Below are 266,956 nucleotides of genomic sequence, written 5' to 3' on the forward strand. Positions count from 1 at the left end.
TAATAAGAAAAAGATTAACAAGCCTATAGAAAATTGTACAAACAATATGTATCATCATCTCACAGAAGAAAAAGAAACACAAATGACCCATATGCATTTGTGAGAAGATGTTGAACATCATTAGAAGTCATGGAGGTGCAAATGAAAACTACAGTGAGATACCATTTCACACCCAAAAGTTTGGCAAAAGTTAAAAGCCTAGGTAATACCAAGGATTAGGGAGGATGTGAAGAAATTAGATATGAAGAATTGACATGGTGGAAGAGGGAGTTTCAATTAGTACAAACACTTTACAGAATGGTTTGGCATTACTTAATAAAGCTAAACAAATACATACCCTACAAACCAGCAATTCACTCCTAAGAATAAACGCTAGGAAAAGTCTTGCACATTTGTGTAGGTGACATCTTAAAGCATATATAGACAGTATTTTTCAAAATGCAAAAACAAAAACAAAACAAAACAAAAAAACTGGAAACAATCCAAATGTCCTTCACAGTTGGGTGAATAAATAAATTGTTATTATTCATACAATAGACTGAATATAAACAACAATGGAAACGAGTGAACTACAGCCAACCCCATCAGCAAGGATGAATCTCAGAAACATGATATTGGGCCAAAAAAGTCACAGAACAATATCTATAGTGTGATTCCTTTTACATAAAGTTTGAAGAAGAATAAACTAACAATGCATTGTTTAGAAATATATTCACAGATGGTAATATTATAAAGAAAAACAAAGAAGTGGTGATTGCCAAACTCAGGATAATGTTTATTTTGGAGCAGGGAATAGGGGTGAATGTGCTTAGGGGGTGTGGGGTGGATGCGGGCTTGTGAGGTATGGAGATATTTTATTTCTTAACCCAGAGGGGTAGGTGGGTTCTTGTGTGTTCATATTATTATTATTTGAACTGTGAAAAAGATAATACATATTTTATTTTAAGAGATTCTGAGATGAGAGATAAGAGAGATAAGAGATTCAAGCAGGATTTGCAAATCTGCCCCAAACTCTATTTAAAATGCTGTGTACATTAAAAAAGACAAATACATGAAAAGATGTACTGTGTACACTTTTTTCTTAAGTATGATAAATTTCATACTAAATTTTAAAATGCTGTGTGTGTGTGTGTGCTGTGTGTGTGTATGTGTGCGTGCATATTTCTGGATGGAAATTCCATGCCTCATCAGATTATCTAAGGAATACATAGTGTTCTAACAGAGTGACAACTGGATGTAAGATTTCTGAGATTCTGTCCAGTTCTGATATTCTCAGGTGGACAGAGCTCCTGTACAGGCTGGCAGCCTGGTCAGCTGGCCAAACCTCCCTCTGTCTTAGAGAGGAAGCTAAACCAGCTGTGAGTCTTCGCCCTCCATAACTCACATGACTATCTTAAGGCCAAAGGATATATCTGGGGTCTCATGTAGGGGAGGGCAAAGTTCCTCTTTTCCTCCTGGGAGACTGAGTCCCTTTGCCTTGGGCATCTCCTTCCCTTTCTCCTTCCCTGGCTCTTCGACATGTGCTCTGCCTCTTTCTTCTTTCTATGGTCCGTCCACATCTTGCTGATGGAGTTGGCCATTACTGCACAGCCTGAAAACAGCAGAGCCCGAGTCAGGACCCAGGGTGCTGTCTCACAGCCCAGTGCTTTTCTGCCACACCACTGGCCACTCCTATTCTCTTCTCCCCCAGCACCTCTGTCCCTCTCTGATCTGACTTCCCATGGGGACTGCAGGGCTCAGTTGGACTCGCATTGGCAAGTCCACCAAAGAATGCATTTATCTATTCATCCATGTCACCCATGGAAGGACTTTGAGTTTTGTTTGTTTTTGAGACAAGGTCTCACTCTGTCACTTAGGCTGGAGTACAGTAGTACAAACACAGCCCACTGCAGCTTCCACCTCCTAGATTCAAGGAATCCTCCCACCTCACCCTCCTGAGTAGCTGGGACTACAGGTGCGCCCCACCACCCTTGGCTAATATTTTTAAAAAAATTTTGTAGAGACAGGGTCTCACTATGTTGTCCAGGCTGGTTTCAAACCTGGGTTCAAGCACTCCTCCCACCTCAAACTTCCAAAGTGCTGGGATTAGACTTTAGATTTTATTCTGAAGGAGATAAAAACCATTGGGGAGAGACAGTGATGGGCTCTGAACTTTTTTCCAGAAGGTCTTTCTAGAAGCTATGTGGAACTTAAACTTCGTGGAATAAGGGGAGAAGTCAGGAAGACCATTCGGAGGCTATCACATTAATCCAGGCAAAAGGTGATGAGGCTTGGATCAGGGAAGTCACCATAAGGTGGGGAGGTGTGATGTGATTTGGAACCAGCCATTTGCAGTAGGACTGGATGAAGGTCAAGAGAAAGAGGAGTCAAGGCTGACTCCAAGGTTTGTGGCCCAAGGAACTAGAAGGAAGAAGATGCCATCACCTTGGTAGGGAGACTGTGGAGAAGCAGGTGTGGTGTGGGTCAGGAAGGGGAGGTCAAGGATCCTACTTTGGACATGGTGACTTCCAGGTGCCTTTGATTACCCAGGTAGTGATGTCCAGTCTGTAGTTTGATAAAGGCACATGAAGTTCAGGGGAGCAGCCCAGGGAGAGGATGTGAATGTGAAGTCAGCAGGCAACAGATGCTCTTTAATGCCAGTCCCTGAATATGGTCAGCTGGGCTAGGAATTAAGAGAAAAATCTAAGCACTGAGCCACATCTGTGCAGGTCGGAAGTCTCAGGTATTCCCAGGACTCTTTAGTGGGAGATGTCCTGAAGGAGGCGGATTTCAGCTGATGTAGGTCTTATGCTATTTGTAAATCCAACACAACTTATACCAGTGATGAATGAATTCAGGGCAGGTCAGCTGCAGTGTGACATAGGCCTATTGTCCCCTGATCAAGAAAGAAAGACAAAACGAAAAGGAAGAAGGAAGGAAAGAAGGAAGGAATGAAGGGAGGGAGGGAGGGAAAAAAGAGGAAGGAAAGAAGTGAGGGGGTGAAAGAAGGAAAGGAAGGAAGGAAGGTAGGAAAGAAGAGAGAAAGAAAGGGAGGAAGGGAGAAAGAAAAAAGGAAGAAAGGAAAGAAAAAAGAAAGAAAGAAAAAAGAAAGATGAAGGAAGGAAGGAAGGAAGGCAGGAAGGAAGGAAAGGAGGGAGGAAGGGAGGGAGGGAGGAAACAAATATGCAGGCAAACCTCCCCTCCTTTTTTTCCTTAGTCTCCCCATTGGTGCCATGGAGGTGTAGGTTCTGATAGCGTCCTCAGCGGACACAGGCCCTTGGATTCTAAATGTGTCCCAGCCCAGTCGCTGTGTGTCAGGGCTCCAGTGTCTGTGAGGAGATGGTCAAAGATGGACTCACAGAATCAGCCATTGCCTTTTATCCCATGGCCTGTGTCACCAAGTGCCATGGTAAGTGGAAGTGATGCCTCCCCAGAGATCACATTAGCTCTGATAATGCTCCAGCCTCCCGTGCACAACTTGCCCTCAGGCCACCTGGCTGGGCAGGAAGAAGGGCACCTAGAGAAGCCACATGGCCCCATGGCAGGGAGTCTGGGCCAGAGACGGAGAGAGACGCCTTCCCTTTCAGCCCAGTCCCAGCCTAGTGTTCTCGCTGCTGACCCCCAGTAGTCTCTGAAACTACAGGTGGAGCTCCCAGACTTGTTGATTGGCCCTCTGATGGTGTGCATGTTAGGGGGAAATCCCTCCCTCCACCCTTGTAGCAAACACTTCCAGCTCCATGCCCACACCCCTTATCATCCACTGTTCCTGCCAATGCAGATCCAACCCAGTGGCTTCGTGCTGCCAGTACCTGGGGCTCTGCTGGTAGCCTTTCTCTGGCAGCAGGACAGGCTCATCCCTCTCATCAGACAGGCTGGACTTGCTGGGAAGTTGACACTCTGGGGGCGTCCTTCATGGATAAATGCTCCAGTTTCCTTCTCCTCAAGCAAGACAACACTGAGGCATGCTCTATGCAGTCTCCCCGAGGCCCCCACCAGGGCTGAGCACCAGTTTCCCCAGCAGCAAGTGCTCCTTAATCTGCTTTCTATTGGTTTCCTTCCCTTTGCTGTCTCACTTCTCCTCTTCCCAATGAGGATTATCTCCTAAATAAATTATTTGTATTCAAATCTTTGTTTCCAGTTCTGTTTCTTGAGGAATCCAATACAAAATGAAACCAACCAAAGACATCAAACCCAACCAAAGAAAGAGATCTCTTCTAGTTCTGTATTGTACATGTTTCTGGAGCACCATTTAAGTAACAGAATACATCAGGCATTGTCCTTGACCCTGGTAGGGAGGTCTCACAAATAACGGTACAGGCAAATATACACAGCAGTATAAAAGAGGAGTCTGACTCTGTTGTAGGAGGTGGTTATCAGGGAAAGCCTCATAGTGAAGGTGACTGGAGGTTTTGGAGGATGAATAGGAGTTCTCCAGGTAGAAAAAAGAATGATGGAAGCAGCATATTAAAAAATCTAGAAGTGTATAAAAACACACGGTATTCTGGGAACCACTAGCAGTTTAGTATCTCTCATATTACTGGAGAATAAAGCATATTTTGGAGGTGATAAAGAATTTGTGGGAAAAATGAGGAGAGAACAAGAATAGCAGGAGGTGTGGTTAAAGAGCCAGAGTCTTGTCTGTATTCCTCAAGTGTTTAGGCATTATCTTGGAAAGGTTGGAGGATTTTTTAAAATTGTGGGTTATCTTTTTCTGTTTGATTAAGTATCAAATGCTCATTGTGGAAAAGTTGGCAAAAGAAGTGTAGAGAAGAAAATAAAATTACCTCAAATCCAGAGTTAATTAAATCATGTTTATGTGTTGGTGTGTTTCAGAGGAGTTTCAGGCAGAGGAACGAGGTGGTCACACTTGAGTTCTAGGTAGAGCTCTGGCAGTTGGTGATGATGATGCAGCTGGAAAGATACTGAATGTGGAGTGACCAGCTAGGAGGCTGCTGCAGTGAGGGGTGATGAGGGTTCTTTGTTGTGGCTTTGCAGGGTGTTTCAGAGGTGGGATTCTCAGCACTTGAAAACCAGTTGGATGGGGTGTGGGGTAGAGGAGAGGAGGGGACCATGACTACTAGAGAGATTCTGAGCGTCTCCACCATGACTTGGTGGAGGGAGCAGAGGCTGGAAGCCAGGAGACTTGGGTTCTCATTTCCACTCTATGACGTCCAATCTGTGGAACCCTGGATAAGTCCCTTAAGCCCACAGAGCCACAGTTTCCTGACCTGAAACATGGAAAGATGATTCTCTTCCTGCTTTCCTTACAGGATTGTCATGATGGTCCAATAGATCAAAGGAGATAAACACCTTTCATGTGTGGAAACCTACAGTTCTGAGCTCTTGTCCTCAAACCTCTGCTCAGTCTTTTCCCTCACCTGCCTTTTGTCCTCTGCCCCCAGAAGGTAGGGGAACCCACACCCCTCTAGGTTTCCCTTCCTCTCCCCTCTGCATCCTGCCCAGAGGACGTTTGTCATGATTGTCCTTCTGGTACAGATGCTCTAAACACCCCCACGGACCACCATTTTTTTTTTTTTTTTTTGAGAGGGAGTCTCGCTGTGACTGGAGTGCAGTGGCGGGATCTCGGCTCACTGCAAGCTCCGCCTCCTGGGTTCACGCCATTCTCCTATCTCAGCCTCCCGAGTAGCTGGGACTACAGGCACCCACCACCTTGCCCGGCTAATTTTTTGTATTTTTAGTGGAGATGGGGTTTCACTGTGTTAGCCAGGATGATCTCGGATCTCCTGACCTCGTGATCCACCCGCCTCGGCCTCCCAAAGTGCTGGGATTACAGGCGTGAGCCACCGCGCCCGGCCACCACCATTCTTTCATTCATTCACTCATTCACTTCACATGCTGGTTGATGCTCTAGTATGTTCCAGGTGCCAGAACATGTGCTATAAAAGACAGACAAGGTCTCTGTGCTCATGGAGCTCACGTACCGCCCAAGGGGGGACATAAAATTAAACAACTAGGACCAATTCCGATAGTGATGTAACAAAGGAATAAATAGGGTGATAGGATAGAGAGTGAGGGTGTATTTTCGATTTGAGTGGTCGGGAAGGGACCTCTGGACTGAAACTTGAACAACTCAGGCAGAGAAAACAGCAAGTGTAAAGGTCTTGGGGTGGGCTTGAGGTTAGGATGTTTACAGAATGGAAAGGTCAGTGTGGCTGGGTTGATCAAGCCCCACCCATCCCACTTAGCACTGCCACCTCTCTGAAGCCTCCTTGGATCAACAGGATGCTTCTCTTGCTGATTCAGCTCCACCCTACTCCCACACATCTGTGGTCACAATCCATCCTGACCACACTGGGTTATGACAGACCCTACACACTGGTCTGGGAGCTCCTTAAAATCAGGGGCTATCTCCTCTCTAGCCAGCACTGTTCACGCACACATGAGCATCTGCTACATGGATTAATACATTGATCAATAGATGAATCAATGAATGAGAAAACGACTATCAGGTCCAAATGACTCAGTCCTTCACTTGTCTAATTGTTACCTTCTCAAATTCCCTGACCCCTTATGCAAACTGCAGCCCCACTGACCCCCCATTCCCTCACCCGTCATATAACGTGTGTATTTATGATGTTTCCCGTTTCCTCTATCTCCGCTGGTAGAAAGTAAACTCCATGAGGTCAGGAATCTCCGAGTTGTGTTGCGTCAGTGTAATCCAAGAGCCCACAACAGTGCCTGGCACACAGCGGGCATGTGGAAGAACAAATGTATGAAGGGGTGAATGAATGAAGAATTGAATGAATAAATAGTAGTTCTCAGCTTCATAGAACACGGGTCACAACCTCAAATGCCCTGCTACCCTGCCCATAAATAACAGAGATGCAGGAGTAAGTGCTGGGCTGTGACCTGTCAATATGCTAAGTCGCTCAAACAAAATTGCCCAACAGCCTGCTGGCCGCCTATTTGCAGTACTGGGACCTGAACCGCACATTCCCATTTCATTGATAAAGAAACTCTGACCAGATAGTTTAAATGGCCTGCTGCGGACGACAGAGCTGGTGCAGCACCGGTCGCTGCTTCCCCAGGCCTTTTTTTTTTTTTTTTTTTTTTGGCCTCCTCTCTGACACGACGCAGACCTCAGTTTTGGAGAGTCTATCACTCGCTCCCCGTGGTGGGAGATCATAGCCTGGTGTCCTTGGGAGCGGCGAGCGGTGCTCGGCGCAGGATAGAAAGGGAGTGCGCGTCCGGGTCCCACAGATCCCTGGGAGCCCGCGCCACGCTCCCGCCCCTGCCCATCCCCGGCCGCGCTGTCAGTCTCCATTAGCGCTAACAGGCTCCAGACGGAGCGGGCCGGGCGCTGGGTTAATGCAATCGGCGCGTTACCTGGGGCGCAGGCTACATTACCAGCCCGGCCCCCGCCAGGCACGGCCAGAACCAGTCAGCCCGCGCCCTGCCGGCCGCCCCGCGCCTCCAGCTCTTCCCCGGCCCCGCCCGAACGCCACGCGGCGGAGCCCAGCCCCAGCCCGCGCCCCAGAGCCTGCCAAGGCGCCGCCGGTCGGGGGCCAGCAGGGCGCAAGGCACCAGGGATCCCCTCGCCGCCGGACACGTGAGTGCGCCCTGAGCGCGGGACCGGGCTAGGTGTGCCGGGGAGGTCCGGGCCGAGACGCGCCAGCAGAGGGCCAGCGAGTTTGTAGTGCAGTGACGTTAAGTGTCCGGGGAGGCTCCCGGAGCTGTTGAAGTGGCGGGGACCCGAGCTGGGGAGTGGGTCGGCACGCTGCCCTCAGCCTGGGTGAGTTCAATCCCAACCATTTGGGGCAGGCGAGAATGGGTGAACGAGGAAGAGTGCTGCAAGGTCTTCAGCCGCACCGACAGGGCTGTCAGAAGAGGCGTGCCCCAACCTCTGTTTCCAAATTTTTTCAGCGGACGCGCGCCCGTTTCTGGGAGCCCTGCGTTCGCTCAGCGCGCGCTCATCCCAGTGTCCAAGGCACTCCCAGGTGGTCTTGGGAGTTGCAAGTAGGGAAGAACGGCCCAGTAACCACCTCTTTTCCCTTTATCCAAGCAGTGCCTCAGCGTGCCCCCAGGACCGCTAAAGTTCCTCTCGCCAGCCGCATCCATGCTTCTGGCGCGAATGAACCCGCAGGTGCAGCCAGAGAACAGCGGGGCGGACGCGGGTCCAGAGCAGCCCCTTCGGGCGCGCAAAACTGCGGAGCTGCTGGTGGTGAAGGAGCGCAACGGGGTCCAGTGCCTACTGGCGCCCCGCGACGGCGACGCGCAGCCCCGGGAGACCTGGGGCAAGAAGATCGACTTCCTGTTGTCCGTAGTCGGCTTCGCAGTGGACCTGGCCAACGTGTGGCGCTTCCCCTACCTCTGCTACAAGAACGGCGGCGGTGAGCGCGGGGTCGGGCTGGGAATTTGAATTTGGGAGGTCCGCTGTCTGCAGCGGTGGCTGGGACAGGAGCTGGAATACACACGGAAGGGAAGCCAGGAGACGGGCAAATCTGGGGCGCAGAAAGAACTGGACAGGGCTAACGGAAAAAAAAGAATCGGAGTCCTCTGGAAGGTCATTTTCCCGGGCTCTTTGCAGAGTACCTCGAGTTCATTCCAGCGGAAGTGTCAGGATTGTGCACCCTGGAAGCAAAACAGCGGAAGAGTTAAATGGAGGCATGACCCTAAAGTCATGATAGGGGTAAGGATGGAAAGGAGAGAATCTGGGGTGCCAGGTTGGGTAGGGGAGCCTGACCATTTGATGGTCTGCTGGAAGGGAGGTGGAGGTTCCAAGAGCTCTTGAAGGGGCACCAGAAGTGGGTGGGATTTGACAACCAGGCCCACAGTGACCCTAAATCTAGCACTCTGAACCTGGGGGCAGGAACCTTTGGGCCAGGAGCAGTGGGAATACTTGGGTTCTCCGAAAGCACCTGGGGAGGCCCTGTGGTCTTGGGGATAGAAACACACAAGAAGAAGCCAGTATCAGAAAGAATGCCACTCTCAGGGAGCACAGCCCAGGTGAAATCTGGCCAGTAGGTGCCAAGAACTGGCCTGGTGCTAAAGTCAGGAGGCCTGGATGATTGGGGTGAAACGTCTACCTCCTCAAGTCCTAGCTGCATTGCAGGGAGGAGTGGGAGAGGGGCCTGAAGAAGGCTCCAGTGGAACAGCCCTTCTCCTGCTGGGTGGTCCAGTTGGCCACCTGCCTGAGAATGAGAGCCTAGAGATCACCTACAGCCAATCCAGGAAGAATAACATAGAACCCCGGGCCACGGAAGCGGCCTGGGAGTCAGGGTGCTGGCCCCCATGCCCTAGCTCCTTCCTGAGGGGCTTTGCTCCCGGGGTGCCCAGTCCTGCCACTTTTGCTGGGATGAGCTCAGAGGTACCCTGCAAAGAGTGTGGGAAAATAGGCCTTCTAGAGGAAGAAACTGGAGAAGGAGGACCCAGGTCTGAAAGCCTGTCTTTCTCCACTGGGCTGCATTGCTTGGTGGTAGCTGTGACTCTGGACTTAAGGGAGGTCAGAGGGAGGAAGGGCAAGAATTTGGAGCTGGGTAGACGGAAAGCTCATGACCTGTTCACAGGCTCTAGGACTTTCAACCCTTGCTTCTATGTGTACTCTGGACACTTGCTTTGGGATGGGCAATACTTAGTGTTTGCAAAAAAGGAGTGGGGCCAGGCGTGGTGGCTCATGCCTGTAATCCTAGCACTTTGGGAGGACAAAGTGGGCAGATTGCCTGAGCTCAGGAGTTCGAGACCAGCCTGGGCAACATGGTGATACCTCATCTCTACTAAAAATACAAAAACTTAGCTGGGCGTAGTGGTGCACGCCTGTAATCCCAGCTACTCAGGAGGCTGAGGCAGGAGAATTACTTGAACCCAGGATGTGGAGGTTGCAGTGAGCCGAGATCACACAACTGCACTCCAGCCTAGACCATGGGTAACAAAGCAAGACTCTGTCTCAAAAAAAAGGAGTAGGATCACCGTAGAGCACAGGTGGCTCTCAGCAGAGGATGCTGAGTAAGAAAGCAGTTAGCTCTTCCTATGAGACAGTTAACCCAAGGTTGGAGCTGACAGATGGAGGTTTGTGTCCATGCCCTCCCCAGCACCTCCTGAGATGGGTCTGTCATTGTCAGGTACTCTGAGACCAGATAGCTGGGACAGCAGTCCTGAGCTTCAGGAGCATCTGAGATCTAGGGCCTGATCCCTGGGGGAAAAACTTGCGACTCTGCAAGCTCAATGTTTGTGTCTGGCCCTGGAATGGTCATGGGCAGAGAGAGAAAGGTGAGAAAAGGAGAAGCTAATTCAGAGGTGAAACTTTCCCACGTTTGGCGGCTATAGCCTCTCAAGGGTTACTGGGCAGGTTTGAGCATTGCTGTTTGGGCCCAGGACGGGAGAAAATGCAGATTCTCTATATTTTTTAACAAGCTGGGAGATGATGAATGAGAGACCTTAAGACCCGCCATCCCGCCTGTCCTCAGTGACCGCCCCAGACTGCTTGTCTCTAGACAGTGGAAGGCTCTATCATTAATCAGCAATATTTTTCTGGTTCCTCTTGGTGTGAGGCACAGTGCTAGGCTCTTCAGGGGTCACGGTCACCAAGCGGCATGAACCACCACTTCTGCCTGCCAGGAGCTTTAATCACCCAATTCTTTATTGTCATGCTGCTACAAGTTCTTCCCATTGCACTATGTGTTTGTTGAAACTAAAAGCATCCAGATGGCCAGTTTGACAAGTCAGCTAGATGGATATTCCAGGGCTTTCATTGACACTGTGTGCTCATTTAGTCATTGCCAGCAATGCAAATAAAGAGCACCTGTTGTATGCAGGGTACTAGACCAGGTTCTTAGGATGCAAAATGGAGCAAACTCGTCACAAGTTCCAATCTTTAGGTGAAGTTGGCCAAAAACTTCTTCTCCTGGGCTTGCTAGCTTAAAACACAACTCACTCCAAGTTGTTCGGTGGTTTGTCTCTTTGTGGGTCTGTCTCCCAAACAGGAAAAGGCACAATGAGGGCAGAGACTGTGACTTTTTTATCCCTGTATGTCTAATGCCCAAGATAAGGCCTAGGTCACAGGAATGTGGTAGAAGGTACCCAAGAAACTGCTATTGAATAAGTTAATGAAATGCTCCAAGCCCTCAGAGACCTCCAACCGTATTCAGAAACAACAGAAACACTCAGCGGTAACAAATAAAGTGAAGCCACATACACCGGTGGGGCAGGGGCAGTCTATTCATTCGTGGTCTTGGCTGTGGAGTCCTGGGTTCCAGTTTCTAGCTATTCGGCTTTGGCAAGTCTCCATGCCTCAGTTTCCTCACTTGTCAAATGGAAATAATGGTGTTCAGCTTGGAACATTGTTGCGAGGACCAAATATAATAACTCATGGAGAGTCTGGCATGGAGCGTAGCCTTAGGAAAGGTGGCTGCTGATTTTTGTTAATGTCATTATGGTGATGTATGACATGGTTGGAGAGACAAGTGCTTTAGACAAATGCTATAAAGGCCTGAGGAAGGGCTGCTTAGGAAGGGCTGGGTGGAGGTGGGCTGTGGTTAAAGCTCAGCTGCTCTGGATGGGGTGGGTGCAGACAAGCAGTGAGAAGGGAGGCGATCTCCAGCTGTGCACCTGGGATAGGAATGTACATGGAATCATCTCAGAGAACAGGAGTGCAGGCTGGCTGCAGGGCAAGCCGGGAGAGATAAGGGTGCAGGGGCAAGTTGGGGCCAGGCTGCAGAGGCCTTGAATGCCAGGCTAAGGGGTGGGGATATTATACCAGTGAATTTCCATTTCTGGTTAAGATGTTCACAGTTGGTGTCAGGGAGGAGTGCAGTCCTCCATCTCAGAGTATGAGGTAACTCCTTTTCTCACTTACCCCTCATCCCTTCAGACATGCTGAGCTAGCCCCCTCTGGGCTTTATCTCTGCTGAGGCCTCCTGGCTTCTCTGTCTTTTTGTGGATCAATTCTCATTCAGTAATTCCCAAATTAGCCCCAGAGCTGAGCAAGTGGTCAGGAAGGTGGGTCTCCTGCAATTGCAGAACAGCCGGAAGACTGGCGTTTGAGTCTGAGCTCTGCCTCTCACTGTGTGACCTCGGGCATAGTACAGCCCCACTCTGAGCCTCAAGTTCCCAGCTATAGCTGAACATGACCTGGGATAATACCACAAGATTTATTCCTTTCCAATGCCCTGGCTCAGGGTTACACCGAAGCCAGGACTCACCCGGCCTGTTATTTAACAGCTGTCAGTGTGCTCTTCTGGTGCCAGTATTAACACTATAACCTCTGCAATTCTGACTGTTCTTGCTGGCCCAGACTGGAGGATGTTTTGAAATGATGAAGGTGCCAATGGTTTAGGCCCCTGGCTAATGTTTTCTGAATACATTACTGGAAGAGATCAGCCTGTCTGATCATCTTCCCCATGACCAGCTGCTGGGATGCACGGGCTGCGGGAGGCTTTGGGAGCGGAAAGCCACTCTCAGAAATTCCGGAGCTTTGTTCAGAGTCTTCTCAAACAGCTGGTCTCCATGAGGAGGCAGTACCAGGTGATGATTCTAGAGTTTCCCTTTGCACCTGTGATCCTGGTCTGTGCTGGTCCCTGGGGAAGAGCAGGAAGATGGACTGGGTGCTCATGTTTGCCTTTCTTCCAGGGAAGTGGCTGCTGTGAATTAACCTTTGCACATGGCTGCTTGTGTTTGAGTCCCGTCCTGAGGACAGCTTAGAGCTGTGCATTGTAGAGAAATATAGTCTTTAGGTTCAGGGTCTGAGTGTAACTTTTGCTAGAAAGGTAACGACAGACAAATCACTCACCTTTGCTGATCTGAGCTTCAGTTTCCTTACACAGAAGAGGAGAATAACCACAGCACCTTCTTGCAGGGTGAGATGGCATCAGAGACAATATATGTAAACTCCTCGAAATGATGTCACATAATAGGGGCTCGATAAATGTAGTCATTAGTATTTGGTTGTTGTTCAATGATGTTAACTGCATGCTAGACTTAGGAGTGGGGCAAGATCCTGATTTTTGGAAGTAGCAGAATTCATCCTAAGATGAAATTGATAAAAGGAAATAATGCTGGAAAGTAGTCCCACTTGGGTCTGGAGCCCAAGCATGACGGACTCAGGAATCAGGGACTGGGCTTTGCTCCATCTCCTGACAGCCTAACCTTATCTCAAAATAGATTCCTCACCTGGCAAATGGGGTTTATAATTCCTGCATGGGGTCCCATGACCTTTTGTGGTTCTGCGTCCCCAGCGGACTCTCTTCTCTCCCCAAGGAAGCTCAGAGTCTCAGGGACCCCCAGCCCTTTGGGAGCCCTTGTGGCTGAAATATCTGGGATCCTTAACACCAAGTGTGAAGTAGTGACGGCTAGAGAGGTCAGGAATCTCCAAACTCAGTGCTCTTACATCTGGCTTGGCTGCAGGGGGCCATCTACACACCAGGCTTGCCAAGCCAGACACTGATTGTCGCTCAGATGCACAATGAGCCAGCCAGCTGGTGTGGCACTCAGCTGACAAGTCTGTACACCCCTTGGCAGAAATGTGGTGCTCATCTGGGACCCTGATCTGAGGTCACTGGCATGGTTTGGCTTGTTACTCCAAGCTTGTCAAAAGGATCTGAAAGGGGCTGTTCCTGACAAGATTGGGATTTAATAGGGATAAATGTTACATCCTGCCCTGCAGTCCCAAACCCAACTGCCTAAGTAAGGTTTAGGCCACAGCAAAAGTGGAGAAAGGCCCCGGGGCTTTTCACATCCTTCATGTGAGTCACTGCTGAGATCCATCATTTAGCCAAAAAAAAAAAAAAAAAAAATTTACGAAATGCCTGTCATATGCCAGGAATATGGAGATGAGCAAAAGAAAATCCTTGCCTTTAAGGGTGCTCATGGTCTGCTGCAGATCTCCTAAAAGTCTATCATTTTCGATTCTAATATTGGAGGTGTTAATCCCAAATGAGGGAGGTGAGGTCCTGCTCTGTTATTTGTGGGCCGTATTTCCCTCTGTGATGTAGTTCTGAGCAACCCAAACTCCCTCTGATGTGTTTCTTTTAAAGAGACCAGGATGGAGGAAGTGGAAACCAGAATCTTCACAGAGATTTTACTAAAGCCACAGCTTTATTAGGAAAAATCAAGTCCAGATCCTCCAAAGTGACTAGCAGATGGAGAATTACCACATGAGGAGGGGTAGCCCCACGCCAGTTTCCCTGAATTCCACCCCCATTTTTCTGCCTAGAGCAGCTGGGTTTAATCCATCAGGGGAGTGGGTGTGTTCCCTCAGTGGGCCTGTTTCCAGGTCTTCCACTCAACAACAACAATCAACACAGAAGACGTCTGTGACCAAATGTTTGGGGGTTTCTCCCAGCACATCAGGCAAGCAATCAAGTCTGCAGCAGACACCAGCTGAGTGCCTCCGATTCAATTCAATTCTGGTGCTGTCTACCTGGAGATAGCATCAGATCTCACAGGTTGAGGGCTCAGTCCCACAAGAATGCCCCCCCACTTTATGTTGCTATCATAAGCCCCAGGTTGTTTTACTGTGCTTCCGACCCACTGTCTATAAATCAGGGTTCCTCCCATCCCCTGCTTGGGTTTGATTAATTTGCTAGAGCAGCTCACAGAACTCAGAGGAACACTTTATTACATTTTCTGCTATGGTTTAGATACGGTTTGTTTGTCTCCACTAAAACTCCTGTTGAAGTTTGAACCCCAGTGTGGGAGTGTTGGGAGAAGAGGCCTAGTGAGAGGTGTTTGGATCATGAGAGTGGATCCCTTATAAATAGATTAATGTTCTTTGGAAAGGGTAAGGGGGTTCTTGCCCCACTCTCTTGGTTCCCCTCTTGCCATGTGATCTCTGTACCCCTGCTCCCCTTTCATTTTCTGCCATGAGTGGAAGCAGCCAGAGGCCCTCACCAGATGCAGCTGCCCAACCTTCAACTTTCCAGCCACCAGAATCATGAGACATATAAACCTCTCTTCTTTATAAATTCCCTAGCCTCAGGTATTCTGTTATAGCAATGGTAAACCGACCAAGGCGCTCCCTCACCTTCATCTTGGGTCCCTCCAGCTGAGCTCTTACCATAGATCTGTGTACTACTATGATACCTATCAGTCTATCTGTCTATCCATCTATCTGTCTATCTATTGATCTATTGTTCCTGGCTCAAAATACCAAGAGCCCTTGTTGTAACATTGGGGCACTTTAGGCCTCAGAAAACAGAACCTTTTCTCTTTGACCTTCTCCTGCTCTCCTTCCATTTGCCCCCTTATCTCTCCAAGGCAGGACTTTTCCCTGGCCTGCCTTTCTTGGAGCTGGCAGTAAAGAAATTCTCTGATCCATCTTTCTAATTGTGAGTCATAAAACCCCCATTTCAGAAGGAGTCCTGCCCCAGGCCCTGGGGGAAGGAATGCTCCACAGAGACCGAGAAGAATCTGAACAGACAGGCCTTGCTGGGCTTTCCCACTCAGCATATTAGTATTACATCATACTCTGTTCAATCATGGTGGCCAATCATGCCTATCCAATGACACCTCCATAGAAGGCCCAAGAGGACAGGGTTCAGGAGCTTCAAAAGAGCCAAACGCATGGAGGTTCCTGAGTAGGAAACGTCTGAGGAGCCATCTCAGCTTCAGAACTCTTCTAGGGTCAGCTAAGGTTTGGCCTGTCATATCCTGTCCCCCGCTGTGGCCGGTGGTTCCATTCCCTCAATCTCTCCACTGCATGCATTCCCCTCCCACTACCTCTATGCCATCCTTCATGCAGCACCACAGGGCATTCTTTCTAGGTAACGGCACTGGCTGTGGCCTGGGGGCATCCTTTGTCCTGCATTTGCTCATGGTCAGCACTCTTGTTTGCACGCAAGAGTAGAGTAGCTAGCCCCACTTGGGACAGGGACATGAGGATCCTGGAGCACTGCCACAGAGTCCTGTGTGTGGCCTCCAGCCAGCGTTCGTGCTGTGCTCCACAAAGGACCCTGCCACACTCCACCACACAAGAGAGCCTTTACTTCCTGTTTCCAGCGGACGGAGCTGCTGCGCATCTGCTCTTGAGTATAATGACAAGACATGAGTCCCATTTACAGAGCACCCACTAAGTACCTTGCACTTCACCTCCGTCATCTCTAATTATCACAGCAAACCAGTGACACAGGTGTTATTATCTCATTTACAAAGGGGGAGCTAAGGCTCAGAGAAGGTACATTTAGAAAAGGTCACATAGCTATACATAGTAGGGCTGAGGGACAGGATTATCTTTAGGTCCAGGCATGAAGGCCTGCCCTACCTCCATGCTTCAGAGAGCACAACTCTGCCCCCTTTCCATCTCATGGGAGGCAAGTGTGCCTGCCCATCCAGCACACTCCCCATCCAAATACCCCACCACTTTCCAATACCCGGACGGTGGAATTCTCTGCCCAAACAGCCTCAGGCACCCTTCTGGGTCTACATGAACCTCTTGCTGGGTTCCCTCTTCTGTGGTGTGGGCTGTGCTGCGGGAGGTGGGGGTGTCTGCAAGGTCAGTGGACATAGCTCGGACACCTATGTGCAAGAGCTCTGACATGGCTAGACGGAGCTGGGAGGAAGTAGGGGCAAGGCAAACGGGTCTTCCCCTGTACCTCCACATTCCAGCCTGGAGCTCCAAGAGCTGAGAATTCCAACCTTGAACTTTATCATAGAACTATTACAAAGATCTCTTTATCAAAGTAAGAAGACAGAACATGTTTTATTTAACAGTTGTTGATTTGTTACCTTTAAATGTGTCAAAGTGGGAGCGGCCCTGTCTCCTGACTAAAGTTTCACGTTCTCCTGCATCCCGATGCCTACTGTGTTGTTAGGGCACCCTTAGGGTGTTGGGGAAGGGGGACAAATCTAGCTTCCCTAAGCATGGACCAAGGTTTTCTTGGGGCTCTGGTGCATGACACCAGTAGCAACAGCCTGTAGCTGAGCTCTGTGTATCAAGGAAACTATTCTGTGGATTGGCACTTCTTGCATATATATCAGGGTGTGGCCAGAATTCACAGTTTGAGGAATCCTGTCCTCAACAAACTAGGTGTCAGGGGAGTCTCTCTCCTTCCTGAAGCCCCTCTTTGACCACACTCCCTCTACCTCTCCCCAGATCCCCAGCAGGTCTTGGCCACTTCACCCCTCACTGAACTCCTCCTCTAGGCTTTCCAGCCCTTTACCTGGGGTCCTCCTCACCTGCTAGGGGCTGCTCCAGCACATCCCACTCTAAACCTAATGACCCCTGGGCTTCCCTTCCTGGGTACTTGGCATTTGCACAGAGGCTTCCAGAGCCCTTCTGTACCCAGAAGAGTTTCTCTCTAACAGTGGGATGGGAGGCAGTGTGGTTAGGCCAGAGGTGATGGGACTAATGCTTTTCTTACTAAATTCATTCAAAGGTCACTGCTCAGATTTTCTTTCATGGTCGACAGTTCTTTTACTCATGTGGTTGTGTGAGTGTGTCAACACGCAAAAGTGTGTGTCCTTTTGCATAAGTATGCACAGGTGTGCATTTGTGTGCATGCATATGGTTTTTGGAGACTCCCAGGCACTGGGCACTGAGCCCCTCGTGAGGCATGCCCTGCCTGTGTTTTTCCAGGTCTGCCCTCACCAGCCCAGCACCCATGCAGCCAGGGCATTCCAGACCCAAGATAAGATTCTAGCCTTTCAGTTCTGAAACTCTCAGACCCTGTGTGAGGCTGGTTGCAGCTGGCACTGCCACACATGGAGATGGAGCAGGACCACATGGGTATGGTAGTTACAAGCCTTGCAGAGCAGTAATTTTTAGGGGGTCTGCAACCAGCCTCGGTTTCCAGAGAACCACTGCAGAGCTGTTTATAAAAGAGGCAACCTCAGTTGACTTCACTCATCCCTGGAGCCCCTTCCTGACTCTTCAGCTTGAAGAATTTACTTCTACAAGAGGAGAAGGAAACTCTCCCAGGTTTCCTTCTGCAAGAGGCCTTGGGCAAGCTAGCTGTCCTCTTTTAGAATAAGGTACTGGCCACGAGTAGCTGGCTGTTTTTCATTCCTACTAAGCCATTTCACCACTCTTTGGTCTTCTTAATCTGTTTCCACCTGAATGAAGCTTTGGTTGGCCCATATCAAATGCACGCACAGAGAAGAGCCGCAGGTGCATGCAGACCCATCATCTCCCCTCCTTTTCTCATGTTGTTGTGCCTCCCAGCCAGCAGAGGAAGAATGACTCCAAACTGGGCAGTTTACCTATGTGTTGGCAGTGCCACCCAGAGGTTTAGAGTTGAGGAAACTGGCCAAAGTGAGATGACTGGTTAACTGGCTGATGTTGCTTTTCCCCTTCCTTGGCCATGCAGCAGAGTATGGAGTTGCTGGGGGCATCCCACAGTGGCGAGGTCTGAGCAGTGACTCCTGGCTTTTTCCTTCCCCATGTTCCCTTGGGCCACCGACTTCCATCTTCAGGCCTATCAAAGAGTTTTTGTTTATTTGTTTTGTATTCATATATATACATATATATATATATATATATATATATATATATATATATATATATTTTGAGTCAGCATCTCACTCTGCCACCCAGGCTGCAGGGCAGTGGCATGATCATAGCTCACTGCAGCCTCAAACTCTGTTGCCCAGGCTGTTCTTGAGTTCCTGGGCTCAAGCAATCCTCCTGCCTCGGCCTCCCTAAGTGCTGGGATTACAGGCATGAGCCACTGTGCCTGGCCCTATTAAACAGTTTAATACACCTATCTAACTGCCCCTTGCCCTGGCTCTAGATCCTCAAGGGGAGTAACAGTTGGCCACAAGGCAGAGTAGGGCTGAGACATATCCAGGTTTGAAACCGAGCTTCATACTTGCTAGCTGGACAAGCAACTTAACCTTTCTAAGCACCAGTGTCCTCATCTGTAAAAGAGATTGTGGTAATTCTCTCTCAGGGGTGGTTTTAAGTAAATAATTATGTAAAAACTTGTGTGCAGCTTGGCATATAACAGGTGCTCAACAAACAGTACTTGTTACTTTTGCCAACCCCACTAACTACCTCCATCTACATCAGCACACCAGCACCACCATTACTGTCAGCAATGTGCATAGAGACCTGGGTCAGGTAGCAAACCAGCCCTCTCTATGTGGGAGAGGGAGAAAGGCAGAGAATGAAAGGAAGAAATGAGGAAGGAGAAAAATGGCCCATGGCCACTCCAGAGACTTCCAACCTGGAGCAGTGGCTGTAGCATTGGGCCAGCCTATGACCAATAGACCAGATGGCTTAGCTGGTCCCAGATCCCCCATTTCAGAACAACCTACCCTCTGATCCTATTCAGACTCATGTCCTTCATTTAGGTTGGAATGTTCTGGAATCTTTGGGGCATGTTGGAAACAGCTCTGGAGTTCTTGAGCCAGGCAGACCTGGACCCAAATCCCAGATCCACAACTTACCAGCAGGTTAAGGTCGGTCAGGTCACTTAATTTCTCCAACCCTCAGTTTCCTCATCTGAAAAATGGGTATAGCAGTTGCTATGTCAGAGGGTTTCTGGGTAGTGTAAGTGGGATCACAGATAGCCAGTGCCCAGGTCCTGCCTGATACACAGAAGATGCTCATTTCCCAGTAGTTTTACATTTTTCCCCTTTCCACCCTGCCCCCCACCACTGATCCATCTTCCACTCACAAGGAACTGGGTCTCTCAGCACTGGGGCCAACGCTTCGTGCTTCCTACTTAGGAGAGGTGCCCTGAGAAACAAGTGGAGACTGATAGTCTGAGTAGCTGAGTGAGTTTGACCCTAGGTATCATGTGACTTTGCCACAGTTCTTTGCTATCTTGAAGCCTTAGTTTCCACATCTGTAAAATGGAAATAATAATGATCTTTGATCTTTGTGGTGAGGATTGAATGAAAGTGCTTGGAGCTCAGAAGGGGATGAGCAAGTGTGAGCTCCTGGTATCTATTGTTAATATTGCTAATGTTACCATTGTTAAAGTATTTCCTGTTTTCTTGATGTGGGTAGGTCAGAGAGTATTTGGTTTCCAGGGTTACAACACCTTAGCTAAAGGCCAGTGGTAACAGGAGTTTAAATCTGGCCTGGCCACCTCCAGCTGTGTGTGGAAAGGAGCTGGTGTTTTGCTTTGGGCACACTTGCAAGCTGGGGCTCATATGACATGTGTCCCAGTGAGTCACCTTGCAGAGTCAGAGCACACCCCGGGCTGCCAGGGTGTACTGAGAATTGTCTCCGCAACTCAGATTCATCTAAGTCCATAGGAGATGCTCATATCCCAGTAGTTTTACCTTTTCCCCCTTTCTGCCCTGCCCCCCACCACTGCAAGGGAATTCTCCCAGGAATTAATCGCTGCCTGGTGCCCAGGGACCCCATCAAGTTTCTGTGATGTTCTGGGTGGATAACTTCCCTGGTCAGGGACTTGAACCTCTGCCCCTTTGCTTCAGCCGCCTATAACAGTGGGGACCTAGTGGGTTGGAAGGCCGGAATGTGAATCCTGCTTCCATTACCTACCAGCAGCACCAACAGGAGCCATTAGACTCCCTTCTCTGCCCCTCAGCTTGCCCTGGGGGTACGTAATGACCCTGACTGGTTATTATGTTTGCAGGCTGTTGTGAAACTCTAAGAAGAATCCGGTGAGATCATGTTTGGGAAAGCCACATGCAACCCTAAGTGATATGGATACCAGCAAAATTAGAAACTCCGTCATGTAAATTTAGGCACTGTCTCTTTTCCTCTGGTCTCAATTTTCTTGCCTGTAAAAGGAAGGGTTTGGGTTAGATTGACATTCCCAGAGTGATGATTCATGAAAGAAAATGTTCAGTGTTTAAATAAATCTGGTAAAGGCTACACCTGTGATCCCCCTCCTGACACATCACAGCATGCACTTGTGTATCAAAGGCTAGGAGAAGCCTGCAAGAAGCAAATCTATTTTGCTTTGCTTAACCTAGATTTTACTAATTTGACCATAGAATCTCACTATTATGGTTGTGATTATTACTACCACAAATACTATTACTGTTATGATGATTAGTATTGATTGCTGTGCGTCATCTTTGGAAACAGCCAGCTGAGCAGATGCCCAGGATCTTTGCAGCTCTTGCAGACATGGATCCAAGACCAGGGTGGAGGGGGCAGGGGTCTGTCAGGTCACACTCTGCCCCTGTGTCCTCCAGGTGCCTTCCTGATCCCGTACACACTCTTCCTTATCATCGCGGGGATGCCCCTGTTCTACATGGAGCTGGCTCTGGGACAGTACAACCGGGAGGGGGCTGCCACCGTGTGGAAAATCTGCCCATTCTTCAAAGGTAAAGAAGGGGTGGGAGGAAGTTTCATGGTTGTTCATAAAGGCTTCCCTGTTGCCCCTGGGGAATCTGCTCCAGTGGTGAGATCTAAGGTAGACCTCCTGTCATGTGGGGTTCACAGGTATTGACAAGGTCAAGACTGTCCACCATTCCAAGTTACATGGAGAGCATTCAGTGTGTTGGGAATAGCATTAGCATAGAAATTCTGGAAACCTGGGTTCTAATCCAGCTCTACCTGCTGAGTGACCAGAGAGTCTATTTCCTGCATGGGAAATTTTTACATAAGTATCAGAAGTACCGAGCACATATACCACTAGTCTCTCCTTTTGCTCCCATGGCAGTCCTTAGAAGTTGATCATGGATCTTTTTGAGCCCAGCCTGAAAGCTGATTCGTACAATAGCCACAACTAGTTGATTGCAGCTGAAATACAACATGAAGCCTACTTGCATTTGGGACTAAGAACACATCTGCAGAAAGTAGCCAGAGCAACTGCTATTTCTTGGCCCCTATACAGCTGGGAGAAGGGCATGGAGGAAGAGTTAATCTCTCCCAAGCACTGGTTGGAGAACTGGGCACAGGTGGCAACGAGGGCCAGTGTGACTCCCATGAGCCTCTTCTCAGCTGGCATGTGTCTCCTGAGTACCTCCTCTGTACTCAGTCCTGTGGGAGATACAGCTGGTGCAAGAGCCTTATAAGACATGTGCATTCGTTACTTTTCTTGTTGTTAATTGTCAGAAATTCAACTCAAACTGGCTTCAATATAAAAGAGAGTTGACTTCTGTTACAGTAAAGTCCGGGGATTGGCTTCAGGTATAGATAGATCCAGATGCCCAAATAATGATGTCTGGAATCTATCGCTCTTTTAGTGTTTCAGATCTGTTTTATTCTGTTAGAATCAGTCTCAGGTAAATTCTTCTCAAGTACCTGCAAAGATGGCCATCAGCAACTCCAGTGTTAAATTTTACCAAGTTTAAATTTTACCAAAAGCAAACAAATAAACAAACAAAAACCCCTATAGAGTCATAGCTTTCTTAAAGGTTCCAGGGAAGATTCTCATTGGTTTAACTTGAGTCATATGCCCATCTACTAACCAATCACTGTGACTGTGAGAAAGCAGTTCTCTGATTGGCCGGGCATACATCTCCTGATGGAGGAAGAGAGGGGAATAGCCTCACCCACACCTCACAGGCTAATCATAACTTAAGGCTAATTCCTTAAAAAGCAATGTTGGGTAGGTAAACAATATATCTATCCTAGAAAAAAGCTATAGAACTACCCCTAAAGGAGCTTATGATACATTGAGGCACACGATACTGGCACCTGAAGCAGGTGGTTGAGAATAGGACCCAGAAAGCACACAGGGCTGAAATTCCAATCAGGGAGTGCTTGGTTGGGTTTCCCCAGAAGCAGTTCGGAGACAAGGATTTAAGTGTAAGTAGTTAGTGTGGGAGGTGATCCTTAGAGAGCAGCAGCTGGGGGTAGGGAAGGGGAGACAGCCATAAAGGGCGTGCACCAAATCAGTGCCTCCCTGGGCAGGGAGCTCGGTCCCATCAGGGGAGAATGTGAACACCCGTCAGTGTTATCCTCCCCATGGGGCGAGGGAGCTGGATACTCACAATCCAGCTCCTAACATGTCTGCCCACTGGGAGCAAGAAGGTGGTTGAGTGGGCAGGGGAGCTCCAGTGGAAAGAGAGAGTTATCAGGCAAAGAGATGGCAGGCGCCTATGGACTCTGGCAATCTGCTATAGCACGTTTCCCCGATCCCCGGGCCGCGGAACAGTAACTGTGCAGTCGGCGGCCTGTTAGAATCTGGGCCACACAGCGGGAGGTGAGCAGCGGGTAAGTGAAGCTTCATCTGTATTTACAGCTGCTCCCCATGTCTCGCATGACCACCTGAGCTCCGCCTCCTGTCAGATCAGCCGCGGCACTAGATTCTCATAGGAGCGCAACCCCTACTGTGAACTGCGCATGCGAGGGATCTAGGTTGTGTGCTCCTTATGAGAATCTAACTAACGCGTGATGACCTGAGGTGGAACGGTTTCATCTCGAAACTATCCCCACCCCCAAATCTGTGGAAACATTGTCTTCCATGCAACTGGTCCCTGGTGCTGAAAAAGTTGGGGACCGCTGTGCTACAGGAAACGAGAGGCGAAGGGAATGGGAGTGCAGTGGTGGAGCCACACCCAAGGAGAGGTGGCTGTGGGGCTGGTCCTGGGAGACCCCTGCCTTACTCCCTGTTCCCGCCCAGGCGTTGGCTATGCTGTCATCCTGATCGCCCTGTACGTTGGCTTCTACTACAACGTCATCATCGCCTGGTCACTCTACTACCTCTTCTCCTCCTTCACCCTCCACCTGCCCTGGACCGACTGTGGCCACACCTGGAACAGCCCCAACTGTACCGACCCCAAGCTCCTCAATGGCTCCGTGCTTGGCAACCACACCAAGTACTCCAAGTACAAGTTCACACCGGCAGCTGAGTTTTATGAGTAAGTCACAGACCCCTTGTGCTGGGCCTGTTGAGGCCAGTGCTTGATATAACCTGAGCCAAATACCAAGGAAAGCCACAGACCAATGAGACACATGCCGTCAGGATATTAATGTTTACTGAGCGGCCACTGGCCTGATGCTGGGCGAGGGGCTGAGGACACAGCTATGGTCGAGGTAGTTGGAGGAGCTTGCATTCTGGGGGAGGGAAGTAGAGGAGGGAAGATAATACACAAGTAAACGGGTAAGGGAGTAAGGATGTTTTAGAGTGTGTGTGCACTTCAGGGAATGCAACTTTCTGGGGTGTGTAACTGCTCTTAAGGAACTGAAACCAGGTATGTGGGAAAAATCAATCCTGGAGGGAAAAGAACGGTTGCGTGGGTAGTCAGGGAAGACCCCTCTGAGGAGGTGACACGGGAACTGATGATGTCAGAGAAGGGAAGAGCTGGGGCTTAAGGGCAGGCGATGAGCTGCAGGTTGAACCCAAGTTGATCTGACCCTGAAGCTGTAGTCTGACTCACCCTGGGCTGCTGTCCCTCTGGAGTTCCCATAGGGGAACATAATCAGAGCTTGGAGAAAATTCAAGAAGTGGGAAGCAGGCCAGCTGTTGGCAACTCTGGGAAATTATCTGGACCATGTGTGCATGAGAAGCACTGGCCGTTGGTGCAAGACAGAGTATCATTTAAAAAAAGAAACTTTTATGTTGAAATACTGATATACAAAACAAGTAGTAAAAATAGTGCATATACCCATCACCCAGTTTCCCCTAGTGTTGACGTCTTGCGTAACCATGGTATGAGTTTGAAACCAGGAAATTAATATTGATACACTGTTAGCTAACAAGCTGCAGACCTTATTTGAATTTCACCAATTTTCCCACTCATATTCTTTTCTGGTATTTAATTGCCACGTTTCTTTAATCTTCTCCAATCTTTGCTCTTCGTTGATTTTCATGACCTTGACACTTGAAAAGTACTGGCCAGGTATTTTGTGAAATATTGATTTGAGTTTGTTTGTTGTTTTCTCATAATTAAACTGAGGTTATGCATTTTGGCAAGATTATCCTAGAAATGATGCCGTGCCCTCCTCAGTGCATTCCATCAGGGGTGGGGAGACATGCTATCAATGTCTTGTTGCTTGTGATGTTAACCTTGCACACTTGATTAAGGTGGAGATTGCCAGCTTCCTCCTGTGTAGAGAAAGTTATTTTCTTTTTTTAAGTAATAAGTGTCTTTTAGGGACATACACTGAGTTTATACAAATATCTTGATTCTCATATTTTTGTCCACATTTCTTAGCATTCATTGACGATTCTTGCAAGTAAGGACTATTACCATAATGTTTGTCTAGTTATAATTTCCATCATTCCTTCTATTTTATTTTATTTTTTTACTTTTTGAGACAGAGTCTTGCTCTGTCACCCAGGCTAGAGTACAGTGGCACCATCTCGGCTCACTGCAACCTCCACTTCCCACATTTAAGTGATTCTCCTGCCTCAGCCTCCTGAGTAGCTGGGATTACAAGTGTGCACCACCACGCCTGGCTAATTTTTGTATTTTTAATAGAGATGGGGTTTCAACATATTGGCCAGGCTGGTCTCGAACTCCTCACCTCAGGTTATCCACCCATTTTGGCCTCCCAAAGTGCTGGGATTACAGCCGTGAGCCACCACAGACAGCCTATCATTCCTTCTAGATTAGTTGATTGGAATTCTTCTTTAAGGAAGAATTGTCCCTTCTCCCCTATTTATTTATTTATTCAGTTATTCATTTATATCAGTATGGGCTCCTGGATATTTATTTTATTCTGTGGTCTTAATCCATACCTATTATTGTTGTTGTTATTATTATTATTTTATTTCAACTTTCATTTTAGATTCAGGGGTACACAAGCAGGTTGTTACATGGGTACATTGCATGATGCTGAGGTTTGGGGTGTGATTGAACCTGCCACCCAGGTAATGAGTATAGTACCCAATAGGTAGTTTTTCAACTCTTGTCCCCCTCCCTCCCTCCCTCCTCACTCTTGTTGCCCTCAGTGTCTCCTGTTCCTGTCTTTATGTCCATGTGTACTCAGTATTTAGCTCCCACTTATAAGTAAGAACATGCAGTATTTGGTTTTCTGTTCCTGGATTAATTTACTTAGAATAATGGCCTCCAGCCACATCCATGTCCCTGCAAAGGACATGATTTTGTCCTTTTTGTGGCTGCATAGTATTCCGTGGTATATATGTACCACATTTTCTTTTTCTTTCTTTTTTTTTTTTTTTTAAGACCGAGTCTCTCTCTGTTACTCAGGCTGGAGTGCAGTGGTATGATCTTGGCTCACTGCAACCTCTGCATCCTGGGTTCAAGTGATTCTCCTGCCTCAGCCTCCCAAGTAGCTGGGATTACAGGCACCCACCACCACACCCGGCTAATTTTTGAATTTTTAGTAGAGACAGAGTTTCACCATGTTGGCTAGGCTGGTCTCAAACTCCTGACCTCAGGTGATCCACCCGCCTCAGCCTCCCAAAGTGCTGGGATTACAGGCATGAGCCATCGCACCTGGCCACCACATTTTCTTTATTCAATCCATCATTGATGGGCACCTAGGTTGATGACATGTCTTTGCTATTTTGAGTAGTGCTGCAGTGAACATCCACACGCAGGTGTCTTTTTGGTAGAATGATTCATCTTCCTTTGGGTAGATGCCCAGTAGTGGGATTGCTGGGTCAAATGGTAGTTCTATTTTTAGTTCTTAGAGAAATCTCCAAACTGCTTTCCACACTGGCTTAACTAATTTACATTCCCACCAACAGTGTATAAGCTTTCCCTTTACTCTGCAGCCTTACCAGCATCTGTTATTTTTTGATTTTTTAATAGCCATTCTGTTGGGCGTGAGCTCATAACCATCATTATTTAATTTGTGGCTTCCCTGAATCCTCTCAGCCTCTACTTCATCCATTTATGTCCTTGAGGAGGGTGATGACTGACTTGTTTTCAGCCACCTGATTTAAAATGTTTACATAGTGCTCTGTGCACAATGTAGCATCCATTGTCTTCATCCCTCAGGCATGGGTCAATTCCATTTCATCAATCCCTACACAAACATGCTAGCAGGTAAGCAGAAAGTACGTGTTACAAGCTGTGGGGCAGACAGGATAGATACCACCTGAACTCTACCCTCAGGGCACTCACGGTCTAGAGCAGAGGTCCCCAAACTTTTCTGCTGAAGATCATAGAGTAAATATTGCAGAATTTGCGGGCTACATATGTTCCGGTTGCATGTTCCTTGTTTTATTTTACCTCTAAAAAATAAAACTATTCTTAGCTCACAGGTCATAGCTAACCAGTCCACAGCTCAGATTTGGCCTGGGGGCCATGGTGTGCTGAGTCCTGGCCTAGTGCAAGATTTCCCAATAAAACTTCCCGCCATGATAGAAATGGTCTATATCTGTGCAATCCACCACAGTACCCACTTGCCACAGGCAGTTACCAAACAGTTGAAATGTGGCTAGTGTGACTGATGAGCTGTATTTCTAATTTAATTTTAGTTTATTTACCTTTAAATAGACATATGTGGCCAGTGCAAAAAAAGTGTGGGGAAAAAAAAAACCATATTCACAAGCAACAAAACTTTAGTGCTCCTCTCCTTCATTCCTATGGATTCCCCAAGCCCAGAACCTGGGAAAGAGTCCTGATTATCTGGAGATGGGGGTTATCCTGAGATCATCTCTTTCCCTGCCATCTTGGTGCAGCAGGCCCAAGGGGATTTAGTTTGGTCGAAAGTGACCTCTGGAAAGTCAACTGCCTCCTGGGGCTCAGGGAGTCAGTGTTCTCAGGATCCAGGAAATACCCTCAATGGTTCACTGCAGAGAATTTGCTAAGGGTCCTGGACCTGCACCCACCTGTCTCATGGACTTCTAACATGCATGTGTAAAAAATGTGTGTTTTAGAATTTTTCTTGGAGAGGGTCTATAGTTGTCATCAAATTCTCAAATACCTCTCCAGCCCTCCCGGAGGATCTGAACCACTGCTGTTGCTGAACGCAAGCATCTGCTGTAAGAAACCTGTCTTCCTCACCATCACATTAATAACTAACCTCTTACCATGTGTATGAGGTTTTCTGCCAACTTCCTCGTATGTATTATTTTGATTTAAGCCTCACACCTACCCAATGAGGTTTCTGTAACTCTTATCCTCATCACACTCTTGGGGAGGCTTCATTTCACAGTTGAGACAGCAAAGTTCACAACCACACAACTATTACTGCACAGAGCCAAGATTTGGACCCAGCCAGCATGCATTTGCAAGACCCTGAGAATGGGCATCTCCTTCCATTTTGCACTGTAGGAGCTTACTTCTCCTCACTCTAACCCCAGCCCTGCCTGGCAGGGGAACGGCATACACCCTTAACCTCTGTGTTATATTGGCCTCTATCCATTACACGTGTTTGTTATTATGCAGAAATATTGTCATGGTCACACATCATATTTACCCAGTTTAGATTGCATCCCAGCCATAGTGCAAAGCACCCTTTCTATACTATATTTTAATCCTGACCACGGTGGTCTAAAATTATTTTTTTGAATGAGAAAACAGGCACAAATCAGTAAGTGACTTGTCCGAGGTCACAGAGTTTAGAAGTGGCATTAAAAGTTGGTTTGGACCTAGGTAGTCTATCTCCAAAGCCCAAGATCTTAGCCCAGCGTTCTAAACCTTGACTGCACATCAGAATCACCTGGAGAGCATGGAGGCCTGGATTCTACATCCAAAGATTCTGATTTCATTGGTCCGGGTACAACCAGGGCACAGAAATTTCCATCAATAGCCCCTCCTGCAATTCTAACATCCAGCCAATGTTGGAAGCCCCTGTTTACTCACTGCACTCTCCTGTCTTGGAGTAAGACTCCTGCTGGAGTCAGGCTGACATCTCTTTAGTCCCATGTCATGGAAAATCTAGGGCCTCCTTCAATCTTCTGAGGAGGAGCATGGTCTCAGAAAATTCCAGAACCATCAGAGAGCTTGCAGGTGGGGGGTTTTAGGCCTTTCTGTCTTATGAACATGGTTTAGAGGGGAAGGTGGTAAAGAATAGTGGAGCAGAGAGTGCTACCGACACATGTGATTGGTTGAATGCTCTCCCCCTTATCCTCCCATGAAGGAAAAAGCATGATTTTTCTATTTGCTCTTGGCAACCCTTGTTTTATAAATTAAATTGGGAAATGATAACTTTGTCTCTAGTCCAGTTAGCATTTGATTTCTCCTCTGATGTCTTCATGGCTAGTATGTTGGCCCCAGCAGAGACACCCAACAGGAGGGAGAGGTGAGATAGGTTTTGAGACCCTACTTACTTTAATTACGGCCCTAAGCTTCCTCCAAGCTCAGCTGTAAGCAGAGAGTGGTAGGAAAAGATGGCCTCCTCATGCACTGGGCTGAAAGGGTTGGGGGATGCAGGTAGAACTGAATGCAGGGTTGTTTTTTGTTTGTTTTTTTTTTTTTTAAAAAGATGGGGTCTTGCTCTGTCACCCAGTGGCACAGTTTTGGCTCAATGCAGCCTTGACCTCCCAGGCTCAAGTAATCCTCCCACCTCAGCCTCCCAAGTAGCTGGGACTACAAGCATGCACCACCACGCCTGGCTAACTTTCTGTGTTTTTTGTAGAGATGGGGTTTCATCGTGTTGCACAGGCAGGTCTTGAGCTCCTGGGATCAGGTAATCCACCCACCTCGGCCTCCCAAAGTGATGGGATTACGGGTGTTAGCCACCTCACCCAGCCTACAGGGCTTATTTTAGGAGCCTTCTGCCCTACAGATCTTCCCTCTTTTTTTCCTCTCCTTCACCTTCCCTCCACTAACCGTGCAAACCTTCATTGCTACCATCAGCCAAGCACTGAGGATCTCCTCACATCCAAATCCCATTTAATCTTCACAGTTCATGGAGGTGGAAATTATTCCCATTTTACAGATAAGAGAGTAGAGGCTCAGGATTTAGGTAAGTGGCGGAGCTGGGAGTGCAGGGGCCTCGTCAAGTAGATAGGAGTTCTTCTCACACCGCCCTTTCTTGCCTGGAGCCTGCCTCTGTGCTTTGTAATGCACAGCACTGTCATCAGCTGCCTCTGGACTTCTTTTTAATGGCATGCTGCCCTTTTGTCTAAATGTTTTTGCTTGAAAAATGTCCCCTTAACTCAGTTTGGGAACTCAGTAAGTGGGACTCCTAGTGCTAATCCTGAGGAAATAGAAAATTTTTCCTCTTTCCCCAAACCTCCTGGCCAATTCTGTTATCACCCTGTACTCATTTAGGCTGATGGACTGAGCATATCATTTAAGGGAACAAAACTGCTATTCTCCCCAGACTCTGGGCCCGAAGCCAAGCAGCCCCACGCTAAAAGAAACTCTGCAGCTCTGTAACTTTATCTGTAAAAGGCCACCTTTGGTGAACATGTGCCTGGCAATAGAAAACTTCCACCCCATGCTGGTCCCTGGTGAGGAAGAAAAGTCTCCCTCCACCCTAGTATTAATCATCTGTGCTAAATATCAAGTGAGAAATTGAGCTTTTTTGGCGTGTAGACTTCAGAAAGCCTGGATGGTACACTTAACGATGATTCATTTTCATTAAACTTCTGGAAAACCAGAACAAGTTTCTTGTACTAACCCCCAAGGCTTGGGCCTGCTGGGGAGAGGGGGTTGGATTCTCATTGCTTTTCTTGGGCGTAAGCTTGGGAGTCCAGATCTTTTCACTGATGAAATACCTAAACAACCTCTACAACCCTGAAAGTGGACTTCGCATGCATGGGGCATCAGCTGGGCCAGTGGGGGGGCATTTCAACCATGAGATTGGACACCAGAGGCATTTTGGCAAGGTTCAGGGGAAGGACGATTGGTTCCATGCTTTTTCCCGCCCCCCCTCCCATTATTTGGATAGTCAAGTCAACCAAATGACAATTGACATTATTCAACACCTGTCCCATAAAACCACAGGAAGTAGTGGAATTAAGCATCAGATAGGGTCATTACATGCCTCTGGTTCTCTTTTTTTGAGGCAGATTCTCACTCTGTCACCCAGGCTGGAGGGCAGTGGCTCAATCTTGGCTATTGCAACCTCTGCCTCCCAGGTTCAAGTGATTCTCCTGCCTCAGCCTCCCAAGCAGCCAGGACTACAGGCGCACGCCACTACACCTGGCTAATTTTTGTATTTTTAGCAGAGGGGAGTTTCACCATGTTAACCAGACTGGTCTCGAACTCCTGATCTCAAGGATCCACCCGCCTTGGCCTCCCAACATGCTGGGATTGTAGGTGTGAGCCACCACATCCAGCCTGGTCCTCTGTCTTTTTAAATATGCCTATGCCCTGCCACCCTTTCCTCTGCTTTCTCTGTCTCTCTTAGGACATAGCAGAGGGGTCTAAGTCAGGGGATCATTTTGAGTTAGGACTAACAGGATGAGAAGTTTGCCAGGTAGACAAATTGGGCTCGGATGTGTGTTCTGGCTGAAGGAACAGAAGGTTCCAAGGCCCAGAGCCATGGATGCACCCTATGACCAGGGACTGACAAGTAGCTTGCTGCTGCCAGGGGTGAAAGGCAGGGTGTGGCAAGGCCGGGGATGAACTTGGCACGGGATGGACTATGGAAGGCCTCAGATTCTGAGAGACTTACATTGTTATCCTCTGGACCTCGATGCTTTCAACTTTTTCGGTTGGATGATTCTTTGTTGGGGGACAGGGGTGCACACTGTCTTATGTATCTGATATTTAGCAGCATCCCTGGCCTCTACCCTCTAGATGCCAGCAGCATCTCCCTCCTCTCCAGGTATAACAACCAAAAATGTCTCTCTAGACATGCCAAATGTCCCTGGAAGGCAAGGCAAAGTTGCCCCCAGTGAGAACCACTGTTTTAGGTGCTAAGAAGCCTCTGAGGCTTTGGAGGCAGGAGAGTGGCAAGGTTAGAACAGCACTTTGGATGGATGGTTCTGCAGTGGCACAGACAGTGGATTTAAGGGGCCTGACAGGAGGCGGAGAGACTGGATTTGGGAGAGGGTGGGAGTCATTTACAATAACTCTGGAAGGACAGTGTATTAGTCAGTGTTCTCTAGAGGGATAGACTAATGATATACATCTCATATGAGTTTATTAAGTCGTATTGACTCACACGATCACAAGGTGACATCCCACAATAGGCTGTCTGCAAGCTGAGGAGCAAGGAAGCCAGTCCAAGTCCCAAAGCTGAAGAACTTGGAATCTGATGTTCGAGGGTAGCAAGCATCCAGCACCAGAGAAAGATGTAGGCCAGAAGACTACACCAGTCTAGTCTCTCCATGTTCTTCTGCCTGCTTTTGTTCTGGCCACACTGGCAGTTGACTAGATGGTGCCCACCCAGATTGAGGGTGAGTCTGCCTTGCTCAGTCCACTGACTTAAATGTTAATCTCCTTTGACAACACCCTCACAGACACATCTGGGAACAATACTTTGCATCCTTCAATCCAATCAAGTTGACACTCAGTATTAACCATCACAGACAGAATGTGGGTCTGGCCTGGGTTGGGGAGAGTGGGGGTGGTGATGGAGGGAGCAACCAAGAGACAGCATTAGCGGGGACCAGACACGGCAACTGATTGCATGGGGGAGATGATGCAGGGTGGGAGTTTAAGGCCACAACAGCTGGCCTGGGAGCTGCAGGGATGGGGGCCATTCTGGGGAGGGGGCATTGGTCTGGGTAGACCTTGATGACCTACCCAACTCTGCTCCTTCATTCACGCATGCTCACATCCCCTCTCCCCACTGCTCCCTCCCCAACACCGGTGTACCTCTTGTCACCTTTCCGGCCAGCAGAGAAGGCACCTGCCACCTTCACAGCAGAGTCTCCCCAACTGACCCCCTCTACTGAGTTTTCTGGGTACCCTTAACTCCATTGCTGATACCTGCTGCTCCTTGAAGCCTAGGACTCAACCATAATGATCATTATAATTACCATTTATTGAGCATTTCCTGGGTTCAGGGTACTATTATCTGATATTCTATAACTCGGCCCTCATCAGAACCCTTTTACTGAAAAGAGAAAGACTCGGTGATGGGGAATGCTTACACTCACTACTGTCCCCTTGCCTGAGAGCCCCAGGGGGCTGGAGCCGTCACCTGTTTCTCCACAGCCATGCCACCAGCCCCTGGCACACTGCCTGGCTCCGAGCAGAGGTGCAGAGAGAGTTTGTGGAATCAGTAAAAGGATTTGGGTCACACAGGAGCTGGTGGTAGGGCTAGAGTGAGAAGCCAGGTCTATCTGACCCCAGAGCTCAGACAATTTCTGTGCCACATTTTTCTATTTTTCTTCACATTCTTTCAAATAACAGACATCTATTTTGAGTGGATAAATGATGAAAGAGTGAATGAACCAGCATCGCTGGTGGCCTTCAGCCTTTCTTTCACCTGCCTGGAAACAAATTTAATTCCTACCCAAGGATAAGCTAAGTAAGTTTCCAGACTCAGGGTATATGTTTTCCTTACAAGCCTGGAATCTTCCTGCATCATTCGTGACGATTCCAGCAAGGGCTGTCATCTGCCTCTGGCAGACAGACAATTGATCTTATCTTATCCACTGCAGGTGTGTACAATTTTGCCATTAATGTGTGTTTTGGAATTAAAGCCACCTTCCAGGGAAGGATGATATGTTAAGCTGTTTGCCTCTAACACCTTAGTATAAATTTATTTTGTTTTGTTTTTGAGATGGAGTCTCACTCTGTTGCCCAGGCTGGAGTGCAGTGACAAGATCTCCACTTGCTGCAATCTCCATCTCCAGGGTTCAAGCAATTCTCATGCTTCAATCTCCCAAGTAGCTGGGATTACAGGCATGCACCACCACACCCAGCTAATTTTTGTGTTTTTAGTAGAGATGGGGTTTCGCCATGTTGGCCAGGCAGGTCTCGAACTCCTGACCTCAGGTGATCCGCCTGCCTTGGCCTCCCAAAGTGCTGGAATTATAGGCATGAGCCACCATGCCTGGCTATGTAAATCTATTAAGCAGCTACTTTCTGAATGGACCTCTAGCTGAGCGCAAACGCCTATAAAATGAGACAGGGAAGTTTCCACATGGGAAAATGTGTGGTGCCCTGGGCAGTATGAAAGATCTGGGCAAAAGGGCTAGAAATTTGCCACAAGTGAGGGGAGGAGTTGCTAAGAGAAAGATTGAGAGTGTGTGGGAGACTGACCCTCTTTCCTTCCTCGTTCTCCTTGGGGTGATCCTGGAATCTCATTTTCAGTAGTAGAGGGATTGTTGGGTTTAGCAAGAAAGGCTGGGAGCATTTATCTGTTTCTAATCCAATGATCTCTCATGAGCTAACAGGTCTAACTGCCAGTTCTGGGCTTAGCACTGGGGACCAGGAATGGTTAATTCACCTCCTCATCCTGGGAGACCCTTGTATACAGTTAGCCCTGACCTTGCAGGAACAGGCAGACTCTCTTAGCAACTGAGTCAAGAGCCACAGGAACTGGAAGTGTTGAAGGATTCCTATCAAGGGTGATCGGGGGGCCTCCTAGGAGAGGTGACACTGGATTTGGGCTTTGAAGGGTGTTGGGCAATGTGCAGCTGACTGTTGCCTCTGAGTGTGAGACACAGAGAAGAACCCAGTGGGAACTCGTTGTGGGGGCCCCTGCAGCTCCCTTGAACCTCCCAACATGTGTCATGCTTTATTGTGAATTTGCATGTAGTGTTGCTTCCCATGCTACGATACAAGCCCACCAGGCAGAGTCAGGACGGTGCACGAGCAGTTCCTGTGTGTGTCCAAGGCCCAGATGGGCTGGCTCACAGCGGGCCTTCAGTGAGGAATGAACGATTAGGGTGCAGAGCAAATACCACACCAAGTTGTTCCCAGTTCTGTTTGCTTTGCTTTGCAAGGGTGCAGAATGGTCAGGGCAATCCCTCTCCCCTGGGACCTGCTGTATTGTTTCAGCAGTCTGTCTCATTTGACCTTTCCTTAGCTCCTAACCGACTTTGATTAGATTCTCATTAGCAAACGGTCATTTTGTTTACAATTCTCTTTATCATTTCTTCATTGTAGATTGTACAAGGGACCCCAATATTCTCAGACCACCTTAGGATTGTTCGTTTTTCTTACTTAAAAAAACCAGGCCGGGCGCGGAGGCTCATGCCTGTAAACCTCAGATAGCCTGAGGTCAGGAGTTCAAGACCAGCCTGGCTAACATGGTGAAACCCCGTCTCTACTGAAAATACAAAAATTTAGCCCAGCATGATGGCGGGCTTCTGTAATCCCAGCTACTCAGGAGCCTGAGGCAGGAGAATGGCGTGAACCCGGGAGGCAGAGCTTGTAGTGAGCCAAGGTTGTGCCACTGTACTCCAGCCTGGGAGACAGAGCAAGACTCCGTCTCAAAAACAAAAACAAAAAACAAAAAACAAAAAACAAAAACAAACAAAAAAACCAAACACTTTATTGATAGCTAACATATTCCAAAGGAGTGACTATCATCAAGTGACAGCTCAGAAAATGATACCTGTTGAACGCAGCCAGTAACCTCACCCAGCTCAGGAAAGAGCATGATGAGTGTCCCGAAGTCCCCATCGTGTTCTCTCCCAGTCAGTAACCCCCTCACCCCCGTCCCAGGGTACACCTCCCCTGACTTCTAATCCTTTAGGTCAGTTTTGCCTGTTGCTGAATTTTATATGACTGGAGTCAGACGGAAGTGCTCTTCTGGCTTTGACTTCTTTTTCTCAGCAGTATGTGCGAGAGTCATCCCTCTGGAGGTAATTGCTGTATAATACTCCACTTAGGCCGGATGTGGTGGCTCACACCTGTAATCTCAGCACTTTGAGAGGCTGGAGCAGTTGGATTGCTTGAGCCCAGGAGTTCGAGAACAGTCTGGGCAACATGGCAAAACCCAGTCTCTTCCAAAAGAATACAAAAATTAGCCAGGTGTGGTGATGTACACCTGTACTCCCAACTACTTGGGAGGCTGAGGTGGGAGGACCACCTGAGCCTGGGTGGGCTGAGCCTGCGGTCAACCTTGATGGTGCCACTGCACTTCAGCCTGGGTGACAGAGTAAGACCCTGTCTCAAAAAAAAAAAAAAAATACTCCACTTTATAAATATATCCTAATTTATCCATTCCACTGTTGATGGATGTTTGAGTACTTTGCAATTTGGGGTTATTATGAATAATGCTGCCATAAACATTCTAGAGCATGTCTTTTGGTGAAAATGTGTACAATTTTCTATTGAGTCAATACCTAGGGCACAGGGTAAGCATATCTTTAGCTTTAGTAGCTGTTCTCCAATAGGAGAAATGCTCACTCTTGTCTCAGTCTCTAGACCAGGGATTCTCAGATTCAGCAATATGAACCTTTTGGGAGGGGTCATTCTTTGTTATTGGAGACTGTCCTGTACACTGCAGCATGTTTAGCAGCACCTATAGTCTCCATGCCAGTAGCACCACCTCTCCTTAAGTCATGACAATAAAAAACATCTCAGACATTGCCAAATATCCTCTGGGGTGGGGGTCGGGGGCAAAATAGTCCTCCCTCCTGCTGAGAACTGCTCTTTACAGTGTGAGTTCTATGAGGACAGGAACCTTCCCTATTTATTACTCCAAGGCTAGGCGAGCAACAGGCACTGAAGAGATTTTTGCCTTTCAAAAGCAGCCATAAGCCTGGAATCTCCCCAGATGATTTGCCTCTCCTAGGACAGAGTGGTCCTGGGCACAGGCCATGGCTGACCAGGGCAGGCCCATTGTGATGCATAGCAGTGGCTGGGACCCCTGAGTTAGGGGAGAGTGGCCAGGTCCTGTCTCCATCAGTGTGCATTTGCAGGAACTGGCCTGTGGTCATGGCTCCCGTCGTCCTCCCTGACACCATTTACCCTGGTCCCCTCCCCTCTCCTCTGGGCAGGCGTGGTGTCTTGCACCTTCATGAGAGCAGCGGGATTCACGACATCGGCCTGCCCCAGTGGCAGCTCTTGCTCTGTCTGATGGTCGTCGTCGTCGTCTTGTATTTTAGCCTCTGGAAAGGGGTGAAGACATCAGGAAAGGTAATATCTCTTTGTTTCTCTTTTGGTTGGGATATCAAACTTGGCAGGTGTGATTATTTCTAGCAATAATTATGTAGTTAGTGGACAAAAAAGATGGAGCTGGAAGTGCAAAGCCTGGGCTCAAGCCCCAATTCTGCCACTGACTTAGACAAACCCCTTCCCTTCCTTTCCCTTCCCTTCCCCAAGTCTGTGTCTTGCCAACAATAGGTTGAAGGGGTATAAGTGGATCAGAGTTTCTCACACTTTCCTGCCAAAGCTTCCTTAATAGCAGAGACCAGGGACTGGGATACCCCAAAGGCCTCAGGACAAAGTCTAGAGATGCTATCAATATGCCGTTGATAAATCTTGAATCTCGACCTAAATCTTCTTGCAAATGTTGCATCCTACTCTGGAATATGACCATAAAATCAATAAATCCCCCCTCTGAATTTTTGAGGAAAAAAACAATGCTCTGGAAGATATTCAGATGTATGCTGGATTTTGTGTTTCCTCCGGTACAGAAATAAGTGCCCCCAGAGTTCCAGGTGCCTTGATGAGAAGAGCATAGGTTTAGATGACCCATGAGGGCCAGTCCAGAGCTGGCATTCTGAACTTGGGTGACACTGTCTCCCTGTAGTCAGCCTCTCAAGGGTGTGGAATATTCAGGAAATGGCTCCTGTTGATTTTTAGTCTGAGGAACATCATGGGAACAACAACCCCATTTGGGCTCTACAGGGTCTATTTAGAAGCTTGACTGTATTAAAGAGGATGTGGATGGGAAATGTTCTTTCCAGTGTTCTGGTTAGCTACTGCTGTGTAACAAACCACTCCAAAATGTAGTGATGCAAAATAACAACCATTTTATTGTTTCTCACAATTCTGTGGGTTGATTGGGATCAGCTGGGTGGTCCTTCTGCTTCATGTGATATTTCTTGGACTACATGGCTTCAGTGGGCTGGCTATTCTAGATGGTGCATACACATTGCTGGCAGTTGGCACTAGCTGGGAGCTAAGTTGGAGCTGCCAACCAGAGCATCTTCGAATGTTTCCACATAGACTTTCTATGGTGCTTGAGCTTCTCAGAGCATGGCAATTGAGTTCCAAGAACATGTCCCAAGCAGACAAGCCTCAATGGTGTACAAGTAGCTCTTCCAGTCTCTGCTTGCATCATTCTTGCTATTGTCCCGATGGCTAAAACAAGTGTTTTGATGAAACCTAGTGGCCATATGGGAGGGAATTACACACAGGTGTGAGTTCATTGGGGGCCACACCTCAACAGTCTACCTTAATCAGATGGTTGTTCATTTGGGAGAAGCCTCATTAGGCAACTGATTTTGGAAAGGGGGTGTGCACCAGAGTTCTCTCTGATACTCTTAGAGTTCTTGGTCATACCATTGAGAGCAAAGAAAGTAGCAGGGGAGCAGCAGCCAGTAGGGATGAAATCCATCGAGAACTGAAGATAGAATTTCCTATCAGCATGTTGGAGACACAGTATCTACCCTAGGAAAACACTCAAACAAAATGCAGACCAGGGCTTGGAGAAAGTCTAGGGTTTAGCAAAACCAGAATAGGACCATTACCATTCTGATGCCTGGCACCTAGTACGTCTTCAGTAAATATTTATTGGGTGATTGAAGGATGGGTGGGTATATAAGTTTGGGGAACTTCATTAAGTATTCTTTTGAATTTAATTCAAATTATCAACCACTTATGGACACCTACTATGTACCAGGCTTGATGCTAGTACTAGTGATGCGAGAGTAAGACAGGTTCCTTCTTCAGTTGCTTTAGTCTATGTGTATTGCAGGCAGGTTATGGATCAACCAATGTCACCAGCTTCTTGGGTCTCTATCCAGAGACATATGTGTGCGTCCCCATTTAATAAAATCCAGTGGTCACAAACTATGTGCAGTGTTATATATCTTGTTATTTTTTAAGCTTAACTTTACCTTGGAGATAATTTCACATCCAGTAGTCGAATTACATTTCAATAGAAATACAAACTGTGGGTTTAAAAACCGTAATTAAATCAGCTTAATGGGTCATCACACTTTTTAAAAATAAAAAAGTCTAGAAAATGAGAGATCATTGCACATAGTAAAGTAAGAGCTGTCTGTTGGAATTTTTGTTTCAGTTACAGCAATCTGTAAGTTTATGTGTATTTTGTCTTGATATTGAAGGTATTTCTTAGCATGAGTCGTGGTCAAAAAGTGTGAGATGCTGCGTTAGTGGAGAAAGGAAGCTCTTTCAACTGAAAGTGTCTCCAAAGACCATAGAGAAGGTGGCATTCGAGCTGGGTCTACAAGGTCAGGCAGGCACAGGTAGAGGTGGGGGTGGAGGGAAGGGATTCTCAGTGGAAGGAACTACATAAGCAAAGCCGTAGAGATGCGGAAGTCCCAGGCCAGCCTGGTCTAGCACTCGCTGCACCTTTCCTAGGTACCAGGAACAGAGTTCTCCTGGCCTCTGCAGGCACAGACAGAGACCCTGGGGGGAGACAGGGCCCACCCCTGTGAACTGTAGAAGATGTATGAGCTTTATACTGCTTCTGGCCTTGACATAGGACAACCATAGACTTCTAATATTGCACTCCGAGATTGGGTTCCCCACGGCCATCACCAAAGAGAGTAGAGCCTGTCCCACTTAGTTTAGCTCTTGGCTAGAGTGGAGTATATGTTGTCTGCAGGCAGGCTGATGCAAAAGAGACCAGGAGGAGTGGGGCTGAGCATGCTCAGTTCTTTCCAAAATGCACCTGCAGAGAAGGTGGTGAGGCACGAACCAGGGTATTACACTAGGAAAGTCCCCCATGTAGAAACACAATGAGAGAGGAATATGAGTCCCCTCTGCATGTGCCATCCGAAGCCACAGCCCACATTTTGCATAAGTCCCTAAGCAGGCATGCCACAGGCAGTCCATGGAGATGAGATTTCTAGACGAGATTTCTAGAATGGGGAGCTTCACTCAGGACATTCCTGTACTCTGTCTTTAATTGTTTTTATAAACTGGCTTATGAGAAAACCAAGAGTATTGCTTATTTCTTTCCAGACTGAACCTGGAACAGGACATTGAGCTTTTCTTAGCAGGCTTCCATGGCCTCAGAGCTGGCCTCAAATGAATTGCAAATGTTCATACCTCCAGTCTTGGCAAGTGAAGGCTGTGCTGGTCCTGGCTTGCTTTAGTGACTGGATTGGACTCAATTATAATGAACAGCATCGTTCACACATGAGTGAGGCATAGACTAAAATATTTGTAGCTTGGTGTTTTCTTCAGTAACGTCAGTGCCTACCCCACACCCCATAAATCCCGCTTTGTAAAATTATGTCTTTATTGTTAGTGAAAATGTCCCTAAAACCCAGTTCAGAGGATCACGAATTCTTAATCAGTAAAGGGTAAATTGATTCAGATGCACAGTGATAAAGTGCAGACATGTGTCATCTGTTTCCAAGTCAACCTTAGAGCAGGTCCTGGGCCGTGTTTTTCAAACTCTCATGTGTGTAAGAATCACCGCAATGGCTCGCTAAAACTCAGATTCCTGGGTCGTTCTTTGAGAGAGCCTGATTCAGTGGGGATGAGGTGAGAATTTGCATTTCTGACAAGCTCCCAGGTGATGCTGATGCTGCTGGTCTGTGGACCTCACCTTGATCTAGGCAGCCCTCTGCTCGATGCCTGGATTCATAGCAAGGCTTGCACCACTTTGGTGACAAGCACCTCACCACCTTCCTGGGCAGCTCTTTCTCTTGAGAGAACTCTATCAATTTGAAAGTTCCTTCTTTTATGGAGCCAAGGTCCTCATTTTGATTGTGAGCCATCAGTTTGAATTTGGCACCCTGGAACCCCACAAATTATCCATAGAAACACCAGCAGGTATGGATTTAAAGTGTTAGAAAGCAATGACCTCCCTTAGGGACTAAGGACATTTGCCAAGACCAATGAGCTGCTCATTACTTTCTTGATCTTGTGCTCAAAATTGGACTAAGTCTAGGTTCTCATGGCCAGAGCTGTGTTGCAAGTTGGAATTCTGAGAGCTGAGAAGCCTGGGGTGGAGATGACAGAACCCAAGCCTTTCTTCTGTTCACCCATTGTGCATTCAGGGTACATGTGAGCATGAGTGAACTGTTGGCCAAAGATCCAGGAATCCTTCTTTCAACACAAGATCTTAGGCAGCTGAAGTAATACCCACTGCCAATTCTGAGAATCTTCAACAGGACTCAGATGGTTTAGCTTTGAACGCATGGGCACAGACAAAACAAGTTCCCTGCTATCTTGATGCTTGACTATAATAGTCAGGGTCTCAGCTCAGTCACGGCCTGATGTATTCCTTAGGGAAACTGAATCCATAGCCATCAAACATGGCCAATGCAGGGCCACCTCCAGGCCCAATGGGAGATTCCTTGGAGTCAGAAGTCAAGATACTGTTTTCTGATGACAGGAGTGTAGTCTCACCTGGTTTGCTGGGCTGGGCATTGCAGCTGGGCTGCAGCTATTGACATAAGCTTTAGGAGACCAGAGCAGTTAGAACCAATCACAAGGAGATGTGAGAGCTCCTCCTTGTGCCTTTTGCCAAGAGCTTACACCTATTTGTCCCAGATCAGGAGACTGAATCCAAGATTGATTAACATAAGGTCACCCAGATGCAACAGCTTCACTTTCCAGGGCATGTTTCCCTCCTTATTTGTTATGCAATTTGGCCTTCCTGTTCTTGCCTCCCTGAAAGAAAACAAGTGGAAATATCATTTCCACAAAGACCTTCTTAGAACAAGGGAGTGATGGAGAAACAAGTGGATAACATGAAACAGAGGAGGCTTTCCTGATTCCTTCTGAGCCCAGAAGATGTGACTACCACTATGCATTTACTCACTCCAATGCTGACTCAGTTACTCATTCATTCACTTGTTCATGCATTTATTCTTTGACTTAGTCATCCACTAACTTTCTGATTTATCACTCACCCACTCATCCATCTATCCATCCAGTTATCCATCCATCCATCCATCTACTCAACCCTCCACCCACCTAATCACCTTATCCATTCTTTTAACCAGCTACCCAATCATAATCCAACCATCCACTCATCCATCCATTTACATAACAATCCAATCATTCATCTGCACCGCTGCCTAGTCCAAACATTCATATAATAAACATTTATTAGGACTCACATGTGTCAGGTTCTGGGGATTCAAGTTTGAAAAATATAGGATTTTACTTCTAAGGGGCTCATGATCTAGTGGGAAAGACAAGTAAAAGAAGAGGATAAATCCCCATCCTTAAACATAAGTATGAAAAACATATGACTTTATTTTCTATGTCTCCATTTTTGTTTAGAGCCCATATCTTTTTTTTTTTTTTTTTTTTTTTGAGACGGAGTCTCGCTCTGTCGCCCAGGCTGGAGTGCAGTGGCGCAATCTTGGCTCACTGCAAGCTCCGCCTCCCGGGTTCACGCCATTCTCCTGCCTCAGCCTCCCGAGTAGCTGGGACTACAGGCGCCCGCCCCTGCGCCCGGCTAATTTTTTCTATTTTTAGTAGAGACGGGGTTTCACCATGGTCTCGATCTCCTGACCTTGTGATCCGCCCACCTCGGCCTCCCAAAGTGCTGGGATTACAGGCGTGAGCCACCACGCCCGGCCTAGAGCCCATATCTTTTTATCCTGGCAAAGAACTTTCATGTTTCAAGGTTTCCACTTTCTCCTTAGGGATGCGTGAAGATTCTTGGGGCTACGTAGTTTCAGGGCTTTGCGGGGGTGGAACCATCTGGCATTTAAGTTATAAGTCTTCTCATGTTTCAGCTGAGTCTTCCTTGAGTCTGACTACCTTGACCTTAACCTGAGTTTTAACTTGGGCACAGCCTTCTTTCTGCAAGGCTACCCATGGCTGTCTCTGCCTAGTGGTGATTTTTCACCTTGGCTGCACAATTTTATCATCTGGGGAGCTTTAAAAAAATACTCATTTCAGGTCCACGCTAGACCAACTAAATCAGAAACTCCAAGAATGGGATCTGAGCTTTAACATTTTTACCTATAACTTCCCCCAGGGTATTTGAATGTGTAGCCGAGGTTGAGAAGGAACAGCAAGGAAACCCACATAACACCCCCATCCCTGCCTCTACCTTTCTTTTCTGTTCCTCCAACCTGGACAAGGGGATGGGGTGTTTCTTTTTAGTCTGGAATAATCTCTTCCTTTGTGTGTTCCTGAACAAGATACATTGTCTGTGTCCCACATCTGTTCCCACTAAGATGAAGAATGGTCAGAGGTTCTGCTTTCTGTCCAGCCACATCCCTTCCTGGGCAATGTGCTTAAGAAAGAAAATATGCTTGAAGGGGGGTAAAGAAAAAGAGGAAGATGTAAACAAAAGGGAGAGAGTGGAGGAGAGGGAGATGAGGGAGGGGAGGGCAAGAAGAGAGAGAGGGAGGATGGAGAGAGAGAAAAAGAGAGTGGGGAGAGAGAGAGAGAAAGAAAGAAAGAGAGAGAGAGAGAGACTGAGATTTCTAAATATCCTGCCAGTCAGATAGGTGCATGCAGCAACCAGTAGCAATGGTGTGATGGACACAGGACTGATGGGGAACGGGGATAGCACAAAGGTGGGTGTACTTAGTTCTGCCTGGTCCATGAACTGCACCTTGATCTAGACAATCCTTTGCCAATGGCTGTATTCATAGCAACACTTGGACAACTTCAATGACAGGTACCTCACCACCTCTCTAGGCTCTTTTCCTTTAGAGAGCTCTATCTATGGGAAAGCTGTTCATTTTATGGAGTCAAGAGTCTTTCCTTGAAGGAGTCAGGAGAGGTGGCTTTGTGGATGAGGAGGCATCCTGTGCTATGAGGACCTAGTCTTTGCCCTGCTGTGCCCTTGGCTTACATCATAGTACTATCCCCAGTGCAGCTGACTCTCACCCTGGGTTCTGAGATGCTCTAGGGTGTGACCTGTGTCCGTTTACTGGTCTAGCCCTGGATTCTGCTTCAGGGCCTTTCCTAGAACTGGAACTTGTAGCGTGTGCCTTGGGTAAAGGAAGGTGGGAAAGAGCATGACTGGGAAAGGACTCTGTGCCCCGCCAGCCCACCACGGGATTGGGGCCAGAGCAAGGCTCTCACCTGAACTTATCCATTGCCCAGGTGGTGTGGATCACAGCCACGCTGCCTTACTTCGTGCTGTTCGTGCTCCTGGTTCACGGCGTCACGCTGCCCGGCGCCTCCAACGGCATCAATGCCTACCTGCACATCGACTTCTACCGCTTGAAAGAGGCCACGGTCAGTGCTCAGTGACCACCAAGCCTTGGGCCAGGCTTGTGGGAGGGTTTTCAGGAGCAGGTGATGATGGAAAATCTGGTCCCAGCTCTGCCACAAATGAGCAGTGTAGCCTTGGACAGGATCCTTCCCTGTCTGAGCTGCAGCTTCCCCATCTGATCAATGTGGATTTGCACCTGATAGTCTCCATAAGCCCACCCATCTCTCTCTGGAGGCCTGAGTTTCTGCGGTTCCATCTGGTGGTCTTCACAGACTACTCTTTTTGAGGAGAGAAATTCCCTGTGAAGAGGACATGATGTCCTGGGACCTTGCTCCTGTCTTGTGCCCACAGCTCCCTAGCCAACCCCAGTCACCCCCTGCCCTCTTGCTACTCTCAGATCCCCAAACCTGGTCTTTGCCACCATCCTGTGATGTCAGCACAAGGATAGTCTTAGCCACCAGGGAGGCCCTGCCAATTCTCTTCCCCAACACCCTCATCCAACCACTGCCCCTGTCCAGAGGCCCAAATTATGGTGAAAGTGGGTGAATTTGGTAGTGGAGTCCAGTGCAGAGCAGGGAGGGTGGGAGCAGAGACTATCATAGAGATACTAGAGGTACTCAGTACCTTGAGCATCTTAAGATAACTGCTGAGATTACTTCCAGCCTCCTCTTGCAGGGCCCCTCAGTGAGAACACCTCAACATGCTATCTTACAATTCTCCGGGCTTCTTTATTTGAACCCATAATAATCCTGGCAGGCCTAAGCAGCACAGGATGAAGAGGGATGCATCCCAATATGCATCTCCATAGTTGTAATGCTCCAACATACTGCAATGTTATAGACTAGTAACCAAGAGAAAACCTATTTTCGTAGTAGCTGCCAGAAAGATAACAGAGCATAAGACACGAATCAGCCTTGTAAATTGAAAAATAAGTCAGACTTCTATGTGTTCTGTGACTGTTTATGCTAAGCCTTTCAGATGTGTAGAAGCTAAGCCCTCAGTGCAGTATCAAGGAGCAGATCTGTCTTCTCCCATCAGATCATGCTGCCCTCTGTTTGCACAGCTGGGGAAGCCTGGACTAATACCAGTGGGAGCATGACAGTCATCTCTTAAATCTGAATTGCAAGGCTGGGTGTGGTGGCTCACGCCTGTAATCCCAGCACTTTGGGAGGCTGAAACGGGTGGATCACTTGAGGTCAGGAGTTCAAGACCAGCCTGGCCAACATGGGGAAACCCTGTCTGTACTAAAAATACAAAAATTAGCAGGGCATGGTGGCATGCACTTGAAATCCCAGCTACTCAGGATGCTTGAACCCAGGGGGCAGAGGTTGCAGTGAGCCAAGATTACGCCACTGCACTCCAGTCTGGGTGACAGAGTGAGACCCTGGCTTAAAAAAAAAAAAAAAAAAAAATCTGAATTTCAGCTCTTAGTCTGAGCGGGTGAAGTATAATTATCCCCATTATACAGATGAAGAAACACACAGAGAGAAATGAACTTGACTAGGGCTAGAACATGAGGCAGAGAAGTTAGAAAGGAATTCAGATCTTCAGGCCTCCGGCCATGTGCTTTTATCACCCAACGGATGGAATAAGTAAGCCCCATTGGTCCCCAAGGAGTCACCATTGTCTATGGCTTGTAGAAGCCTACTAGGAATGGCCCTCACTTTCTGAAAATGCCATCTCCGTAACTCCTAAGATGGCCATAACCCTGTGTTCTTGCCCCATTCACACTCTAGCCTAGAACTTTTCATTTTGTTAACTTTCTTTGAAAATCAGGGCATGAAATGGAGTGAATGAGTTCCTACAGGGTGAGCTCACTCATGACTACCCAAGGCTGGGAGATGCTAGAGAGGCCCAGCCTCTCTCTGCAGTTGTTTTGTACAGGATGCAGGGAAGGGAGTTGCCAGGGCTGCCCATCTCTGGTTCAGACCATGTTTCTTCTGGTCTCAGAGCATCCCCAGGGTTTCTCAGCCCTTCCAGAGCAGTGAGGTGTTCCAGTGGTGTCGGAAGCAGAGGCTGATGGCTTTTGTCTGCTGGTTTCAGGTATGGATTGATGCCGCAACTCAAATATTTTTTTCCTTGGGGGCTGGATTTGGAGTGTTGATTGCATTTGCCAGTTACAACAAATTTGACAACAACTGTTACAGGTAAGATTCTTCTCAGAATTCCGAGAGCTCTAAATCCTGGGGATTGACTTTTGTGGGGATGGCAGAGAGGGCTCTGGTCTGGAAGCCAACTCTCCCTGCGCAAGCCAAATTTTCTTCTTGTGAACCATCCTGGGCATTCTATAAACTGCAACATGTCCTCTAAGGGTTCTGATGACCACATTTCATTTCAGGATGCCTCTTAAACAAATGTGGGGTGTGGAATGGGAAAAGTTGAGGTTACCAGCACCGGGAGATGGGTAGTTGTGACAGAGCAGAACTGTGAAGATTTCAGTATGGATTCTGTCCATCAGATGCCCAGGCAGGCAGTGGTGGAATATCCCAGCTGCTGAGGGCCTGGCTGGGTCAGAGGTGAGACTCCATAGGAGACTGAGACTCAGAAGGCCATGATCTAGCTCAGTTCAGGAAGCATTCAGTGCTACCTCCTGCTGGCCCAGTGCTGTGGGGACTTCAGGCACAGGCACAAATTTGGGTCCACTTCCATTACACTCTATCCAAGGCTTAAGGCAGAATCACAGTGTCTTTGGTACATGACAGAGTCTGATGAATTCATACCAGCGGGACAGGCTATAGGGAGGTAAGGAAATGGGGTGATCAGCCCCCTGACAGAAGAAAACCAGTGCATGGAGGTGAATTTGAGATGAGCCTTGGAGGATAGTTAGGATTGTGCTAGGCAGATGTGGAGTGGACAGCAGGCACTGGGGGAGAAGGGGGACAACACAGGCAAATGCAAGGAAGTGGTTTGTTTATGGACCAGTTTATGGTTTGTTCAGAGTTCAACTTGGGAGTCTTGGAAGATAAATGTATAAGGAAGGTTGGGTCTTCTTCGCAAAGCTCTTGAATGACAGGATGAGGAGTTGGAGGCACTGGGGAGCAACCATGGAATGTTTGTTGAAGGAGACCGGTGACTCAATTCCCTGGCAGGAGTTTGCCGGTAGACTCTGGTATCAGGCTGTTCTATCCATAAGCAGTTAGCCTACTTCCTGCACCAGTGATGGTGGGGCCCTGGATCCATGTGGCAGCAGGAGCTGCTGAAGGAGGGATGGCCTTTGATGCTGGGGCCAGGCTGCAGGTTCTATAGCCAGCCCAGCAGTCAATGCATAGGGTTGAGGGTGTCAAGGGACTTGACCTCACTGTGCTTCTTCCCCCAGGGATGCCCTGCTGACCAGCAGCATCAACTGCATCACCAGCTTCGTCTCTGGGTTCGCCATCTTCTCCATCCTTGGTTACATGGCCCATGAACACAAGGTCAACATTGAGGATGTGGCCACAGAAGGTGGGTGGGCAGCCCTCCTGGGCCCCAGCCCACTGAGGAGGGAGCTGAGAAGCCCACCTTATTCTTGGCTGCATGGCTCTTACATGGCTGTAGGACCGCTAGGCTGTCCATGGAGGTGTCCAAACCACCAATGTGACTGACTTTCCCCTGAGGTTATTAGTGGGAATTCCAAGCAGTCCCAAGCCCCATGCACCCTGCGAGTCAAGGTGGAAGGAACAGATTTTGGAATGTCCTCTCTGTACCAGCCCTGGGCTAAGCACTTGAAATACCTCCACTTAGTTCTCACAAGGCTGCCAGGCAAGTGTCAATAGACTCACTTTATAAATGGGAAGACTGAGACTCAAGCTAAATACGTTGTCTGGCATCACCCAGCTAGTGAGCAATTGAATTGGGGTCTCTGAGGACCCCAAGCTTTTGTGAGTAAGAGTAGACCCCTTGTAGAATATAGGAGGTGGGGTTTGCAGCATGTAGCCTGTAGCTGTCCAGGCAGGGAACTGCTCTCCAGCCTGGCTGTTGGGGGTCAACCTCTCCGATGCACAGGTGAGCTGTAAGTTCATTCTGACTTCATCTGTTATCTCTAGACCTGTGTTCTGTCCACCCACACATGACTGAACAATTGGGCCCGCAGATGCTCCCCTACTATGTGCAGCTCAGACCAATGGTTTCAGCCATTGATGAGGTCCTTGATGTTTCTTACAGGAGCTGGCCTAGTGTTCATCCTGTATCCAGAGGCCATTTCTACCCTGTCTGGATCTACATTCTGGGCTGTCGTGTTTTTCATCATGCTCCTGGCGCTAGGCCTTGACAGCTCAGTGAGTGACCCTGCTTAGGATACCTGTCCCCCATCCCACTGGTCCTGACTCCCTTCCCCAACACACAGTGCTGGGCCTGAAGTTCCCACTATTCAAACACCAGGTTAATAGTTGTTTCCAGAAGGCCCTATTTAAATGCAGACAAAAAAAAAAAAAAAAAAAAAAGTGAGTCCTCACTCAAAAAGATAAGACTTAGGCCAAAGCCAAGAGCCATAGGAATCCCTTTGACATCTTGGAAATCCAAGTAAGAAGAGACTTCAGACAAGTCAGCCTTATGCTTAGCTGCCCCCGTCCCACTTGTTTGGAACCCTATTTGAGAACACAAGGCATAGGGTTGTGGTGCTGTTGTGCTGACATTCAGATATGTCTACCCTTACTTAGTACATCATGCCTGGAAGTTTGCAAAAAATCTTATGGAAGAGCTGGCACTTGGGTTTCCCTCCACTGCCTTTTGCTTTCAATCATCAGATCTGCCAGGAGCAGGGTGTTGAGAAGGATTTTGAGGCTGCTTCTGGGCTTATAATGAAGAATACTGATTTTGATTAACAGTGTCTGCCAAGAGGAGGGGAGAGGAGAGGAAAGTGGTAGCTTGCGTGCTTCTTGTCTACCCTCACAGTGTCCTTATAAGGAAGCAATCTGCCCATAGCAGTGGGATATGAGACCCTTTCAGACTCTAAGAGTCTGGAGTTTGAAGTGACCACTTTGCTTGATCATTAGAAAGGCAGCCAAAAATCCGTATCAAAAACTGCTGCCTGAAGTTCCCATCACTAGAAGCTCTTCTGCAGGAGTTGTTTCCAGAGACCCTTATTGACATGTAAATGTGTGACACAGGTTTTGGTGTTTTACTGCTTTCACTCTACTATCAGCTTATCTGTACCCACTCCGGCTGAGTAGGCAGGAGACAGGTAGCTGTTGAGAAGGGGAGACAGGAGTTAACTTAACCCTTACCCTCTCCCGCATAGTTTCTGAGTTCTGAGTTTACCTCAGAACAGGACAGAAATGGGACAAGAGGATGGGGAAGAAGGCAGGACGTGCTGATTTCTCAAGAGAGGCAAGGCAGCCTGCGTGAGTCCTGGGCTGCAGGAGGCGCTAGGAACCCTGGGGCCTGAGACTGAGGTCCAGAGAGACCCTCATTCCCGCACCCCACCCCGCCTGGTTCCCTCCAGATGGGAGGCATGGAGGCTATCATCACGGGCCTGGCAGACGACTTCCAGGTCCTGAAGCGACACCGGAAACTCTTCACATTTGGCGTCACCTTCGGCACCTTCCTTCTTGCCCTGTTCTGCATAACCAAGGTGAGTAAGGGCTGGTCTCTGGTCACCTGGGGGTCTCTGAGGCTGCATTTCAATAAAGTCAAGCATTTCTAGCCTTGGAACTGGGGCTGAGCTCAGGGAGAACAATGCGGGATCCAGCATCCTCAATTCAGCGGCCTGACCCACTAGGGTTAGGCCCAGTTGTCTTCTTCCATCTCTGATGTTGAGGATTCCATGCAGCTCTGTTAATTGCTTATTGACTTGAGGGGCAGCAAAAGTCCCTTTGGAACTCATCTAACTCTTTACTGGCTGAAACTGAGGTGACTGTGATGTCAATACAACAGCACCACAACCCTATGCCCTGTGTTCTCAAATAGGGTTCCGAGCAAGTGGGACAGGGGGCAGGTAAGAGTTGACGGACACAACAATCAGTTCCCACGTTTGACCAAAGAGGGCCTCTTGGCTTCTTCTCTTCCTGTGCCAGGGTGGAATTTATGTGCTGACACTCCTGGACACCTTTGCTGCGGGCACCTCCATCCTTTTTGCTGTCCTCATGGAAGCCATCGGAGTTTCCTGGTTTTATGGTATGTGAGTGTGTGGAAAAGCCTCAGCTCCCAGTCCTCCTAGAATCCTTTAACCTGGAGGTGCAGCGAGGCCTTCCATTTCCAGAGCAGCCACCGAAAATTCCAGAGTCCAGCAAGTCAGTTTTTGGGAACAAATCTCAATCCTTGGCTCACCTTTGGATGAACCTGCTTTTAACAGGAGGCTGCAAAGGCCCCTGAGGTATCCAGCATCAGCTCCTGAAAGAGGAACGCTTAGGAAAATGCTGACCCCTGAGTCATAGAATTCATTCTACCGGGGGTTGCCAGATTTAGCAAACACAACACAGGTTGCCTACTTAAACTTGAATTTCAGATAAATAACAATTATTTAGTATAAGTATAGCCCAAATATTGCATCAGACATACTTATACTATTTTTTTTTTCATTATTTATGTGAAACTCAAACTTAACTGGGTATCCTGTGTTTTTTCTGGCAAACTTATTCTGGAATGAACCGAGAGAATATTTTACAAGCCCTTAAATGTGTTCATTGTTTGTTTTTCCCCACAAGCGTCACACCAACATGTTAGTTCTCACTCTGCTGCCGCTCAGAAAGAGATTCAATAGAAGAGTCTGGGCTCTCCTATCAGATTTAAGTCAGGGAATGTGCTGTATGCATAGTTGTTGTTGTTATTTTCAGAGCAAGAGGAAAGAGCTGGGCTTTGGAGTCAGGCCAACTAGCTCTGGAACTTGGGGCAAATCCCCTCACCTCTTTGAGCCCAGGTTTCCCTCTGACAGGTTAATTGGGGTGGCACATGAAAGGGGATACTGTCCTAGAGTTTGTCCTCTCCCTTGTTCTGCATTACAAAGTCCCTATCCTCAAGTCTCCCGAGTTCTGCATGTCAGCATCTCGCCTCACTGCCCTGTTCTCCAGCTCGGGCCAGAACCTCACGGGAGGACCTGGCCCTGGCTGTCGCGGGGGCCGTAGTAACAGCCCTTCTCTGTGTGTGCACAGGAGTGGACAGGTTCAGCAACGACATCCAGCAGATGATGGGGTTCAGGCCGGGTCTATACTGGAGGCTATGCTGGAAGTTCGTCAGTCCTGCCTTCCTCCTGGTGTGTAGTGTCTGCAGGGAAGCCCTGTGTGTGGGGAGGGGGCTGTGTCCAGGATGGAGCTGGGTGGGGATATTTGCTTCTTAGGGGAGGAGGCTCTGGGATCCAGAAGCCCTGGTCATTCAGAAGGGTCACTTGGGCTGCTCGGCCCTGTGGATAATGTGGCAGACATCCACCTTACTCGGGGGTTCTTGAGCTGGGGCCAGGTTCCTGGGGGCTGTTATGCCTCCTCCAAAGTCACCTTCTGTTCTTCCTCTTTTCTTGCTCCCTGTCATATCTGCCTCCTTTTGATTCTCACTTGCTTCTTGATTCTTTCTCATTTCTCCATATCTTTCTCTCTTTCTCTCCTTCCTTATTTCCTCCCTTTGCTGTGATGCTCACTGCTCTTCATTTCTCTCCCACCTTTCTTCCACTTCCTTCTTTCTTTCCTTTCTTGTCTCTCTCCTGCCCTGTCTTCCTTTCTCTCCCTTCCCTGCCCATCTCTAGTTCGTGGTTGTGGTCAGCATCATTAACTTCAAGCCACTCACCTACGACGACTACATCTTCCCGCCCTGGGCCAACTGGGTGGGGTGGGGCATTGCCCTGTCCTCCATGGTCCTGGTGCCCATCTACGTCATCTACAAGTTCCTCAGCACGCAGGGCTCTCTTTGGGAGGTGAGCTCTGGGCCTCCCCAGGGGAATAGGGCGGGAGGTGGCTGAGGGGGACGACGGGAGGACTCTCATTCCTGTTGGGGTGGGGGCAGGGAGACAGAAGGACACAGACACTAGGGTCAGATGGACCCACCTCATTGCCCAGGTTATTTTCCCCCATGAGCCTCAGTTTCCACATCTGTATCTTGAGGATAGTATTACCTACCCCGGAAAAAAGGAAGTACTTAGCACAGTGTCTGGCACGCAGGAGGTGTTCAGTACATGTTACTTGGGGGTGAGATCAGCCCTGGAGTTCACTAAGGATTGATTAGACAGACTGCCTGGACCCAGCTCACTCTCGTGTCGCCGTCTAAGCTTTGTCATTTCCCTAGATGTCCCAGCTCTCCCCATCCAAGCACACTGTGATCTGCTCCTTCTGGTTTTCCCCTGCCTCTTTCTGGAACCTAATAATCTGATCAGCCTAAACCAGAGATTTCTGAACTATATTTTCTTTCTATGCATTTGGCATATATGTCAATATTTATACATGTGTATATATATGTACATGTGTGTATATATACATAATATATACATATATACACACACATATTTATATAAATATTTAGGAAACAGTGCCCTTTATTCTGAAATTATGTCATTCTTGTTTGATTAAAATACCCTTTCTTTCGTAAACTAATAGTGGTAGTCTTTTCCTCATATCCTTACTTTACAAAACAAAGATTTCATTCCTTCATTCCTTTATCCACTCACTTGGAAGGTACTTATTGGGACGCAGATATATGCTGGGCAGTACACGAGGTGCTAGACAAAAATTCCTGACCTTATGGAGTTCACATTCTAACGAAGGGCAGGTAAATAAAATGAGGATGGAAGGCATCCTTGGGAGCTGTGCAGAAACTCAAGGAAGGGAGTACCAGACAGAGAGTCCCCACCCCCATTCTTTGTGATATGTTTCCTGTCTGTGAAATCCCTAAGTCTGGGGACCTCTGTTCCTGGTCATTGGGAGGATCGGTGTTCAGTGACCTCATTCTAGACATGGGAACTGGGACCTGAGCCTTCTATTCTCCACACTTTGGGAGTGGAGAGGCTTCCCGCTATCAGTGATCAATTGTTGGTTCAGAACACACGGCTTGAGACCCCACACGTGCCTCCACTGCAGGAGGGCTTCCCTGATTCCTGCAGGGCCAGAGGCTTCCTTCCACACTCTCCCTGCCGCACTTTCTCCATTCTGGGTCTAAGACGATGTGTGTATTTGTTCATTGCCAGTCCCTTACATGGGCTGTAAGCTCCCCCAAAGTAGAGACTGCATGGGTCTCCTTCAAGTCTGGATCCACAGGGCCTAGCCCCATGTCTGACCACAGTAGGCAGCTCAAGAAACAGTGGCTGAATGAATGACTCAATGGACCAGCTCCACAAATAAGGCTGGAGGTGTCTTGTACAGACCCCGAATGCTATCCACGTGGGGCTGCAGGGTCAAATAGCAGGTGACCCTCATCTAGGGGTGCAATCAAGCTGCCAGAAGGGTGTCCCTGGGCCAAGCTGAGGCCTCCTCCCCTTCTCTTCCTTTCAGAGACTGGCCTATGGCATCACGCCGGAGAACGAGCACCACCTGGTGGCTCAGAGGGATGTCAGACAGTTCCAGGTGGGTGCAGCCTAAACCTCTGGGGTGGAGATCACAAAGGCGGGCCCTGACTGTTCCCTGCTGTGCACTGCCCAAGGCTGGACCTCACAGCCAGAAAACCCAGAAACCCAGTGTGAGCTGCCTTTTCCCCTTAGAAACATCGGGATGGGGGACAGGGAGGCTCCCTGCGAGCCCATGGCCTCAGGCTTGCCATGTGACTTTGGGGAGGTTCTGCTGCCCTTTCTGGGCCTCTGTGACAATTAGGGAATCGACCTACATGTTCCCTGAGGTCCGTGAAGGAAGTGGGTATTTTTCTGCCTCCTTTCTGCTTCCTGCTGCCCCCGCCAGCTGGCCCTTGCTCCTGTCGGTCCCCACCATGTCATCAAGTCCTCGCCGTCTTTCTCTGCAGTTGCAACACTGGCTGGCAATCTGAGCCTGCCTGGAGGAGAAGGAGGAACCCCATGCCAATGTCCAGGTCACAGGCATCAGCTTCACTCCCACCCCGGACACCGTCTTGGGATTCCTCCCCTGGAAGCTGTCATTTCTTATCCTCTCTTCTTTTCGCAATTACAAATGATTTCGTGACTGTAGTTTTTGTTTACCTTCTGTGCATCTGGCCTGGGGGCTGTTAGCTCAGAGGAGAGGAGCAAACAGGAAAATGACTTCTGTTCTGTTCCCGTTGTTTTGGGGGAAGTCTCTCCCACTTTGGGATCCTGCCGAAGCTAGGTTCATGAGGTCGGAAACCTCCACCACATTTGCCTAGACTTTGGGCACAGAAGTTCTTAGTCCACCAAATCAGAGAGAGGATGGGCTTTTGATCAGACACCCAAAAAACCCCAAAAATCAAACAAAATCTGGCTGAGTTTAGGGGAGTGGTTAGGGAAGGTACATAGACCCTCCTCTTGCCCACCCTAGACCCCCCTCTCATGCCTGAGCCTCAGCCTGGGAGTTAGATTTATTTGTCCCTAAAATGAAGTCAGTGGATAGATGCTTTGAGGGATTTTGAGTAGAAACATTCATAGTTAATTTTCACTCTGGCCAATCTGAGTTTGATTTGTGTGTTCTGGAACATTCCTCCAGCTTTTGGTGGTCAGATGGCCCAGAGCTATGGGAGCCAGGAGGAAGAGGGTAAATGAACCTTAGTGAGCAGGTTCCAGGAGGTACCTACATCAGACAAGCTGGTAGAGGCCACGTGGCAAGCCACATCTACTGAGGCCTCATGCTGCTCTTGCTCTGTAAGACATGGAGCCCAGAAACCCATCTGCACTTGCTGAGATCTGCCTGGGGAAACGGGGACAGGGACCAAGTGAGGCCACATGTGTGTCTTCACCGTGCTCTCCTCACAAGGCCAGGTGGGTGCCCAAAGGGAGCCTGGCAGGCTGTCGTGTTAATTTATTGTTCGTGGACACCTACACAGCCTCCCTCTGGGAATCCCACCTGGAGTGGACCAGGGGTCTTGAGAAATGGAGAGTTGGCTGCAAAAACTCTCATGCACTAGATGTGGCACCTTGGAGGGTAGGGCGAGACAAGCAGCCCAGAAATACTCTCTCAAGTGGAGGGGAGAATATTGAGAGTGGATGGGACAGGTTGATGGTTTCAGAGAATTTCTAAGTTTCTACTTGGATCTGCTTCTGATACAAACTTGCACTTGGTGCCCTCTGGTGGTGGTGGTGCTGGTTACTTTTAGTTCAGTAAGAGAAATGATTCCTGGTTTGCTAAATTGGTGGCATCTTTGGGAGGGGTTTCTGTTTATCGTTAGAGTCTCTTACGCCCTTGTTGGAGGGATTCTTATTCTGACTGTGGGAGCTTCTGTTGCAGGCTCTTGGGAAAAAGTAAAGAAGCCGCTGCACTCACACGTCAAGAAGGTGCTTTGCCTCAAACTGGGGTGTCATTGAGCCTGGTGGATCCTGCATGAAGAGGGTTATGAGGGGACCAAGGTGGGGCAGGAAGATGGTTTTGTCTCCCAGGGTTCTGAGGTTTCCTTGCTGGGTCAGGGTCCTCAGGTCATTCTCTGGAGAAAAGAGGGAAAATGGGGAGACTTTGAATCTTTCCATATAAAAAGGTCAGCAGAATGCCTGAGACAGCCCAGGTGGCAGGTGTCTTGGAGCCCTGTGAACAGTGAGGCTGAAGAATGGAGGAGAACAATCAGGTCGGGGTCTGCATCCCATTAGTGACTTTGAATCCTCCCATAAAAGGTAACTTCTTCCTAGGTGTTACCATTTTTCTTTTCCTTTTTTTTTTTTTTTTTTTGTACTAAAGCACTTTTATGCACATTACCTGCCATCTGCCCAGTGAGGACTGCAGGGCTATAGCTTCTGTCTCCCCATTTCCCAGGTGAAAAAACCAAGACCCAGAATTTTAGTCACTCTTGCTCAAGGTTTCTTAGCAACTAAGAGATCAAGTTGGACCTTCAGTTCACATCCCCTGACTCTCAGCCCATATTATTTTGAAATTCCCTGCACAATATGGTTCACCCAACCCAGGGCTGTCATTTGTAAAAACTCATTCAAACGGCAAAGGAAAATTTCTTAGCAAAAGAACAATGTGTTGGAGGTTGGGAAGGGGGGAGAGAATGCCATTTATTTTCCTCTAGCTGGTTTCCAGAGAGGAAATTATTTAGCTGCTCTCTTTTGATGACAATAATCACTCTTTGGAACAGTTGGATGTGAAAAGCTGAGTCTTCTTGTCTGAAATGAGAGCAAAAGCCTTGTGCATTAGAGCAGGGGCACGCTTCCGAGACAGCCTGCCATTTCCTCTTTGCCATCTGCATGTGGCCCCTTCTGCCTCCAGACATTTGTCCCGGCATGAATCGGGGATGTGGTGCTAGCGGAACCAACACCAAACCAGCGCAGTGGTTCTGCCTTGTGGCGGAAGTTGGCTTCTGAATCTGGGGTGGGAACTTGGCTCCAAGCCTGGGTCCCCTGGGAGCATGGGGGTACCCAGAAAGCCCTTGGAAGTTCTCGGGGAGGTGCTCGGAGACCATTTGGGTTTACCTTTCCACCCACGTGTAATGGAGAGAGAGTATGTGCTTTATGTTAAGTCATCTTTGACTTCCTTTGTGCAGCTTGTTTTTAATAGCAGAAGTCACCCGGGACAAGGGTGCTGTGTACTGTATATGACACTTGACACTTTTGATATTTTGTCAGGTTTTTAAAGAATTATTGTTTTTCATGAAATGTAAAATATTAGTTTGAGAACATCACATTTACATCTACTCAATGTCTAGTTATTTAGCACCCACCTTTTAGCCTTCATTCTAGATGAAAACGAGACAAGGGAGAAGGAGAGCTACCAACTCTTGCCAGATATCCTGCTGAACAGAAATCCCTGAAGCTGCCTTAATTCTCAAAGGGAGTTACCACTGAGATGGGAGCCAGTTCCTGCTATATGATCTGTTTTCCAGCCTTGCTAATGTGAGACTGAAACATTCTTACCAAAGAAATCGTTTCTTAGTAAAGAAGCCCATTGAACTCACTTCATTTGTTTATTTCCTTCGAAAGCCACAGAAGAGAGAAAAACAGAGAAGGTGTGTGGTGCAGTGGAAAAAGCACAGCATAGAGTTTTACAGACTTGGGTCTGCAGCTGACTAGTTGAGTGGCCTGGGGATAGTGGCTTCATCTTTTGGGGCTTCAAGATTCTCTGTCTTTAAAATCAGGGGTTATATCAGATCATGAAAGTCCCCATTCCATTAAAGAAAGCCCTGCATGTCTCATAATGATGCTCTCCTGTTAAATTTACAATGAAGGACGCACATCACTTAACCGTAAGAATTTTCCAAACTGAACCGGTGACCAATGATCTCTCTATCAGAGAAATGTCAGATTTCTAGCCTCCAGAACTTTGATTTTTCTGGACATTCAATAGTTTCTCTTTCTCAGATATTTTTCAGCTGATGCCAGAAACACTTGGTATTTGTTTTTAATCCAACCCTTCTGTTTTGAGGCATTGGAGGGTAACACATTGTCATACCCTGTGAGTCCCAGGATCCACAGCTCTGCTGTGGTCTCAGAAGCCACTGAAACATTGGTGAATGTGAAGTCACTTTGGGGTGCCTGCCCTCATCCCTCTGTCTCTCTGCTTCTGTGTAAATAAAGACTGTTTCAATTGTGTCCTCTCTGTGTCATGGACTGTTCCAATGTCATGCAGATTTCTGTGTCTGATTTGGATTTATTTTAAAAGTTGTTCTCTTCATGGAAATGTAAGTGTCCAGAATAATAAAGAATATTTCCTGGGCTGTGTATCTGGTAGTAGAGTTCTGAATGCTTTCTTCCATGAAGGTGGAATGCTACAAATTGTGTAAGGGAGGTGGGTGAGTCTATGATCAACTTCCTACTAGTAAAGAAGAGCATCTGGTCATAGTGACCCATCTTTTCATCAAATAACTCTTTTTATAACCTATGGAAAAGGAGATTGGAAGGGGTTAAATCTGTAATCTTAGCTTTGAGATTAACATGTATTTTTAAATAAAAAGAGCTCACCAAGTGATACCAGGTTTAGATCAGTTTAGTTTTTATTTCTAAGGCTGAGTTTCGAGGGACTCAGAACCTCCTGTTGGATTGAATTAAATACACAATTTGGTGCATGTGTGAATTTTTCTGGGGAGAGGGATACATTCACATTTAGACCCTTAGAAGATCTAAGTCTTTGTCTGGGGAAGATGTAAACTGAGTATTGTCATTGTTTGGGGAAGATGTGAACTTACAGGTAATTATTTTTAATGCAAGCCAGCAAGTAGATAGTGATACCAATATAAAAGAGGTGTTGTCAAATAATTGTTCAGTCAATGTCTTCAAATATGTAAAGCCTCTCAGAGAGTGTGTGGTGGGTCCAGGTGCTGAAATGGTGCCAATGGTAGGAAGTCCAGGAAGATAACTTGCAACATTCGACCAGAACAGAGAATGGGCTGTTGCTGGAAGTGGTAATCCCAGCTCTGGAGATATGCAAGCAGATAGCAGGCAATGTCTCCTGGGGATGCAATGTCAGGTGGAATTGGGGGGAGGGGGGTTGTGCAACCTCTAAGATCACTTCCATTTGGAGCGCCTAGGTTTTTTGGTTTGTTTGTTTTTTGCTTTTTTTTTTTTTTGACAGTCATAAGCCAGCCTTGTACAGCAGCACTGGGAGATGCAAATATATTCATGCAAGGACCCTGGGGTAGGAGTGGTTTGGCCTCACAAATTAGAGTTAGGCAGATATCCCAGAGAGGCTATTATCATTCTGATCATTTTGTTTCAACCCAAAATTGGAGTTGGGCTTTATTATAGTGAATCAAACAGAAGGCAGCTGCACTTCCGGCATTCCCTTGTGCCTGACGAGATCTGGTAAGCAGTGGTCCTGTGGGAGGAGGGGAGGGCGGCTGGTCCAGAGAGGGAAAAGGCAACTCTTTTGTGGGGGTGATGGAGGATCTGGTGGCCCAGGCTTCCACCCTGTCCCCTAGACTGACAACACAGCAGGAGAAGCCAGAGGAACACAGATAAGCCTCACCTTAGGCACTTGGTGGGCTTCTGAATTTTCCCCAATTTAATTGCACCCCATCCTACTTCTGGAGATTGGATAGCTCCATTTTTATCTCCTCCCCAAAGGCACTGATACATGTAGTCTCTCTCTAGGGCTCCATTTGTTCCTCTCTACAGCGACTTGGGAGTGGTCAGAACTGAGTGTTCACGAATGGGCTTCAAAATTTTTCAGAATCTTCTGAGATTAAATTCAAACTTTTGTTTGAATGAATTTGTGCTCAATTTTGAGGAAAGAGGATCCATACATTCATCAAGTTTTCAAATATTTAAAACCCACAAGTATATATTACCTTGGGGCCTCTCTCTTCTGATGACACATGGCATCGGTCTCTGCCCTTCACCCCAAACTAAATGAGGATGACAATAGACCTTATTTCTGAATCTCAATCACCCTGCATTATGTTGACTTTGTTTTTTTGTCTGTTTGTTTCTGAGGGAGCATCTCTATCACCCAGGCTGGAGTGCAGTGGTGCGATGACAGCATACAGCAGTCTTGACCTCCTGGGCTCAAAGTGATCCTCCCACCTCAGCCTCCTGAGTAGATGGGATTACAAGTGCATGCCACCACAGTTGGCTAATTTTATTTTTGGTAGAAACAGTGACTTGCTAGGTTGCCTAGGCTGGTCACAAACTCCTGGTCTCAAGCCAACCTCCTGCCTCAGCTTCCTGAGTAGCTGGGATCACAGGTGCACGTCACTGGGCCTGGCTTGACTTTTCATATCAGTCATCCCACAGCAAATACCTCATTTTTTCCCCTGACAATGAGCCTGCAAGATAGGCAGCAACAGGAACACCGTGCACACTAGGCAAGTGAGACAACTGAGGCTGGAGTTGAGAAGTGACCCACCTAAGGTCCCACAGCTACCGATGGACAAAGTCAGGTCCCCTTCATGCCTGGGTCAATGCTCTTCACATTATATTCGCTGCCCTATGGAAATAGGGTAGAGTGGGGACCAGACAAGTCCTGACGGGTACTACAGAACTATGGGAAGAGACTGCAGAGCTATAAGGACTTGGTCACCTAATGGGAGCTTCTTGCAGGGGACTGGGAATATTGCTTTGTCACACAGTCTCAAACAGGACTGGAAGGATCAATGCTGTTAGGGATCAATGCTCAGGAAAAGTTCTGGTATCCCAGTGCCCACTTGAGACCAACAACTCTGATGTGATGATTGAGTCATGTTGGAAAAGTCATTGCTAAGCCTTGACTCTCCCAGCTGTAAAATTAGAATGTTGGATTGGGTGATTTTCTAAAGTCCTTTCTGCTTCTGACTCTATGAGATACACTCAGGGAGCCTGCACGAAGTTGATGGGCTAATTCATATGAAGACATAAATGGCTACTTTGTCAGGCAGACAGTGACAGATAAAGGTGAGAGTTGCTGCCTTTTGTTCATCCTATAAGTTTAGTGCAGGGCTTGGCAAACTATTTCTGTAAAGGTCTCTGTCGCAACTTCTCAACTGCTATTGTAGCATGAAAGTAATCTTATTTATAAATATCAGGTGGTGGGTTGGATTTGGTCTGAGGTCTGTGGTTTGCAGACCTTTGGTATGGTGGAAAGAGTGAAGGGTCGGAAGTTGGACTAGACCTGGGTTTGAGTCTCAGCTTTACCACTGACTGCTGTGAAAACTTGGACAAGTTATGTAAAACTTCCAAAGGCCTTCTTGTTTCTGAAGAGTGAGAATAAGATTCCCACAAGGGAGTTTTCAGGAAGATGAAACAAGGTGATGTACACTTAGAGCAACTCTCTGTGGCTGCAGTACCTGGATTCAACCCCTGGTTCCAGCACTCCACAGCGTGAATCCCTGGGCGAGTTACATAACTTCCCTTTACCTCCGTTTATCTTTGATAAATGGGAAAGACAGTAGTGACCCCTGATAAGACCGTGGGGAGAATTAAATGTTAATAGTATTCAGAATAGTACCAGTTACACCGTTTATCTTATTGTATATTTGGTTCATGTCTGTTACAGGATGAATGTCTATTTCCTCCTCTCATCACCTCTGCCCATTTCAAAGGCAACCCAGCTACCACCGTGTTTTCACAAAGCCGAATCAGTGTCTGTTTCCTCGTCCTCTTGGATCCCCTCCTTAGGACGGTGCCCTCCTTTGGATGATGTCCTTGAATTTGGGTCTGGGTAGCCAAATCCAGTTTTCCCTGGGCCTGAGTGCACGCAACCACCTGGGCAGGAAGTTCAAGCTTCTGGAAATCCCGGGCTCCACAGACCTTTCCTCCTGCAGGACCCAGCTCCCCTGTAAGCCCTCGGCTGTCAGCCCCCATTAGACCAGTGGCATGGTAGATGTTACTCTGGGCTGGCCCTGGTCTTGGCTATGACCTGGAAAGGGAGGAGACAGAGGTAGACTCCTCAAAGAGCTGGCAACTGTCTGGGTCCTGGTGTCCTGCTTATTAGCTACCAGCTCTGCCAGCCTCAGGCTGAGGAAGGCTGGGTTGGGTCAGACTAGCAGGGCATGAGGGTAAGGGTTGGGCTGGAGTACATCAGAGAGGACCACCCTGTCCCCAGAGAAGGCCCAGGAAGGGCCACAGCCTGGAATTCCCAGGAGTCACAGAGCCACCATCTCTGCAGCAAAGGATAGTTGTTAGGTGGGGAGTACTCCTCACACCCCTGCAGCTCCAGGCTGCAGTCCAGACTCCAGCCCAGGAGGGACAGACACGGAGTCAGAAGAAGACAGGCCTAACACAGCAGTAGCACCTGGTCACAGTCAGCCCAGCAACAGGGCACCTGCCTGCCGTCTACCTCGAGCCATTCCCAGGACCCTGCTAAACCTCTTTTCTTGTACCACGGCAACCAAACTGCCCCCTTGTAGTTGCCTTTAACCCCTGACCCACATCTGCAGTCACTTTGTGGTAACAATCTCCTATCAAGGGGAGAAGGGACAGGGTAGGGCCGGCATTCGAGGCATACCCACTCACATAAGGAGAGCGTTGCAGCTCTGGCCTGTCAAATGAGCTGCAGAGCCAGACCAGGGAGTGTCAGAGACAAGATTAGGGAATCTGGGGCTCCACAGTTACATTTGTGGAGCCCTTGTCCTTGAGTTTTGGAGTTGGAAGGACAACACAGCACAAAGAGTATGTGGCTTCATTAAAACAGTTGAGAGGATGAGGCCAAATCCCGGCCACACATGCCCTCCAAGGCTTTGGAGCACCAGCACCTTGGACAAGGCCAATTGGCTGCACTGCCGTTAGTTAGCAAATAGGTTGGTTTACCTTGTGTCAGTTACTGTTCTGAGCGCTTTACAAATATCAGTCACTGAACCCTCCTAATGACTCCATGAGATAGCATGATTATTCTCATTTATAAATGGGGGAAACTAAGACACGAAAAGATGAAATAACTTACTAGTTGTTGGAACTGGGATTTGAACCCAGGAAGTCTGGCTCCAGTCTGTGTCTTTAACCATTCATTGATCTGCCCCCTTCCCTGGTTCCCGGCCACATGGCATAACACGGTCAGGCTGGTATGGACGTGAGTCCTCCTCTACTTCCATCCCTTCTTCAATTGCAAATGCATAATACTAAATAAATATCTTTACTTATGTGTATACATATGTAAGTTTACACATATATATAATTTAACACACATATATGTGTTATACACATATATGCCTATTTTTAACAAAAATATGTAAATGTATATGTGTGTGTATACACATGTATATATACGTATACACACACACACACATTTAAGTTCCTACAATGTGCTAGGAAGCAAATAACTTGCTCTAGATCACATAGTAAGAGGGAGTTCAGTTTGGACAGAGGCTCCCTGTCTCCTAGGAAAAGTACCTATCCTGGCTTTCTCCAGAAACACCCCAATCCTGTACTCTCTGGTTCTTTATGCCAGATACAGGTTTAGTCTGGGCTCACTAGCCAAAAGCAAAAAGATGAGGCACATATATGTTAGGATGCAAGTGACTGCATCTTACAGAAATGTAACTATGGTTTCTTCATAAATGGGGTTTTCTTATCCTCTTGTAACAAACAGGCAGTGGGTCAGGGAGAAGGTGTTGAGCAGGAAGAAGATGGAGAAGTAACTTTGGTCCTAGAGAAGGACTTCAACAGGGGACCCTGCCTGGGTGTGTCCAGAAGCCTCAGATGGCTCTGGAGCTGCTTTAAAAAGTAATTAAAAAATCAGATGCCTTCCAGCTTCTTGTTCCACTATCCATAGCATGTGGTGCTCATCCTCATGGATAAAATATGGTGAAGCCACCTGCAGACACCTTGCCCACATTTCAGGTAGGAGGAAGGGGGAGGGAGAGAAAAGGTAAAGGCAGAAGACAGTTGAGTCATCTCTTGTCACACTGGAGAAGAGTGGTTTCCCTGGAACCCCTCCACAGTCTGCCCACACCCCATCGGCCAAATCTGTGCAACACAGCAACCCATGACTATAAGAGAGTCTGGAGAAGTAAGAACTTTTGCTGGGTATGTTGCTGCCCTGAACAGAATCATGGTTCTCTTAGGGAGAGGATGGGAAGGACATTGAGGAGATACTGATCACTGCCTCCCTCTCTGCAGCTTCCTCGACCCAGGTTCCCTCATCTGCTGAGAACAAGAGCATCCCTGTGGAAAGCACCCTGGACAGAGAGGCCACAGATAAGGGTATCTATGTTCTATGGTCTGATATTAGTTACTCCCTTGGGCTCAAGTTGTGGTGACTCAGGACTCAGGTCTTGCAGGAGGAAGACAGACAGACCTGGGGATGGCATTCGCAGAGGCACCCCTGAGCTGGTGGTTAGATATGTTCATTGAGCAGAGTATTTCTGCCCATTCTAAGTTCCCTCTCCCCTTCCCCGGCCTGACAGGTGCCTTAGCAACAACGGAGGGAGATTTCTAACTGATAATATGAGCACCATGGCCACCAGGTGGCACCAACACACAGTTCTGCTACTAAGCAGAGGCTGAACCCAGACCCTTACTCAGAGCCCATCTGAATCCTCAACACTCTCTGGAACCAGGGGAGTGAAAAGCAGTTTTGTATGAATGAAAATATCCATTTTGTTTTGTTCATTCACTTATTCATTGATCAGAATCATAGATGGTCCTACTATGTTCCAGGAAAGGACAATGGAAAACAGAGAAGGAATAGTCCTGCCCGGGAGGAGCTCTTAGTCTAACGGGGATTATGTGTTGATAAGGAAACATTTATTGAGCACCTATTGCATGCTCATGGAAAGCCCTTTAGTGGCTCCTCATTTCCTTCTAGGTAAATTCAAGTCCTCTACCTCCCTGTCTTCACCTCACCCCACCTCTCTCCACCATCACCCTACACTAGCTCCACATAATCCAAGCACACCCTGTCTCCCTGAGCCTCAGCCTTGGGCTCTTCCCCCTCTCTCACCTTTCTGAACCTGGTTAACTCCTGTCTATCACTCAAGATATCAACCCCTAAAAACTGCCTTTCCCAACCTATCCATCACCACATTTGCCATGTTTATTGAAATGATCTTTCAGAGGATGAGTAACTTTTGAGACAGGAGGCAATAACTGCATGTTCATATTTGTATGCCTGGTGCTTAGATGAGGATCTGGCACATGTAGGCCTTAAGGGGATGGTTGGGTTTATAGAGATGAATGAGACAAAGGCATCTCATAACCTAGCAGATAAATCACGCACAGAGCCCCATGTACGTATATCAGAGAGGGCTCCCCATAGCAGGCGGTGCTAGAGTTGTGTCTTAGGGAAATTCCAGGTCATAAGAATAGCAAAAGTGACAGCACAGAGGCATGAATCAGTAGCAGAGAGTACAAGATCTGCAGAAATTTGCAGGGTCCAAGCAAAGGGGCATAAAATTCAGAATATGAGAGGCATCCTGTGCTGAGATAAGGCAGTGGAACTTTTTCCAGAAGGCAAAAAGGAGCCAAGGGTTTAACTAGTTTACGGTACCACCAACAGCGCATTAGTGAACGATTGTGGTGTAGCAAAGTACCCCCAAACTTATAAAGACAACCATGTATTTAATTTGTAAATCTGCCGCCCATCTAGGAAGTTCTGCAGATGTGGACCAAGTTCCACATGTTGATTGGGTTTCCTCACGTGTCTGTAGCTGGCGTGTCAGTTGGAAACTGGCTGGTCTTATATTGTCTCCCCTGGGATGTCTTCCTTCCATGCAGTGTCTCATTCCCCAGGGAAGTCATGTGGGTTCAAGGGAGTGATTGGACACCTGTAAGGCCTTTGATGGCCTTGGCTGAGAACTGGCACACCATCATGTCTGCCATATATTATTTTAAAACCACATGCAAAGGCTGATACATAGAGAGGTAAACACAAATGTGGCCATTCAGATGGCTCAGTCTGCCTCTATAGCAGGGAGAGTAGTGATAGAGAGACCAATTAGGAGTCTTACACCAGCCCAGGTGGGAGGCAAAGGGTGGGTTTAAAACAAAGATTTTAGTTTATATTTTTAAGTTCAAATTTAACTTTTTAAAACTATTTATTTACTTATGTATTTTTATTATACTTTAATTTCTAAGGTATATGTGCACAGTGTGCGGGTTTGTTACATATGTATACATGAGCCACGTTGGTGTGCTGCACTCATTAACTCATCATTTACATTAGGTATATCTCCCAATGCTAAACTTCCCCTTTCCCCCCACCCCACCACAGTCTCCGGTGTCTGATGTTCCCCACCCTGTGTCCAAGTGTTCTTATTGTTCAATTCCTACCTATGAGTGAGAACATGCAGTGTTTGCTTTTTTAATTCTTGCGATAGTGTGCTCAGAATGACGGTTTCCAGTTTCATCCCTGTCCCTACAAAGGACATGAACACACCCTTTTTATGGCTGCATAGTATTCAATGGTGTATATGTGCCACATTTTCTTAATTTAGTCTATCATTGATGGACATCTGGGTTGGTTCCAAGTCTTTGCTATTGTGAATAGTGCCGCAATAAACATACGTGTGCATGTGTCTTTATAGCAGAATGATTTATAATCCCTTGGGTATATACCCAGTAATGGGATGGCTGGGTCAAATGGTATTTGTATTTCTAGATCCTTTGGGAATCTCCACACTGCCTTCCACAATGGTTTAACTAGTTTACAGTACCACCAACAGTATAAAAGTGTTCCTATTTCTCCACATCCTCTCCAGCACCTGTTGTTTCCTGACGTTTTAATGATCTCCATTCTAACTGGTGTGAGATGGTATCTCATTGTGGTTTTGATTTGCATTTCTCTGACGGCCAGTGATGATGAGCATCTTTTCATGTGTCTGTTGACTGCATAAATGTCTTCTTTTGAGAAGTGTCTGTTTATATCCTTTGCCTACTTTTTGATGGGGTTGTTTGTTTTTTTCTTGTAAACTTGTTTAAGTTCTTTGTAGATTCTGGATATTAGCCTTTTGTCAGATGGGTAGATTGCAAAAATTTTCTCCCATTCTGTAGGCTGCCTGTTCACTATGTGGTAGTTTCTTCTGCTGTGCAGAAGCTCTTTAGTTTAATTAGATCCCATTTGTCAATTTTGGCTTTTGTTGCCATTGCTTTTGGTGTTTTTGACATGAAGTCCTTGCCCATGCCTATGTCCTGAATGGTATTGCCTAGATTTTCTTCTAGGGTTTTTATGGTTTTAGGTCTGACATTTAAGTCTTTAATTCATCTTGAATTAATTTTTGTATAAGGTGTAAGGAAAGGATCCAGTTTCAGCTTTCTACATATGGCTAGCCAGTTTTTCCAGGACCATTTATTAAATAGAGAATCCTTTCTCCATTTCTTGTTTTCATCAGGTTTGTCACAGATAAGATGTTTGTAGATGTGTGGTATTATTTCTGAGGTCTTTGTTCTGTTCCATTGGTCTATATCTCTGTTTCGGTACCAGTACCATGCTGTTTTGGTTTCTGTAGCCTTGTAGTATAGATTGAAGTCAGGTAGCATGGTGCCTCCAGCTTTGTTCTTTTTGCTTAGGATTGTCTTGGCAATGCAGGCTCTTTTTTGGTTCCATATGAACTTTAAAGTAGTTTTCCAATTCCGTGAAGAAAGTCATTGGTAGCTTGATGGGGATGGCATTGAATCTCTAAATTACCTTGGGCAGTATGGCCATTTTCACGGTATTGATTCTTCCTATCCTTGAGCATGGAATGTTTTTCCATTTGTTTGTGTCCTCTTTTATTTCGTTGAACAGTGGTTTGTAGTTCTCAATGAAGAAGCCCTTCACATCCCTTGTAAGTTGGATTCCTAGGTATTTTATTCTCTTTGAAGCAATTGTGAATGGGAGTTCACTCATGATTTGGCTCTTTGTCTGTTATTGGTGTATAGGAGTGCTTGTGATTTTTGCACATTGATTTTGTATCCTGAGACTTTGCTGAAGTTGCTTATCAGCTTAAGGATATTTTGGGCTAAGACAGGGGTTTTTCTAAATATACAATCATGTCATCTGCAAACAGGGACAATTTGACTTCCTCTTTTCCTAATTGAATACCCTTTATTTCTTTCTCCTGCCTGATTGCCCTGGCCAGAACTTCCAACACTATGTTGAATAGGAGTGGTGAGAAAGGGCATCCCTGTCTTGTGCCAGTTTTCGAATGGAATGCTTCCAGTTTTTGCCCATTCAGTATGATATTGACTGTGGGTTTGTCATAAATAGCTCTTATTATTTTGAGATATGTCCCATCAATACCGAATTTATTGAGAGTTTTTAGCATGAAGGGCTGTTGAATTTTGTCTAAGCCCTTTTCTGCATCTATTGAGATAATCATGTGATTTTTGTCTTTGGTTCTGTTTATGTGATGGATTACATTTATTGATTTGCATATGTCAAACCAGCCTTGCATTCCAGGGATGAAGCCAACTTGATCATGATGGATAAGCTTTTTGACTGCTGCTGGATTCGGTTTGCCAGTATTTTATTGAGGATTTTCGCATCGATGTTCATCAGGGATATTGGTCTGAAATTCTCTTTTTTTGTTGTGTCTCTGCCAGGCTTTGGTATCAGGATGATGCTGGCCTCATAAAATGAGTTAGGGAGGATTCCCTCTTTTTCTATTGATTGGAATAGTTTCAGAAGGAATGGTACCAGCTCCTCCTTGTATCTCTGGTAGAATTCAGCTGGGAATCCATCTGGTACTGGACTTTTTTTGGTTGATAGGCTATTATTAATTATTGCCTCAATTTCAGAGCCTGTTATTGGTCTATTCAGGGATTCAACTTCTTCCTGGTTTTGTCTTGGGAGGGTGTATGTGTCCAGGAATGTATCCATTTCTTCTGGATATTTGTGTAGAGGTGTTTATAGTATTCTCTGATGGTAGTTTGTATTTCTGTAGGATCGGTTGTGATATCCCTTTTATCATTTTTCATTGCATCTATTTGATTCTTCTCTCCTTTCTTCTTTATTAGTCTTGCTAGTGGTCTATCAATTTTGTTGATCTTTTCAAAAAACCAGCTCCTGGATTCACTGTTTTGATGGTCTTTTGTGTCTCTAACTCCTTCAGTTCTGCTCTGATCTCAGTTATTTCTTGCCTTCTGCTAGCTTTTGAATTCGTTTGCTCTTGTTTCTCCAGTTCTTTTAATTGTGATATTAGGGTGTCGATTTTAGATCTTTCCTGCTTTCTCTTGTGGGCATTTAGTGCTATAAATTTCCCTCTACACATTGCTTTAAATGTGTCCCAGAGATTCTTGTATGTTGTGTCTTTGTTCTCATTGGTTTCAAAGAACATCTTTATTTCTGCCTTCATTTTGTTATGTACCCAGTAGTCATTCAGGAGCAGGTTGTTCAGTTTCCATGTAGTTGAGTGGTTTTGAGTGAGTTTCTTAATCCTGAGTTCTAGTTTGATTGCACTGTGGTCTGAGAGACAGTTTGTTATAATTTCTGTTCTTTTACATTTGCTGAGGAGTGCTTTACTTCCAACTATGTGGTCAGTTTTGGAATAAGTGCGATGTGGTGCTGAGAAGAATGTATATTCTGTTGACTTGGGGTGGAGAGTTCTGGGGATGTCTGTTAGGTCTACTTGATGCAGAACTGAGTTCAATTCCTGGATATCCTTTTTTGCTCTCTGTCTTGATCTGTCTAATGTTGACAGTGGGGTGTTAAAGTCTCCCATTATTATTGTGTGGGAGTCTAAGTCTCTTTGTAGGTTTCTAAGGACTTGCTTTATGAATCTGGGTGTTCCTGTATTGGGTGCATATATATTTAGGATAGTTAGCTCTTCTTGTTGAATTTATCCCTTTACCATTATGTAATGGCCTTCTTTGTCTCTTTTGATCTTTGTTGGTTTGAAGTCTGTTTTATCAGAGACTAGGATTGCAATCCCTGACTTTTTTTGTTTTCCATTTGCTTGGTAGATCTTCCTCCATCCCTTTATTTGGAGCCTATATGTGTCTCAGCACGTGAGATGGGTCTCCTGAATACAGCACACTGATGGGTCTTGACTCTTTATCCAATTTGCAAGTCTGTGTCTTTTAATTGGTGCAGTTAACCCATTTACATTTAAGGTTGATATTGTTATGTGTGAACTAGATCCTGTCATTATGATATTAGCTGGTTATTTTGCTCATTAGTTGATGCAGTTTCTTCCTAGCATCGATGGTCTTTACAATTTGGCATGTTTTTGCAGTGGCTGGTACCGGTTGTTCCTTTCCATGTTTAGTGCTTCCTTCAGGAGCTCTTGTAAGGCAGGCCTGGTGGTGACAAAATCTCTCAGCATTTGCTTGTCTGTAAAGGATTTTATTTCTTCTTCATTTGTTAAGTTTAGTTTGGCTGGATATGAAATTCTGGGTTGAAAATTCTTTTCTTTAAGAATGTTAAATATTGGCCCCCACTCTCTTCTGGCTTGTAGAGTTTCTGCCAAGAGATCCACTGTTATTCTGATGGGCTTCCCTTTGTGGGTAACCCGACCTTTCTCTCCGACTGCCCTTAACATTTTTTTCTTTCATTTCAACTTTGGTGAATCTGACAACTATGTGTCTTGGAGTTGCTCTTCTTGAGGAGTATCTTTCTGGCATTCTCTGTATTTCCTGAATTTGAATGTTGTCCTGCCTTGCTAGGTTGGGGAAGTTCTCTTGTATATTATCCTGAAGAGTGTTTTACATCTTGGTTCCATTCTCCCTGTCACTTTTAGGTATAACAATCAGACATGGATTTGGTTTTTTCACATAGTCCCGTACTTCTTGGAGGCTTTGTTCATTTCTTTTTACTCTTTTTTCTCTATACTTCTCTTCTCACTTCATTTCATTCATTTGATCTTCAATCACTGACACCCTTTCTCCCAGGTGATTGAATCGGCAACTGAAGCTTCTGCATTTGTCACATAGTTCTCATGCCATGGTTTTCAGTTCCATCAGGTCATTTAAGGGCTTCTGTACACTGGTTATTGTAGTTAAACATTTGTCTAATCTTTTTTCAAGGTTTTTAGCTTCTTTGCAATGGGTTTGAACTTCCTCCTTTAGCTCAGAGAAGTTTGATCGTCTGAAGCCTTCTTCTCTCAGCTCATCAAAGTCATTCTCCGACCAGCTTTGTTCTGTTGCTGGTGAGGACCTGCATTCCTTCGGAGGGGGAGAGGTGCTCTGATTTTTAGAATTTTCAGCTTTTCTGCTCTGTTTTTTTCCCCATCTTTGTGGTTTTATCTACCTTTGGTTTTTGATGATGGTGACGTACACAAGGGGTTTTTGTGTGGATGTCCTTTCTGTTTGTTAGTTTCCCTTCTAACAATCAGGACCCTCAGCTGCAGGTCTGTTGGAGTTTGCTGGAGGTCCACTCCAGACCCTGTTTGCCTGGGTATCAGCAGTGGAGGCTGCAGAACAGCAAATATTGCTGAACAGCAAAAGTTGCTGCCTGATCATTCCTCTGAAAGCTTTGTCTCAGAGGGGTACCCGGCTGTGTGAGGTGTCAGTCTGCCCCTACTGGGGGGTGCCTCCCAGTTAGGCTACTCAGGGGTCAGGGACCCACTTGAGGAAGCAGTCTGCCCATTCTCAGATCTCACACTCCATGCTGGGAGAACCACTACTCTCTTCAAAGCTGTCAGACAGGGACATTTAACTCTGCAGAGGTTTCTGCTGCCTTTTGTTCAGCTATGCCTTGCCCCTAGAGGTGGAGTCTACAGAGGCAGGCAGGCAGGTTTCCTTCAGCTGTGGTGGGCTCCACCCCGTTCCAGCTTCCCTGCTGCTTTGTTTACCTACTCAATCCTCAACAATGGTGGGCGCCCCTCCCCCAACCTCGCTGCCACCTTGCAGTTTGATTTCAGGCTGCTGTGCTAGCAATGAGCAAGGTTCCGTGGACTTGGGACCCTCTAAGCCATGCTCAGGATATAATCTCCTGGTGTGCCATTTGCTAAGACCATTGGAAAAGCACAGTATTAGGGTGGTAGTGATCCGATTTTCCAGGTGCCATCTGTCACAGCTTTCCTTGGCTAGGAAACTTGCACCAAAAAAGAAAAAAAAAAAGGTCACGTCACTGTTTGGTGGTCTGCTGTCAGTCTGATCCACTACAGTTTTCTGAATCCTGGTGAAACCATTACATCTGAGAAGTATGCTCAGCAAATTGATGAGATGCACTGAAAACTGCAACTCCTGCAACCAGTCTTGGTCAACAGAAAGGGCCCAATTCTCCACGACAACAACAAACTGCATGTCGCACAACCAACACTTCAAAGGTTGAACTAATTGGGCTATGAAGTTTTGCCTCATCCGCCAAATTTACCTGACCTCTAGCCAACTGACTACCATTTCTTCAAGGATCTTGACAACTTTTTGCAGAGAAAATGCTTTCACAACCAGCAGGATGCAGAAAATGCTTTCCAAGAGTTCATCGAATCCCGAAGCATCGATTTTTATGCTACAGGAATAAACAAACATATTTCTCATTGGAAAAAATGTATTAATTGTAATGGTTTTTATTTTGATTAATAAAGATGTGTTTGAGCCTAGTTATAATAATTTAAAATTCACAATCCAAAACCACAATTACTTTTGCATCAACCTAATAATTGTACACATTTATGGGGGCATGTAGTGAAGTTTCACTACACATAAGGTACAGTGATCAGATCAGGTTAATTAAGAGAGCTATCATCTCAAACATTTAATATTTCTCTGTGTTGGGAATATTCAATATTCTCCTTCTAGCTATTTGGAACTGCATAGTACATTATTGTTAACTATAGTCATCCTAAAGTGCTGTAGAACATTAGAATGTATTCATCTTATTTAACTGTAATTTTATCTTGTCTCCCTTAACAAATTTCTCACTGTCTTTGCCTTTCCCTACCCTTCCCAGCCTCTAGCATCCTCTGTTCTAGTTTTTTCTTCTATGAGATCAACTTTTAAAGCTTCTCACTATGAGTGAGAACAAGCTTTGTTTGACTTTATGTTCCTAAAACAAAGGTTTTAATAAAACACTACAAAAGGTTGGGCAGGCCAAAGGTACCCCAACATAAAAGGCCCCCAAAGAAGTCTGATCTATTTACCCTAAAAGCCAGAAAGGAAAGATTACAATGAGACACTTGACCAAAAATTGCAGGGGGCTATGATTAGGGAGGTTAATCAACTGACAAAAGGGCCAAGGTCCCTTTGCTAAACATCTTGTTGGAAACCCAAGCTTTGTGCACAAGAGTGGGTGAAATGGTCAGGAGTTGGAGAAGAAAAACTCCAGCGCTCCTTGATACCAAAGCCCACACGTGCTGTGGTGAAGCCCCGACATGGGCTCTGGTTAGATTTACAGAATATACAATTGTAAAGGCTGATAGGATTATGAAAATTGGATTATTTGAACAGGCTTTATGTAAGGAAGCAGTGTCTCCTTTGCCTGAGTACTTTCTTTGTTTGTTTGTTTTTGTTTTGTTCTGTTTTGTTTTGTTTGAGACAAGTCTCGCTCTGTCACCCAGGCTGGAGTGCAGTGGCGTGATCTCGACTCACTGCAATCTCTGCCTCCTGGGTTCATGCCATTCTTCTGCCTCAGCCTCCAGAGTAGCTGGGACTACAGGTGCCCGCCGCCACGCCCGGCTAATTTTTTGTATTTTTAGTAGAGACGGGGTTTCACCGTGTTAGCCAGGATGGTCTCAATCTCCTGACCTCGTGATCCGCCCGTCTGGGCCTCCTAAAGTGCTGGGATTACAGGCCTGAGCCACTGTGCCTGGCCTGCCTGAGTGTTTTGTGGGAAGGGGTATTGTCTGGCTGGAGAACACTTCTCCTACCTAGTATTATAAAACTGAAATCTGTTGATGAAGTCCTAATGGAGACTACAGTTAGGAATGTAAGAGTTGAGGGAATTAAGGTGAACATTTGAATGAAAACTAATATGTTTGGGCAGGCTTTATGTGAAGTGCTTGCATCTCCTTTACGTGATTGTATTATGGGAATAGATGTTGTATCTGACTGGGGAATGTTTCCCCTACCTAGCACTGTAAAACAGAAGGCATATATATCCAACCTCCAAGCAATATGAATTGAACATGATAAACGGGAACCAGTAAGATTGTCTGAGCCCAGACAGTGTAGATTAGAAGCTGGAACACTGGTACGAACAAATTCTCAGTGTGATAGCCCTGGAGGGGGTGGGGTGGGGATAACATAAACCAGGACTTATGGCAAAAGCCTGTGAGTGCCTCCCAGTGATGAACACTGGGACTTCGAATTAGAGAATTTCCACTTGAGGGTCACTTATTACCTCGTGATTGGACATTAACTAAAGCTACCTCAGTGGCTGAAGAACATAAAATGATCTTAAATTCTGAAATACCCATGATATCTTGGGTGATGTCAGAGAAACAATCTACTGGGGTTAGGGGGAAGGTAGTGTTCAGAAGTATTCCATTAAAATGAGTTCAGTGGAAATAGAATTCAATGGAAATGGTTTATACAGGATCATGCTATCTGGGAGTGCAAGGAGGAGGCACTCACAAACAGAGAGCCTCTTTCACCCTAGGACTGATTCCAGAACTGTGTGAGGACCTTCTGAGTTATATTAGTTGTACAGTGCCCTATAAACCATTCTTAACTGAGCACTAAGAGCTTTTTGTTCTGTGGACAGCAATTCCAAGGTGAACAAACATCCTGTTTGGAAGGCCACCACTTTGTTTGAAGAAGGCAAAACCAAATCAGCTCAGTGGGTTGAATTGCATGCTGTTTACCTAGCATGATGGCATGATGGAAGAATTGAACAGTGTGAAAAGCCCCTACGTTGGGGCCAGTGGCCTGGCCACACACTCAGGCCAGAGGGCAATGGAAACCTGGCCTAGTAAAAGGATGGTCATATGGGGCATGGTCCTATGAGAATTTGACAGGTTCATTAAAGTAGGACATGTCAATGCCCTTCAGAAGAATCCCTTTCCAGATTTCAAAGGTAATTGGAATTGGTAAATAGACGTCCCTGTGTGCTTGCTTAAGGTGGTCACCTGGCTCTGTGAAATGAACGGACGCTGGGGTAGGGCAGCAATGCAGCTGGAATGAATCTAGGCATATTCCTTTTGCATTCTCTGAGGCACAAAATGCTAATAAGAACTGCTCTGTTTACCAACAAGACGCAGACATTCCAGAGGGCTATGTGGCAGACTTTGGTGGGAAGGCCCTGAACTTAGCTGGCAAGTGAGACTGATGGTGGTAGCCCTGGGGTCGGGGAGCTACAAATGGGTCTTGACCAGAATAGACGCTGTCTCTGGACTGGGCTTTGCTTACCTGGTGGAAGATGCAAATACTCAGAATGCCATAAAAGAACTGGAATAGAAGATATTGCACCAATTTGGATGGCCGAGTCACATTTCCTCAGACCAAGAAATACACAATATAGCCTATAATGTCCAACAGTGGGCAGACAGATCTCCTCCTCAGAATAATAGTTTGATAGAAAACTGGAACAGACAACTAAAACATTGGTTGTCTGAAATGGAAGGAGATCAAGGCATGAAGGGCTGATTTGCACACCTTCACAAGTGTGTGCTCACACTCAGCAGGAGGGGATGAAGGAGTGCCCCCACCAGATAGATTCCTCTGATTTCCTGGTGAATCTGGGAAGGAGGAGATGGGGAGAATGCTGGTGTGACTATGCAATTCTTAGTAGGGAAAGAATATGCTGATATAATGACTATAAATTTTTTATCTTCTTCACACTATATCAACTTTTTTTTTCTTTTTCCTACCTGATGCAGTGGTTATAGGATCAGGGCTGATTCCAACTACAAAAAAAGCATGAATTCCTAAGGGCCTGATGGGGTGGGTTGTGCTCTGATCCCATCTGTAAAAATTGGGGTTCATAGTAAATGCATTTATATTTTACCAGGTGGTAGAAATACCTCACTAGTTCTGCACCTGTGTAACTTCACCCTATCTGAATGGGAGTGGACTAAGGGGGAGGCACTTGCTAGACTAGCATTGTTGCCTGCAATCTGGACTAGCACAGTGGTCAAAACTAATGTACCTTCCAAAAGTTGGAAAGTTTAGGTAAAAATGGGGAGAAGGAGGAAGAGTAGCTGACGGCAAAGGAATGAATAAATGGGTTGTGTAATGAGGGAAATCCAATATATACTAACACCTCAAAAGAGGCTCAGAGCAAGTGATGATATTGTCTCTTAGCTCAATTATACAGATGCCTAAAAGGCTAAAACTGTATTTTTGTAGAGTCCAGTCTTGCTTTTGGAACCCAACAAGATCTCTCCAATAAGTCTACCAACCCAAGTGGTCTCTCCCTGGGAGACATTTTCATACAATATAGTGATGGAGTGAGACTAATTATTAATGATAGAATGGGATTCTAGTAATGTGCCAGTATTTTTTTGAGTTCTATATTGTTTGCTGTAAAGGGTCTCTGGCTAGAGTGACCCAAAAGGATGGACTGTGACATCTTAAGAAATGCATATTTGGGTCCTGGCCTCAGCCAAGGACCCCTGCAGTCTGGAACATCCAACAAAAGAATCATGGGCACAGCACCAGTGATAGGAGGGGCCTCCTCCAAGGCCCAGGAGCAAACCTGGTGAGGGGGTTACCTCTCCTCCACTGCAAAGCAGAGTCTGGCTGCAAATGAAAGGAAATACAGAGGAGACACACTGCTAAGAGTCTATCTACTGCCCATTACCCTTAAGCCACTCTGTATCTTTTAAGATCTAGTAGATCATAGCCTAAACTATCACATCAAAAATATTTTGCTATCATGCCCTCCTGTGAAACCAAGGGCATGAACTTAACCACAAATAAAGACCCTGAACAGAACCTTGACCTTCTGAAAACACCCAGAAGCCAACTGACAATACTCAACTTACACCACAGTAAAAGGAACATAAGCCCTCCCAGATGAGAAAGAATCGGTGCAAGAACTCTGGCAATTCAGAAAGCCACAGCATCCCCTTACCTCCAGATGAGTTCACTAGCTTTCCAGAAATGACTCTTAACCAGACTGAAATGACAGGCATAGAACTCAGAATGCAGATGGCAAGAAAGCTCATCAAGATTCAGGAGAAAGTTGGAACCTAACCCAAGAAATCCAGTAAAACAATCCAAGACCTGAAAGACAAAATAGCCATTTTAAGAAAGAACCAAACTGAACTTCCAGAGCTAAAAAAATTCACTACAATAATTCTATAATATAATTAGAAGTATTATCAGCAGAATAGACCAAGATGAGGAAAGAATCTCACAGCACAAAGACCAGTTCTTCAAATTGACTCAGTCAGACAAAAATTAAAAAAAAAAATTAATGAACAAAAAAACTTCCAAGAAATATGTAGAGACCAAATCTACAACTCATTGGCATTCCTGAGAGAAAAAAAAGAGAATAAGCAACCTTGCAAAATATATGCGGGGTTAGAGTCCACGAAAATTTCTCCAATCTCGCTAGAGAGGTTAACATGCAAATTCAGGAAACACAGAGAACCCCAGGTAGATGCTATACAAGATGACCATCCTCAAGGAGCATAGTCATCAGATTCATCAACTTCAACACAAAAGAAAAAATCTTAAAGGCAACTAGAGAGAAGGGTCAAGTAACATACAGAGAGAACCCCATCAGGCTAGCAGCAGACCTATCAGCAGACATCTTACACCCCAGAAGAGATTGGGGGCCTATTTTTAGTGTCCTTAAAGAAAAGAAATACCAACCAAGAATTTATATTCCTCCAAACTAAGCTTCATAAGTGAAGGAGAAACAAAATCCTCTCAGACAAGCAAATGCTGAGGGACATTGTTTCAACTAAACCAGCCTTACAAGAGGTCATTAAGGCAGTGATAAACATGGAATCAAAAGAACAATACTGGTTACCACAAAATCACACCAAGAATATAGCCCACAGGTACTATAAAGCAACTAAACAACCAAGTCTACGTAATAACCAGCTAACAACACAGCAACAGGCTCAAAATCTCAAATGCCTATACTAACCCTGAATGTAAATGGTCTAAAATGCCCCCACTTGAAAAGGCACACAGTGACAAGCCAGATAAAAGACAAGACCCAACCATCTGCTGTCTTCAAGAGACCCATCTCACATGTAGTGACACCCACAGGTTCAAAGTAAAGGGATGGAGAAATATCTACTATGCAAATGAAAAACTAAAAAGAACAAGAGTCACTATTTTTATATCAGATAAAATAGACATTAAATCAATTTCTATTAAGAAGAACACACACAATACCATTCAGGCCATAGGCATGGGCAAGGACTTCATGACTAAAACACCAAAAGCAACAGCAACAAAAGCCAAAATTGACAAATGGGATCTAACTAAACAGAAGAACTTCTGCACAGCAAAAGAAACTACCATCAGAGTGAACAGGCAACCTACAGAATGGGAGAAAATTTTTACAATCTACCCATCTGACAAAGGGCTAATATCCAGAATCTACAAATAACTTATGCAAATTTACAAGAAAAAAATCAGACAACCCTATCAAAAAGTGGACAAAGGATATGAACAGGCACTTCTCAAAAGAAGACATTTATGCAGCCAACAGACACACGAAAAAATGCTCATCATCACTGATCATCAGAGAAATGCAAATCAAAACCACAATGAGATACCATCTCACACCAGTTAGAATGGCGATCATTAAAAAGTCAGGAAACAACAGGTGCTGGAGAGGATGTGGAGAAATAGGAATGCTTTTACACTGTTGGTGGGACTACAAACTAATACAACCATTGTGAAAGACAGTGTGGTGACTCCTCAAGGATCTAGAACTAGAAATACCATTTGACCCAGTCATCCAATTACTGGGTATATACCCAAAGGATTATAAATCATTCTGCTATAAAGACACATACACACGTATGTTTGTTGCGGTACTATTCACAATAGCAAAGACTTGGAACCAACCCAAAAGTCCATCAATGATAGACTGGATTAAGAAAATGTGGCACATACATACCATGGAATACTATGCAGCCATAAAAAAGGATGAGTTCATGTCCTTTGCAGGGACATGGATGAAGCTGGAAACCATCATTCTGAGCAAACTATTACAAGGACAGAAAAGCAAACATTGCATGTTCTCACTCATAGGTGGGAACTGAACAATGACAACACTTGGACACAGGGTGGGGAACATCACACACCAGGGCCTGTGGGTGGGGTGGGGGCAGGGGGGAAGGATAGCATTAGGAGATATACCTAATGTAAATGATAAGTTAATGGGTGCAGCACACCAACATGGCACATGTATACATACGTAACAAACCTGCACATTATGCACATGTACCCTAGAACTTAAAGTATAATAATAATTTAAAAAAAGACAACAGAAAAAGGACAAAGAAAGGTATTACATAATGCTAAAAGGTACAATTCAACAAGAAGAATTAACTATCCTAAATAAATACACACCCAACAGTGGAGTCCCCCAATTCATGAAACAATTCTTCTTGGACTACAAAAAGACGTAGACAACCACACAATAATAGTGGGAGACTTCAACATTCCACTGACAGCATTAGATAGATAATTGAGGCAGAAAACAAACAAAGAAACTCTAGACTTAAACTTGACTCTTGGCCAATTAGACCTAAAAGGCATCTACAGAGCACTCCACCAAACAACCGCAGAACAAATATTCTTCTCACCTGCACACAGAACAAATTCCTTTTTTATTTTTATTTTTATTTTTTGAGATGGAGTTTCACTCTTGTTGCCCAGACTGGAGTGCAATGGTATGATCTTGGCTCTCTGCAACCTCCGCCTCCCAGGTTCAAGTGATTCTTCTGCCTCAGCCTCCTGAGTATCTCTGGGATTATAGGCACCTGCTACCATGGCCAGCTTTTTTTTTTTTTGTATTTTTAGTAGAGACCGTGTTTCACCACGCTGGCCAGGCTGGTCTCGAACTCCTGACCTCAAATGATCTGCCCGCCTTGGCCTCCCAAAGTGCTGGGATTACAGGTATAAGCCACCACACCTGGCCACACAGAACATATTCTAAGATTAACTACATGCTCAGTCATAAAGCAAGTGTTAAAATTTTTTTGTAAAGTTGAAATCATACCAAGCACACTCTCAGACCACAGTGCAATAAAAATAAAAATATTATCAAGAACATCTCTCAAAACTGCATAAATACATGGAAATTAAACAACTTACTTCTGAATAACTCCTGGATGAATATCAAATTTAAGGCATAAATCAAAAAACTATTTGAAATTATTGAAAATAGGGATGAAACTTACCAATATCTCTGGGATGCAGCTAAAGCAGTGTTAAGAGGAAAGTTTATAGCACCAAATGTCTTCATCAAGAAGTTAGAAAGATTACATTAACAATGTAAGTTTGCACCTAAAGGAACTAGAAAAAAAGAACAAACCAACCCCAAAGCTAGCAAAAGAAAAGATAACTAAAATTAGAGAAGAAGTTGACATTGAGTTGCAAAAATTCATACAAATGATCAATAAAGCTACAAGTTGGTTATTAGTAAAAACAAACAAGATCAATAGACCTCTAGCTAGATTAACAAAATCAAAGAAGATCCAAATAAGCACAACCAGAAATGACAAAAATGATGTTACACCTGATACCACAGAAATACAAATGATCCTCAGATAATATTATGAACAACTCTATGTGCACAAATTAGAAAATCTAGAGAAAACAAATAAATTCCTGGCAATATTCAATCTCCTAAGATTGAATCAGGAAGCGATTGAAATCCTGAAGAGACTAATGAAACTCTGAAATTGAATCAGTAACAACAACAGTAACAAAGACCCTACCAACCAAAAGAAAGTCCTGGATCAGATGAATTCAGTCAAATTCTACCACATGTACAGAGAAGAACTGAGACCAATTCTACTGAAACTATTCCAAGAAAATCCAAGAGGAGGGACTCCTCTCTAACTCATTCTATGAATCCAGCATCAGCGTAATGCCAAAATCTGGTATAGACACAATAAAAAACAAACAAACAAACAAAAAACTTCTGACCAATATCCCTGATGAACATAGACACAAAATTCCTCAACAAAATACTAGCAAACCAAATTCAGCAGCACATCAAAAAGTTAATATACGATGATCAAGTAGGCTTTATCCCTGAGATGCAAGAATTGGTTCAACAAGTACAAATCAATAAATGTGATTTGTCACATAAACAGAATTTAAAGCAAAAACAATATGTTCATCTCAATAGACAAGAAAAGAACTTTTTATAAAATCTGACATCCTTTCATGTTAAAAACCCTCAACAGACTAAGCATTAAAGGAGCACAGCTCAAAATAATAAGAGCCATCTATGACAAACCCACAGCCCACATCATACTGAATGGGCAAATCTGGAAGCATTCCCCTTGAGATATGGAACAAGACAAAAATGTTGACTCTCATCACTCCTATTAAACATAGCCCTGGAAGTCTTAACTAGAGCAATCAGGCAAGAAAAAGAAATAAAAGGCATCTAAACAGGAAAAGAAGAAGTCAAACTGTCTCTCTTCACTGATGATATAATTCTATACTTAGAAAACCCTAAAGAATCCATGAAAAGGCTACTAGAACTGATAAATTATTTTAGTAAGTTTCCAGGATACAAAGTCAATGTACAAAAATTACTAGCATTTCTATACATCAATAACATCCAGGCTGAGAGTCAAATCAAGAACACAATCCCATTTACAATAACCACAAATAAATGAAATACCTAGGAATATAGCTAACTGGGGAAGTGAAAGATCTCTACAAGGAGAACTATGAAACACTGCTCAAAGAAATTGGAGATGACACAAATAAGTGGAAAAACATTCAATGCTCATGGATAGGAAAAATCAGTATCATTAAAATGGCCATACTGCCTAAAGCAATTTACAGATTCAATGCTATTCCCATCAAACTACCTGTGCTGATTCTTCACAGAGTTAGAAAAAACAATCCTAAAATTCATATGCAACCAAAAGGGAGCCAGAATCATCATAGCAATCCTAAGCAAAAACAACAAAGCCAGAGGCATCACATTACCCAACTTCAGACTATACTATAAGGATTCAGTAACCAAAATAGCATGATACTGGTACAAAAATGGACACACAGACCAATGGAACAGAAAAGAAAACTCACAAATAAAACCACACACCTAAAACCATCTGATCTTTGACAAGGTCAACAAACACAAGCAATGGGGAAAGGACTCCCTATTCAGTAAATGGTGCTGGGATAACTGGTCAGCCATATGCAGAAGAATGAAACAATTGAAACACAGCCACACCCGTTTGCATAGGTATCATCCATGGCTGCCTTTACTATCACAGCAGTTGCCAAAGAGAGAACATGGCCTGCAAAACCTAAAATATTTACTATCTGGCACTTTATAGAAAAAGTTTGCTGATACTCTAATTTGGATCACTGAGTGACCATATGGAGGGCAACCACATTGTTGACCTGAACAACAACACTCTACTTCTTCATGTAAATGAAAAATAAGCCATTGAAATTCTGGGCCTATTTGAACCATAGTTTACCCTACTCTCACTAATAATTCTTGCTTAGCAGTCACAGGGTGATTGACTGGTGAATGTACATGGCCCGATCGTCAGTTGTTTGAGCCATTGAGGCTGACTACTTATGCCCATGGGAGTATAGCTCTCTCCTCTGAGACCCACTAACAGGCCAAAAATTCCTCCAGATACTCTGATCAGTCAGTCCTAGGACCTGATTGACCTCAGGGAGTCTGACCTCCTAAGTATAACGGTCCTGGGAAGGTGTAAACATAATACAATTTCTGCCCATTGAACTGAATGTTAACAGGAAGACGTTCTGTGAAGCAGAAGGAAATGACCTTGGTGACGATGACCCTTCCCAAAGGTAGGTAACCCTTGCCTTGTCACCTACCTGGTGGTCATGATGGCGATCAAGGCTGGCCCTGCTTTCAAGTAACTAACTGGCCTTCAATGGTTCACTTTTCCCATTGAGTGACTTTTTTCAGTTACACACTCTTGTAAACTAGAAGTGCTTTTACTGGCATTTCTTTATGCACTGCTTTATTTTTGCCATGATTTTAATTTAAAAAACGCAGTCACACATATTTCCATGCATACCTCTAATTTATGGCAGGTTATACAGGTCTTGCACTTATGGAAACAGTATAAAGTCTCCTTTTTGAGTGAGCATGTTGAAGTAAAAAGAGTGACTTCTTTTAAAGAAAACTGCTCATAGAAGTACAGATGATACACTGATGAGGCAAAAAACCATGATATTAGTGTGAGAATAACTGAGGTTCCAGAAACACTGCATATGCCTAGGAGAATGTCATAGAATCCTGGATTCATGGAGTGCGGAGCCACAGTGAAGGGTGCGTGAGAGATCCCCTCCCCCAGAGCCACTCCCTGTCTTTCCACAAGGAATTCCCAAATGTCAGTGGATTCTCAGATTTCTGTCTCCCAGTTCAGTGTTCTCCGCCACAAAATCTACACCTGATCAATCCCATGGTTCAGAGACTAAGCTGAGTGAGGGGCCCAGCAGGACATGGACTTGCTGCGCCCAATGCCTGCTCTAATACGAGCTCTCCATATATCTGCTGAGTAAACTGATGGAGGTGGAAGGATTTGGGGGAGTTCATTTAAAGCCCCCAGATATGCCCACTCTCCCAAGTCCTGCCCAACTGCTTAGAAGTTAAGGCCAGTTCCTAGGATTTTACTTTCCACGTCATATAGTTCCACATGGGAAACCAGAGGGATTCCCCAGGGAAAAGCAATGACCCAAATCAACTGCCACTTAAACAAGAGACGTATTGCTTACAGTTAAAGTAATGTAGGGAAATTATACTTATTTTGCAAAAAAGAGATCTATTGTAAGGCTTGATAGGCTCCAGCCTCACCCATCACATCTGCAGAGTCATCATGAACCAGAAATGGGTTTCAGAGGCTGCTGCCAGAGGTAGGCAAAACCTAGGAGTGGACAAAAAATTCTCTGTTTGCAGAATTGGCTGGTGTTCCAAATGGGCATGTGATTGAGCAGTGGATGAGGAGAAGAATTCATTCTTACCTTTTATATTTTGTGAGCAAAGCGTCATGAAAATCATCAGCCAAGAGCCAAGGCTGTTTCCCAGGTTGCAAAGGCCAGCTGGCTGGGGCATGAGGCAGGATGGTTAATGGGCGTGTGTGCTCATGTACGCCCTTGCATATGTGTGTGTGTGCGCATATGCACTTGTGTGTTGTGCTGAGTGAGTGGGAGTAACCTGGTTTTCTACTTAGGAGAGCCACCCAGATTTTCGCCTGTGGATAGAGATAGGGATGCTTTTTCTTTCCGAACCCAGCCAGGATGCTTTTTATTAGCATGCTGTTTGTCAACCAGGTTTCTGTCCTGAATAAAGCAAGGGAGGAACCCTAAAGTTCAGGTCAATCTTTGTAGAGTCAATTAGCTCTGGGGACTGATTCTCTTGCTGTCACAGCATCCTCATTCCCATCACAGAATGACCCTCACCAGCCCACAAGTGGCTAGAATGAGTGCTAATGAGCACCCCTTTTTGAATTTGGGTCTCCAGAAGCTTCATTTCAGCTACAGTCCATAGTCTTAGGCAAGAACTCATCAGCAGCTCTGGGACTGTTGTGTGATTTATGGCTGCTGGTTGCCCAGTCTTTCCTTATGTCAATCGTGGTCTGGCCTGGACAAGGGCAGGCTTGCCAAGTAACATTGGGAAAATAGAACATGGCTCTCCAGGTACCTGGCTCTTTTCTTTCTTTCTTCCTTCCTTCCTTCCTTCCTTCCTTCCTTCCTTCTTTCCTTCCTTCCTTCCTTCCTTTCTTCCTTCCTTCCTTCCTTCCTTTCTTCCTTCCTTCCTTTCTTTCCTTCTTTCTTTCTTTCTTTCTTTCTCTCTCTTTCTCTCTTTCTCTCTCTCTCTCTTTCTTTCCTTCTTTCCTTCTTTCTTCCTTCTTCTTCTTCTTCTTCTTATTGTTGTTGTTATTATTATTATTATTATTATTTTAGTACAGATGGGGTCTTGCTATGTTTCCCAGGTTGGTCTTGAACTCCTCTCTCCCACATTGGCCCCCTAAAACTGCTAGGATTACAGAGGGGCAGGCATCATGCCCAGCCTCCCCTACCCATTTCTAACCCTTTAGCCTGACCGTGCTCAGCCTGGGTCAATGAACTGACAAGCCAACTGTGTACAAAATCGTGGTGTTTTACCTTAGATAAGGCTGCCAATTAGAACATCTTCCTGATGTATTAAAGCAAGAAAAATGGCTGCCAGCCACACTGTGCTGGAAGGCAGAAGCCTCAAGTTCTGGTTCTGACTTTGCCATTGAGTTACTGTGTAACCTTAGGCAATTCCTCCCCGTCTCTGGGCCTTAATTTCTTCTGGGAATAAAGAACGGACTTGGTTGAGCCTATGTATTAGTCTGCTTAGGCTGCCAGAACAAAATATCACAGACTGAGTGGCTTAAACAACAGAAATCAATTTAAGATCGTGAGACAGCATTAATCCCACAGGGTTATTTTGAGAACTGAGATCCTGCATACAAAACTCTTGGCATAGTGTTTGCCACACAGTAAGCTCTCAGTAAATATTTGTCAATGAATGTATGAAGAAATAAAAGTGGAAAATGCAAATAAGTAAAAACACTGACAAGGTTACAGCCAGAAAATGGCTGTTGTAATTCTAATTAGGTATATAGCCTTCCAGTATTTTCCTATGCAGACAAAGACATATGTCACTACTAAAATGGGATATTATACTTATCTAGATATTCCAAAAATATTTCATTATTTTAATGAAATATAAGTCACAAACCATAAAATTCACCTTTTTAAAGTGTACACGCTAGTGGTTTTTAGTATATTCCCAGAGGTGTGCTAACATCATCACTATTTAATCCCAGAACATTTTTACTACCCCCAAGATAAAACTCATGCCCATTAGCAGTCATTCCTCATTCCCGTCTCTTTCCCCTCCAAAGGCCCCGGCAACACCTTTCTGTCTCCATGGATTTGCCTATTCTGCGTAATATGCCTGTTAAATATTAAATTAATATGTAATCTAAATTACATATAAAAAGCATCATACAACGTGTGACCTTTCGTGGCTGGCTTCTTTCCTTTAAAATGTTTTCCAGCTTCATCCACGTTGTAGCATGTTCTTCTTATGGCTGGATGATATGCCTCTGCATGCATAGACCACACTTCATTTCCACATTCATCAGGTCATGGACATTTGGGTTTTTTTCTACTTTTTGGTTAGTATGAATGACACTGCTCTTTGTGTACAAGTTTTTTTATGGACATGTTTTCAGTTCTCTTGGGTAGCCACCTAGGAGGGGAATTGCTGGGTCATATGGAGATTCTATGTAGAACTTTCTGAGGAGCTGCCTACACCACACAACAGTTTGTAACCTGTTATTTTCTCCTTTCATAACGCATCCTGTCTTCATTGTTAGCAAATAGCTGTGCACATCACTATTTTGAGTGAATACATCATATCTCCTTAGCCAGCTGTACCAGAGTGTGTTTAGTGAATTCCCTATTGTTGGACATTTAATGATCCCATGAAAGAGGCTTTAAGTGACTTCCTTGTGTCCCCAGCAGCTTGTAAATGACAGCTTTCCAGGTGTGCCCAGAGCACTCTGTATCACCCTGATTCGGTGATTTCACATTGTCTTGACATCACCCCTGCTGCTTCTCCACCCCATCTGTCTTGTCTACCAATGGAGGTCCCTTCAGACACTGAACCATGTTTTGAATTGGCCTTTGTATCCATTATACGTGGCCAGGTGCCAGGCATTGTGGTAAATGTTCACAGAATGGATGGGTACATGAATGGATGAATGATTAAAGCCAGGGGCTATTGAGAGATGGAATCATTTTTACATTCTGTCCAAAAATTCCTGTTTTGGAAGATAGTGATTTACCTGACATTGGAGCTGTGTGACAGAAGGCTAGGCCAGTTGGCAGGATATTGTGAAGCTAATTCAGGCATTAGAAAGGAGACTGGTTAAAATTTAAGATCGCTTCCAAACTTGAGAACCTGGAATGCTAGGAAACACAAGCCCTGGGAGCTGAGATGTGTGCGAAGTTACCCAGCTGAGCTGTGGGACTGTGAGTGACTCTAAAATTTTTAAACTTTTTCTGAGGATCTCAGACCAAAGTATCCCTTTGCCTAAAAGCATCCGCCTGCTGGTGCGGGCCTTTCGGGGCCTTCACAGTGTACTGAAGTTAGAGTCCTGCAAGGGAGAAACCCTTATACAACAAGTAGTTGGTAGAATTTATTAGCTCTCTGTAATTTGAGAGTGTCGACCAGACTGCTTTGGTGAAACAGGCCAAGGTGCTTTTATTGCGGCTTCCAAGGATAGAAGAGGAAAGGCAGGACAGGCAGGATGAGAACTGGCGAGATGGGACTGTAGGTAGGCGTCGCCCAGGGAGTTCTGGAGATAGGGAAAGCTTTTCTGAAATTTCACAGTTAGAGCAGGGCGGTAGCTCAGGGCGGGGCTGAGCTCCTGGCTGGACAGCGCAGTCCCGATCAGCTACAAGAAGACCTTGCAGGCCCCGAGACCAGTCGTCCTTCCAGGATGTGGCTCCGCGCTCTTGTCCTGGGCACTCTCGCTGCTTCCACGGTTTGGGGTGAGTCCTTCTGAAACATAAAGATGCTGGGCACTTTTTGAAATCCTTGTTCTGGGCCGCCGGTGCGTAAAAAGGTGAGGTGGACGCAGATGCGCAAAAAGGCAGACACAACAGGTCCGGCTCCGCGGTGGTGCGCGCCCTCCGGGCTTGGACTTGGACTTGGAGCAGCTAAGCCCAGTCAGCCTGGCCCGGGCGGAGACGCAGAGAAGGTGAACACACTGAAACCGCCCTGCACTGCTTGCCCCAAGGAGGCCGGCGGCCGGACCACCTCACGCCGCACACACAAGAACTTTAGGCAGCTCAGTTGGCCATCCCCAGGCTGAGGACTGGCGAGTTGGGATAATTCAGGGGTCTCTGGGGCACAGGGGCTGTTCCTAGTTGTCTGGTACCTAGCTCTGGCATAATTAGGGCAAGTGGGTAGTGGCCAGGGCATGGCAACCCGATCAAAGAGGCGGTTGGGGTGTGGGCTCCGGGTTGGCTGGACCCTGGGAGGGACAGTTTCTCCAATATCAGCAAAGCCTCAGATGCCAGAGCATCAGAATACAGGAAGCAAAACACATGGTACATAGAGGGGGTGCAGCGAGGGGCCTCAAAATACCCCTGTGCCACTTTATAGACAGAGAAACTGAGACTCACATAGGGAAATGTAGTACAAATCATGCCTGGGTCTGTCTCTGGGTCTTGAATCCTGACAGCCCAGGCCCCATCTGCATCCTGTCTTCCTTCTGGCAGCCTGACATTGTGAGAGCTCTGGAACTGTGGGGAAGGGCAGAGGAAGAGAGGAACCCTACTTGGAGCTGAATATTCTTTTACTTCTGGTGACTCCTGGCAATGCCATCCATTTCCTTCCTTAGGAAGACCATACAGGCTGCCTCCACTTCCTTAATTTCCTTCTCTGTAAATTGGGCATGTTGATGCCTACCCAGCAAGGCTTTTTTGAAGATTAAACAAACTGGAATGCATGCCTGACACATAGTAGGTGCCCATCATGTTCATGCTTCATATAACGTCAGCGACAACTGCTCTTGTTCCCATTCTTCTTTCTGCTTCCCCCCATTCACCCACTTTTTCATGCTTGGCAATCTGGCTGCCATCCACCTCATCCTGCTGAATGAATCCCTGAGCTGAAAAAGACCAGCCCAGTGGTTTCTCTGCCTTGATCCTCCTCCACTTCCCTGAAGCCCTCAGCAATCTTAGCTCGCACCTTGTCCTCTTCTCCCTGGACTTCCAGGATGCTGGGATGTTCTCTCCTTCCCACTCTGATGGATCTTTGGTCTTGGCTGTAGTGGTCCCTGTGTTTGATCTTTGTTTTCTTCCCTTCCCTCTCACACTGGCATCTTCGATGAAGCCATACACATCCATGGTGTGTACCCTCACCGTCTAGGAGAAAATTCTACCCTGCTCTCTCGGCAGGCTTCCTTCCAGTCTTGAAGTGCCCACGTCTTGTGGCACCATCTTGCCAGGATAACCCACTGACATCTCCACTGAGCCTATGTAAACAGGGATCCAGCATCACAAGCCAGCTCTTTTGTCTTCATCTTCCACTTCCCCCAAAACTGATCAGGGACCAAGTTTTTCTTTCTTTTCTTTTTTAGATGGAGTCTCACTCTGTCACCCAAGCTGGAGTGCAGTGGTGCAATCTCGGCTCACTCCAATCCCCGCCTCCTGGACTGCTGCCTCAGCTTCCCAAGTAACAAAGATTACAGGCACATGCCATCATGCCCAGCTAATTTTTGTATTTTTAGTAGAGATGGGGTTTTGCCATGTTGGCCAGGCTGGTTTCAAACTCCTGACCTCAAGTGATCTGCCCTCCTCGGCCTCCCAAAGTGCTGGGATTACAGATGTGAGCCCCTGTGCCCAGTCTCCAAGTCTTTCAAAGTACCTTTTAGACATCATCATATTTCTTCATAAATATTTTCTTTTTATTTAAAATTTTAAAATAATTAATATGGGGCTGGGAAGGATTTCAGGTGAAGACTGGAAATCCCATACAGTGCGGAAAACATGGAAATCACCAAGAAAATAGGCCACCTGTAATGCCACCACCCACTGCTATGTTGATAAACATGCTTCCAAGAAAATTATCTCAATATTATTTGTAATTAGCAACAACAGAAGAAAACAAGTTAACTATTCTCAGTGTGGGGCTGGCTGATAATGAGACATGGATGCTGTTGTGCATCTGGGCTTTGCATAGGGAGTTTCCATTGTGATTGAATATTCCCCTGTAAGATCAAATCTGAATTGTTCTGTTCTGCTCTGGCCCCACTTTGATGGAGATATTGCCTTCTTGCCTATATCCAAAACAGAGCAACTGAGAGGACAAGAGTTTGGAAATCATTTCGTAGGAGGGAAGCTTAGACAAATTGAGGTCACTGGAGTCAGACAGGACCTGAGGGGTGGGTGGCATAATCAAGTGTCTGAAAGGCCACAGGCCAGTGCGGTCCCATGACAGATAGAACCAAGACTGATGCGGAGGCTGGGAAATGAATTTCAGCTCAATGAGGAAGCATTGTCTGTGCTGCAAGAATGGATCAGATGTGCCCAGGGCCACCAGAAAAATGTTCTTCGACTTGATCATTTCCCTTATCTGGAATGGTCCCTGCTGCTTATTCGTCCACTAAAGAAAACTCAAGCCCTTAGCCTGGCATTCTAGGCCCTCCCTGACATGCGCTGTCTCATTCCAGGAATATTTTCCACTCCCTTCAGACACCACCTGGTGCATGTGGGCCATGCCCCCTTCCCCAGGCAGGCTCTGCATTCTGCTGCTCTGAGCCTCAGCACATTCCCTTCTCTCTGCTCGGTACCACTCCCTGCGTCTCATCTCCCCTTATTCAATCCTCCCCTACTGCAAGTCCCAGCTCCTCCATGATGCCCGCAATCAGAAGGCCTTGCCCCCTCTTCTAATTCCTAGACTGCCTTATGAGTACCTCTCCCAGGACACAGTCACTTCTTTCCCATCTGTAGGCCCAGGTGTATAAGTGACCCTTCCCTACAAGGGTCAATGCATCTGAGAATACGGAGCACCTCTTGTTCATCCTCTCATCCAGCATGTGGCTCAGTGCCAGGATTCTAATGGATAAATGTTTCCAGAGGCTTCTAAGGGGGAAGATAAATGTCTTGTTCTCTCCTAGTAGTTCTCCTTCTTGCATTTATTTTTGGCTGAATGTTTTTATGCCTCCAAATCTAATTTGCGCTTTAAACCACCTCAGTTAGTAAGGACAGTGATCCTCATCCCTATTGTACATCAAAAGAAATTGAGGCCTAGAGGGTTTCGGTGACTTATTCAAGGTCATGCACTTAGAAAGTGGCAAACCCCACCTGGAATCCGGGTCCAGCCTTTTGCCTCTGATGCATCCTGATTTGTTCTCCATGTCCAGCAGGGCACCCGTCCTCGCCACCTGTGGTGGACACCGTGCATGGCAAAGTGCTGGGGAAGTTCGTCAGCTTAGAAGGATTTGCACAGCCTGTGGCCGTTTTCCTGGGAATCCCTTTTGCCAAGCCCCCTCTTGGACCCCTGAGGTTTACTCCACCGCAGCCTGCAGAGCCATGGAGCTTCGTGAAGAATGCCACCTCTTACCCTCCTATGTAAGCCAGGGGTGGCTGTGGCATGTGTCTGTGGGGGATGTTTGCCTCAAAGTGATGCAGGAAGGAGTCAAGGCAGTCCCCCGATTGGTTGATCCTTTGCTCTGGAATCCTTAAGATCATTGTAGATCCTTAAGAACGTTCCAGAAGTCTCACAGCATTCTGGAGTCCATTATTTAACACATGTTTATTGAGCACCTACTGTGTGCCCGGCATGTGTCTGGGTTCTTGGGATCCATTAGTGAACAAAGCAAAGACCCCTAGGTTCATGGAGCGTGCATTCTAGCAGCGGGAGACAGAGGAGAACAACATGCAAATTACCCCATGGATTGTGTGATCTGTTAGAGTGGGATAAGTGCCTTGGAAACAAAGAAGCAGTTAAGCAGGTGAGGGAGATCAGAAAGAAGGATCCCATGAATTCCGCTGTCTTGAATTTTGACACAGTGGGGAGAAGGGAGGGCCAGGAGGTGTGTGGGTGGCAAGTGAACTGAGGTGTCCTCTTGGCAAGTGCTCAACTCTCAAGTGTGCCCAGTTCCATATTCCTGAGGAGAACGATGGCAGGTGTGTCCATTCACCCTGGCCAGGCTGGGAAGAAAAGCCCAAAGGTTCTTTTTTTTTTTTTTTTGTTAATTATTATTCCCAAAGGTTCTAATTGGCCTCACCGCCACTCCCCAGGGTACCAAGGACCCTACAGGCATCAGAGGAAACCCCATGCATCTCAGCAGCCAGGTATTCAGCGGTTTTCCAGCAGCCCACCTCTGGTTGCCTTCTTTTCTTTCCTTTTTTTAAAAAATAATATTTACTGTTTTTATTTCCTGACTGCAAGTATAGTATATACTTATTACAGAAAATTTAGGAAATTTAGATAAGGAAAAGTAAGAAAATTAAAATCACATACAATATCCCACCACTCAAAGAGAGCAGCTGTCAATATTTTAGATGGTACAGTGTTATGATCTAATGTTTTGTTTGTATTCCAGTTTTTTGGCCTGTTGCTATACTTTCTTTCTTTAAAAAGGAGTGCTATGTTCAGATAATTTGGATGCTTGCTTTGCTCATTAAGTATATCATGAGCATCATTCTATGCCATTAAATGGCACAGCCTGATATTAGCAGCTGCATTATATTTGGTATTGCACCATAATTAATTTCCCCAAGCTTTTATCTGGGGTCATTAAGTTACATATGATGTTTTTGATAATATAGGGAGCACTGTGATGAATATTTTGTAGTGAAACCTTTATGCCAATGAATGAATATTTTAGGATAACTTCCCAGAAGTTATATTTCTGAGTCAAAAAGTATATATCTTTTGTTAAAATTCCCTGCCAAAATATTCCAACTACACTTCTCCCATTGATGGACAAAAATCTCCATTCATTAGATTTTTTTGCAGTGCTTCGGGTTATTAAAATTGTTTTTGGTTATTCAGTAGGCAAAACGATAATAATAATAGCAATCTTATTTTCTTCTTTAGTTTGCATTTATGCAAAGACCAGTGAAGTTGAGTTCCTTTTCCCTTTCTTCACATTGGAATGTCTTTTGATTATTATTATTATTGTTACGCTGCTTGTACTGGGTGTTCTGTAGGAAAATCTCCCAGGATGGAAATCAAGAAGTCATCTTTGCTGACTCTGATTCTGTCACTTGACAGCTGTGTCATCCCAGAGCCTGAGTGCCTCAGTTTCCTCATGTACCTAGTGGGGGCGGTGACACCTGCCTTCTGGTACTCTGAGGTCTGGGACTGTTGCTTATAATATACTTGTGTATAAGAACCACATGGCATGAATCTTCCTGGCTATGTGACATTGGTCAGGTTCTCTAACCTCTCTGGGTTTCAGTTTTCTCATTTGTAAAATGGAGATAATAGAATCTATGTAATGGGACTGATCTGAGGCTTAAATGAGTTAATATACAAAGGGTACTTAAAACAGTGCCTGGAACACTGGGAGGACTCAATAACTATTACCAGTGTTCATCTATGTTGTATCCTTGAGATCTTTCATCAGGGCCACCAACAGCACTTGCCTGGGATGGGTTGATGGTAGAGTCTTGGCATGTCAGGGCTGCAAGACCCATGTAGAAATCACTGCTCTCACTTAGACCTGGTAGATTTGGGACCCAGAATGCGAAAGGAATTCACCCAAGGTCACCCCGTAAATGCATGGGAGAGACAAAACTAGAGCACAGTTCTCCTGATGTTGTCCCACAAAGATTTCACCCCTAAGATATTGTGAGAAATGTCACCATCCAGGAAGAATCAGTGTATTTGTTGTCTCCCCTCCTCAACGCTGGGAGTCCCAAAGGTTCTTGGAAGGAAAGAGGTGTGAAGCCCTTCTCACTTTGCTTGGTCTTAGGAGACCTTAGTGAGTCCCAGCGCCCCCACCTGAAGCCCCTGATAGCCTCCTACCCACTACAATGTCGTGAGTCTGTAAATATCAAGTCCATTTTCAAGCTTAAACCTCCCAGTCCAAGGCCCTGCCAAAGAAGACACCTGGCTTATAGCTGGCTGAACTTCAGGGGTTCTTCTTTCCCCATCCCCAGGTGCATCCAAGATCCCAAGGCGGGGCAGTTTCTCTCAGACCTATTGAGTAACAGAAAGGAGAACATTTCTCTCAAGGTTTCCGAAGACTGTCTTTACCTCAATATTTACACTCCTGCTGACTTGACCAAGAAAAACAGGCTGCCGGTAAGCTGTGGGATCCCCTGGTCAAGGCCTGTCAGTTCCAGTACCCCGGATCTTCTAGTGTAGATCGGAAGGGGATGAAGGCAGCTTGGGGAGGGGGCTGCACAGGCCAGGACCTCAGGGCCTCCACAGGAAACACAGGTTTTCCACACCTCAGTTTCCCCTCGTGACACAGGAACTCTGGGGGAGTTTGCTGTGCATCTTTATGAACAGCTTAATTGTTCCAAGTTCCCTCATGCTAATAGAAGGATGTAAATGATTACTTTTAGTTATTAGATTAAAAAGCTGACACCCAGAGTGGGTAAGACATGATTTTCAATAATGTTAGCGGTGGAAAGAACTTAGAGAAAAGCCAACACCTCAACTCTTTCTTTTCAGATAGAGAAACTGAGGCCCAGACAGGGAAGAGGAGGTCACGCAGTAGGGTAGTTTTGGCTCAAGTCTTCTGATCTTCAAACCAGTGCTTTTGACACAGAGTAGGGCATTGAGATTTTATGTGGCCTTTCTACAGTACACCAGCATTCATCTGGTGTAACTTTCACTGTCTGGGTACAGATGTTGGGGGCGGAGCCTGGGACAATCCCAGAAGCTCTTTCTTTTGCCTTTGGCCAAATATCTGGGATTTTTTGGTACCTAATTTCCCTCCGTAATTGTCTTGATAAAGGCTGATGACCCAATGTGTCAGCATTTCCCAAATAAACAAAGGGCTGGAGATGGGGCAGGCTGCCAGCTGCAGGGTAGGGAGGGTCTCCTGGCAAAGAAGGCCACCCCAGGGTGGAAGAGGAAGGGGTGTCACATCCAACCAGTCTCCTAGGGGCACCCTGGCATGGAGCCCAGGAGTAGGGGAGCAGGTCTGCAAACGTGTGACTAGAAGTTGGTCCTACATGTGCTTTGTAAGACACAGGAAGTGGGAGAAAGGTTTACTCATTCATTCATTCATTCATTCTTCTATTTTGCACTCAGTGCCCCATATACACAGTTAGACCTGGGGCTTCAGGGAAAGGGGGAACATGAACCCACTCCACGCAGCCCCTACCTTCGAAGATCTTGCCATCTGGGCTGTAGAGACAAATCCTCTCTTCAGCATATTATTGCAGGCCAGCCCTCGGGCTCAGCCTTCACACACAGATGAATGCACATTCAGTCCCTCCCCAGGAAGCAGGCAGGGATTAGATGTGTGGGAGAAATGGGAACTCTGGGAACCTGGAGGCAGGAGAACCTCTAGGAATGGTCACAGGTTCTAGAACTACATGTGCTTAGAACAGCACTTAGTACATGGTTTATGTTATGAGTTCTTTTATATTTCATGAATAATATTATTACAATATTATTATTTTAGTCACTCTCACTACTTCCCCACTATGTGGACTTTTAAAATGCAAGAACCTTGCATTAAGAATTGTACCTACTCTCATCTCGGGTATTAGCAGAGTTCCTGGCACATGGTAAGTTCTCAGACAGCGTTAGTCCATTGATTGAAGGTATCCGGAAGCGGGTGGGTTTTAGGCTGCGCTGTGCAGGATGGATAGGATTTGGGGATGCAGAGTCATAGAGGAGGCATTTAGGGAAGAGACACTATCACAGGTATGTGTGCTTCTTGAGACAATCATTCATGCACAGAGAAGTTTACTTCGCCATGAGAGAGTAAATTGAGATGAAACTGAGATACAAGGGCTGCCCCATGGGTACGCTGAGTGCATAAACAGTCCAGGCTTGAGGGTGATGGGAGTGAGGGGGAGAACACGACATCCTTAGCCTTTGCTATGCCCATGATGATGTTCTCAGCATGAAGAGCCTTGGGAGGAGGAGGCATTGGAGGCTGGGTAGAAAGAAAGGGGCAGCCAGGATATGTGCAGTGGGGTGGTGGCTCAGGCCCCGGTTGGGAGAATTTTGGAGGAGAGAGACTGGCTTTTGCAACCTTGCTGGGCGCTGGTGAACTTTGGGTAACATCCTCCTTTAGTTGTGACCAACAGGTAGGTCACCAAACAAAACACCCTCTGAGTGCTCTCTGGCTCAGTGTCTTGTAACTGGTATGTTGCTTCCTCCCTGCCCAGGTGATGGTGTGGATCTTCGGAGGGGGACTGGTGGTGGGTGCAGCATCAACCTATGATGGGAAGGTCCTCGCTGCCCACGAAAACGTGGTGGTGGTGACCATTCAGCACCGCCTGGGCATCTTGGGATTCTTCAGGTAAGAAGTTAGACTCTCCTCACTGCACTTTGGCCCCCAACATGAGGCTGCTAGGACCCACCTCTGGTCATGTCAACCCTCAGGAGACCTTAGCTAGGTTCCTCATTGTAGCATACAAGCCTTATCATAATTGGACACTACCTACCCTCTCACTCCCCAGCCACACTCATCCACTTGCCTCTGAGCTTTTGCATGTGCTGTTCCTCTGCCTGGAATGCTAACTACCTGAGGAACTCCTCATCATCCTGCAAGACCCAGCCCCCAGTTACCTCCACTGAAAGACTCATCTCTTCTTCACCTATGTTTCTCCAGCACATTGAATTTCTCTGTCATGACACTTAGCAGGCAGCCCAGCTCTTGAAGGTTGACACATCTGACTTCTCATGGAAAGGAGGGAAGGGGCAGAGTCACAGAGGGAGCTCAGGGCATGTTGTGGGTGAAGAAATGGGGGCTGCAGATGGTGGGGTGTGGGAGCATCTGACCCCTTCCTGAAGGAGTGTTGGGGCCCACTCACCCCATTTTCTGCTTGAAATCTGGCAAGTGCAGGAAGCAAGGATGGAGTCTTCCCCATCAGGTCTCCATGGGGACAGGAGTCAGATCTCCTTCAAGGTGCAACTACTATGAACCTTTTCTAAGTGTTACCATCCCAGCACCCCAATCTCGGGTGAGTGCTGGGAGGGCTGTGGGAGGGATTCCCCTCACTGATGAATAGGCCTAGGGAGATGGAGGATGGGTTCTGGTCTACCGTCAGCTAGGCATCCCAGGTCAGTCTTGGCTGTATCACCTTCATCCCTTTCAGCCACAGGTTGTGTCTCTGCTCCCCATTATAATAAAGCTGCTTCATGATCTGTCTCCACTTCCTCTATTCCGTATGTCTCCTCCATCCATGCCAGTCAGGTTTCTTCCTGGATACGCCACTCAGCTGGTCTCTCGGTCACCGATGACCTCCCCCTACTCTCCACCCAACCTCACAGCAGCAGCCAATGGCCGCTCAGCCTGTGCGACATGCTTCCTTCCCAGTCCCTTTCCTGGTCCCTCCTCCTCCCTGTCCACAGGCCTCTCTTGTCTCCCTCTCCCTCCCTACTAATTTCCAGTGATCCCAGGGAGCAGCCCAGAGCCCCCATTTCCAGCCCATCTCACCTTTGAAACCTGCAGGCATCACTTACTGTCTTCTCCCCACCCCTGGCTGGTGCCAGAAGGAGGAACAAGCTGAATCCTTGACTCCCACTCCTCCTCCCACCACGCCTCCACTCAGCTGCTGCTGCCCCATCCTCCTGGGGGCTCAGGAGAAAGCCCTGTGGGCAGCCCGGACTCTCTATTTTCTCCTAACTCTGTTGGCTCCACCTTCAGAATCCACTACTTCGCACCTTCTCCCTGGCTCCTACCCCAGCCAAAGCTTTCTGTCTCTCACCTTGATTATGATCCTAACACTTACTTTCAGATACCTGCCACTTTTATCCTGAGGCTGAGTCGCACAGTACCAAGAGTGATCACTTAGCATGTGTGTTGAATCATGCAATGCCTCTGCGCAAAACACTGCAGGGGCTTCCCATGTTCCTTACGATGACAGCCAAAGTTCTTATCAGGGCCCCAAGGCCTCTAGCTGCACCTCCTGACTCACACTTTCCTTCACTGGGCCCCAGGGCCTTTGCCCTTGCTTTTTCTTCTACCTGGAATTCCTTTCTTTGGATATTTGCAAGGCTCATGTGCTTGTTGTGCTTGTTTTATGAAGGTCTTTACCTCCAAAACCTCAAATGCCACTGCCTCCAGAAGGCCTTCCCTGATTGCGATCTGAAATGGCACCCCCTGTCCCACCCCTGTTTTTTTCCTTACTCCATTGTATTTACCTCAATGCACTTTGACTACCTGACATCATTATATTCTCTCTATAGATCTGTTTATCTGCTTGTGATCTGTAGTGGGAGCTCTGTGTCATCACAGGTTTTACCCTTTTTGCTCTCAGATGTGCTCTAGCTCATAGGATAGTGTCAAACATACAGTAGATGCTCAGTAAATAGTTGCCAGTTGAGTGAATGTAGAACCATACATCACCACTGCAGCAAGGCAAGGCAGGGTCTCAGAGATGCTGAAGCCCAGCCTTATTCTTTTTTTAATTAATTTGTTTTTTTAATTATTTTTATTTAATTTATTTATTTTTATTTTTTATTTATTTAATTTAATAAAATTTATTTTTATTTATTTATTTAATTTATGATTTATTTATTTATTTATTTATTTTTATTATACTTTAAGTTCTAGGATACATGTGCACAATGTGCAGGTTTGTTACGTATGTATACATATGCCGTGTTGGTGTGCTGCACCCGTTAACTCGTCATTTACATTAGGTATATCTCCTAATGCTATCCCTCCCCACACCCCACCCCACAACAGGCCCTGGTGTGTGATGTTCCCCACCCTGTGTCCAAGTGTTCTCAGCTCATTGTTCTCATTGTTCAGTTCCCACCTATGGGTGAGAATATGCGGTGTTTGGTTTTCTGTCCTTGCAATAGATGGCTCAGAATGATGGTTTCCAGCTTCATCCATGTCCCTACAAAGGACATGAACTCATAGCTTTTCATGGCAGCATAGTATTCCATGGTGTATATGTGCCACATTTTCTTAATCCAGAGTCTATCATTGATGGACATTTGGGTTGTTTCCAAGTCTTTGCTATTGTGAATAGCGCCGCAATAAACATATGTGTGCATGTGTCTTTACAGCAGCGTGATTTATAATCCTTTGGGTATATAACCATTTGTGGGATGAAGCCCAGCCTGATTCTTTTCTTTTTTTCCTTTTTTTTGAGATGGAGTCCTGCTCTGTCGCCCAGGCTGGAGTGCAGTAGCGCTATCTCAGCTCACTGCAAACTCCACCTCCCAAGTTCACACCATTTTCTTGCCTCAGCCTCCCGAGTGGCTGGGACTACAGGTGCCCACCACCACACCCAGCTAATTTTTTGTATTTTTAGTAAAGATGGGGTTTCACCATGTTAACCAGGATGGTCTCGATCTTCTGACATCGTGATTCACCCGCCTTGGCGCTCGTTGAGAGCCCCCAGCCCCATCTCTAGTCCTGAAGGTCCTGCCATGACATCTCTGCTCCCCACCCTCAACCTGTTCTCTTCCTCACAGCACAGGGGATGAACACAGCCGGGGGAACTGGGGCCACCTGGACCAGCTGGCTGCCCTGCGTTGGGTCCAGGACAACATTGCCAGCTTTGGAGGGAACCCAGGCTCTGTGACCATCTTTGGAGAGTCATCGGGAGGAGAAAGTGTCTCTGTTCTTGTGAGTGCTCCTGGCACCAGGCCCAACCCCATGCTTGATGTGATGCTGATGAGACCTCTTAGACACCTGTCAATCCAGCTATGCACACTTCTGCTTACAATACCTGTATTCAGGACTGACCCTACTCACTGTCCAGCATCAGGTGGTGGAAAGCTAAAAACCAAGCTTTCCTTGGCCCCCAGGAATCTGAGCTAAGCTTAATGTCCCAGGGCCCTATGTATCTCCAGTTGCAGCCTGCAATGGTGGCATTTCCCTCTTCTAGCTTGGTTGAGCTCTCTCTCTCTTTCTCTCTGTCTCTCTCTCTATCACTCATTTTAATATGAGGATTCACTTCCCTTCTCTTGGGAAGTAGGAATAGGCATAAATTATGAGTAAGGGCAGGCAGAGACAAGAGGTGGGCAGAGGTATTGTTTGGCTCAAAGCCAGATCTACATGTGGAGGGGACATGGACACTGAGCAGGCTGGGGATTCCTCTGTGGTGGTCTGATGACTGGTTAATGCCTAAGAAGGAGGCAACAGTCTCTACGACTGAGAGACCAGGTGAGCTAGGGCAGGCGGGCTAGAGGAAGGAGGTATGGAGCCGGGGATAGGGAGGGATGGGGCAGGGGTTGTGGGACACAGACACAACCTGGGGGTATGAGGGGTCCTGCTGGAGTGGGGGATTGGGTGAGGGAGAAACTGGGGGAGCTGGGGTGAAAAACCAGACGAGAAGTACCGGGAGCTGTAGGAAGCCTTCCATTTGCCACAAGGTGGGCAGAGGGTCAGCCCACTACTGGAGTCTTCACTCCTGTGTTGGCTTTGTAGTTGAATACACAGAGGAAAACATTTTTTATACTTTTTAAAGTAGAGAAAAAGGAAAAATACAGATAAGCCCGAGAAAGACAAAAGCCATCTACAATCCCATAACCCAGGGATAGTCACTGTGCTCTGTTTGACATGGATTTTTCTAGTCTTCTTTTCCATGACTTTATATCTATCTGTCCATCTATCCATCAATCTACCTATCAATAGGTCTATCATCTATTATCAATCTTTGTCTTTTTTATTTATGAAAATACTGTCCTGAATATTATAATACAACACAAACGCTTTACTAAATATTAAATGTTGTCCCTTAATAATATATTTTACAGTTGTACAGTATTCCACGATAAGAATGAAAAACCATTTATTTGCCCAATCTCGTAATATTGGACCCTTGGGTTATGTCCAGTGTGTACCATTGTAAACAGCGGAGGCATCCTTAGAAATCTTTGTGTGCCTCCAGGATCATTTTATAGGATAAGCTCTGAGTAATGGAGATGCTGAATCAGAAGTTGTGGTTAGGAGATGCTAAGCTGCCTTTCCAACACCTTTGTTGGTTAGGCTCGGCTGCCACACACCTCCTGTCATGTCCCTGCCCTGTGCCCTGTCCTGATCCCACTTAGGTTCTCTTGGGTGGGAGGTTCTCTTGGGTGGGAGGTGAGTCTGGCAAGCAGGCCAAGTGAGTGGAGGAGACACCGTGTTCAGTGACCCCCAGGATCTGAGGGGAATGGGCCAGGGCAGAGCTAGGGTGGATGTAGTCCGGAAGAGTGAGTGGGTAACTGACCCCACCCCTGAACATGAACTCTCCTCCCCTCCGTTCTGGTCCCAGATTTTCTCTCCATTGTCCAAGAATCTCTTCCACCGGGCCATTTCTGAGAGTGGTGTGGCCCTCACTCATGCTCTGTTGGAGGACGGTGACATCAAGCCCCTGGCTGAGGTAAGTCCCCCGCTGGACGCCCCCATCCCCTTGGTTCTATGCTCCTGAATCCTCAAGGGTCACTCTTGCCATAGGTTCTAGCTGATATTCTCCTAGAACCACTGAAGCCCCAGTGGCTGAGCAGGAAGGGCAAGCAGACACCCAACCTCTCAGTTTCAGAGTCGGGTAAATGGATGCAGGGCTTGGAAGGGATTTTCCAAGGGCAGCAGGTGATCAGGGCAGAGCTGAGACTCCAGCTTATGGGCCTAGACAGCCAGTACAGTGCCCTGTCTGTGCCTTCACTCCACCTGTGTGCCAGGGCCTGATACCATGTTGGGCAGTAATGGTGTCTTGGGTCTCTCAGGGTCTGAGTTCTGTAGACCCACTTGTGGGCTGTAGGCCTGGAGCGGTTCCACACTGAGCGCCTGATAATGAGGGTTGCTTCCTGGGGAATTCACTCATTGATTCATTTGTTCACACAACAAAACTAGGTGAATAAGTGAAGGCAAAAACAAGAGGTATGCAGAGGTCATTTTGGCTCAAAGCCAGATGTCCATGTGGAGGGGACATGGACACTACATGGCCCTATGTAGTTTCTTCTGCTACCCCAGCCGCTTGTACAAGTCCGGATTGGGATAGAACACATTTTTCCATATTGATGGGGGGAAAGGACTTCACTCTTGAACTCTATTGTTGCCTGTGATCTTTGCAGAAAATTGCTAACACTGCTGGGTGTCAAACCACCACCTCAGCTGTCATGGTTCAGTGTCTGCGACAGAAGACGGAAGAGGAGCTCTTGGAGACGACATCGAAAATGGTTAAGTTGCCTGCTCCTGTAGCCCAAATCCTGTAAACTTGGTCCCAGACTTCTTCATTTCAGCTGTCCTCTTGCCCTGGGACTGTTACCTGGGACAATTTTTCAAGTCTCTGGAGTCTCAGTATCTAAACGGGGAATCTAATTTGTTCTTTTTTATTGAAAAAAGGCACAAATGTTAAAAAAAAAAAGTCCAAAAACAACATGATAAAAAATTGACCAAATTTGACATTTGACCAAAATTTAATATTTTGCCATTCTTGTTTTCAGATGTATTTTTGAGAAACTAAACTACATATTCCAGGGGGACACCATCATCCTGAATTTGGGGAATGGAGATATTAAGCTCAAAGATTTTCAGAAAGCTGTCACAATTTATTTTCGTTGACTTAAAAACTCTCAGTATTAGACCTGGTAGTGGTCCAATTTTCTAGATTTTCTGAGACTCTGACTCAATTTTCATTCTAGGATAGTCATCCACCCACTCAATCATGAATCCATCCACTATGATCTTCTTATGAATCTATCTGTTCACTAATTCATCCAATTCACTGATATCTTTTTATCAATCTAACATCAACTTCTTCACAACTTTTTATCTATCTATTTTCAATCTATCCACTATTCATGCATCATCCAGCCACCATATATCTTAACTCTATCATCCATTCCTCCAAAATCAACAATCCAGTTATCACCTATCTGTTAGTTTTCACCCATCTATTCATGTATCCATCCAATTCAACTGTACTCCAGGTATTGGCGAACCCATCCATTCCACCATTTATCCACCCATCCATCCATGATAAGTATGTAGGGGCGGGTGTTAGAGGTAGTGAAACAGACATGAAGGGGACATGCTCCCCGCTCACAAGGAACTATCCAGAGAGAAACACATTCATATACTTCGCAGGTTGAGTATGGTGGCAGCACAGAGGGGACGCATTCATTATAGTCATCAGGGATGCTTCACAGGGAAGGTGGAGGAGCCGGGTTTGAGACCAGACAGAGGAATTTGGGAGTTCATGCCCTTAACCCTGATTCCACCTTATCTTTCTTGAGAAATTCAGCTTTGAGATCATTGTGCCCATTTTAAAAGAGGTAACAAAGACAGATGAATTTTGTAATTGGCTCATGTCACAGTTCCAGTTAGTCAGAGGCAACACTGTAGGACCCAGAACCCACACCTGCAGGTCTAGAATATCTTCTGCCATTCCTGCTGTCCTCACATATTAGGACTTGGGGATCTTTAGGATTCATGGATGGCTGTGGCAGTCGCTTATCACGGGGAAGCCCAGCAGGACAAACACCCAGATGACACAGCACCCAGGGCCATTGGGAACTATTCCCTTTGAGGGGGAAGGGTGTGAATTCCAAGCTCAGGAGTTGCCTGGTCTCTCTCCTTGGACCTGAGGCTACTCCTGGGTCTCAGGGCCAGCCTCTACCACTGGACTCTGCTTGTGTTTCCATGGGTTGAGTCCAATGTGGTCTTGGAGCTTAAGTCTTGGCTCAGGCTCTAAATGATCAAAGTGTTCAAGGAATTAAAACACACCTGTTTTCTAATGCCTGGAAGGAGGCAAATATTCCAGCAATTCTGCATGTGGCATCAGACGACTCAGCTTAAAAGGAAAAAGTTGGTGACTTTGGGAAAATCCAGCCCTAAGATTCTGGGACATCCTTCTGAGATTTTCTGAGATCTTGTGGAAGTACCTCCATGATTACCCACTGCCTCCAGTACACACACTGGACACACACACAGAAACACACACAGAGAGAAACACACACACAGAGACACACACAAACACACACACAGACACACACACACACACACCCCTAGCTAGTGGGACTACAATCCTTAATGGAGAGACCTGCACTGGTTACTTCCTGTGAACAGATCAGACATGTGAGCTACAGTGCAATGCTACAACGACTGCAATCTTCGTGAACACACACCAAAGAGAAGCATGGGGTAGGGTGAGTTTCAGTGGGTTGTATGAGTCAGAGCTGTGTAATTGGAGATGAGAAAACTCCCCTAAGGTGCCTTGAATGGAAAAAGGAATGTGTTGGAATAGCATCCTCATGTTAACTGAATAACTCAGGAGTTGAGAGCTTCAGGCATTGCTGGATCCAGATGCCTATAGGATGTTATTGAGAATCTACCATTCTCTATCTTTTCTCTTTGCACAACTCTGTGTTGGCTTCACTCTTAGGCGGATATGTCTCCTGGGAAGGTTAAAGACAACCGTGCTCTAGAGTTATATCCTATCTACTTAGAAACCCTTTTTCCAAATAATTCCTGCAAAAGTTCTGTGGTAAACTTTATTGGACTGTCATGGGTGTATGCCTATCCATGCACTAGTATCCGCGATCAGGGAGATGGAGCACCCCAGGTATCTTATAGATACCTGAATTCATGGAGCGATAGGGGAAGAAAGGGGTTCCTGAAAAAGAATGGGGATGTTCTTCCCTGGGGAACAGAAAGGGGAGAGGGATGGGGGATAGGGCAGTCTCCAAAAGCAGGTGTCCTATCCAGAGCTCTAGCAACCCTGGCTCAGAGTCCCTGGCCCATCCTTCCCATGCTGGTGCCCACCCCTCCATTCTATGCCTTCACCCTGTGCTCAGGCCTAGCAGAGCCAGAGTCCTGCCCACTTCCTCTGGGCCCAGCCAGCTTGGCACCAAGAGGGAGAACCTGACACCTCTGTTGCCCCAGTCACCCAGCTCAGTGTTCTCCTGGGAAGCCTCTCACTGTCTTTGTCTTCACAGAAATTCTTAACTCTGCAGTTACATGGAGACCCCAGAAAGGTAAAGACCTTTTGTTTTTTTGATTACAGGTTTTGAGTCTTAGCACCTTTAAGCTCCAGTTAACTGTGAGTGAAAGAATCCTCTCTCGGGTAATTACAGTAACTCCTGTGTGCTTGATACTGAGACCCAGAGAGGGGCAGTGACTCACCTGGGTAACACAGCCAGGAAGACTAGTGGCAGGCCTAGTGCAGGTGGTTTCCATTTAAGTAGCAGGATCCTGGAATGGCTCAATGAGAAGGTGGTATTTGAGCCAAGCTCTGGAGGAGGCAGGAAGCCAGCTGTCAGGAAACCTGGAGAAGCCTATTCCAGGCAGAGGGAACAGCCACTGCAAAGACCCTGACGGAAGTGGCAGGTCTAGCTGGAGAGGACCGAGTGTGGGGACAGACTGGCTTGAGGGTCAAGAGGTAATGGGAAGTGGGAGAGGGATCATTTAAAGTAGTTGAATTTGGATTCAGAGCAAGGTGGGAAGCCTTTGGAGGTTTTGAACAGAGGAGTCACATGATATTAGATTTCACAAAGGTCTCTGCCCCTGGTGCTCAAATAGACTGTAGGAAAGGGGCAGAGTGGATGCATCTGACCAGCTGGGCAGCCACTGCATTGCCATAATCCAGGCAAGGGCTCCTGGCTGCTTAGGGCTGTAGTAGTGGGGATGGGAGGAGTGGTTGGAGTCTGGATATCTTTGAAGGAATAGCAGAGAGGATTCGCTGATGGACAGGATGCAAGGGGTAAGAAAGAGAGAGGAGTAGAGGATGCCCTGAGCTTTCTGACACAAGCAGGGTCATGCCCACACAGGGCAATCACTTGCAAACTCTGAGTGGACAACAATCACTTGTCATTGTTGCTGATGGCAGTCTTCCCACTTGGCTACCACTCAAATGGGGCAATCCTGTCTCTCTCCTCAACTTTTATCCTCCTGTACTTCACATCCCCTCCCCATTTCCATGTCTCATGGTGCAGCCAGACTGGCCTTCCTTAACAGAGATAGAGCACGTCACCCTCACTTCTTAAAAGCCTGATCTTCCTTATGAGACAAATCCCCTTCCCTCCATGAAGTTAGTCCTTCAAAACACACCTGCATGCGCGCTATGTGCCAGACTGTGCAGAAGGTAGGCTCTGCACCTGTCCCTCTCTCTACACCCTGCCCCACGGCATCCGACCAAGCCCAGGACTCTTGGGTATTTCTGGAATTGACCCTGCACAGAGACACCTGTATTCTTTTGCTCATGCAGTTCCCACTGTTTAGAAATTCTCACTCCTTTCCTCACCTGTCAATATCATTCACTGCCCAGAGCCCACTGCAGGCGGGCAGTGCCTCCTCCATGTAGCCTGCCTTGCATCTTCCTTTCAGAGGGGCTGGTCTTGCTGGCCTCCCATGGCAGCCCTGCCTGAACTGCACAGCCTCTCAAGGCACCCAGACTTGCACCCCAATCCTGTTCTGCATTGTCAGCCATATTGGGTTAGGATCTGCACCTTGTCCAGCTGGGTCTGGTTCACTTTACAGAACATCTCCCCCAGGCAGCCTGAACTACCTCGTCAGTCATTGGCTTTTGTAGAGCAGACCAAAGGTCCTGGAAGCCATAGGGTCTCAAAGGCTAAGAATTGTCCAGTTCCATCTGATCTCCAGGAGGGAAATACAGCCCATGGGGCGTGGAACTGGGAAGATGGCACAGAGGACTGATGTCTCTGAGAGGGACCCGCAGCAACCCTGCTAACAAGTAACACCTAACATTCATTCAGCCCTTCCAGACACCAGGTGCTGTGCTAAGTATTTTACATGTGTTCAGCCATTTAATCCTCACAATAACTCACCTCTCAGATGAGAAAACTGGGGTCCACACAGGTGAAACCCAACCAGTAAGTAGCAGAGCCAGGCTTCAGGTGGTGTTAATGTGCTTTCAATGTCCATGCTCCGTTTTTAACACCATTGTGACTAAATATGAAATATAAATATATAACTGTACCCAGAACCAGCTGCCCTGATGGCAACATGTGAGTTAGGCTCTCTCTAATCTGTGACCATATATAAATTATTTATCAAAGGTAAAACCTAAAATGGGGATATGGATCAATATACTGTGAGTTCATCACTGATTCTTTTATTCATGATTTTCTCTCTAATAGGGCATCACATCCTAGTCTAGGCTCCTCGAGTGATGAGGGTTCAGTACCTCTTCAAAGCCACCCATGGATCAACATCAGTTCTTATTTAAATACAGATGGATAGCACAATCTCTCCTCATTAATCACAGATTCTGCATTTATAAATTCACCTGCTTACTAAAATTTCCTTGTAACCCCCAAATCGATACTGGTGGCACTCTCATGGTCACACACAGGCAGGCACAGAGCAGGGGAAACTGGATTTGCATGATGGGCACGTTCCATCTAAGATCCGGCGAGGCGACCTTTGTCTTCTTGTTTCATCTCTCATGCTAACAAGTGTCCTCTTCGCGGTCTATTTAGTGCCATGTGTTCTGCATTTTTGTGCTTTTTGTGGTGATGTCACTGTTAAGAGTAGCCCCCAAGAGTAGCGCTGCTGTCTGGCATTCCTGAGCTAAACAGTCCGTGCTGTGCCTTACGGGGAAGGCCCCTGTGTAAGACAAGCTTCAGTAGTACTGCTGGCCGTGCATTCAGTGTTGAAAAATCTGCAAAACTGCACATCCAGGAAAAGAAGGAGGAAATTGGCCAGTTCATACGTGAGGCTGTGATGGGAAGTGCTAAAGTAACACCTACTGTGTGTGATGGAGATGTGGAAAGATGGAAAAGAAACTACATTGGGAGATTCATGAGATGATGAAGGAATTTTTAAAAAGCAGGGTGGACAGCACTGTTGTGAAGTTGAAAACTAAGGAAATTTGAAGTCATGTTACCCAGGGTCACAAAAATGGGAAGGGCTTTCCAGCTGGTGTTTTATTTAAAACAACCCTACTTATAATTCACTCTTTGTAAGACTTATATATTATGTAAAGTGTCTTTCAACAGAAAACCACACATAAAGGAAGGTTGATGAAAATATTGTGACCAGAGGTTTGCAAGAATCTAACCCAGTATTTCCCCTTTGAGTGATGACTCTTTATTCTCTAATTCAGCACTCATGGGAGTTTTATCAGAAGCAATTGCCGGGACTACCGAAAATCAACTATGGACGGAGAGAGGCAAATGCATGCGCTTCAAATTGAAATACATAGACATGTAATTTTATATAGATAATACATGTATTTCAGTCTGAGTGAAGATTTCATCCTCTCCTCATCATCTGACCAGTGTCAGCCTCTGCCTGAAGTTCTACCCTTGAGCCACACACCTACCCTCCTTAGTTAGGACCCTGAGCGTGTGTAGCCATGGCCTATGGTCACGCCGGTCTGGGGTGCGGGTCTCACCCTCAGACAGGCAGAGTTGGGGACATGAGTGTGACCTTGGGTGAAAATCACAGGCACTGTGCTGCTCTCTCCCCCAGAGTTACCCCCACACGCCCACCGTGATTGATGGAGTGGTGCTGCCAAAAACACCTGAGGAGCTTCAAGCTGAAAGGAAGTTCCTCACTGTCCCCTACATCATCGGAATTAACAAGAAGGAATTTGGCTGGTTTCTTCCAACGGTGAGAAGGCACAGGCCTCTTGGAGGGACTCACCCACCCAAATCAGCCCTCCTGTCTCTGGTCCCAGGAGTGTTTCCCTCTCCAAGCACCACTCTGAGTCCTGGGCAGCTGTTCCCTTCAGCAGGAGTTACCACTTCCATGGAAACCTTCCCCAGGAGGGGACAGTTGTCACTGGGGTTTCAGGGCTCTGGGATCCCCTCTCCCCAGACTCTCTGATTGTCTTCCTATTGAAGAATCCTGAAGTGTCTGTGCTAGGAGGGCCAGTAAAGAAAATAACTGTGCAGATGGGAAAACTGAGGGAGCCTAGGAGGGGGAAGGAGCTGAGGAGTCTGGAGAGGCAGTCAGGGGCTTTCTGGCTTCCCACCTCTGGCTGGGTATGCATAGTTCCCCCATAAATCACTCGTGGTCTTCCATCACCTCATTGAAAAGATCCAAAGAAAGTGGCTTCTTTTGATTTACCATTGACTTCTAGTGTACAGTAGATACCAGTGTCTACTTGAGAGATGACGGACAGAGGAGGGGGAGAATGGAAAAGTTACCTAATCAGGTGCTATGCTCAATACCTGGTGACAAAATAATCCATACAGCAAACTCCAGAGACACAATTTACCCATGTAACAAACCTGCACATGTACCCCCAAATCTAAAATACAAGTTGGGGGAAAAAATGAAAAAAAAAAAAGATTGACTTCTAAAAGCAAAAAAAGTGTTCTCCTTCCAGTCAAGGACACACAAAACTGACCATGATTAAAGCAGTAGGACAGAATTTATTCGGTAACATGATTGCGCAGGGAAAGAAGAGTCCAGTATGGATTGGACTCAAATCCCCAAAACTAACCCCTGGTGCTGTTTTAAAGGCTGAGCGTGCTAAGGGAAAGGCACTGTGGGTTGTGGAGAGGGTCTTGGTCCATGTGACTAGACCACCTGGATGTCTTCATCCTGGCTCACCTGGGGCAGAAACAAACTTCTCTTATCTTCAGGACAGGAAGCCATGCGTTAGACTGCAGGAAGCTTCCATTGAAGTCAGCCTCTACTCTTTCCACAGGCACTGGGAAGATCAGGAGTGAGCTCCCTGAATGCTTGCATTGCAAAGAGAAGGCTCTCAGGTCCTCAGGGAAACAGGGTTGGGTGGTAGATTCACATCCCAAAGGGCAGAGAAAGTGTTTATCATTTCAGGTTTCTAGAGTAACTGCTCTAGTTGGGTTCAGGGGCGTGTCAGCTTCTCTCTAGGTTTTGGCTGGTGCAGAGTAAATTGTCTTGACAGGGCTGAGCCTTCCCAGGCATGTATGTTAAGAATACTGGGGTCATTCTAGGGACACAGCCTTAAGCTGCTAGAAGCAATGCTAGAGTTTGGTCGTCTCTGAGTGCAGAGGTTTGGGCAGAGTTGTTTTATGAGAAGAGATATGAAGTTCACCCCTCAGAAGGATTTCAGAGGTTCTGCCAGAGACCAAAGCCATGAAGGCAGGATCTAAGGCTTTCAGTGTCATCTGTGACACGTGGTAGTACTTGGGACATCTATGTCCTCTTCCCAGAGCCCTGTATTCCACACTGGCCTGGCAGACACCTTGCCTCTCCATATCACTGACCACTGTGGGGATCCCAACCTGAGACACACACATGCACACACACACACACAGAGACACACACACACACACTGCACATTTTTCCAACTTTTTCTACAACTTCTCCAATTTTGTTTTTTTTTTGTTTTTTTTTTTTTTGTAATTTTTGTGATGCTTGAGTTTCTGGATATAAGCCCATTTGATTCATTGATTCTGCCCATTTCAGTAAAAACTCATGCCCTTAGAAACCCCCCAAATTAGAGGACTTTCAGTCTGCGTTGGTTTGGTTGGTTGGTCAGTTTGATTCTCCTCATTAATTCCCAATGATTCATAAATGCTTAATTTTTTTTAACAGTTGATGGGCTATCCACTCTCCGAAGGGAAACTGGACCAGAAGACAGCCATGTCACTCTTGTGGAAGTCCTATCCCCTTGTTGTAAGAGTCTAGGAATCATGGGAATTGGCTGAGACCCAGAGAAGGACAAGGACTTGCTCAAATCATAGAGCAATTAAATGGCAAAAAGAAGACTGGGGCCTCAGGGTTTCACCCATCTTTCCACCTTCCCCACTTCACTTTCCATCCTAGGGGGAGTTGCACAGGGCTTGCAAGGTTCACCATTGAGGCAGGCCTTCCTGGTGGGCTGGAGAAACTGCATCGCTCACCACGGGGTGGTGGTCACTTTGTTGATCTATTTTAGCACATTCCTAAGGAATTGATTCCAGAAGCCACTGAGAAGTACTTAGGAGGAACAGATGACCCTGTCAAAAAGAAAGACCTGTTCCTGGACTTAATGGGGGATGTAATGTTCGGTGTCCCATCTGTGATTGTGGCCCGGCACCACAGAGGTGAGTCCCAGAGGTCGAACAGGGGAGGGACATGGACCCCACCAGCTTCTGTGTCTGACTCACCTGCCTCCCAGCATAGACAGTCGTGGAAACAGCCGAGGGTCAGGCCTCAAAGGCTGATTCCATATGGCGTGGAGTGAGGTGATGTCTTATTTTGGTTTGTGCCAGTAGCAGATTGTGAGAAGAAAAATCCAGAGGCAAGTGTTTTTTTAAAGTGATGATCCCAGATAACAGCAATAGGGATGTGGGGAAGTGAGAGAGGAAAGAGATGGAATCCAATCCATGATGCATTGCCAAGAGAATATCCACTGTGGACAACTGGAGCTGGGAAACTCAAGGAAACATGGAGAATACAGTGCTCAGGGGCATCCCATCTGAGTGGCAAGCGGCAAGGGAGCCGGGGTATTTATCCACCAGCTTCCACTTGTGATTGGTTAAAGGCTCTTGCAAGGAGTTGTTTATTCCCTGTGACTTTGACCTGCTGCACACAAGGGCAGAGTAGTCTCTTGTGACCAGAAAAAGGCCTCAGGCCGGCCCTACAGATGCTGGAGGTGGAAGTCAGGTTGGCATGCCCAGGAAGAGGGGATATGGGTGAGACACTGACAGCATCTGCTGCAAGGGCTCCATGCCTGGTGTTATCACATCGGGCTGCTGTAGGACAAATATTGAAAGATGAGTTGTGGAAGGTTTTTAAGGTCCAAGCCGGCTGCAAACAAGTTTGTTAAGTATTGGAGCTGGGGAAAGACTGGGAGCACTGCATGGGATCCAAAGCATTGTCAAGGACCAAGAAGGCCAAAAGGAAGAGCTGTGGCAGGTGTGGGGGAGGTGGTCTGAAGAATGGCAATGTCTGAGACTGGCTTTTGTCTATCTCGGTGTGTGCAGTAATGGGCAAGCACAGGTCCAGGGCAGGGTCTATGCAGGACCTTCTACCACTGACCCAAGGCTGCGTGGGTGGGGCGTGAGGTTAGGGATGCGTGGGCTCACTAGAGAGGAGTGTCCTCTCCTGGGTGCAAACTAGAGGAGGCTCACAGGACTCCTCTTTTTCTTTCAGCTGTCATTCACCTAGTCTGCAAGCCAGGAAATGTCCTCTCTCTAACCATGCTGGAAGGATTTTTAAATGCAGAACTTCATAAGCATGATAAAAACTAACTAAGGCTGATCTAGCAGGTGCCCATACACTCCTTTGCACAGGAAGGGGCAGGTGCTCGTAACTCTCACTTGGCTTTGCCCCATGCTCTGCGTCTGATCTATATATAGTGTTCCCATCTCCATCCTCTGATGGTTTGAGCAATACTGAGCCTCCGTTTTTCATCTGATTTCCCATGACTTTGAGTTCAGTGTTGTTTTTATTTTTCCAGGAAGACACATATTTTATCAACTTTCCCTTATTGTCGTGTCTCACTCTTTTTGATAAAAACAACACTTCTGAATATAAAGTTAATATGATAAAGTTAATATGCAGAAAGTTTCAAAAATATGGAAATCCATAAAGAAGAAACTAGATGTCACTCCTAATTCCCCCACCTGGAGGCAAGTGATATACATTTTTTTGTGCTTTCTTCTAAATATTTTTCATGTCCTATATACTTTAAAAATCAATTTTCTATTTTGCTTTTGTTCATAGAACAGTATGTTGTGAGGATTTTCTGAAGGTTGATAAAAGCTCATCAAACCATTCTTTATTGCATGAAATGGCTATATTAAATAGCCTTTAATATTCCTATCCTATTAGATGTTTAGCCTGGCTGCTCACGTTCTGATGCTACAATAAGACTGAGCTCAGCCTGATGTTTATAAATCTCCAACCACATGTCTAATAAGTTTCCTAGCATTATTTTTAGAAGTGAATAACTAGGCTGGACCTTAGAAATATTTTAGAACTCTTGGCAAATAATGCAAATTTGCATTCCAGAATTAAGAATGTGGATTTCTTAATTTCCTTTCTCATTTGGGATACTAAGATTAAAAGTTAATGCTGCCAATTTTCCCCACCAAAAAGAAGCACATCACCCTGTTTTCATTTGCATGTCTTTCATGACACGTCTTTCATTGTCTCTGCTTCTCTTATTGTGCCTATTTGTCACGGGGCAAAACTGTGCCCTACTTTCCTCTCAAGACTTGTGTTGTGACTCTAGGAATTGTATGAATATCAATGGCTTTAGCCAAAAAGGTTTTACAAAGTACGTTTTGGGCAGCATGCTGCCTATAATAAGTTCTCTCATTCCCCAAAGCTCTTTCTTCTATGGTTGGCTCTGAGTTCCTTTGGAAAATTTTTGAGGGCAAAGGCAAGGTCAAACCCTCCTTTTAGCAAGTTTTGCTTGACATTGAAGCAGCCATTTAACAGGAGGATTACAGAGCCACAGAAAGATGGCATCTTCACAAGCGCGTTTCCTGCTGAGCCGAGGGTGCAGTGAAGGAGGCTGACGAAGACTAGTGAATAAATTCTTCTTCATTCTCACATTGAAATGACATGTGTGGGTGGGGCATGAGGTTAGGGATGCGTGAGCTCCCATTGTTAAATCCTTTTGTGGATGAATATTTAAGGATGTTAAGAAATGATGACTGGAGGTGGTGGCTCATGCCAATACTCTCAGCACTTTGGGAGGCTGAGGTGGGAGGATTGTGAGAGCCTAGGATTTCAAGATCAGCCTGGGCAACATACTGAGACCCTGTCTCTACAAAAAAATTGTTTTTAAAATGTGATGGTAGTATATTACAAAATAACACGTGTAATATCATCCCAAGTTTATATACATAAAAAAGAGATATGCTAAAATAAAAAAAGAAGTGTTCTCTGTGGTAGAGTTATGAGTGAAGTTTTAAATCCGATTTTTAAAATGGATTTTCAAACTGATTTTTAGATTAAGTCAGAGGTGGAAAATGCAAAGTGCTGAGGCACAGGACCGGGTAGCCCTGAAGGGGCAGCGATGTGTGGTTCCAGTGAGCCAATCTCTGTGAACCTGGCATCTTCTTGGGGCTGGGACAGGAGAGCTTTGTTGCTGGGATAGGAGGGCAGAGCAGAAGGAGAGAGGGCAGGGGAGAGGCAAGGTCACCCTTGCTCAGCCCCTTCTTTTCTCTGCCAAGACTTTAACACCTTAACACCCTAACACTCCCAGGCCAGGCAGGCAGCAAGACACATGGGGACAGTGAGATATAAAGCAGTGAGTGCTGCAGATTCCTGAGACACAAGAGGCAGATTGTTCCTTCTCTGCCTATGTTTGTATTTAAATAGCCTCACATTCAGACAAGAAACTTGGATTTGCGGCCGGGCGCGGTGGCTCAAGCCTATAATCCCAGCACTTTGGGAGGCCGAGACGGGCGGATCACAAGGTCAGGAGATCGAGACCATCCTGGCTAACACGGTGAAACCCCGTCTCTACTAAAAAATACAAAAAACTAGCCGGGCGAGGTGGCGGGCGCCTGTGGTCCCAGCTACTCCGGAGGCTGAGGCAGGAGAATGGCGTAAACCCAGGAGGCGGAGCTTGCAGTGAGCTGAGATCCGGCCACTGCACTCCAGCCTGGGCGACAGAGCCAGACTCAGTCTCAAAAAAAAAAAAAAAAAAAAAAAAAGAAACTTGGATTTGCTTCAGTCTTCTCAGGATGGGTGAGAGAAACACTGAAATGCTTGGAAACACTTGGAAAATGTCCAAGTGAATGAATGTGAGTCTGTTATCAATGAAGTACATCCAGTGTAACTAGATGTAGAGAGATTGTCTTGAGAGAGAATGCACCAGCAGGCAAAGGGGTTTATGAGGCTGAGTCAGTGTCCCTGCACTGGCAGTTATTTTAAATGAATTGACCCAGGGTCTCCACATTCGTTCATTAAACATTTGTTCATTGAACAAATATCTGGCTCAAATTTTGGTTCTACCTCAGCCAGCTATGCAGCCAAGTGCACGTCACTGAGCTTTCCCATGACTCTGTTTCTCTATTGTGCTGAGAGCCAGAGGTTTCCTGCGGAGCTGGAGACCTTGGTAGCCTCCAGGTGTGTGTCGGGCAACATGAACTGTGCATGAATCCTTGTCTTCTCAGATGCTGGAGCACCCACCTACATGTATGAGTTTCAGTATCGTCCAAGCTTCTCATCAGACATGAAACCCAAGACGGTGATAGGAGACCACGGGGACGAGCTCTTCTCCGTCCTTGGGGCCCCATTTTTAAAAGGTAATGGCTCCTTGCTGTCCGTGAGCTTGGAGTTAGGAGACCTGGGTTCCAGTCTTGGTGTGGTGGGCTTCAGCAAGTTTCTCCTCTCCTGGTCTTAGTTTCCTGATTCTCTATAACAGGGTTGAACATCATTGGGTAGTCCCTGGGCTTCCTCCTGCTCTAACGCATGTGTGGGGGGATGTGTCTTCATGTGACCTCTGCAGAGACACTCAGAATCCTGGGCTGTGTCATCAACAAGACAGGTGTGGGGTGGTCTCCCGCAGGATTCACTATGACAGGGTTTAATGTCATTGGGTTGTCCCCCAGGTTCTGCCTGCTCTAACACACCTGAGGGAGGATGTGTATTCAGGTGGCCTCTGCACAGACACTCAGAATCTTGGGCTGTGTCATCAACAAGATAGGTGGTGGGACACATGCAGGGCCCTGCTCTAGGTTGAGAAACCACCGATCAATTTCCCTCTCCCAGGAGTGCTGAGAATGTGACTGAGGGTGAGTTTAGAATTGGTGTTAACTCTGAGTCAGGTCTGATGTGTGTCTGTTTGTCTTTCTGTCTGTCTCTAACAAAAACTCATAAGCCTTTTAATTTAATATATTTCATAATTGTTACTTTTAAATCGTAGGATGTATGAATTTGGAATAGGAGAGGAAACTTTATTTTTGGTATGCTTTATAGCCAGCAAGGTGGCCATCCCACAGGCTGGGAAGGTACCTCTGGCCAAGCCCAGACACAGGTTCATCGAACGAGGTGGGATTGCGTAGGAGCTTTACGTAAATGGATTGATTAAACATATGTGTTCAACAGGTTACAGGGGGAGCAATGGATATTCGTGAAGATAGTCCTGACATATGTGTATTAAACAAACATGCATGTAATGTGGCCCATGTTCACCTGGTAATGGAGACTTAATATTAAATTACGATTAGGGCCTATAAGTCCAAAGGTCTTCTCAGGACACAAAGCCCAGCAAGTGAGCAGACTCTGTACACTGGCCAGGTCCAGTGCATGGTTGATGATGTTCTTATCTGGTGAAAGTTACTGAAATCAGTCTCTTATGCAATCAAAGCCATAGTTAAGGCTGGCAGGTCAGGGTTCTGTTCATACGTGTCTGCAAGCTGCAGCCATTGTAATTGTTTTCACTTTGCTTAACTCCAGGCCAGTGCTGGTTTAGCTGCTAGAGAAAAAGAAGCACCTTGCAGCAGTGAGAACAGAGTGGATTCTTTAAGGGTAGAGATGCAGGCCTGAACATTTGCCCGGCATGGTCTTAGATCTTTTTTTAATTTGGTGTCTTATTGCCACAAAGAGTGTGTTCTGTCAGAATGATGACCTTTATTTTATTGCTGATGTTGGTCCAGTGGTGTCTACACCACAAAAGGGAAGGGATATTATGAGGTGTGTCTGACCGCCTGTCTGTTTCCAGGCAGGAACTCAGTTTAGGGCTTTTCTGGGCTCCCCTTAGACCAGAGAGGGTCAGTTCAGTGAGTTGAGGGTGTTAGGATTTTATTTTTAGTTTATATTATACAATATTTTAAAAAATCCTTTCACAATGTCTTCTAAGCCTTAACTCTCAGCTGTTATAGATCACATGGGACTCACCCCATGGCCACTCAGGATGCACTAGCTCTGCTTGGCATGTCCCAATTGTACACCCTTAGGGGCCTTGAGCTCTGCTATATTTCAGAATATGAATTGTGGATGTGTGCAGGAGAGGGAGAAAAGACACAAGAGAGAGCAACCCTGGTGGGAGGTGGGACAAGCACACAGAATGATGCATGCCCATTGCCGAGCCCTAGGTCAGCCATGCTCAATAGAAAAGTACACACAAATCCACCAGGCTCTTCTAAAATTGCAGACCTCAGCTCAGTGGGTGTGGAGCATTCGCCAAGACTATGTTTCTAGCAGGTTCGCATGTGATGTTGATGCTGCAGGTCTGCGGATCACACTTTGAGTCACAAAGGCTTTTTTTCTTCTTCCCCACAGAGGGTGCCTCAGAAGAGGAGATCAGACTCAGCAAGATGATGATGAAATTCTGGGCTAACTTTGCTCGCAGTGGGTGAGGCTGGTGGCAAAGATGGAGCAGGGCTGGTGAGGATCAGGGGCAGGGCATGCCTATTGGGAAGGGGCAGCTTCTAAGGTTCTAGTGATCAGTCTCCTGACCCTGTGACCATAGCACTCTGACAATGAGAGCTCTCTAAAATTGGAGAGGTCACACCTGGAGATAGTGAGCTCCCCATCTCTGGAGATATACAAGCCTCTTGACAGAGACAACTTGGGCATCCTCGCACATCTCAGAAAATTGTTGGGAACGCACAGCAGCTTTGGGGCAATTCTATTTGATTCTGTTTCCAGAAACCCCAATGGAGAAGGGCTGCCCCGCTGGCCAGAGTACAACCAGAAGGAAGGGTACCTGCAGATTGGTGCCAACACCCAGGTGGCCCAGAAGCTGAAGGACAAGGAAGTGGTTTTCTGGACCAACCTCTTTAAGAAGGCAGCGGAGCAGCCACCCCAGACAGAACACATTGAGCTGTGAATGGAAGGTCCATCCAGCCTCGGGAGCCTGCAGGAGCAAAGACTGGGGTCTTTTGCGAAAGGTATTGCAGGTTCAGAAGGCATCTTACCGTGGCTGGGGAATTGCCTGGTGGTAGGGGGCAGGGGGCAGAGTTCATGAGGGAGCAAGTTTTTTATTTGTGACCTCAGCTTTGGCAATAAAAGATCTTTCGATAGCTAAATCAGTGCTTGTGTCTTGTACTGAAGATTAATCCATCCTCCTCAGAGACAGGAAAGTGATGAAAGAGGCAATATGAGAAGGAAGTTGGCTTGGCTAGAGATTGCCTGGCCTCAGGACGAGCAGAGACCAGAAGGCTGGGCCATGGACAGTGCTCAGGGGAGCTCTGGACCTGCTGGGTATTTCTGGGCCCCCAACAATTTCCAACAATAGGATTTGGGATTGCCAGAGTGCAGCATCCCTATCCTCCATTTGGAGCTGCCTATGGAAATGGAAGTGGCCCAGGCTGAGAATTTGCCTGGATCAGGGAAGAGACAGAGGTGCCGAGGTAATCCCTTGCCACTGTTGGATGGCCTTTATTGATTCTTGCACAGGTCTGCAACACCTTCCTCAGTATGTACACTAGCCTCCTAGACCCCTCCCTGAGGTTGTCTCATTCAACAGCTAAACTCCCTCTGTAATCCAGACCACTTCTGCTACGGGCAGTGACCACCTTGGAGTAAGTCTCCAGAGGGTCATCCTAATACTGTGTCTTTCAGAATCCCAGGGGTGATTTCTGGATTCTGCTAGAATGTAGAAAGCTCTAAAGAGTGTCACTCCTGCCTTATCAGCAAGAGAAAGCTGCGTTGTCCTCAAAATCATAACTTTTCCTGCACCAAATAGCTGAAGTTGCAAGGCACATGATTACCCTGAAATCAACGGGAAGACAAGCACTTGGGGGAGTGGTGGGATTTGAACACTGCATTACCTCTCACCTGCAGGCAGGAGACGGGGTAACCATAATGAGCAGAAATACTCTGAATTTTAATAAGTGCTGAAGGCCAAGTGCGGGCCACTGTGAGAGTATAAAATCTCTGGGAACCATGGACCCAAGGAGGAGTTGACTCCATTCACAGACTCTACCCAGTGGACATCTATCGGGAGCCCATGAGAAAGATTGGATAGATAGAAAGAATGGAGAGGGCCAGGCACGGTGACTCACGCCTGTAATCCCAGTACTTTGGGAGGCCAAGGTGGGCAGACGACGAAGTCAGGAGATCGAGACCATCGTGGCTAACATGGTGAAACCCTGTCTCTACTAAAAATGTAAAAAATTAGCCGGGCATGCTGGCGGGCACCTGTAGTCCCAGCTACTTGGGAGGCTGAGGCAGAAGAATGGTGTGAACCCAGGAAAAGGAGCTTGCAGTGACGGAAATAATGCCACTGCACTCCAGCCTGGGTGACAGAGGGAGACTCCGTCTGAAAAAAAAAAAAAAAAGAAAAAAGAAAATTCCCCCAGAGCAGAGCTGCAGGGGAGGGTGGGAAGCGGGCTCAGGCCCTGCACCTGGGTAGCTGCCCCACCTGGTGCTGCCCCGGGTAACCCACCTACTAAATGAAACTCCCTTCCCCAAGCAGGGACAGATTCCACTCATTCCTGCCCCATGTGCTCTGCTAAAAATTTCTATCAATAATGTGCCTCATTATTCCTTGGGACGGGAAGGACTGGGGAGAAAAAACCTCACCATGATTGTGTCAAAATACAAGGGAATTCATTGCCAAGAGCTTGCTGTGCTCCACGAATGGGGTGGAGCTCAAGTCTGAAATTACAGGACGGCTACGAAAGCGGATGGCCAGCCACAGCGGGGCGGAAGTGTAACCCTGAGCAGTGGTGGCAAGGGGGCCAGCCCACGGGCAGCAGGGCTGGTGTTGGCAAGGTTGCTGGAGCATATCATGGGTGCCTGGAGGACAGCTTTTCTACCTTGACCTGTAGGAAACAGACTTCTCTCTTTATAGGAAGATAATGCCATAAAATGTCTGTCTGTCTGTCTGTCTGTCTATCTATCTATCTATCTATCTATCTATCTATCTATCTATCTGTCTATCTATCTATCATCTTTCTACCAATTATCTATCTTCTATTATCTATCTAATCTATTTATTTCATTAATTACATTTATTTATGTAATTGTGTTTCAAGCTCTGTTTACCTCCTGAACTTTTCATGTGAGAGACCACATTTATTCAATATATGCTTTAGGTAAGTTTCATTTGGATTTCTCTTAGTACATATGATAAAGTCCTGATTAAAATCACTGCTGCGTTTGAGCATTTATATTCTATCCTGTAACTATAATTTATATGATCACCAGTAATTTTATCTGTATCAATCTTATCTCCTGTATTAGATAACAGGTTCTTAAAGTCTGGTACAAACATTTAAGTTTTTTATTGAATAAAACATAATATAAGAAATATATATATACACACACACATACACATTCACACAAACACATACACGCTATGTATATATTACGACTTGGTAATTTCACTAACTGATAACACTGTGTAATTAGGACCCAGATCAAGAGACAATATTACCAGCATACCAGAAGCCATATGGAGCTCAATTCCAGGCCCTGCTCACTTCCCCCTCCTTGCCTATCTGCCCAAAATGGTCATCACATTCCTGACGTCTAACAGCAATATTACTTTTTCCAGGTTTTGTGCTTTATATGAACAGCATCACATACTCTTGCATCTGGCTCCTTTCCCTCAATATTATGTTTAGGAGATTCACGTGTATTGTTGTATATGGCTGCAGTTTGTTATCATTGCTGTATAGTTTTTCATTGTATGGATATGCCATAATTTATCCATTCTACTGGTTTAGGGCATTTGGAGAATGTATTAGTCTGCTCGGAATTCTGTAACAAAATACCATAGACTGGGTGGCTTAATCAACTGAAATTCACATTTGCACTGTTCTCAAGGCTAGAAGTTCCAGACCAGGACACAGCGAGAAGGCAGCAATCTGCAAACAAGGGAGACAGCCCTCACCAGGAAATGAGTCAGCTTAATCAACTAAAATTCACGTTTGCTTAGTTCTCTAGGCTAGAAGTTCCAGATCAAGGTGCCAGCTGACTCATTTCCTGGTGAGGGCTCTCTTCCTGCTTGCAGAGAGCTGCCTTCTCACTGTGTCCTATGTGGCCTTTCTTCTGTGCCTGAGCAGTGAGACAGAGAGAGAGAGACAGAGAAATAGACACAGAGAGAGAGAGAGCGCGCACGCTCTGGTGTTTCTTCTTCTTATAAGGACACCAGTTCCACTGGACGCTAGCCACACACTTATGACCTATTTAACTGTAATTAACTTCATAAAGGCTCTATCTCCAAATAAAGTTACATGAGGGGTTGGAGCTTCAACATAGGAATTTTGGGGGGAACATAATTCAGTCCATAATAGATAGTCTCTAGTTTTAGACTATTATAGTGTTGTTATGAAGAATGTTCTAGGACATATCTTTTAATGACCACATGAGTGCATTTCTCTTGGATATATACCTATGAGTGGCTTTGCTGGGTCATAAGAGCTTCAGGTAACAGCCTCACTCATTGCGAGCAAAGTTGGCCCAGAATTTCATCACCATCTTGCTAAATCTGATCTCCTCTTCTGAGGCACCCTTTGCGGGGAAGAAGAAAAAAAGTCTTTGTGACTCAAAGTGTGATCCCCAGACCAGCAGCATCAACATCACGTGCGAACCTGCTAGAAAACACAGTCTTGGCGCATGCTCCACACCCAGGGAGCTACAATTTTAGAAGATCCTGGTGAATGTGTGTGTACTTTTCCATTGAGCACAGCTGACCTAGGGTTCAGCAATGGGCATGCATCATTCAATGTGCCCTACGTCCCAGGGTTGCTCATTCACTTGGATGCCATCTCCATCCTGACAGGTGTCTTCTGTTTTGCCTCTTTTGAGCATTTCCAGTGTTTCTCTCACCCATCCTGAGAAGACTGAAGCAAATCCAAGTTGCGTGTCTGAATGTGAGGCTATTTAAATACAAACATACGCAGAGAGGGAACAATCTGCCTCTTGTGTCTCAGGAATCTGCGGCGCTCACTGCTTTATATCTCACTGTCCCCATGTGTCTTGCTGCCTGCCTGGCCTGGGAGTGTTAGGGTGTCAAGGCGTTAAAGTCCTGGCAGAGAAAAAAAGGGGTTGAGCAAGGGTGACCTTGCCTCTTCCCTGTCCTCTCTCCTTCTGCTCTGCCCTCCTATCCCCACAACAAATCTCTCCCGTCCCAGCCCCAAGAAGATGTTTGCTCCCTCCTGCACACATGCGCAAGACTTGGCCTTCAGCACTGATTAAAACTAAAATTCATAAAGTATTTCTACTCATTAAGGTCAACCCGTCTCCTCCCTGCAGGTGAGAAGTAAGCCAGTGTTCACATCCCACTGCTCCCCCTAGGTGCTTGTCTTTCCTTCGATTTTAACTTGCAACTTCAGCTCTTTCGTGTAGGAAAAGTTATAATTTTAAGGACAATCCAGCTTCCTCTTGCTGATAAGGTGGTAATGACATGCTGTAGAGCTTTCTGCGTACTAACAGAATCCAGAAATCACCCATGGGATTCTGAAAGACACAGTATTAGGATGACCCTCTGGAGACTTACTCCAAGGTGGTCACTGCCCACACCAGAAGTAGTCCAGGCTACAGAGGGAGTTTAGGCCAGTTGTTGGAAGACTTAGCCTCATGTAGGGTTGTGGGAGGCTAGTGTACATACTAGAAAGGTGTTGCAGGCCTGTGCAAGGGTCAGTAAATGCCATGCAACAGTACCACAGGATCACCTCAGCATGTCTCCCTCTTCCCGGATCCAGGCACATTCTCAGCCTGGGCCATGTCCATTTCCACAGACAGCTCCAAATAGAGGGTCTGGATGCTACACTCTGGCCATCCCAACTCCTATTGTTGGAAATTGTTGGGGGCCCAGAAACGATCAACAGGCCCAGAGTTCCCCTGAGCACCATCCATGGCTGAGCCCTCTGGGCTCTGCTCGTCCTTAGGCCAGGTCATCCCCAGCAGAACCACCTTCCTTCTCACATTGCCTATTTCATCATCATTCTGTCTCTGAGAACAATGGATTAATCTCCAGTATAAGACACAAGCATTTATTTTGGCCTTCAAGAGATACTTTATTCTCGAAGCTGAGGTCACAAATACAAAACTTTCTCCTTCATGGCCTCTGTTCCCTGCCCCCCACCACTAGACAATTCCCCAGCCACGGTAAGATGCCTTCTGAACCTGCAATCCCTTTCGCAAAAGTCTTTGCTCTTCCAGGCCCCCGAAGCTGTCTGGATCTTCTATTCATAGCTCAATGTGTTCCGTCTGGGGTGGCTTCTCCACTGCCATCTTGGCAAAGAGTTTGGTCCAGAAAGCCACTTCCTTGTCCTTCAGCTTCTGGGCCGCCTGGGTGTTGGCACCAATCTGCAGGTACCCTTCCTTCTGGTTGTACTCTGGCCAGTGGGGCAGCCCTTCCCCATTGGGGTTTCTGGAAACAGAAACAAATAGAATTGCCCCAAAACTGTTGTGTGTTCCCAACGATCTTCTGAGATGTGTGAGGATGCCCAAGTTATCACTGTCAAGAGGCTTGTATACCTCCCGAGATGGAGAGCTCACTATCACAGGGCGGCCTCTCCATTTGTAGAGAGCTCTCATTGTCAAAGTGCTATGGTCACAGGGTCAGAAGTTTGATCCCACTAGAACCTTAGAAGCTGCCCCTTCCCAATAGGCATGCCCCGCCCCACCCCACCCCCACCCATCTTCAAAAGTCCTGCTCTGTCTTTGCCAAGAGCCTCACCCATTGCGAGCAAAGTTGGCCCAGAATTTCATCACCATCTTGCTAAGTCTGATCTCTTCTTCTGAGGCACCCTCTGTGGGGAAGAAGAAAAAAAGCCTTTGTGACTCAAAGTGTGGTCCGCAGACCTGCAGCATCAACATCACATGCGAACCTGCTAGAAACATAGTCTTGGCGAATGCTCCACACCCACTGAGCTGAGGTCTGCAGTTCTAGAAGATCCTGGTGAATTTGTGTGTGCTTTACCTTTGACTATATCTGGCTTAGGGCTCAGCAATGGGCATGCGTCATTCCATGTGCTGGCTGCCTTTGTCTCCTGTGACCCTTGCCTGCCTCCTCCCTGCTCAGGGTCACAGGCAATGCCACACCCCAGGGTTTCCTCTATGGCAGCCCCACCTCCCAGGGTTGCTCTCTCTTGGGTCTTTTCTCCCTCCCCAGCACACACCCACAATTCACATTCTGGAAAACAACAGAACTGCAAGGCTCCTAAGCATGCACAGTCAGATGCCCAGAGGCGCTGGTGCGTTCTGAGCAGCTGTGGGGTGAGTCCCATGTGATCTGTAACTGCTGAGAGTTAAGGTTTAGAAGACACTGTGAGAGGACTTTTAAAAATATTGTGTAATGTAAAATGTACACTGTATAATGTAAAAATATTGTCTAAAAATAAAATCCTAACACCCCCAGCTGACTGAACAGACCCTCTCTGGGCTAAGGGGAGTCCAGAAAATCCTTCAACTGTGTTCCTGTCTGGGAACAGACAGGACGTCAGACACGCCTCATAATACTCCATCTCTTTTGTGGTTTAGACACCACTGACCAGCATCAGCAATAAAATAAAGGTCATCATTCTGACAGAACACACTCTTTCTGGCAATAAGACACCAAATTAAATATCAGACCTAAGGCCACGTCAGGCAAGGGTTCAGGCCTACATCTCTACCCTTAAAGAATCCACTCTGTTCTCACTGCCACGAGGTGCTTCTGTTTCTCTGGCAGCTAAACAAGCACTGGCTTGGAGTTAAGCAAAATGAAAACAATTACAATAGCTGCAGCTGGGATACGCAGACAAACAGAACCCTGACCCTCCAGTCTTAACTACGGCTTTGATTGCATAAGAGACTGATTTCAGTAACTTTCTCCAGATAAGAACATCACCAACCATGCACTGGACCTGGCCGGTGTACAGAGGCTGCTCACTTGCTGGGCTTTATGTCCTGAGAAGATCTTTGGACTTATAGGCCCTAATTATAATATATTTAAATATTAGGTCTCCACCACCAGGTGAACATGGGCCATGTTACATGCATTTTTAATACACATGTGTCAGGACTGTCTTCATGAATATCCATTGCTTCCCCTGTAACTTGTTGAACACGTACGTTTAGTCAATCCGTTCACATAAAGCTCCTACGCAAACCCTCCTCATTTGATGAGCCTGTGTCTGGGCTTGGCCAGAGGCACCTTCCCAGCCTGTGGGATGGCCACCTTCCTGACTATAAATAATAGTTCACTATAAATAAAGACTAAAAATAAGTCTCCTCTCATATTCCAAATTCATACATCCTGTGATTTATAAATTAACAATTATTAAATGTATTAAATTTAAAGGTTTATGAGTTTTTGTTAGAGACAGACAGAAAGACAAACAGACACACATTAGACCTGACTCAGGGTTAACACCAATTCTAACCTCACCCTCACTCATATTCTCAGCACTCCTGGGAGAGGGAAATTGGTTGGTGGCTTCTCAAGCTAGAGCAGAGCCCGGCATGTGTCCCACCGCCTATCTTGTTAATGACACAGCCCAGGATTCTGAGTGTCTGTGCAAAGGGCACATGAATACACACCCCACCTCACATGTGTTAGAGTGGGAGGAAGCCCAGGGACTACCCAGTGATGTTCAATCCTGTTATAGAGAATCAGGAAACTAAGACCAGGAGAGGAGAAACTTACTGAAGCCCCCACACCAAGACTGGAATCCAGGTCTCCTAACTCCAAGCTCACGGACAGCAAGGAGCCATTACCTTTTAAAAATGGGGCCCCAAAGACAGAGAAGAGCTCGTCCCCGTGGTCTCCTATCACCATCTTGGGTTTCATGTCTGATGAGAAGCTTGGACGATACTGAAACTCATACATGTAGGTGGGCACTCCAGCATCTGAGAAGACAAGGATTCATGCTCAGTTCATGTTGCCCGACACACACCTGGAGGCTACCAAGGTCTCCAGCTCTGCAGGAAACCTCAGGCTGTCAGCACAGTAGAGAAACAGAGTCACAGGAAAGCTCAGTGACGTGCTGCGGGCTGCCTAGCTGGTTGACGTGGAACTGGAATTTGAGCCAGATATTTGTTCAATGAACAAATCTTTAATGAATGAATGTAGAAATCCTGGGTCAATTCATTTAAAATAACTGCCAGTGCAGGGACACTGACTCAGCCTCATAAACCCCTTTACCTGCTGGTGAATTCTCACAAGAAATCTCTCTACATCTGGTTACACTGGATGCAATTCACTGATAACAGTCTCACATTCATTCACTTGGACGCCATCTCCACCCTGACAGGTGTCTTCTGTTTTGCCTCGTTTTGAGCATTTCCAGTGTTTTTCTCACCCATCCTGAGAAGACTGAAGCAAATCCAAGTTTCTTGTCTGAATGTGAGGCTATTTAAATACAAACATACGCAGAGAGGGAACAATCTGCCTCTTGTGTCTCAGGAATCTGCGGCGCTCATTGCTTTATATCTCACTGTCCCCATGTGTCTTGCTCCCTGCCTGGCCTGGGAGTGTTAGGGTGTTAAGGCATTAAAGTCCTGGCAGAGAAAAGAAGAGGCTGACCAAGGGTGATGGCATTGCCTCTCCCCTGTCCTCTCTCCTTCTGCTCTGCCCTCCTATCCCCGCAACAAAGCTCTCCTGTCCCAGCCCCAAGAAGAGGCCAGTTTCCCAATGATTGGCTCATTGGAGCCACACACCGCTGCCCCTTCAGGGCTGCCTCGCAGGCCGCCTGGCCCTGTGCCTCAGCACTTTGCACTGGTCATGATACCCACTGAGAAGTGACACTAAGAAGGAAAGAGTCAGGGCAATGCCAGGCTGGTGGAGAAAATTTACAATGTCTTCCCCTTTGGGTACAGTAAGAAATTTGGAAAACAAAACAAAAACAACTAGGAATAATTAGAAGAGACAAAACTATGAAAATACATAAAGCCAAACTAGAATTCACTCATAATTCCACTACCTGAGGCAAGGGCTATGCATTTTTTGGAATTCCTTCTAAAATTTTCCCATATCCTATCATTTAAAAATCCATTTTAACAATCAAATTTAGAATATCACTTGTAACTCAACCACTCAGACAATGCTTCTTTTTGATTTTAGCATATCTCTCATTCACGTATATAAACTTGGGATGATATTATATACAATATTTTGTAGTATATATGTACCATATATTATATACGGTATTTCGTAGTATAATTATTTCCTTTTTAAATGTGTTTGTATAAACAGGATCTCACTATGTTCCCCAGGCTGGTCTTGAAATCCTAGGCCCTCACAGTCCTCCCATTTCAGCCTCCCAAAGTGCTGAGAGTATTGGCATGAGCCATGACCTCCAGTCATCATTTCTTAACATCCTTAAATATTCATCCACAAAAGGATTTAACAATCGGAGCTCATGCATCCCTAACCTCATGCCCCACTCGCACATGTCATTTCAATGCGAGAATGAAGAAGAATCTATTCACTCATCTTTGTCAGTCTCCTTCACTGCACCCTCGGCTCAGCAGGAAGCGTGCTTGGGAAGATGCCATCCTTCTGTGACTCTGTAATCCACCTGTTAAATGGCTGCTTCAAGGTCAAGCAAAACTTACTAAAGGGAGGGTTTGACCTCGCCTTTGCCCCTTGAACATTTTCCAAAGGAACTCAGAGCCAACCATAGAAGAAAGAGCTTTGGAGAATGAGAGAATTTATTATAGGTAGCATGCTGCCCAAAACATACTTTGTAAAACTCTTTGGCTAAAGCCATTGATATTTATACAATTCTTACAATCACAAGTCTTCAGAGGAAAGTAGGGCACAGATTTGGGTAATGACAATTTGGCACAATAAGAGAAACAGAGACAATGAGAGGGCTAGTCGTGAAAGACATGCAGATTAAAACAGGCTGATGTGCTTCTTCTTGGTGGGGAAGGCTTATGAAACTGGCAGTCTTATGTTAATATTTAACCTTAGCATCCCAAATAAGAGGGAAAATTAAGAGATCCACATTCTTATGCAATGGAATGCAATTTTGCAGTATTTTCTCAGAGTTCTAAATCATTTCTATTGCCCAGCATAGTTATTCACTTCTCAAAATAATCCAAAGAAAATTGTTAGACATGCTGTTAGAGACTTACGAACATTAGGCTGAGCACAATGTTATTGTAGCATCAGAGTGTGAGCAGCCAGGCTAAATGTCTAATAGGATAGGAATATTAAAGTCAATTTAATACAGCCATTTCATGGAATAAGGAATGCTTTGATGAGTTTGTATCAACATTCAGAAAATCCTCACAACATAGTATTGTATGAACAAAAGTAAAATATAAAATTGATTCTTAAAGTATATAGGACATGGAAAATCTTTAGATGAAAACACAAAAAATTTATACCACTTGCCTCCAGGTAGTGGAATTACGAGTGATACCTAGTTTCTTCTTTCGGTGTTTCCATATTTTTGAAACTTTCTATAATTTTACATATTAATTTTATATTCAGAAATGTTATTTTTACCAAAAAGTGTGAGACAGGACAATAGGGGAAAGTTGATAAAATCTGTGTTGTCCTGGGAAAAACCAAAACAAAACGCTGAACTCAAAGTCATGGGAAATCAGATGAGAAACAGAAGTTGAGTATTGCTGAAACCATCAGAAGATGGAGATGCGAACATTATATATAGATCCGATGCAGAGCATGGGGCAAGGCCAACTTTAAGAAAGAACAGATTCAACTGCAGTGGTCCTGGTTATAGGGTTTAATCAGGACCCTGTGAAGAAGTGAGAGTTATGAGCACCTGCCCCCTCCTGTGCAAACCAGTGTCTGGGCACCTGCTAGATCAGCTTTAGCAAGTTTTTATCATGCTTATGAAGTTCCAAATTTAAAAACCCTTCCAGGATGGTTAGAGAAAGGACATCTCCTGGCTTGCAGGCTAGGCGAATGAGAGCTGGAAGAAAGAGTCCTGTGAGCCCCCTCTAGTTGGCACCCAGGAAAGGACACTGGTTGAAGGCTCTTACAAGGAGTTGTTTATTCCCTATAGATGAGCCCACGTATCCCTAACCTCACACCCCACCCACACAGCCTTGGGTCAGTGGTAGAAGGTCCTGCATAGACCCTGCCCTGGACCTGTGCTTGCCCATTACTGCACACACCGAGATAGACAAAAGCCAGTCTCAGACATTGCCATTCTTCAGACCACCTCCCCCACACCCGCCCTGGCTCCTCCCTTTGGCCTTCTTGGTCCTGGAAAATCCTCTGGATCCCATGCAGGGCTCCCACTTTTTATCCAGCTCCAATACTTAACAAACTTGTTTCCAGCCGGCTTGGACCTTAAAAACCTTCCACGACTCATCTTTCAGTGTTTGTCCCACAGCAGCCCTGTGTCCCACGATAACTCCAGGCATGGAGCCCTTGCAGCAGATGCTGTCAGTGTCTCACCCATATCCCCTCCTCCTGGTCATGCCAGCCTGACTTCCACCTCCAGCATCTGTAGGGCCCAGCCTGAGGCCTTTGTCTGGTCACAAGAGACTACTCTGCCCTTGTGTGCAGCAGGTCAAAGTCACAGGGAATAAACAACTCCTTGCTAGAGCCTTCAACCAATCACAAGCAGAAGCTGGGAGACAAATACCCTGTCTCCCTTGCCACTCAGAAGGGACGCCCCTGAGCACTGTATTCTCCGTGTTTCCTTGAGTTTCCCAGCTCCAATTGTCCACAGTGGATACTCCCTTGGCAATGCATCATGGATTGGATTCCATCTCTTTCCTCTCTCACTTCCCCACCTCCCTACTGCTGTTATCTGGGGTCATCACCTTAAAAAACTACTTGCCTCTGGATTTTTTTTTTCTAACAGTCTGCTGCTGGCATAAACCAAAATAAGAAAGCATCTCATGCCACGCCATATGGAATCAGCCTTGAAGTCTGACCCTCAGCTATTTCCAGGTCTGTCTATGCTAGGAGGTAGGCGGGTCAGATACAGAAGCTGGTGGGGTCCACGTCCCTCCCCTGTTCGACCTCTGGGACTTACCTCTGTGGTGCCGGGCCACAATCACAGACGGGACACAAAACATCACATCTGCTATCAGGTCCAGGAACAGGTCTTTCTTTTTGACAGGGTCATCTGTTCCTCCTAAGTATTTCTCAATGGCTTCTGGAATCAGTTCCTTAGCAATGTACTGAAATAGATCAATAAAGTGGCCACAATCCCCTGGTGAGTGATGCTGCTTCTCTAGCCCACTGGGAAGGCCTGCCTCAATGGTGAATCTCACAAGCCCTGTGCAACTCCCTGCTAGGGTGGAAAGCAAAGTGGGAAAGGTGGAAAGATGGGGGAAACCCTGAGGCCCCCGTCTTCATTTTGCCTTTTAATTGCTGTATGATTTGTGGCAAGTCATTGTCCCTCTCTGCGTCTCAGCCAATTCCCATGATTCTTAGATGCTTACAACAAGGGGATAGGACTTCCACAAGAGTGACATGGCTGTCTTCTGGTCCAGTTTCCCTTCGGAGAGTGGATAGCCCATCGACTGTTAAAAAAAAAAAAGTTAAGCATTTATGAATCGTTGAGAATTAATGAGAATAAACAAACAAACTGACCAACTGACCAAACCAATGCAGACTGAAAGTCCTCTCATTTTGGGGGCTTTTAAGGACATGGGTCTTTACTGAAATGGGCAAAATCAATTAATCAAATGGGCTTATATCCAGAAACTCAAGCATTGCAAAGATTACGAAAAAAAAAAATTTTTGGAGAAGCTGTGGCAGTATTTTGCTGTGTGTGTGTGTGTGTGTGTGTGTGTGTGTGTGTGTGTGTGTGTGTGACTGGGATCCCTATAGTGGTCAGTGACATGGAGAGCCAAGGTTTCTGCCAGGCCAGTGTGGAATGGAGGACTCTGGAGAAGAGGATGTAGACCTCCCAAGTACTGCCACGTGTCACAGATGACACTGAAAGCCTTAGATCCTGCCTTCATGGCTTTGGTCTTTGGTAGAACTTCTGAAATCCTTCTGAGGGGTGAACTGCACATCTCTACGCACATAACATTTCTTCCCAAACCTCTGCACTCAGAGACTTGATCAAACTCTAGCATCGCTTATAGCAGCTTAAGGCTGTGTCCCTAGAATGACCCCAGTATCCTTAACATACCTGCCTAGGAAGGCTCAACCCTGCCAGGACAATTTACTCTGCTCCAGCCAAAAACTGGACAGAAGCAGATAGGCCCCTGAACCCAATTAGAGCAGTTACTTTAAAAAACCTGCAATGATAAACCCTTTCTCTGCCCTTTGGGATGTGAATCTACCACCCAACCCTGTTTCCTGGAGGACCTGAGAGCCTTCTCCTTGCAATGCAAACATTCAGGGAGCTCACTCCTGATCTTCCCAGTCCCTGTGGAAGGGGTAGAGGCTGACTTCAATGGAAGCTTCCTGCAGTCTAACGCATGGCTTCCTGTCCTGAAGATAAGAGAAGTTTGTTTCTGCGCCAGGTGAGCCAGGATGAAGACATCCAGGTGGCCTAGCCACACGGACCAAGCCCCTCCCCACAGACCACAGTGTGTTTCCCTTGGCACACCTGGCCTATGAAATATTGCCAGGCTTCTGTTTCGGGGATGTGAGTCCAGTCCACGCTGGACTGTTTTCCCTATTGCAATCATGTTACTGAATAAACCCGTCCTACAACTTTAACCAGGGTCAGCTTTGTTTATCTTCAACTGGAAGGAGAACCCTTCTTTACTTTTAGAAGTCAATCACTTTTTCTATTTATTTGTTTCCATCTTTTATTTTAGGTTTGGGGGTGCCTGTGCAGGTTTGATTATGGGTAATTTGGGTCTATAGAGTTTGCTGCATAGATTATTTTATCTCCAGGTATTTATCATGGCACCCGATTAGGTAGCTTTTCCATCCTCATCTTCCTCTAACCCTGCACTCTCAAGTAGACCTGATGTCTACTATTCCCTAGAAGTCAATGGTAACTCAAGAAGAAGCCACTTTCTTTGGATATTTCCAATGAGATGATGAAGAGCACGAGTGATTTTCGGGGGAACTACGCATAGGCAGCCCGAGGTGGGAAGCCAGGAAGCCCCTGACTGACTGCCTCTCTGTACTCCTCAGCTCCTTCCCACTCCTAAGCCCCCTCAGTTTTCCCATCTGCACAGTTATTTTCTCTACTGGCCCTCCCAGAACAGACACTTCAGGATTCTTCAAAGAAGACAATCAGAGAATATAGGAAGAGGGAATCCCAGGGCCCTGAAACCCAGGTGGCCCCTGTGCCCTCCTGGAGAAGGTTTCCATGGAAATGGTAACACCTTCTGAAGGGAACAGCTGCCCGGGACTCAAAGTGGGGCTCAGAGAGGGAAGCACTGCTGGTACCAGAGACAGGAGGGCTGATGGGGGTGGGTGAGTCCCTCCAAGAGGCCTGCGCCTTCTCACCGTTGGAAGATTCCAGCCAAATTCTTGCTTGTTAATTCCGACCATGTAGGGGACAGTGTTGAACTTCCTTTCAGCTTGAAGCTCTTCAGGTGTTTTCGGCAGCAGCAGCCCATCAATCACGGTGGTAAACAAAGGGTGACTCTGGGAGAGAGCAATGCAGTGCCTGTGATTCCCTCCCTGGTCACACCCATGTCCCCAACTCTGCCTGTCTGAGGGTGAGACCAGTACCACACACCGGCGTGACTATGGGCCATGGCTGCACGTGCTCAGGGTCCTAACTTAAGGGGGTAGGTCTCTGTGACTCAGGGGTAGAACTTCAGGCAGAGACTGATACTGGTCAGGTGATGAGGAGAGGAAGAAATGTTCACTCAGATTGAAAAATATGTATTATCTATATAAAATTACATGCCTATATATTTCAATTTGAAGTGCGTGCGTTTCCCTCTCTGTGTCCACAGTTGATTTTTGGTAGTCCTGGCAGTTGCTTCCGATAAAGCTCCCATGAGCGCTGAATTAGAGAATACAGAGGCATCCCTCAAAGGGGAAATACTGGGTTAGGCTCTTGCAAACCTCTGGCCACAACATTTTCATCAACCTTCTTTTATGTGTGGGTTTCTGTTGAAAGACACTTCCACAGCTCCATCCCACACAAGAGATGTTACTTTAGCCCTTTCCATCACAGCCTCATGTATGAATCGGCCTATTTCCTTCTCCTTTTTCTGAACGTGCTATTTTGTGGATTTTTCAACACCGAATGCATGGCCAGCAGCACTGCAGCTCCTGCCTCACCCAAGCTTGTCTCACACAGGCACCTTCCCCGTAAGGCACAGCACAGCCTGCTTAGCTCAGGAATGCCAGACAGCAGCGCTACTCTTGGAGCCACTCTAAACAGTGACATCACCACAAAAAGCACAAAAATGCAGAACACATGGCACTAAATAGACCGTGAAGAGGACACTTGTTAGCATGAGAGATGAAACGAGAAGACAGAGGTGGCCTCACCGGATCTCAGATGGAATATGCCCATCATGCAAATCCACCTTCCCCTGCTCTGTGCCTCTGTGCCTGTGTGTGACCACGAAAGTGCCACCAGTATCGATTTTGGGGTTACAAGGACATTTTAGCAAGCAGGTGAATTTATAAACGCAGAATCCATGATTAATGAGGAGAGATGGTGCTATCTATCTGAATTTAAACAAGAGCTGTTACTGATCCATGGGTGGCTTTGAGGAGGTACTGAACCGTCATCACTCAAGGAGCCTAGACTAAGACTTGATTCCCTATTAGAGAGAAAATCATGAAGAAAAGAATCAGTGATGAACTCACAGTATTTTGATCCATGTCTTAATTTTAGGTTTTACCTTTGATGAATAATTTTTATGCTGTCACAGATAGGAGAGAGCCTGACTCACGTGTTGCCATCAGGGCAGCTGGTCCTGGGTAGTTATATTTTTATATTTCATATTTAGTCACAATGGTGTAGTTGGTAAGATAGAGCATGGACATTGAAAGCAGATGAACTGGATCTGAAGCCTGGCTCTGCTACTTACTGGCTGGGAGTTTCACCTGTTTGGGCCTCAGTTTTCTCATCTAAGAGGTGAGTTATTATGAGGATTAAATGGCTGAACACATGTGAAATACTTAGCACAGCACCTGGTGTCTGGAAGAGCTGAATGAATGTTAGGTATTACTTGTTAGCAGGGTTGCTGTGGGTTCCTCTCCTAGACCCCAATCCTCTGTGCCATCTTCCCAGTTCCACGCTCCATGGGCTGTATTTCCCTCCTGGAGATCAGATGGAACTGGACAATTCCTAGCCTTTGAGACCGTATGGCTTCAGGGACCTTTGATCTGCTCTACAAAAGCCAATGATTGACGAGCTAGTTTGGGCTGCCTGGGGGAGATGTTCTGTGACAGGGACCAGACCCAGCTGGACAAGGTACAGATCCTAATCCAATAAAGCTAAAAATACAGAACAGGATTGGGGTGCAAGTCTGGGTGCCTTGAGAGGCTGTGCAGTTCAGGCAGGCCTGCCCTGGGAAGGCAGCAAGAGGAGCAGCCTCTCTGGAAGGAGATGCAAGCCAGGCTACGTGGAGGAGGCGCTGCCCGCCTGCGGTGGGCTCTGGGCACTGAATGATATTGACAGGTGAGAAAAGGAGTGAGAATTTCTAAAGAGTGGGAATCGCAGGAGCAAAAGGACACAGGTGTCTCTGTGCAGGGTCAATTCCAGAAACACCCAAGAGTTCTGGGCTTGGAGAAATGCCATGTGGCAAAGTCTAGAGGGAGGGACAGGTGCAGAGCCTGCCTTCTGCACAGTCTGGCACACAGTGCGCATGCAGGTGTGCTTTGAAGGCCTAACTCCATGGAGGGAAGGGGATTTGTCTCATAAGGAAGGCCAGGCTTTTAAGAAGTGGGGGTGACATACTCTAACTCTGTTAAGGAAGGCGAGTCAGGCTGCACAAAGAGACATGGAAATGGGGAGGGAAGGTGAAGTAGAAGATATAAAAGTTGAAGAGAGAGACAGGAGCACCCCAGTTGGGCGGCAGCCATGCGGAAGACTCCCATCAGCACCAATGACAAGTGATTGCCGCTGTCCACTCAGAGTTTTCAAGTGGCTGCCCTGTGCGGGCATGACCTTGCTTGTGTCAGAAAACTCAGGGCATCTTCCACTCCCCTCTTTTTCTCACCCGCTGCATCCTGTCCATCAGCAAATCCTCTCAGCTATTCCTTCCAAGATATCCAGACTGCAACCACTCCTCCCATCCCCACTGCCACAGCTCTGTCTAAGCAGCCAGGAGCACTGGCCTGGATTATGGCAACACAGTGGCCGCCCAATTGGTCAACTGCATCCACTCTGCCCCTTTCCTACAGTCTACTTGAACACCAGAGGCAGAGACCTCTGTAAGATCTAAGATCATGTGACTCCTCTGTTCAAATCCTCCAAAGGCTTCCCATCTTGCTCTGAATCCAAATCCAAGTACTTTGAATTCAGTACTGGAGAGTACAATCGGTCCTCTCCAGCCAGACTGGCCACTTCCTTCAGGGTCTTTGCAGTGGCTGTTCCCTCTGCCTGGAATAGGCTTCTCCAGGTTTCCTGACAGCTGACTTCCCGCCTTCTCCAGAGCTTGGCTCAAATGCCACCTTCTCACTGACCCATTCCCTGATCCTGCTACTTCAATTGAAACCACCTGCAAACTTTATCCCCTAATGCTGCATACCATCAAACAGAATACACTTGATTTGCTTTTCTATTGCACTCTCCCTGCACTGTAATGGAGGGTCCCAAGAGGGCACTGCTATATCCCCAGCTCCTAAACAAGTCCTGGCACATATGAAGTGTTTAAGTCTTTGCTGAACGAATCTCATGTACTCCTCCCAAGACCATTTAAGGAGAGTGCTGAGACCTCCAGGGAGGCAGCATAGAGGACAGGATTGTAAGATGCTGCAGAGGTGTTGTCACCAGAAACAGTCAACCCACTGGGAGGTGGGGGTGGGGGTAAGGAGATCGGGAGGATATGTTGGAGTTTCCTGCGTGCTGGGAGGAGGCGAGTGTCCTTGGACTGAGATTCAGGCTTCCCCTCTCCATGCCTAATCATCCCTGTTATCTCTGCCTCCTGATAGTGGAAGGTTCTGGTTCAGCCTCCTCCCATAGTGCCATTATGGGGAGTGGGAAATGTAAAAAAAGGGGAATGGGCAGAGCCCAGTGCATGCAGAGGTGAAGCCTGGGAGCACTGGACTGGGAGTCAGGAAAATGGGTTCCAGGCCTGCCGCTTGTCCTCCTGGCTGTGTTACCCAGGTGAGTCACTGCCCCTCTCTGGGTCTCAGTATCAAGCACACAGGAGTTACTATAATTACCCAAGAGAGGATTCTTTCACTCACAGTTAATTGGAGCTTAAAGGTGCTAAGACTCAAAACCTGTAATTGAGAAACAAAAGGTCCTTACCTCTCTGGGGTCTCCATGTAAATCCAGGGAGAAGAACATCTGTGAAGACAAAGGCAGACGATGTGGGTTAGAGCCTTCCCAGGAGAACACTGATCTGGGTGACTGGGACAACAGAGGTGTCAGGTTCTCCCTCCTGGTGCCAAGCTGGCTGGGCTGAAATGAAGTGGGCAGGACTCCGGCTCTGCTGGGCCTGAGCACAGGGTGAAGGCATAGCAGGGAGGGGTAGGCACCAGCATGGGAAAGATGGGCCGGGGACTCTGAGCCAGAGTTGATGGAGCTCTGGAGAGGACGCCCGCTTGTTGAAGCTGACTGGCCCCCCATCCCTCTCCCCTTCCTCTTCCCCTGGGAAGTACTCGCCAATTCTCTTTCGGAGACCTCCTTCTTCCCTCATCACTCCATGAATTCAGATATTGATATGTGACCCAGGGGGCTCCATCTCCCTGAACATGAATATTAGTTCCAGGATGGGCATACACCCATGTCAATCCAATAGAGTTTACCACAAAACTTCTGCAGGAAATGTTTAGTAACAGAGGTTTTAAGTAGCTAGAACATAAGTGCCGTAGTCTTTAACCTTCCCAGGAGACATATCTGCCTAAGAGTGAAGCCAGCACAGAGATGTGCAAATCTGAAGGATAGAGAATGGTAGATTTTCAATAATATCCTGTGATCATCTGGATCCGGCCATGCCTGAAGCCATCAACTCCCGAGATTTTCAGTTTACACAAGAATGCTATCGCAACACATTTCTTTTTCTGTTCAAGGCACTTGGGGGAGTTTCCTCATCTCCTATTGGAAAGTCCTGACTCACACAAGCTCACTGAGACTCATCCTACCCCATGCTTCTCCTTGGTGTGTATTCACCAAGATTGCAGTGACTGTAGTGTTGCACTGCAGTTCCCACACGTCTGACCTGTGCTCAGGACGTAACCAGTGCAGGTTCCTCCATTAAGGATTGTTGTCCCACTAGCCAGGAGAGTGTGTGTGTGTGTGTGTGTGTGCGTCTTTGTGTGTGTGTGTGTCTGTGTGTGGGTGTCTGTGTGGTGTGTGTCTCTGTGTGTCTGTATGTCTCTGTGTGTGTGTGTGTCTGTGTGTGTTTCTCTGTGTGTGTGTCTATGTGTGTTTGTCTCTGTGTCTATATGTATGTGTACTGGAAGCAGGGGGTAATCATGGAGGCGCTTCCACAAGATCTCAGAAAAACTCAAAAGGATGTCCCAGGATCTTAGGGATGGGTTCCCCAAAGACTCAACTCTTCCCTTTTAGTCTGGGTCCTCTGATGCCACATGCAGAATTGCTGGGATATTTCCCTCCTTCCAGGCATTAGAAAACAAGTGTGTTTGAATTCCTTGAACACTTTGTTCACTTAGAGTCTGAACCAAGACCTAAGCCCCAAGAACACATTGGACTCAACCCATGGAAACACAAGCAGAGTCCAGTGGTAGAGGCTGGCCCTGAGACCCAGGAGTAGCCAAAGGTCCAAGGAGAGAATCCAGGGATCAGGCTACTCTTGTGCTTGGAATTCACACTCTTCCCCCTCAAAGGCAATAGTTTGCAGTGTCCCTGGGTGCTGTATCCTCTGGGTGTTTGTCCTGCTGGGCTTCCCTGTGATGAAAGACTGCCATGGCTGTCCATCAATCCTAAAGGTCCACAAGTCCTAATATGTGAGGATGGCAGGGGTGGCAGAAGATACTCTAGAGGCGCAGTTGTGGGTTCTGGGTTCCACAGTGTTGCCTCTGTGACTGATTTGAACTGTGACATGGAGCAACTACAAAATTTATCTCTCTTTGTTACCTCTATTAAAATGGGCACAATGATCTCAAAGCTGAGTTTCTCAAGAAAGACAAGGTGGAGTCAGGGTTAAGGGCATGAACTCCCAAATTCCGCTGTCTGGTCTCAAACCGGGCTCCTCCACCTTCCCTGTGAAGCATCCCTGAGGACTATAATGAATGCTTCCCCTCTGTGCTGCCACCATACTCAACCTGCGAAGTATACAAATGTGTTTCTCTCTGGATAGTTCCTTGTGAGCGGGGAATATGTCCCCTTCATGTCTGTTTCACTACCTCTAACACCCGCCCCTACATACTGAGCATGGATCATTAGAGGGATAGATGGAGTTGGTCAATACATGAGGTACAATTGAATTGGATGAACGCATGAATAGATGGGTGAAAACTAGTGGATAGGTGATAACTGGATTGTTGGTTTTGGAGGAATGGGTGATGGAGTGAAGATATAAGGTGGCTGGATGATCCATGATTGGTGGCTGGATTGAAAAGAGATAAATAAAAAGTTATGAACAGGTTGATATAGATTGATTAAAATATATCAGTGAAGTGGATGAATTAGTGAACAGATAGATGGATAAGAAGATCATAGTAGATGGATTAATGATTGAGTGGCAAATGACTATCCTAGAATGACAACTGAGTCAGAGTCTCAGAAAATCTAGAAAACTGGACCACCACCAGGTCTAATACAGACAGTTTCTAAGTCAACCAAGATAAATTGTGACATCTTTCTGAAAATCTTTGAGCTTAATAACTCCATCCTCCAAATTCAGGATGATGACGTCCCATGGGAATATTTGTAACGTTTAGTTTCTCAAAATTACATCTGAAAACAAGAACTGCAAAATATTAAATTTTGGTCAAATATTAAATTTGGTCAATTCTTTATCATGCTATTTTTGGACTTTTCTTTTTTTTACATTTGTGCCATTTTACAATAAAAAAGGACAAATTAGATTCCCCATTCAGATACTGACACTCTTGAGAGTTGACAAGTTGTCACAGGTAACTGTCCCAGGGAAAGAGGACAGTTGAAATGAAGAAGTCTGGGACCAAGTTTACAGAGTTTGGGCTACAGGAACAGGCACACCTACCGTTTTCAATGTCGTCTCCAAGAGCTCCTCTTCCGTCTTCTGTCGCAGGCAGTGAACCATGACAGCTGAGGTGATGGTTTGACATCCAGCAGCGATGGCAAATTTCTGCAAAGATCACAGGCAGTGGTAGAGTTCAAGAGCGACGTCCCTTCTCTCCATCAACGTGGAAAGTGGCGTTCTACCCCAAGCCCACCTTGTACAAGTGGCAGGGGGCAGCAGAAGATACTGTAGACCCGTGGGTGTGGGTTCCAGGTCCCACAGAGTGTTGCCTCTCTTACTAATTTCAATTGTAACATGGGTCAATTATGTAATCTCTCATCTCTGCTACCTTATCTCCATTGCAATGGACATAATGATCTCAAGCTGAATGTGTCAAGAAAGACGAGGTAGAACTGGGGTAGAGAGCATGGAATCCTGAATTTCCTTGTTTGCCTTCAAATCCCAGATGCTCCACTTACCAGCCATTAGGCCGCAGGCAGTCCACCTGATTTCTTTGAGTCTTGGTTTCTCCACCCACGGATGGGAATAATGACTGCACCTACCTCACGAGTTAATACATGTGGGAGAGTGCCATGTCTCCCACACAATAAACACATGCAGAATTGCAGGAGGCCTAGATAAGACGATTCACACAGAGGCACTTCAGAAGGTAGCGAATGTGCTTTAAAGGTGAGTTCTAAAGATAAACAGGATGTCTTCACTTGTAAGACATAGTCGGGGTTTCTCAGCTGAGTGAGGCATCTGTAGCACAGCCAGGAGTTTCCAGCTGCACATTTGTGTACTAGAGTCCTAAACAGTAATCAAGCATGACTCTTTAGGGCACAGGTTGGCAATGTGCCCATCAAGGCCAAATAGTAAATATTTGAGGCTTTGTGGGCCACGTGGTCTCTGCTGCAACTTCAACACTGCTGTTGACATGAAACACAGCCATAGACATGAGGTAAATGAATGGGTGTCGCTGTGTTCAAAGAAAACTTTCTTTATGGACACTGAAATTTGAATTTCATGTAATTTTATGTTTCATGACATATTATTCTTCTTTTGATTCTTTTCATTAAATATTATTCTTCTTTTGATTCCCTTCAATCATCAAAAAAATTTTTTGAGGCTGAGGCAGGAGAATGGCGTGAACCTGGGAGGTGGAGCTTGCAGTGAGCTGAGATCCGGCCACTGTACTCCAGCCTGGGCGACAGAGCGAGACTCCGTCTCAAAAAAAAAAAAAAAAAAAAAAAAAACAAAAAACATCCTTAGCTCAAGGGCCACGCAGGCATAGATCCAGATGTGGCCATGAGCGATGGTCTGTTCACCTTTGTCCTAACTCAAGCCACAGAGCAACACCAATTAATCACCAAGAACCTCTTTCCATCTTTAAAAAAATGTAAAAATATAAACATAAAATAACTGTCTTGGGGAGAGGCTCCCTTCTTCCTGTCCTGGGGATTGGAGTCAGTCTGCCCAGCACACTCTGGTTTCCTTCTTTTCTAAGAGTCCAGGGACATCTAAGCAAAGACAGGACAGCAAGCCTCTCTCCTAAGTGACCTGGAATTGGGGCGGAGAGCTGCTAATGTAAAAATGCTCATTTTTCACAACAGAAAAGACAGCCTGACTACTTTCTGGAACCAAAAGAGAGTCCTTAAGCTTAGGGGCAGATAGGGTGCTCATGCAGACTGGAAACAAAGTACAGCCAGAAAGAAGGGCACAAAGGGAGAGCAGGCAGGCTCCATGGTGGGGAGGCAGAGCAAGTGCACAGGCCGCCAGAGTCTGGTGCAGGATCTGGGACAGAATCAATGCCCAGGGTGTTTCTCAAGTAAATAAACAGGGAACGGGAGAAGTAGAGGGCGAGACAGAGAGAAAGACATTCAGAGAGAGAGAGAGAGGAAAAAGAGTAAGAGAGTCTAGGATTCCCATCATTGTGTAATTTCTGTTTTCTGTTTTTTCACAAAGCTCAGCCTCATCCCAGACCTCTATTTCCTTCAAAAATTAATTCTACTTTTATAAAGAAGATTTTGAGACAAGGTCTTGCTTTGTCATCCAGGCTGGAGTGCCATGGTGCAAACACAGTTCACTGCAGCCTAGACTTCCGGGGCTCGGGTGATCCTCCCTCCTCAGCCGCCCATGTAGATGGGCCCACAGGCTTGCACCACCATGCCCAGCTTAATTTTTTTTTTTTTTTTTTTTTTTTTTTTTAGAGACAGGGTCTCACTTTGTTGCCCTGGCTGGTCGCGAACTCCTGGGCTCAAGCAATCCTTCTGCTTCGGCCTCCCAAATTGCAGGGATTACAGGCATGAGCCACCACACCAGGCTAATCCTCCTTCTTGACTTAAGTCGGGTCAATGGGCAACTGTTGCTTATAACAAATGAATTCTTAAAAAGTTCTCAAAAATTCTAAAATTCTTGGCATCCCCATTTTCTCTCCTCCTATGTACTAGCCCTTTAAATTTGGATGTTGTCCTCAAACAAGCTTTCATATCTACCGAAATCCTCCAGGTCACTGGCTCCAGTGGGCAATCCTCAGCCTAGGTTTGGATTCCTATTGATCACCTCTCCCTTTGGCTTACAACCATTCTCCAGACGATGACAAAATCCTTGCCAGGGTCCTGTGCAGTGTGGCCCCTGCCAATGTTCCCGCTCTCAGTACTTGCCATGCTCCCCCTGCTCTCCCTGCGCTGGCCCCGTCAACCCTGTCTCTCTCTCTCCCTCGTGATTGGGATGCGTCCTCCTGCCACAGGACACACACATGTGCTGCTCCCACTCCCTGGACATTCCTTGCTCCTGACTCATTGGTCACTTTTCCGGCAAGCCTTCCCTGATAACCTCTTCCTGCCCTGGGACTCAAAGCTCTCTTTAGATTCTGCTGTAGCAGCAAGTACCTCACCTTCACTGCTCTTGTCATAGGTGACGCTTTGTAATGGTGTGATTCTGTAACTACTCATCTATTCCCTACATTATAGCAGAAGCTTGGGGAGGCGTTAGGTGTTTGGCTAGAATGCAGAGCCACATAAGGCCATATAGTGTCCACATTTCCTCCACACGGACATCTGGCATTGAGCCAAACAATGACCTCTGCACACCTCTTGTTTTCGCCTTCACTTTTCACCTAGTTTTGTTGTGTGAACAAATGAATCAACCAGTGAATTCTCCAGGAACCAACCCTGGTGATCAGGTGCTCAGTGTGGAATTGCTCCAGGCCGACAGCCCACAAGTGGGTCCACAGGACTCAGACCCTGAGAGACACAAGATACCATCACTGCCCAACATGGCACCAGGCCCTGGCACATAGGAGGAGTGTGGGCACTGACAGGGCACTGTACTGCCTGCTGGGCCATGAGCTGGAGTCCCAGCTCTGCCCTGATCACCTGCTGCCCTTGGCAAATCCCTTCCAAGCCCTGTGTCGGTTTCCCCGGCTATGAAACTGGGATGCTGATCAAGGTGTCTCCTCGCCCTTCCTGCTCAGCCACTGATGCCTCAAGTGATTCTAGGAGAACATTAGCTAGAACCCACCGCAAGAGAGACCCCTGAGGATTCAGGAGCACAGAGCCAAGGGGGTGGGGGTATCCAGCGGGAGACCTACCTCAGCCAAGGGCTTGACATCACCTTTCTTCACCAGAACAGCAGTGAGGGCCACGCCACTCTCAGAAATGGCCCGGTGGAAGAGATTCTTTGCCAATGGAGACAAAACCTGAGAGCAGAGTGGAGGGGAGGAGAGTTCATGCTCAGGGGTAGGGTCAGCGACTTGCTCGCTCTCCCAGGCTACATCAAACCACACTATAAAACCGACACAGGATTGAAGACTCCAGCAGTGGGCTGACCCTCTGCCCACCTCGAGGCAGGCGGAAGGCTTCCTACAGCTCCTGGCACCTCTCATCTGGTTTTTCATCCCAGTTTCCCCAGTATCTCCTGCATCTAATACCCCACCCCAGCAGGACCCCTCACACACCCAGGTTGCGTCTGTGTCCCACAACCCCTGCCCCATCCCTCCCCATCCCTGGCTCCATCCCTCCTTCCTCTAGCCTGCCTCCCCTAGCCCACCCGGCCCCACAGTCGCAGAGACTGTTGCCTCCTTCTTGGGCATGGACCAGCCATCAGACCACCCCAGAGGAATCCCCAGCCTGCTTAGTGTCCATGTCCCCTCCACACGTAGTTCTGTTTTAACTAAACAATGAGCTCTGTCCACATCTTGTCTTTGCCTGCCCTCACTCATAATTTATGCCTATCCCTACTTCCCAAGAGAAGGGATGTGAGTCCTTATGTGAAAACGAGTGGGAAGGAGAGAGAGAAAGAGAGAGAGAGCTCAACCAAGCTAGAAGAGGGGAATGCCACCATTGTAGGCTGCAACTAGAGATTCATATCGCCCCGGGACACTAAGCTGAGATCTGAGCTTCCTGGGGGCCAAGGAGAGCTTGTTCTTTAGCTTTCCACCCCCTGATGCTAGGCAGTGAGTAACATCAGTCCTGAAACCAGGTATCAGGGTAATCAGAGGTGTGCATAGCTGGATTGACAGGTGTCCAAAAGGTCTCATCAGCATCACATCCAGTGTGGGGTTGGACCTGGTGCCAGGAGCACTCACAAGAACAGAGACACTTTCTCCTCCTGCTGACTCTCCAAAGATGGTCACAGAGCCTGGGTTCCCTCCAAAGCTGGCAATGTTGTCCTGGACCCAGCGCAGGGCAGCCAGCTGGTCCAGGTGACCCCAGTTCCCCCGGCTGTGTTCATCCCCTGTGCTGTGAGGAAGAGAACAGGTTGAGGGTGGGGAACAGAGATGTCATGGCAGGACCTTCAGGACTAGAGATGGGGCTGGGGGCTCTCAGGGAGCCTTTAAGAATAAGACTGGGCTTCAGCATCTCTGAGACCCTGCCTTTATTCCTACAACATTGTGGTGATGTATAGTTCTACATTCACTCAACTGGCAACTATTTACTGAGCCTCTACTGTATGCCTGACACTATCCTATGAGCTAGAGCACATCTGAGAGCAAAACAGGCAACACCTGTGACAACACAGAGCTCCCACTACAGATCACAAGCAGATAAACAGATGTATAGAGAGAATATAATGATGTCAGGTAGTCAAAGTGCATTGAGGTAAATACAATGGAATAAGGAAAAAAAACAGGGGTGGGACAAGGGATGCCATTTCAGATCGCAATCAGGGAAGGCTTTTTGGAGGCAGTGGTATTTGAGGTATTGGAGACAAAGACCTTCATAAAACAAGTACAACAAGCACATGAGCCTTGCAAATATCCAAAGAAAGAAATTTCAGACAGAAGAAAAAGCAAGTGCAAATATCCTGGGGCCCAGTGAAAGAAAGTGTGAGTCAGGAGGTACAGCTAGAGAGGGCCCTGGGGCCTGGCAAGAACTTTGGTTGTCATCATAAGGAACATGGGAAGCCGCTGCAGAGTTTTGCGCAGAGGCATTGCATGATTCAATGCACATGTTAAGTGATCACTCTTGGTACTGTGTGACTCAGCCTCAGTATAAAAGTGGCAGGAATCTGAAAGTAAGTGTTAGGATCATAATCAAGGTGAGAGACAGAGAGCTTTGGCTGGGGTAGGAGCGAGGCAGGGAAGTTTGCAAAATAGTGGATTCTGAAGGTGGAGTCAAGAGGGTTGTAAGAAAAGAGAGAGTCCAGGCTGCCCATGAGGCCTTCTCCTGAGCCCCTGGGAGGATACAGCAGCAGCTGAGTGGAGGTGCGGTGGGAGGAGCAGGGGGTCTCTGCTGTGGAGGGGCAGTGGGAGTCAAGGATTCAGCTTGTCCCTGGGAAGAGTGGGGCGCCCTTTAGACAGCCAGTGGTGGGGAGAAGGCAGTGAGTGATGCCTGCGGGATTCAAAGGTGAAGTGGGCTGGAAACAGGGGCTCTGGGCTGCTCCCTGGGATCACTGGGACTTAGTAGGGAGGGAGAGGGAGACAAGAGAGGCCTGTGGACAGGGGGAGTTGGGGACTAGGAAAGGCTGGGAAGGAAGCATGTCACAGAGGCTGAGCAGCCATCTGCTGCTGCTAGGAGGTCCTGTGAGGTTGGGTGGAGAGCAGGGGGAGGTCATGGGTGACCACGAGGAGACCAGCCGAGTGGCATGGTCAGGAAGCAACCTGACTCACACAGGTGGAGGAGATACATGGAGGACAGGAAGTGGAGAGAGATCATGAAGCAGCCTTACTGTAATGGAGAGCAGAGACACAGGCTGTGGCTGAAAGGGATGAAGATGATACTGCCAAGACTGGCCTGGGATGTCTTGCTGACGGTAGACCAGAACCCATCCTCCATCTCCCTAGGCCTTCTCATCAGTGAGTGGAATCCCTCCCACAGCCCTCCTATCACTCACTTGGGATTAGGGTGCTGGGATGTTAACCCTTAGTAAAGGTTTATAGTAATTGCACCTTGAAGGAGATCTGACTCCTGTCCCCATGGAGACCTGATGGGGAAGACTCCATCCTTGCTTCCTGCACTTGCCAGATTTCAAGCAGAAAATGGGGTGAGGTGGCCGTAATAGTCCTTCAGGAAGGGGTCAGATGCTCCCGCACCCCATCATCTGCAGCCCACATTCCTTTCCCCACAACATGCTCTGAGCTCCCTCTGTGACTCTGCCCCTTCCCTCCTTTACACGAGAAGTCAGATGTGTCAACCTTCAAGGGCTGTGTTCCCTGCTAAGTGTCATGACAGAGAAATTCAATGTGCTGGAGAAACATATGTGAAGAAGAGATGAGTCTTTCAGTGGAGGTAACTGGGGTTTGGGTCTTGCAGGATGAAGAGGAGTTCTTCAGGTAGAGTTAGCATTCCAGGCCAAGGAGCAGCACATGCAAAAGCTCAGAGGCCAGCAGACAAGTGTGGATGGGGAGTGAGGGTAGGTAGTGTCCAATTGTGATGAGGCTTGGATGCCTTACTGTGGAACCTAGCTAAGGTCCCCTGAGGTCTGGCATGACCAGAGCTGTGACCCAGCATCCTTGTGTTGGGGGCCAAAGTGCAGTGAGGAGAGTCTCATTTCTTACCTGAAGAATCCCCAGATGCCCAGGCGGTATTGAATGGTCACCACCACCACGTTTTCATGGGCAGCAAGGGCCAGCCCATCATAGGTTGATGCCGCACCCATCCTCAGCCCCCCTCCATGGATCCACACCATCACCTGGGCAGCGGGCAAGGAACATACCAGTTACAGGACGCAGAGCCAGGGAGCACTCAGAAGGTGTCTTGTTTGGTGACCTACCTGTTGGTCACAACTGAAGGAGGATCTTATCCAAAGTTCACCGGCGCCCAGCAAGGTTGCCCAAGGTAGTCTCTCTTCTCCATAATTCTCCCAATTGGGGCCCAAGCCACCACCCCACTGTACACACTCCAACTACCCAGCCTGCAGTGCCTTTATACCCAGCCTCCAGTGCCTCCTCCTCCCAAGGCTCTTCATGCTGAGAACATCATCATGGGTATAGCAAAGGCTAAGGATGTTGTGTTCTCCCCCTCACCCCCATCACCCTCTAGCCTGGACTGTTCATGCAGCTCAGCGTACCCTTGGGGAGCCCTTGTATCTCAGCTTCATCTCAGTTAACTCTCTCCTGGTGAATTAAACTTATCTGTGCATGAATGATTGTCTCGGGAAGCACACATGCCTGTGGTGGTGTCTCTTCCTCAAATGCCTCCTCTATGCCTCTGCATCCCCAAATCCTATCCATCCCTCAAGAGCCCAGACTAAGACCCACCCACTTCAGGATGCCTTCAATCAATGGACTAACGCTGTCTGAGAACTTACTATGTGCCAGGGACTCTGCTAATACCCAAGGATGAGAGTGGATACAATTCCTCATGCATGGTTCTTACATTTTAAAAGTCCACATGTAGCAGGGAAGAAGTGAAAGGGTTAAAATAATAATATTGTAATAATAATACTAATAAAATATAAAATAACTGATAACATAAACTATGTCCCAAGTGCTGTTCTAAGCACAGTAAAATAAACTATCCATTGGGTAGATACTAATACTGTCCCATTCTCCAGGTGGAAAATGGAGGCACTTAAACTGCCCAAGGTCCTACAACTTAAAAGTGGTAGCAGCAGGACTTTAACCCAGGCAGTCTGGCTCCAGAGTCCACACGTTGAGCTGCCCAGCATACTGCAGGCGCCGGTCACAGAGCAGTGAGTCCACTGTTAGGGTAGTGGTATGAGCCTGCCTCTGCCTATTTAGCCAGGGACTGAGATCAAGCTTAGTGGTCACCCTTGACTGATCATATGTGATAACTCTCATTTTAAGGAAACAGAGGCTTAGAAAAGTTAAGAAATGTCCAGCTAGTCAAAGGCAGAACCAGGATTTAAACCTAGACCGTGTAGTTCTAGAACCTGTGGCCATTCCTGGAGGTTCTCCTGCCTCCAGGTTCTCAGAGACCCTGTTTCTCCCACACCTCTAATCCCTGCCTGCCTCCTGGGGAGGGTCTGAATGTGCATCCATCTTTGTGTGAAGGCTGAGCCCGCAGGCTGGCCTGCAATAACATACTGAAGAGAGAATATGTCTCTACAGCCCAGATGGCAAGATCCTTGAAGGCAGGGGCTGCATGGAGTGGGTTCATGTTCTTCTTTTTCCTGAAGCCCCAGGTCTAACTGTGTATATGGGGCACTGAGTACACAATAGAAGAATTAATTAATTAATTAATTAATTAATTAATGAGTAAGCCTTTCTCCCACTTCCCGAGTCTACAAAGCACATGTAGAGCCAACTTCTAGTCCCACATTTGCAAACCTGCTCTCCCACTCCTGGTCACCATGCCATGGTGCCCTTGGGAGACTGGTTGGACGCAACACCCCTTCTTTTTACACCCTGGAGTGGCCTCCTTTGCCAGAAAATCCTACCCACCCTGCAACCTGCAGCTGGCAGCCTGTCCCACCTCCTGCCCTTCATTTATTTGGGAAATGCTGACTCACAGGGTCATCAGCCTTTGACCAAAACAATTAGGGAGGGAAAATAGGTACAGAAAAATCCAGATATTTGGCCAAAGGCAAAAGGAAGTGCTTCTGGGTTTGTCCCGCATTTTTCCTTTAAAGCCTGTACCCGGACAGTGAAAGTTACCCCAGATGAATATTGGTGTGCTAGAGAAAGGCCACATACAAGCTCAATGCCCTACTCCATGTCAAAAGCACTGGTTTGAAGATCAGAAGACTTGAGCCAAAACCACCCTGCTGGGTGACCTCTCCTTCCCTGTCTGGGCCTCAGTTTCTCCATTTAAAAAAGAAGAGTTGGGGTGTAGGCTTTTCTCTAAGTTCCTTCTACTGCTAACATTATTGGAAATCATGTCTTATCCACTCTGGGTATCAGATTGTTCATCTAGTAACTAAAAGTAATCATTCTTATCTTTCTATTAGCATGAGGGAACTTGGAACAATTAAGATGTTCATTAAAGATGCACAGCAAACTCCCCCAGAGTCCCTGTGTCATGAGGGGAAACTGAGGTGTGGAAAGCCTGTATTTCCTGTGGAGGCCCTGAAACAGTCCTGGCCTGTGTAGCTCCCTCCTCAAGCTGCCTTCATCCCCTTCTGGTCTGTCCCAGAAGATCCGGGGTACTGGAACTGACACGCCTTGACCAGGGGATCCCACGGCTTACCGGAAGCCTGTTTTTCTTGGTCAAGTCAGCAGGAGTGTAAATATTGAGGTAAAGACAGTCTTCGGAAACCTTGAGAGGAATGTTCTCCTTTCGGTTGGTCAATAGGTCTGAGAGAAACTGCCCTGCCTTGGCATCTTGGGAACACCTGAGGAGGGGGAGAAAAGAACCCTTGAAGTTCAGTGGGATCTAAGCCAGGCGTCTTCTTTGGCAGGGCCTTGGACTGGGAGGTTTAAGCCTGAAAATGGAGTTGATATTTACAGACTCACGACATTGTAGTGAGTAGGAGGCTATCAGGGGCTTCAGGTGGGGGCACTGGGACTCACTAAGGTCTCCTAAGACCAAGCAGAATGAGAAGGGCTTCACACCTCTTTCCTTCCCGGAGCCTTTGGGACTCCCAGCATCAAGGAGGGGAGACAACAAATACACTGATCCTCCCTGGGAGGTGACATTTCCACCAGTAGCTCAGGGGTAAAATCTTTGTGGGACAACATCAGGAGAACTGTGCTCTAGTCCTCTCTCTGCCACTTATTTGCAGGATGACTTCGGGTGAATTCCTTTCGCATTCTGGGTCCCAAATCTACCAGGTCTAAGTGAGAGCAGTGATTTCTACATGAGTCTTGCAGCCCTGACATGCCAAGATTCTATCATCTGCCTCTCCCAGGAAAGTGCTGTTGCATTGCCCTGATGAACAATCAAGGATACAACATAGATGAACACTGGTAATAGTTATTGAGTCCTCCCAGTGTTCCAGGCACTGTTTTAAGGACGATTTGTATATTAACTCATTTAAGCCTCAGATCAGTCCCATTACATAGGTTCTATTATCTCCATTTTACAAATGAGAAAACTGAAACCCAGAGAGGTTAGAGAACCTGACCAATGTCACATAGCCAGGAAGATTCATGCCATGTGGTTCTTATACACAAGTATATTATAAGCCACAGTCCCCGATCTCAAAGCACCAGAAGGCAGGCGTCACCGCCCCAACTAGGTACATGAGGAAACTGAGGCACTCAGGCTCTGGGATGACACAACTGTCAAGTGACAGAATCAGAGCCAGCGAAGATGACTTCTTGATTTCCATCCTGGGAGATTTTCCTACAGAACACCCAGTACAAGCGGCGTAACAGTAATAATAATAATCAAAAAACATTCCAATGTGAAGAAAGGGAAAAAGAACTCAACTGCACTGGTCATCAGATAAATGCAAATTGAACAGGAAAATAATATTGCTGTTATTGTTATTATTATTTTGCCTATCCGATAGCGAAAAACATTTTTTAATAATCCCAAGCATTGCCAAGAGTGTGCCAAATGGAGATTTTCATACATCAATGGTAGGAGTGTAGTTGGAATATTTTGGGAGAGAAATTAAACAAGAGATATATACTCTTTGACTCAGAAATATCATTTCTGGGAAGTTATCCTAAAATATTCATAAATGTGCATAAAGGTTGCACATTCATGATGTTATGTTATTAAAATCATCATATGTAACTTAATGAACCCAAATACAAACTTGGGATAAATTAATTATGGTTCAATACCCAATGTAATGCAGCTGTTAACATCAGGCTGTGCTATTTCATGGGATGGAATGATGCTCATGACATACTTATAAATGAGCAAAGCAGGCATCCAAATTAACTCAATGTAGCATTCCATTTTAAAGGAAGAAAGTATAGCAACAGGCAAAAAACTGGAATACGAACAACATATTAGATCATAATACTTTACCATCTAAAATAGTGACAGTTGTTCTCTCTGGGTGGTGGGATATTGCATATGATTTTAATATTCTTGCATTTTCTTCTCTGAATTTCCTAAATTTTCTGTAATAAGTATATATTACATTTGCAGTCACAAAATAAAAACAGAAACTATTTAAAAAAAAGCAAAGTAAAGAAGGTAGCCAGAGGTGGACTGTTGGAAAGCCTCTGAATGCCTGGCTGCCGAGATGAGTGGGGTCTGCTCTGATGCCTGTAGGGTCCTTGGTACCCTGGGGAGTGGCGGTGAGGCCAATTAGAACCTTTGGGCTTTTCTTCCCAGCTTGGCCAGGGTGAATGGACACACCTGCCATCGTGTATTCTCAGGAATAGGGAGCTGGACACACTTGAGAGTTGAGTACTTGCCGAGCAGACAGCTCAGTACACTTGCCACCCACACACCTCCTGGCCCACCCCTCTACCCATCTATGTCAAAATTCAAGACAGAGGAATTCATGAGACCCTTCTTTCTGATCTCCCTCAACTGCTTAACTGCTTCTTTGTTTCCAAGGCACTTATCCCATTCTAACAGATCACATAATCCATGGGATAATTTGCATGCTGTTCTTCTCTGTCTCCCGCTGCTAGAATGCATGCTCCATGAACCTAGGGATCTTTGCTTTGTTCACTAATGGATCCCAAAAACCCAGAACATGCCTGGCACACAGTAGGTGCTCAATAAACATGTGTTAAATAATGGATTCCAGAATGCTGTGAGAGTTCTGGAATGTTCTTAAGGGTCTACAATGATCTTAAGGATTCCAGAGCAAAGGATCAGCCCATCAGGGGAACTGCCTTGACTCCTTCCTTCATCACTTTGAGGCGAACATCCCCCACAGACACATGCCACAGCCACCCCTGGCTTACATAGGAGGGTAAGAGGTGGCATTCTTCACGAAGCTCCATGGCTCTGCAGGCTGTGGTGGAGTAAACCTCAGGGGTCCAAGAGGGGGCTTGGCAAAAGGGATTCCCAGGAAAACGGCCACAGGCTGTGCAAATCCTTCTAAGCTGACGAACTTCCCCAGCACTTTGCCATGCACGGTGTCCACCACAGGTGGCGAGGACGGTTGCCCTGCTGGACATGGAGAAGAAATCAAGACGCATCAGCGGCAAAAGGTTGGACCCGGATTCCAGATGGGGTTTGCCACTTTCCAAGTGAGCGACCTTTAAAAAGTCACCTAAACCGTCTAGGCCTCAGTTTCTGTTGATGTACCATAGGGATGAGGATCAATGTCCTTCCTAACTCATCAAGCTGGTTTAAGGAACAAATTAGAATTGGAGGCATAAAAACATCCAGCCAAAAATAAATGCAAGAAGGAGAGCTACTAGGAAACAACGAGACATTTAGCTTCCCCCTTAGAAGCCTCTGGAAACATTTATCCATTACAATCCTGGCACTGAGCCGCATGCTGGATGAGAGGATGAACAAGAGGTGCCCCGAATTCTCAGACGCACTGACCCTTGTAGGGAAGGGTCACATATACACCTGGGCCTACAGCTGGGAAGGAAGTGGCCATGTCCTGGGAGAGGTACCCATAAGGCAGTCTAGGAATTAGAAGAGGGCTCAAGGCCTTCTGATTGCGGGCATCATAGAGGAGCTGGGACTTGCGGTAGGTGAGGATTGAATAAGGGGAGATGAGACGCAGAAAGTGGTACCCAGCAGAGAGAAGGGAATGTGCTGAGGCGCAGAGCCTGCCTGGGGAAGGAGGCATGGCCCACATGCACCAGGTGGAGTCTGGGGAAAGTGGAAAATATTCCTGTTATGACAGAGCACAAGTCAGGGAGGGCCTAGAATGCCAGGCTAAGCGCTTGAGTTTTCTTTAGTGTACAAATAAGCAGCAGGAACCGTTCCAGATAAAGGATGTGATCAGGTCCAGGAAGATTCTTCTGGTGGCCCTGGGCAGGTCTGCTCCGTTCTTGCAGCACGGACAATGCTTCCTCGCTGAGCTGAAATTCATTTCCCACAGCCTCTGCATCAGTCCTGGTTCTACCTGTCATGGGACTATACTGGCCTGATCTGGCCTGCAGCTTGTGGCCTTTCAGACACTTGATCTTGCTGCCCACCCCTCAGGTCCTATCTGGCTCCAGTGACTCAGTTGATCTAAGCTTCCCTCCTAGGAAATCATTTCCAGCCTCTTGTCCTCCCAGCTGCTCTGCTTTGGATACAGACAAGACGTCAACACCTCCCTCAAAGCGTGGGGCTAGAACAGGACAGAACAATTCAGATTTGGTCTTAAAGGGGAATATCCAATCACAATGGAAACCCCTTATGCAAAGCCCAGTTACACAACAGCATCCATGTGTCATCTTATCAATAGTCAACCCTCTAATGTCAATATTTAGCTTCATTTTTTTTGTTGTTGTTGCTAATTACAAATAATACTGAGATGAACATCCTTGGAAGTATGTGTATTGACACAGCAATGGGTGGTGGCATTACAGGTGGCTTGTTTTCTTGGTGACTTCCATGTCTTCTGCACTGTATGGGATTTCTGATCTTCACCTGAAATCCTCCGACCCCATCCTAATTATTTTAAAATTTTAAATAAAAAAAGAAAAAATATGAAGAAATATGATGATGTCTAAAAGGTATTTCGAAAGACTTGGAGACCAGGCACAGTGGCTCACCTGTAATCTCAGCACTTTGGGAGGCCAAGGCAGGCAGATCACTTGAGGTCAGGAGTTCAAGACCAGCCTGGCCAACATAGTGAAAGCCCCTCTCTACTGAAAATACAAAAATTAGCTGGGCATGGTAGTATGTGCCTGTAATCCTGGCTCCTGGGGAGGCTGAGGCAGGAGAATCACTTGAACCCGGGAGTCAGGGGTTGCAGTGAGCTGAGATTGCACAACTGCCATTCCAGTCTGGGTGAAAGAGCAAGAAGGAAGGAAGGAAGGAAGGAAGGAAGGAAGGAAGGAAGGAAGGAAGGAAGGAAGGAAGGAAGGAAGGAAAGAAGGAAGGAAGGAAGGAAGGAAAGAATGGAGGGAGGGAGAAGGAAGGAAAGCAAGCGGGAGGAAGGGAGGAAGAGAAAGAAAAGAAAAGAAAAAGACTTGGTCCCTGACCAGAGGTGGGGGAAATGGAAGAGAAAGAAGACCAAAGAGCTGGCTTGTGATGCTGGATCACTGTTCACATAGGCTCACTGAGATGTCAGTGGGATATCCTAGCAAGATGACGCCACTGGACAAGCACACTTCAAGGCTGGAAGGAAGCCTTGTGGGGGAGCAAGGCAGAATCTTCTTCTAAACCATGAGGGGTACATACCATGGATGTGTATGGCTTCATCAATGTGAGAGGCAAGGGAAAAAAACAAAGATCAAACACAGGAACCACTATAGCCAAGACAGAAGATCTATCAGTGTAGGGAGGAGAGAATGTTCTGGTGTCCTGGAAGCCCAGGGAGGAAGAGGGTGAGGAACCAGCTAAGAGTGCTGAGGGCTTCAGGGAGGTGGAGAAAGGTCAAGGCAGAGAAGAAACCCCTGGGCTGGTCTTTCTCAGCTCAGGGATTCACTTCAATAGGATGAGGTGGATGACAGCCAGAATGCCAAGGGTGAAAAAGTGGGTGAATGGGGGGAAGCAGAAACAAGTATAAGAACAAGAGCAGTTGCCACTGATGTTATATGAAACATGAACATGTGGGCACCTACTATGGGCCAGGCATGCATTCCAGTTCATTTAAATTAATCTTCAAAAAGGCCTTGCTGGGTAGGCATCAACATGTCCATTATACAGAGGAGGAAACTGAGGAAGTGAAGGCAGCCTGTATGGTCTTCCTAAGGAAGGAAATGGATGGCATCGCCAGGAGTAACCAGAGGTAAAGGAACATTCAGTTTCAAATAGGGTTGCTCTCTTCCTCTGCCCTTCCCCACAGTTCCAGAGCTCTCACACTGTCAGGCTGCCAGAAGGAAGACAGGATGCAGACGGGGCCTGGGCTGTCAGGATTCAGGACCCAGAGACAGACCCAGGCATGATTTTCGGGTTGACCTTGGGCAAGTACATTTCCCTGTGTGAGTCTCAGATTCTCCATCCATAAAATGGCACGGGGGCATTTCGAGGCCCCTCCCGGCACCCCTGTATGTACCATGTCTTTTGCTTTCTGTATTCTGATGCTCTGGCATCTGAGGCCTTGTTGACCTTGGAGAAACTGTCCCTCCCAGAGTCCAGCCAACCCGGAGCCCACATCCCAACCGCCTCTTTGATCAGGTGGCCACGCCCTGGCCACTACCCACCTGCCCTAATCATGCCAGGGCTAGGTACAGACAACCAGGAACAGCCCCTGTGCCCCAGAGCCCCTTGAATTATCCCAACTCTCCAATTTTCAGCCTGCCTGTCATGCTTTTCCTCTTCTATCCTTGGAAGCCACAGTAAAAGCCCCCTGGCCTGAGATCCACCCTGTCCCCTCCCCATGCTCTGCTGCTTCCCCTTGTGCCCCCCACACTGGTGTCCTCCTCCTTTTGAGAACATGAGTAAGCAACTGTCTTTTTAATGGCAAGAGGTCCTGATATAGTGGCGTGATCACAGCTCAAATTTTCCATTCATACACTACATTTTTAAACAAGGCCTTTATATTTATCCACCCCTTTTTCGTGCTTTCTACATACCGGGCGCTGCCAAGAGTGCTTTAAGAACGACGACTCATTTCCTCCTCACTACAACCCAGTGAGGTAGGTAGCATTGCCACTTCTATTTCAGAGAGGGGGTAACCAAAGCACGGAAAGGCTCAGTCCCTTGTCTAAGGACACACAGCTATGAAGCGCCCAGTGGGAACTCAAACCCACGCACTCTGGTACAGAGACGATGCTCTGAATATTCTCCTGAGCCGCTCTCCGTGATCCAGCCAAAACAGGGCTAATTAAGAGACAGTAAAATGAGCTGCCTAAATTTATCCTGTGTGAGGCCTGAGGTCGGCCAGCTGCCGGCCTGCACGGGGGCGAGCAATGCAGGGTGGTCTCAGGATGTTCACCCTCCCTGCATCTCGCATCTCCGGGCGGACTGGTCTGGTCCGGCTCAGCAGCTCCAAGTCCAAGTCCAAGTCCAAGTAGTGAGGGCGCGCAGTCGCGGAGCCGGACCTGTTGTGTGTTTGCCTTTCTATGCATCTGCGTCAACCTCGGCCCAGAACAAGGATTTCAAAAAGTGCCCCGCATATTTTTGATTTGAGAAGGACTTACCCCAAGCCGTGAAAGCAACGAGAGTGGCCAGGACAAGAGCACGGAGCCACATAGTGGAAGGGCGACAGTACCCGGGCCTGCGAGGTCTCCCTGCAACTCAGAAGGACTGCCCTGTTCAGCCCTGGAGCCCATCCAGGCCCTGAGTTACCACCCTGAGCTGCCAATTGCCTAATCCTCTAATTGGGAGATAGCAGAAAAGCCCTCCCTTTCCCCAGATTTCCTTGGGCTTCTATTGGGACCTCAAGCCACGCCCACCCACAGTTTACTCTCTCTCATCAAACCACTCTGGACTATACTCTCAGATTACAGAGAGCTATAAACTCGCCCAACTGCTTGTTAGATAAGGGTTTCTCCCTTGCAGGACTCTAACCTCAGTGCACTGTGAGGGCCCCCAAAGGCCGGCACCAGGAGCCAGATACTTTTAGGCAAAGGGGAGCTTTAATCTGAGGTCCTCAGAAAAAAACTGTAAAATGTTAGAGCCACTGACACCTCACAGCTCAGCTGGGTAAGTTAGGACATATCTCAGCTCCCAGAGCTTGTGTTTCATAGCGTTCCAGGCTCTCAAGCTTGGAAACTATTTTAAATTTCATCTAGTCCCCTTTCTGAGGCCTGAATTACCTTTACAGTGTCCTGCCAACTGGCCCAGCCTCCTGTCACACACCATCAGTGTCAGAGAACTCACTACTTTTCAAAGCAGGAATTTTTGGACATAATGTAAAAAATGAACTTCATCTGCTCATAGTCCCTGGCTCTAATCATCCACCCATCCATGTACCCACCCATTCTGTGAACATTAACCAAAATGCCTGGCACCTGGCCATGTATAATGGATACAAAGGCCAATTCAAGACATGGTTCAGCATCTTTTTTTTTTTTTTTTGGTTTTAATCATATACCTTTGCTTTTTAAAATTTTTTTTTATTATACTGTAGCAGGACGAGCCGCAGACGAAACTCCTCAGACACCAGATTAAAGAAGGAAGAGGTTTTTTATTCGGCCGGGAGCGTTGGCAGACTCACGTCTTAAGAGCCGAGCTCCCCGAGAAAGAAATACTCGGCCTTTTTAAAGGCTTACAACTTTTAGGGGTCCATGTGAAAGGGTTGTGATAAATCGAGCAAGCGTGGGAAACATGACTGGGGGCTACATGCATGAGCTAACAGAATAGAAAGTTTTACAATGCTTTTTTCATACAGTGTCTAGAATTTACAGATAACACAAGTAGTTTAGGCCAGGGGTTGACGTTGTTATTATTACTTTGTTTAACTCCTAGGACTCGGTGGTGGTGTCAAGGTTGTGTGGCTATTTATCTTACTTTTGTTTCTCTCTGTCTTGTGAACTAGGCAAGGAAGGGGGAGGATGGCAGCAGGAGTAGTAGTGGTCTCCTTCCTTATCCCCCCCTTTGAGAATTTTCACTAATTAGTGGGAGTTCTCACTTTTATTTTTACTTTCTGAGTCTCTTTGCAAGACAGAACGATAGTGTTTTATGTCATATACTTGTGCTGAAGTTTTCTGATGAACCATGGTAGCTACAAAACCTTTTATCATTTGAAGGAACAAGTGTAATACACAGGGGAGCAGCAAGCAACTTTCTATTACTAGTAATATACTTATAATGAGGGTTTTAAATTTTTATAGCTGGAAACTGTTTTCTAAATGAAGACCTAGGATCAAACCTGTGTTAAACTTGTACAGGCACATGCATCAACTTTGTCATGTCCTCAGCAGGTTAGTTTTGTCACTGGGTCTGAAAAGCTTTTTCTTAGCGAGTAACACAGTTTTTTAAAATAACAGAAGTTTTTAAGAGCCAGATGCTTGAACTCAGGGCATCTGTTTGGGGAAAGAGTTAAGTTAAGTTATCTTGAGGCATTAACTCTTTTGCTTCTCAAGGCCATTGGTCTCTTATGTTAGCCTTTTAGTAAACATAACATGAAGAAACATCTAGGCTGCCAGCAATGTTTTCAGCCAACTGAGCAAATAGGCTTTTTCTGTTTTTACTAAAGGAAGAAGTTCTGGTAACTCCTGGTTTGTATGTTTAAAGAATGACTGTAAGACCCGGAATTGTTGCTGGGCTGGACAGGTCTGGGTTTCCTAAGTAGTAAATGTACAGTGGGGACACCTTATATAGGTGTTTCTTCTAGCGTGGTTATGGGGGGTAGTAACAACAAAACAATGTACAGCATATACATATCCAGCAAGGGCAAAAGAGGTCCTTACTTGGGGAAAAGGTTGAAGACAGCGACAGAATATTAGGAAAACAGCATTACAGGAAAACTATTAGTCTTAAGATTTTTAACTATATTTACTTGCTTGACGAGTCCTCAAGCTTCGGCCGTGCATAGACTAGTCAGCTGCCGGTGTGTGACTAGAACAGGGCTTGTTGTCTCCTCAAACTTCAGCCATGCGTAGACTGGTCAGCCTCCGGAGTGACCAGAGCAGGGCTGTTGTCCCAGCAGCAGCTTGGTCTCGTCTCAGGATCAGCCGGGTTGGATGATCTGCATCCTGCTGGCTGGTCCACTTGTCCTGAGCTGCCGGTGTTAGCTGACTGTGGTAGATCTAAGACACAACACCTGCAACTTTAACAGCAGTGGGAGTGGACAAGGTTACAGTATAGGGCCCATCCTATATGAGTCCTAGAAAAATTAGATTTTACAGAGTCACTAGATTTAAAGTGGTGTCAGGCTTATAGGCATTTTCATTTATTTAATTGTGAACACTTTGTATGGCTTTTTCTAAAGCCTACATTTGCTTTCTTAAGGTTAATTTCTTTAGTTTCTGGAGGTCACCTTTAATTTGACCTATAATTTGGGGGTGGTCAACCGAACAAAATGTTATAGGGCAAATATCTAGTTTGTTTGGTGGGGGTGCACCTGACTCGGAGGAGGACCATAGGCAAAAACCTAATTTTATCTTAAATGAGCAAACAAGCACTAGCATGTACAATAGTCTCCAGCATGGGGCAGTTCGGTAAAGTCTATAAGCAAGTTTTCACAAGGTATGGCTCTTTTTACTGTTTAAGTTGCTTAGAGGGGGTTTTCTCCCCACCACTCCCCCTTTGTAACTCTATTTGGTGGCTTAGCCTTCAGTGAGAAATTGGAATCCAGATATGGCAGAATCTTGCTGCTTTTAACTTCTAATGTGACCATGGGCTCCTGGGAGCCTAATGAGAAGGTGCCGGGTCTGCCCTAGTCTTCACATTCTTCAGCTCCTGTCAGTCTGATCAGATCAGTATTTGGTTCCTTCAAGGTGTGGCAGCCCTTGGCCATTTCCTTTATTGCCTTTTTGAACATTTATCTTTCTAGTGTCCTTTCTTTTTGCATCTCGCACATTAATCTCTCTCTAGCCTTGTCCGGCTCTTGAATCCTTGCCTAACTTGACTTCTTTCACATTTACATCCACGTCCACGTCTTCTCACATGACTAATTTCTTTTTTTTTACACTTACTCTTAGTCTTTCTTTCTCTTTTTGCTCTTTCCCAGTTTACTGATGCCCAAGGCTGGTCCCGGAGGTCAGGTCTGCTAGAGTAAACTGAGTCCAACACTTTTACACAGTCATGCTTGACAGGGCTCTGTGATACTGGGAGCAAGGTGGTGGGTTCAGGGTGTTACAAACTGCAATGGTTATACGGGGATTTTCACAGAGCAAACTTTGGTACTTGGTGAGTCTAGCATTCGTTAACCAATGATGTCCTTTAGTATTCATTAAAGTCACCACAGCATGGGGGGCCTTTATGTTCAAGTTTTGCCTAAAAGTCAGCTTATCTGCTTCTTGTACTAGCAGGGCAGTTGCTGCCAAGGCCCTCAAACATGGAGGCCATCCTTTAGAAACCCAGTCTAGTTGTTTAGAGAGGTAGGCCACAACCTCGGCCAGGGCCCCACAGTTTGGGTTAAAACTCCAACTGCCATCTTTTCTCTCTCTGACATATACAATGTAAAAGGCTTTGTCAGATCGGGTAGCCCCAAGGCTGGGGCTGACAGAAGTTTTTTTCTTTAACTTACAAAAGGCTTGCTGTTGTTGGGATCCCCATTCAAAAGGTTCCCGGTCCCCCACTTTGTGACCTCATACAAAGGCTTGGCTAATATTGCAAAGTTTGGGATCCACAGTCTGCAAAACCTCACAGCTCCTAAGAATTCTCTCACTTGCCTTCTGCTCTTAGGCTCCGGTAGATTGCAAATGACCTGCTTTCTTTCTGATCCCAGGCTGCGCTCCCCCTGTCGGATAGTAAATCCCAGGTAATGTACCTGTTGTCGGCAGATCTGAGCTTTTCTTCTTGGACACTTTATACCCACAGTCCTTCAGGTGCCTAAGTAGGGCATCCGTTCCCTTAGCGCACTCAACTGCCGTGGGGTGTCCCAGCAGAAGGTCATTGACGTACTGGAGCAACACGCGGCCTAGGTCTCTGGTGGGAAACTTCTGGAGGTCTCGAGCCAATGCCTCCCCGAAGATGGTGGGGGAGTTCTTGAACCCTTGGGGAAGCCAGGTCCAAGTGTACTGAGTAGTGACACCTGACTCTGGATCTTCCCACTGAAAAGCAAACAGCTTCTGGCTCTCGGGGGCTAATCTGATGCTAAAGAAAGCATCTTTCAGGTCCAAGCAGGTGAACCAGGTGTCCTCAGCTGGCAACAACCCCAACAATGTGTACGGGTTAGGTACTGTTGGATGTAAAGTCACTGTAGCTTGATTAACCAAGTGCAAATCCTGTACTGGCCTGTAGTCCTTGGTCCCTGGCTTGGGAACCGGCAGGAGGGGAGTATTCCATGGAGACTGACAATAAACTATAATTCCAAAGGTTCTTAGGTGCTTGAGATGGACCTGGATACCTTCAAGAGCTTCTCTGAGGACTGAGTACTGTTTTTGCCTAACCGGCTGTGCCCAGGCTTAACTTCTATAAGTACGGGGGCTTGGTTGACGGCCAACCCTGGAGGGTTGTCTTCCGCCCACACTTTTGGCCACCACTTAGCCAGAGCTGGTCTTATCTCTTGGCTCAGCTCAGTTAAGAAAAGTCTCCATTCTTCCTCTCGGGATACCTTAAGGGTCATAATGACTCCAGTTCCAGGTCAGTTTAGCAGCAAAGAGCCATGCTCTGTAAAAGAGATAGTGGCTCTCAGCTTGCTAAGCAAGTCCCTTCCCAACAAAGGCAAGGAACAGTCAGGCATGTACAAAAACTGGTGAATCACTTTATGTCCTCCTACAGTACAAGTCTGAGGCAAGCAGAAAGCTTGCTTTGCTGAAACCTCTGTGGCTCCAATTATGTCAATAGTCTTTTTGGATAAGGGGGTGACTGGGGTGGTTACTACAGAATGTTCAGCACTGGTATCTACAAGAAAATCAATGTCTTTCCTTGTTTTCCTTTTAGCTGAGGGCATTTGTTCTTCCAGTGTCCCATTTCTTTACAATAAACACACTGGTTACTCTCAGGGGCATTTGTACCCCAGTTTTGGGTCATAAACCAGCTGCCAAGAGAGGGGTTTCTCCCGAGGCTTCACCTCCTCTCTTGTCTACTCTGGGTGGCCTAGGGATATGTTTGTCTTGCGGAGGCACAAGCACTGTGGGCTCAAGAGTGGGGAACCTCTCTCCCTGGTAAGGGGAGGGCACCACTGAGATCACTGGTGCCATCTCCTGCAATGGATCTTCTGATGTTGGGTCGAACAGAACTTCAGGAGTTGATTTCCCTCGGCGAGTGGAGCGGGATCCTTCCTTAGCTGTCTGTTCCTTTGCTACTAGCACTGCTGCTGCCTGCCCTCTTAGCCAATGTGGGGGGGTCTAGCACCAGTTGTAACCAAGTGTCTATGTATGGGAACTGGTCTGAGTGTCCTGACTTACCAGTTACCTTGTGTCATACCTTAGAAACAAGGAACCTGTCCAGGATTCCTTCTGATGGCCAACCCACTTCTAATGTTGGCCAATCTATTTCACACAAAGTTCTAAGTTTTCCTGATGTCATAGTAACCCCATAGTCTCCATTAAATCTCTTCCTAAAATTTTTCAACATAGTTCCTAGCAGAGTGGGCTTACTTTGTGTCTGATCCATGTTTCCTTGAGACAAAACACCACACTCACACCACACACACACCACAAAACAAAGAATGGATAAAATGGGCACACACACACCTTTTCAGTTTATACCAAACCAGAATCAAAACCAAAATCAGAGTATCCAGAAATCCGAGCCAGGTCAAAACCAAAACCAAAGTGTCGAACAATTCAAGTCAAGTCAAAAACAAAAACCAAAGTATCAAGCAATCAATTCAAGTCAAAAACAAAAACCAAAGTGCCGGTACAGGCACGCCATGGGTAATCAGGCCACGCTTCCACTCAAATGGAGTGGGCAAGTTCCAAAGACTAGTCTTACCAAGTTTCAGATGTCCAGACTTAAAGTGCCAGTTCCTTCCTGGTGTTCAGCCACTGTGTTGATCCTCCATGGGGGCCTGCTGTGCACTGCTCTGACGAGGTGTTCCGCCAGGGCAAATGCCTACCCAGGAGCACTCTCAGGATCTGCATCACTCAAGCTGGCCAGATTCCCCCAAAGGGATGCTCTACAGGGCAGGCATAAGCCGCCTAACGGGCTGCCTCGACCATCCATTAATCACCTCGCTTCCTGGTCAGGGAACCAAGAAATGTAGCAGGACGAGCTGCAGACGAAACTCCTCAGACACCGGATTAAAGAAGGAAGAGGTTTTTTATTTGGCCAGGAGCATTGGCAGACTCGCGTCTTAAGAGCCGAGCTCCCCGAGAAAGAAATACTCGGCCTTTTTAAAGGCTTACAACTTTTAGGGGTCCACGTGAAAGGGTTGTGATAAATCGAGCAAGCGTGGGAAACGTGACTGGGGGCTACATGCATCAGCTAACAGAACAGAAAGTTTTACAATGCTTTTTTCATACAGTGTCTAGAATTTACAGATAACACAAGTAGTTTAGGCCAGGGGTTGATGTTATTATTATTACTTTGTTTAACTCCTAGGACTAGGTGGTGGTGCCAAGGTTGTCTGGCTAATTATCTTATTTGGTTCTCTCTGTCTTGTGAACTAGGCAAGGTGGGGGGAGGATGGCAGCAGGAGTAGTAGTGGTCTCCTTCCTTAATACTTTAAGTTCTAGGGTACATGTGCACAACGTGCAGGTTTGTTACATATGTATACATGTGCCATGTTGGTGTGCTACACCCATTAACTTGTCATTTACATTAGGTATATCTCCTACTGCTGTCCCTCCCCCCTCCCCCCTCCCCACAACAGGCCCTGGTGTGTGCTGTTACCCTTCCTGTGTCCAAGTGGTCTCATTATTCAATTCACACCTATGAGTGAGAACATGCGGTGTTTGGTTTTCTGTTCCTGCAATAGTTTGCTGAGAATGATGGTTTCCAGCTGCATCCATGTCCCTACAAAGGACATGAACTCATCCTGTTTTATGGCTGCATAGAATTCCACGGCGTATATGTGCCACGTTTTCTTAATCCAGTCTGTCACTGATGGACATTTGGGTTGATTCCAAGTCTTTGCTATTGTGCTATTGTGAATAGTACAGCAATAAACATACGTGTGCATGTGTCTTTATAGCAGCATGATTTATAATCCTTTGCATATATACCCAGTAATGGGACGGCTGGCTCAAATGGTATTTCTAGTTCTAGATCGTTGAGGAATCGCCACACTGTTTTCCACAATGGTTGAACTAGTTTACAGTCCCACCAACAGTGTGAAAGTGTTCCTATTTCTCCACATCCTCTCCAGCACCTGTTGCTTCCTGATTTTTAATGATTGTCATTCTAACTGGGGTGAGATGGTATCTTGTTGTGGTTTTGATTTGCATTTCCCTGATGGTGAGTGATGATGAGCATTTTTTCATGAGTCTGTTGCCTGTATGAATGTCTTCTTTTGAGAAGTGTCTGTTCATATCCTTTGCCCACTTTTTGATGGGGTTGTGTTTTGTTTTGTTTTTTTTTTTTGTAAATTTGTTTGAGTTCTTTGTAGGTTCTGGATATTAGCCCTTTGTCCGATGAGTAGATTGCAAAATTTGTCTCCCATTCTGTAGGTTGCCTGTTCACTCTGATGGTAGTTTCTTTTGCTGTGCAGAAGCTCTTTAGTTTAATTAGATCCCATTTGTCAATTTTGGCTTTTGTTGCCATTGCTTTGGGTGTTTTAGACATGAAGTCCTTGCCCAGGCCTATATCCTGGATGTTATTGCCTAGGTTTTCTTCTAGGGTTTTTATGGTTTTAGGACTAACATTTACGTCACTAATCCATCTTGAATTAATTTTTGTATAAGGTGTAAGGAAAGGATCCAGTTTCAGCTCTCTACTTATGGCTAGCCAATTTTCCCAGCACCATTTATTAAATAGGGAATCCTTTCCCCATTTCTTGTTTTTGTCAGGTTTGTCAAAGATCAGATGGCTGTAGATGTGTGGTATTATTTCTGAGGGCTCTGTTCTGTTCCATTGGTCTATATCTCTGTTTTGGTACCAGTACCATGCTGTTTTGGCTACTGTAGCCTTGTAGTATAGTTTGAAGTCAGGTAGTGTGATGCCTCCAGCTTTGTTCTTTTGGCTTGGGATTGTCTTGGAAATGTGGGATCTTTTCTGGTTCCATATGAAATTTAAAGCAGTTTTTTCCAATTCTGTGAAGAAAGTCATTGGTAGCTTAATGGGGGTGGCATTGAATCTATAAATTACCTTGCGCAGTATGGCCATTTTCACGATATAGATTCTTCCTATCCATGAGCATGGAATGTTCTTCCATTTGTTTGTGTCCTCTTTTATTTCACTGAGCAGTGGTTTGTAGTTCTCCTTGAAGAGGTCCTTTACATCCCTTGTAAGTTGCATTCCTCTGTATTTCATTGTCTTTGAAGCTATTATGAATGGGAGTTCATTCATGATTTGGCTCCAGTTTTTGTCCATTCATTATGATATTGGCTGTGGGTTTGTCATAAATAGCTCTTATTATTTTGAGATACGTTCCATCAATACCGAATTTATTGAGAGGTTTAGCATGAAGGGCTGTTGAATTTTGACAAAGGCCTTTTCTGCATCTATTGAGATAATCATGTGGTTTTTGTCTTTGGATCTGTTTATATGCTGGATTATGTTTATTGATTTGCATATGTTGAACCAGCCTTGCATCCCAGGGATGAAACCCACTTGATCATGGTGGATAAGCTTTTTGATGTGCTGCTGGATTCGATTTGCCAGTATTTTATTGAGGATTTTTGCATCGATGTTCATCAGGGATATTGGTCTAAAAGTCTCTTTTTTTGTTGTGTCTCTGCCAGGCTTTGGTATCAGGATGATGTTGGCCTTATAAAATGAGTTAGGGAGGATTCCTTCTTTTTCTATTGATTGGAATAGTTTCAGAAGGAATGATACCAGATCCTCTTTGTACCTCTGGTAGAATTCAGTTGTGAATCCATCTGGTCCTGGACTTTTTTTGATTGGTAGGCTATTAATTATTGCCTCAATTTCAGAGCCTGCTATTGGTCTATTCAGGGATTCAAGTTCTTCCTGGTTTAGTCTAGGGAGAGTGTATGTGTCCAGGAATTTATCCATTTCTTCTAAGTTTTCTAGTTTATTTGCGTAGAGGTGTTTATAGTATTCTCTGATGGTAGTTTGTATTTCTGTGGGGTCAGTGGTGATATCCCCATTTATCATTTTTTATTGCATCTCTTTGATTCTTCTCTCTTTTCTTCTTTATTAGTCTTGCTAGCAGTCTATCAATTTTGTTGATCTTTTCAAAAAAACCAGCTCCTGGATTCATTTATTTTTTGGAGGTTTTTTTTGTGTCTCTAACTCCTTCAGTTCTGCTCTGATCTTAGTTATTTCTTGCCTTCTGCTAGCTTTTGATTGTGTTTGTTCTTGCTTCTCTAGTTCTTTTAATTGTGATGTTAGGGTGTCAATTTTAGATCTTTCCTACTTTCTCTTGTGGGCATTTAGTGCTATAAATTTCCCTTTATACACTGCTTTAAATGTGTCCCAGAGATTCTGGTATATTGTATCTTTGTTCTTATTGGTTTCAAAGAACATCTTTATCTCTGCCTTCATTTCGTTGTGTACCCATTAGTCATTCAGGAGCAGGTTGTTCAGTTTCCATGTAGTTGAGTGGTTTTGATTGAGTTTCTTAGTCCTGAGTTCTAGTTTGATTGCACTGTGGTCTGAGAGACAGTTTGTTATAATTTCTGTTCTTGTACATTTGCTGAGGAGTGCTTTACTTCCAACTATGTGGTTAATTTTTGAATAAATGTGATGTGGTGCTGAGAAGAATGTATATTCTGTTGATTTGGGGTGGAGAGTTCTGTAGATGTCTATTAGTTCTGCTTGGTGCAGAGTTGAGTTCAATTCCTGGATATCCTTCTTAACTTTCAGTCTTGTTGATCTGTCTAACGTTGACAGTGGGGTGTTAGAGTCTCCTATTATTATTGCATGGGAGTCTAAGTGTCTTTGTAAGTCTCTAAGGACTTGCTTTATGAATCTGGGTGCTCCTGTATTGGGTGCATATACATTTAGGATAGTTAGCTCTTCCTGATGAATTGATCCCTTTAACATTATGTAATGGCCTTCTTTGTCTCTTTTGATCTTTGATGGTTTAAAGTCTGTTTTATCAGAGACTAGGATTGCAACCCCTGCTTTTTTTTTTGTTTTCCATTTACTTGGTAGATCTTCCTCCATCCCTTTATTTTGAGCCTCTGTGTGTCTCTGCATGTGAGATGGGTCTCCTGAATACAGCAAACTGATGGGTCTTGACTCTTTATCCAATTTGCTAGTCTGTGTCTTTTAATTGGACCATTTAGTCCATTTACATTTAAGGTTAATATTTTTATGTGTGAATTTGATCCTGTCATTATGATATTAACTGGTTATTTTGCTCGTTAGTTGATGCAGTTTCTTCCTATCATCGATGGTCTTTACGTTTTGGCATGTTTTTGCAATGGCTGGTACCAGTTGTTCCTTTCCATGTTTAGTGCTTCCTGCAGGATCTGTTGTAGGACAGGCCTGGTGGTGACAAAATCTCTAAGCATTTGCTTGTCTCTAAAGGATTTTATTTCGCCTTCACTTATGAAACTTAGTTTGGCTGGATATGAAATTCTGGGTTGAAATTCTCTCCTTTAAGAATGTTGAATATTGGCCCCCACTCTCTTCTGGGTTGCAGAGTTTCTGCAGAGAGATCTGCTGTTAGTCTGATGGGCTTCCCTTTGTGGGTAACCCGACCTTTCTCTCTGGCTGCGCTTAACATTTTTTCCTTCATTTCAACTTTGGTGAATCTAACAATTATGTGTCTTGGAGTTGCTCTTCTCGAGGAGTATCTTTGTGGTGTTCTCTGTATTTCCTGAATTTGAATGTTGGCCTGCCTTACTAGGTTGGGGAAGTTCTCTTGGATGATATCCTGCAGAGTGTTTTCCAACTTGGTTCCATTCTCCCCGTCACTTTCAGGCACACCAATCAGACATAGATTTGGTCTTTTCACATAATCCCATATTTCTTGGAGAAAAAGGAGTAAAAAGAAATGAACAAAGCGTCCAAGACCCAGTGGTTCTTAATCAGGAGTGTTCATTAAAATGCTGGAAAACTGAAAAAGACTTCTATGTCCCATCCAAGGAGATTTTGCTTCCAATTGACTGGCTAGTGGCCTGGCCATTGGTATTTTCGAAAAGCCCTCCAAGCCATTCTTTTACTTACACCCCAGATAGAAAATTCTAAATTAAAGGGGGAAAAAAAGACACCAAGTGGCACTTAAATAAATGTCAACTTTAATTCCACAATGCATCTGATTGCATGTGGACAGAAAGAGAAGGAAAGAGGCCTTATATCTAGATAACTTAGTAATGTGCTCCCCCTAGCAAGATATCTACCAAAATTAGAACCATATTTGAAGATGCTGGCACTGCAAGCAATATATAAATGATGCATGTAATGTCATCTAATATGATTGTATTTCAAAAAAAGAGTTGAGTGGTGTTTTCTAGCTGTTAGTTTTTCCAAATATCAATATAGAAATTAGTTTTCTGCAGCTGCAGAGGCAATTCTGTTTCCAGCTTGCTTTCTTGTGACCTAGAGGCATTAAGTGGCCCAGAGCATCTCTGATCCACCCCTCCCACAACCACCTAATCCAGAGACAACCGAATGCCTTGGACCATCTGGTGAGAGAGGTAGCCGCATGGCAGTAAGAGTCCTGCTCTGAAGTGACAAGAGCCTTAAGGTCTAGTTTTGACTTACTGCTAACTTGCTGACACTGCATACTTGCTGAGTGTTCTTGGGTGAATCCTTTCACTTCTCTGAGGTTCACTATGAAATGAGAGGTCAAGGGTCCAAAAGTAAACACCTTTAGAGGTTGGGTAATATCAGTGAGTAAAATGGACCAGGCACAGCACAAAGTGGAATGGTGCAGACTGGGGAAAGTGGAGAACCTTTGCCTCTGTAAAGGGGGCAGCCACCACTCAGTTCCTGTAGATTACTCTATTTTTGCTAAGGACAGTTGCACAGGGAGTGCACTGCAGAAGGGTAACACTTTACAGAAGGTGTCATTTGCATCATAGATGCAGATATTTATCCATGGCAGTTTCTGAAGATGTCTGTAGAAGGTTTTGAGGAAGGAGCACCCTGTATTTTGCATAAAAGGTGTTGTATGTACCTCCAGAAGTGCTGGTTATCATGTGGGGATGCAGCTCTATAATAGTATCCTCTGGGATTTCTTGTTATTGTTTTTCCTGAAGAAGCTGGAAATATGGCATTTAATGTGAAATTTCCTTAATTTAAAATTTGCTGGCAACAAATTCCAAAACATGTTTAACGTTGTGTGAGCCAAACAAAACACTTCAGGGGGTCAGATTCAGGCTCTGGGTTGGAGATCTTTCACCCAGATGAGTTACTGGCATCTCAGAAACCCTCCTAGTCTATGCATCCTATGTAATCTTGAAGCAATTGTGAAGAAAATATAATGACCCTGGTGAATTATATGGATATAATATGGATTATGTGACTATGCAAAGTAAGAGTGCATCCTTTGAATGACAGTATTTAACATTCTCCCTACCCTGTGACTAATTTTGATTTGTCCTTTCTTAATGTAAATGCTATTTCTCCAGAGAGAGCCTCCTAAGACTTTAATCTAACTTAGGTTGCCTCTGTTACACTTTCTTGAAAACACCTTATTCTCCTGAGTAACACCTATCGAAGTTACAGTATGAGATATCCACTTGCGTGAATGTTTGCTTAATGTCTGTTTGCTCACTCTTGGGTAGCAGCCAGGTTTTCTTCACTGCTGTATCCTGGTGGGGATACGCCTGGTATATATCAGACGCTCAGTGTAGATTTATTTTTTAATTTTTTTATTATTATTATCTTATCTTTTTTTTTTTTTTTGAGAAGGATTCTTGCTCTGTCACCCAGTCTGGAGTGCAGTGGTGCGGCCTCGGCTCACTGCAACCTCCACCTCCCGGGTTCAAGTGATTATCCCACCTCAGCCTCCCAAGTAGCTGGGACTATAGGCACACACCACCACGCCCGGCTAATTTTTGTATTTTTTAGTAGAGATGGGATTTCACCATGTTGGCCAAGCTGGTCTTGAACTCCTGACCTTAAGTGATCCACCCACCTCAGCCTCCCAAAGTGCTGGGATTATAGTCGTGAGCCACCACACCCAGCCAGTGTGGATTTGTTGAATGATAGATTCATCTCGACCCCATCACAGAAGCTTCATTTCTTCTTGGCACTGCTGATCTGATGTTTGATACCTAGAATTTGACTTCTATTTTTTATTTTGGATGATGTCAGGTTTCCATGGCTGAGGATACCCCATCACCCACACATCTCTCTGAGCCAGAGAAGAGACCCAGCTCAAACCCATGATGTACAAGACATCCATACTTGGCTTGTGGCTGAAGCCCCGATGGGTTGGGGTGGTGGACTCACATTTTGGGTAACATTCACAGACATCTTCTCTGATAGAAAGTGGGTGCTGGGGGCAGGGGGAGTGTTATCAGCACAGAATTAAATTCTGCCCCCTTATCCATATTTTACATTCGATTTTATTTCATATGAGTTATAAAATCAGCCCTCCTCCAAATTTATTGAAGAAATCTTGCTGTCTTTCAAGACAATTTGCACTTTTTCATGTTGAAAATAATTCCATAAGGATCATTCCTAAGTCCATAAAATATCATCGAAAGCAGCTTGTTCTGCAAAGATCCCCACAGAACGTAGCTGAACTCAGAAGGAAGCTAATGATTGCAGGGAAAAAATGTAGGAGAAGGGAAACCAAAATCACAGAAAGATAACTTCCCAAGGAACACAAGAGAAAAAGAAAGGCTGGAGGAGAGAGAGGAAAATTAAGGAGGAAAGAGGACTCCGGAGCGTGTCGGAGACAGACAGGATCAGGGGGATGGTGCTGGTCCAAAACTCCACCAGCGGTTCTTTGAGTCTCTGTCCGAGGCTCATGTTCAAGTCTGGTTGCAGGTACTGCTCGGTCAGATTATAGGCTGGCCACAGAGGCAAGTCGTCCCCATTGGGATTCCTGGAAGGGAGAGCAGAAACAGGGGTGAGATTTTCCTCCTCACACCCCAGGCCTTGGCATGGGGGAGACTGGGAGGTTCACTGACCCGGTTCGAGCAAAGGTAGCCCAGTATTTCATCATCTTCCGGCTCAGCAACTTCTCCTCCTCCGTGGCTCCTTCTGAAGGAGATAATCACAAAATGCTGCTGCTCTGGGTGAGGCTCAGGATGCCCGGGGTGCCTTGTATTTGATGAATCCCTTTCACACCCCTCCTCCCACTGGAACCTTACAAGCCTACCAAGTCACTGTACCCATTTTACACATGCAGATACTAAAGCTCAGAGAAATGGGGACCTACCCAAGGAATTGTGGCTTCTGAATGGTGGAAGCTGAACACACATCTTCCCTGTCCACCCCGTGTTCCTGCAGCCAGTCCCATGATGCTGCAGGTTCCCTGGGGACACAGACCAGCTTGCTCCCTCTCTCTGTCTCTGTTTTCCCCTCTCTCTCTCTTCCTTCTCTCCATCCTCTCTTCCTTCTCTCTCCCCATCTCTGTCTTCCATCTCTCTTCCCTCTTTTTCTTCTCTCTCTTCCTCTCTCTCCCCTCTCTCCTTCTTCCCTCTCTCTCTTCCTTCTCTCTCCCTCCATCTCTCCCTTCTGTCTTTCTTCCCTGTCTCTCTGTTCCTTCTCTCCCTGTCTTCCCTCTCTCTTGCTTCTCTCTCTCTTTCCTCTCTCTTTTCCTTCTCTCTCTCCATCTGGCTCTGTCCTCTCACACACATTTTTACAATTAATTTTTGTATTTCTTTATTTAAAAAGTAGAAAATCCAAAATGCAGAAAGAGCATCTAACATCCAATGAAAATGTTTCCCTTTCATCTCTTCCCTGCAGACACCCAGTGACGAGCCTCAGCGGCACCTTCCCAAAGACAGGCTCTGCAGGTTCCAGGGTATAAACGGACACCTTTCTACACATCTGGCAGGAGACTGGACACGTATTCTACATATTGCTCTTTTTATTAAAATTGATCTCATATATAGGACTTGTCTCTTATCAAACTGCCATTTGTTGTTCTATGAACATGTAATATATAAATACATATTTATATGCAATTATATATAAATACATAATGTATGTGTCGTGTTTCCGATCTTTTGCTGGTAAAAGCAGTATTTTAGTGTGCATATATACTTTTGCACATGTGGAAGTATACTTACACAAAAACTCTAGAAGTAGAATTGCCAGGCTAAAAACTACATGCATTTCAATCTACGTTATTTATTTTTATAAAGATGGGGTCTCACTCTGTCACCCAGGCTGGAGTGCAGTTGCACGATCATAGCTCACTGCAGCTTCCAACTCCTGGGCTCAAGCAATTCTTCCTGCCTCAGCCTCCCAAAGTGATGGCATTACAGGCATAAGCCACCACACCTGGCTAAGACTACACATATTTTTTTTTATTTTATAAAAATAAAAACAATTTTTGAGACAGGAGTCTCATGCTGTTGCCCAGATTAGAGTTCAGGGCCATGATCATAGCTCACTGTAACCTCAAACTCTTGGGCTCAAGTGATCCTCCTACCTCAGCCTCATAAGTAGCTGGGACTACGGGTGTGTGCCACCATGCCTGGCTAATTTTGTTTACTATTTTTTTTTTTTGTAGACAGAGGGTCTTACTATGTTGCCCAAACTGTTCTGGAACTCCTGGATTCAAGCAATCCTCCCACCTCAGACTTCCAAAGTGCTGGGATTACAGGTGTGAACCACCACGCCCAGCCTTACATGCATTTTAAATGTTGATAGACTTCTCTATTAATGTATAAAATTGTTTCTCACACCTGCTAGAATACATTATTTTAAGTGTTTTGTTTTTTCCAACCTTGATTGATGAAAAATAATTCTTTGCTAAGAAGGATGGTCTGAAGTTTCCTTGTTATGAGGGAGGTTAAGCGGATGTTCATATGTTTACAAGGCACTTGTGTTTTCTTTTCCATGAACTGTCTGTTTGTATCTGCTACCCAGTTTTCAATTAGGTTATTCTTTTCTTACGAATTTTCCTCTTTAGACATCAAGGAATTTCACCTTTTCATACATATGTTGTTCACTTTTTCCAGTTTAGGGAGTCCCTGTGCCATTACATAGTATGGGCTCAGGAATGGTTGCTGAGAAATAACAGTGACATTTATTAGCTATTCACTCTTACTTTATGGGGCTTATTTTATTTAGTCCTTATGACAACCTAGGAGGAAGTTCTTTATTATCTGTGTTGTAAGATGAGGATGAAACACTGAAATAATGAATAAACCACAGTGCACAAACACACTCTATATGGAATGTTCCGTCCTCTTTGTCAGGAGGCCAATGTGAATAAGTTAAGAGCCTGCATTGTGTAATGTTTCCAACCAAATAGTTCAGTGATAGCTCCTGTGTGTATTTTTCCCTGCAAATTTATTCGATTGACAACCTCATCTGATTGGTTTATTTTAGGCACCAAATATGTCATAAATTTAAGAATAAATGAGCTAACATCACAAGTAACAGTTCACAAGGCTTTACATGAGCTCATCTGGGTGCAGACCACTTGGAGCTGGAATTATGAAAAACATGGTCCTTGCCTCTTAAAGCCTCAGATTGTGGCCTCATGGGATTTCTGGGAAGGGGAGGGAGGGTAAGACCCGTGGTCAAAGAAAAGGAAGAAAATGGTTCTAATATATATATCTATTTTAAATTATTTAGATTGCTTGAGTGTTCCTAAGTGGCCACACCTGTAGGTTTCAGTACAAAGAGAAGCCCTCATCAAGCAACTGTCACGGTGCTTTTTCATCTTGGCTTCTAAAATTGGAAGTGAGGGCATTTTCCAGAGAAAGGTTGCATCTGCCTGTAAACCACAGAGGTGATTAAATGCCAACCCCGAAGTCCTCCGGGCTCTTGCATAGTGGTGGGGTAAGCAGGGGGCTTCATGTGAACTGTGGGGAGTGGCCAGTCCCTTACCGAACATAACAATGTCACCCTTCAGGAAGGCACCACCGAACACAAAGCGGACTTCATCAGCGTGGTCGGCTTTGACAAAAGCTGGCTTCGTGTCTTCAAAGCACTGGGGCCGGTGCCGAAACTCATAGAAGTAGACAGGTGCACCAGCATCTGAACAAAGGTCAGGGAAGGTCAGACATGCAGGCAGCGTGGAGCAGGGGGCTGGCTCTGTGTCCCCATCTATTAAGTCTTGGATGTATAGACCAAGGGGTGGGACAGCTCAGAGACAAGAGGCTACCTAAGCCAGCCTCACTTCCCCCTTCCTCATCTGAGGCTGGAATTTCCTGTTACAGCAGAGCTTATATCCCTGGTGATGAAGAGCTCACGTCTGAGAAGTCAGTAGTTCTGCTTCTCAAAAAAAGTCCTCCATATTCAACCAAGATCTACCTTGTTGGGACTTTCTCTCGAAGTTCAAGTCTTTTACCCATTCTTGGAAAATACTTTATTTTCATTACTGAACTGTAAGGGTTCTTCTATTCTGGATATGATGATTTTGTCAAATAATTGTATTATGAATATTTTCTCCCAGTCTGTGGTCTGCCTTCTCATTTTCCTAACAATATTTTTAAGGTAAATGTACATAAGTGAAATCTGCCACTTTAACTATTTGAAAGTATATAATTCAGTGGTTTTTAGTACATTTAAGATGTTGTGCAACTATCACCACTATTTAGGTCCAGAACATTTTCATCACCCCAAACAGAAACCTCAGACCCATTTAGCAGTCACTCCCCCTGAGCCCCACTTCTCAGCCTCTGGAAAACACAATTCTACTTTCTGTCTCTATGGATTTGCCTAATCTGAACATTTCGTATAAGTGGGATCATACAACATGTGGCCCTTTGTACCTGACTTCTTTCACTTAGCATAATGTTTACAAGGCTCATCTGTATTGTAGCATGCATTCGTATTTCATTTCTTTTCATGGCAAACTGATAAGCCATTGTAAGTATATAATGAATTTTGTTTATTGATTCATCAATTGATGAACACTTGGGTTGTTACCATTTTGGCCTATAATGAACAAGGGTGCTATGAACATTCACATACAATTTTTGTTTGAATATCAGTTTTCAGTTATCTTGAGTATACCCCTAGGACTGGATTTGCTAGGTTATATGGAAACTATGTTTAACTTTTTGAGGAATAGCCACAACATTTTCCCACAGTGGCTGCACTGTTTTATGTTTCCAACAGTAGTTGAGAGTTTTGGTTTCTCTATATCCTTCACACTTGTTCTTATTCTTTTTCTTTTTTAAAAAAATTATAGCCACCCTAGTATATAACACATACAAAAGAATAAAGGTAGATTCTTCCCTCATACTATATAGAAAAACTAACTCAAAATGGATCAAAGGCCTAAATTTAAAACTAAAATTGTAAACCTTTATAAGAAAATATATAGGTTAATTTCCATACCGTTGAATTTGGCAGTGGATTCTTAGATATGACACCAAAAGCACAATCAACAAAAAACTGGATGAATTATATTTCATCAAAATGAAAAACTACTGTGCAACTTTGGTGCATTATCAACAGAGTAAGAAGGCAACCCACAGAATGGGAGAAAATATTTGCAACTCATATATCTCATAATATCTCGTAAGGGATTAATTTCTACTACATATATATATATATACACACACACACACACACACACACACATATATATATTTAAGATTAAGGAACTCTTAAAACTCAACAACAAAAAACAACTCAATTCAAAAGTGGGCAAGGGTCTTAAACAGACATTTCTCTAAAAACATATATACAAACATCCAATAAGCACATGAAAAGATGCTCAACATCTCTAATAATTGGGAAAATGCAAATGAAAACCATAATGAGATACTACTTCAAACCCATTAGAATAGTCATTATTTAAAAAACAGCAATGTTGGTCAAGATATCGAGAAATTGCAACCCTTGTGCATTGCTGGTAGGAATGTAAAAGGGTTCAGACACAGTGGAAAACACCATGACACTTCTTCAAAAAAATTAAACATAGAATGACATATGATCCAGCAATTCTACCTCTGGCATATACCCCAGATAACTGAAAACAGGGACTTGAACAGATATTTCTACAACTGTGTTAACTGCAGCATTATAGTCAATAGCCAATTGTAGCCAATAGCCAATTGTTCATTGCACAATAGCCGAAAGGTGGAAACAATGCAAATGTCCATTAATGAATAAATGGATAGACAAAATGTGATATATACATACAATGGAACATTATTCAGCCTTAAAAAAGGAGGAAATTCTGATGTATACTACAGCATATAGGAATCCTGAGACCTTACGCTATGTGAAATAAGCCAAACAAAAGGACAAATATTGAATGATTCCATTTACATTGAGTAACTAAAGTCACTAAAGTAACTAAAATGTCAGTCACAGAGACAGAAAGTAGAATGGTGGTTATTGGGGTCTGGGGAAAAGAGGAGTGGGGAGTTATTTTTAATAGGTACTGATTTTCAGTTTGGGTTGATAAAAACGTTCTGAAGATGTATAGCGGTGATGGTTGTACAACAATATGAATGTACTTAATACCATTGAACTATACACTTAAAATGTTTAAAATGGGAAAGTTTTTATTAAGCATATTTACAATTTTTAAAACGTAAAAATGAGTGTGCCATTTCATTTATAAATATTTATGAATTTTCCAGATTTCCTTTTGTTATTGATTCCTAATTTCATTCCCTTGTGGTTGAAGAAGATACTCTGCATGATTTCCATCCTTTTACATTTATTGGGATTTGTTTGATGGCCTAACATATGGTTGATTCTGGAGGATGTTGTATGTGCACTTGAGAAGAATGTGGAATCTAATGTTACGGGGTGGAGTATTTGTCTGCCTTTACAATAGTTGAATTGAAGTCTATTATTTTAAGAGCTCCATTACTCCTTATAGCTAAAATGTTTGTTCCATTACTACATATGGCTAAGATGCTGGGGAAGACATTTCTAGAAAGAAGAAATCCCAGGGGACAGTGCCCAGAAAATTATAGGGAGATGAGAATTTTCTACATGGTCCTGAAGAAGGGGAAGAAACAGAAACAACTGATCAACATTCCCAAACTCTGAAAGGCAGGTGAATGACACAGGTCCCCATGGCACGTTCCCATCCAGACACAGACACTCTCTCTGTGAGGGAACAGAGGCAGAGGAGGCAGCCAGTCAGTAGACAACATGGATCTCTGTGGCCACCAGTCTGGCTGGGCTGTGGTCCTGGAGCGGGGTGCCCAGAGACTCACCTCGGTGATATCGAGCTGTGATCAGTGCAGGGACCACAAAGAACACATCTCCAAGCAAGTCCAGAAGACCGTCTCGGATTTCAGTCAGGGAGTGCTTGTCATGGAAGTATTCATTAGCCACAAGGTACAAATACTAAGGCGGGATGTGCTGTAAAAAAAAAATCTTAGTCATAGGAGCTCCAGGTCAACCACAATGACCTACACGTTAAACACTCACCTGTGCAGGTATGATTCTGAATGCTTTACCCACATTGCTTCATTTAATCCACACAGCAACCCTATGATGCAAGTATCAAAACTAGCCCCGTTTCACAGATTAAGAAACTGAGGCTTAGAGAGGTGAAGTGGTTGGGCCCCAACTGGAAGAACCATGATTCTTTCACCAGTCTATTTGCATCCAAATCCCATGCTCCTGACCACAGGCCTCTCTCGCTCATGTCTCAGAATGAGTCACTGCTGGGCAGAACTGGCTGCATCATCTGTGGAGCTCAGTGCAAAGTAAAAACATAAGCTCCTTGTTAAAAAAATCATTAAGAATTTCAAGATAGTGACAACGGAGCATTAAACCAAATGTAGGACCCTTCTGAGCAACAAGGTCCTCTGTGACTACACAGGCAGAACATCCATGAAATCAGCCCTGCTCCTGGTACCAGCACTGCCTCCAGCCCTTAGCTATTATCTTACCTAAGCTAGTTGGTCTCTTGGAGCCTCAGTTTCCTCATCTGTAGGGATGTAGAGGATTATATGAGATGTGAAGAGAGAAGTATGCTGCTTGGCCCAGAGCAGGTATTCAGTCCTGTTGGTTCCCCCAGGCCCCATTGCTGAGTGCCTTAATAGGACATTCAATGCTTCCTTGACCTGGCACCAGCCTGCCTCCCAGGCTTCTCCCTCTCAACTTCCCCCAGGCACTAATGGTAGAGACTGCATGGTAAATTCCATGAAGATTCAGGGATCTGGTGCTCTAGGAAATGCTGGAAAGGTGTTGTAGCTCAAACTCCTACCACTAAGACAGCAGCACAGCCCTTGACGGGTTTCTTCCTAATTTGGAGGCGAGGCAGTGTACACCACATTGGAGAATGCTGCTCGGACTTGTTTATCGGGTCCTCAGGAGGCTGGTGGTTTTTAATCAGGCCAGAGCAAGGGAGGTCTCTGCAGTAGGTCCAGTCTATGGCGTAAGGGCCTGGCCTCTTTGGCCATCTAACCAGCAGAACCCATGGTGCTGGGGGTGTCCAAGGTGGGTATAGATGCTGTGTAGAGTCTCAGGTGAGTCCCCATAGGACAGTCAGAGTGCAAAGTCCTAGGGTTCTGGGGTAAGGCTATGCCTTCTGCATCAGAGAACTACTTACTGTTTAAAAATCAGCCCCTAGCATGCTACCGTGCCTAGGAGAACCATGTGCCCTTCCATTCCTCTTGCACTTTCCCACACAACCTACTTCCCACTCTACTTGAAATGTCATTCTGCTCAGTTTTTCCCCTCCCCTAAGGCTTAGATCAATGAGCATCTTCTCCATGAGGCCATCTCCAGTCCACCTGAGAATTCCAGTGTATAAATTATAACATCAATGTCTCTCAAACCTTAGTCCCAATTCATCATCAGCCAGCTGCAACTCGTCAAACATCCCTCCACCAGGGGGACCTGAGGGATATCTGCGTGTACTGTTTCTTTCTGTTTTCCTACCTTTTTTTTTTTCTTTTTGAGACAGAGTGTCTCACTCTTTTGCCCAGGCTAGAGTACAGTGGAGAGATTCTGCAGCCTCAAACTCCCAGGCTCAACAATCCGCCTGCTTGGCCTCCCAAGTAGCTGGCACCACAAATGCATACCACCAGGTCTGCCTAATTTTTTTATTTTTTGAAGAGACAAGGTTTCCCTGTGTTGCCCAGGCTATTCTTGAACTTCTGGGCTCAAGCAATCCTCCTGCCTTGGCCTCCCAAAATGTTGGGATTACAGGTGTGAGCCACCGTGCCCAGTTTCAGAGGGCTTTTCCTAAAATAGAAATCAAATCGTGTCCTTCTTCCTTCTGTTCTCAGTCTTTAGGATGAAGTCTATACTCATTACATAGCTTACAATAGCTGAAAGCATTCTCTCCTGCTGTAGCCAACCCTCAGCCAATCTCTTCACAACCGTCTGCTCCCAGCTGGTACTCTTGTTTCTTCCCAGTTTATCCACCCACCCATTCCATCACCAGACAAGCTCCATTAATCCTCCAAATCCTTCTCCCCAAAACAACTGCCTGTCCCCTTCTGTGTGCACCACAGGGCCTTGGACATTGCTGTGCTTCGTGTGTACTGTACTGCAGTGTCTTGTCATCTCTGTCCACCCCATGTTGCACCCCAGTGCCCAGGGAATGCAGGGGCATGTGGACTCTCACTAAACATGTGTTCCATGGACAAGTGAACAAAATGAATATTGGCAGTGAGTCCACACTGAATAAATGTTTATGGAAAAAGAGGAAGATGGAAAAAGAAGAAAAGAAAGGAAGGAAAACAATCCATCTCTATATCCTAGTGTCTAGAGTAAGACCAGATACTGCTAAGTTTGTGCAGTGAACGAATGAATGAGTGATGGAACAATAAATGAGTGAATGAATGAGTAAATGACTGGTCTTGCCAGAGCCTGGCCTGATGCCTGGCTGGTGTGTGGTGAATACAGGTCCCTAGTCCTGTGTGTGTTTTAGCATTCAGAGCTTTTCAGACTGTAGGTAGATAATGCAGCACCCATGCTGTGTGTTATGACACAGGCTCGGGGTGGGGGCAACACCCCAAAACCCACATTAATGCATCCACGGAGAAACATCTGAATAGTGGGATAAATAACATGAATAAATGTGTGGGAACAAAAATGACTGATAGCCACAAATCAGTTGAGGTCCGATTCTGCTGCTGGGTGGGTTACAAAAAGCCTCTGGGTTTTTGGAGCTCTTCCAGGTTGGGGATTGTGGATTGGGTTTATGGACCTATTGATATAGTTTGGACCTGTGTCCCCCACCAAATCTCATGTTGAATTGTAATCCCTAATGCTGGAGACGGGGCCTGATGGGAGATGATTGATCGTATGGGTGGTTTCTCATGAATGGTTAGCACCATCCCTTTGGTGCTATTCTCCTGATAGAACTCTCATGAGATTTGGTTGTTTAAAAGTGTGTGGCACCTCATTCCTCTCTCCTTCCTCCTGCTCTGACCATGTAAGACGTGCTTTCTTCCCCTTTGTCTTCCACCAAGATTGTAAGTTTCCTGAGGCTTCCCGAGAAGCTGAGCAAACGCCAGCATCATGCTTCCTGTACAGCCTGCAGCACCATAAGCTAATTAAGCCTCTTTTCTATATAAATTACCCAGTCTCAGGTATTTCTTAATAGCAGTGCAAGAATGGACTAATACACCTGTGCTTAGGAAACGTCTATTGAATGACTGAGTGAGTGAGGAGTGTCTGTGCCCCTGGCCTCTCCCCCTGAGTGTGACCCAGGGCTATCTGTTAAGTGCATGTGTCTCTGGAGTACTGCAGCCTCCCACATTACTCAGCAGGATGTTTTGTATCAGATGGAGGGCAAGGGACTTTGAGCCACTGAGGATCTCAGGAGCCTCCTTCTGTGGAGAGAAGCAGTGCCCTCTGTAAGCCATCTGGTCATCAGAAGGTAAACCCATCTCCCTGAAGGCATGGGCAGCCAACTTTCACATGAGAAGCTGGGTAAGGAGCCATCGAGCCCAGGCAGCCACGTGTGGAAGTGGCCTCAGTGTCCTGGTCAGATAGTTAATTTCTTCTCACTTTTGATAAAAGGCAGCTGTTCCCTGTCATTCCACCTGCAGCCTGTGGGGCCCGAGTGCCCACCTTGTGAGAAGGCTCCCATTGTGGGCTAAATTGTGGCCCCCTCAAAATTCACACATTGAAGCCTTAATCCCCTGCAATTCAGAATGCAACTATTTGGAAATAGTACTTATAAAGGGGTGATTATGTTAAAACGCAGCTGTTAGAGTGGGCCCTAATCCAATCTGGCTGATGTCCTTATGAGAAAAGAAAAGTTTAGACACACAAAGCGATATCAGCACCTTGATCTTGGACTTCCAGTCCCTAGAACTGTGAGAACGTGAATGTCTGTGGTTTAAGCCTCCCAGTCTACAGTATTTTATTATGGCAGCCCTGACTGCCTAAGAGGCCCCAACTTGGCTTGGACATCAAGTTCAAAGAGAAGCCAGAAAATTTCCAAACTGGTGTTTGTTGTTCTCCTTCTCAAGACCTTTGTGGGTGGGGCCTCTGAGAAGCCACAGTGGGAGGTCAGGCAGTGGCGGTGAGGCTGGTGGCTGAAAACACAGGTTCCCTGCACTGCCCTCACCACCTGAAAACTTGGCAAGGGACTCAACTCTTCCTGCCTCAGGCTCCTCATCTGTAAGACAGAGTTTGCAGCAAGTACCTCCTGCGAGGGTAGTGATGAGAACTGAGCGAGTTGATATTTGTAAAGCACTTACAATTGGTACTTGGTATGTAGTAAGCGCTTCATGTGATTATTTGTTAAATTACCATGTTCTGGCAAAATTACAGCTTTAAAACATGAGGTGTCAGAAACAATATCCACGTGGCAAATGAATTTTCTTGGTATGTTTTCTGCTGAAAATCTTGGGGTAATGAATCACTATGGTGGATACTGTGGATACTTAAATGAATACTAGGGCCGTACCTGTCTCCTGGAATCTCAGGGAACCCTCAGAGCCATTTAAATTACCCACAAGCATATTTTAACTACTAAACACCTTCTCTGTACATTAAGGAACTCAGGGATTTCCTGTGGTCTCTAACAGCTTGCAATGGGTTTAACTGCAAATTCACATGGAATTTCAGCACCCACACAGGCTTTTGAGCTCTGCAAATTCTGTCACTTGAATAACTCCAATATCTAGCATTTACTGAGCACTGATTGTATGCCAGGTTATTTGATGTACACCTGTGAGGCAGGTGCTAAGATGAGCCCTATTTCACAGAAGAAGGAGTGGAGGCTCAGAGAGGGTGGGCCACTCCCCTAATATCACACAGCAGGTAAGCAGAGAACTCGGCATTTAAAGGCAGTACCTAGGCTGGGCACCGGCCCACGCCTGTAATCCCAGCACTTTGGGAGGCCAAAACAGGTGGATCACTTGAGGTCAGGAGTTGGAAACCAGCCTGGTCAACATAGTGAAACCTGGTCTCTACTGAAAATACCAAAAAAAAAAAAAAAAAAAAAATTAGCTGGACATGGTGGTGGGTGCCTGTAATCCAGCTCCTCAGTAGCCTGAGGCAGGAGAATCACCAGGAGGTGGAAGTTGCAATGAGCCAAGATCACACCACTGCACTCCAGGCTCAGCAACAGAGGAAGACTCTGACTCAAAAATTAAATTAAATTAAATTAAACTAAAAAGGTGGAGCCTAAATGCATAAAAATTATACACCACTGTCTCCTTACTAGCCGGGAGATATTGGAAAGCCGCTTTAGCTGCTCTGAGCCTCAGTTTCTTTAAAATAGGGAAAATCATGCCTGTCTTAAAGTTGTTGCTTGGATGGCCTGTGCTTGGCACTGGAAGTTACTGGGGAACTGGTTACAGTAGTTACAGTGGCGGTTGTCATCACTAGCACCTGCCTTCTTCTTTCTAACACATACCCAGAAATCACTGAAAAGCCTTACTTAAGCCATGAACTGTGATTCAGTGGCCTCGTCTGCAGCATGAGGACAAAAATCCCTAGTCCTACTTCAAAACATTGCCCCGGAGGTCAAATTAATAATGGTAGAACATGCTTTCACAACTCAATGAACTCGGGACTCTGGTTCTAGACAGCCACCAACTAGCTTTGTAATCTGATGAACCTCTTTATTTTTTTAAGCCTATTTCCTCCAGCTTAAAATGAGGAGGTCAATCTATATAAATGAACTTCAACAGTATTGGGAATTTGAACTCTTTACTCTTCCACAGATGAAAAGTTTATTTCCAATGAAGAGAGTCTTTCTAATACATGGAATAAAAAAATCATGGGTCTTTCCCGGCACCTGGGCCTCAGCTCAACAAACTCTTCCTAGAAGAGCCTTTCCTGACCACCTGTTATCCTCTCTAAGGATACCTTCTCTCCTCACTTGTGTCCTTCATAGCATCTATCACTCTCTGAAATCATCTTCTCAACTTCGTGTCTCATCTGTCTCTCCCCACCAGAGTGTAAGCTCCCAGAAAGCTCGTATGCTCAGTTTTTATAAGTCTCTAATAAATGCTCAGTACATACTTGTTGAATAAATAAAATGATTTAACAATTTTGCAACTTATACAACCTTAGCATTCTCGGATATCAAAATGTCAGAACCAAGTCTGTACATGAACAGTTTAAAGGACTGAAGTTTTTCAAACCTATCTGAATGTCAGCTCTGAAGTGGTAACTGCATTTTTTGGAAACGATCATTTATAATATTGTCTGAACAAAGACGAAGTGGACCCATCCCCTCTTTCCTTTTTATATAGTTGTTTCTTCCACCCTAAGCCTCATCACATGAGGAGGAAGGCAGACACTTGTTGTGACTTGACCGGTCCTCACTTGCCCTCTTTCAGAGAGAGGAAAGGTGATCACTGTGTGCTCGGCTGGTGGGCTTCAGCATTTACAACACCTGTTGTCATCTGTGGAAATGCCCAGCTGTTGAAGCCAAGAGCTGCATCATGGTTTGAGAGAGTGGCAGCATGGACAGCCAGAATTCTTACCATAGGCAGCGGGAAGCCACACTCAGGGTTATTGACTCCGATGATGGAAGGAATTGCTTTAAATGCTTTCTGAGACAATAGACCTAGAGGCTCATTAGGAAAGAAAGCACCATCAACCACTCAAGTGAAAGGCTTTGTTTTCTGCAATAAGGAAGAAAAAAAAATCATCAGCAATTTCTGTTCACAAAATCTGCTGTCCCAATTCCTGACCAAGCAAAGCCAACATAGTCTAGCACTGGTTTAAATGCACTTAAAAAGTAAAAACAAACACTATGGGCCCAGCTCAATATATCAGTCCCTGGCAGCTCTGCCACGTACTTGGGCCAGGGGGCTAAACTTGTCTGTGTCTTATTTTCTCATCTGCTAAATGGGAATAATAATAATATCTACCAAGAAAAACAGTGGCCTGTGATATGGTATGGCTGTGTCCCCACCCAAATCTCAAATTACAGCTCCCGTATTTCCCACATGTTGTGGGAGGGACCCGGTGAGAGGTAATTGAATCATGGGGCAGGCCTTTCCCATGCTATTTGCCTGATAGTGAATAAATCTCATGATATCTGATGATTTTATAAAGCAAGCTCCTCTGCACAACCTTTTTTTTTTTGCCCACCTCCATGTAAGATGTGCCTTTGCTCTTCCTTCAGCCTCTACCATGATTATGAGGCCTCCCTAGCCATGTGGAACTGTGAGTTTATTAAACCTCTTTCCTTTATAAATTACCCAGTCTCAGGTATGTCTTTATTAGCAGCTTGAGAAGAGACTAATACAGCCTAGCCCAGAGATTCTCAAAGTGTGGTTCTTAGACCAGCAGCATCAGCATCATCTGGGAACTTGTTATAAACGCACATTCTCAGGCCCACTTCAGGCTCCTCAATAAGAAACTCTGCGGTGGGGGCGTAGCCCAGGAACCTTCTTGTAGCTGGTCCTCCAAGTGATCCTGATGCATATTCAACTTTCAGAACTACTGGCCAAATGCAAAGGGAAAAATGGTGGTAGATGGAGTGCTCAGGACTGTAGGGGTTGGTGTGAACATCTTCCTCAAGTGTGTCCCTGAGTGACAGTGTCTTGGACATGCCTGGATATATTTTGGGTCTCAGAAAGCAACACTCAGCCCTAATCATGGTTTCTTTAGGTTTCTCTTTTGGAATTTGGGTAGAAAGGAGCACATGAAAGAGTTTGACACAACATCAAGTCCAGGACTTACTCTCCATTTCACTGAGTCTAGCATGGCTCAGAGTGGACATTTGGTACACACCTCATAACTAGCAAATGTTGAAATCTGAAAGATAACGATCTTGTTCATTCAAAGACTGTCATCAAAGGCTCTCAAGATTGGAAGGGAGATAAAGATTACCAGGTCCAATTATCTGTCACTGATTGAAAGTTTGTCAGAGGTCAGCTAGATTTTGCTTGAATACCTGGAGAGGTGGGCATCTCACCACCTTCTAAAGGAGCCCAGTCATTTTCCAGACAACTGAGGTCTTGAAAAGTTTTCAGTTATGCAGAACTAAAATGACTTCCTAATAGAACTTCCAGCTCCTGATTTTGACTTCAGCTTCTGGAAGCATGCGTAACAAGGGTGGTCCCTCTCTCCAGTGAGATGCTTTCAGGGACTTAGAGACAAGCCTTGTACTTTGCTGAATCTTCTCCAGGCTAAGTGGCACCCCTGCCCCAACAATTTTCTTAAATTACCTACAAGGGTTCTATACCCCTACTTATTTTTTTTACAGCTGTTACCAAGTATCCCCAATCCTCCTCTTTTCAATGTTCCAAATCCAAATAAATAACAGAGGCGTAGGATTTGTTCATCTCTCCATTCAAAGGGCAAGTCTCCCTCCAAAACTGTCCTGTCTGTCCTCACCTGGATGAGGGTCAGGAGGATTTTGTCCTCAGGCACCTCAGCAGGTCCTCAGAGTCTGACGCATTGTTCCCACAAAAATGTGCAACCACCTACAGCTATTTTGCAGAGAAGGGCCAGGTTAGAGCATGACATTGGAAGCATCTAGGAAAATGGAAGCTGGAAAATGTCCTCCAATCAGACACAGGTTTGTCCTCCATACATGAGTCCATCCTGCTACCCGTGCCTAGCCCCACACCCCTATAATGGAAGGTGCACATGGCGGACAGGTTGCCACTGCATCACCCTCACTCTCTTGCCTGGCTCTCCTTGTCATCTTTAGTGAACACCACAGCTGGGGATGGGAGTTTGCCAGTCTGTGACCATGGAATGGAATCAAGGTTCCTGGTCACAAAGAGATCAGTCCTGTGAGCTTGGCTGCATTGGTACTTGGCCCCTCCAGAGTCTAGAAGCCCAATCTTGAGGTGCTAAATGAAGACAGAAACACCAAGAGCGAGGAGCAGCTTTGCAAGCTCCTTCATTGTCAGTAGAGGCAGGGCTCCAGATCAGATTCTTAGCTTGTCAGCCCTGCCCAAGCCCCAGGCCCACACACAGCCTGGAATGTCCTACCTGTCTTTTTTCCTGCCTCTATACCAATCCTCCTCATTCTATAAGGCCTAAGTTCTTCTCTCCACGATATCCTTTCAGGGCATTGCATCCCCCAGAAACCCCTTCCTCATCCAATCTCCTATAAGCTTGATGTTCCCCACCTTCCATGACTGGCCCATTGCTGAACATCTGCTTTCCTTGTCACTGAACCTTCCATATTTGTAGAACTCGCTCCCTGAAAGTGATGGTTCTTAATCTAGGAGTCATGGATACTCTGAGAATCCAATCAAAGTCACAGACCCTCTCCCTGGGAAAACGTGCAAGCATGTGGAGTCTGGCACAATTGTGGGACCACTTCCCAAACTTATCCATGGATTCCAGGATTTAATCGTATCCAAGGATAGGTGATAAAAAGATTAGATTGCCCTCAAGTTTAGGATGTGCTTTCTCCACTGATAAGTCCCAAAGCTCTAACAGAGCAGGGAAAATAGTGGGCACCCAGTGATGCGTGTCAAATGAATAAATATATGCCCAAACTGAAAATAGTTTTATGGAGAATGTTATCAAAATCAATATTTCTGTATATTGAGGGTATTTTTTTTATAACTTTATAACTCTATGTCACTGCTCTTGGTATATACTGTTACTTTCTGTAAGATGTTTAAGAAAATTTACCACAAAAATGATTAATACTCAAGAGATGGCTCCACAGCCCAGTGCTTAATTAATGTGCATTGAATGAAACAGCTCATTCGTTAACTCATTCATTCAGAACACTTATGGCTGCCTGATATATACCAAGTATTATGTTGGGGGCCTGAAGGACAGAGAGATCCTGGTCTCTAGGGCCTCACGATCTAGTAGATAATTAAGACAAGAGACAGATGAGAAATATCGTGTGATAGATGCCTCTTATAATCCCAAGCCAGACAACGCTAATCAGTCACAGCGTTATTTCCCACTGAGCTGGAAACAGCCTCTGAATCTTTCTTAACACAATGCCCTGGGTATCCATTCCCAGCAGAGTAGCGTAGGCACAGAAGAGCTGTATAGGATACAGGGAACTGAGTTATATATCACAAGCAAAGAATAAGGGGTAAGATGTAAGAACCATAACACACATACACACACACTTGTGCACACCAGTGGTGTGGCGTTGTGTAGCTAGATCCATTTCCTGTGGAACCAGAACTTTCATGGAGGAACAAGGTTCACCTTGGGCCAGCATGAGGTTCCTTGGGCATGGTCACTAAGGAAAGCCAAACACATGGTGAGAAGGGGCCTGACCACATTCTCTGCTAACTGAGGAGAGGAAGCCGGCAAAGTGTTAACAGTATACATACGTCCTCACTCTTCTCATAGTCATGGGCCTTCAGGTAAGGGATCATGGCCACCCCACTCTCCATGACAGCTTTGTGGAATAAGCCTTCGGCCATGGGAGACAGTATCTGGAGAGAGAACACAGAAGACCCAGGAAAAGTTACTCCCCAGCGACACACATACCATTCACTCCTCTTCAAAGAAACCTTCCCAGGAAGCCTCCTTAAAAGCTCTAAGCTTAGAGGGGGAAAAAGCCCTGGTTTGGGGGTTAAAGGACTAGCTGTGAAGGTTTGGGCAACTTACTTAACCTCTCTGAACCCCTGGTTCTTCATGGACTTTGATGTCAAATATTCAGACATGTGATTTCTAGCTCCTTCACTTCCTAGCTAGGTAGCCTCAGGCAAGTTGCTTAATATTTCTTTTTTTTTTTTTTTTTTTTTTTGAGATGGAGTCTCACTCTGTGGCCAGGCTAGAGTGCAGTGGTGTGATCTCAGCTCACTGCAACCTCCAACACCCAGGTTCAAGTGATTCTCCTGCCTCAGCCTCCAGAGTACCTGGGACTACAGGGGCGTGCCAACATGCCCAGCTAATTTTTGTATTTTTAGTAGAGATGGGGTTTCACCATGTTGGTCAGGATAATCTCAATCTCCTGACCTCGTGATCTGCCCACCTCAGCCTCCCAAAGTGCTGGGATTACAGGCATGAGTCACCGCACCCGGCCAAGTTGCTTAATATTTCTAAGTATCAGTTCACTCCCCTGTAAAGCTGGAGTAAAAATTGAGCCCGTATCACAAAACTGTTGTGAAAAGCAGAAGAAGGAATAAACAGAACTCTTCACACAGGGTCTGGTCCAATTTTGCTCATGAAATAAAGGCTGTTATAATATATGAAAAATTAGGTTAATATAATCCACCTTAGAAGGTAATTTTGAAGATGTAAAAAGACCACAGATATTGTCAAGTGCTATTCAGCAGAAGCTTTCTTAACTCACCACCATGTCACTCATTGCTGCAATTAACCTGCCAACTGATGCCAAGGAAATGCTGACCACTGAGCCACTGGGCCATTTTCCGGCACCTCTGTACATTTCTCTTCTCACCAGTTTCTTGGCAAGAATCGGGTTTGTTCACTTCCAAACCCGTTTTGTCAATTGCACTTGTTATTGTAATTACATAATCAATGAAATATCATGAGAACAAATGAACTGTATGTGTAAAAAGAAAATCTAATTATGTCTGGAAAAATAATTCTTGATAAAAGATGGCTAAAAAATATTGCATCGGGCCATGCGTAGTGACTCACGCCTATAATCCCTGCACTTTGGGAAGTCAAAACAAGAGGATCACGTGAGCCCAGAAGTTCAAGACCATCCTGGGCAATATAGCTAGAACTCATCTCTAAAAAAAAAAAAAAATTAGCTGGGCAGCTGGGCGAGGTGGCGCATGCCTGTAGTCCTAGCTCCTTGGGAGGCTGAGGCAGGACGATTGCTTGTAACCAGGAGTTTGGGCTGCAATGAACTATGATCACCCCACTGCTTGCCAGCCTGCACAACAGAGTGAGACCTTGTCTCAAAAAAATATATTGCTGTCACCGGGCATGGTGGCTCATGCCTGTAATCCCAGCACTTTGGGAAGACAAGGCAGGTGGATCACCTGAGGTCGGGAGGTTGAGACCAGCCTGGCCAACATGAAGAAACCCTGTCTCTACTAAAAATACAAAATTAGCCAGGCATGGTGGAACATGCCTGTAATCCCAGCTACTCAGGGGGCTGAGGCAGGAGAATTGCTTGAACCTGGGAGGCGGAGGTTGTCGTGAGCCTAGATTGCGCCATTGCACTCCGGCCTGGGCAACAAGAGTGAAACTCCATCTCAAAACAAAACAAACCAAAAATCCATATGTGTGTGTGTATGTGTATATATATACTATACAGATATACATATATATATAGAGAGAGAGAGAGAGACAGATATATATATATATTGCTGTCAAATTTTGTGTGGACAAGAAAGAAGTAAAATATTTACAGGAAAAGTATAAAAATCCCAAATGCACTAAAATCAGGCGACTTTGCAGGCATCCTTAAGTTTGCACCCACTGTAAAGAAACCGAAACTGCAATTTGAGGACAGCGAATTTTGCAGGTGGTTTATGCAAGATAATCCACATTGGAACTCAAGTCAGCAGACCAACTCTGCAAACATAAGGCCCTGTATCAAATTGTTGGTGAGGGAATTTACATTTTATAGTTTCAATTAAAATAAAATATTTATATGCATCTTTCGGCATTTAATGGCTTAGCTGAGTTTCCTATTAAACAAGTAATTACCACTCTGGTAATTGAATGCTAGGGTTTCTCCTCTACAAATACAAGGGATTTTTCCTCAAATTATTACTCACTCCGTGACCTTAGATGATTTGTTTAAACTTTCCCAATGACAGCTGTCTTGTCTGTGAAATTAGACTGAGCCCCTAACTCATAATGTGTGTGTGAGGCTTGAAGAAGACAACGTGTATTAAAGTGTTTGCTCAACATGAAGGCACCAATCAAATGCCAGTGACTCATCATCATTTTTGGAACCTCCTGCACTGAGATTCATTCAATTCACAAAGCAAAGAACTCACAAGGCTAGAAACACTTATGGCTCCCGCAGACTCGCCAAAGATGGTCACAGAGCTGGGGTCCCCACCAAAGAACTCGATGTTCTTCTGGACCCAGGACAGAGCAGCCACCTGGTCCTTGAAGGCCCAGTTCCCCGGCGCGTGCTGATCCCATGTGCTGAGGACAAGAGGCAGGGTGAGAATTCTCAGTCAGCCATGGTGTGTTTCCCACAGCCCTGGACGTTCTCAGCAGAGGCTGTGGGCAGGCGTCAGTGGGGAGGGGACTGAGAGTCAGAGGCCTGGAGGAGCTGGGGAAACTGGGCTCAGTTCTCATACTTTGCTGGGATTTGGATTTCTTTGAGAATTTGATGAAAGCTATGCACCCGAGAAGAAATGCACATACAATATTGTAGGTGCAATTTCAAGTATTCATGGGCTCCTCAGAATCCATGAATCCCAATCCATGAATCCTGTGTTGCCCCGGCTGGTCTGGAATCCAAGAATCCGATCCTGAGAGTTGGTCTGTACTAGAAAGCAAGGGTTTCCTGGGCACAGAATTTTCCATGAAACTAAATTAATAATAGTCATAATAACAATAACAGGCGGGCGTGGTGGCTCACGCCTGTAATCCCAGCACTTTGGGAGGCTGAGGTGGGCAGATCACAAGGTCAGGAGATCAAGACCATCCTGGTTAATACGGTGAAACTCCGTCTCTACTAAAAAAAAAAAAAAAAAAAAAAAAAAAATTAGCCGGGTGTGGTTGCAGACACCTACAGTCCAAGCTATGCAGGAGGCTAAAGCAGGAGAATGGCATGAACCCTGGAGGTGGAGCTTGCAGTGAGCCGAGATCGTGCCATTGCACTCCAGGCTGAATGACAGAGTGCTGTCTCAAAACAAACAAACAAAAAGAACAATAACAGCAGCTGCAGCAAGTACGGGACACTGTTCGAAGGGCTTTAAGGCTAATATTCATACAACCCTCACAGCTATGTTGTAGGTGGTGTTGGTTTTTCTCCCTTTACTTCTTTGGGTCTTCTCCACCCTTCTCTGCCCTGCCCCCCAAAAGCTGACCTCTAGGAATGGCATCACCCAGGCCTCAGCTGTGTGCCATGAGGGTGGGCTAGAGAGAGACTGCGATGTTTATCCCACCACCCCATGCTCCATCTCTGATGGGAAGTGTTTGGGCAGAGGGTGCTTTTTTCCACAATAGCAGCTCATGCCAACTCCCTTCCACTAAACCTGGAGCCTGCTGTCAGGACACCAGTGGATACATCAACTCTTTAATTCAGGCACAGAGAGGTTAAACCCCCTTGCCCAAGAGCTAGAAAGCTGCAGTTTTGGGATCCCATGCCCCAATGCTGCTGCCCCTGCCAATTGTATGTTTTCCAGGATGGAATTAATGGGAGAACAAATGAAACAAGTGGAAATGCCATAGAACCAAAGAAATGTCTGGACTGAAAGCATGCATGCAGTGCACACCATATATGCATGTCATCCTGGGGCACATTCTACTCCCCTCCATTTTCCAGTTCCCCAGACTGCTCCTTCCCCTGGTCCCCTCCACTGTCCATGACCACTGAGCTGGCTCTGACTCCACCTTCTCTCTCCCAGGACCCTGCATCTGGTCAAGAGTCAAGCCCTGCCAATTTCACCTCCATTCTACTGTGGCTCCCACCCTGGTCCCCTTTTCTTCATTTCTGTTTATCCGAGAAGCATTATACCTTAATGGTTACCATCTCAGCCTCAAGCACGGGATTCACAGCCTGGTCACTTATTATCTGGGTGACCTTGGGCAAGTCACTTAACCTGCTTTGCCTCAATGGTTCTCACATCTAAAATGGGGATAATGATAGTGCCCACTCCACATGGCTGTGAAGAATAACAGAGCCAGGCAGACAATAAGCATGTCATACACACATGTTATATACATGTTAGCTATTGCTTTTGTGGTTGAATGACCCCATGGCATGCATCAAGACAGTGCCTCCCAGTGGGGCTCCCCATCTGCAGCTGGGCACCCCTGGCTCAGCCTCCACTCTGCTCCAGAGTGAGGTTCCTGGTACACTACTCTGAGAAAGGTAATCCTGGTCCCTCAATCTGTATTGGATAAAGCCCAAATTCCATGTATGGCCTGGCATTCAAGGCCTTTCCCTATCAGGCCTGTCCTTGCCTTCCCACATTCATCTCCTGCTATAGCTTCATCTACCTATGAACAAAACTAGATATGATAAACAATTGTTGAAAGCTTTTCTACCAAAGGAATCTTATGCAGAATCCTAACATGTACTAGAACGTCTGTACTAGAAAGCAAGGGTTTCCTGGGCACAGAAGTGTAATTGCTCTGGTCAGGGCACCCCGTCAGCCTGTCCTGCCTGCAAAGCACTCCCAGAGCCACATTACAGGACTACAGGCACAGTGAAGTTTGCAAAAGCATTGCTTCATCCCTGTGTGTTGCTACTTCCCTCCCAACTTCCTAGCTTTTGCACAGTTAGCACCCTTTGCCAAGCACATGTTCTCTGAATCCCTTCTCCTCAAACCCAACCACATCCTTCTGGTGTAGTTCCAATGCCACCCCTCTCCTGAAGCCTCCTTGATCCCTGACAACTCCTTGCTCTGTTTCCACAGCCCCATGGCCTCTCACTCTTGGAGAATTAACCATCTCCTTCTTGGTAATGTGGATATTTTTGTCCCTGTATTATCTCCCCCATAGTCAGGAGCCTCTGTAGGGCAGGATTCATGTTTGAATCATTGCTGCCTTTCCCATAGTATGTGACAGTGACCCCCAAGCATAATCCTGGCCCCACCTCTCACTTCTCCTCTTTGCTTACATTGGACCCTGGTCAGGACTTCTCCCGCCATGACTTAGGCAGATAATAGAAGGGGTCAAGAGACCGAGCTCTGTTTTGTGACCCCCGGGAAGTTGTTTGGCCTCTCTGAGCCTCCATTTTCCAGCTGTGAAATAAGAATAACAACAGAGAACCTTCCTTGAAGGGTTATTTTGAGGGTGAGTTGAAATAATGCATGGCAAGTGCGCAGCCCCATGACTGTTTCAGTGAAAGCCCAGTACATGTTAGGCATGACCGGGGGAGGGAAGCCACGGTGATGGAGTGATGATTCTCAAGTGAGCATTTGAGAAGCCTTGGAGTGAGGCTCAGGTAGACACTACCGACTGCTCACACAAACAGTGCACTGTTCTTCCAGGGCCCACAGAGGGGCTACATGGCCCTAGCTCCCTTGCAGATGGATGTGGCCATGTGACTGAGTTCTGCTGATGATGAGTGAACAGAAGTGACGAGTGCCACCTTCAGGCTGGGCCAGGAGATGCTCCATTGCATGATTCTCCATGTTCTCTTGGTCCACCTGCCAAATGCAGAAGATTAGGGCCCTAAAGAATCCACATCAGAGATCAAGATGTAAGGAGCTAGATCCCTGGTTGGCCATGGGGAAGAATGTCTGCCGATCAGGGATGCTCAATTAAACTTTACTCAAGTGAGAAAGAGATTAGTGTTGTTTTAAGCCACCAAAATTTTGGGAGTTGTTTCCTACAGCTGCAAAAATTACCTAAGTAATTAGGGCCAGTTTTGTTCAACGTCCCGGAAGGCTCACGCCTTCTTAGGTTGCACGGCACTGTCTATGGCTACTGCACGGCTGCTCCTTGGGGATCTGGGGTATTGATTATTTGGAGAGACTCACGTGAAGAAGCCAAATATTCCCAGCCGGTACTGGACGACCACAACCAGCATGTCCTCATAGGCAGCCAGGGTGGACCCGTCGAAGATGGAGGCTGAGCCAGTCTTGAAGGCACCCCTTGGGAACCATACCAAGATCTGAGGAGGGGAGAGGAGCGTCCAGTCAACCCAGGAGGCACCACCTCCCCTCCCCATGCAGGTGAGGCACACTTTCTTAACGCCAAATAGAAATGTCCCACTTGCTAAGCAGGGTATGAGGTTTTGTCTTTTGAAGAAGGCCCAGGGTTAAGCATGTGGGCTCTGGCACCTGAGTGCCTGGGTTTGACTCCCACTGCCACTGACTAGCTGTGTGACCTTGGGAAGATTACTTAGCCTAAGGTTCATTTTTCTCATCTGTAAAATGTGAAGAAGGAAAGTATCTCACTAACGAAGTTATCATGAGGTTTAAACAAAATTCTGCATCTAAAGCTCATAGAACAATAAGCAATAGTACATTTCAAGTTTCAAGTGCTCAGAAATTGTTCACTAAATACCAGCGAGCCTGTGACCCACAGGAAGATGGAAACCATTGTAAGCCATGTATAAGAGCAAAAGCAGCTCAAGATGTTTCAGAGAAAAGCTCTCAGAGAGAGGAGAGGAAAGGAGGGGAGGGCAGAAAAGGAGAATGGAAGAGGGGAGGGGAGGGGAGAAAAAGAGGAGGAGGAGAAAAAGAAAGAGGAGGAGGAAGGGAGAAGGAGAAGGAGGAAGGAGGAAGAGGAGGAGGAGAAAGGATGAAAAATGAAGAAAGAAAGAGAAAGAAGAAAGGTCAGGCGCAGTGGCTCACGACTGTAATCCCAGCACTTTGGGAGGCTGATGTGGGTGCATTGCCTGAGCTTGGGAGTTTGAGACCACCCTGGGCAGTATGCTGAAACTCTGTCTCTACTAAACCAAAAATTAGCTGGGCATGGTGGCAGGCACCTGTGATCCCAGCTACTCAGGAGGCTGAGACACAAGAATCCCTTGAGCCCGGGTGGCGAAGGTTGCAGCGAGCCAAGTTTGCACAACTGTGCTTCAGCTGGGGAACAGAGCAAGACTTTGTCCATACCCCCCGCCCCCCCAAAAAGAGAAAAACAAAACAGGGAAGAGTAAAAATTTTATTGATTAGAAAAATTGGTACCAGGGAACATAAAACATTATTCAAATGGCGTTTATATATTTAATAACAAATCCCTTCCATTCTCTTTCTTAAGGTCATATTAGAGATTATAGCATTTGGGGCAGGTAAAGAGAAGAAAGCCACTGAGGAAAGGGGAGGTGGACAAAGCGCTTTCTTTGGTGCCAGAATCTAGCGCCTACTGTGTGTACAACATGGAGCAAGTCATTCATGCCCTTCCTCTGCCTCATCTTCTCCATCTGTGGAATGGGTCCAAATCGTCCTTACCCACTGGGTTAGCGTAGGAGTTAAATCCGATGATGCACTGTGCCTGGTACACAGCGAGCATTTAATAGACATTACTGTTATGATACAAGACAGCCAGCTTCCCCTGGCAGAGGTGTGGGGAATGGAAGAGGATGCGAGGGTGTGGCTAAAAAATAGAATATGCCTTTCCTCCATGCACAGACACAGGGATGTTTTATATTCTTAAATGAAACACTTAACATGATTACCTGACTGTCTTCATTATGAATAGAAAAGTTGGAGGAAAAAATTATCCTTTTTGAAAAAAGATACCTCAAATTAAAACAAAAGTCAGGCTCCTTTTAAACAGTGTCTTTTCTGAAAGCTTACAGATCACGAAATGTGGAACAGACGGGAAAAACAAAAAAAATAAAAATTTAAAGTCAAGGCACTGCCAATAAAGAATCAATCAGAAAAACTGATCATGTGAATCTATCATTCAAGTGATTTTTTAAAATGTGATTACATTTGCCTTTTTCCCAACAGGGGGTAGTCCCGATTCCAAACACGCAGCTGCACTGCCTGGATCCCAGGCCAAGGTCCTGCTAGCTGGAGCTTGAAGCGCACACAGCAGGCAGCCTTACGGGGAGCTTGGAGCCTGCATCGGCGTGGGCAGGCGCATAGATGTTCAGGTACAGGCAGTCTTCTGACGCGCCGATATTGGGGTAATGCACCTTGAGCATGTGTTGATCTAAGCGCAGCCACTCTGAGTTCTGGAGGCACCTTGGAGAAGGAGAGGAGAAAACCCTCAGAAAAAGTTATCAGCAAACTTGCCTGGGAAGGGCCAGTTCTTCTGAGAGCAGGGAGGCCTGGCCGTCTCCTCTGCCTGAGCAGAAGAGGCAGCTACTGGTACAAAGTCCAATCATACCCAAACCCCCATGGTTTCCAAAACAAACAAGCAAGCAAATTATAATTCTCTTTGATCTGGTTCCTGGCTAGGAAAGCACATGGTGTAGAATAATCGCATCATTACCACCCACCACCCTCCTATGCCACCACGATAATATAGACATACATAACAAACCAAGCTGGCCCAACAATTCCCCAAACCGCAGAGGGCAAGACACAGTCGAATAACAAGGGCTTTGCCCCTGCGGCTCCCTTTTCTGTCCCCAGAAGAGCAAAGGAACATTTCCTGGCCTCTGTACCTGGAACCAAACGGGATAGACTCCCGCACCCAGGCTTTGCTCAAGCCGGGCCCTCTGCCTGGACTGCTCTCTCCCCACATCTGCGTGCTCACATTCTTCCCTTTGTTTCAGATTCACTCCAACTTGCCACCTTCTCCCAGAAGCCTTCTGAGATTTCTCCAGTTCTACCATATCTCTTCTTTGGAAACACCCACCTACTTTGCGTTCTTTCCCAGAACTTGTCCTAAGCTTGTGCGTGTGCATTATCATCATCCCCAGCTCAGCTGTGATCACCTGAAAGCCTATGACTCTGTTTTAGTCACCTCTGTACCTCAGAGCACCAGCAGAGCATGATACACCGTAAGATTAAGTGAGGCTGTAATGTGAATGCTTCTACCATACTGTGTGCACAATCAATGCTAGTCGTTTTCATAATAGAATAGTGTGCAATATCGCTGCTCGTCTTCTCCTGACAGGTGTTCATGCCTCCCTGCCCCTTTTGTATGTTGTTGATCAGGCCTCAGTGCTTTCAGAAAAGCCATCTCTGACCTCCCATCCAAGCTGGGCCAGGTGGGTCTTTGTTTCCCCTCAGCGCCCTTCCCTGACACCCTAATGGTTGCCCTTCCCATCTTATATTTTAACTGTCAATTACTGTTTACATTCCTGCCACCATCACTCCTTGGTATGCTTCCTGAGGACAGCTGTGACTCATCCCCTGCCGTGTCCCCAGGCCTAATGGAGAGCCAGTTATCATGTTGGTTCTCAATGAATATTAGTTGGGTGAATGAATGAATGCACACAACAAATGAGTTTCAGCTTGATGTCCTCAGTCCTTGGACCACATGGGGTCATCTTCTGTGGCTTAGGGAATATCCTGCCACCAAAATTTCTTCTGCCAGGAACCCATGTGGCCCAACCTGAGAGCTTGACAGAATCTAAAGAGGTGGAAGATTCTAGGGGGATTTTCAAGTCTCACTGCCCACCCAGTAAGTCTCACCTCACCCCTCCACAATTAACCTGGTAACTGCTTACCTACCCGAGCTTGAAAATCTGCAGTGACCAGGAGCTCCTTACCTCCCAGAGTCCCTGTGTCACAGAGACACGTCCACATGTTCATTCCACGGGTATTTATGGAGTTCACCAAGGGCCAGGTATTGCATCAGGCACAGTTTTGACAGCTGGAGCTGACACTCTTCTAGTGTGGTTCTTCTCAGTAAAGCCCCATAGAGGTCAGGCATGAGTGAGAGGTCACAAGAAGATACCTAGACAGTCCCTTCTGACCAAACGACTCAGTAAACCCATCTCAGCACTTCCAGAACACCTGGCTGGTGATCAGAGTCTCTAGAGAGCATTCAGATAATAGTTTCCTGGGCTCAGCTCGGGATATTCTGATTCAGAAAGTTCAGAAGGGAGCTTGGAGAATCAACATATTTTTAAAGATGCCTCCAGCGTCCTGGCCATCAGTCGGTTTAGGAGTCAGGAGATTACCGAACCACTGGCCCGAGTCTCAAGCCCTCTCTTTCCCTCCTCCCTCATCCACGCCAACCCCTCTTCTTTCTCACTGGGCTGCATGATCTGCATTCGTGCCACTCCCAGAGTCACAAGCCAACCCTGGGCCCGAACCTGGTCTTACAAATTAGGGTAGGAGGTGGCTTCTCACAAGTTATCCCAGGGCGATGCAGGCTGAGGGTTCGTAAATCGCAGGGGTCCCAGCGGGGGAGCAGCAAAGGGGACTCCGAGGAACACATTCACAGGCACAGGGCTTCCCAGCACGGTGACTTGCTTGCTCTGAATCCATCCCAGCCTGGTGTTCCTCTGTGGCCCTTCAGCAGAAGGCCCTGGGGGAACACATGGAGGAATCAGGAGCAGGCTGGGGACAGGCAAGGTCATGGCCCACCCAGCCTGGAGCTCCCCAGTGGGGACATGCTTCCTTCACCCAGAGGCTGTGCAGCTGACAGTATCCAGCTTCCCTCTCCATGAATCCAAGTCCATGGCTTCTTCCAAGATTGCTGTAGAAGTCACCCCATGAGACCACTGACTTAGCTTCTCCTAGGAGCCCAGCAGCACCTAGCCACAAAATCTCCCCCATTCACTCAGGAACCCATCTCCCTTCTGCTGAGAGCTCTTTCTTTCTACAGGATTGACACACACCAAACTCTGTAGATCCTGGGATGCCACAAACTCATCTTCCCAGGGGTTCCTACACTTCTGTCACTCCACACCCTCCGGCACCACTGCCGGCACATCTGTGCAGCACCTGCATGATTACTGGCTTTTTATTTTTTTCTTAAAATTTAATTTCAATAAACTCCTTTTAACATTTTACCTAGAAGAATTCCAAGTAATGACAATTATGGAATTGTGGTTGGTGAGTTAGGTATATGCTTTTGAATACACATGAATATTCATGGATGAAAATTTAAAATTCTCAAGCAGATGCTTCCTGAAATCAACCCATCTACTTCCAGCAGCACGGCACTTTGGGAGACTGGGCATGCAGGAGTCTCAGTCACCACACAGGACGTGGAGGCCTGGGAAGGAAACTGCCCGGCTACTTACTTAGCAAGACTCAGGTGTCTTAGCACTGTTTCTAATGTCATTTCATTACTGAAAGTTCTGTCACTGCAGCCAGGAGTGCGGAAGCACAGGCTCTGCTCCTCACACCTCCACAGTGCTCAGGATAGTGTCCCTCTAAACCCCTTGCAGCGTGTGAGCAATCCAAGGGCAGAACCAGGGTCTTTTGTGCACTACCCACCCCAAGAAGGGAGCTCTGGTCCTAGGTTCTCGGCAACACCAGAACATTGATGCCATCAAAGTACTACATAGCTCTCCACGGACACTCAGAGACCTCTAAAAAATAACCTCATTTCTACCAGTGGAAAATCCTTGCCCACCCCATCTTCTGAGAGCCCTCCTCTCCCACTGGATATCTCACCCTTGGTGGGGGCTACAAGGACCCAGATAGCCCAAAATAGGATCTGGCCTGGATGCACCCAATTCCCGCTCATTTGGCTGCCTGCCTGAACTCTGTGAACATTGACGGCTGCTGTTGGCCTCAGAGAACTTCGTTCGGGAGCCAGAAAGAGCTTCTTGTTAACTGGTAAGTGCTGAATAGGCAGGCAGAGGCAGCCGAGTTACTGAAGAACAGCATCAGAACAATATTCTCAAAGGAATTGACCAAGCAAGACTTTCCTGTTCTGATTTACGTAAGAAGCTGATGATTAACTCTTGAGTTGGGGAAAGATAATTTAATCAGCTTTGGACTTCCGGGGTGGGGGAAATAGGAAAGACATTCCAGATCAGGCAAAACATTTTAGGATTACGAGTTCCAGAGACCCAAGGATGAATGCGGTTTCCAGCCCCACTTGTAGAACACAGTGCAGGCTGGAGAAGCTGAGAAGTTTCTGAGAAGAGGAAGAAGGTTGCTGCTGGAACAAGCGAGTGGCTCTGAAGGCACAAACACTGCCAGCTCAGACTGGCAGCCCGGCTGGCCCTGCCAACAAGAGTCTTCAATGGCCATTTGGTCTACAGCCTCCTTGGCAACCTTGAGGCCTCTTAGATTATATTATTTCCCCTTTGGCCTTTCATAGTTGTCACCAAAAAGATTCTCCCTGGCCTTCAAATCTGTCCCTTCATCTGACCAGAAATATTATCAATTCTCTACACCACTGCTCACTCAACTGTTTTAAAGCACTTCACACAAACTATCTTGTTGCCAACATCACCACCCACAGTGTGGATATCTTTCTTTTCCAGCTTCTTCTTTAAAATCCAATTTAACTGCCACCTCTTCCAAGAACCTTCCCCTGATTCTCCTGAACTTCTCAGTGCTTTGCTTTTCCAACCTCTCTTATTTTCTAATAAACCGTAGCCATGACTCTCTTCCTCCTTGGAGTACACCTTGGACTTTTCCAGGTGCATATTCATCACAGTTTCTTACACGTGCCCTGAGGCTTCCCAAAGCTCAGCCCTAGACCTTCTGTCTTCCTGATTTGTACCATTCCCACTACCAAATTCACTATCAATTTACTTGACTTTTTTTCTTTAAATGGACATCTTTTAAAAGCTGTTATTAAACAAAATTGTATCTACCTAGTGCAATAAGGATAGTGTTTTGGGAAGAACAAGCCAATATATCTTGCATTTCTATACCACAAAACCATTCCCTTACCTCTAGCAACCATTACAACGAAGGGGAGGTATATGGTTGAGAAGATCCCCAAAATAGGACAAACAGGAAAATCCGGCCCTTCTGTACAGTGGATTTTGGAAAGGAGAAGGGAAGAGAGGTAGGGAAAGCATGTGTTATGCAAAGTGCCCTGACTCCCCCTCTTAGACATAGGTCTTAAAGGGGTACAGCAATGGGGGAAAGTGATGGGGTGCAGTAATGGGTTGAAATGTGTGCCAAGGACAAAATGTGTGCTAAGCAGTGAAGGGTTCTCCAGGAGGATACTGACAGAAGGGTTCCACATCTCAACCAACCTGGGGCAGCCACAGCAGAGCAGAAGTGGTTGGGCCAAGAGAGATCTCAGAGAGTGCTCCCACTTCCCTTGGAACCCCAATTCCTTGAAATGGATCCAGACATCACCGTGTGGCTTTGAAGAGAACTCAGAGGTGACTACCAACCTGGCTGGGAGCTAGAGGAGGTGGAGGAGGGCAGGGGGCTACAGATGCGCTTCATGTATTCGAGAACAGAGTGAAACCACAGCCTGGACTGTGCTGGAGCACAGTGTTGAGCACTGTGCATGGTGAGGTGGGGCACTGAGCCAGCCAGGGAGGGTCCGTGGGCTTTGATCAAGACAAGAGGACAGACCATGAGCTCACCACGTGAGAATTCATCCTCCTCCCAGGAACCTGGGCAGCGGGACGTTGCTGTGGAGACCACAACAATGCAAGGACTTCTGCAAGTGGGTCCAAGCTCCCTCTGCCCTCCCACTCATGTGGTCCTATTAGCATCCCTTGACTTACATAGTCAGACACCATCTTGGCAAGGAGTGTGGGTGGGGTGGGGAGCAAATCTGAGAGGCTATGGATTTATTTGAAGTGATTATGCTATCTAAAAAGACTGTTTAAATTACTGAATAGGACTTTACCAGATTGAGTTAGATGTAATTATCTATCATTAACCAGAGGGGCGAAGAATTCTCCTTGCTAAAAATGGAAATTAACAAGCATTATATGTGTGTGTGTGTGTATATATATACGTATATATGTTTGTGTGTGTGTGTATATATATATGACATATTATAATACCACCAAACTGAGTCTTTCACTTCTACAAAATCAGAATGCAAAGAGAACTATAGAGGAAATGGTTTCCTAATGAAATGTCTTCTATTTGCTGTTCTCTTTAGGTACCGCCTCTGTCGCAGGCATCCCCTAATGCACAGGACCTACTCTGTGAGGAATACTGATAATGTCAGGAATCAATGCCACTAGCCTTCATTTACAGAATGCCTTACAGGTACCAGACCCTGGGCTAAATGCTTTCTTTGCATCTGTTACCTAATTTAATGCGATTAGTCTCATTTTGTAGATGAGGAAACTGGGATTTTGCAAGGTGGGATTGCTCATCCAATATCACAAAGCTGAGAAGCAGCAGCTGGGACTAGAGCTCAGGTTTCCTGCCCTTGAGCTGCAGGCTTTGCAATTTGGGGAGGAGGGAGTAGGAAAGGAGAGGCAATAGAAAGATCTGGGAGGATGGGCCGGCTTCTGCAGTTCTTGGGCCATGAAAAATTACTTAATCTTCTAGAAAGCTGAATAACCACCTTGGACCTTGATGTCCCCATCAGTAGCACAGGTCAGTGGCCTGGATGGCCCCTGGGAGACACAGACCTTTGATAGGCTCTCCCTGTTCTCCCAGATTACTCTGCTGAAACCCTGAGGGAGAAAACCAAGATGAGGGCTAAGGACTTGTTCTTTAAGCAGCTTGGTTTAAAACATAGGTTCATCTACCTCTGCCGATAGGTGGTAAAGATCAAAGCCCACTTTGGGATCCTCATAAAGAGAGGCTAAAGGAACTTTGAAGGTAGGAGAGCAATGACAGCTGCCTCAGGGTGGAAACCAGTCTGTAGGTGGACAAAACAAAGGAGTGGTGCTCTGGTGCTGGAATCAGGTCACTAGGCAATGCCCCATACACCACATATGGGCCCACAGCTGGGAAGCTTTAGAGCTTCCATCTCATAACCTATTTCTTCAAACCTCTCACACATTCATATTAAACCCAAACACTAAGTTCATCTTCAAATCTTTTCTTATCTGGCTCCATTCTATGATTCCAAACTAAGGTCTCACTGCAACCCCACTGTTACCCCCACCACTGCACCCCATCACTGCACCCCACCACTACCCCAAACACTGTACCCCATCACTGCACTCTACCACTGCACCCCATCACTGTGCCCCATCACTGTGCCCCATCACTGCATTCCACCACTATCCTCACCACTGCACCCCATCACTGCACTCTACCACCGCACCCCATCACTGTACCCCCACCACTAACCCCACCACTGCACCCCATCACTGCACTCTACCACTGCACCCCATCACTGTGCCCCATCACTGTGCCCCATCACTGCACCCCCACACTGCATTCCACCACTACCCCCACCACTACCCCCACCACTGCACCCCACCACTGCACTCCATTTCTATAGCCCATTGCTGCACTTCGTCACTGCATCCCACTACTGCATCCCATCACTACACCCCATTGCAGCACCCCATCACTGAACTCCCCCAATGCACCCCACCACTGCTTCCCACCATTGCACCCCATCACTGCACCTCCACTATTATCCCATCGCTATACCTTACCACTGCACCCCCACCACTGCACCCCACCACTGCACTTCATCACTACACCCATCACTGCACCTCCACTACTACCTCCATCACTGCACCCCATCACTGTACCCCACCACTGCACCCCATCACTACACCCCAATGCTGCACCCCCACCACTACCTCCATCACTGCACTCCACCACTGCATCCCATCACTGTGACCCACCACTGCACCCCATCACTGTACCCCACCACTGCACCCCATCACTACACTCCATTGCAGCACCCCATCACTGCACCCCCACCACTGCATCCCATCACCACACCCCATCACTGCACCTCCACCATTATCCCATTGCTCTACCCTACCACTGCACCCCTGCCACTGCACCCCACCACTGCAGCTCCACTGCTACCCTAGTCACTACACCCACACCACTGCACTCCACCAAAGCTCCCCATTTCTACAGCCCATTGCTGCACTCCATCAATGCACCCCATCAATGCACGCTGCCACTGTACCCCTAACACTGTACCCCATCACTGCACCCCACCACTGCACTGCATCACTGCACTCCATCACTGCAACCCCACCATTGTGCTACATCACTGTATCCCCATTACTGTGCCCTACCACTGAACGCTCACCAATATACTCATCACTGTACCCCACCACTGCAGGCCACTACCTCCCATACCTGCAGGCTGTGCCCTATCGCTGCATCCCATCTCTATACCTCATCACTGCACCCCATCACTGTACCTCCACTCCTGCATCTCATCACTGCACCCCCATTACTACATCCAGTGTTTGTTTGTTATATTTTCCTCCCCTGGAAAGTTTTGCCTTGAATTCTTTTCTTTTCTTTCTTTCTTTCTTTCTTTTTTTTTCTTTTTTTTTTGAGACAGTGTCTGTCACCCAGGCTTGAGTGCAGTGGCATGACAAACTCCTGGGCTCATGTAATCCTCCCACCTCCGTCTCCCAAGTATCTAGGACTACAGGTGCACACCACCACACCTGGCTAATTTATTTTTTTATTTTTTGGTAGAGATGGAGTCTCACTATGTTGCCCAGTCTGGTCTCCAACTCCTGGTCTCAAGTCATCCACCAGCTTCTGCTTCCCAAAGCTCTGGGATTACAGGGGTGTGGCCAGGCATGGCCCACCACACTCAGGTGACTTCTTTACCCTATGAAATCCTACTTGTCTTAAAGATTCCATAAAAAACCACTTCCTCCATATAGACCTCCTCATTACCAAATGCTAGAATCATTCTCCTCTTCCCATCCAGCACTTTTTTCGATGACTCTTATTATTTACAACATGCTGCCCTTGTTCTATAGGTGGTATACCCAATGATAATGATGATGATGACTATGACAAAGACCATGTGATCTCTCATGCAGGTCACAAAAATTCAGCCCACCTCGGATTTAAGCCACAGCTGCAGTGGACAGTAGTGTGCAGGCCCAGCCTCCCTTTGCACTGACAGCATACCGCCTGCAGCATGGGTGGGCCCCTGGCTTTCTATTTTCTGCCCCAGGGCAGAAACGTCCCTTCTGTCTTTGCTCAAGTGAGACTAGAATTACAGGACAGATGGAGCCCCCCAGGAGGAACCCTTAATAGAAGGGCCATGAGAGCTGAGGGAGCTCTGAGGCATTCTGTGTGCTGCATGAAAGTCCAAGGAAGTGGGGCTCCCATTGCTCACAGCAGCAGTCTCAGGAATATCCCCTCGTCTCACCTTCCCTCCTCCCCTCCACCCTTGCTCCCAAGAAATCTACCTTTTTACCCAAATCCCTGCCTCAGGCTCTGTTTTCAGGCACACAAACTAAGTCAGTCGATAGGTATGAGAAGGAGACCTAGAGAGCAATCCCTCAGTGAGATTCTGAAACTGGATCTTCCCGCTAGTCAGACAATATTCTATTATTAAGACTGTCAGTGGTGGACCGGGATGTGGTTCAGAGGGGCGGGCTGCACTGAGGAGTGCATTAACGCTAGCACCTCTAGGTCTAGAGGCAAGGGTAATCAGAAGTATTGCGGCGTTGGCTACCTTTTGTTAACTGCCTTGAAAATCTTGAAAAAAATGGCAGTCTCAGTTAATCAGCTATCAACACAGAGTACACTGTGAAAATCAGAAGGTCTCCTAGCAGCTTTTAAAGATAGCTGTGTCTCCTGGAACCGTAGTTAAACTATGCTGAAAATTAGACCCAGAGTTTACTCATAAGGTTAAGGTTGAGCCTATAGCCTTGAAAAATCTTCTAAGCTAAAGTTAGGACACCAACAGGGAATGATTGAGACCCTGAGACCTGGAATGTCTGAGACCCCAGACATCTGGATGGATGCACTTGAGAACAATGAATACCCGGCTTCTCCTAAACTCTCCAGCCTGGCAGAAGCAGGCCTCTCCTTACTAGGGGACACCAGACACTTGTACTCTGGTAACAATGCATAGCCTTGCCCCGTGATAGATACTTCCCAAGATAAAGCTTTTCCTCATCAAGATCACCCAATCCTCTCATCGTTCCAGGCCAGTAACAAGGGCTAAGCCTAAGCATAGCTTAAACAAGAACATGAGTCCTTTCCCCAGGAGAAAAGGGCTTTCCTACTGAATGAATCGCATGATGTGGCTACTATGTCCTGACAGGAACAGAGAAAAACATGCGTGGAGGTGGGTCTTGGAGGGTGGTGAGCCTGAGGGGTGGAGCAGAAGGTAAGACTGGGTAGAGAGAATTTATTAGCACAAGAACACACTCTCATGGTGCAGGACTTACTGTCCTCAGAGAATGCCTCGGGCAGATGCTAATATGCTATGAGAGTGGACCCATGAAGCATGGACATGATGACAGCCTACAGCAAATGCGATGGAGATGTTAGAATTAGCCTGTTAGAATGGCCAAGTATTGATGAAGAGATGAGAAGGTTCAGGGATGTGGAACTGTTAAAATAAATACATCTCCTAGAATAGGGACGCACTATCTGATAATGTTTCCTGAGAGTGACAGAGGATCCCTTCACTAGGGCAGTAAGGAATTTGCTAGGCAGAAAGGAATTATTTGAGAAGCTCAGTGGTGATAATCCTTGTTAGCTGCCATAGAAATAGACTCCCTGGTATCAGTGTGAATGAGTCTGGAATAGCAGAGACCAGGTGGTGCTGCATAACCAGAGGTAAGGTGGAGATAATTACCTTACTGGGTAAAAAAACAGTGGCAACCAAGATGCCTTGTCCAACAGAGATCTATGACAGTGGCTAATAGAACACAGTATTCCTAGAAGTAAAGTAGACAGGAAGCCAATTTGAATATTGTTTAACTTGTAAAATCAGAGAAAGTCAAGAGATGATGATTAGAAGTTTTTGTCAGCCATAACAGTGAAAAATCACAATCCCTTACTAGATCCTTCCGGACCTGAACCACTTCTCAAACCTACTGAGCTCATTGTTTTAAGCAGTCTGGGTCCTTCAAGAGAGGACTATGCAACGTCACTATAGATAGAGTGACTATTAACATACCCACAATACTTCCCAAGAGTGATTTATAGCCAGGACTTATCTCTTAATGGAAAGTTCTGGATGCATGGTCACTTGGTGCCTGTGGTCTAGCATTTTTTGATACCAGGACCCACTAATGTGCAGAGATAATTCTCAAAGGGGTTTAATTCCCTACTGTGGTAGGCATAGCCTTATACCAGAATTGCAGGAACCAGATCATGATCCTCCCACTGGAGCTTGCCATGAGCTCCACCTGCACCTTCTCCCATCCCTGACATTTCCACCATCACAGGCCTGCCAGATCACATCACCCAGGCAACAGGACTGATTGATCCACAGCCTGGACTTGCCAGTGCCATTTCTTCTTCAGACCCTACCCCACTCAAACCTGGTGGTCTTTGATGTTGTCTGGAATTTGGGCTAGAGCCATATGTCTCGGTGTAGAATGTGCTGCCTACACATGCCAAGGAGACTTTGCCTCCTTCTTTTGAGCAATAGTTGCAAAATGGTTAGATTTTTCTTCTACTTTAGAGGAGAAATCCTAGCATGTTCTGCCCATGGGATTCCTCAAGCCTTCACTGATATGTCCCTTCCTTGAGTTTCCAAAGGGCTTATCTCTCACCCTCTGGAGCACAAAGCCTCCAGAGGGCTGGCCACCTCTTGCTCTTCCTGTCCATTGAGCATGAAGTGGTAAATGGAACATATGAGTGTGATGTTCTTGGGACATCCAGGCAGGGTAGATGTCTTTGGACTATATTGTGAGAGGCAGCTATCCCTGTAACTGAATAATTTTCATCCCATGTAGATGCGAATTTTTCTAGTTGGAATGGAAAAGACTGAATTCACCAAATCTATAGCTGCAGCATACGTTATAGGAGAAGCCTTATTCACCTGCTCAAGCAGCGATGCCACACCTAGCACAGCAGCTATGATCAGAGTTACCACTTGGTTGAGTGTGTGGTAGTCTACGGTCATTCTCCAGGGGTTATTCAACTTCTGCAGCAGCCAGACTGATGAACTGAATGGAATTGTGAAAGGCACCACCACCATTGCATTTTTTTTTTTTTAGTATTTTTTTTTTCTCCACCATTGTTGGACAAAAGAAACGTTTTAGAACTCTGGGCAAATACTGCAAAATTGCATGCATTGCACAAGAATGTGGATTTCTTAATTTTCCTTCTCATTTGGGATGCTAAGACTAAAAATTAACATAATGCTGCCAGTTTCATAAACTTCCCCACCAACAAGAAGCACATCAGCATGTCTTTCATGATTAGCCCTCTCATTGTCTCTGCTTCTCTTATTGTGCCAAACTGTCATTACCCAAATCTGTGCCCTACTTTCCTCTGAAGACTTCTGCTGTGATTGTAAGAATTGTACAAATATCAATGGCTTTAGCCAAAGAGTTTTACAAAGTACGTTTTGGGCAGCATGCTACTATAATAAGTTCTGTCATTCACAAAAGCTCTTTTTTCTATAGTTGGCTCTGAGTTTCTTTGGAAAATGTTCAAGGGGCAAAGGCAAGGTCAAACCTTCCTTTTAGCAAGTTTTGCTTGACCATGAAGCAGCCATTTAACAGGTGGATTACAGAGCCACAGAAGGATGGCATCTTCCCAAGCACATTTCCTGCTGAGCTGAGGGTGCAGTGAAGGAGGCTGACAAAGATGAGTGAATAGATTCTTCTTCATTCTCACATTGAAATGACATGTGTGGGTGGGGCATGAGGTTAGGGATGGGTGAGCTCCCATCGTTAAATCCTTTTGTGGATGAATATTTAAGGATGTTAAGAAATGATGGCTGGAGGTGGTGGCTCATCCCTACAATCTCAGCACTTCGGGAGGCTGAAGTGGGAGTACTCTGAGACCCTAGGACTTCAAGATTAGCCTGGGCAACATAGTGAGACCCTGTCTCTACAAAAAAAATTTAAAGAGGAAATGATTATAGTGTACTACAAAACAACATATATAATATCATCCCAAGTTTATTTGCATAAAAGAGAGATAGGCTAAAACAAAAAAGAAACATTCTCTGATTAGTAGAGTTATGAGTGATATTTTAAATTTGATTGTTAAAATTGATTTTTAAATGATATAGGATATGGAAAAATTTTATAAGGAAATACAAAAAATGCACAGCCCTTGCCTCAGGTAGTGGAATTATGAGAGATATCTAGTTTTCCTTTATGCGTTTCCATATTTTTGTCCTTTCTTTTTCCATATTTTTGTCCCCTTTGAGCAAGGTCATCCTTTCTCAGCCCCTTCTTTTCTCTGCCAGGACTTTAATGCCTTAACACCCTAACACTCCCAGGCCAGGCAGGCAGCAAGACACATGGGGAGAGTGAGATATAAAGCAGTGAGCGCCGCAGATTCCTGAGACACAAGAGGCAGATTGTTCCTTCTCTGCGTATGTTTGTATTTAAATAGCCTCACATTCAGACACACAACTTGGATTTGCTTCAGTCTTCTCAGGATGGGTGAGAAAAACACTGGAAATGCTCAAAAGAGGCAGAATAGAAGACACCTGTCAGGGTGGAGATGTTGTTCAGTGAATGAATGCGAGACTGTTGTCAAAGAATTACATCCAGTGTAACCAGATATAGAGAGATTGTCTTGTGGGAGAATGCACCAGTAGGAAAAGGGGTTAATGAGGCTGAGTCAGGGTCCCTGCACTGGCAGTTATTTTAAATGAATTGACCCAGGGTCTCCACATTCATTCATTAAACATTTGTTCATTGAACAAATATCTGGCTCAGATTCCAGTTCCACGTCAACCAGCTAGGCAGCCCGCAGCACGTCACTGAGCTTTCCTGTGACTCTGTTTCTCTACTGTGCTGACAGCCCGAGGTTTCCTGCAGAGCTGGAGACCTTGGTAGCCTCCAGGTGTGTGTCGGGCAACATGAACTGAGCATGAATCTTTGCCTTCTCAGATGCTGGAGCGCCCACCTACATGTATGAGTTTCAGTATCGTCCAAGCTTCTCATCAGACATGAAACCCAAGACGGTGATAGGAGACCACGGGGATGAGCTCTTCTCTGTCTTTGGGGCTCCATTTTTAAAAGGTAATGGCTCCTTGCTGTCCGTGAGCTTGGAGTTAGGAGACCTGGGTTCCAGTGTTGGTGTGGTGGGCTTCAGCAAGTTTCTCCTCTCCTGGTTTTAGTTTCCTGATTCTCTATAACAGGATTGAACGTCATTGGGTAGTCCCTGGGCTTCCTCCCACTCTAACACACCCGAGGGAAGATGTGTCTTCATGTGCCCTCTGCACAGACACTCAGAATCCTGGGCTGTGTCATCAACAAGATAGGTGGTGGGACACATGCAGGGCCCTGCTCTAGGTTGAGAAGCCACCGATCAATTTCCCTCTCCCAGGAGTGCTGAGAATATGAGTGAGGGTGAGGTTAGAATTGGTGTTAACCCTGAGTCAGGTCTAATGTGTGTCTGTTTGTCTTTCTGCCTGTCTCTAATAAAAATGCATAAACCTTTAAATTTAATATATTTAATAATTGTTAATTTAGAAATCACAGGATGTATGAATTTGGAATAGGAGAGGAGACTTTATTTCTGATATACTTTATAGCCAGCAAGGTGGCAATCCCACAGGCTGGGAAGGTGCCTCTGGCCAAGCCCAGACATAGGCTCATTGATCGAGGAGGGGTTGGGTAGGAGCTTTATGTGAATGGATTTGCTAAACACACATGTTCAACAGGTTACAGGGGGAGCAATGGATATTCGTGAAGACAGTCCTGACACATGTGTATTAAACATGCATGTAACATGGCCCATGTTCACCTGGTGGTGGAGACCTAATATTTAAATATATTATAATTAGGGCCTATAAGTCCAAAGGTCTTCTCAGGACATAAAGCCTAGCAAGTGAGCAGCCTCTGTACCCCGGCCAGGTCCAGTGCATGGTTGGTGATGTTCCTATCTGGAGAAAGTTACTGAAATCAGTCTCTTATGCAATCAAAGCCATAGTTAAGACTGGAGGGTCAGGGTTCTGTTTGTCTGCGTATCCCAGCTGCAGCTATTGTAATTGTTTTCATTTTGCTTAAGTCCAAGCCAGTGCTTGTTTAGCTGCTAGAGAAACAGAAGCACCTCATGGCAGTGAGAACAGAGTGGATTCTTTAAGGGGAGAGATATAGGCCAGAACCCTTGCCTGACGTGGCCTTAGGTCTCATTTTTAATTTGGTGTCTTATTGCCACAAAGAGTGTTCTGTCAGAATGACGACCTTTATTTTTTTGCTGATGCTGGTCAGTGGTGTCTAAACCACAAAAGAGATGGAGTATTATGAGGCGTGTCTGACCTCCTGTCCGTTCCCAGGCAGGAACACAGTTGAAGGATTTTCTGGGCTCCCCTTAGCCCAGAGAGGGTCTGTTCAGTCAGCTGGGGGTGTTAGGATTTTATTTTTAGTGTACATTATAAAATATTTTAAAAAGTCCTCTCACAGTGTCTTCTAAACCTTAACTCTCAGCAGTTACAGATCACATGGGAATCACCCTATAGCTGCTCAGAACGCACCAGCGCCTCTGGGCATCTCACTGTGCATGCTTAGTAGCCTTGCAGTTCTATTGTTTTCCAGAATGTGAACTGTGGGTGTGTGCCGCGAAGTCAGAAAAGACCCAAGAGAGAGCAACCCTGGGAGGTGGGGCTGCCATAGAGGAAACCCTGGGGTGTGGCATTGCCTGTGACCCTGAGCAGGGAGGAGGCAGGCAAGGGTCACAGGAGACAAAGGCAGCCAGCACATGGAATGACGCATGCCCATTGCTGAGCCCTCAGTCAGATATACTCAAAGATAAAGTACACACAAATGCACCAGGATCTTCTAGAACTGCAGACCTCAGCTCAGTGGGTGTGGAGCATTCGCCAAGACTATGTTTCTAGCAGGCTCGCACATTATGTTGATGCTGCAGGTCTGCGGACCACACTTTGAGTCACAAAGGCTTTTTTTCTTCTTCCCCACAGAGGGTGCCTCTGAAGAGGAGATCAGACTCAGCAAGATGGTGATGAAATTCTGGGCCAACTTTGCTCGCAATGGGTGAGGCTCTTGGCAAAGACAAAGCAGGACTGGTGAAGGTGGGCAGGGGTGGGGTGGGGTGGGGCATGCCTATTGGGAAGGGGCAGCTTCTAAGGTTCTAGTGGGATCAAACTCCTGACACTGTGACCATAGCACTCTGACAATGAGAATTCTCTACAAATGGAGAGGCCACTCCCAGAGATAGTCAGCTCCCCATCTCGGGAGGTATACAAGCCTCTTGACAGAGATAACTTGGGCATCCTCGCACATCTCAGAAGATTGTTGGGAACACACAGCAGCTGTGGGGTAATTCTATTTGATTCTGTTTCCAGAAACCCCAATGGGGAAGGGCTGCCCCGCTGGCCAGAGTACAACCAGGAGGAAGGGTACCTGCAGATTGGTGCCAACACCCAGGCGGCCCAGAAGCTGAAGGACAAGGAAGTGGCTTTCTGGACCACACTCTTTGCCAAGAAGGCAGTGGAGAAGCCACCCCAGACGGAACACATTGAGCTGTGAATGGAAGATCCAGCCAGCCTCGGGGGCCTGGAAGAGCAAAGACTGGGGTATCTTGTGAAAGGGATTGGAGGTTCAGAAGGCATCTTACCGTGGCTGGGGAATTGTCTGGTGGTGGGGGGCAGGGAACAGAGGCCATGAAGAAGGAAGTTTTGTATTTGTGACCTCAGCTTTGGGAATAAAGTATCTTTTGAAGGCCAAATTAGTGTTTGTGTCTCATACTGGAGGTTAATCAATTGTCCTCAGAGACAGAATAATGCTGAAATAGGCAATGTGAGAAGGAAGGTGGCTCTGCTGGGGATGACCAGGCCTCAGGATGAGCAGAGCCCAGAGGGTTGGGCCATGGATGGTGCTCAGGGGAACTCGGCCTTTTGCATATTTCTGGGCCCCCAACAATTTCCAACAATAGGAGTTGGGATGGCCAGAGTGTAGCATCCAGATCCTCTGTTTGGAGCTGTGTGTGGAAATGGAAGTGGCCCAGGCTGAGAATGTGCCTGGATCTGGGAAGAGGGAGACATGCTGAGGTGATCCTGTGGCACTGTTGCATGGCATTTACTGACCCTTGCTCAGGCCTACAACACCTTTCTGAGTATGTGCACTAGCCTCTCAAAACCCCCCATGAGGCTGTGTCTTCCAACAACTGGTCTAAACTCCTTCTGTAGCCTGGACCACTTCTGGTGTGGGCAGTGACCACCTTGGAGTAAGTCTCCAGAGGGTCATCCTAATACTGTGTCTTTCAGAATCCCACAGGTGATTTCTGGATTCTGTTAGTATGTAGAAAGCTCTAAAGCATGTCATTACCACCTTATCAGCAAGAGGAAGCTGGATTGTCCTCAAAATCATAACTTTCCTGCACCAAGGAGCTGAAGTTGCAAGGCACATGGTTCCCTTGAAATGGAAGGGAAGACAAGCACTAAGGGGGAGTGGTGGGATGTGAACACTGGCTTACTTCTCACCTGCAGGTAGGAGACGGGGTGACCATCATGAGTGGAAATACTCTGTGAATTTTAATCAGTGCTGAAGGCCAAGTGTGGTCCACTGTGAGAGTATAAAATCTCTGGGAACCATGGACCCATGAGGAGGTTGACTCCCATCACAGACTCTACTCCATGGGTATCTATCAGGGCCCATGAGAAAGATTAGGGTAGATAGTAAGACTGGAGAAAATCTGCCTTCAGGAATGCAGGCATGAGCCCTGCTCACACCCTTCACCCCTAAAGAACAAAATCCTTCAACCATTGCAGAATGGCCAACATATCTTGTCCTCCTCTAGGTACTTGTAGACACATACTGAGTTTGAAGATAAGAAATCTTTTAAAACTCTGTAGCCCTGGGAGAGGGACAGGGAGTCATCTTGGGCGCAGATTATTGGTCTTTTACTGCTGGGGATGGTCAATCTCTCTGACGAAGCTCCATTTCCAACAGGAAGAAACTAAGGTCCTACCTAAGGTTGAGGCTGCACCATGACAAAAGAAGGCATTCCTGGCTGCTACCATGGAGTTAGCAAGTCCCAGGTAACAGAAATGTACTGCTGGGGGAGAGAGCAAAGCATGCAGAGCAACCCTCTGGTAAAAGCAGGTGAACAGAAAGGGCCTAAAGCTGAGAGTGGAACAGACATTAGGAAAATCCTTCGGAAAGCCAGCCCTTACAAAAGCACACTAGAACCAGCACAAGGTAGCACTGGATGCATTTGAAGCAGATGGTGCATTCAAGATAGCCATAGCAACAACAAAACTATCCCTCGATCACCACACTCTAAATATTCTCTCACACACACACACACACACACACACACACGTGCACACATAAAATCAGTGTAGCAGCAGAAGAAAAGATATGTCCATTTTCTGTCACGGATACTACTTACTTCAGTTTCAACTCACTTACCCATGATGTCAAGTATTGAATTCAAAATCACAAATCTTATGAAGGAAGCGAAACCTATTAACAAGAGACAAAGCAGTTGGGCACAGTAGTGCATGCCTGTAGTCCCAGCTACTTAGGAGGCTGATGCAGGAGGATTGCTTGAACCTGTGAGTTCAAGGCTGTAGTGCACTGTAATTGCACCTATGAACAACCATCTGCACTCTAACCATGGTATTATGGTGAAATAGCATCTCTTAGAGTGAGAGGGAGAGAGAGACAGACAAACAAAGCAATCAACAGAACCAGATTCAGAGATAACCTAGGTGTCAGACTAACAGTCTGGGATTTTAAAAAAACTATATGCAATACTTCCATGAACATATGGGTAGTTTCAGCAGAGAGGTAGAAACTATGAGAAAGAAACAAATGGAAATGTTAGAAATGAAAAAAAATAGTAACAGAAATTAGAAATGCCTCTAATGGATTCATCAGTAGATCTGACACAGCTGAGGAATGAATAGTGTGCAGCTGAAGACAGGCCAATATAAATTACCCAACTTAATATGAGGAAAATCCATGAAAAAAAACCCAGAGAATCAAAGAACTGTGAGATAATATCTAATGGTCCAACATATGCATAACTGGAATCCCAGAAAGAGAAGACAGGGTAGGTAGAAGAAAATATTTGAAAAGATAATGGCTGAGAATTTTCCAAAACTAACGAAAAACATCAAGGCATAGGTCCAAGAGCTTGGAAAACCCCAGACAGGATTCAACAACAACGACAACAACAACAGCAACAACAACATACACATTTAGACACACACTGAGAAAATATTGAAGGCAGCCAGAGGGAAAAGACATTGCATACAACGAAAGGGTTTAGAGCAGACTTCTCTTTGGAAAAAATGCAAGCCAAAAGATAATGGAGTGACACCTTTAATGTAGCCAAAGGAAAAAATCTTTCAGAATTCTACATCCAGCAAAAACACTGATGAAAAAATAAAGGGAAAAATGTTTTCAGATGAACAATAGAGAGAATTTATAATTACATACTTGTGCTACCAAAAATATAAAAGGAAATTCTTTATGCAGAAGCTATATAATACAGGACAAAAACTTGGATATTTATCAAAGAAGTGAAGCTCTACATAGAACTTCGAAATAAAGGTAATGTAAGCTATTTTCCCTTATATTTAATTACTGTTTAAAACAAAAATAGCACCAATGAACCGTGGATTTTGATCATATGTAAGAATAAAATATACGATAAAAATAATAGGAAAGACGAGAGACAGGTATTTGAAGTACACTTTCATAAGATTCTTACACTTTGTGTAATTGGTCTTATCTGAAGGTATAAGGTGATTAATCAAATATGTATATTGCATACCCCGGAAAACCAATCAATAATTTTAAAAAGAGATAGGAATAACACAATAGTGGAGATAACATGAAATCATAAATACTCGCTACACAAACAAGCAGAGAGGAGAAGAACAAAGACACAGGAACAAATGAAAAAGTACCCCTGAAATGACAGATTTTAATCCAATCATATCAATAATTATATTAAACAAAAATGATGTAAACACACCAATTAAAAATGATTTTCAGATTGGATTAAAGAAAACACAAAACCCAACCAAATGCTGTGTCATAGTGAGTCCAAACTCACTTTTCAGTCTTTGACTCCTGGTGGCTTTTATGTCTCAGCCTTCCCTTGTCCCCCTCCTGCTGACACTTGGAAAGCTGATAAGAAAGCCTGGGTGCTTCCTCCTTTGTTGCTGGAGGAAAATTCAAAGCTTACCGTGAGAAAGCTGACCACAGACCCAGTGCAGAATCCTCATACCACACCGAGTGGTCCTGTCCGAGACGGCGTCCCAGAGCTCCTTGAGCCTCAGCGGGGGAAGAAACAGCATGTTTTTTCCTTCTGGTCCAGAGAGAGGGGGAGACACTACAGAGCAGGGGTCGGTAAGCTGAAGCCCAGAGGCCTCACCTGTCAGACCGTGGGATCCTTGGGTCAGGACCAAGGTCAAACTCATTTTGGGGCTCACCAAGAAGTGCTGGGCAATGCGACCTGGTGGATGGACTGAGAGCTGCCCAGCAGATGGATCTGTACCCAGGGAAGTGCACATTGGCCTTTGTTGAACAGTCCATGGTACCCTTGAACTCTATAATAATAGCAGTAATAGGCCAGGCGTGGTGGCTCACACCTGTAATCCCAGACTTTGGGAGGCCAAGGTGGGCGGATCACCTGAGGTCAGGAGTTCGAGACCAACCTGGCCAATATGCTGAAACCCCATGTCTACTAAAAATACAAAAATTAGCCAGGTGTGGTGACGGATGCCTGTAATCCCAGCTAGTTGGGAGGCTGAGGCAGGAGAATCACTTGAACCGGGGAGGTGGAGGTGGCAGTGAGCCAAGATTGCGCCACTGCACTCCAGCCTGGGCGACAAGAGCAAAACTTCAGAAAAGGAAAGAAAAGAAAAGAAAAGAAAAGAAAAGAAAAGAGAGAAGGAAGGAAGGAAGGAAGGAAGGAAGGAAGGAAGGAAGGAAGGAAGGAAGGAAGGAAGGAAGGAAGGAAGAGAGAATAATAGCAGTAATAGAAGTAAGTAAAAGTCAGTAAGTAAAACTCACTGCATAGTTATTATGTGTTTGATGATAAAATACTCTCCATTGTAACTCAGAGAGTCTTCACAGAAACCCTAGGAGCAGTTCACTTGGTATCAACCACGTGAACGTCACCACGAGGCCCAAGAAAACTGGGCTGGAAAGTGACAGACAGGACCTGCTGTGGAATTTGCTGGGCAAACAAACACACACAAAAAATACAGGATGCTCATTCTAACAATTTTGAAGAATTTCAGGACAGCAGGAGCACAGCATTAAAGCCACAGACAGCCCTCCTGACAGCAGGGCCCTGTGACTGCACAGGCCTCAGGCCCAGGAAACCAGCCGGCCCTGGTCACAATGCTGGAATATGAAGCTGCGCAGCCTGGATCTAGAGCCTGAGTCTTTAGGTGCCAAGCAGTACTGCCTTCTCACCCACAGCAGTGTTTGAAATCCCTGTCTGGGCCTGTCCTGGTTTCTAATTGCAGGGTCCTCATTCTGGCCAAGGGCGCCCATTTGGCAGCTAGTCTCTGGTGCCCCCTTGTGGGCAGTGTCAGATAGCCACCCTGCTTCCAGGGCAGAGTCAGAACCACAACCTCAGGCCCAGGCTCCCAGCAATGTCCCCAGATAGTGGTGCGGACGCCTTGACTGACACATCCAGGGACAGCATCAAGCCTCGTCTCTTGGCTCTTTCAGTCTCTACAGTCGTCATCACGCATGGGCTGTTCGGGTGGGAGTTTCCAAATCTTATTCTTCTTTCAAACTGAGATTAAATGCCTTCTGGCTCAGGGTCCTCCCCAGCCTCTAACACAAATCCGATCCAGTACCTGGCATGTCAGAAGTGTTCAGCAAACTCCATCTACCTAGCATTTTTCTGCAAAGGGTCCATCTCTTTCCTTTTCCCTGGACCAGTCTAAAACTCACGAACTTAAAAACCCAACTGTTTTTCCTCTCCACGCTCCGCCAACCTCAGTACTTCACTTCTGACACCAGATGTGGGCTTTTCCCACACACCAATTCTCCAGTGCACGCCCCCTGAGCATCCCCTAATGCAGTCCCATCTGACACCATCTGCCTGGAGACAGCGCCAGATCCCACAACTTAAGGGCTCAGTCCCACAAGAATGCCCCCATGTCAGAGACCAGTCGCAAGTCCCAGGTTGTAACTGTGATGCAGGTTCACCACAGGCCTGTTATCAGCCTGTTTGGATCCAGTGTGACACAACAACCCGACGTCCAACAAAGCTATGAAGCTGTGTTTTTACTTGTAGCAAGAAGGCATTCAATCTCAGTTTGACGGAGGAATAAGAGTTGGGAAACTCCCACCCAAACGCATAGGCAGCAATGGACAACAGAAGGCTGCCTGGGGTAGATGGAATCTTAGCTGCGCATGCCCTGCTTGTACTGCAGCTGCGGGGCTGTGAAGACAGCCCACCCAGGGTTTCATACTTTGGGGGAACCATAACATGCTGGGCTAGAGTGTTGAAGAACATCTTGTTCCCGGGGAGGGACTGGACAGAGCCGGGGCTGTGATGGCCAGTCCCTCCGTGTCCCCCCATGTCAGGACGTTGCATCCTAGCACATTCTACATTTATTTTTGAGAACTGCAAGTGAGAAAAGAGGGAGGCCTGTCCTGCACTAACCTGTGCTTCTGAGGAACTGCCTACCAGCTGAGGGTTCCCATGATCATCGCCCTAAGTTGTTGTCTGTATCATATAACTTCTGCATGAAGAATTTCCTTTTATATTTTTGGTAGCACAAGTATGTAATTATAAATTCTCTCTATTGTTCATCTGAAAACATTTTTCTTTGTATTTTTTCAGAAGTGCTTTTGCTGGATGTAGAATTCTGAAAGATTACTTTCCTTTGAATACTTTAAACATGTCACTCCATTATTTTTTGGCTTGCACAGTTTCCAATGAGAAGTCTGCTCTAATCCCTTTTTTTGTATGCAATGTCTTTTTCCTCTGGCTGCCGTCAATATTTTCTCAGTGTGTGTCTAAATGTGTATGTTGTTGTTGCTGTCGTTGTTGTTGTTGGTATTGTTGTTGAATCCCGCTTGGGGATTTCCAAGCTCTTGGACTGTGCGTTGATGTTTTTCTTTAGTTTTGGAAAATTCTCAGCCATTATCTCTTCAAATATTTTCTTCTGCTTGATCTGTCTTCTCTTTCTGGGATTCCAGTTATGCATATGTTGGACTATTAGATATTATCTCTCAGTTCTTTGATTCCCTGGGTTTTTTTTTTTTTTCCACTGATTTTTCTCGTTTTAAGTTGGGTAATTTTTATTGACCTGTCTTCAGCTGAACTCATTCATTCCTTAGCTGTGTCAGATCTACTGATGAATCCATTAGAGGCATTTATAATTTCTGTTACTATTTTTCTTTTTCATCTCTAACATTTCTATTTGCTTCTTTCTCATAGTTTCTACCTCTCTGCTGAAACTACCCATATGTTCATGGAAGTATTCCACGTAGTTTTTTTAAAATCCCAGTCTGTTAGTCTAACACCTAGGTTATCTCTGAATCTGGTTCTGTTGATTGCTTTGTTTGTCTCTCTCTCTCACTCTAAGAGATTCTATTTCACCATAATACCATGGCTATGGTGCAGATGGTTGTTCATAGGTGCAATTACAGTGTACTACAGCCTTGAACTCACAGGTTCAAGCAATCCTCCTACATCAGCCTCCTAAGTAGCTGGGACTACAGGCATGCATCACTGTGCCCAACTGCTTTGTCTCTTGTTAATAGGTTTTGCTTCCTTTATAAGGTTTGTGATTTTGAATTCAATACTTGACATCATGGGTAAGTGAGTTGAAACTGAAGTAAGTAGTATCCGTGACAGGAAATGGACATATCTTTTCTTCTGCTGCTACACTGATTTTGTGTGTGTGTGTGTGTGTGTGTGTGTGTGTGTGTGTGTGTGTGTTTCAAGTATGGTGATCAGAGAATAGTTTTGTTGTTGCTATGGCTATCTTGAATGCACCATCTGCTTCAAATGCTTCCAGTGCTACCTTGTGCTGCTTCTAGTGCACTTGTGTAAGGGCTGGTTTTCTGAAGGATTTTCCTAATGTCTTGTTCCACTCTCAGCTTTAGGCCCTTTCTGTTCACCTGCTTTTACCAGAGGGTTGCTCTGCATGCTTTGCTCTCTCCCCCAGCAGTACATTTCTGTTACCTAGGACTTGCTAACTCCATGGTAGCAGCCAGGAATGCCTTCTCTTGTCGTGATCCAGCCTCCACCTTATGTAGGACCTTCATTTCTTGCTGTTGGAGATGGAGCTTTTCAGAGATATTGACCATCCCCAGCAATAAAAGACCAATAATCTGCGCCCAAGATGACTCCCTGTCCCTCTCCCAGGGCTACAGAGTTTTAAAAGATTTCTTATCTTCAAACTCAGTATGTGTCTACAAGTACCTTGAGGAGGACAAGATTTGTTGGCCATTCTGCAATGGTTGAAGGATTTTGTTCTTTAGGGGTGAAGGGTGTGAGCAGGGCTCATGCCTGCATTCCTGAAGGCAGATTTTCTCCAGTCTTACTATCTACCCTAATCTTTCTCATGGGCCCTGATAGATACCCATGGAGTAGAGTCTATAATGGGAGTCAACCTCCTCATGGGTCCATGGTTCCTAGAGATTTTATACTCTCACAGTGGACCACACTTGGCCTTCAGCACTGATTAAAATTCACAGAGTATTTCCACTCATGATGGTCACCCCGTCTCCTACCTGCAGGTGAGAAGTAAGCCAGTGTTCACATCCCACCACTCCCCCTTAGTGCTTGTCTTCCCTTCCATTTCAAGGGAACCATGTGCCTTGCAACTTCAGCTCCTTGGTGCAGGAAAGTTATGATTTTGAGGACAATCCAGCTTCCTCTTGCTGATAAGGTGGTAATGACATGCTTTAGAGCTTTCTACATACTAACAGAATCCAGAAATCACCTGTGGGATTCTGAAAGACACAGTATTAGGATGACCCTCTGGAGACTTACTCCAAGGTGGTCACTGCCCACACCAGAAGTGGTCCAGGCTACAGAAGGAGTTTAGACCAGTTGTTGGAAGACACAGCCTCATGGGGGGTTTTGAGAGGCTAGTGCACATACTCAGAAAGGTGTTGTAGGCCTGTGCAAGCATCAGCAAATGCCATGCAACAGTGCCACAGGATCACCTCAGCATGTCTCCCTCTTCCCAGATCCAGGCACATTCTCAGCCTGGGCCACTTCCATTTCCACACACAGCTCCAAACAGAGGATCTGGATGCTACACTCTGGCCATCCCAACTCTTATTGTTGGAAATTGTTGGGGGCCCAGAAATACGCAAAAGGCCGAGTTCCCCTGAGCACCATCCATGGCCCAACCCTCTGGGCTCTGCTCATCCTGAGGCCTGGTCATCCCCAGCAGAGCCACCTTCCTTCTCACATTGCCTATTTCAGCATTATTCTATCTCTGAGGACAATTGATTAACCTCCAGTATGAGACACAAACACTAATTTGGCCTTCAAAAGATACTTTATTCCCAAAGCTGAGGTCACAAATACAAAACTTCCTTCTTCATGGCCTCTGCCCCCTGCCCCTCACCACCAGACAATTCCCCAGCCACGGTAAGATGCCTTCTGAACCTGCAATCCCTTTCACAAGATACCCCAGTCTTTGCTCTTCCAGGCCCCCGAGGCTGGCTGGATCTTCCATTCACAGCTCAATGTGTTCCGTCTGGGGTGGCTTCTCCACTGCCATCTTGGCAAAGAGTGTGGTCCAGAAAGCCACTTCCTTGTCCTTCAGCTTCTGGGCCGCCTGGGTGTTGGCACCAATCTGCAGGTACCCTTCCTCCTGGTTGTACTCTGGCCAGCGGGGCAGCCCTTCCCCATTGGGGTTTCTGGAAACAGAATCAAATAGAATTACCCCACAGCTGCTGTGTGTTCCCAACAATCTTCTGAGATGTGCGAGGATGCCCAAGTTATCTCTGTCAAGAGGCTTGTATATCTCCAGAGATGGGGAGCTGACTATCTCCGGGAGTGGCCTCTCCATTTGTAGAGAGCTCTCATTGTCAGAGTGCTATGGTCACAGGGTCAGGAGTTTGATCCCACTAGAACCTTAGAAGCTGCCCCTTCCCAATAGGCATGCCCCACCCCACCCCACCCCTGCCCACCTTCACCAGTCCTGCTTTGTCTTTGCCAAGAGCCTCACCCATTGCGAGCAAAGTTGGCCCAGAATTTCATCACCATCTTGCTGAGTCTGATCTCCTCTTCAGAGGCACCCTCTGTGGGGAAGAAGAAAAAAAGCCTTTGTGACTCAAAGTGTGGTCCGCAGACCTGCAGCATCAACATAATGTGCGAGCCTGCTAGAAACATAGTCTTGGCGAATGCTCCACACCCACTGAGCTGAGGTCTGCAGTTCTAGAAGATCCTGGTGCATTTGTGTGTACTTTATCTTTGAGTATATCTGACTGAGGGCTCAGCAATGGGCATGCGTCACTCCATGTGCTGGCTGCCTTTGTCTCCTGTGACCCTTGCCTGCCTCCTCCCTGCTCAGGGTCACAGGCAATGCCACACCCCAGGGTTTCCTCTATGGTAGCCCCACCTCCCAGGGTTGCTCTCTCTTGGGTCTTTTCTGACTCCCTGGCACACTCCCACAATTCACTTTCTGGAAAACAATAGAACTGCAAGGCTACTAAGCATGTACAGTGAGATGCCCAGAGGTGCTGGTGCGTTCTGAGCAGCCATAGGGTGAGTCCCATGTGATCTGTAACTGCTGAGAGTTAAGGTTTAGAAGACACTGTGAGAGGACTTTTTAAAATATTGTATAATGTACACTAAAAATAAAATCCTAACACCCCCAGCTGACTGAACAGACCCTCTCTGGGCTAAGGGGAGCCCAGAAAATCCTTCAACTGTGTTCCTGCCTGGGAACGGACAGGAGGTCAGACACGCCTCATAATACTCCGTCTCTTTTGTGGTTTAGACACCACTGACCAGCATCAGCATTAAAATAAAGGTCATCATTCTGACAGAACACTCTCTTTGTGGCAATAAGACACCAAATTAAAAACAAGACCTAAGGCCACGTAGGGCAAGGGTTCTAGCCTATATCTCTCCCCTTAAAGAATCCACTCTGTTCTCACTGCCATGAGGTGCTTCTGTTTCTCTAGCTGCTAAACAAGCATTGGCTTGAACTTAAGCAAAATGAAAACAATTACAATGGCTGCAGCTGGGATACGCAGACAAACAGAACCCTGACCCTCCAGTCTTAACTATGGCTTTGATTGCATAAGAGACTGATTTCAGTAACTTTCTCCAGATAAGAACATCACCAACCATGCACTGGACCTGGCCGGTGTACAGAGGCTGCTCACTTGCCGGGCTTTATATCCTGAGAAGATTTTGGACATATAGGCCCTAATTATAATATATTTAAATATTAGGTCTCCACTACCAGGTGAACATGGGCTATTTTACATGCATGTTTGTTTAATACACATGTGTCAGGATTGTCTTCATGAATATCCATTGCTCCCCCTGTAACCTGTTGAACATGTGTGTTTAGCAAATCCATTCACATAAAGCTCTTACCCAACCCCTCCTCGATCAATGAGCCTATGTCTGGGCTTGGCCAGAGGCACCTTCCCAGCCTGCAGGATGGCCACCTTGCTGCCTATAAAGCATATCAAAAATAAAGTCTCCTCTCCTATTCCAAATTCATGCATCCTGTGATTTCTAAATTAATAATTATTAAATGTATTAAATTTAAAGGTTTATGAGTTTTTGTTAGAGACAGACAGAAAGACAAACAGACACACATTAGACCTGACTCAGGGTTAACACCAATTCTAACCTCATCCTCAGTCACATTCTCAGCACTCCTGGGAGAGGGAAATTGATCAGTGGCTTCTCAACCTAGAGCAGGGCCCTGCATGTGTCCCACCACCTATCTTGTTGATGACACAGCCCAGGATTCTGAGTGTCTGTGCAGAGGCCACCTGAATACACATCTTCCCTCAGGTGTGTTAGAGCAGGAGGAACCTGGGGCACAACCCAATGACATTAAACCCCGTCATAGTGAATCCTGCGGGAGACTACCCCTCACCTGTCTTGTTGATGACACAGCCCAGGATTCTGAGTGTCTGTGCAAAGGGCACATGAAGACACATCTTGCCTCACATGTGTTAGAGTGGGAGGAAGCCCAGGGACTACCCAATGATGTTCAACCCTGTTATAGAGAATCAGGAAACTAAGACCAGGAGAGGAGAAACTTGCTGAAGCCCACCACACCAACACTGGAACCCAGGTCTCCTAACTTCAAGCTCACGGACAGCAAGGAGCCATTACCTTTTAAAAATGGAGCCCCAAAGACAGAGAAGAGCTCGTCCCCGTGGTCTCCTATCACCGTCTTGGGTTTCATGTCTGATGAGAAGCTTGGACGATACTGAAACTCATACATGTAGGTGGGCACTCCAGCATCTGAGAAGGCAAAGATTCATGCTCAGTTCATGTTGCCCGACACACACCTGGAGGCTACCAAGGTCTCCAGCTCTGAGGAAACCTCGGGTTGTCAGCACAGTAGAGAAACAGAGTCACAGGAAAGCTCAGTGACGTGCTCCGGGCTGCATAGCTGGTTGACGTGGAACTGGAATTTGAGCCAGATATTTGTTCAATGAACAAATGTTTAATGAATGAATGTGGAGACCCTGGGTCAATTCATTTAAAATAACTGCCAATGCAGGGACACTGACTCAGCCTCATAAACCCCTTTGCCTGCTGATGAATTCTCACAGAAGAAAATCTCTCTACATCTGGTTACACTGGATGCAATTCACTGATAACAGTCTCGCATTCATTCACTTGGACGCCATCTCCACCCTGACAGGTGTCTTCTGTTTTGCCTCATTTTGAGCATTTCCAGTGTTTTTCTCACCCATCCTGAGAAGACTGAAGCAAATCCAAGTTTCTTGTCTGAATGTGAGGCTATTTAAATACAAACATACGCAGAGAGGGAACAATCTGCCTCTTGTGTCTCAGGAATCTGTGGCGCTCACTGCTTTATATCTCACTGTCCCCATGTGTCTTGCTGCCTGCTTGGCCAGGGAGTGTTAGGGTGTTAAGGCATTAAAGTCCTGGCAGAGAAAAGAGGGGGTTGAGCAAGGGTGACCTTGCCTCTCCCCTGTCCTCTCTCCTTCTGCTCTGCCCTCCTATCCCAGCAACAAAGCTCTCCTGTCCCAACCCCAAGAAGTGGCCAGTTTCCCAATGATTGGCTCATTGGAGCCACACACCGCTGCCCCTTCAGGGCTATCTCGCGGGCCGCCCCGCCCTGTGCCTCAGCACTTTGCACTGGTCATGATACCCATTGAGAAGTGACACTAAGAAGGAAAGAGTCAGGGCAATGCCAGGCTGGTGGAGAAAATTTACAACGTCTTCCCCTTTGGGTACAGTAAGAAATTTGGAAAATAAAACAAAAACAACTAGGAATAATTAGAAGAGACAAAAATATGGAAACCCATAAAGCAAAACTAGATGTCACTCATAATTCCACTACCTGAGGCAAGGGCTGTATTTTTTGTAATTCCTTCTAAAATTTTTCCGTATCCTATATCATTTAAAAATGAATTTTAACAATCAAATTTAAAATATCACTCATAACTCTACCACTCAGAGAATGCTTCTTTTTTATTTTAGCATACCTCTCTTTCACGTATATAAACTTGGGATGATATTATATATGGTATTTTATAGTGTATATATACCATATATTATATACGGTATTTTTTAGTATAATTATTTCCTTTTTAAATGTGTTTGTATAAACAGGATCTCACTATGTTGCCCAAGCTGGTATTGAAATCCTAGGCCCTCACAATCCTCCCACCTCAGCCTCCCAAAGTGCTGTGAGTATTGGCATAAGCCACCACCTCCAACCATCATTTCTTAACATCCTTAAATATTCATCCACAAAAGGATTTAACAATAGGAGCTCACCCATCCCTAACCTCATGCCCCACCCGCACATGTCATTTCAATGTGAGAATGAAGAAGAATCTATTCACTCATCTTTGTCAGTCTCCTTCACTGCACCCTCGGCTCAGCAGGAAATGTGCTTGGGATGATGCCATCCTTCTGTGACTCTGTAATCCACCTGTTAAATGGCTGCCTCAAGGTCAAGCAAAACTTGCTAAAGGGAGGGTTTGACCTCGCCTTTGCCCCTTGAACATTTTCCAAAGAAACTCAGAGCCAACCATAGAAGAAAGAGCTTTTGGGAATGAGAGAACTTATTATAGGCAGCATGCTGCCCAAAATGTACTTTGTAAAACTCTTTGGTTAAAGCCATTGATATTTATACAATTCTTACAATCACAACACAAGTCTTCAGAGGAAAGTAGGGCACAGATATGGGTAATGACAATTTGGCACAATAAGAGAAGCAGAGACAATGAGAGGGCTAGTCATGAAAGACATGCAGATTAAAACAGGCTGATGTGCTTCTTGTTGGTGGGGAAGGTTTATGAAACTGGCAGCTTATGTTAATATTTAACCCTAGCATCCCAAATGAGAAGGAAAATTATGAAATTCACATTCTTATGCAATGGATGCAATTTTGCAGTATTTGCCCAGAGTTCTAAAATGTTTCTATTGCCCAGCCTAGTTATTCACTTCTAGAAACAATCCAAAGAAAATTGTTAGACATGTGGTTAGAGACTTACGAACATTAGGCTGAGCACAATGTTATTGTAGCATCAGAGTGTGGGCAGCCAGGCTAAATGCATAATAGGATAGGAATATTAAAGTCAATTTAATGCAGCCATTCCATGGAAGAAGGAATGCTTTGATGAGTTTATATCAACATTCAGAAAATCCTCACAACATAGTGTTGTATGAACAAAAGTAAAATATAAAATTGATTCTCAAAGTGTATAGGACATGGAAAATCTTTAGATGAAAACACAAAAAATTTATACCACTTGCCTCCAGGTAGTGGAATTATGAGTGATACCTAGTTCCTTCTTTCTGTGTTTCCATATTTTTGAAACTTTCTATAATTTTACACGTTAATTTTATATTCAGAAATGTTATTTTTATCAAAAGGAGTGAGACACGACAATAGGGGAAAGTTGATAAAATCTGTGTAGTCCTGGGAAAAAAAAAAACCTGAACTCAAAGTCATGGGAAATCAGATGGAAAACAGAGGCTCCGTATTGCTCAAACCATCAGAAGATGGAGATGGAAACACTATATATAGATCAGACGCACAGCATGGGGCAAGGCCAAGTTTAAGAAAGAACAGATTCAACTTCAGTGGTTTTCGTTAAATGGTTTTATCAGGACCCTGTGAATAAATGAGGGTTATGAGCACCTGCCCCCTCCTGTGCAAACGAGTGTCTAGGCACCTGCTAGATCAGCGTTAGCTAGTTTTTATCATGCTTATTAAGTTCCGAATTTAAAAACCCTTCCAGCATGGTTAGAGAGAGGACATTTCCTGGCTTGCAGACTAGGCGAATGACAGCTGAAAGAAAAAGAATCCTGTGAGCCTCCTCTGGTTGGCACCCAGGAAAGGACACTCCTCTCTAGGTGAGCCTGCGCATCCCTAACCTCACGCCCCACCCACACAGCCTTGGGTCAGTGGTAGAAGGTCCTGTATAGACCCTGCCCTGGCCCTGTGCTTGCCCATTACTGCACACACTGAGATGTACAAAAGCCAGCCTCAGACATTGCCATTCTCCAGACCACCTCCCCGACACACACCCTGGCTCCTCCCTTTGGACTTCTTGGTCCTGGACAATCTTCTGGATCCCATGCAGGGCTCCCACTTTTTATCCAGCTCCAATACTTAACAAACTTGTTTGCAGCTGGCTTGGACCTTAAAAACCTTCCACGACTCATCTTTCAATATTTGTCCTACAGCAGCCCGATGTCCCACGATCACTCCAGGCATGGAGCCCTGGCAGCAGATGCTGTCAATGTCTCACCCATATTCCCACTTCCTGATCATGCCAGCCTGACTTCCACCTTCAGCATCTGTAGCTCCCGGCCTGAGGCCTTTGTCTGGTCACAAGAGACTACTCTGCCCTGTGTGCAGCAGGTCAAAGTCACAGGGAATAAACAACTCCTTCCAAGAGCCTTCAAACAATGACAAGTGGAAGCTGGTGGATAAATACCGCAGCTCCCTTGCCACTCAGATGGGATGCCCCTGAGCACTGTATTGTCCTTGTTTACTTGAGTTTCCCAGCTCCAGTTGTCCACAGTGGATACTCGCTTGGCAATGCATCATGGATTGGATTCCATCTCTTTCCTCGCTCACTTCCCCACCTCCCTACAGAGGTTATCTGGGATCATCAACTTAAAGAACCACTTGCCTCTGGATTTTCTTTTCTCACAGTCTGTTGCTGACAAAAACCAAAATCAGACAGCACCTCACACCATGCTATATGGAATCAGCCTTTGAAGTCTGACCCTTGGCTGGTTCCAGGTCTGTCTATGCTGGGAGGTAGGTGGGTCAGATACAGAAGCTGGTGGGGTCCATGTCCCTCCCCTGTTCGACCTCTGGGACTCACCTCTGTGGTGCCGGGCCACAATCACAGATGGGAAAGAAAACATCACATCTGCTAACAAGTCCAGGAACAGGTCTTTCTTTTTGACAGGGTCATTTGTTCCTCCTAAGTATTTCTCAGTGGCTTCTGGAATCAGTTCCTTAGCAATGTACTGAAATAGATCAATAAAGTGACCACAACCCCCTGGTGAGTGATGCAGCTTCTCCAGCCCACCAGGAAGGGCTGCCTCAATGGTGAATCTCACGAGCCCTGTGCAACTCCCTGCTAGGGTGAAAAGTGAAGTGGGAAGGATAGAAAGATGGGGGAAACCTGAGGCCCAGTCTTCATTCTGCCATTTAATTGCTCCACGATTTGTGGCAAGTCATTGTCCCTCTCTGCGTCTCAGCCAATTCCCATGATTCTTAGACTCTTACAACAAGGGGATAGGACTTCCACAAGAGTGACATGGCTGTCTTCTGGTCCAGTTTCCCTTCAGAGAGTGGATAGCCCATCAACTGTTAAAAAAAAAAAAAAAAGTTAACCATGTATAAATCATTGGGAATTAATGAGAAGAAACAAATTTACCAACCGACCAAACCAATGCAGACTGAAAGTCCTCTAATTTGATGGGATTTTAAGGGCATGGGTCTTTACTGAAATGGGCAAAATCAATTAATCAAATGGGCTTACATCCAGAAATTCAAGCATTGCAAAGATTACCAAACTTTTTTTTTCTTTTAGGAGAAGCTGTGGCAGTATTTTGCAGTGTGTGTGTGTGTGTGTGTGTGTGTGTGTGCGCGCGCGCGCGCGTGTGTGTTTGGCTGGGATCCCTACAGTGGTCAGTGACATGGAGAGCCAAGGTTTCTGCCAGGCCTGTGTGGAATGGAGGACTCTGGAGAAGAGGATGTAGACCTCCCAAGTACTGCCATGTGTCACAGATGACACTGAAAGCCTTAGATCCTGCCTTCGTGGCTTTGGTCTTTGGTAGAACTTCTGAAATCCTTCTGAGGGGTGAACTGCACATCTCTATGCACATAACAATTCTTCCCAAACCTCTGCACTCAGACCAAACTCTAGCATCGCTTATAGCAGCTTAAGGCTGTGTCCCTAGAATGACCCCAGTATCCTTAACATACCTGCCTGGGAAGGCTCAACCCTGCCAGGACAATTTACTCTGCTCCAACCAAAACCTGGAGAGAAGCAGACAGGCCCCTGAACCCAATTAGAGCAGTTACTTTAGAAAGCCTGCAATCATAAACCCTTTCTCTGCCCTTTGGGATGTGAATCTATCACCCAACCCTGTTTCCCGGAGGACCTGAGAGCCTTCTCTTTGCAATGCAAACATTCAGGGAGCTCACTCCTGATCTTCCCAGTCCCTGTGGAAGGAGTAGAGGCTGACTTCAGTGGGTTCTTCCTGCAGTCTAACGCATGGCTTCCTGTCCTGAAGATAAGAGAAGTTTGTTTCTGCCCCAGGTGAGCCAGGATGAAGACATCCAGGTGGCCTAGCCACACGGACCAAGCCCCTCCCCACAGACCACAGTGTGTTTCCCTTGGCACACCTGGCCTATGAAACATTGCCAGGCTTCTGTTTCGGGGATGTGAGTCCAGTCCACGCTGGACTGTTTTCCCTATTGCAATCATGTTACTGAATAAACCCGTCCTACAACTTTAACCAGGGTCAGCTTTGTTTATCTTCAACTGGAAGGAGAACCCTTCTTTACTTCTAGAAGTCAATCACTTTTTCCATTTATTTGTTTCCATCTTTTATTTGAGGTTTAGGGGTACCTGTGCAGGTTTGATCATGAGTAATTTGGGTCTCTGGAGTTTGCTGCATAGATTATTTTATCACCAGGTATTTATCATGGCACCCGATTAGGTAGCTTTTCCATCCTCATCTTCCTCTGACCCTCCACTCTCAAGTAGACCCTGATGTCTACTATTCCCTAGAAGTCAATGGTAACTCAAGAAGAAGCCACTTTCTTTGAATATTTCCAATGAGATGATGAAGAGCACGAGTGATTTTCGGGGGAACTACGCATAGGCAGCCCGAGGTGGGAAGCCAGGAAGCCCCTGACTGACTGCCTCTCTGTACTCCTCAGCTCCTTCCCACTCCTAGGCCCCCTCAGTTTTCCCATCTGCACAGTTATTTTCTCTACTGGCCCTCCCAGAACAGACACTTCAGGATTCTTCAATAGGAAGACAATCAGAGAATCTAGGGAGAGGGAATCCCAGGGTCCTGATACCCAGGTGGCCACTGTGCCCTCCTGGAGAAGGTTTCCATGGAAATGGTAACTCCTGCTGAAGGGGACAGCTGCCCAGGACTCAGAGTGAAGCTCAGAGAGGGAAGCACTCCTGGGACCAGAGACAGGAGGGCTGATGGGGGTGGGTGAGTCCTTCCAAGAAGCCTGCACATTCTCACCATTGGAATAATCCAGCCAAACTCCTGCTTGTTAAATCCGACCATGTAGGGGACAGTGTTGAACTTCCTTTCAGCTTGAAGTTCTTCAGGTGTTTTCGGCAGCAGCAGCCCATCAATCACGGTGCCCAAGAAAGGGTGACTCTGGGAGACAAAAGTGCAGTGCCTGTGATTCCCTCCCTGGTCACACCCACGTCCCCAACTCTGCCTGTCTGAGGGTGAGACCAGTACCACAGACCAGCATGGCCTTGGGCCATGGCTGCACATGCTCAAGGTCCTAACTTAAGGGAGTAGGTCTCTGTGACTCAGGGGTAGAACTTCAGGCAGAGACTGACACTGGTTAGGTGATGAGAAGAGGAAGAAATCTTCACTCAGGTTGAAATATATGTATTATCTATATAAAATTACATGTTTATATATTTCAATTTGAAGTGCATGCATTTCCCTCTCTCTGTCCACAGCTGATTTTCGGTAGCCCCGGCAGTTGCTTCCGATAAAGCTCCCATGAGCGCTGAATTAGAGAATACAGAGTCATCACCCAAGGGGAAATAATGTGTTAGGTTCTTGCAAACCTCTGGCCACAACATTTTCATCAACCTTCTTTTATGTGTGGGTTTCTGTTGAAAGACACTTCCACAGCTCCATCTCACACAAGAGGTGTTACTTTAGCCCTTTCCATCACAGCCTTTTGTATGAATTGGCCAATTTCTTTCTCCTTTTCCTGCACGTGCTATTTTGTGGATTTTTCAACACCGAATGCATGGCCAGCAGCACTGCAGCTCCTGCCTCACCCAAGCTTGTCTCACACAGGCACCTTCCCCGTAAGGCACAGCACAGCCTGCTTAGCTCAGGAATGCCAGACAGCAGCGCTACTCTTGGAGCCACTCTAAACAGTGACATCACCACAAAAAGCACAAAAATGCAGAACACATGGCACTAAATAGACCGTGAAGAGGACACTTGTTAGCATGAGAGATGAAATGAGAAGACAGAGGTGGCCTCACCGGATCTCAGATGGAACGTGCCCATCATGCAAATCCACCTTCCCCTGCTCTGTGCCTCTGTGCCTGTGTGTGACCATGAAAGTACCACCAGTATCGATTTTGGGGTTACAAGGACATTTTAGCAAGCAGGTGAATTTATAAACGCAGAATCCATGATTAATGAGGAGAGATGGTGCTATCTATCTGTATTTAAACAAGAACTGTTACTGATCCATGGGTGGCTTTGAGGAGGTACTGAACCGTCATCACTCAAGGAGCCTAGACTAAGACTTGATTCCCTATTAGAGAGAAAATCATGAAGAAAAGAATCAGTGATGAACTCACAGTATATTGATCCATGTCTTAATTTTAGGTTTTACCTTTGATGAATAATTTCTATATTGTCACAGATTAGAGAGAGCCCGACTCACGTGTTGCCATCAGGGCAGCTGGTTCTGGGTACAGTTATATTTTCATAATTCATATTTAGTCACAATGGTGTAGTTGGTAAGATAGAGCATGGACATTGAAAGCAGATGAACTGGATCTGAAGCCTGGCTCTGCTACTTACTGGCTGGGAGTTTCACCTGTTTGGGCCTCAGTTTTCTCATCTAAGAGGTGAGTTATTGTGAGGATTAAATGGCTGAACACATGTGAAATACTTAGCACAGCACCTGGTGTCTGGAAGAGCTGAATGAATGTTAGGTATTACTTGTTAGCAGGGTTGCTGTGGGTCCCTCTCCTAGACCCCAATCCTCTGTGCCATCTTCCCAGTTCCACGCCCCATGGGCTGTATTTCCCTCCTGGAGATCAGATGGAACTGGACAATTCTTAGCCTTTGAGACCCTATGGCTTCCAGGACCTTTGGTCTGCTCTACAAAAATCAATGAATGATGAGCTAGTTCAGGCTGCCTGGGGGAGATATTTTGTGAAGTGGACCAGACCCAGCTGGACAAGGTGCAGATCCTAATCCAAAATGGCTGACAATACGGAACAGGATTGGGGTGCAAGTTTTGCCTCTTTGAGAGGCTGTCCAAGAAGGCCTGCTCTGGGAGGACAGCAAGAGGAGCAGCCCCTCTGGAAGGAAGGTGCAGGGCAGGCTACGTGGAGGAGGCGCCACCCGCCTGCGGTGGGCTCTGGGCAGTGAATTGTATTGACAGGTGAGGAAAGGAGTGAGAATTTCTAAACAGTGGGAATCGCATGAGCAAAAGATTGCAGGTGTCACTGGGCAGGGTCAACTCCAGAAACGCCCTAGAATCCTGGGCTTGGAGGGATGCGGTGGGGCAGGGTCTAGAGGGACGGACAGGTGCAGAGCCTGCCTTCTGCACAGTCTGGCACACAGTGCGCATGCAGTTGTGTTTTGAAGGACTAACTCCATGGAGGGAAGGGGATTTGTCTCATAAGGAAGGCCAGGCTTTTAAGAAGTGGGGGTGACATACTCTAACTCTGTTAAGGAAGGCGAGTCAGGCTGCACCAAAAGACGTGGAAATGGGGAGGGAAGCTGAAGTAGAAGAGGATAAACGAGGAGAGAGACAGGAGCACCCCAGTTGGACGGCAGCCATGCAGAAGACTCCCATCAGCAACAATGACAAGTGATTGCCGCTGTCCACTCAGAGTTTTCAAGTGGCTGCCCTGTGCGGGCATGACCTTGCATGTGTCAGAAAACTCAGGGCATCTTCCACTCCCCTCTCTTTCTCACCTGCTGCATCCTGTCCATCAGCAAATCCTCTCAGTTTTTCCTTCCAAGATATCCAGACTCCAACCACTCCTCCCATCCCCACTGCCACAGCTCTGTCTAAGCAGCCAGGAACCTTTGCCTGGATTATGGCAACACAGAGGCCGCCCAGCTGGTCAACTGCATCCACTCTGCCCCTTTCCTACAGTCTATTTGAACACCAGAGCCAGAGACCTTTGTGAGATCTAAGATCATGTGACTCCTCTGTGCAAAACCTCCAAAGGCTTTCCATCTTGCTCAGAATCCAAATCCAAATACTTTAAATGATCCCTCTCCCACTGCCCATTACCTCTTCAGCATCAGGCCAGCCTGTCTGCACACTCGGTCCTCTCCATCCAGACTGGCCACTTCCATCAGGGTCTTTGCAGTGGCTTTTCCCTCTGTCTGAAATAGGCTTCTCCAGGTTTCCTGACAGCTGACTTCCCGCCTTCTCCAGAGCTTGGCTCAAATGCCACCTTCTCACTGACCCATTCCCTGATCCTGCTACTTCAATTGAAACCCCCCACAAACTAATGCTGCACACCATCAAACAGAATACACACCTGATTTGCTTTTCTATTGCACTCTCCCTGCACTGTAATGGAGGGTCCCAAGAGGGCAGGGAATCTTTCTTGTTTCACTCCTTTATCCCCAGCTCCTAAACAAGTCCTGGCACATATGAAGTGTTTATTAAGTCTTTGCTGAACGAATCTCATGTACTCCTCCCAAGACCATTTAAGGAGAGTGCTGTGACTTCCAGGGAGGCAGCATAGAGGACAGGATTGTAAGATGCTGCAGAGGTGATGTCACCAGAAACAGTCAACCCACTGGGAGGTGGGGGTGGGGGTGAAGAGATCGGGAGGATATGTTGGAGTTTCCTGTGTGCTGGGAGGAGGCGAGTGTCCTTGGACTGAGATTCAGGCTTCCCCTCTCCATGCCTAATCATCCCTGCTAGCTCTGCTTCCTGATAGTGGAAGGTTCTGGTTCAGCCTCCTCCCATAGTGCCATTTTGAGGAGCAGACAATGTAAAAAAGAAGTGGAGTGGGCAGCGTCCATTCCATGCAGAGGTGATGCCAGGAGCACTGTACTGGGAGTCAGGAAAATGGGTTCCAGGCCTGCCGCTAGTCCTCCTGGCTGTGTTACCCAGGTGAGTCACTGCCCCTCTCTGGGCCTCAGCAACAAACACACAGGAGTTACTATAATTACCCAAGAGAGGATTCTTTCACTCACAGTTAATTGGAGCTTAAAGGTGCTAAGACTCAAAACCTGTAATCAAGAAACAAAAGGTCCTTACCTCTCTGGGGTCTCCATGTAAATCCAGAGAGAAGAATTTCTGTGAAGACAAAGGCAGAGTATATGGGTTAGAGGCTTCCCAGGAGAACACTGAGCTGAGTGACTGGGTCAACAGAAGTGGGCAGGACTCTGGCTCCGCTGAGCCTGAGCACAGGGTGAAGGCATAGCAGGGAAGGTTGGGCATCCGCATGGGAAGGACGGGCCAGGGACTCTGAGCCAGAGTTGATGGAACTCTGGAGAGGACGCCCACTGGTTGTGGCTGCCCAGCCCCCAATCTCTCTCCCCTTCCTCTTCCCCTGGGAAGAACATGCAATTCTCCTTCAGAGACCTCCTTCTTCCCCCATCACTCCATGAATTCATACATCTATATGCCACCTGGTGTGCTCCATCTCTCTGAACATGAATATTAGCTCAGGAATGGACATACACCCGTGTCAATCCAATAGAGTTTACCCCAAAATTTGTGCAGGAATTGTTTAGAAAGAGGGTTTTTATAAATTACCTTGGGCAGTATGGCCATTTTCACAATATTGATTCTTCCTATCCATGAGCATGGTATATTCTTCCATTTGTTTGTGTCCTCTTTTATTATAGATTCAATGCCATCTCCATTAAGCTACCAATGACTTTTGTCACAGAATTGGAGAAAACTGCTTTAAAGTTCATATGGAACCAAAAATGACCCTACATTGCCAAGACAATCTGAAGCCAAAAGAACAAAGCTGAAGGCATCACGCTACCTGACTTCAAACTATACTACAAAGCTACAGTAGCCAAAACAGCATGGTACTGGTACCAAAACAGAGATATAGACCAATGGAACAGAACAGAGCCCTCAGAAATAATACCACACATCTACAGCCATCTGATCTTTGGCAAACCTAACAAAAACAAGAAATGAGGAAAGGATTCCCTATTTAATAAATGGTGCTGGGAAAATTGTAGCCATAAGTAGAAAGCTGAAACTGAATCCTTTCCTTACTCCTTATACGTAAATTAATTCAAGATGGATTAGAGACTTAAATGTTAGACCTAAAACCATAAAAACCCTAGAAGAAAACCTAGGTAATACCATTCAGGACATTGGCATGGGCAAGGACTTCATGTTTAAAACACCCAAAGCAACGGCAACAAAAACCAAAATTGACAAATGGGATCTAATTAAACTAAAGAGCTTGTGCACAGCAAAAGAAACTACCATCAGAGAGAACAGGCAACCTATAGAATGGGAGAAAATTTTTGCAATCTACTCATCTGACAAAGGGCTAATATCCAGAACCTATAAAGAACTCAATCAAATTTACAAGAAAAAAACAAACAACCCCATCAAGAAGTGGGCAAAGGATATGAACAGACAGTTCTCAAAAGAAGACATTCATACAGCCAACAGACACATGAAAAAATGCCCATCATCACTTGCCATCAGAGAAATGCAAATCAAAACCACAATGAGATACCATCTCACACCAGTTAGAATGGCAATCATTAAAAAGTCAGGAAACAACAAGTGCTGGAGAGGATGTGGAGAAATAGGAACACTTTTACACTGTTGGTGGCACTGTAAACTAGTTCAACCATTGTGGAAAACAGTGTGGCGATTCCTCAACGATCTAGAACTAGAAATACCATTTGACCCAGCCATCCCATTACTGGGGATATACCCAAAGGATTATAAGTCATGCTGCTATAAAGACACATGCACGCCTATGTTTAATGCGGCACTATTCACAATAGCAAAGACTTGGAATCAACCCAAATGTCCATCTGTGACAGACTGGATTAAGAAACTGTGGCACATATACACCATGGAATACTATGCAGCCATAAAAAAGGATGAGTTCGTGTCCATTGTAGGGACATGGATGCAACTGGAAACCATCATTCTCAGCAAACTATTGCAAGAACAGAAAACCAAATACCGCATGTTCTCACTCATAGGTGGGAATTGAACAATGAGATCACTTCAACACAGGAAGGGGAACATCACACACCGGGTCCTATTGTGGGGAGGGGGGAGAGGGGAGGGATAGCATTAGGAGATATACCTAATGTAAATGACGAGTTAATGGGTGCAGCACACCACCATGGCACATGTATACATATGTAACAAGCCTGCACGTTGTGTACATGTACCCTAGAACTTAAAGTATAATTTAAAAAAATAAAATAATAAAATAAAAAATGGAAGTAGTAACTTTTACCAGAGTAGGAATGGATGATGGACTAACGTTAAAAAATAAACATATATCATACAACAAAAAACAAAATAAAATGAATAAAATAAATAAATAAAAAATAAAAATAAATAAAAAAAGAAAGGGTTTTTAAGCAGAGAGGATGCTGTCTTTAAACTTTCCAGGAGACATATCTGCCTAAGAGTGAAGCCAACACAGATGTGCAAAGCTGAAGGATAGAGAATGGTAGATTCTCAATAATATCCTGCGATCATCTGGATCCAGCCATGCCTGAAGCCATCAACTCCTGAGATTTCCAGTTTACAAGACGATGCTATTACAACACATTTCTTTTTCTGTTCAAGGCACTTGGGAGAGTCTCCTCATCTCCCATTAGAGAGCCCTGACTCATACAAGCTCACTGAGTCTCATCCTACCCCACGCTTCTCTTTGGTGTGTGTTCACCAACATTGCAGTGACTGTAATGTTGCCCTGTAGTTCACAGGTCAGACCTCTGCTCAGGATGTAACCAGTGCAGCTCCCTCCATTAAGGATTGTAGTCCCACTAGTCAGGAGTGTGTGTGTGTGTGTGTGTGTGTGTTTGTGTGTGTGTGTCTGTGTGTGTGTCTATGTGTGTGTGTGTGTGCATGTGTGTGTACAGGAGGCAGTGGGTAATCATGGAGGCGCTTCCACAAGATCTCAGAAAAACTCAAAAGGATGTTCCAGGATCTTAGGGATGGGTTTTCCCAAAGACTCAACTCTTGCCTTTTAACCTGAGTCCTCTGATGCCACATGCAGAATTGCTGGAATATTCGCCTCCTTCCAGGCATGAGAAAACAGGTGTGTTTTAATTCCTTGAGCACTTTGGTCACTTAGAGCCTGAGCCAAGACCTAAGCCCCAAGACCACACTGGACTCAACCCATGGAAACACAAGTAGAGTCCAGTGGTAGAGGCTGGCCCTGAGACCCAGGAGTAGCCTCAGGTCCAAGAAGAGAGTCCAGGGATCAGGCCACTCCTGAGCTTGGAATTTACACCCTTCTCCCTCAAAGGCAATAGTTTGCAGTGTCCCTGGGTGCTGTGTCATCTGGGTGTTTGTCCTGCTGGGCTTCCCTGTGATGAGAGACTGCCATGGCCATCCATCAGTCCTAAAGGTCCACAAGTCCTAATATGTGAGGATAGCAGGGCCAGCAGAAGATACTCTAGACCTGCAGGTGTGGGTTGTAGATCCCACAGTGTTGCTTCTGTGACTAATTTGAACTGTAACCTGGGCCAATTACAAAATTCATCCTTTTTTTTACCTCTATTAAAATGGGCACAATGATCTCAAAGCTGAATTTCTCAAGAAAGATAAGGTGGAGTCAGGGTTAAGGGCATGAACTCCCGAATTCCACTGTCTAGTCTCAAACCCGGCTCCTCCACCTTCCCTGTGAAGCATCCCTGATGACTATAATGAATGCTTCCCCTCTGTGCTGCCACCATACTCAACCTGTGAAGTATACGAATGTGTTTCTCTTTGGATAGATCCTTGTGAGCAGGGACTATGTCCACTTCATGTCTGTTTCGCTACCACTAACACCCACCCCTACATACTGAGCATGGATGGATGGATGGATCAATGGAGGGATGGATGGAGTTGGTCAATATATGAGGTTCACATGAATTGGATGGCTACATGAATAGATGGGTGAAAACTAGCAGATAGGTGATAACTGGATTGTTGGGGAGGAATGGGTGATGGAGTGAAGATATAAGGTGACTGGATGATCCATGGATGGTGGATGGATTGAAAATAGATAAATACAAAGTTATGAATAGGTGGACATTAGATCGATAAAAAGATATGAGTTAATTGGATGGATTAGTGAACAGGTAGATGGATAAGAAGATCATAGTACATGGATTAACAAATGGGTGGACAGATGACTATCCTAGGATGAAAACTGAGGTAGAGTCTCAGAAAATCTAGAAAACTGGACCACCACCAGGTCTAATACAGACAGTTTCTAAGTCAACCAAGATAAATCGTGACATCTTTCTGAAAATCTTTGAGCTTAATATCTCCATCCCCCAAATTCAGAATGATGGTGTCCGCTGGGAATATATGACATTTAATTTCTTAACGATAAGTGTGAAAACAAGAATGGCAAAATAATAAATTTTGGTCAGGATTGAGGATTGTTACACAATTTTTTATCATGTTGTTTTTGGACTTTTTTTTTACATGTGTGGCATTTTACACTAAAAAAGGACAAATCAGATTCCCCATTCAGATACTGAGGCTCCTGAAAGGTGAGAGACACTGTCCCAGGTAACTGTCCCAGGGCAAGAGTAGAGCTAAAATGAAGAAGTCTGGGACGAAGTTTACAGGGTTTGGGCTATGGGAACAGGCACACCTACCATTTTCAATGTTGTCTCCAACAGCTCCTCTTCCGTCTTCTGTCGCAGGCAGTGAACCATGACAGCTGAGGTGGTGGTTTGACACCCAGCAGCAATAGCAATTTGCTGCAAAGATCACAGGCAACAGCAGAGTTCAAGAGCTATTTCCCTTCCCTCCACCAAAGTGCAAAGTGGCATACTATCCCAAGCCCACCTTGTACAAGTGGCAGGGGGCAGCAGAAGATACTGTAGACCCGCGGGTGTGGGTTCCAGATCCCACAGAGTGTTGCCTCTGTTACTTGTCTCAATTGTAACATGGGTCAATTGTGTAATCTCTCATCTCTGCTACCTTATCTCCATTGCAATGGACGTAATGATCTCAAGCTGAATGTGTCAAGAAAGACGAGGTGGAACTACGGTAGAGAGCATGGAATCCTGAATTTCCTTGTCTGCTTTCAAATCCCGGCTGCTCCACTTACCAGCCATTAGGCCGCAGGCAGTCCACCTGATTTCTTTGGGCCTTGGTTTCTCCACCCATGGATGGGAATAAAGACTGCACCTACCTCATGAGTTAAGACATATGGGAGAGTGCCACATCTCCCACACAATAAACACGTGCGGAATTGCAGGAGGCCTAGATAAGACGATTCACACAGAGGCACTTCAGAAGGTAGCGAATGTGCTTTAAAGGTGAGTTCTAAAGAAAAACACGATGTCTTCCCTTGTAAGACATAGACGGGGTTTCTCAGCTGAGTGAGGCGTCTGTGGCACAGCCAGGAGTTTCCAGCTGCTCATTTGTGTACTAGAGTCGCAAGCAGTAATCAAGTACAACTCTTTAAGGCATAGGTCAGCAATGTGCCCATCAAGGCCAAATAGTAAATATTTGAGGCTTTGTGGGCCACGTGGTCTGTGCTGCAACTTTAACACTGCTGTTGACATGAAACACAGCCATAGACATGAGGTAAATGAATGGGTGTCACTGTGTTCAAAGAAAACTTCCTTTATGGACACTGAAACTTGAATTTCATATAATTTTATGGTTCATGAAATATTATTCTTCTTTTGATTCCTTTCAATCATCAAAAAAATTTTAAAAACCTATCTTAACTCAAAGGCCATGCAGGCATAGATCCAATGTGACCATGAGCGATGGTCTGTTCACCTTTGTCCTAAGTCAAGCCACAGAGCAACACAAATTAGTGCACCAAGAACTCCTTCAATCTTTAAAAATATGTAAAAAATGTAAAAATAAAAAAAGCCCTCCTGAGAGTGAGGCTCCCTTATGCCTGTCCTGGGGATTGGAGTCAGTCTGCCCAGCACACTCTGGTTTCCTTCTTTTCTAAGAGTCCAGGGACATCGAAACAAAGACAGGACAGTGAGCCTCTCTCCTAAGTGAGCTGGAATTGGGGCGGAGAGCTGCTAATGTAAACACACTCATTTTTCACAACAGAAAAGACAGCCTGACTACTTTCTGGAACCAAAAGAGAGTCCTTAAGCTTAGGGGCAGATAGGGTGCTCATGCAGACTGGAAACAAAGTGCAGCCAGAAAGAAGGGCACAGAGGGAGAGCAGGCAGGCTCCATGGTGGGGAGGCAGAGCAAGTGCACAGGCCGCCAGAGTCTGGTGCAGGTTCTGGGACAGAATCAATGCCCAGGGTGTTTCTCGAGTAAATAAACAGGGAACGGGAGAAGTAGAGGGCGAGACAGAGAGAGAGAGACAGACAGACAGAGAGAGAAAAAAGAGAGTCTACGATTCCCATCATTTTGTAATTTCTGTTTCCTATTTTTTCACAAAGCCCAGCCTCATCCCAGACCTCTATTTCCTTGAAAAATTAATTCTCCCTTTATAAAGAAGTGTTTGAGACAAGGTTTTGCTTTGCTTCCCAGGCTGGAGAGCCATGGTGCAAACACAGCTCACTGCAGCCTAGACCTCCTGGGCTCAGGTGATCCTCCCTCTTCAGCCGCCCATGTAGATGGGCCCAGAGGCTTGCACCACCATGCCCAGCTCAATATTTTGATATTTTGTAGAGACAGGGTCTCACTTTGTTGCCCTGGCTGGTCTTGAACTCCTGGGCTCAAGCAATCCTTCTGCCTCGGCCTCCCAAATTGCAGGGATGACAGGCATGAGCCACCACACCAGGCTAATGCTCCTTCTTGACTTAAGTTGGGTCAATGGGCAACTGTTGCTTATAACCATTGAATTCTAAAAAAAATTCTCAAAAATTCTAAAAATTCTTGACATCCCCATTTTCTCTCCTATGTACCAGCCCTTTAAATTTGGATGCTGTCCTCAAACAAGCTTTCACATCTACTGAAATCCTCCATGCCACTGGCTCCAATGGGCACTCCTCAGCCTAGGTCTGGATTCCTATTTGTCACCTCTTCCTTTGGCTTCCAATCATTCTCCAGACAATGACAAAATCCTTGCCAGGGTCCTGTGCAGTGTGACCCCTGCCAACATCCCAGCTCTCAGTACTCGCCATGCTCCCCCTGCTCTCCCTGAGCTGGCCCCGTCGGCCCTGTCTCTGTCTCTCCCTCGCGATTGGGATGCGGCCTCCTGCCACAGGACACACGCATGTGCTGCTCCCACTCCCTGGACATTCCTTGCTCCTGACTCACTGGTCACTTTTCCGGCAGCCTTCTCTGGTAACCTCTTCCCGCCCCGGGACTCACTGCTCTCTTTAGATTCTGCTGTAGCAGCAAGTACCTCACCTTCACTGCTCTTGTCATAGGTGACGCTTTGTAATTGTGTGATTCTGTAACTACTCATCTATTCCCTACATTATAGCAGAAGCTTGGGGAGTTGTTAGGTGTTTGGCTAGAATGCAGAGCCACATAAGGCCATATAGTGTCCACATTTCCTCCACACAGACATCTGGCTTTGAGCCAAACAATGACCTCTGCACACCTCTTGTTCTTGCCTTCACTTATTCACCTAGTTTTGTTGTGTGAACAAATGAAACAATGAGTGAATTCTCCAGGAACCAACCCTGGTTATCAGGCGCTCAGTGTGGAACCGTTCTAGGCCGACAGCCCACAAGTGGGTCCACAGAACTCAGACCCTGAGAGATACAAGACATCATCTCAGCCCACTGCCTCCCAGCTCTGTCCTGATCACCTGCTGCCCTTGGCAAACCCCCTCCAAGCCCTGTGTCGGTTTCCTTGGTTGTGAAACTGGGACGTTAATCAAGGTGTCTCCTCGCCCTTCCTGCTCAGCCACTGATGCCTCAAGTGATTCTAGGAGAACATTAGCTAGAACCCACCGCAAGAGAGACCCCTGAGGATTCAGGAGCATAGAGCCAAGGGGGTGGGGGCGTCCACCAGGAGACCTACCTCAGCCAAGGGCTTGACATCACCTTTCTTCACCAGAACAGCAGTGAGAGCCACGCCACTCTCAGAAATGGCCCGGTGGAAGAGGTTCTTTGCCAATGGAGACAAAACCTGAGAGCAGAGTGGAGGGGAGGAGAGTTCATGCTCAGGAGTGGGGTCAGTGACTTGCTCGCTCTTCCAGGCTACATCTACCCCACCTCTGCCCTGACCCATTCCCCTGAGACCCTGGGGCTCAGTGGACGCAATGGCTCCTCACCTGGCCCTGCCTGCTTGCCAGGCTCTCCGCCCACCTGGCCACCCAAGGGAACCTCAGCGGGATTGGGACAGAGCACAGGGCAGGGACATAATGGGAGGTGTGTGGCAGCCGAGCCTAACCAACAAATTTATTGGAAAGGCAGCTTAGCATCTCCTAGCCACAACTTCCGAATCAGCATCTCCATTAATCAGAGTTTATCCTAAAAAGTGATCCTGGCGGCACAAGAATATTTCTAAGAATGCCTCTGCTGTTTATAATGATACACACTGGAAATAACTCACAGTTCCAATATTATACAATTGGGCTAATAAATGGTTTTTCATTTTTATCATGGAATACTGTGCAACTGTAAAAGATACTATTAAGGGACAGCACTTAATATTTAGTAAAATAGTTGCATTGTATTATAATATTCAGGAAAGTACTTTTGTAAATAAAAAAGACAAAGATAGATAATAGATGATAGGTAGATTCATTGATAGGTAGATGGATGGATAGATGGATAGACAGATAAATAAAAAGTCAAGGAAACAAGACTAGAAAAATCCATGTCAAACTGAGCACAGTGACTATCCCCGGGTTATGGGATTGTAGATGGCTTTTTGTCTTTCTTAGGCTTATCTGTATTTTTCATTTTTCTCTACTTTAAAAAGTATAAAAATTTTTCCTCTTGTATTCAAGTACAAAACCAACACAGGATTGAAGACTCCAGCAGTGGGCTGACCCTCTGCCCACTTCGAGGCAGGCGGAAGGCTTCCTACAGCTCCCGGCACTTCTCATCTGGTTTTTCACCCCAGCTCCCCGTTTCTCCCGCACCCAATCCCCCACTCCAGCAGGACCCCTCATACCCCCAGGTTGCATCTGTGTCCCACAACCCCTGCCCCATCCCTCCCTATCCCCGGCTCCATCCCTCCTTCCTCTGCCCGCCTCCCCTAGCCCACCAGGCCCAACAGTCACAGAGACTGTTGCCTCCTTCTTGGGCATGGACCAGCCATCAGACCACCCCAGAGGAATCCCCAGCCTGCTCAGTGTCCATGTCCCCTCCACGCGTAGTTCTGTTTTAACTAAACAATGAGCTCTGTCCACCTCTTGTCTTTGCCTGCCCTCACTCATAATTTATGCCTATCCCTACTTCCCAAGAGAAGGGATGTGAGTACTTATGTGAAAATGAGTGGGAAGGAGAGAGAGAGAGAGAGAGAGAGAGCTGAACCAAGCTAGAAGAGGAGAATGCCACCATTGCAGGCTGCAACTGGAGATTCATATGGCCCCGCAACACTAAGCTGAGCTCTGAGCTTCCTGGGGGTCAAGGAGAGCTTGTTCTTTAGCTTTCCACCCCCTGATGCTAGGCAGTGAGTAGGGTCAGTTCCAAATCCAGGTATTGTAGTCAGAGGTATCCATAGCTGGACTGACAGGTATCCAAGAGGTCTCATCAGCATCACATCAAGCATGGGGTTGGACCTGGTGCCAGGAGCACTCACAAGAACAGAGACACTTTCTCCTCCCGCTGACTCTCCAAAGATGGTCACAGAGCCTGGGTTCCCTCCAAAGCTGGCAATGTTGTCCTGGACCCAGTGCAGGGCAGCCAGCTGGTCCAGGTGACCCCAGTTCCCCCGGCTGTGTTCATCCCCTGTGCTGTGAGGAAGAGAACAGGTTGAGGGTGGGGAGCAGAGATGTCATGGTGGGACCTTCAGGACTAGAGATGGGGCTGGGGGCTCTCAGGGAGCCTTTAAGAATAAGACTGGGCTTCAGCATCTCTGAGACCCTGCCTTTATTCCTACAGCATTGTGGTGATGTATAGTTCTACATTCACTCAACTGGCAACTATTTACTGAGCATCTACTGTATGCCTGACACCATCCTATGAGCTAGAGCACATCCGAGAGCAAAACAGGCAACACCTGTGATGACACAGAGCTCCCAGTACAGATCACAAGCAGATAAACAGATGTATAGAGAGAATATAATGATGTTAGGTAGTCAAAGTGCATTGAGGTAAATACAAAGGAATAAGAAAAAAAACAGGGGTGGCACAGGGGGTGCCATTTCAGATTGCAATCAGGGAAGGCCTTTTGGAGGCAGTGGCATTTGAGGTTTTGGAGGCAAAGACCTTCAGAAAACAAGCACAAAGAGCACATGAGCCTTGTAACTCTCCGAAGAAAGGAATTCCAGACAGAAGAAAAAGCAAGTGCAAAGGCCCTGGGGCCCAGTGAAGGAAAGTGTGAGTCAGGAGGTGCAGCTAGAGGAGCCCTGGGGCCCTGATAAGAACTTTGGCTGTCATCGTAGGGAACATGGGAACCCCTGCAGGGTTTTGTGCAGGGGCATTGCAAGATTCAACACACATGTTAAGTGATCACTCTACTGTGCGACATAGTCTCAGGATAAAAGTGGCAGGAATCTGAAAGTGTTAGGATCATAATCAAGGTGAGAGACAGAGAGCTTTGACCGGGTAAGGAGCCAGAGAGAAGGTGCGAAGTAGTGGATTCTGAGTGGATTCTGAAGGTGGAGCCAAGAGGGTTGTGAGAAAAGAGAGAGTCCAGGCTACCCTGAGGCCTTTTCCTGAGCCCCTGGGAGGATGGGACAGCAGCAACTGAGTGGAGGTGCGGTGGGAGGAGCAGGGGGTCTCTGTTGTGGAGAGGCAGTGGGAGTCAAGGATTCAGCTTGTCCCTGGGAAGAGTGGGGTGCCCTTTAGACAGCCAGGGGTGGGGAGAAGGCAGTGAGTGATGCCTGCGGGATTCAAAGGTGAGATGGGCTGGAAACAGGGGCTCTGGGCTGCTCCCTGGGATCACTGGAATTAGTAGGGAGGGAGAGGGAGATAAGAGAGGCCTGTGGACAGGGAGGAGGAGGGAACAGGAAAGGGACTGGGAAGGAAGCAGGTTGCAGTGGCTGAGCGGCCATTGGCTGCTGCTGGGAGGTCCTGTGAGGTTGGATGGAGAGCAGGGGCAGGTCATTGGTGACTGCGATGAGACCAGCCGAGTGGCGTGTTCAGGAAGAAACCTGACTGGCATGGGTCGAGGAGACACACGGAGGAGAGGAAGTGGAGAGAGATCGTGAAGCAGCTTTATCATAATGGCGAGCAGAGAGACACAGGCTGTGGCTGAAAGGGATGAAGATGATACTGCCAAGACTGACCTGGGATGCCTTGGTCATGGATAGACCGGAACCCATCCTCCATCTCCCTAGGCAAATATTCTCATCAGTGAGTGGAATCCCTCCCACAGCCCTCCCAACACTCGCTTAGGGTTGGGGTGCTGGGATGGTAACACTTAGAAAAGGTTCATAGTAGTTTGTACCTTGAAGGAGATCTGACTCCTGTCCCCATGGAGACCTGATGGGGAAGACTCCATCCTTGCTTCCTGCACTTGCCAGATTTCAAGCAGAACATGGGGTGAGAGGACCCCAACACTCCTCCAGGAAGGAGTCAGATGCTCCCAAACCCCACCTTTTGCAGCCCCCATTCCTTCACCCACAACATGCTCTGAGCTCCCTCTGTGACTCTGCCCCTTCCCTGCTTTCCATGAGAAGTCAGATGTGTCAACCTTCAAGAGCTGGGCTGCCTGCTAAGTGTCATGACAGAGAAATTCAATGTGCTGGATAAACATAGGTGAAGAAGAGATGAGTATTTCAGTGGAGGTAACTGGGGGCTGGGTCTTGCAGGATGAAGAGGAGTTCTTTAGGTAGAGTAAGCATTCCAGGCAGAGGGAACAGAACATGGAAAAGCTCAGAGGCAAGCGGATGAGTGTGGCTGGGGAGTGAGAGGGTAGGTAGTGTACTATTATGAAGGGGCTTGGATGCCTTACTATGGAACCTAGCTAAGGTCCCCTGAGGGCTGACATGACCAGAGCTGGGTCCCAGCAGCCTCACGTTGGGGGTCAAAGTGCAGTGAGGAGAGTCTAATTTCTTACCTGAAGAATCCCCAGATGCCCAGGCGATATTGAATGGTCACCACCACCACGTTTTCATGGGCAGCAAGGGCCAGCCCATCATAGGTTGATGCTGCACCCACCATCAGCCCCCCTCCGTGGATCCACACCATCACCTGGGCAGCGGGCAAGGAACATACCAGTTACAGGACGCAGAGCAAGGGAGCACTCAGAAGGCGTCTTGTTTGGTGACCTACCTGTTGGTCACAACTGAAGGAGGATGTTATCCAAAGTTCACCAGTGCCCAGCAAGGTTGCAAAAGGCAGTCTCTCTCCTCCAAAATTCTCCCAACCGGGGCCCAAGCCACCACCCCACTGCACATACCCTGGCTGCCCCTTCCTTTCTATCCAGCCTCCAGTGCCTCCTCCTCCCAAGGCTCTTCATGCTGAGAACATCATCATGGGTATAGCAAAGGCTAAGGATGTCGTGTTCTCCCCCTCACTCCCTCAAGCCTGAACTGTTCATGCAGCTCAGCGTACCCTTGAAGAGCCCTTGTATCTCAGCTTCATCTCAGTTTACTCTCTCATGGTGAAGTAAACTTCTCTGTGCTTGAATGATTGTCTCGAGAAGCACACATGCCTGTGATGGTGTCTCTTCCTTAAATGCCTCCTCTATGCCTCTGCATTCCCAAATCCTATCCATCCTGCACAGCGCAGCCTAAAACCCACCCGCTTCAGGATGCCTTCAATCAATGGACTAACACTGTCTGAGAACTTACTATGTGCCAGGGACTCTGCTAATACCCGAGGATGAGAGTGGAAACAATTCCTCATGCATGGTTCTTGCATTTTAAAAGTCCACATAGCAGGGAAGAAGTGAAAGGGGTTAAAATAATAATATTGTAATAATAATATTAATAAAATAAAAAAGAACTCATAAACTACGTCCCAAGTGCTGTTCTAAGCACAGTAAAATAAACTCTCCACTGGGTAGGTACTAATTCTGTCCCATTCTCCAGGTGGGAAAATGGAGGCACTTAACCTGCCCAAGGTCCTACAAATCAAAAATGGTAGCAGCAGGACTTTAACCCAGGCAGTCTGGCTCCAGAGTCCACACTTTGAGCTGCCCAGCATACTGCAGGCGCCGGCCACAGAGCAGTGAGTCCACTGTTAGGGTAGGGGTACGAGCCTGCCTCTGCCTACTTAGCCAGGGACTGAGATCAAGCTTAGTGGTCACCCTTGACTGATCATATGTGATGATTTCCATTTTGAGGAAACAGAGGCTTAGAGAAGTTAAGAAACTTCCAAGTCTCTCAGCAGAGGCAGAATCAGGATTTAAACCTAGACCATGTAGTTCTAGAACCTGTGGCCATTCCTGGAGGTTCTCCTGCCTCGAGGTTCCCAGAGCCCCTGTTTCTCCCACACCTCTAATCCCTGCCTGCCTCCTGGGGAGGGACTGAGTGTGCATCCATCTTTGTGTGAAGGCTGAGCCCGCAGGCTGGCCTGCAATAACATACTGAAGAGAGAATATGTCTCTACAGCCCAGATGGCAAGATATTTGAAGGCAGGGGCTGCGTGGAGTGGGTTCATGTTCCTCCTTTTGCTGAAACACCGGGTCTGATTGTGTATATGGGGCACTGAGTACACAATAGAAGAAAGAAAAGGAGGAAAGAAAGAAGGAAAGAAAGAAAGAAAGAAAGAAAGAAAGAAAGAAAGAAAGAAAGAAAGAAAGAAAGAAAGAGAGAGAGAGAGAGAAAGGAAGGAAGGAAGGAAGGAAGGAAGGAAGGAAGGAAGGAAGGAAGGAAGGAAGGAAGGAAGACAGGAAGACAGGAAGACAGAAAGAAAGAAACTTTTTTCCCCAATTCCTCTGTCTTACAAAGCACATGTAGAGACAACTTCTAGTCCCACGTTCGCAGACCTGCTCCCCCACTCCTGGGCACCATGCCACGGTGCCCCTGGGAGACTGGCTGGACACAACACCCCTTGTTTTTACACCCTGGAGTGGCCTCCTTTGCCAGAAGATTCTACCTATCCTGCAACCTGCAGCTGGCAGCCTGCCCCACCTCCTGCCCTTCACTTATTTGGGAAATGCTGACTCACTGGGTCATCAGCCTTTGCCAAGACAATTAGGGAGGGAAAATAGGTAGAAAAAAATCCCAGATATTTGGCCAAAGGCAAAAGGAAGTGCTTCTGGGTTTGTCCCACATTTTTCCCTTAAAGCCCGTACCCGGACGGTGAAAGTTACCCCAGATTAATGTTGGTGTGCTGGAGAAAGGCCACATACAAGCTCAATGCCCTACTCCGTGTCAAAAGCACTGGTTTGAAGATCAGAAGACTTGAACCAAACTACCCTACTGGGTGACCTCCCCTTCCCTCTGGGCCACAGTTTCTCTATCTGAAAAGAAAGAGTTGGGGTATTGGTTTTTCTCTAAGTTTCTTCCACTGCTAACATTATTGAAAATCATGTCTTACCCACTCTGTGTATCAGATTGTTCATCTAGTAACTAAAAGTAATTATTCTCATCCTTCTATTAGCATGAGGGAACTTGGAACAATTAAGATGTTCATTAAAGATGCACAGCAAACTCCCCCAGAGTCCCTGTGTCACGAGGGGAAACTGAGGAGTGGAAAGCCTGTGTTTCCTGTGGAGGCCCTGAGGTCCTGGCCTTGAGGTGCAGTTCCCTCCTCAAGCTGCCTTCATCCCCTTCCCATCTATACTAGAAGATCCGGGTTCCTGGAACTGACACACCTTGACCAGGGGATCCCAAGGCTTACCGGCAGCCTGTTTTTCTTGGTCAAGTCAGCAGGAGTGTAAATATTGAGGTAAAGACAGTCTTCAGAAAGCTTGAGAGGAATGTTCTCTTTTCGGTTTGTAAATAGCTCTGAGAGTACCTGCCCTGCCACGGCATCTTGGGAGCACCTGGGGAAGGGGAAACAAGAACCCCTGGAGTTCAACCACATCTAAGCCAGGTGTCATCGAAGGCAGCGCCTTGGACTGGGAGATTTAAGCCTGAAAATGGACTAGATATTTACAGACTCACGACACTGTAGTGAGTAGGAGGCTATCAGGGGCTCCAGGTGGGGGCGCTGGGATTTACTGAGGTCTCCTAAGACCAAGCAGAGTGAGAAGGGCTTCACACCTCTTCCCTTCCCGGAGCATTTGGGACTCCCAGCATCAAGGAGGGGAGACAACAAATATACTGATCCTACCTGGGAGGTGACATTTCCCTGATAGCTGAGGAGGGAAATCTTTGTGGGACAACATCAGGAGAACTGTGCTCTAATTTGTCTCTCCCACGCATTTACAGGGTGACTTTGGGTGAATTCCTTTCCCATTCTGGGTCCCAATCTGCCAGGTCTAAGTGAGGGGAGTGATTTCTACATGGGTCTTGGAGCCTTGACACGTCAAGATTCTACCATCTGCCTCTCTCAGGAAAGTGCTGTTGGTTACCCTGATGAAAGATCTCAAGGATACAACATAGATGAACACTGGTAATAGTTATTGAGTCCTTCCAGTGTTCCAGGCACTGTTTTAAGTACCCTTTGTATATTAACTCATTTAAGCCTCAGATCAGTCCCATTACATAGGTTCTATTATCTCCATTTTACAAATGAGAAAACTGAAGCCCAGAGAGGTTAGAGAACCTACCCAAGGTTACATAGCCAGGAAGATTCCTGCCATGTGGTTCTTATACACAAGTATATTATAAGCCACAGTCCCAGATCTCAAAGTACCGGAAGGCAGGCGTCACCGCCCCCAGTAGGTACATGAGGAAACTGAGGCACTCAGGCTCTGGATGACACAGCTGTCAAGTGACAGAATCAGAGCCAGCAAAGATGACTTCTTGATTTCCATCCTGGGAGATTTTCCTACAGAACACCCAGTACAAGCAGCGTAACAATAATAATAATAATCAAAAGACATTCCAATGTGAAGAAAGGGAAAAAGAACTCAACTTGACTGGTCTTCAGATAAACACAAACTAAAGAGGAAAATACTATTGCTGTTATTGTTATTATTATTTTGCCTATCCAATAGTCAAAACATTTTTAATAACCCCAAGCATTGCCAAGAGTCTGCCAAATGGAGATTTTCATACATCAGTGGGAGGAGTGTAGTTGGAATATTTTGGGAGGGAAATCAAACAAGAGATATATACTCTTTCACTCAGAAATGTCATTTCTGAGAAGTTATCCAAAACTATTCACGAGTGTGCATAAAGGTTTCACATTCATGATGTTATATTATTAAAAACATCATATGTAACTTAATAACCCCAAATAAAAGCTTGGGGAAATTAATTATGGTTCAATACCCAATGTAATGCAGCTGTTAACATCAGGCTGTGCTATTTCATGGGATGGAATGATGCTCATGACATACATTTTAAAGGAAGAAAGTATAGCAACAGGCAAAAAACTGGAATACAAACAAAATATTAGATCATAATACTTTACCATCTAAAACACTGATAGTTGTTCTCGCTGGGTGGTGGGATATTGTATGTGATTTTAATATTCTTATTTTTCCTTCTCTGAATTTCCTAAATTTTCCATAATAAGTATATATTACTTTTGCAGTCACAAAATAAAAACAGTATATATTATTTTTTTAAAAAGGAAAGAAAGAAGGCAGAGGTGGACTGCTGGAAAGCCTCCGAATGCCTGGCTACTGAGATGAGTGGGGTCCACTCTGATGCCTGTAGGGTCCTTGGTACCCTGGGGAGTGGTGGTGAGGCCAATTAGAACCTTTGGGCTTTTCTTCCCAGCTTGGCCAGGGTGAATGGACTTTTGGGCTTTTCTTCCCAGCCTGGCCAGGGTGAATGGACACACCTCCCATCCTTCTCCTCAGGAATACGGAACTGGGCACACTTGAGAGTTGAGCACTTGCCGAGCGGACACCTCAGTACACTTGCCACCCACACACCTTCTGGCCCTCCCTTCTCCCCACTGTGTCAAAATTCAGAACAGAGGAATTCATGGGATCCTTCCTTCTGATCTCCCTGGCCTGCTTAAGTGCTTCTTTGTTTCCAAGGCACTTATCCCGTTCTAATATTTCACATAATCTATGGAGTAATTTGCATGTTGTTCTTCTCTGTCTCCCGCTGCTAGAATGCACGCTCCATGAACCTAGGGATCTTTGGTTTGTTCACTAATGGATCCCAAGAACCCAGAACATGCCTGGCACACAGTAGGAGCTCAATAAACATGTGTTAAATAATGGACTCCAGAATGCTGTGAGACTTCTGGAATGTTCTTAAGGATCTACAATGATCTTAAGGATTCCAGAGCAAAGGATCAACCCATCGGGGGACTGCCTTGACTCCTTCCTGCATCACTTTGAGGCAAACATCCCCCACAGACACATGCCACAGCCATCCCTGGCTTACATAGGAGGGTAAGAGGTGGCATTCTTCACGAAGCTCCATGGCTCTGCAGGCTGCGGTGGAGTAAACCTCAGGGGTCCAAGAGGGGGCTTGGCAAAAGGGATTCCCAGGAAAACGGCCACAGGCTGTGCAAATCCTTCTAAGCTGACGAACTTCCCCAGCACTTTGCCATGCACGGTGTCCACCACAGGTGGCGAGGACGGGTGCCCTGCTGGACATGGAGAAGAAATCAGGATGCATCAGAGGCAAAAGGCTGGACCTGGATTCCAGGTGGGGTTTGCCACTTTCTAAGTGAGTAATCTTAAATAAGTCACCTAAACCCTCTAGGCCTCAGTTTCTGTTGATATATCATAGGGATGAGGATCAATGTCCTTCATAACTCATCGAGCTGGTTTAAGGAGCAAATTAGAATTGGAGGCATAAAAACATCCAGCCAAAAATAAATGCAAGAAGGAGAGCTACTAGGAAAGAACAAGACATTTAGCTTTCCCCTTAGAAGCCTCTGGAAACATTTATCCATTACAATCCTGGCACTGAGCTGCATGCTGGATGAGAGGACGAACAAGGGGTGCCCCATATTCTCAGAAGCACTGACCCTTATAGGGAAGGGTCACATATAGACCTGGGCCTACAGCTGGGAAGGAAGTGGCCGTGTCCTGGGAGAGGTACCCATAAGACAGTCTAGGAATTAGAAGAGGGGCAAGGCCTTCTGATTGTGGGCATCATGGAGGAGCTGGGACTTGCGATAGGGGAGGATTGAATCAGAGGAGATGAGACACAGAGGGTGGTACACAGCAGAGAGAAGAGAATGTGCTGAGGCTCAGAGCAGCAGAACGCAGAGCCTGTCTGGGAGAGGGGGCTGGCCCACGTGCACCAGGTGTAGTGTGTGGGGAGTGGAAAATATTCCTGGAATGACAGAGCACATGTCAGGGAGGCCCTAGAATGCCAGGCTAAGCACTTGAGTTTTCTTTAGTGGACAAATAAGCAGCAGGAACCGTTCCAGATAAAGGATGTGATCAGGTCAAGGATGATTCTTCTGGTGGCCCTGGGCAGGTCTGCTCCGTTCTTGCAGCACAGACACTGCTTCCCCACTGAGCTGAAATTCATTTCCCGCATCCTCTGCATCAATCCTGGTTCTACCTGTCATGGGACTATACTGGCCTGATCTGACCTGCAGCTTGTGGCCTTTCAGACACTTGATCTTGCTGCCCACCCCTCAGGTCCTATCTGGCTCCAGTGACCTCAGTTGATCTAAGCTTCCCTCCTAGGAAATCATTTCCAGCCTCTTGTCCTCCCAGCTGCTCTGCTTTGGATACAGACAAGACGTCAAGACCTCCCTCAAGGCGTGGGGCTAGAACAGAACAGAACAATTCGGATTTGGTCTTAAAGGGGAATATCCAATCACAATGGAAACCTCTTATGCAAAGCCCAGTTACACAACAGACTCCATGCTCATCTTATCAATAGTCAACCCTGTAATGTCAATATTTAGCTTCTTCTCTTTTGTTGTTGTTGCTAATTACAAATAATACTGAGATGAACATCCTTGGAAGCATGTTTAGCGACAGCAATGGGTGGTGGCATTACAGGTGGCCTGTTTTCTTGGTGATTTCCATGTTTTCTGCACTGTATGGGATTTCTGGTCTTCACCTGAAATCCTCCCACCCCATCTAAATTATTTTAAATTTTTAAATAAAAAAAGAAAAAATATGAAGAAATATGATTATGTCTAAAAGGTATTTTGAAAGACTTGGAGACCAGGCTCAGTGGCTCACCTGTAATCGCAGCACTTTGGGAGGCCAATGCAGGCAGATCACTTGAGGTCAGGAGTTCAAGACCAGCCTGGCCAACATAGTGAAAACCCCTCTCTACTGAAAATACAAAAAATAGCTGGGCATGGTAGCATGTGCCTGTAATCCTGGCTCCTCAGGAAGCTGAAGCAGGAGAATCACTTGAACCCAGGAGTCAGAGGTTGCCGTTAGCTGAGATTGCACAACTGCAATTCCAGTCTGGGTGAAAGAGTGAGATGGAAGGAAGGAAGGAAGGATGGAAGGAAGGAAGGAAGGAAGGAAGGAAGGAAGGAAGGAAGGAAGGAAGGAAGGAAGGAAGGAAGGAAGGAGAGAGACAAGGAAGGAAGGAACAAAGGAAGGAAGGAAGGAAGGAAGGAAGGAAGGAAAGAAAGAAAGAAAGAAAGAAAGAAAGAAAGAAAGAAAGAAAGAAAGAAAGAAAGAAAGAAGGAAAAAGAAAGAAGGAAAGAAAGAGAGGGAAGGAGGGAAGGAAGGAAGGAACGAACGAACGAACTAAGGAAGGAACTAAGGAAAGAAGGAAGGAAGGAAGGAAAGAAAGTGGGAGTGAGGGAGGGAGGGAAAGAAAAGAAAAGAAAAAAGAAAAGAAAAGAAAAGAAAAAAGAAAAAGACTCAGTCCCTGACCAGAGGTGGGGGAAATGGAAGGGAAAGAAGACTGAGATGGCTTGTGATGCTGGATCCCTGTTTACACAGGCTCAGTGGAGATGTCAGTGAGGTATCATGGCAAGATGATGCCACCGGACAAGCGCACTTCAAGGCTGGAAGTTTGTGGGGGAGCAGGGCAGAATCTTCTCCTAGACAGTGAGCATACACACCATGGATGTGTATGACTTCATCGAAGATGTCAGTGTGAGAGGGAAGGGAAAAGAACAAAGATCAAACACAGGGACCACTACAGCCAGGACAGAAGATCCATCAGTGTAGGGAGGAGAGAACATTCCAGTGTCCTGGAAGCCCAGGGAAGAAGAGGTCGAGGAACCAGCTAAGAGTGCTGAGGGCTTCAGGGAGGTGGAGGAAGGCCAAGGCAGAGAAGAAACCCCTGGGCTGGTCTTTCTCAGCTCAGGGATTCATTCAACGGGATGAGGAGGATGACAGCCAGAATGCCAAGGGTGAAAAAGTGGGTGAATGGGGGGAAGCAGAAATAAGAATGAGAACAAGAGCAGTTGCCGCTGTTGTTATATGAAACATGAACATGGTGGGCACCTACTATGAGCCAGGCATGCATTCCAGTTTGTTTAATTTTCAAAGAAGCCTTGCTGGGTAGGCATCAACATGTCCATTATACAGAGGAGGAAACTGAGGAAGTGAAGGCAGCCTGTATGGTCTTCCTAAGGAAGGAAATGGATGGCATCGCCAGGAGTAACCAGAGGTAAAGGAACATTCAGTTTCAAATAGGATTCCTCTCTTCCTCTGCCCTTCCCCACAGTTCCAGAGCTCTCACACTGTCAGGCTGCCAGAAGGAAGACAGGATGCAGACGGGGCCTGGGCTGTCAGGATTCAGGACCCAGAGACAGGCCCAGGCAGGATTTTCGGGTTGATCTTGGGCAAGTACATTTCCCTGTGTGAGTCTCAGATTCTCCGTCTATAAAATGGCACGGGGGCATTTCGAGGCCCCTCGCTGCACCCCTGTATGTACCATGTCTTTTGCTTTCTGTATTCTGATGCTCTGGCATCTGAGGCCTTGTTGACCTTGGAGAAACTGTCCCTCCCAGAGTCCAGCCAACCCGGAGCCGACACCCCAACCGCCTCTTTGGTTGGGTGGCCACGCCCTGGCCACTACCCACCTGCCCTAATCATGCCAGGGTTAGGTACAGACAACCAGGAACAGTCCCTGTGCCCCAGAGCCTCCTGAATTATCCCAACTCGCCAGTCCTCAGCCTGCCTGCCCTGCCTTGCTGCTTCTTTCCAGTGGAAGCCACAGTAAAAGCCCCCTGGCCTGAGATCCGCCCTGTCCCCTCCCCATGCTCTGCTGCTTCCCCTTGTGCCCCGCCCACTGGTGTCCTCCTCCTGTTGAGAACATGAGTAAGAAACTGTCTTTTTAATGGCAAGAGGTCCTGATATAGTGGCCTGACCACAGCTCAAATTTTCTATTCATATACTACGTTTTTAAACAAAGCCTTTATTTATCCACCCCTTTTTTGAGCTTTCTACATACCAGGGGCTGCCAAGAGTGCTTTAGAAACAACGACTCATTTCCTCCTCACCAAAGCCCAGTGAGGTAGGTAGCAATGCCACCTCTATTTCAGAGAGGGGGTAACCCAAGCAGGGAAAAGCTCAGTCCCTTGCCTAGGGACACACAGCTGTGAAGCGCCCAGTGGGAACTCAAACCCACGCACTCTGGCTCCAGAGTCAATGCTCTGAATATTCTGCTGAGCCGCTTTCCGTGATCCAGCCATAACGGCACTAACTAAGGGACAGTAAACTGAGCTGCCTAAATTTCTCGTGTGTGAGGTCTGAGGTGGGCCAGCTGCCGGCCTGCATGGGGGGAGCAGTGCAGGGCGGTCTCAGGATGTTCACCCTCCCTGCATCTCTGCGCGGACCGGGCTGGCCAGGCTCAGCTGCTCCAAGTCCAAGTCCAAGTACGGAGGACGCGCACAGCCGCCGAGCCGGACCTGTTGTGTTTGCCTTTCTATGCATCTGCGTAAACCTCGGCCCAGAACAAGGATTTCAAAAAGTGCCCCGCATATTTGATTTCAGAAGGACTCACCCCAAGCCGTGAAAGCAGCAAGAGTGGCCAGGACAAGAGCACGGAGCCACATCGTGGAAGGGCGACAGTTTTCGGGGCCTGCGAGGTCTCCCTGCAGCTCGGAGGGACTGCGCTGTCCAGCCCTGGAGCCCAGCCCCACCCGCGAGTCACAGCCCTGCGATGCCAATTGCCTAATCCTCTAACTGGGAGATATCAGAAAAGCCCTGCCTTTCCCCAGATTTCCCTGGGCTTCTATTGGGACCTCAAGCCACGCCCACCCACAGTTTACCCTCTTTCATCAAACCACTCTGGACTACACTCTCAGATTACAGAGAGCTGTAAACTCGCCCAACTACTTGTTACATAAGGGTTTCTCCCTTGCAGAACTCTAACCTCAGTGCGCTGTGAGGGCCCCCAAAGGCCTGCACCAGCAGGCAGATGCTTTCAGGCAAAGGGGAGGTTTAATCTGAGGTCCTCAGAAAAAATTTGGAAAATGTTAGAGCCACTGACACCTCACAGATCAGCTGTGTAAGTTAGGACATATCTCAGCTCCCAGAGCTTGTGTTTCATAGCGTTCCAGGCTCTCAAGCTTGGAAGCGATCTTAAATTTCATCTAGTCCCCTTTCTGAGGCCTGAATTAGCTTCACAATATCCTGCCAACTGGCCCAGCCCCTGTTACACACCATCAGTATCAGAGAACTCACGACTTTCCAAAGCATGAATTTTTGGACAAAACGTAAAAATGAACTTTGTCCTCCCAGAGTCCCTGGCTCTAATCATCCATCCATCCATGTACCCATCCACTCTGTGAACATTTACCAAAATACTTGGCACCTGACCACATATAATGAATACAAAGGCTATTTCAAGACATGGTTCAGCTTCTCAGGGGGCTCACCATTGGTAGACAAGACAGATGGGGTGGAGAAGCAGCAGGGGTGATATCAAGGCAATGTGATATCACCAAATTAAGGGAATACAGAGCGCTCTGAGCACACCTGGAAAACTGTCATTTACAAACTGCTGGAGACACAAGGATGTCGTTCAAAGCCTCTTTCATGGGATCATTAAATGTCCAACAATAGGGAATTAACTAAACACACTCTGGTATAGCTGGCTAAGGAGATATGATGTATTCACTCAAAATAGTGATGTGCACAGCTATTTATTAACAATGAAGACAGGATACGTTGTGAAGGAGAAAACAACAGGTTATAAATTGTTGTGTGGTGTAGACAGTTCCTCAAAAAGTTCAACATAGAGTTTCCATATGACCCAGCAACTCCCCTCCTAGGTGTGTAACCAAGAGAACTGAAAACACGTCCATACAAAAACTGGTACACAAAGAGCAGTGTCATTCATCCTAGTCAAAAAATGGGCAGAACCCACATGTCCATGACCTGATGAATGTGTAAATAAAGTGTGGTCTATGCTTGCAGAGGCGTATCATACAGTCATAAGAACATGCTACAATGTGGGTGAGGCTGGAAAACATCATGGTAAAGGAAAGTAGCCAGCCACAAAAGGTCACATGTTGTATGATGCTTTTTATATGTAATTTCCAGAATGGTTAAATCCATGGAGACCGAAAGTGGTTGACAGGGCTGGGGGAAGGGGATAGAGAGGGGAATGAGGAGTAACTGCTAATGGGTATGAGTTTTATATTCACGGTGGTAAAAATGTTCTGGGATTAAATAATGATGATGTTAGCACAACTTTGGGAATATACTAAAAACCACTAGATTGTACACTTTAAAAAGGTAAACTTAATGGTATGTGACTTACATTTCAATAAAATGATGAAATATTTTTTGAAAATCTTGACAGGTATGATATGGTCCCGTTTTAGTAGTAACATATGTCTTTATTTGCATAGGAAAACACTGGAAGGCTATATATCTAATTAGAATTACAACAGCCATTTCCTGGCTGTAATCTTGTCAGTGTTTTTACTTATTTGCATTTTCCACTTTTATTTCTTCATACATTCATTGACAAATATTTACTGAGAGCTTACTGTGTGGCAAACACTATGCCGAGAGTTTTGTATGCAGGATCTCAGTTCTCAAAATAACCCTGTGAGATTAATGCTGTCTCAGGATCTTAAATTGATTTCTGTTGTCTAAGCCACCCAGTTTGTGATATTTTGTTCTGGCAGCCTAAGTAGACTAATACATAGGCTCAACTCAATTCTGTTATTTATTCCCAAAAGAAACTAAGGCCCAGAGATGGGGAGGCACTGCCTTAGGTCACACAGCCACTCAATGGCAAAGTCAAAACCAGAACTTGAGGCTTCTGCCTTCCAGCACAGTGTGGCTGGCAGCCATTTCTCTTGCTTTTATACATCAGGGAGATATTCTCATTGGTAGCCTTATCTAAGGCAAATTGCCTTGTCAGTTCATTGACCCAGGCTGAGCATGGTATGACTGAAGGGATAGAAATAGCCAGGGGAGACTGGGCACCGTGGCAACCCTTCCTGCTCCACAGTCCTAGCACTTTGGGAGGCGAAGGTGGGAGGATTGCTTGAGAGAGGAGTTCAAGACCAATCTGGGCAACATAGTAAGACTCTATATCTACAAGAGGAAGGAGAAAGGAAGAAGAAGAAAAAGAAAGAAGAAGAAAAAAAGGAAGAAGGAGAAGGAGAAGAGAAGAAAGAAGAAGAGAAGAAGAAGAAAAAGAAGAAGAAGAGGAGGAGGAGGAAAGAAGAGAGAGGAAAGAAAGAAAGAAAGAAAGAAAGAAAGAAAGAAAGAAAAAAGAAAGAAAGAAGGAAAGAAAGAGAAAGAAAGAAGAAAAGAAAGAAAGGAGAGAGAAAGAAAGAAAGAAAGAAGGAAAGAAAGAAAGAAAGAAAGAAAGAAGGAAAGAAAGAAGGAAAGAAGGAAGGAAAGAAAGAAAGAGAAAGGAAGAAGGAAAGAAAAAGAGAGAAAGATGAGAGCCAGGTACCAGGTACCTGGGGAGCCATGTTCTATTTTCCCAATGTCACTTGGCAAGCCTGCCCTTGTCCAGGCCTGACCTCAATTGACATCAGGAAAGATTGGGCAACCAGCAGCCATAAAGTACACGACAGTCCCTGAGCTGCTGATGGATTCTTGCCCAAGGCCTTGAGTTGTAGCTGAAATGAAGCTTCTAGAGACTCAAATTCAAAAAGAGATGCTCCTTAGCACTCATTCTAGCCATGTGCAGGCTGGTGAGAGGCATTTTGTGATGGAAATGAGGATGCTGTGACAGCATGAGAATCAGTCCCCAGAGCTGTTTGACTCTACAAAAGTTGACCTGAGCTTTAGGGTTCCTTCCTTACTTTTATCCAGGACAGAAACCTGGTTGATAAACTGCATGCTAATAAAAAGCATCCCTGTGTGTATCCACAAGGGACAATCTGGGTGGTCCTCCTAAGTAGAAAGCAAGGCTAGTCCCACTCACTCAGCACAACACACACAACGCACACACACGTGCACATGCACATGCCTGCTAGCCATCCTGCCCTGTTGCCCTAGCCAGCTGACCTTTGCAACCTGGGAAGCAGCCCTGGCTCTTGGCCGATGAAGATTTTGTGGTGCTGTGTTCACAAAATATAAAAGGTAAGGATTAGTTCTTCTCCTGAACCACTACTCAATCACATGCCCGCTTGTGACACCAGCCAATTCTGCAAACAGAGATCTTTTTTGGCCACTCCTAGGTTTTGCCTGGGTCTGGCTGCAGCCTCTGAAGCCCATTTCTGGTTCATGATGACTCTGCACATTGTGATGGGTGAAGCCGCAGCCTACCAAGCCTTACAATAGATCTCATTTTTGCTTAATACGTATAACTCCCCTGCATCACTTCAGCTGTAAGCAATACGTCTCTTGTTTAAGTGACAGTTGGCTGGGGTTATTGTTTTCCCTGGGGAATCCCTCTGGTTTCCCATGAGGAACTATATGACGTGGAAAGTAAAATCCTAGGAACAGGCCTCAACTTCTGAGCAGGGGGTAGGACTTGGGAGAGTGGTCATATCTGGACTCGCCCAAACCTCTCCACCTCCAACAGTTTACTCAGCAGAAACATGGAGAGCTCGTATTAGAGCAGGCATTGGGCACAGCAAGTCCATGTCCTGCTGGGCCCCTCACTCAGCTTAGTCTCTGAACCATGGGATTGATCAGGTGTAGCTTTTGTGGCGGAGAACACTGAACTGGGAGACAGAAGTCTGAGAATCCACTGGGTGACATTTAGGAATTCCTTGTGGAAAGACAGGGGGTGGCTCTGGGGGAGGGGCTCTCTCACGCACCCTTCACCGTGGCTCCGCACTCCATGAATCCAGGATTCTATGACATTCTCCACTGCAGCCTAGGCATATGCAGTGTTTCTGGAACCTCAGTTATTCTCACACTAATATGGTTTTTTGCCTCATCAGCGTATCGTCTGTACTTCTATGAGCAGTTTTCTTTAAATGAAGTCACTCTTTTTACTTTAACATGCTCACTCAAAAAGGAGACTTTATACCATTTCCATAAGTGCAAGACCTGTAGAGCCTGCCATAAATTAGAGGTATGCATGGAAAATGTGTGACTGCATTTTTTAAATTAAAATGATGGTAAAAATAAAGCAGTGCATAAAGAAATGCCAGTAAAAGCACTTCTAGTTTACAAAAGTGTGTAACTGAAAAGTCACTCAATGGGAAAAGTGAACCATTGAAGGCCAGTTAGTTACATGAAAGCAGGGCCAGCCTTGATCGCCATCATGACCACCAGGTAGGTGACAAGGCAAGGGTTACCTACCTTTGGCAAGGGTCATCATCACCAAGGTCATTTCCTTCTGCTTCGCGGAACGTCTTCCTGTTAACATTCAGTTCAATGGGCAGAAACTGTATTATGTTTACACCTTCCCAGGACCGTGATGCTGTGTTATACTTAGGGGGTCAGACTCCCTGGTGTCAATCAGGTCCTAGGACTGACTGGTTCGAGCATCTGGAGGAAATTTTGGCCTGATGGTGGGTCGTAGAGGAGAGACTTGTAATCCTATGGGCATAACTAGTCACCCTCAGTGGCTCAAACAACCGGAAATTGGGCCATATACATTCGTTAGGCAATCACCCTGTGACTGCTGAGCAAGGATTATTAGTGAGAGTAGGGTAAACTATGGTAGCAAATAGGCCCAGAATTTCAACAGCTTATTTTTTGCATAAGTAAATGACCATAGTGTTGTTCAGGTCAACACGGTGGCTGTCCTCCATATGGTCATTCAGAGATCGAAATTAGTGTCTCGGCAAACTTTCTCTATAAAGGGCCAGATAGTAAGTACTTTGGACTTTGCAGGCCATGGGCTGTCTTTGGCAACTACTCTGGTCGTAAGGCGGTGCATAAACAATACCTATGCAAATGGGAATGGCTGTGCTTCAAAAAAACCTTATTTTTAAAGACAGTAGGCCAGGTTTGGCCCTTAGGCTGTAGTTTACTCACTCCTGATCTAGGCTATGGTGGCTTTACCTTCCTTAACTCATGGTTTCTAAAGTTGCCATAGGTGTCAATTTCCTGTCACCTGGAAGAGGCAGGAGCAGAAGTGTGGCCATGGAGCATTTGTGTGGGCCAGGCCTGGCTGTGGCACTCTGCACTCCCACTCAGAGGACATTGGTGAGAACTTATTCACACGATCAATCTACTTGCAACCAAGGCTGGAAAATGTAATCTGGCTGTGTACCAAGGAAGGTGGGACAGATTTTAACACACTGCCAGCAATCCTTGTCACAGGTAATATCCATTAAACCATGGACTTGATAGTAAAGGGTTTTTATTCCCTAATACACAGCAAAATAAATACACAACCATTATATAAGTGGTTTCTAGTTTGTGCGCCATCTAAAATGATCCTGCATAACTCCAGGAATAAGTGCACTACACTCTGGTAAACACTAAGTTTTTGTATTTCTTTGATTTGTATCACAAAAGCCTGTTTATAAACCCATTCCCTATTCATTAGGGCTACTCTATTAAGCCTTCCTTTAGCCTGTTAGGAATAATTTGGGGAAAGAAAGATGATTCAGAAAGCCATGTAAAAATTTAGACAGAAAAGTTAAGATTGAATTATAATCTCGAAAGAGTCCTATAAACTCAAACTATAGATTACATAATAAACATCCAGGTGAATAGATTGGCCTCCACAGAGAGGCATGTTTTGTGTGTTTTTCTGCCTTGAGAACTATCAATATTCATATATGTTAATGCCTAAAACTGTGATGTCTCTTGATGGTACTAGGTATTGAGAGATGGGCAAAATTTGGAGAGACAGAGAAGAAATTAGCATTGGTACAACGCAGATTCAGGGGCTTCTTGGGGAGGCCAGTTGGACTGGAAGGGCGAATGGAGGACAGAAAGCTTCAATGCCAAGCCAAGGAGAACAGACTTCATCCCTGGACAATAAGGAGACTCTAAAAGACTTTAATTCTGAGAATTGCACAATGAAGGGCGTTTCCGAAAGTAGAGCCTGGCAGAAGCAGCCAAGCCATCTGGAGGGATCAATGGTTACCCTCAAGGGGAACCTCTTACACACTCTTCGGGAGGGTAAAAGATAATCTTCTCCTTTTCAAAGGTGCCTAAGTCCTATGCTTGTGAAAGCTTGGCTTTGGGGCTTACCCAGGACTCAGCAAGCATAAATGACATAAGCTTCTCCAAAAAGCTGGACTGCACAAAGGTCTGCCCAAATCCCAGGAGCTACTGATGCTGGCCCTGTGTTCTCACTTTAGAAAGTCATGCAAGGGACAAAATCTCTAGAATCCTTCATGGGCTGGGTCACAGCTGGGGTGGGGAAGTTGTAGCCCCTCTGACACTTCCCACATAGCTGTGCTTCTACAGAGGCCAGGAGCACATCGGGGTGGGTACTGTTCACAGTCCCCCTCCATCCCACCAATCAGGCGCCAAGGGGTCTTCACATCCACAAAATACCATTTTCACAGATCAATAGCACACACACCAAGACATGCAAATTCAAACCAGATACCCAAATGGCACTTACTGACTTTGCAAGGATTTTTACCACTCCTCTTTAGTGGCAAGAATATAGAAAACCAGGAACTTTCACAACTGATGTGAGAGATCAATTAGTTCAAGTTTTCTTGGGGGCAATTTGGCAAAATCTATCCTAACATTTCAAAAAGGCATCATTTTTGTGCTAGCTATTTTTTATTAACCGTGTTCTTTATTTTCTCCATTCTGATACTTTGACGTCCAGGGCTTTGCTCCTAGAGGGACTGCACCTCCCAGAGTTAGCCAATTCCTAGAGATATAAGCCACCTGTCTCTTAGTGTGCCTTTCATATACAAACTCACTGATCCAGAGCCCACATCCCAACCACCTCCTTTATGGGGCTCTCCCACTCTGGACTAATAGCCTCACACCCTCATCACCCCAGGGCTAGGTACCAGATGGAACAGCTCCGATGCCGCAGAGCCCACTGAAAATGTTCAAACTAACCAATCCTAAACCTGCTCACCCTGCCTCACCTGTTCTTTCCCATGGAAACCACAGGAACACCTATTGCTACATGCCCATCACCACCACCTTCTGACGGACTCCAGCAATGTCTGTGCAGCCTCCTGCTCCCATAGCATGGAATTCCCCCTTGTCTTGTCTTGGGATCTGTGTGTGAGTAACATGTGAGTAACAAACTACTCTTTTTCTCTTTCTTTCTTTCTCTCTTTCTTTCTTTCTTTCTTTCTCTTTCTTTCTTTCTTTCTCTCTCTCTTTCTCTGTTTCTCTCTTTCTGATGGAGTCTCGCTCTGTTGCCCAGGCTGGAGTGTGATAGCACGATCTCAGCTCACGGCAACCTCCATCTCCTAGGTTCAAGCGATTCTCCTTCCGCAGCCTCCCTAGTAGCTGGGATTATAGGTGCCCACCACCATACCCAGCTAAATTTTTTTTTGTATTTTTAGTAGAGACAAAGTTTCACCAGGTTGGTCACGCTGCTCTCGAACTCCTGACCTGAAGTAATCCATCCACCTTGGCCTCCCAAATTGCTGAGATTACAGTCGTGAGCCACCACACCCAGCCCAAATTGCTTTTTCAATGGCTGACATCTGATCTGTTGGCACTGCCATACCTAAATAATGATAAAACCTTTATTTTAAAGCACTATTCTCTAGGAATAATTCTGAATGAGCCCAAAGATATACATATCAGATGGTCACCTCAGTGAAGTTCACAATAGTATAAAATAGGAAATCATTCGAATGATTGACATGCAATATTTAATATATAACTATATAACTATATTTTAACAATAGTAGAGAGTTATATAGTTTATTGAATATTATACTACGGGATGCAATGTAACTGTCAAAAAGGTAGAAAAGTTGTTTTTAAATGTTTGTGTAAAGGAAAAACAGTTCACCACTTCCTGTGAAGGAAGAGGGATCCAAAATTTTTTATTTCCCTCCTCCAATCATCCGAAAAAACAGTGAAATAAAGTTTTTAAAGCTACAAACCCACATAGACAAACTGCAAAAGAAGAGATGACAGCATTTTGGACACTGGAAGGCCAACAGAATGATGAGAACCAGTTTTAGAACAGAAAAAGGAGACGTTAACTCATGGAGAGAAAGACACCACCATGCACCTATGCCATCAGAATAGAGACAGAAAAGACTCTCTGGGGTGTAGGGGTATTGGATACCTATGAAAGTTGGGGTATAGGTATCCCCTACTTATGCCCATGGGGAGTGCACCTCTCCCCTTTGAGCTCCACCCCAAGGCCAAAGTTTCCTGAAGACTGTCTGCCTCTGCCAGTCCTAGAACTGGGCTCACCCCAGGAACTCTGACCACCTAATTACAACAGAATATCGGAAGGTCCTTGCCAGATGTCAACATAAGGTAATATCCGTCCTTTTGACACACAGAGATCTGCGTGTCAAAAGGAAGAAGTTTCCCAAAGCTCAAGTAATGGCTGCAATAATGATGACTCTTGATGAAGTCAATGCCTGGCCACCAAACAAGCTCTCATGATGGTGGACAAGTTTGTCCCTGCCTTCATATTACTAATTGACCATCAACAGTCCATTTTTCCCATTGAATAACTTATTTTCAGAAATGTGCTTCTGTAACTCAATTGTTGCATGCAGGTTAACTAATGGAGGAATTATATAGTAATGAATAAAAATCAAAGTGTACCAATCCTCCTAGAAATACTGATGGTATCAGCCAGAGTTCTGGTCTCTCACATGAAGAGTTCAGGAGGTAAATAGAACTTGAAATACAATTTCATAAATAAATGTAATTAATGAAATAAATAGGTTAGATAGATAATAGATAGATCATAGATAATTGATAGATAATAGGTACGTAGATAGATATAGATAGATAAATAGATAGACAGATATTTTATGGCATTATCTTCCTATAAAGAGAGAAGTCTGTTTTCTACACACCAGGCATCCACGGAGTGCTCCAGCAACCTTGCCAACACAAGCCCTGCTGCCCGTGGGCTGGCCCCCTTGCCACCACTGCTCTGGGTTACACTTCCTCCACGCTGTGGCTGGCCATCCCATTTCCTACCCATCCTTTAATTTCAGACTTGAGCTCCAGCCCATTCATGGAGCACAGTGAGCTCTTTGCAGTGAATTCCCTTGTATCTTGACACAATCAAGTGGCAAGGTAGGATTTTCTCTCCCCAGCCCTTCCCGTCCTGGGGAATAATGAGCCACACTCTTGATAGAAACTTTTAGCAGAGCACACGGGGCAGGACTGAGTGGGATCTTTCCCTGCTGGGGAAAGGGAAGCTAGTCTTGTAGATGCGTTACCTGGGGCAGCACCAGGTGGGGCAGCTACCCAGGTGCAGGGCCTGAGCCCGCTTCCCACCCTCCCCTGCAGCTCTGCCCAGGGGGAATCTGGACTGAGTTCATCCAAGGAGAGGAAATCCCTTATGCCCCTCTGAGGCAGGCCCCTGGAGACTTAATGGGAAAGTCCAAGAAGTGGAAAAGGGAAACACTGCTGGCCCCAACCTCTGTTCTGCTAGTGAGTTTAGTCTTTTCAATCAGACTTTTCAGGGAGTGGATTGTACCTTTTCCTTTTTCCAAATGTTACAGAGGGAATGGATAACACTATATTGTATAGGTTTTTATATAATTTAACTATTTTGCATGGTTTTATTGTAGGGGCATCCTCAGCGATGAAACACTACCAGCATCTCAGGAACCTCAGAATAGAGAGAAGTGTCTTTCCTTTGTGATAATGCTGCCCTCTACTGGACATGAGGAAATTCACAGGTGAAGACTAATGTTTGTCCCTGCTTCTGCTTTGATTTAATTTAATGGAAAGGGTTCAAGACTGTTTAAAAAAAAGTGGGGGGGGGGGAGGGGGAGGCAGTGGGTCCTGGAAAAGTAAATTGGTTATTTTACAATAAGAAAGTGATTAAATATTTTATTTTTTTTACAATGGTGGAAAATTAGAAGTGATTATGAAAGTGGTGTGTACCCATCATGCTGGTGAGCAGGATGTGATTTGGCGCTTTAGGAAAGTGAATTTGTAGAACTTAAGAATATTGATTTATAAAGGCCATGGCCGTTGACCCAGTGCATCTTATGCAAATCTGGATGCCATAAATAATATTTGAAAATAGAAGTACTGGGGTGGAGGTTGCAGTGAGTGGAGATTGCGCCACTGCACTCCAGCCTGGGTGACAGAGTGAGACTCTATCTCAAAAAAAAAAAAAAAAAAAAAAAAGTCATTCCCAACATTGCTCATCAAATTATAACCATAAATATACAGGATTAAACTAATGGCTAAAGAGACTATGACACATCAACACCAGGCAGAGGATAAAGCAGATTTTTCGTTTGTTTGTTTTGGAGAGCCTCTAGGAACTTGAAAAATACATATGCCACACTCTTAAGACCTGGTGGTTCTTAATCAGCTGTGTTCATTAAAATGGCAGAAAACTGAAAAAGACTTCTAGGTCCCATCCAAGGAGATTTTGCTTCCAATTGACTGGCTAGTGGCCTGGCCATCGGTATTTTGGAAAAGCCCTCCAAGTGATTCTTTTACTTCCACCCCAGATAGAAAATTCTAAATTAAAGGGGGAAAAAAAGACCCCAAGTGGCACTTAAATAAATGTCAACTTTAATTCCACAAAGCATCTGATTGCATGTGGACAGAAAGAGAAGGAAAGACGGCCCTATATCTGGATAACTTAGAAATGTGCTCCCCCTAGCAAGATATCTACCAAAATTAGAACTGTATTTGAGGATGCTGGCACTGCGAGCAATATATAAATGATGCGTGTAATGTCATTTAATATGATCGTATTTTTAAAAATGAGTTGAGTGGTGTTTTCTAGCTGTTAGTTTTTCCAAATATCAATATAGAAATTAGTCTTCTGCAGCTGCAGAGGCAATTCAGTTTCCAGCTTGCTTTCATGTGGCCTACAGCCATAAAGTGGCCCATAGCATCTCTGATCCACCCCTCCCACAACCACCTAATCCAGAGAATGCCTTGGACCATCTGGTGAGAGAGGTAGCTGCGTGGCAGTAAGAGTCCTGCTCTGAAGTGACAAGAGCCTTAAGGTCTAGTTTTGACTTACTGCTAGCTTGCTGACACTGCAAACTTGCTGAGTGATCTTGGCTGAATCCTTTCACCTCTCTGAGGTTCACTATGAAATGAGAGGTCAAGAGTCCAAACTTTAACACCTTCAGAGGTTGGGTAATATCAGTGAGTAAAATGGACCAGGCACAGCACAAAGTGGAATGGTGCAGACTGGGAAAAGTGGAGAACTTATACCTCTGTAAAGGGGGCAGCCACCACTCAGTTCCTGCAGATTACTCTATCTTTGCTGAGGATGGTTGCACAGGGAGTACACTGCAGAAGGATAACACTTTACAGAAGGTGTCATTTGCATCATAGATGCAGACATTTATCCATGGCAGTTTCTGAAGATGTCTGTAGAAGGTTTTGAGGAAGGGGCACCTTGTAATTTGCATAAAAGGTGTAATATGGACCGCCAGAAGTGCTGGTTATAATGTGCGAATGCAGCTCTGTAATAGTATCTTCTGGGTTTTCTTGTTATTGTTGTTTCCTGAAGAAGCTGGAAATATGGCATTTAATGTGAAATTTCCCTAATTTAAATTTGCTGGCCACAAATTCCAAAACATATTTAACATTGTGTGGGCCAAACAAAACACTTCAGGGGGTCAGATTCAGGCTCTGGGTTGGAGATCTTTCACCCAGACGAGTTGCTGGCATCTCAGAAACCCTCCTATTCTATGCATCTTATGTAATCTTGAAGCAATCATGAAGAAAAAATAATGGCCCTGGTGAATTATATGGATATAATATGGATTATGTGACTATGCAAAGTAAGAGTGCATCCTTTGAATGACGGTATTTAACATTCTCCCTACCCTGTGAGTAATTTTGATTTGTCCTTTCTTAATGTAAATGCTATTTCTCCAGAGAGAGCCTCCTAAGACTTTAATCTAACTTAGGTTGCCTCTGTTACACTTTCTTGAAAACACCTTATTCTCCTCAGTAACACCTATCGAAG

At 46.1% G+C, this 266,956-nt stretch overlaps 6 protein-coding genes and 1 long non-coding RNA gene across 38 annotated transcripts; 3 read left to right on the plus strand and 4 right to left on the minus strand.

Moving 5' to 3' along the window:
* The first annotated feature begins 7,029 nt into the window (after positions 1-7,029).
* SLC6A2 (solute carrier family 6 member 2) lies at positions 7,030-53,883 on the plus strand. Of its 6 annotated transcripts, none has more exons than XM_077983326.1 (15): positions 7,030-7,549; positions 8,006-8,330; positions 21,046-21,177; positions 23,424-23,661; positions 36,522-36,660; positions 43,750-43,884; positions 45,905-46,008; positions 47,178-47,302; positions 48,002-48,114; positions 49,281-49,409; positions 49,852-49,951; positions 50,926-51,026; positions 51,510-51,677; positions 53,245-53,316; positions 53,705-53,883. In XM_077983326.1, exons 2-15 carry the CDS (start codon positions 8,057-8,059, stop codon positions 53,726-53,728), a joined length of 1,854 nt encoding a protein of 617 aa, XP_077839452.1. In that variant the 5' UTR covers positions 7,030-7,549; positions 8,006-8,056; the 3' UTR covers positions 53,729-53,883.
* Positions 53,884-58,541: 4,658 nt separating this feature from the next.
* LOC707292 (liver carboxylesterase 1-like) lies at positions 58,542-116,739 on the plus strand. Of its 4 annotated transcripts, none has more exons than XM_077986057.1 (14): positions 58,542-58,613; positions 90,140-90,347; positions 92,889-93,033; positions 95,085-95,218; positions 98,353-98,506; positions 100,140-100,247; positions 100,939-101,043; positions 103,804-103,842; positions 107,300-107,440; positions 109,358-109,438; positions 109,701-109,848; positions 113,881-114,012; positions 115,991-116,063; positions 116,360-116,739. In XM_077986057.1, coding segments are annotated over exons 2-14 (1,443 nt in total). In that variant the 5' UTR covers positions 58,542-58,613; positions 90,140-90,345; the 3' UTR covers positions 116,541-116,739. The 4 variants fall into 4 exon arrangements, with proteins under 4 accessions (XP_077842183.1, XP_077842181.1, XP_014981674.3 ...); XM_077986055.1 differs by lacking the exon at positions 58,542-58,613 and adding an exon at positions 86,487-86,759; XM_015126188.3 differs by lacking the exon at positions 58,542-58,613 and adding an exon at positions 86,487-86,759 and having other exon boundaries at positions 90,143-90,347.
* On the minus strand, positions 116,560-154,445 carry LOC707412 (liver carboxylesterase 1). 11 transcript variants are annotated; one of them, XM_015126191.3, is made up of 14 exons: positions 154,326-154,445; positions 150,030-150,234; positions 147,397-147,541; positions 144,804-144,937; positions 142,392-142,545; positions 141,396-141,503; positions 137,825-137,929; positions 134,944-134,982; positions 131,004-131,144; positions 129,026-129,106; positions 128,614-128,761; positions 124,367-124,498; positions 122,346-122,418; positions 121,656-122,036 (listed from the first exon to the last, which is right to left on the minus strand). In XM_015126191.3, exons 1-14 carry the CDS (start codon positions 154,375-154,377, stop codon positions 121,853-121,855), a joined length of 1,701 nt encoding a protein of 566 aa, XP_014981677.3. In that variant the 5' UTR covers positions 154,378-154,445; the 3' UTR covers positions 121,656-121,852. The 11 variants fall into 11 exon arrangements, with proteins under 11 accessions (XP_077842179.1, XP_077842178.1, XP_077842177.1 ...); XM_077986054.1 differs by having other exon boundaries at positions 122,346-122,441; positions 124,347-124,498; XM_077986048.1 differs by having other exon boundaries at positions 122,346-122,449; positions 124,347-124,498.
* On the minus strand, positions 125,819-128,607 carry LOC144338024 (uncharacterized). Its single transcript, XR_013411751.1, has 2 exons — positions 126,731-128,607; positions 125,819-126,168 (listed from the first exon to the last, which is right to left on the minus strand). It is a non-coding gene; the product is annotated as an uncharacterized LOC144338024 (long non-coding RNA).
* Positions 154,446-168,410: 13,965 nt separating the features above from the next.
* On the minus strand, positions 168,411-197,541 carry LOC699229 (carboxylesterase 5A). Its single transcript, XM_077986058.1, is given in 13 exon segments — positions 168,411-168,814; positions 168,900-168,972; positions 171,781-171,930; positions 175,083-175,230; positions 178,590-178,664; positions 181,782-181,971; positions 183,646-183,740; positions 185,574-185,678; positions 188,172-188,325; positions 191,841-191,974; positions 193,859-193,997; positions 196,035-196,239; positions 197,337-197,541. Coding segments are annotated over 13 exon segments (1,791 nt in total). The 5' UTR covers positions 197,410-197,541; the 3' UTR covers positions 168,411-168,564.
* A 9,924-nt stretch (positions 197,542-207,465) lies between these two features.
* Positions 207,466-210,401, plus strand: LOC144338023 (liver carboxylesterase 1-like). The gene is made up of 3 exons (XM_077986059.1): positions 207,466-207,733; positions 209,635-209,707; positions 210,019-210,401. The coding sequence occupies exons 1-3, from the start codon at positions 207,622-207,624 to the stop codon at positions 210,200-210,202; spliced, it is 369 nt and encodes a 122-aa protein (XP_077842185.1). The 5' UTR covers positions 207,466-207,621; the 3' UTR covers positions 210,203-210,401.
* On the minus strand, positions 210,018-254,892 carry LOC699486 (liver carboxylesterase 1). Of its 14 annotated transcripts, none has more exons than XR_013411749.1 (14): positions 254,483-254,892; positions 249,974-250,178; positions 247,359-247,503; positions 244,627-244,760; positions 242,203-242,356; positions 240,472-240,579; positions 237,162-237,266; positions 232,591-232,629; positions 228,603-228,743; positions 226,618-226,698; positions 226,208-226,355; positions 221,974-222,125; positions 219,856-219,951; positions 219,162-219,544 (listed from the first exon to the last, which is right to left on the minus strand). XR_013411749.1 is itself a non-coding variant. In XM_028841465.2 (14 exons), exons 1-14 carry the CDS (start codon positions 254,532-254,534, stop codon positions 219,361-219,363), a joined length of 1,701 nt encoding a protein of 566 aa, XP_028697298.2. In that variant the 5' UTR covers positions 254,535-254,892; the 3' UTR covers positions 219,162-219,360. The 14 variants fall into 14 exon arrangements, 12 of the variants coding, with proteins under 12 accessions (XP_077842170.1, XP_077842169.1, XP_028697298.2 ...); XR_013411748.1 differs by having other exon boundaries at positions 249,974-250,181; positions 254,483-254,841; XM_028841465.2 differs by having other exon boundaries at positions 219,856-219,928; positions 221,994-222,125.
* Positions 254,893-266,956: the final 12,064 nt, after the last annotated feature.

This window comes from Macaca mulatta, chromosome 20 (assembly GCF_049350105.2).
Source record: "Macaca mulatta isolate MMU2019108-1 chromosome 20, T2T-MMU8v2.0, whole genome shotgun sequence".
In the NCBI taxonomy this organism is placed as follows: domain Eukaryota; kingdom Metazoa; phylum Chordata; class Mammalia; order Primates; family Cercopithecidae; genus Macaca; species Macaca mulatta.

Bases quoted from the DNA above. Each gene is read 5' to 3' on its own strand.
- SLC6A2 (XM_077983326.1), top strand. From the start codon at position 8,057: ATGCTTCTGGCGCGAATGAACCCGCAGGTGCAGCCAGAGAACAGCGGG. The intron at 47,303-48,001 runs GTGGGTGGGCAG...TGTTTCTTACAG, and splicing joins TGAGGATGTGGCCACAGAAG to GAGCTGGCCTAGTGTTCATC. The intron at 48,115-49,280 runs GTGAGTGACCCT...GGTTCCCTCCAG, and splicing joins CGCTAGGCCTTGACAGCTCA to ATGGGAGGCATGGAGGCTAT.
- LOC707292 (XM_077986055.1), top strand. From the start codon at position 86,708: ATGTGGCTCCGCGCTCTTGTCCTGGGCACTCTCGCTGCTTCCACGGTT. The intron at 86,760-90,139 runs GTGAGTCCTTCT...CTCCATGTCCAG, and splicing joins CGCTGCTTCCACGGTTTGGG to CAGGGCACCCGTCCTCGCCA. The intron at 116,064-116,359 runs GTGAGGCTGGTG...TTCTGTTTCCAG, and splicing joins GCTAACTTTGCTCGCAGTGG to AAACCCCAATGGAGAAGGGC.
- LOC707412 (XM_077986047.1), bottom strand. From the start codon at position 154,377: ATGTGGCTCCGTGCTCTTGTCCTGGCCACTCTCGTTGCTTTCACGGCT. The intron at 124,499-128,613 runs GTAAGTCCCAGA...TTGTCTTCTCAG, and splicing joins TGTGGCCCGGCACCACAGAG to ATGCTGGAGTGCCCACCTAC. The intron at 122,450-124,346 runs GTGAGCTTGGAG...CCACACTTTGAG, and splicing joins GTAATGGCTCCTTGCTGTCC to TCACAAAGGCTTTTTTTCTT.
- LOC144338023 (XM_077986059.1), top strand. From the start codon at position 207,622: ATGTATGAGTTTCAGTATCGTCCAAGCTTCTCATCAGACATGAAACCC. The intron at 207,734-209,634 runs GTAATGGCTCCT...TCTTCCCCACAG, and splicing joins TGGGGCTCCATTTTTAAAAG to AGGGTGCCTCTGAAGAGGAG. The intron at 209,708-210,018 runs GTGAGGCTCTTG...TTCTGTTTCCAG, and splicing joins GCCAACTTTGCTCGCAATGG to AAACCCCAATGGGGAAGGGC.
- LOC699486 (XM_077986037.1), bottom strand. From the start codon at position 254,534: ATGTGGCTCCGTGCTCTTGTCCTGGCCACTCTTGCTGCTTTCACGGCT. The intron at 242,357-244,626 runs GTAAGAAATTAG...TCTTCCTCACAG, and splicing joins GGCATCTGGGGATTCTTCAG to CACAGGGGATGAACACAGCC. The intron at 232,630-237,161 runs GTAGGTGTGCCT...TTGTCTTCACAG, and splicing joins TGGAGACAACATTGAAAATG to AAATTCTTCTCTCTGGATTT.